This window comes from Phragmites australis, chromosome 5 (assembly GCF_958298935.1).
Source record: "Phragmites australis chromosome 5, lpPhrAust1.1, whole genome shotgun sequence".
NCBI classification, from domain to species: Eukaryota; Viridiplantae; Streptophyta; class Magnoliopsida; order Poales; family Poaceae; genus Phragmites; species Phragmites australis.
Genome location: NC_084925.1, coordinates 41948016 through 42231476, shown reverse-complemented (window position 1 = coordinate 42231476; position 283461 = coordinate 41948016). Strand labels below are relative to the sequence as shown.

Below are 283461 nucleotides of genomic sequence, written 5' to 3'. Positions count from 1 at the left end.
GTATATTTTTAAATGGCACCAAGAAAGTTAAGCATACTAACGTCTGCCAGCATTTCGTTATTATATCTGATATGGTGGGATGAACGTTATCTGGAATCTCGAGGCAACGATTTTGAAATCCAACTGCTCCGACAACTTGCATAGCGTTCATTCCTTCCCAAGGCTGTAATAGGGTACAAAGTTCCCATAATACGACTCCATAGCTAAAAACGTCGCATCTGCCAACACATGCAACCATTTCAGCAAGCACAAAATCATTGAAGATAAGGTTATGTCTGAACTGAATCTATAACCAGTAGAACTTACTTTTCGTCTGATGGTTCATTACGAAGTACTTCCGGTGCCATCCACTCTGCCTGCACATCAGCACAATTGTTCAGTAGTAACTAAGGTAGCAATTGAACCAACTTGTGTCTAAGATACATAAGTCAGCCACATTACATAGTCTATAAGAAATATCCTGATACAAGGGTGGCAAAGTTCTAAACACACTTAGCACTGTTCGCCCAGGAGTTACACTAGTCTAAACAGGTGGCTATTTTGGAGTTTAAACTGAAATCTCACAGATAGAAGCTCAAGGCAGTAGAGGATTGCTCTTAGTGCTTAAAAGTTTGCAGAGGCCGATGAATTGGGTTTGCCGGACCAGCCTTTTAGGCTTACCTAATGACTGTAGTTCTTACGCGCTAGCAGTGCAATAAACCAGCTTAGGATAAACATACCCTTAACATAGAATTACCCATAAAAAAAAAGGAAACCAGAAAATAAATCAGGTTAGTGTTCTCAAAAAATAAATCAGATTAAATCACAAAGTGGTATTTTACATGTTGCATAGCATTCTTTGGATACAGTGTATTCTATAGATAGTAATTTTGCTTCACCTGATTACTGAAAGCGTTGTTCTGATATTTGACAATAGCTCCTTCACAAGAAATTGAAACTAACAAATCCACAACAGAAGTTTAAAATATTGCAGTTAAGTATAGTGCAAGATGTGCTTTGGACCTCCATAACAATCCAAACTCTGTAACTACCATCACCAATGTTCCATACTAAGGTAGTTCAAATTATTCCTTCAATGTTTCATTCCTTTTTCATATGCAAGGAGCAAGATGGAGTAAGTTCTATTAATACCGGATGCAATTGATATTAATATTAACTACATATCATAATTGTGTATTGCATGACAGATAAACTCTGCAATGGCACGTGAGGAATTATTCCAAATATATAAGAGCTGAGCCAACAGGCAAACAACGACCTTGCCACTTCAGTTTCCAAAGATAGATGCACACATTTGTGAACTAATATTTTTCATAACAAATGGAACAAACAATTTTCACAGCAAGAGAACACAGAACATTACAAACAAACCTAATCATAACAAAGTAAGTGCTTTTACACTCTCCCAAAAAGGAAAATGAACAAGTTTAAAGCAATTTTGTGGTAACTGGCAGCTTAATTTACACCTGTTATTAACCGAAAATGCCTTAGGATTTATGCAAAATCATTTTTGGGAGAGTGCAGAAGCGTAAAAAAAATAATACTAAAATTGCTGAAATTATGCAAGCTTACTGTTCCAGCTGTTGATCTCGATGACAGGAAGGTATTGTTCTTTATTCTTGACAAACCAAAATCGCAGACCTAATAGCAAAAAAATATGTAGCTTCCAATGATATAAAATACACAAAATGTCATTGCTATAAAAGAACATGTGTGTTACCTTCACAACCCAATTCTTGTCCACCAGTAGATTTGGGGATTTGAGATCTCGATGGACTATAACTGGTGTGCAATTATGCAGATAATTCATACCGCGAGCCTAGAGACAATTGGAAAGAAGTTTAGTAAATAATATCTCAGGTGTACTTCTTTACATTTATCAGCAACCAGCAGCAGATAATTCAAATTATGCATTGGTCATACCACATCAAGTGCCATTCTTATGCACTTCCTTTCATCCAACTGGTTGTTGGGTCTATGAATCAACCGGAATAAACTGCCTCTGCAATACCAATACGTATAGCACAAGTAACATTTAGTAGATAAAAGATAATACAGATTTTTAACGAGAGCACGTGAAACTGCAGCCAGATGTTGTACATGAAGGGTCAAAAGAGCTATTAGAATGAGCACGTGTAGATTATGCACACTGTGTGCGGTAACAAATCACTCATCAAAAACCTAATGCACAGTTCTTAAAGGGAATTTCCAGCAAGCATTCCAGAATATGGCTCTCTTTAGTAATTGTCACCTGACTCAGCTTGACTTGTAAAAGTAGCCTGGTCATTACAGCTCTTACAGGATTGGGAAGATGAGACCAAAAAAACAGCATGACAAAAGAACAAGACAATCATTATCGATAGAAACAATCTTCCTATCTGTTAGAATATACGGTAAGGATCCAGAAGGATCCGATAGATATGGTAGGGTTAGATTAGGGTATCACGACTAACCGTGATTTGATACGACTGTTATGGTAGGGTTAGATTAGGGTATCACGACTAACCATGATTTGATAGGATTACGATCCAATGTTTCCATCTTATCTCTAGGAGGCTTCTTGCCCTCTAAGTCTTGTAACTCTATATAATCCGTCCTCGAGGCTCAAGCAATACATCGATCACATTAAGCTAATTCCCTACTCTTTCATGGTATCAGTTTAGGTTTGGGTCCTAGCTCCAAAACTGTCGCTTCCGTCAGGCCGCCTCTGGGGAGATTGATCTCCGTTGGGGGCTGCGCAACCCATAGCTAGAGTTCATGTCGCCGATTTTGTCGATCAGCCAACCTAGGAAGTCTTTTACCGATCCGTTGATCGATCGGTGTTCTCTTTGGTTTTTCTGATCATAGATCGATTTGCGTCACCCACCGCCGCCTGTCATCCTCATGCGCCTCTACTCCGACATCGGCATCGACTCCACCGGCAGGCTCCTCATCTCCAACTGTGCGGCAAGGCTGGGCGCGCGGCGCCCTAGGAACGCCTTCACGCGCTGTTACTCAGCTGCCCCGTCCGCACGCCTCCATGTCGATTCGTCATTGCCACACCGATCGGGACATCCTTGGCGCCAGTTCTCCCTGACAACGCCACCACCAACTTCAATTTGTGTGGCATCGTCCACCGCCGTCTCGCTCCGCACGTACCTCGATCTGATCAGCCGACTTAGCGCAAGGTTGCGACATGCACGGCCTCGAGACGGTTGTCCTAAGTACGCGTGCATCGCCTCCGAGCAACATGATGTCGTTGCGCACTCCTCGGGGTGTAGTGCCGCCGCCTATGGTCATTGCCTCCAGACTGCTGCCACGCCCTCCCTGGCGTGTCCCCGTCCTCAGTGGCTCCCGCCGCTGCTACGCCTCGCGCGTGGCCACTACGTCGCCCCCTCAGGTCGTAGGGTCCGTGCACATGGCCCTCATCGTTGTTCCCACGCGCAACAACCCTCTGGCTGGGCTATCCCACCTTTCTTGGCGCAGCTTTCACCACCAATCGTACATGCACCTGGTTTTCATCACGCCGATCAGGTCCTTCTCTGCCTACTTCGAGCACCGTCTTCACGCCTCTCTCGAATACTGGCGTCGCCACTCTAGGCCACTGGTTCCGCCTCACGTTCAGTCTTCGGCCACCACAACCTCATCGTCCGAGTCGTCTCTTCATCGACTACACTCTATCTACTCCAACAAACGCAGGCTACACTTGCACTCTCCTCGCCGTTGTGCGCAACACAACCGTCTCGGAGGCCTTCTCTGCTAGTCCCTCTGACACTGGCGTATGGTTTGTGATGGTCCCTTTCTTAGCATGTCCGGTACTATCAACACTGGTGCGTGCCTTCGTCCCCGACGCGTTCTTAGGCCTGGCAAACCTGGTGCAACGCCTTGTCCTCGACAGTCTCGACACATCGACTTCAGCATCGACCTCTTCCTCAATGATTGCCTCGATCACGTCACCGTCTTCTTCAATAGGGCCTCCTCGCACCCTCGACTCCATGGCGCCTCCTTGCGCCCGTGGCTTCAAGTGCGGCTTCCTCGTCAACAACAATCCCGACTATGGCTACCTCGACCACAGCTACCATACGCGTGGCATCCTCGACCACGGCTGCATGCCCTCGTTCTTGGCTACCTCAACATCAACACAAAGGGCTATCATCTGCATGAGCACCTCGCCAACTTCCACTCCAGTCACAGCACCTGCGTCGCATTCCCGCCGTGACTGTGGGGGGATGTCACTTCATCTTCCTCTCTAGTCTCACCGTCTGCGACGCTCCCGCTGCAACTGCAGGAGATGTTAGAATATATGGTAAGGATCTAACTATTATGGTGGGGTTAGATTAGAGTATCACAACTAACCGTGATTTGATAGGATTTGTTAGGATTGCGATCCCATGTTTCCATCTTATCTCTAGGAGGCTTCTTGCCCTCCAAGTCTTGTAACTCTATATAATCCAACCTCGAGACTCAAGTAATACATCGACCACATTAAGCCAATTCCCTGCTCTTTCACTATCTGTGGCCTAATGAGTTCATGCAGCCTTACAGCTTAGTGATTCAAACATTCAGTAAACATAGAGCAAAATGGAAGATGTTTGAGAAAAGCTCTTATGCTAGCACATCGCATTCTGAATCATATGGTAATTTCAGCAGTGATTCTGTATGCTACGTGCTATGAAGTAAACAATATAAATCAAGAACACCCACCTTGGCAGAAATTCGGTGACTATGGAAAGATTAGGCACGCGAGTGATAGCACCCATGAAGAGAACAACATTAGGATGGCGTAACCTCTTCATTATTCGCACCTAGACATGAAGCAATGCATTACCAGGTGGCATGAGAACAGCTTAGAAAGAAACTTGAACGATCCTTAATCCATAATTTACAAGTATTAAAGGGGAATGCACAGACTGTGCACAGATGTGTGTGCGCTCAAAAAAGACAAACATAGGGTATGTTTGGGTTTTTTGTCCACCCTTGCCCACTAGCCTTGCTTGGCAAGGTTAGGCAAGGCAAGCCTTGCTAGAAGAGGAGAGCCAATTTGGCTCTCCCTCAAAAGCAAGGAAATCCTTGCCCGCCTTGCCCAAATTCAAACCAAACAAAGGAACCAAACATGCTTGCATGTCCTCTAAACACAAAGAGAACAAAGGAACCAAACATACCCATAAACACAAAGAGAACAAATAACAAAGCCAACATTATGTACTTCAGTCTATTTATGTCACTGGAATGACATACAGATAGGAGTATACCTCAGATCTAAACTCTTCCAGTGCATCACTTGAAATGTCTTGTTGCAAAAACTTTTTGACTGCAACTTCCTATAAGGAAAGCAATATGTTATCCTGTAAAAGGTAGCAGTAAACAAAAAAAAAGGCAAAAGACAGTGACAATGACAAAAGGGCATCTCTAGAAGGTTAACAATAGATGGAGTGCAACAAAGGATGGATCTTCAAATTAACCAAAACAACCGATGCTAGGATGGATTGAAACTTTCTTTTCAAATCATACTAAAGCCTGTCACTAAAGAAATCAGTAGTCACTTAAATTTCAAGGGGAAATGAGAAATAACTGATTGAAAAAGTTTGTTCCAGAAATAAAATTTCCTTCTTGACATAACACCTAATCCTTTCACAGTATGGATGGAGAGGGTGTACCCAGTGCTGAAAGCTGCCACACATTGTGGGGTGGTTTGGGGAAGGGAATTTCTAGGCAGCCTTTCCCTTGCTTTTTGCAAGGAGGCTGATTCGAACCTAGGACCTCCAGGAATGACTGATGCTCTATCACTGCGCCAGGCCTAGCCTTCAATAGTATGAAAGGAGAAAATCCACCACATGGAAGTTAAGGTTTCTCATTGCCTTTATTTAACTGACTTTTGCCACTGCTAAAATATCGACAAGGTTGGCAAGTAGAGAGCCATTCTGTTTCTGTGTTGGTATGGTATATGTTATAGTGTTATCTAAGTTAAACATTTCTTCACATTCTTAGCTCTCAATATACCAAAAGAGCTTCACTCTGCTTCTGTATATTTCAAATGCTCATTTAGCAATGCTGATTCAGATGATAAACATGGAATTTGTTTATAGAATAGACTGAAAGACTTACCGTTCCATGCCAGTCTCCTCTATAAACTTCTCCAAATGATCCTGAAACATACAAGGTTGGATGGAATTTTAAAAAAAAAACATGCCGATGTGATTTTAGAAACTCTATCACACTAAGATTAGAGAAAACCATTTGTGATAGTCACTGAAATAGTAGCACGACTAAGAAAACTGCCATTTCCATAAATAATAATTCAACTGTACCAAGGCCAATCCGTTCACCAATAGCAATTTCTTCCCATTGGATTTCAAACTTTGCAACTTCTTCATCCAGGGCAATATCTGATCTTGCACTCTCTGTCCCGCTTGATTTGTCTGAGGTTCTTTCAGCTTCCTGAGGAACTTCTTGATCCAGAGTGTGATCTTGGCCATGATCAAATTCAAGGTGCTGTTTATCCCAAAAGTCGTCTCTGCCTTTATCGATTGATTCATTTCCTTGAGAGGAACTTGGTAAACTGAGCAGTGGATTACCAGGCTCCAAGTGTTCATATTGCTTGCTGACAGCAGCAGTTGTGGCAACAACTGCGGCTGCGGTGACGGTGGCTGCAGCCGCAACAGGCACATCAAAGTTCATGTCGCTGTTAGATTTAGCAGCAGCGACAACCATAGAGGATGCCACCACTGCAGCAGTTGCAACAGCCGCAGCAGTAACAGGCAACTGCTTTGTAAGTGATGATGGAGCTTCCTGAGGAGGTGCAGAAGGTTCATACTGAGAAACAAAGGGACTTGCAATATCTCTGATATCATGGGGACGGTAAATGCCCAAACCCTCAACAGGCTTAAGTGACTCCAGAGATGCCCGGTGAGGAACAATTTTTGTTTGGAGTTCATGTCCCGGATGATGAGGCAATGTTGGACCATGACCACGATCTGCGTATTCCCTTGACTCAATCTCATTCATCCTCCTTTTCATTTCATCCTTGCTTTGGAACAGGGTTGTGTCATACACAATGAGGTCCTTTGGCTCTTCCATTGAATCTTCTGAAAACAAGTCAGGTGGTGCCACAACTCCATTTTCTAGTAAAACCTCATGGATCTTCTGAGCTAATTGTGGATTTTCCTTGGCGGCATTAATCATGTACTCTGAAATGTCCTTCACTTTCATCCTCCGGACAGCTGGAGTACTTCCCACCTCTGATGTAGAAGGTGAAGTTGAAGAAGAATCATTTGTTGCAACTGATATAACTTTGTTCCTTGCAGCTATAATGTCATCTGTACTTATCGATTCATTAACGATAGGCCTATTTTCACTAGTGCATGTGCTAACTGATAGTTTTTCGAATGAGCTTGATAGCGTATTTTGTTCATTGCTTGTCTGACTAGTTGTAGCTCCATCAGTATATGAAGGACCAACATTGCTTGATGTGGATGTTCTGTCAAGTAACTCGTACTCAGAAGAACCACAGGCTGAACTTGATACTCCGCTAAGAGAAGATCCCAAATGATCGGTAGCATCATCTTTGTTAAAGTGATGATTATTTTCCTCGAATTCTATAGACAAAACAGCACCATCTGAAGGAATAAGTGTACCAGGATCAGACACAAGATCAACAATGAACTCCCTGCAAAATGTGACATAATATAGATGGTTATAAATTTAAATGTGTATTTAATGCACATTTCATGTCTCAGTGCCAACACTTGGATGAAACGAGAAGCCTGATGTCTACACATAACATAATTATGCTATGTTAGTCCATCCTACAAAATCCCATTTATGCTGGATATGTAAAGGGTGCAATACCTTCCGTCATTAAATTTCACAATATTCAAAGCTCCATCGTCCGATCCAGTGTACTGCCTTCCTTTCAGCAGTCGGCAAGGTATATCAAGGCCATCAGCCAAAACCTACATGCAAGCACGAAGAGAATTGATAGCTAGAATATTAATGGATCATCAAGTCAACAGATGTTGCTCACAATTTATAGGTGTACATCCACACCCTCAACCAATTGAGCTAGGCACAGTTCCTGATGTTGATCACAATGGTTTGCCATGCCATGTGTTCATGGTGTTTGTAGAACAGCAAGAGTATAATTATCCTTTTTGGTATTAGAACATGAGAAAAACAATGTATCTAGAGAGGTATGTGTTCAATTTGAAGTTGAGGGCAATATATAACACATTATAGAAGATGGTCCTCAATGATCATTTTTAGCAAATTCTGTATGTTGATAAAGTTCGGAATTGGAGCAAGAATTACAGGATCACAGATTAGCCACATCAGCCTAAACATATTTTATAAAGTTACTGACCTTAAATAGAAGTGCACGATGACGAGCTAGACCAATTTTTAGTTGGCCAAGGGGCACAACTACACTTCCAATACTAGTTCTAAAGGAACTAATCATACTCTTGTATTTCACCGACATGCTCTCAGGATCAAAAACTAGCCCACCCATGTGGCTAGCAATCAGACTAGCAAGTCCCTGTACCAAAGCATTCCCAACAGATTCTGAAGTTTTTGATCGAAGTTCAAGAGCCTTCTGCTCAAGTTTCCTGAGCTCAGGATCTTCATCTCTTTTGACCATTACAGCTTCCCAGTTGACTTTATGTGAAAATGTCTGGGCTCGCAGTTCAACAAGAGAGGGCACAGTTACCAATGCTGGCCCATTCCCAATGAAAAAGAGATCATAAAAGCCATCCGATATTTTGTCATCATAACTAAGGGCGTTGAAATTCTGTAATCACGAACAAATCTATCATTTGAGAATAACAGAAAATGGTGAGAGCCAACAATAAGTAGGAAACATTTGAGTCAGTTCACAGAAACACCAGTGATTCCTAAACTATTAGAGAACAATAAAATCTAGATCAAGAGTGATCACTGATCATATGTATCAAAGATGCCATTCATGTCAAGGGAAAGTCCCTTTTACCAAGCTAACACAATAATGGCGCACTGCTGAACAACAATTAGAAGTTAATGCAAAACATCCACTGAAAAGAACTATGCAATGGACATGATCGCTTTGTTTGGGTGTAAGATGAAAATTATGAGGGAAAGCGTAAGATGAAAATAGATAGCATATCAGACCGATGGTAGCTTTCAATTATTATGCGGCCAGTTTGGAGAACACCATGAAATGCAGATCATATTCCATGCAGCAGAAATTTCGTCAAAGCTCGCATTACCGAGACAAACGCATCCAGTTCGTACTAAACCAAACTATACACTACAATGCAGTCCAGTTGGCATTACAAGTTTACAACCAAGCAATTGTGATAGAAAAAAATATGTAATGCTAAGTAGCCGCAAGTCATACAATCGACACCATGATCACAATTCACAATTTCAAATGGAATACCGTTAATGGAAGATGAAACTGAACCAGGAAGGGAACTGAATTGGCAGACTGACCCAGTACCGGACCGCGAGGACCTCCGCAGGGGAGCTCAGAGGCGGGCAGAAGCCCAGGCTGATTTGCTTCGCAACCTCAATCTCCATCTCCTCCGGATTGTCCGCAGGGGAGCTCTGTGGCGGGCAGAAGCCCAGGCTGATTTGCTTCGCAACCTCAATCTCCATCTCCTCCGGATTATCCCGCGCGCTCATCTCAAGCACCAGCTGAAGCTGGAACTCCTCCAGCTCGTCCTCCTCTTTCTCCCTCTCCCGCTTCCTCTCTTCCGCCTCCGACGACTCCCTTATCACCCTCTCCTCCACCTCGTCCTCCTGCAACCGCCTGCGCTCCCTCTCCATCTCCTCCTCCCGCGACCGTCTCCTCTCCTTCTCTTCCTCCTGCGATCGCCGCCTCTCGACCGCCCCGGACTGCCTAGAGCTCCTCTCCTCCGCCCCCGCCCCAACTGACGACGACGCCGTCGGCCCCTCCGCTTCCACCGGAATCGGGGGCGGAGGCCGGCTAGGGACGTTGTCGAGCCAACTCGAAACGGCCGAGGGCTGCCTCTGCTCGTGGTGCGGGTAATGAGGAACACCACCGCTACCGTTACCGCCCTTGCCGGGGGGCGGAGGGGGAGGCGATGAGGCGCCGTCGCCGGAGCCCTCGCCGATGTGGAGTTTCCTGAGGAAGTTCTTCATCCCGCCGCCGCCGCCGCCGAAACCGAGGTCGCCGTCGCAGCTATCGCCTCGCCTGCTACCGGAGTTGGTGGTGGGTGGGTGGATCCGACATGGCCACTGGCGGTGTGGCGGAGGGGCTGCAATTAGCTTTTGGCATCGATTGACTCGTCCCCTAGTGGCCACAGCGGCATTAGTTTAGTTGTTATCGCTAATCGCAAGCGACTAGCAGCGTACTGACTCGAAGCTATTCGTCTGACGTAGCTTACGGGGTGATGTAGTCGCTGAGATGCATGGTCGCCGAGAGGTAGTTTATTTGGTTGGGTTTCTATTAGTTTTTAATGGTTAGAAATTAGAAGTCTAATGAAACAGTTAGTTGTTGAGCTGATTTTGGAGGAACTTTTCTAATTTTTGTGATTGAGAAGTTAAATATTTATCAAAAGTTAATAAAAAATTATAAGTTAGAAATCAACTTTTCAACTTAAAAACTAAAAAATATCAGTCTAACTAAACATATCCTTAGTCCGGTGTGACAGGGACCCCTCGGCGATGACTCGACTCGGCGAGGATTAAGCGAAGACAATTCGAGGGTTTTATCAGACAGAGAATGAAGTGAGGGTTTGTGGTTAATTACCAAATCGGGCTCTGTTAGATACCCATTCCGTCTGCTCCAGTTCGTGCAATTAATTGGAAAGGTATGCGCGTGTCTCGTGGACCACGGGATAGAATTGACCCAGGGTCTCGTTGGTCCGGATATTCGTGCCTTCGGATTCGTGAGAGTGACCAGTGGGGACATCTAAGCCCCTGGCCCGCTTGTCATCGGAGTTATGTTTCGCTTCGGCCGTGAGGCAATTCATTTTGCTCCGCCGAACAGAAAGTGATTTGCACCGCCTTGGCTCGCGTGGACGCGGATCACGGCCACCCAGACAACTGGCCAAGGGATGTGCCAGCGTCAGCCAACGTCCTCTGACATGTGGGTCCGGACCGCTGGCCAAGGGATGGCGGCGGGCGCCGTACAAGCAACGTCGGATGAGCACCCCATTGTGGGCCCCGCGCACCATTGAGACCTGCACACCACCGCGTGGGACCTGCCTGGCAACTCTATCCTGCTCCCACTGCCACTGACACGCCGATCTGGCGGGCCACTTGCCATGTATTCAAATTAGCAGTGGGCAGCGAGCATTTATCGTGGATCCATCGGACCGCCTCCGAGTAGGACGGGAGATAAGTCAGTTGGCGGGACCCACACGCTGGCCAGTTCAAGTTCGACTTGAGGCTGGGCCACCGAGTGATGGATCCGATCCAATCTTCTACCTGGGCTTTGAACCTGTAGGGGCCTTGTTTGATTTCGCTGGTCTAAAGTGGGCTTCGTAATATTCTGTGGCTGGGCTTTAGTTACATGAGTTGCGCGTGTCGGTAATGGCTGGATTCATCCCTGTAAAGTGTCAGTTTAGTTGGGCTCAAAAAGGTAATGGGCCGAAATGTGTCACCTTTGTTTGCTGAAGAAACGAAAAGAAAACTGCCGCTGCTGTCTGTATTCTGTAGCCTGCCTGTAGGAAGCAGTACCTGCACAGCACAGGACCACTTGTTCATGTCTCCAGCAGCAGTTGCATAGGGCTTACTCATCTACTGGTGTGATTTTGCATTCCTGATAGCTTCGGCATTTTATCTTGCATTTCTGATCAGCTTTGCATTCCTCTTTTGTAACGAGCGCTGCATTTGGCTGGCTGAGATGAGGTGATAAACCAAATTGTTACTCGAAGGCAGACAGGTACGTAGGGTGAGTGTCATCGCTCTACTCTTCAACCCACCCTGTAAACTACGTGGTGAGCTCTGGGCCGTTGTCATCCAGCTGCTATTAGTAGCTGGTTTCTGCAATTATGCTCTCTTGTTTCGGTTGTGAATGCCACCACAGTTTTGTCCAAAACATTCCCTCCCAAAGTCCAAAACCATCGTTTATGCTGCTACCTGTCATGCCATTCTAGTTCATCTGGATTCTGGCATGTGTTTGAGGCTTTCACCTACAAATTCTGCAACAGCTAACATGATGGAGCAAGGCGTTAAGGCGCTGCCGTTCTTTTCCCTTCAGAATTAGTACTAAGGTCCTGACAATCTGGCGTCGGTTGCACCTGTTTGAAAATTATAAATGTACATGTGATGCAGGGGCAGTTGCAGTTCTTCGACATCATCCCGCAACTTGAGGAAGACGTACCTTCCGAAGAGCACCAGAAAACCCCAAATGGCCCTCGTCTACCCTCACCGAGGAATGTTGGCAGGAATTCTGCAACCCTGTCTCCAACGTAATACGTATGCAATGCGCACGCAATCGTGCACAAACCGAAACAGAGGTTGCACAGTGCCCATTTATGATCTCTGAAAGGACTGAAGACTGGCGTGTCTTTTTTTAACGAGGGAAACTTTATTTCGAGGCCGGAAATATTGCTCCGGTCTGCACCCCGCCAAAATACGCTGATGCACCCGTCGTATTGTCTGACTCAACAGTTCCCCACTATTCTGAACGTCCCTCTACCAAGTCATACAAAGAAGAGGATAAACTGTAACCTACAAGGCAGCTTAAACCATGAAGAGTCAGGGAAGCAATAGTGGCGGCAGACTGGCTGGAAAGCGAGCAACGATGATACGCAAGGACGATCGAAAAGATTGAGTTCTGATGCGAAGTAGATTGCCGGCTGGTCCTGAAAAGATGCTTCGTTTTATGAACACGTGCAAGCGACCATCTTAGTCCCGATGATCGATCGTAACTACTCATCTGCTTTGCTTTTGGTTTCGCTCAACGCTTTTTTCCCCGTCAGGACCAGTGTGGGGGACAAACCGTGAGGTCCGCAACAGCGCGACGTCGAGGACAGGACACTGTGCATGGCTTGACTTCGGAAACGCGCCATCGCGTTGCATCAACAACTGGACCAGGCCGAAATCGCACGTCCCGGGTTCAGAGAGCTCGAGTCCGTGCACCGCAGCACCACTCATCAACCACGGCTTTGTAAATATGCAGGCACTGGTCCCGGACCAGCGACGACCTTTTTAACGAGGTTTGACCGGTCTAATCCGTCGATAAACCCAAACTACGCACGACGAACTGAACGAGATGGATGCAGGCACTCGAATCAGGAGCACGTGCGAGTGCCGTTGGGAAGCACAGACACGGCATTGATTGAGTAATTAAACAGGTCGATTTAGGATGATGCATGGCACAGTAAATACTCTCGTCTCGCGAGCAAAGCTTGTTCAAGGGGACTGGCCTGGCCAAGAGAGAAGAGAAGGGATGCATCGGGTTGGTGGTATGCAATCGGGACGCCTCGTCGGCGCGGAACCGCGGACGAGTGGACGGGCGGATGGCCTCGCCTCGCCTCGCCACGCCTCGATTTCGATTGTTTTTGTCCCCAAATCGTGCGCCGGCATGGACCAGAGCGCGGTTTTCCCGAGTACGCCCACCACCACCGTACCCGAGTGCCCAACGCGCCAATGGGCTCGTCGCAGCGGTGCGCTCGGGCCGATTCCTCGCCTGGGCCTCTCGGCGCCGAGTGGTCCAGCGCTCCTCTTCGCCGTTTCCGCGGCACGGCGTGTGGGCGAGAAGCTGCTGCACGTTCCACGGATCCCTACGACACCACGCTACGCGTCTACGGGAACGGCGCATCATTGGGATCACCCGTCGTGCACAGGTATTACAGATCCAATGATACGTGAAACCTAAATCCGCCTATCCGAGAGTGTTAGAATTGGTGCCAGAAGGAATGGGGCAGTTGACTCGACCATGGACGCTTTCTCGGTTCTGGCGTTTCCCTCGTGCTACTGCCTACTGCTATGCTATCCATGGGCTAGATGGCTACGCCCCAACTTCACTCGGATCTTCTGAAGAACGGCGACGTGGACACCAGAGGACGGAAATGCAGACCACAGTTTGCTGTTTCAGTCACTGGATCTATCGCCTAAGTAGAGGATCCTTGCTCAGGTTCCCAGGAAGTTTTTTTTTTTTGCAGACTTTTTTTTTCTAAGCGAGTTTAAATAACAACAAATTCAATCCGGGAAACAGGCTGGGATGCGAGCTAATCTTGGAGGAATTTCACCTGCCAACGGAGCCAAATCCCCCGTTTCATGGATCAGCGGCGATGCGCCACAAGCCTAGTGCTAGCAGCCTACAGCAATGCATCCTATGAAGCGCTTAGTCTCATCGTTGGACTGTGTCCCAAAGAGATATTGCCTTATTGCGGAAGCAGATGGGCTAGTAGCCCAGCGTTACAGCTCAGTGGAGCCTTGCCTGCTGCCATGAGTTCGAATCCTGACATTTGCTTGTGGTGGCGTTGTTCTTTCGTGGCGCGTTGCCTCTGGTGGGTATCACTCACCCCCGAGACGCCTCCGGCCATCTGAAGCTGCGGGTATAGCTCGTTAAAAAAGGCAGATGCGGAAAAGATCAGGAGAACATTTGGAATCAAATAAGTAGTTAATTTTCCTATCTTCTCCTTAAAAAAGGGCCTACACTAGAAGCCTTTTCTCTCCAAAACTTTGCCTCTTTTTCTCCTTTGTTAATTCGTTTATAACATGGTGGCTCTCATATGGGAGCACCATGCAAATGCTACTGCTGGGACACTTTACAGCGTTTCACTGGTGAGCATAGTACAACGCCGTGCTTTAATTATCTGGGTAAGTAGAGGTTACAGCCGGTGATGGTACTTGAAACTGATAACATGCACGCTTAAACATCTTTTGCAGTGGCACGTAAGCACGAGTGGATATGGCCTACGGAATTTGTCCAAAGTTATTCTCACACAGCAAGAGACAGGGTAAAAGGTTGTGCAATTGAGATTTTTATAGACAGTATCTACACAAAAATCTGACACGCGAGCAGCTTTTGTGGGCGTGTTAGGACCACACTTTGCCGTTGTTCGTCGTCCTTTTGCCCTCTGTTACCGTTAACCAGCGAGAGGAGCCATGCGAAGGATTAGGGGTAAGAAGCAGCATAATTGATAAGCTACTGGTAACTGGACCAGTGACGAGCCACGTAGGAAGTGAACTATGCATGTGTTGTGTTGGACAGAGCCAACTTTCGTGTTTCATTCGTTCAAGTGGTCAAAGGCGGACAAAAATCAACAAGTTTTCTATCAACTCTAGCATACCTCTCAGTCTAATCCTCGCCATCTTTAACTCAGAATCAATGGCTAGAAACTAGAAAAGAACGCTATTTATGCTTCAATAATGCAAAACAAGCATCGATCGCAGAAAAGAAGAAATGGTCACTTTCTTTTGGTGCTTCTTGTGCTCAGGGGCGGATTTAACGGGGTTGGATCCCCTACCCCTTCCTAGGCAAAGAGCTACCGAGCCTGTAACAATTTTTTAGTATCGATGAGTAACATGAAGAAGAACAGAGGAAAAGGAAGAGGAAGAAGCATAGCAAGAGAGTTGGAGTAGCACACCTGGATCTTCTGCATCAGCTACTGTTTTTTTTTTTTTTTTTTTTTTGAGCCTATCAGCTACTGGTTGTGCTAGTTCATGAGGCGGTCATGGCGGGGTGGTGCTCCACGCGCGGGAAGGAACAAGGGAATAACGAGCCTGCCAAGCCAGAAGCTTTCCTTCTCATAACCGTTTTTTAATCGCAACTCCCCATCCTCATGTTCCCTGCCACTTTTCACGATCTACTAGTGCTATTAAAATATGGCCCTGCCCGCTGTTGAACGCGCGGATTCCGACGCAGAAATGGAGTAAGTTTGTGGCAATTTGTCGCTTTGGACTTCTGTTTTTCTTCCCAGCAGTGGTTTGGTCGCCGTGCAGAAAGGAATTTGCACTTGCAAGCTTGGAACGGCAGGTCGGCTTGTGTGGGGTCTCAGACATTCCGATGATAAAATTATGCTAGGATCACTTATGGCTAAAATTAATATTATGTAGAACCAAGAACGGTGATTAGATGTTTTATAATTTTTTTCGAAATAAATAATCTCCTCATTATTCATCTAACGTTCCTAAAAACACACAAACGGAAGCATAAACTTTAGAGAGATAAAACAAGAAAGAAAGTTATAAGGCAACATAACTCAACGGACAGAATATGAAACATAGACTGTATTTAATACCATTCTATGTTCATCCAACGTTCCTCAAATACGTATAAATGAAAGCATAAATTTTAAAGAAACAAAACGAAAAAAAGTTACAAGCTAACATGACTTCACTGATGAAATATGAATCATAGGCTCTACTCAAGACCATTACATGTGTCTTTGAGCACAAAATTTGAAACTCGAAAGAAGAAAAAAGCAAAAAGACGGTCACCGAAAGAAACAACTCTCCAAGTTGATGATCTACAGACAAGGGAATTCAAAATCCTCTCAAATATATGAGTATATGAATATTTATACCTCTAGCAACAAGACAAACAACTTCCTAAGGTTGAAAAATCACAGCTCAAAAGCAAAAATAAAAAATCAATAAACGAATCATAACCGAAAAAGAAAAACTTACAAATTTACAAAGGTATCGATAGAGAAACTAGAAAGAGAAAATTCAAGCATATATAAAAACATAAACTTTATTATTCAAATATGGCAGCCCTATTTTTGACAAATTATAAGTATTTTTCTCTTAAAAACTCTCACATATTATATAAACCAAATACTCATCTTTCTCTCCTTAAAACCCTAGCACTAGGTTTTGAAATAGGTGGCATAATGGGCTCAAGTGATTGGTTCAAAATCTCTCATAGTCCTACCCCTCTATTTATAGGCTTAGCAAATTTTACCTCTAAGTTTTCTAGCTTGTTACCAAAATACTTCTCTTTTATAGTACACTTCTACTTATCATCGAGGGTATTTTATTCTATTTTTCTCCGTACATCGAACGGCTGTGGTACCTTCACAACTTAGCTTTACCTTGACGCAAATTTCACGATAGTGCCACATACTCCTCTAGTCCTCTCACGTTTTTTAGGTCTAACCGTGAAATACTCTGCACGTTTCTCAAAACGTAACTCGTCACTTGCTTACACATTAAGCAAGCGCTCTGATGTCAACACATGTAGTTTGTCTTGCAATCCTGACGTCGACAAGTTTCCCCTGCTCCCAATCTCTCGAGCCGTCTTGTCACTTGCATCGGTATTACTTTCGCTTAACTTTGTCAATACGCCGTGTTTATCATCTGTTTCATACTTTGCTTTTACCTCCACGTGTATAGCTAGGATCACCCTTGACTCCACTTCTCATGGCCTGCATCAAGCACTCGCTTAGCCCTGATCACCCACCGACAAACGTCAAGTTGTATCCGTCACCTGCACACCATGAAACAAGCAAACTTATTTCTCCAACTCTAACTCCACTTAGTCCATAGTCAAAAATACTCAAACCAAGCTCAAGCAATCCAAAAATTGACAAATTAAATTGATAATCTTGACAAACACTCATCACATATAAATCAAGGTACATTTCAACTTAGTATCAACCTCCCCCTTGATGAGTGTATTGACAATTGCTCAAAACACAAAAAATTTAGTTGGAAGAAGATAGGCTCATCCAAGTAATAAAAACTCAAGAAAAAAAATATGTCACTTTGCATAAGAAATATTGCATAAGCACTAAGAGAGGCGAAGACAATCTAAAAATCTCAAAAGAGTAATAACAACTCAAAAACACAAAATCAAATGCTCCCCTTGATGAATACACATTTTTCATTTATGTAATATTTTTGTTTGATTTGGTGCAATTTTTTCATTTTCCCTCTTTTTCATTCATTTTCCCCCCCTTTAGCAATGCAAATTAAAGATATAACATTATGCATTGCATGAACATGCAATCTAATGAAATTTCATAAGTATATCACAAAACATTTGTAAAAGCTAGAAATGTCAAAGTGCTATGGAAAGTAGAAGATAGAACTTATAAATACACAAAGACTCCAAAAGGAAATAGTGAAATAAGAACAGAAAACTGTATAAGCTAAACCCGAAAAATTAGTTTGCACATTTAATTTTATATAGTCGAATTATATTCAAAACGACCACCATATAAACATCTACTCGTGTTAAGGTAATATAAGTATTAAGTACTAGCCAACTTTAATATCAAATTATCAAACAAGCATTAATGACATACCGTATTAGATCAAGTGATTTAAAATAAAATTGAGCAATTATGCATATATTTTTTTATTTTTATTCTCAAATTGCCTCTTATAAGCAAAGTATTGCATGACTAGGTACGATAAATATAGTGAGACTTTAAAACAATCGTATTAGATTATATTTTAGCATCAGATATATTTCATCTTAGTTTATCGCATTGAATTAGATATTTTTTTAAACATTGAAACTTCTGCTACCCTTGCAACAGCCTGCATGATCATTGCACTTCGCTGCGACACTACAACTAGAAGCATTCTTCGTAGGTGTTTCACCAACTTGAGCTTTCCATTGACTTCAATTTCGCTTTCTACTGTATCGGTGCTCGGTAGTGCAAGGAGGATGAAAGATATGGTCGGATCGCGATACTGACCTGTGATCTGCTGTTTCGGGAATATTCACAGCTACGCACGCAGCCTGCCCCTAGCAGATTCCTTCTCGATCTAATTCAATGACATTTGAGGTAAATTCTCCTTGTCCTTTTCCAGATTCCGTTACGGATAACACATGAGATTTGGCAGAAGGCGACGGACGATGGGCTGACACGTCACTTCCTTCCCCATTCCGTCCGAGCAGCCGCCACCCAACATGTCCGGTTCTTTCACTTCAGAGAGCACAGTAACTGGAGTATTCCCCAAACGAAAACCATTCCTTTGCAACGGGATAACAAACGTTCCGGAACCTCAGATCTAAAGCAGAAAAGAAATGTGCATTCCAGTTTCACAGTCCTTGAACGCTGGACAAAGTAACACTCTAGTTTCACACTCCATGAAAAGAAAGCAGCCGGTTCCATGTTAGTGACTAACGAAGTATACGCTTCGTTTAATTTGTATAATTCAGCTTAAAATAGCTATGGATCTCATTTAATATACCCTGCATCTACCGGAGTAGATACTACCACGCCTCTGTACACATACAGTATAATTAAAGTAGATACATTAAGTATTGAAGCCGCACCATTGGTTCGTGCAATACAGTATCAACCGACCAAACCCTGAATCTTTTGTCCGGCGCTTGACATCGCGGTACGTGCAGCGTACATTTGATCGGGAGCTAGCCGAGAGGGTACTATAAACAATGGCTCGGGACGCAGCTCGTCCCCCTCCCATTCAGATATTTTAATTTTGTTTTACATTTTTTTCCTCAGCGAAAAGATCAAAACTCGTAAAATTTTATTAAGATTTTGGTTATTTTTCATCTTCGGCTCTAACAAGTCCTACATGTAAGTAAAAAAAATCTGAAATTAAATATTTTATTTTCCTCTGAAATTTCCAAAAACATAAAGTTTTACTAAATTTTTGACGAAATTTTAATCCGCTCCCATTAGCACTCGGCTGTTTAACCGTGCTCCACCCAACACCAAACTCGCCCTCACTCACAGCGCTCCGTTGTTTAGATGATAAAAGCAAGGAAACAAGGCATGGTCCAAATAAAGCTTGGGCTGCGCTGCCACCTCGCCTAAATAAAACACTATCCCACGCACACCCACCGCTGCGCCGTGCTCCTCCTCGTCCTCAGTCTCACTAGCTGAGTGATTTAAACTGCTCAATAGCTCAGCCTCGGCTAAGCTCAGCTGTAAAGAGTTGTAGTGGTGGTCGCGGGAGAGAGTAGAGAGCAGCATTCGGCTCTTTGAAGGCGAGAGCGAGGGAGGGAACTTTGAAGGAGGAGGAGGAGGAGAGGAGGAGAAGATGATTACGGGGGCGGACTTCTACCACGTGATGACGGCCATGGTGCCGCTGTACGTGGCGATGATCCTCGCGTACGGGTCGGTGAGGTGGTGGCGCATCTTCTCGCCGGACCAGTGCTCGGGGATCAACCGCTTCGTCGCGCTCTTCGCCGTGCCGCTGCTGTCCTTCCACTTCATCTCCACCAACAACCCCTACACGATGAACCTGCGCTTCATCGCTGCGGACACGCTGCAGAAGCTCATGGTACTCGCCATGCTCACCGCATGGAGCCACCTCAGCCGCCGGGGCAGCCTCGAGTGGACCATCACGCTCTTCTCCCTCTCCACGCTGCCCAACACGCTCGTCATGGGGATCCCCCTGCTCAAGGGCATGTACGGCGACTTCTCCGGTAGCCTCATGGTGCAGATCGTCGTGCTCCAGTGCATCATCTGGTACACGCTCATGCTCTTCATGTTCGAGTACCGCGGCGCGCGGATGCTCATCACCGAGCAGTTCCCCGACACCGCCGGGGCCATCGCCTCCATCGTCGTCGACCCGGACGTCGTCTCGCTCGACGGCCGGAGGGACGCCATCGAGACGGAGGCCGAGGTCAAGGAGGACGGAAAGATACACGTCACCGTGCGCCGCTCCAACGCCTCGCGCTCCGACATCTACTCGCGCCGCTCCATGGGCTTCACCAGCACCACGCCGCGACCCAGCAACCTCACCAACGCCGAGATCTATTCGCTGCAGTCGTCGCGGAATCCCACGCCGCGGGGCTCGAGCTTCAACCACAACGACTTCTACTCCATGGTCGGCCGCAGCTCCAACTTCGGCGCGGCCGACGCGTTCGGCGTCCGCACCGGCGCCACGCCGCGCCCGTCCAACTACGAGGACGACGCGTCCAAGCCCAAGTACCAGCTTCCTGTTGTGAATGCGGCGCCCGGTGCGGGCCACTACCCTGCGCCGAACCCGGCGGTGGCTGCGGCCCCCAAGGGCGCCAAGAAGGCGGCCACGAACGGGCAGGCCAAGGGCGAGGACCTCCACATGTTCGTCTGGAGCTCCAGCGCGTCGCCGGTGTCGGACGTCTTCGGCGGCGGCGCGCCGGACTACAACGACGCCGCGGCCGTCAAGTCCCCCCGCAAAAGTAGCTATCTTTCACTTCTCAATCTCACCACGTACTTCAGTACTTGCCTTGGGGAGTGTTTCTTGGGCTAATTTGTACTTGTTCGCATTTCTTTATCGCAGTGGATGGAGCCAAGGATGACTACGTGGAGCGAGACGAGTTCAGCTTCGGGAACAGGGGCGCGTTGGACAGGGATGCTGAGGCAGGGGACGAGAAGGCAGCCGCGGCGGCGGCGGGCGAACCCGGCAACGCGGTGGCCGCGCCAACGGCGATGCCGCCGACGAGTGTGATGACCCGGCTCATCCTAATCATGGTGTGGCGCAAGCTCATCCGCAACCCAAACACTTACTCCAGCCTCATCGGCCTCATTTGGTCGCTCGTCTGCTTCAGGTCCGTACTAGAAACTACCAAAACAGCATGCAGTACCCGGTGATCTGATGAAGCTGCCGTTTGATCGTTTCTCTGTCGAATTTGTTGGTGCCCTGCAGGTGGAACTTCGAGATGCCGGCCATCGTCCTGAAATCCATCTCCATCCTGTCGGACGCAGGGCTCGGAATGGCCATGTTCAGTCTCGGTCGGTACCGCAGCCGCTGCCGCTTCACTTCTTTCCATGCTCCCTATCTCGGTTCTATCCAACAGTAGAATTACGAGTCCTTGTTTAACCTGTGTCCACGCCGTCGATGCAGGGCTGTTCATGGCGCTGCAGCCGCGGATCATCGCGTGCGGGAACAAGGTGGCCACGTTCGCCATGGCCGTGCGCTTCCTGACCGGGCCGGCTGTGATGGCGGCCGCGTCCTTCGCCGTGGGCCTCCGCGGCACGCTTCTGCACGTCGCCATCGTCCAGGTACTTTGGGGAGAGAGATACACAGCGAAAAGTCTTGCCGCGCACGGCCAGCATGCATCGCTGTGTTCTTTCCTCTCTCTCTCTCTCTCTCTCTCTCTCTGCGGCCTTTTACGTTCGGCCAGCACAAAAAAGCTCGCTTTTTCTCACCATCGTCTCTTTGGTTTTGCTTTGTTAAATGACGGATGAGCAGGCAGCTCTGCCCCAGGGCATTGTCCCCTTCGTCTTCGCAAAGGAGTACAACGTGCACCCTGACATTCTCAGCACTGCGTAAGTCCCAGCACGGACAAAAACACCACAATCTGTTCAAAGATTGTCGCCGCTGACACAGGCACCTTGTTAACACTTTTTTGCTCGCTGCTTGCAGAGTCATTTTTGGCATGCTCATCGCCTTGCCGATCACGCTCGTCTACTACATCTTGCTCGGGCTGTGAGTGGCATTGGCATGCTGTAAAAACCACTGCTACCACTGAAGTTAGTGGCAATGGATGAGGAGATAGAACCATCTACGAGGCTGATTGGCGCTTGCAAAATGAGTGGCTTGTTCTTTTTTCTTCTTTTCTAGAAGTAAGTATGGGAATTGGGAGGAGGAAAAAGGACAATGGTGAGGCAAAAGGCACCAAAAGCAGGTACAAGTACAAAGCTTGAAGGGAACAGGAGATCCAGTTCAGGTAACGGAATGGTTCCGTTTTCAAGGGGTTATTTTGGGAATTTTGTGCGTTTGGATCTCCCATGCATAGGCTAGCGCTGACCGCTGTAAATTGGACGCCAATACGCCATTCTGATAAGAGATCGACCTTGTTTTGTTCATACCATGAGTTCGATGAGTTGAGATAGTATTGCAGGGGCCTTTTTGGCAGAGCGGGATGTTCTATCTTTATAAATTGGTGGAGTTCCTATAAAATCAAGATTCGTCATAGAGTTAGGAGCTATAGCACTTCAAAGGGCATCAGTTCTTTTAGTAGCTCTAATCGTTCAAATGGATTCATCCCCCAAGCTAGATCGTGCATGTCTAGTTCCTTCATTCCATTTTGCTTGCACAAGGGCACGACATTGTTAGGGCTCGTTTGGCAGAGCTCCAGATTCAGCTTCTGAGCTCCCTGAGTGAATCACTTCTCCTGATTCACTGAAATGAACTAGAAGCTGAGGAGCTGAAAAAAGTAGCTTCTCCTGAGGAGCTGACCACGCTGATTCTCCTGATTCATAGAGTTTATCCTAGAGAATCATTAAGAATCACTTTCAGCCACAGAATCACTTCCTTAGAGAATCAATTTTTTTAAAGAATTTAAATCAGGAGAAACTCTGCTAAACAGGCCCTTACATTTCCGCGGTTCAGAAATCAAAATAGCTGCTTGCAAGTCAAAGCCACAAATGGATAAGTGGTGGTTGTTGATTTGCAAAGACTTGTCGGGTACAGTCGTCTGCGGCCAATTAGTATCTGAACGACTTGAGTTGCATACGCGGAGATGGCACCAAGAAATTGGTGAATCCTTGGGTAATCATGCGATTATTTTTTCCTTTTTGGGTGAGCAAAAACAGTTGTATTATTGATCGGTGCAGTCGAACTTGCGAATGATTTAGGCTCTGTTTTTTTAGATGGTAAAAGTTGAACTATAGTCATAATCTACGAGCTGAAATAAACAAATAAAATATAAAATTGGATCGTGATCATAATCTACAAGTTGAAACAAACAATTAAATTGTAAAAGTTGTATTGTAATAATCAGCAATCCGTATTACATCAGCTTTTACAATCCACAATCTAACTTTCTATAATTTACCTTTTACAATTTAGTTTCTTAACATTCATAGACTAAAACAAATAGGCTTTTAGAGTAGATTATTGAAGCAAGCTTACGTCTTCACCTAAAAAATTGTGGTCCTACTCGCACCCATTATTATCAGGTCAAGTATGGTACGTGTAAATTTTGTTGGAATTGTAAAAATTCTTTTCTTCTTTAAAAAAATCAAATTTTTGGGCGGGGGGTGATGATGCAACGCTTCCCATCATCCAGCGCTAAACCTATATTAGAAACTTTTAAAGGGGGGAGCTACCGAAGGGAATTTTTCACAGGTATATGTGAATATATAGTTTATTAGGACTATTTATTTGCTATAAGATTCATGTCGTAGAAATAGATGGAATAAATTCTAAGATATGTGAGAAGAATTAAGAGATATATGAGTATTACGAGGGAGAGATAGACGATTAAAATAAACCGTTTGTGCATAAGCCTATACAATTTTGCATTTTCGAGTAGATCTGACAACGAGACGGGTCAGGGCTGAATGTAGCAAGAACTCACTTGACTCAAAACCCGAATCGGGAAACCCAATCTGCCCCTGAAACCTTTAACAGGTGGGAAATCGCCTTGGCCTCGAGCCCGGCGGGGATCCAAAACCCGACGGGGACCCCGTGAGTAAGATCTGATGGCTAACACTAATGGCCTGGGGCGGGTGGTGACATTGCAGGCGGGCACAGGAGGCGGCTCGATGGCACTGCGGTCAAGCTTGGGCGGCGGCTAGAGCGGAGGCGGCTGCGAGCAGAGAGCGGTGGCGCGACAACACTGTAGGTGTAGCGGGTAGCGGCATTGCTGGCGGGCGGTAGTAGCAGGCAGCGGCTTTGCGGGCAGGCGCGAGAGGTGCTTGGCGGTGCTGTGAGCTAGCTTCTGCGGCGAGCGGCCGCACGACGGGAGAGGAGGCGGGTGCGAGCGGCGACAGGTGGGCGGGAGCGGAGGACAGCAGTGGGAGTGGAGAGCGTAGGGTGGCGATGGGTGGGCAGGAGCAGCGAGCAACTGCTCGACGTCGCCGCGGGAACGGGTGAACGACTAAGTTAGGTGGGCGCCTCAGCTGGCTGGGCCATCATTATTGGGCACCCGCCTACACCCATGGGCAAAAAGTTGCACCCACGCCGATCCGAACAATATTTGGGTCCCGACCCGCAACCCTGCGAGGCTAATTTTGAGCCCCCCCTCCCCACCGGATCTAAAACCCACAGAAACCTAACCCTCCCTAACCCATTACCGATCTTATTTCCAAGGAACTAGTGTCGCATGGCTCCTCATGCCCGCACGAACTCAAACCCTCTCCCACGACCAGCCACCGTAGCCACCCTCTAATGCCTAGCCGCACCTTCCTCCTACCGCCGTGCCCTTACCACCTCTCCCTGATTTTTGTGATTAGGCATCCATGAACCTAAACCGTTACGATAAACCTCAGATCGAACCCTGGTTTATTGTTGTTGCCTCGTTGGTTAGGATCACACTGCACGAAGGCGCTTGTGGCTATGAATAATCAAGCAAGTCCAAAGTATAAAATTCGACTATTTCTTATAAAAAAGTTATTTGGAATATATTTAACAAATTCCCAAAAAGACTTTTTCCTGCTAATTCGCCGACGAATTTCTCCTCATAAACCGTCCCTATTGATTTAGTTAGTTCATTCCGATAGAAAATCATAAAAAGGTTACGTGGGGTCACGTTCGGTGCAGGGCATTATGCGCTAATGTGGGATTTGTTGTGGAATTGTGGTGGAGCATATATATCCAGCGACAAACAGGACCCGCTAGGTTGCTGTCCTAGCGATTCAGCCACCAAAAGATACTTCACCCCAGGGGCGACGCAAAGTACAGCTACGGTGGTGCAAATGTAACAAATTAAAATAATACTTTAGTAGTGATTAGTTTATAATGATCATTATATTACTTTATAATTGTAAATATTACTAGATGTACTTATGATATGATACATCATCGTCAATTTGATTCTAACTTCGCCTCTACTTCACCCTGTTCCAAATACAATTCTTGTTAGGTTCTGATATATAAATTAAGAATGACGTATTGACTACCTAAGTGTGGATTTTCTCAACCTAGGTTAATCTACAATTCTACACACAAGTTCTGAAAGGGAAAAAAAGTGTAGATGCCCAGCATGGATGTTTAAAATATGTGAACGTCGAAAATCCAATTGACAGACTGGGCCTATCCTTCCTGAGAAAGTGACGGTTAGCTGAAGTTAGCCACACTAAACTAGCTCACTGAAGGAGGTCACAACTCACAAGCAGGGTCCGATTTGAAAACCGAAGAACCATTTTTACTATAGGCAGCACTAACACATGAAGAATTCCAGTTCTTCAGTCGTGATCTCTAAGGTTAATGTGGACGCGGGCACCTCCAACTCGTCAGATGTTGATGAACTCACTAATTAGTTTTACTCTGTTCGTCTGTGCCTCTCGATCTTTTGACTCTACGATACATGATTAAATTTGGTTGTTCCTTTATTAGAGTTTCCTCTTTATCCTGGTTACTTTTTGGTCTGTAAATATTGAAGTTTTCTCGCTCTATCTCTTCAGTCAGTGCTGTAATCGACACTGCTAAGTACGTTGTTTCGTTACCTGGTAATGAAAATAGGGTTTTCCCGTTATAAAAAAACACATGAAGAATGGTAGAATATGAATATTTAATTTGACTAACGAATTGCCCATAAATCCGGCAGAAGTGAAAGACGACACTAAACCTTCAGAATTCCATGTGTCGGATTCGTGCTGATCCTGGCAAAAAAAAAGAAGGGGAAAAAGGAGTAACTTTTCGCGAGTCCTAGGAGCTGCGTGCGACCCATGAGATGCCAAGAAGCCCTTGATGTACTGTTTTGTAAAGATGCATTGGTTCTGCTTTGACCATGTACGAAAAGTTGCAAGCGACCGCAGGCCAGCTCGCGGCATGCATGCAACCGTGCTTGCTCAAAAAAAAAAAAAAAAACCCTCCCATCTTCCATATCTATTGAGCCTAGCTAGCTTGATCGACTTAACATCGCTCTATCAAAGCTATTGGATCGATCCGACGAAACTTTTGCTTTACAGAGACACTGCACAGCCAACAAGGACTGAAGGTCACTCAGAGCGTCGAGTATAATGGATAGCCAGCCCGGCCGAGAGATTCCAGAGACGAGGGTGAAAGAGTCGATGGGACAAAGGGAACGCGACCAGCATGCAAATGCCATGGATCGGAGTCGGAAGAGGGCTTGCACGGCAGTCGGCAGGGGAAACAGAGTGAGGGACGCAGCTGTCAGAGACGTCATAATGGTGTGCCTGGAAGGAGGAACAAGGGGAGATGTGTATCCCGTGAGGGCATTCATCATGGCCGCAACATCGATGGCAAAAGAGAAAAGAGACCAGCGAGAAAGAGGATATAAACAATGCATCGGCACGTACTAGCCGCTAGTGAACACTGCGCTTCGGCACCGCTAGTGTTGCGCCTCGATGGGTCTCTGGCGTGCTTGTGTGGGATTCACGACCAAAAGATGCAAATTTTCGAAACGGAGTGGCATTTCCGCTTCCTAGACGTACGCTACCATTACGCGTGCATGCCCCTTCTCAACTCGGCGTGCCATGCCGGGGAGCACGAAGGAGCAGCTCGTCGTACGGGCGCGAGCGCGCACATGCCTGCCTTCGGCTCGACTCCGCCCACCGGTGCTCCACTCTCCCGGCTCCCTTTCCGCCCTCCGCACGCTGGGCCGGATCCTGCGCTGGCACAGTCCTCGGCAGAGCCGGGGGTGGGGGGTGGGGGGGGGGGGAGCGAGCGCCTACCTGGCCGGTGCCACGCCATGTCACGCACCGGCCGTGCGCGGAAACGTCAAACAAGACGAGACGGACCCCGTACGACGCTGTTTCTCGCGGTCCCTGAGCCATCGATCTGTCTATCCGAAGACGGTGGCCTAGCTGGTCCAGTCCGATCCGATCCGATCCGATCCGGCAACTCATCCGCTGACAGGACGTGCCTGGACTTTCCGTGTGCGTTGAAAGATCGGTGGTCTCTGGCGCCTGGACACGGACGCCGAAGTATACAGTGACAAATCACGGTGACGGCACACGCCGTGCCATGCCCGTTTGCCCGTGTCAGTTTCCACGGGACCGGCAGGCGTAACTGTGGACAAGCAGTGAGCAAACTGGCACCTCATCGTATGGCGGCTTCTGAAATTTCTGATCGCTAGGGCCTGGGGAACGATCGTGGAGTCATCGTGGACATGAGAGGGGTCAGAGATGGCGATTTTTTTCATGCGAAGACGACATAGTACTAGCAGTTGTAAAGTGTAGGGGTGGGGTAAAAACGAAAACCGAAATAAAATCAAAATCGCAAAAAAAAACGATTTTTGAGGTTTATTCGGTTTTTGGTTTAAGATCCACTTTAAAATTTTCTCTATCCATTTTAGTTTATTATTTGGTTTTTAACTTTCAAAAACCAAAGTAGCCAAATAAAACGAATTGTTGTACACCCTATTTGCCAAATGTGATATCATCTTCAAAATTAGACTATTTAAATAGAGCGTTGGGTTTATTGTGAATGTGTCTTTTTCAATGATCTATAAACGACGGTCAAAATATTTAAAGGTAAAAATTGGAATACTTATGGACTGCAAAAGAGTATCGTAAAAGACACACATATTTATATAGATCTGGACCTCCAAAAGATAACAATTATACGTCATATCTTGCCTTAATTAACTCAGGAACAGATGCTACAAATAATAAATGTGGGTGTGTATCTTGTCATAAAGAACTAGGCGAATTGCTTGGTGTCCTTGATTATAAACCCCGGTAAGATGATGAGGTTTTCTGTTATGGATCTTTGATGGGTATATAGTTTCTACCTGATTAGACTTGGTCTAGTGTTTTGAGAATTCGCAGATCTTGAAGGCATGAGTTGCTCTGCTGTTTATAGGCTTCACTTGACGCTTTGTGTTTGTAGAAAAAAGCATATCTTGGATGTACCCCGCCATTCTTTTATAGTTGAGGTAAGATGGTTGTAAGCTACTCGGATTCTTTCGAGCGTATCTTTTATGTATCGTAGATTATCTAGATATCTATGAGAAAACTGCCAAATATGAAGATAACTTACTTGTCAAATACAATTGCCTACCCGATGTTTAACTACATGCCTTATATACTCCATGATGCTTACAAACCTTACCAGAACGAGTAAAGAGTATGTGCAGTATGGGTATCCTGATTAATCTTGTTGTATGCAGGCATGACTATATCAACATTGCAATATGCACATTTGCCCTTTGTATAGTTTGAATTTTTTGAAAACGGCCGGATTGAGTTGATAAGAATTTCGGTGCAAAACCGAAAACTTGAAAAGTTGAACTGAAATATATCGGTTATTTAGATTCAATTGTTCGTTTTTTCAAGTTATTTTGGCTTTCTATATTTTAAAAACCGCATTTTTTAAAAACCGGAAAAACCACGCCGTAATAACCGTTTTAATTAATGATTGCGCAAGCTTAATAAAGTGGTAAAACTCAGTTTAAGATCCCCGAATCCCGAGTCCCAGAGGAAGGTAGAATCACGGTGCACTGTATATGACATTTGGTGAAAAAAATCAGCTGTTGGGTTTCTGTATCCACCAGTGACAGTTGGTGAAAAATCAGCTGTTGGAAGGTAGAATCGTCTAGACATGCATGACGTTTATTCGCCCTAGTTATGCCAACTCGTTCGCATGATCAGTGTTTGCACGGCACGATCACCAGCCTATTTATTATGTCGCTAACCCATGTCGCATTACAGATCTTTTTCATATGGGATCAGGTGTCACGATCCAGAGAGGCTGTTCCGGCCCATCTCGCGGTCGCGGCTGGCAGGACCAGCCGGGTCCCGTTCCTGGACACGATAAGGTGCCGCTCGGCGACAGCAGCAGCGTCGCTAGGCCGCTAGCAGCTACGGAGTGGACGCGCGGAGACCTCGCCGTCGCTGCCATTCCCTCTCCCTCCCCCATGCCTCCGCTGTCGTGGCGCCCACGCTCACTGCTACACAGCGAGTGTCGCACGGCGCGGCACCACAAGGCAAGAGCTGACGCCCGTGCAATGCGAATACCTCTCAGGCTCTCACTGCTGCAGTGCAGTGCCATGTCGTTGTGAACTCCACTGCTTTTTTTTTTTAAGAGAGAGAGAGGATGCGGACTCCTCCACTGTGTTGTGCCGATTGAACATGCCAGGGGCCGAGCCAAAGGCGGTGAGGGCGCCCGTTGTTGGGACAAGGACGGGCGGGCAGCATCGATTGGGATACATGGCCTTGGTGCTGGGCCCCGGGGTAGCGCGAGGGGGACACGTAGGCCTGGGACCGGAGCTTCCCGGCCGTCGGCCTACCGGACAGTGGTGGATAGCGGCCAGCAGCTGGGGGCCAGATTTGCCCTACTCTGCGCGCTGGCTTCACCGAAGCCACCAATTCGCCATGCACTCGCCTCACCGGCGCTGGCAATGGCAGTATTTTTTTTTTTGAAACAATCGTTTTTGGTGCTGTAACCATTATTTTTCAGCGACTAGTATGTAAGAACCTTATGCAATTTAATTTTGGGGAAAGTGAGTGCTGTAACCACTCACCTTTGGACACGGATTCTCTGCCTTAATTATACGATTAATGCAGAGAATCACTGTGTAAACAGTGTAATGAGTCAATAACTACAGTAGCCTGTATTAATTAAATACTGTAGCAACAGTGATACGATATACTGCAGCATCGTAATATACTGTTCACATGTTACTGTAGCGCATGATCTGAGCTCTCCGTATTTGATCGGACGTTACACGTTCACTTTAATGCAGAGGACTGTAGCCTCTCTGTATTGGCTTCTCCAATAAGGGGATCTCAGTCCCTCACCTTTTACTATATTTTGGGAGGCAACTTAATCAACCTGATGCAGTTGAGTGATAGATATGGTGTTAGCGTTTCCACCTGGTCTTTGTCCATCACTCGTACGGGCGTGCCTGACCGTTACTCCCCGTGGCCTCACATGACTCGAAGAAACACCGAAAGAAACACTGAAAGAGCGCAGGCGCAACATTAACCACACACACATCATACAGTTTCTGTTTTACGCCACAAGAACGCGCTAACACTGTGACTGAGCGTCAGTTTCACCTCCATCTCCATCTCCGGGCACACCAGCATCCGTCGCTTACCATGCCAGCTCTTTGTCGGCGCTACCTGCGCCCCTGCATTAAAGGTCCCATGGCCCTGGGTGTGAATGTGTGATGGCTCAGCTCAGCCGTGCAAGCTGGCTGATGTCCCGCGTGAAGGGTGAATAGAAGGCTTATCAAATTCTTGAATTGTTTATTTTTATTTTTTACTTAACATGTTTTAAATCAAAACACGAACGTTAGAAAACGATAATAAGAATAAATCACAATAAAAATCTCTGTAAAGAATATAGACCAATGGATAGATTTAAATCCGATGTTCTATATAAAATCATTCTAAATATTATAGGACAAACAAACTTGCAACTGTAAAAAAAAACAATTATATCCAAAGAATTAGACACCTAGTGAAGAAATTTTTCAATATGATGGATCTAGAGGTAAGGGATGGTACAATAATAATTTATAAATTATTCCTATCTCTCTAGCAAAACAAGAAAAATAACTTCAACACGATACAAAAATTCAGCTCTGTGTCACGTCCCAAAACCGTAATTACGTAATTAAGTCTAATCATATATCAATGTAAAGAATATAGGGGTTCCCCACGGGATGATCCGTAACAGTCAGCTTTGGGTAGTACCCACTTTCATTTTTTGACCCATGACCCTCGCGCGACCAGTCGACGCCAACGTGACCACGACCAAGGCCTCTGCAGGGTTCCCCGCGACCAGTCCTTACTGGTCACAGGATATGTACTCTCTAGGTTAGTCAAACCTCATTTAATGCCGTTACTCACACCGTTTTCCTTCCTCAGACAATCCACTCTGGCTGAGGCGACATGATCGGTGTGGAGTTACCTTATCCCATTCCGTATACATTAATTATTGCGGGATGGACGCATAGATGTCACAGGGGACATAGCAGGCGCGCGTGAGAAGCCTTCGACAGGGCAGGGCAGGCTGAGCCCTTCGGGCGCGACAAACGGGGGTGCGACCGATGGACGGAATGGCCGCCGCAGGGACCCTCAAAGAACGGTATTTTTTCATTTCTCTCCATTATCACCTACGGATCACAAAGCCGATTAAGATCAACTCGTGATCAAACTCAACTTTAATACCAATTATAGGATCAAGTAAGGCGACTAGAGCAGAGGTGAATAGGAGCATTACCAAATTCTTGGATGGTTTATCATAATCTTTTATCCAACACACCTGAAATAAAAACGTGAAAGCTAGAAATCGATAGAAACAAAAATAAATCACACCAAAAATCTTTGTAAACAACATAGATTCAATGGATGGATATGAACCCTATGTTACATAGAAAATCATTCCAAGTGTTATAGCTCAAACAAACTTGTAATTAGAAGAAGAAACACTTAAATTCAAAAAAAGCTCTCCGACAAAAACGAATTCACAACAAAACCGAATAACTTACAATCATGTGAGGGAGCTAAGAGAGGGAAACTAGCAGGAGATGAATACAAGTATAAGAGGAAACACAATATTCATCATTTGCAGAGGGACACCTTATTTTTAGCAGATTATAAAATATTTTTGGATACACAACTCTCACATAAACTATAAGTTAAGATCTCCTCTCTCTTCTAAAACCCTAGCACATTACTATCAAATAGTTGGCTCAAGGAGGCTCTCATAACCTTTTTCCCGTATTTATAGGCCTTGTGAGTATCTTTAGATGCCAAGTTTTCTAGATTTCTTGCTCCCTGAGTAACGTAACTTTCTTGCTTTCTAAGTAATCTTTCTGATGATGATACATGCACTTCATCTTATGATATCAATCGTCGGCAAGTCTCTTCCGCTCCTAATTTCTCGGGTCGTCTTATCACTTGCACCGACATCTATCGGTGATCTGGGAACCAGGTGTTCCCGAGTCCCAAGGCCAGGACAGCATAATGCCACGTGGCGCCATCCCTCGGGAACCATCCCCCGAGGGTTGAGAAGAGGCAATTCCGGGAGGGGTGCTCGGGGCCATGAACAGTTGGCCCCTGAGTGCTCGGAGTTCCCCGAGGACCCGAGAAGAGCCAGTTCCAGGAGAGGGTGCTCGGGGAACTGAGAAGCTCCTCTCGGTGGACCCCACAAGGGCTCTACGGTGAGGTGTCAATCAGTGGAAGGCCCGATGCTGCATTTAAGAGGGAGCGTGGCCTGTCACTTTCACCCACTCCCCCCCCCCCACGCGTGTCGTACTGAGTACTTCAGTTCCTGCCACCGTCTGGCAGGAAGGCATGGGGACATTTAATGCGACGGGTCCCATCGCACGTCACCCTGTAGGGCCCATAAAGAAAATGGCTTGAAGATATTGTTGCTGAGTTCGAGGCGTATCGTCTGCCCCCCTGTCGTGTCAGATTTGCTCTGACCGAACGGGCATGCGGGGATGTTCTGCGGCTGCCCGGTGGGCCCCCCTTGCACTTGCTAAAGTTGGGTGTAATGGGCGACGGGACCGGCCGAAGGGCGCATTTTCAACCCTTGTAACATCAAACTGTAGAGCCATGATGGTTGCTTTCTATTTATGGCTTATGAGAATTCATGCCCTCGTTCTGGGCACGCTGAGCCTCCCCCCGTAGGATAAAAGGGGGGAACATTTTGTAGAAGGAGGGGCGAAATTGGAGACAAGCTTTGACAGGGCGAGTAGAAGCGAGAAGCAAGACCAAAGCTCTAGACTTAAACAAAAAACCTTGTAACACAGAGATACAGAGAAAATCATTCCAAGAGCATTAATAGCACATCATACACACAAGAGTAGGGTATTACGCTCTGTGTGACCTGAACCTGTCTAAAATCTCTCGAGCATTTACTCTTACTAGCTGACGGTCATCCGTCCCCCCGAGATCTCATATATTCGCATTAAATCTGGTACGAGGTAGATCCAGAATCAGCCCCCCAGCCGAATCTCAAAGGGGGTCCTTCAGGATCCCCGCTTGCGGTGTTCATCCACCGACAACATCCCTTTCCCTTGGCTTTGTTAACATGCCGTCTTCATCTATGTTCTTACGCTTTGCTTGCTCTCTACATGTACAATTAGGATTACTCTTGACTTTGTCCAGCTCTCCTTGATCATCCAGCACCAAACACCCCACTTAGCCTTGATTATTCTGTCGTCGATCGCCAAGTTACATTCATCTCATACATATCATAAAACGAGTACACAAGTTTATCCAAATTCATATATCTCTGTCTCCGGTTAGTCATAATCAAAATTTTCTATCGAAAGCTCATAAAAAAATCGTGAACACTGGATGTTCCAACGTTATCAGTAGTACAAGCACCAAAATATCCGGCATGTACAAATCCATTTCTCTCATCGAATCGAAGGAACACTTCTGGAAAATACTATGGTAAAACATTCGGCGTCCCTAACTTCAATCAGCGGACCATCTGGCATATAATTCCATCTTTCATTGAATCAAAAGAAACATTCTAGAAAATGCTCAAGTAAAGCCTCCAGCATATACAACCGTAAGCACCGAATCATCCAGCGTATAAAACACTTGAACCCTGACTCCTGAAATGCTCTTTCTCCATCACCGAATTATCCAGCGTGTACAAACGTATCTGCGTCAATCATCCAATGTGTACATATTTCTTAGGAATTGTCTAATTCAATCTAATTTTTATCCTGACTTTAATGGTTTCTTCATATGTTCCATCCACGAGATTTACTTAAAATATATACTTAACAAATATGTTAATCCTATTAACTATATTATTAATAATTCATTATATATAAATTAAGATATATATTCAGTTAGTTTCTCATCCCACGGCTGCAATCCTGCAGCCAATGAACACTTCAGGTAGCTAGCGGGAGAGAAATCCTTAAGCAAGTTGGCTAACGTTTCGTTCTGTCAGGTTAAGCTATCAAGTGAGAGGAACTCTCACGTCCATGCAATGGCTGCTAGTAGATGATGCTAGTGAGCCGTCTCCATCGATCCCAGCCCCGACAGCATATTGTACGCCGCACGGAGCGTCCATGCAGTAGAAGCCGCCAGCGCTTCAAAGCTTCCGGAAGTGGGCGCGCTCCGACGTCTGTCCGTGCGCATCGCGTCGCCGTCGTCCGGCGCGGCATGCGTCCATGCAGCTTAAATGCGCCGAAAGCCACGCGAGGTGCTGCGTCGCGCGCGCGGTCAGTGCCACCTCGCAGTACAGGGACACCAAGCGAGCATCTACACTGCACAAGGGGACCTCGCCTCCTCCTCAACCTGAGCAGGGGACCATGCATGCCACGACCACGGCCACAGCCTGAGCCACGCACCGCGCGTACGGCGCAGAGTAATGACTGTATCCATCATTTTACCCTGTCTTTTGATCTAAGTGGCGGCTGTTGCAGTAACTAATCAACAGAGTTCGTTTCTCTGATCTGCATCCATGGGTACATGGTCTCTGGGCTGAGGACCTGCGGACGTAAATGAGGGCTCCATGTTGATGACATGATCGCAGAGATGGGCACTGACATCAATCATGCTGGGGCAGCCAAACAGCTTCCAGGAAGCAGTCAGTTTCCGAGACAGCTTGTGTTCAGCACCCCCAACTCCTACCGGTCCGATCGAGCTACCGGTGGCGAGCCAGCGGCCTGAACAGCGCGCAGTCAGAATCCCGGCCAGTTTCTGTAATAAACCATCCAAGTTTTAAGCTGTTCTGGTTGCAGAGAAGTATCTATGCAAGGTTAGCGAACGCTCACGTCATGGAGCAGCATCGGAGCGAGCAAAATTGCAAGTTTCAGAATGAAATTCAAATCCTGCGCTTGTGCAGTTACTAGAAGACAAAGCAACGCGGCAGCAGTTGGAACCTGTGGTCAGAGACAGGAAGAGAGCATACTGCAACGGTGGGTTTCAATGTTCTCCACGATGGAGGCACATCCACTAATCTGTATTATTATTGTGTGACACCACAAGTCCTCAAAAGGATGGATGTATGCTGATAATAATAGATACTCTCATACGTACGAATCAAGCAAGGACATAGTGTACGCTAATGCGGCATATCGCAATAACCAAAAAGATTATTGAAGGGACGTAAACTATGCTTCCTGTCTCTCAAGAGTGCGGGACAGCAGGTGGACACTACTAACCTTGGCCGCCACTTGAGCTATCCTAATCCTAGTACTATAGATTTTGTTTGTGTAATCAGCACATGTCTGAGGTAAAAGAACAAGTTCACCTGGTATTTTAAGATTCAATCAACCCCCAAGTGCTCTTTTTGTCGGGAGCCTTTGAGGTGAAAGGCAGCAAAACTGCTTACATGGAGTGCATTAACGGACCCTCAGGTTCAGGTAGATGTAAATGTCAGCTAGTATAATAAGCAAAGTGAAACCATTTCACACGGATTTGACTATTTGCACCGCGAAAGCTTGCACTTTCAGACGCAAAGTGCTACAATTAAAAGGTTCCTGATGGCGGATGCATCATCTGCCGGAGGAGATCGAGAGAGTGATGCGAGTGGAATTTTCACATCGATCATTACCTCTTTAGTGCCAACTGCAACTTTCTGAGAAATTATTTGTTGTAAGTGCGGAAGTGACGCGGATAAAAATATGGCGCAAAAGAAACCGCGACAAATAAGCGGTCCCTCCACTTTAGTCCCGGACGCATTTGGAGGTAGCGCATTGAGGGTTTAATTGCATCTTACAGTCGCGGGACCGATGTCAGTAACGTTCATCCGAATGGAACCCTAAGCCAAAAGTTCAGTGTTTCTGCAAATGTCATGCTATACTTTTTTAGAGGAATCATGTCATGCTATACTCACAACGTCGCAAGCTAACTATTCCGACTGAATGGATTGATAATCTTTTTCGTATGTGTGAATAGATCATAGTGCCCTGTCGTCGGTAATTACCACGTAATCTGAATGGATTTTAGTCATTCAGTGTGACCTTTGCAGCTATGCTAAGCTAACTTCCTTTCCCTTTTTTGACAAAAGAAATAGACATCCATTACGTACTTAATCCATATGAACGAAGAGCCGTTATTTCTGAGAAGGCAAAAAAATCAAGCAGACATACCCACAAGGCTCTGCACTGGAACCTTCAGAAAGCTTGGTACCATTCCCATAACTCAGGACCTCTCTACGTTGCATCCAGATCCTTTCAAAGCCATGTCTTACCTAACAAAGCAGATAGAGCCCATCACATGGTAAATCATTCGATGTAGGCAGTTAATGGATTCCATCAAAATGAAAAGATAAATATCACGACAGCATCTGTCCACATTAAAAAAAAAAATGAAAATTGATCACACGAGCAGAAGATTGATGATGGAACATGTCTCTGCTTCAAATGTTCTCTTCCATGGTAGATTCCAGTCACAGCGGCTTAGATGGAGTCTCGTTGTGTCAACCCGTGGGATCCTGTGAAACACTGGCACAGAAGAAAGCACTGCAACTGTGGGCTCAGGAAAATAGTTAACGTATCAACGTACTGGTTCCTACATGGACAGTCAATCTATCGTGAAGCATTCATTATCATTAGCTGCATGCAGCAATAATGTGCACTATTCAGCACGTATTGGTTGTAAACTCCGTTAGCTGGTGTTTCTAGCGGAATCGGATCCTCTGACTTTATCAGTGGGTGAAATCAAGTGACTTCAATTCAAACGTCTGTAGACCGTTGGATCATGGATGTATGGATCAGATGTACTGCTACAGTGTAACGGGACAGTAAATTAACGGAACTGTTGATACAGTATTTTGTTACAGTAAATTAACGTAAGAGAACTGTTTATCTACACAAATTACTGTTCACTCGTGACTTCATCCCTGAAGTCCGGGGATCCGGATCCGTTTCTAGCTGGTTGTTTTTTTCTTTATTTTCTGTCTTTGCGTCTGTTTAAGACTATTTTTTTGGTTTCAATAAAAACCGAGAAAACCATTGTCTAAAAAAATGTGCACTATTCAGCGTTACTAGTATATTTTACACTGCAGTTAGTCCTGTAAATCGAAGCAACAAAGACAAGTCTAACATTGCTCCGATATGACAAGCAAAAGCAGTAAATTACCTAACAATCATTTGCTCACTGTTTGTACAATGAGTAATAGCATGATGAGTGACCTTGTCCATTGGTTCTTATCCCCGGACCGTCTTACTTAAGTGTAGGCCGGACACCTGAAACTTTTTATCAAGAAGGGCAAGAGCATGCCATGTTTCCTTTCATTATAAACAGCAAATCGAATTCAGAGTGAAACCTTTTTCTTTTGTTGAAGGATAGTTCAGACTTCAGAGTGAAACTTTTAACATTGCAATTTGCAAATTTATCTTTATCTTTCAGAATTCTGAATAGATGATCGCTGCAACTATATCTCACTAGTGGCCATCATACCTAAACTATCCAAACTGCGAACTGCTCTGCCTCTTGTTGGACCTGTAGCACAGCAACTGCTTTATTCGCAAAGCGCAATCGTCTGTGCTCTCTCTGTAGCTGAAGCTGTACCAGAAAAAATGGCCAACAGAGAGTCATCAGCCTATACTTTTTCCCTCCAAAAGGAAATTTCTACAGTGCAAGATCACGTCATTATTTGTGTGAATAGTATGCTACAGCATATGTAATCGGTGAACACTAAAAACTAGCAGGATCCTTCATGCAACCATATGTGCTCTCCCTCTGTAGCTGTGTGCAAATCTTGAAAACTAAACAGGACGAATCATGCAACGCGCTCGGAGTGCACATCAGGCACAACGCAACAAGAAAATTAATGCAACAATTCGTCAAGCTATCAGAAGCAAAGTGCAACATGACCATAGCAAGACTTCAGCCCTAATCGTATGTTGTTTGAGTGCAACAGTCCACAAATGAAGCGCGTAGCCTCTGCAGCCAGGAACACCCTAGGAGGTCAGGCCGGAATTTCCCTGGCAGAGCTCGAGCGAAAGAGAGAACTTACGGCGATCGCCCGCGCGGAGCTTACCTCAGCGGCCGGCGGCGGCTAGGGGTCAGCGGTTTGGTTTCGTCGTGCCTTTGCCCCGGTGGCCCGTGGTCGTGGTGGTATCTCCTACCTCGTGGAGGCAGCTCGCGGGTTCTTCGTTTCGGTCCCCTGATTAGACGTGGGCCGGTCAATTCAGCCTTCGAGGTTTTTCCTTATCGGCCTTTTTCTGTTCGTGCGATGTCGTTTTACTCCGTTTTATATATATATGCCCGAAGCAAATTCTATAAGATCTTAGTCTATAAAAGATCTATTTTTATGTGATGATACGTATCTAATTACTTTCTCTCATCTTCAATTCAACTATTGAATCACAAGATGGATGACATGGTTAAAATCTCACGAAAGTTTTTCTGGATAGAATCCTATAGAATTTGCTTCCCCCTGCACGGCTGCACGTAAGGGAGGAATAATCATCATGACTGATGAGCTAATGAGTTGTACCCTATGCTTCACCCATACGCAATATGGGTACGACTAGGGACTAAAATTTGACATAAATTATGATGAAATTTCACAAATTTTGGAGGAAAATAAAATCTCTAATTTTATAATTTTCTGTCACTGATATGTGAGACCCACGTAGCAGAGAATGAAAAATGATCAAATTTTCACAAATATAAGTATTTTTGCCAATAAACAAAAAATGTAAAATGAAATTGAAATCCCTAGATACGGCGATTGAGCATTTTCCAAAAATAAGGATACAATGATACCCTGATTTTTTTAGAAATATGTAAATAGGCTTATTGAGACTGTGGACAGCTTGGCAAAATCTATGCAATTTGCGTTCCTTTGCATTGCCTCCTAACCTGAGTTCCTCATCTAAACTCTACTAGAGGAAGGAACTCAGCCCTAAATCGCATCAAAATTCTGCCCCAAATCACATCGCATCTAAGCTCAGTAATAAATACCTCCTGGGCTCATGGCAAGCAGAGGTGGCCTCTGCCGGCCGCTAGAGAGGGAGGCGGCAAGACGGTGACGGCTCCGACGCTGGATGTGAAGGGGAGGGCGGTGTGCGGCCGGCGTCTTGGAAAAAAGGCCAGACGAAGCGAAGGAAAGAAAAAGGTCCACAAGATTCGGCCCACGCAGGGGGTGCGCGAACTTGGGTTTGCGTCCGACCTAAGCGGCATGTAGTCTTCCGGGCCGAAATGCAGACTGATTTTCCTCCAGCAATCATATGTTTTCTCACTCTAGCAGAAGCTGCTTCATAAAACTGGCAAAACGCGAACGGTATTGTCTGTTTGATTGTATGATCTCCTATGCTATGGTACAAGACGACGTGTTCGAATTGTTAGTGGAAGCGTCATCTCGATTCAGAGACAACCCCGTCCTGCACACCTTCGAAACCAAACATGACGAATCATACATGCAGCGCACTAGAAGTGCAGATCAGACAGAACGCAACAAGAAAATACTATGGTTCGGCTCGCTGATTAGACGTTTCTCCACTATTGGTAAATCGACAGCTAAATACTTATTTAATAAGTAATTAGCCTTAATGGTTACAGAACCTGTATTGAAGATAGCGACATGGATTTTTATATAGGTTTAGTCCTCCATCACAATAACAGTCTTATGTCCTTTTTTATTTTGGTTAATCCCAAAAACACATTATAACTAGGGATATGTAGATCTAGTTCTAAGGCTCTACATGGATTTTTTTTTCATGTCCCAGGTGTTTGAAAGCTTAGTCAGGTGATTTTAATCCATGTTGTGGATCTTTGTTGAGTGTCACTATAGGGTTTTGTGACTTTGTAGCTCATGAAGGCGCAAGTTGGCTTGCGTCTTGTTGGTTGTAGAAAGATATGTTTTGGACTCTTCTTCTCCTTTTATAGTTGAGGGCAGTTGAACTCTATTCGGATTCATCCGAGAGTAATGTTTTCGAATAGCAGTTTTCCCGGTTATATAGGAAAATCTCGTCAAATACGGGATTAGTTTTCTTATTGCATACGATTATATACCGAATATTTTATCATGTTAATTACTTCATGGTGATTACAAAGTAACTAAAAAGGACACATACATACGCTGTGAATACTCTTTATAAATATATTGTATTTATAGTAATATATAATCAACAATTATATATCTTTGTTAACGTGTCCTGGTCAATTTGGCCTTCTAGGTTTTCCTTGCTGTGCATTTTACGGGTCTCCATGGGCCGCCTCGCGACATCATTCGACGCTTCAGTTGATTCCTGTTTCGTTTAGGCCAATAGATGGACCTCGTTGTGCGGTGGGGTGCAGACGTGTAAACTGCGTAATACCAATGAGACCAACCTCTCTCGAGTCAAATTATTCTTATTTTTCTCAATTACTAGAATGACAGACGCACACCACACTAATATGCGTACGAGTGTGTATCCTATCAAACGTCTATAAATGAACCGCTTAAGCACTACCTGATAAGTGGTATCTTACCTTCACCACCTCACGCACCCACCACCGCACTAAGAGTTGGTTCTCAAATTATTCTTCTTTAATCTTACCTTCACCACCTCACTGTAGCACACCTGTAGCAGCATTGCTCACAGAGACTGTCAGTGGGCCCGAAGGGAGAAAAACAATGCATGTTACTGTAGCAGTACTGTAGCAGTACTGTTTACAGAGGCTGACGGCGGGTCCGGAGAGAGAAAAAGTGGAGTAGAAGGTAAAAAAAATAGAGTAGCTGCTGGAGATGAAAAAATAAGGGATGCTGTAATAGTGATAGGGAATGCTGTAATAGTATTTTAGAGGATGAAAATTTGAAGTATCTGCTGGAGATGGCCTAAGTAAATTGCCGCGACTCGTCTGGCAAGGTCTATGAAGTAGTACTTCTTTTCTGCTGCGGACACAATTTCCTTTCCCTGTTGCTCAACATAAAACTACTAGTTTGTTGGGGAAAACTCTTCTAAAATCTTAGCTTCTTTTAAGCGAAAAAAAAGGTTCTAGCTTTCACTTGCTGAGCACTTCAATCACGCAGACCTGAACCACCGAATAACACCCTGGTGCAGGTAATCAAAGACCCGAAAGGCACACAGCTAATTTTCCTGAACAATCGTTATTTCTTTGCATTTGGAAACAATAAATATGCCAGCGAGCACCGTATCTCATATCATACAGCCAGCCATTCCATAATGCAGTGCGCAAACGTCGGCGCCAGGCGTCGTGTAGCTGCGAACACACCAGTTGGCAGTGGCACGCCCCATCTGCAGAGCCTACAGAGGTAAAATGGCATGTCGAGCCGCCCTTACTCGTTCATATTTATTTTATTTTCTTTTATCTTTAACAACTTTTATTCTATAGAATCGCGAAGTAAAATAAAAGAATCTTATCCTAAAGATAATGATTTGTAAATTCCTTCGCGACAAGAATTATAAAAAAAACCATTAAAACGTTAAATGGAAAAAAATCTTTCACGGTAGTAATCTGGAACGAAGTCGTTAGCAATGATCTTAGCAACCGTACCTGACGCGCGCAACCGCTCTCCCGGGCCCTGGCAACTGCCAGCTCCGTCGTCGACCTGTGCCCGCGCTGTCCTTCCAATCCACTCCGCTCCGCTGGTCCCCGGCACCGCTCGGCTGCACGTCGTCGAACCTGAGATGATCTCTGCAAAACTGACAGAGGGCTGCCGCCACATGTCATCATGCAAATGCATCAATAGGAGTATTACACAGAAACAACTCGCGTCTTGGCATAAAATCAGAGAGAATAAAATGATGTGACCCTGATGAAGACTGTTCTTACAATTTCTTTACAGAAATTTAGGGCTCTAGCCTCGGTCTAATTGTCCATGATCGATGCCATGTTTTACACGAGGTCGAGAAACTCACTTGACTGCCCGATCCGTTAAGAATCTATGGAGGAAAGGAAAAAATTCATTTTACTATTTGAAGTATCATGTTTGTCCGAATAATCTCTAAAATATTTTTTTTGGTAATTTTAACTCTCTCAAATTTTAAAACCAAGTCATTTTACCTTAAACTACTTTGGATGAGTGGTTTTGCCACCGTGAGCTTCATATCATCTTGTTTTGCTGATGTAGCCACCATATCATCACCTTCTTCTTTCGATCTCCTGCATGTCTATGTCATCCCTCTCTCTATCTTGCCACTTGCCAAGGTTGACACCCTTGGCCTTCTTGCTAACGGCAGTTGCCACCAGATCGGCTCACCTCTAGTCCTCTATGCGCACCCACACAGCCGGTCCAGCTGTGCACAGCTCTTATGGTGTTGTTGTGTTCTCATGCGCACACACACTAGCATACATTGACCTGTATTCCGTATCCCCATCCTGCGCCAGAGAACTCGAGAAGAGCATATCCATACAATGTGCAACGTCAAGTCTCCGATGGGTTGCACAAAGGCACGGCGGTGGTGACCGACGATTTTGTCAATTTTTAAGCATTTTGTTGAGCACCTTCCGCACGTGGATGAGGTACTAGAGGACATGAGCACAATGAGCAAAGAGTTTCACAACAGCAAGTGCACAAGGATATCATCAGGGAGGCCATAGCAGAGGAGACCAAAGAGATGAGCATGTGTGGCCATAGGAAATTCTCTCTCCTTGACTGTTAATTTATTTTGGTTTGTTTAGGTGCTGCCAGGAGTGGTCAGGGAGCTTGCTAGCAGTGAGGGAGAGGTTGTCATGGTTTTCTTGGTTTTCTTAGCCCTCCCAGATTGCCTCGTTGAGTTCTGCCACGAAAGAGCTCCTGCAGCGGGCAACGGCCTCTCGAGGCTGGTGGCTTCCGATGTTGTGTCTGTGTGCTGCTCACAGCGGTGTGGCTCTAGGACTAAGTGCACCATGAGAGATAGATAGATCAGGTAAAATCATAAGAGAGAGAGGATGAAGATAGTTAGTAAGTTGCACAAGAAAGAAGAAGATGACATAAGATAATAAAGGTGATATGGGAGGACCGAGCAACATGTTTCAGTGGCAAAAATAGGCTGATCGGAAGTTCAATCCCTAGGATTGACTTCTAAGCCTCACTGAAGCAAGGGCCTATTCTTTCTGGGTACGCACACATGCGTGCACTTAGCGAGTTTTTGTATATAGCATGTGCGTATAGAACGTGCGTGCTTGTGCGTGTGTTGGGAGTGAATATGAGTGGATTATGTGTCTTGAGTTGTACCACTCTAAAATTAGAGGTGACATAAAGATTACATCAGTAAAAAATAGATGACATATCAACCACGGTAGAAAAACCACCGCAAATTGACCCAGTTATAAAACTTGAGGGATTAAGTAGACAAAAATATACATTAGGGGTATCCGAACAAACTGATACTTCGGTAGTAAAATGGACATTTTTCTCGAGGAAAAAAAAGCGAGCGCAGGGGTTTACGGAACGTTGCGAGGCCTCGGGGCCCGCGGCTCGCGGCCCACGTCAGCGAGGCGCGCCAACCGTTGAAAGTTGAACCACCTCCCGATAAAACCCCCCTTCGCCCGCACACGGCACGGCCCAAAAGTCCCCAAGCCGACGCAAAAAATCCAACCCAAAACACTGCCGTCGCAGGGGTCGATGGACACCGACCTCGGTGGCGCGTCGGCCGCCGGCATGGACGACGCGGAGGCGGCCTTCTTCGCGCGCCGGGGCCGCCGGTGCTGCTGCTTCCCATGGCCCACCTCCTCCTCTCATCAGAGGGTCGGAGCGGTGGCGTCGGGGTCGGAGGAGGAGAGCTGGTGGCAGCGCGCGGTGGACGCGGTCCTCAAGGTGCGCGAGTGGTCCGAGCTGGTGGCCGGGCCGCGGTGGAAGACCTTCATCCGGCGGTTCAGGCGCAACGGACCGCCGCGGCCGCACCAGCACTTCGGCCGCAAGCTCAACTACGACGCGCTCAGCTACGCGCTCAACTTCGACGAGGGCCACGGCGCCAGCCCCGAGGGCGACTACACGGGCTACCGCGACTTCTCCGCCCGCTTCGTCGCCCCGCCGCAATCCGCCAAGTCATCCATGGACCTGGGAGGTCGAGACGCGCCCCCGCTCTTCAACCCACCGCCCCACGACGGCGCAGGCCGGGCGTGACCGCTCGGTCTCCGTACACCGTCCCATCGGTCATCGCCTCGTCGGATCGGAGAGGAAGGCTGGTTGGTCGAAGGACGGCGGAAAGATGGTGCCCTTTTCGCGATTGATTCCATTCCGCGGGCGTGATGGTAAATGGTGAGAGAGATCGCTGCTTTCTTCCCCTTCCTCGGTTCCGTTGATTGGATCACCACTTTGTAAAAAAGAGACTTTTGTATTCGCTGTCATCTTACTACTGCTGTAATGAATTCGTTCATCCTGTCCCAGTTTTGTCCCAGCTGAAACGAACAAAATTCAACGAAGTGGTTAGCGTTGTTTGCTTCCGAGTTGAGAGTTGGGCAAACTTGCATCATTGGCGAGAAGTAAAAGAATTATAACTCTAATTCTAGTTGCAAAAGCTTGCCGTGCTCCAGCTGGGACTGATTGCGACGCACGAATGGGAAAACCTTGCATGGAGGCGTTCTAGAGCGGCTCCAAACGGTTTGCTGCGGCCGTGCACATTGGATTTCTAGTCCTACAAGTAAACAAGAGACCAACAAAGACCCGCGGTTTCGTAGCGCGTGCTCCCAGCATTATTTCCGCGTACCCCACCTGCCGATAACTTTTATAAGAACAAGTCTTCCACATCTGGTGGTCATAGGTCACAATCCTGCTATTGTACCCGAATCTTCTACATTAATGAGATATTAACGCAGAGAGTTACTGTTTTAATGGTAAAATGAGTCTACAGCTACATTCCTCTGCATTAATCAATCATCATACTGTTTCAACAGTGCCAATACATTGTTCGCTCGTTTAGACACTATAGCAGTCGTTCTAGAGCATTAGATTTTGATGGTGCGGCAATGGAGTGGTCAGAATTGTTCATCCTGTAACTGCAGAGGATCTTAATCCCTGCTATTGGGATGAACTGTCGATCGTTGTCAATATCGAAACATCAAATTGCCTGACGTAACTTCGATCATATTTGACAGGACTACAACTCTTAGTTTCATCTTATATATGTAATTTATAGGCTAAAATAAAATGTTTAGACATCTATTTTTAGTTTAAAATAAAAACAAAATAACTTACTCAAACACTACTTCTGTACCTTCAACTTTAGCTCATAAATTCATAAACATGAATACACATCTCTAACAATTTTTAAAGCTGTGACAACTGACAAACAGGCCTTTGACTCCACGATGTGACTGGATGGTTAAGCACGGCCTTCATTACTGTGTACAATCACGGGGATCATATCGTAACCTTGCGATTCAGAGCGTCACGGACTAAAGCAAGGAATCCCGGACAGTCTCGATTGATGATAACCATCCGGCCAACAGGCTTTTCTGAAGCCTTATCAGACAGCTTGGTGGGTATAGGTTGCAACTAATATCACCGCTCCTCATGGCTCAATCGATGGTTATCGACTGCCAGCTGGTAAAGCCTAGACATCCAGTCCAATCATCTAATGAATGAACCCTTTGTATTTCTGAGAAAAAAGAAGACGATATGGAAGTCATTAAGACAAGAAGAAAAATATTGTATGCGCTGATCAAGGTGTGAGTGTGTATAATAGAGGCACTCCTTATCTCCTTCATGACCCACATTTTTTGCCTTCTTGCCATTCCCAATCCTTGAGGCCTTATCTGGTATCAGTTCAGTGTTGTACCATGAGAATATACATTTGAAGAAACTCCATTTTACCAACTACTTCCTCTAGTTACAAATATAGATCGTTTTAGTCTCCTCAATTATTCTCTAAATATAAGTCATTCTCGAACTTCTATGCATTTTTTTCTCTTTTGTTCCTGTTTTAACTTTGTTTTAATAAATATTACTATTATCATAAATGAATGAGTTATTTTTTTTAATACGGAATAAATAAAGGGTAACAAGTTATTTAATCTACTTTCTTAATCCTTGTGCACAAGTTTAAAACGACCTACATTTGCAATCGGATGAAGTATTTAATCAAAGCAGACAATCCAATCTACTCAAAATTTCAACAACAAAATGTAGAGAAACGGTTTGTTGGCCCAGATCTGGCTTTCCAAGGAACCAATCTCACAGTATCAGATACGAGACCAAGTTGCAGCAACCGAAACAATTATGACAACAATAATGGTGACGGATTAGCATCCAGCTATTGATTGCAGTAGCTGTATAGTGCTATCTGGTAGGGCGCTAATCATTTGGAAACCAACGATTTACTAGCTCAGATCGCACAAGCAATATGCTGGAATCTTGTCGGTAATGCTGTGTTGAGAAATACATGAATTTTAATATTTTCCTGCCTCATTCTTGGTTGAACTAGTGGCCCAAGCCCGTGCGGTGGCGTTGATACGGGGCATCAGTACTGCTAGGATATAAGAGCTGAAAGAAGAAAAATTGTGTGTGAAGAGTCGAAGAACGGCAGCAACACAACTGCCCTCCAGATCTCTCAAGGTTGTGGGCTGGATGGCACCGTCGTTGCCTCTATATTAGGGCCAGCCCTTTCTCCCCGGAAGGAGAGAGAAAACTCTTTTTCCCTTACTTCCTTATTATTTTCTTCTTCGATTTGGTTGTCATATCTGATTTGGAGTTGAGTAGATCTCAAGCTCTGTTCTTGGTGCTTCAGTGCTTGAAGAGGTTGAGTGGGTGAGTCCCTGTGTTGGTGTTAATCGGAGCTGTGATCGCTGAGGCTCGCCCGCACGCGCCGACGCGGTGTGATAAGGTTTTGTATCTCTATCTTCCTCGTTGGCGGCAATGGCGACGAATAGGATTTCTAGAACAACAGCCTACTTATCGTGCCTAGCCTCTATTGATAGTGCATTTCAACGGATTGCGCTGTGAGTATTGCTCATCTTTTTTTGTTCTGGACAGTTCAGGTAGATTCACATTCTTACTCGATGATGAATGGTTGTGTTGAGATTGTGTATATTTTTTATACAATAGTTAGACATGTGCATTTTAGACATGTGCATTCTCTAGTTGATTGATTAGGTTTGGTAGCCCCTGGAATTTTTATTGAGAACTTCTCTGATCTGTTCTTGGACACTGCGAAACATATGTTGGTTTAATGCTCCAGTGCGCTGGCTGTTGTGATTTCTGGACTTAGTGCTGCTGTTAGTACCGAGTGTGCTTGCCATTTTGATTCTAGATTCAGTAGCTGAATGAGCTATTAAGTTTTGTCACTGTTTCTGCTATATTTCTTTTCTTCTGATCAGAATGTGTATGGTCGGTTTTGGGACTACAGCACTGTTTAGGATGATGGTATAAACCTAGAGAAAGTTTGTTAGGTTCTGAAACTATGTGTTATCTTAGAATTCTGCCCAATCTATGATATTTTCAACAGAACAGTTAAGGAGTAGGATCTCAAATGTTTGGCCAACTGTTAGATTCTTCCTGAGAGAAATTTTATACATGTTTTCTACCTGCTATCCAATACTTTATGTACACATGATATTGGGTACTGCTTTTGATACTTTGCTATTTTTTTATTTATTCAAAGTTATGTGTAATGAATACTTAGTGTTATGTTCTTGTTTCTTTTACATGTGGAATGATATTCATGTTCTTATTATCGTATTATATACAACAATAATATATTGATCAGTTAGTTGGCGTTTGGTTGATTGAACAAAATTAAATGTGATGAGATTGTCCTAGATGAAACGGTCCTAGATGATGTGAGATAATTATGTTGTTTAGTTAGATGTATGAGATAGTATGAGAATATGTTTGGTTTGCCATATAAAATGGGATGACTCGTTACAAGATTCTGTTTGATTACCTGAATGGATTGTTCCTGGATGGGCTATATATGATAATAAAAATACATATAAATAGAATATTATAAAAGAACTCACTCTTTCATCGTATAACTTAGGGCTAAATTTTTTTTAAAAATTAGTTCAGAATATTAGTGATTTTTTAAGACTTTTGAGCATTTATTTAAGACACTAACAATTGTTATAAGTTATAAAAATAATCTTTTTTTTGAGAATTTTAGTTTAAATTCTACATAAGACTTTTAAATTAAAATGGATTGCACATAGATTATAAAACACGTACTAAAAATTTTAGAATTTTTAGAGCAACAAAAGATTACTGTTTTGATTTTTAAAGCATCAGATGAACACGTAAAAAAAAAGTACTGTCGGAAAACACGTCCTGTACGGAATTGTTCTGCCGATTTGCTCGTATCGTTCCCGTGCAGCATCTACGAGATATATTTTGGGAATTTGTACAAGCTCATCCCGGATGAGCTGGTCCCATTCAAGGAACCAAACAAGCATGCCTTCTGATGTTGTACAAGCTCATCCAGGACGGGTAGGGCATACAAGAACCAAACACACGGGTGTAGGTATGTGATGGCTGGCACCTTCTTGGTCGTTTTATGATTAATAAAGAAAAAAAATTCACTTTACTCTCTCAAACTATACTAGTGGTTCGAATAACACCAAAATTTTTAAAGTGTCTATTTTACTCTCCCGAAGTTTCAATACCGAATCACTTAACCCTGTAGAGTGGTTTCACTAAACAGTTTTAATGACGTGAACGCCATATCACCTAGTTTTTTTGCCACATGGCAGCCACCTCATCATCTTCCTCCTCACTCTCCTCTACTCCTTACCCACACCCTCCTCTGCTCTTGTGCCGCCGACGTCGCCGCCAGTGCGTCCTTCCGTGCGACCTCCCTTGCTGACCCACTCGGCACCGTGGCCCGACAGCCCGAGGCTGTGCCACTGCTGACCCGTGCTGTCCCGCCTTGAGCCGCCAACCCGAACACCCTCGTGGCGCCCTGACCACGACCGTGTCGCGCCGCGACCTCCTCTGCTTCGTCGACCACATCTCGACCACTTCTGCGGCGCCCCCGACCACGCCACCCTCTCCCTCCGCGAGGCCCCAGGTGAGCACCTACGCCACCCACACCTCTCCTCTCCCTCCTCCCTTTCCCCTTCCCCTCCGACTTGGGCCACCACCCTGCGTGCCGCCTCCCGCCGAGGGCAGCTCACCTCAGGCTCCGTTCGAGCCCCCTCGGTCAAGGCATTGCCTCCCCTCACCGAGGTGGTGCTCGTGCCACCTCGGCCGGGGAAGCGCCGGAGCAGGGTGGCCACTTACGGCCCGAGGCTCTGCCCTACCGTGCAAGCCGCGAGCTCACGAGCGCATGGGTGTGGCCTTGCCGCCGAGTGTCATTCCCCTTCCCGAGCTCCGGGGAGCCCACCCCGGGCATCCCCTCCCCCTGCGCGCCTCCTGCCACCGCCCGGCTGAACCGTCGCCTCCCCCCCCCTCTCTGCTTCGGTGGAGAAAGGAAAAAAGAAAGAGAAGGAAAGAAGAGAAGAGAAAAGAGAAAAAGGAAAGAAAAGAAAAGGGGGCTGACGTGGCAAAAAAAACTAGACGACATGGCGTCCACGTCATCAAAACTGCTAAGTGAAACCACTTCAGGGGTTAAGTGATCCGGTATTGAAACTTCGGAGAAGTAAAACGGACGGTTTGAAAGTTCATAGGGTTATCCGGACCACTGGCATAGTTTGAAGGAGTAAAGTGGACTTTTTCCATTAATAAATAACCCAAAGACGAGCCATATCATAATATAGCATTGTACTATCAGCCATCAGTATTATCCTGGTAACAGAATACTAATATTGTAGGTTCACAAATCTTCAGTCCAGTCAAAAACCTAGTCACCACCATCTGGTGCAATAAGCAAAAGGTGGAGCAATTTTGAGTTGGACGCCGGACACTTGCAGGCATGAATGCATGATGGATTGACCAGCTGGACAGACTAAGACATAAAGATTGTTAAAATGGAACAAAAGCGAGAGCAATATCAGAACAACATTTATACTGAGTTTGACAGGAAAGGTAATAAAAACAATTGCTACTTGGGAAATGGAAAAGAAGAAGAAGAAGAGGAAACCATAAAAGTTCATCCAACAGCTGCAACACTCGGAAGGTTTTCAAAATTCAGAGAGTGATGATCAGAACCAATTGCAATCTTCGACATGTTACCACTTACCACCGTCATATCTTGAATAGTCCCCATATGTTCAATTGGAATGGAAAAAGATTGTTTGAAATACTATATATGTAACTTCCATATGAAGGGTCTCAGACTATCCAGGAATGAAGCAAAGCATCATGGGTTGCTTTCTACTACATCAACAAAGAAACTGTTGCTCTACTATGTGAGTATTAGGAGATAATTGAAAGAGTGGATTATAAGATCCAAAAGGTTCTTCTGGAAGTTAAGACACAGATGCTTAAAGGTGATAAACCAAAAGAGAGGCGACAGCTTGGATTCAAAGTCATTGGTAAAAGAATGCAACCTGTATCATTCATACTACATTAATACTTATAACTTGTTTGGGGCAAAAAAAAAAAAAAAAAATGCCAGCAAGTCGCAAAAAATATATAATAGCTACTATCAGCCAATGATTTAGAAGCTAAAAGTTTAATCTGGCCAATGCACCTCAATAATTTAAAAGCTGATATTGTAGAACCTACATATTCCCTCCAACAAATATAGATGTAATGCTAAACTCCCCTTCATGTTCTAGCTCTTCTTTTTAAGGAAGACTAAACTCCCCTTCATGTTCTAGCTCTTTTTTTTTTTAAAGGTAGACTCTCCTTGTTCACAAATATATGTTGATCTATGTTTTCAAGAAGATGCCTCACAAAATTCCAATTTATGTGCCATCTTTCTAACAACTTCAACCCATAATAATATACTTTGCAAAAAATTAATAAGGTTACCATGATCGAATTGATCCACACCTTCGTACGAAAACCAAATAAGTCATATGTTTATTTGTTTATGAGAGCAAGGGAGTAAATAATAGTGAGCTTGTCAATACATCCCTGTTTACTGTCATATCCTCCTAAAGTTGTTGTTATGAACCATGAAACAAGTCAAAGACAAACTTGTACTGTATTAGAAAACCTTGCTGATCATAAAAAGGTCCTAGTACTTGCAGTGATACACACGATGACATCCATGCCAGAAGAAATGACACGTACTGATCAGAGCCTCAGAGGTTTGTCTTTAAGGATGCACTCTTGCAATTTAGAACCCATATAACATAGAATCAGAATGTCAAAAGGTGTAATAAAGGGAACCTGCTCTATGAGTGAATCAATGGTTTCATCTAAAAACTAGAGGTTTCTTAAGGAAGTAATCACTGCAGTGATATGGACATATACCACACTGTAGGTTAACGCAGTCTCCTGATTGATAATTACATGAAAGGAAATTGCAGAATCAAGAACACAAATAGACTATAAATCGATGTTTGGGTGATGATGTATTAGACTTCTGAATGAATTTTTTGGAATACCAATAACATGAGAATATAAACTACACCATCTTGAACAATCACAAACAATTACAAGCAATACAGTAAGCATGTCAAAATTTATCCCTCGATGAGAATGATCATTTTGATGAGAGCTGGGACACACTAAATCAGATCAAATAACTATAGCTAAGCAATTCAACAGCCAACAGTAGGGAAAAAAAGAACCAAAAAATTATAGACAGAGTCACATATCTGACTTATCTCCGGTGGCATTTCTTTTCATCCATGGTAGGCTCCCAGTATCTGAGCAATTGTCGGAACCAGCTGGCAGCTTGCCCTTCACACTAGACCACTGCCAGATCTTCGACACGGAGAAGCTCTCGCCTTTGTTCCTTGCACAAATCCTCTTGCCCTCCATAACTTCAACATTGGCAGAGCTTAAACCAGTAGCTCTTTCTCTAAATCTGCTGCTCACACCATTTCTGCCACGACCTGGCTGGAGAGCGACTCGAAGTTCAGAAGCCCCAAGAACATACTGGTAAGTGCCCATGGAGAAGCATCTCCTTGCATCCAAGCTGCTACTGCTACTCTCCCCTGCCTCCCTACTCATTATACCAGCTGCATTGCCATTACCAACAACACCGATGGCACCCTGATTTCCAACATTCTTGAACTTCCCAAGCCTTACTGGAAATACCCTCTTCTCGGTCACTGGCTGCTCCTCATCAATGGACTTTTGCCTGGAAACTTGAAATCCATCCTCACACTCCTCCGACAGCGGCTCCTCCTCCAACCTCTCATCAAAATCAAACATGAGGCTCTCTATCGTCATCCCGGGAACAAAGAGCGTACCACGGCAAAGCGGGCATGTCGAATTGGACAGTAGCCATGTATCTATGCACTGCAGATGGAAGGCGTGCCCGCACATCGGCAACAACCTGAGCCTGTCCTCCCCATCAAACTCACACAAGCACACCGCGCAGTCAAACGGCTCCTTGTTGCCACCAATAATTTCACGGTACGCGAACACAGGCAGCGCATCAATGAACTCCTGGTCGAGCCCAGAGTCGTGCAAATGGAACAGCTGCTGCAGCTGCCGGTCCATCGCAGCGTCCCCTTCGCCTGGCCGGTGCAGCGACGCAGCAGACTCCCCCCTGCCGGCTCCGCGGTGGTGGTGCTTCTTCATGAGTAGCCTCACAAGGAGGTGGAGCAGCCCGCAGATGAAGAAGACTACCGCAAGAATCACTATGATGAACAACACCGCAGGGCTAATTCTCCCATTGCCGCCACCACCACCGCTGCCACTAGCTGTCTGCACCTGCGGTGGGGATTGGGTGTTGTCAGGCAGTGAGTCCCTGATGACGCCGTGCAGGCTGGGCGAAGAAGACGGGTAAGGGGATACGGGTGCGAAAGATTGGGAAGAAACTACAATTGCAACCATCTCCTGCAATCTCGGATTGAGAGGAGACACCCACAACTCATCTGATCATAGGGGAGGACGGCTCAGTGGTAATTGTCCCCAGCCCAAGATGCAATCTTTGGCTCTCCTATCAGCACAAACCCAACCAAGAATCCAGAAAATCAAATCTTTAGCTGAAAAGATCGGAGCTCCCACCTAAAAAGGCCAAATTTGGTGCAACCGAGAAGGCTCCAAGTACTAGAGACCAACAGGCGTGGGCACTTCCGGATGGAGCCCAGATCAGCAGTGGGATAGCAGTGGAGAAAGGGAAACCAAGTACCCCGAGAATTCTGATGGCATCGCTCTGCCTCTGTTGAGCTGAGCTGATACACGGCGGAGACGCCACTCAGATCGTGTGTGGCGACGGCGTTGGGGGCAGGGCGGAGGAGGCAGCGGTGGCGAGCGAGCGTGGCTTTTCGTTTCGTTTTTGGGTGTCGTGTGGGGTGGACGGGTGCGCGTCGCTTTCGGCCGCGAACTTTCACAAGTCTCGGTGTCCATGGGAAACACGGACCCCGTAGCCGCTGTAGGTGGGGGCGGTGGCACGGTGCGCCAGACGTGCGGCTCCCGTCTGACTTCGTGGATCTCGACCCTCGATGCCACTCGACGCGAAACGGCGAAAGGTCGCAGCAACCACATCGCGTCCCAGCTCGCCTCGGCGTTTACAACGGTGCCGGATTTTACTCTGCTTTGTAAAATTTCTTTGCGTATAGTTAGGTTTGGCTAGGCCTGAAGCCTAGAACTTTCCACCTAAAAAAACCTTGAATTTTAGATCTCGTCCATCGGAGCAACAAATTATACTTGAAGAAACAGCTCGTGCAGTGGATAACGTGCGGCCATCCAACCTGTCAACGATTTTGACTTCCTTTCGATCCATCTGCAGTTTGAAACTGGAAAAGCCAGACACAAAATAACAGCAAGCACACAGCAATAATTAGTTATGTCGTGGGATCGAGTGCCAGTTGTCACTCTCATTTGGGACCTCCCTCGCTCTGCTCGGCAGCACGAAAGGGGCCAGCCGCCTGAGCTCGTGGCCTGTGAGTGAGTTTTGGCCGATTTGTCGAAGTGTGCAAAGCGCCAGCGGCCTCGCTGTGCTGCACATGTAATTGCCGGCTGAGCGTCTGGAAGGCTGGAACCGGTGCAAATAGGTCGCAGCACTAGACTTCCTCACACGAAGTCAGATCTAATCACGGTAGTCCGGGCCGACAAACCTGACTTGATCCGGCCCCAAAAAAAAAAACCCAACCTGGCTAGGCCGGACTTGTCCCTTGGGCGCCCTCAGGCTCTTGTTCACAGCACAATGCTATTTTTGAGCGAGGCTTGAGTTTTAAGTGTGTTTGGTTGGAGTATAAGGTTAGATAAAATATAATTATTCATGTCTTATTGGATGAGATGATTTAATTTCTTATTTGATTGGATGGATAGAACCTACACAGAGATAGCCTAAAATTTTGTGAGAATTGCTCGTCATTGTTTAGTTTTTCATTAAAATATAATCATACGAGATCTTGTCTTGTTGATTTAATTGCAATGAATATAATGATATAATTGGATCGCAAATCAGATAAACAATTTAAAAGATAATATCATTTAAGATATGTTAAAAGAATGTATTTACTCTAACTAACAAGATTATGCCACATCAGCAGGATAAAAGCTTATACATAACATGGATCGCTCCCCATCATATTTTTTTTGGATTAGGCTTACCTAGTATCTGAGAAGAATATTCTCTCTAAATGACATCATATCTAGCTTGCTCTCTAGCTAAACACCTTATAAAACTAGATGATCATCTCCTATTTAAGATATTCCTCTAACCAAGCACATCCTAATTTTTTCTTGTCAGGATAGCTTGTCCTGACCCAACACTTGTGTAGCAACCTCAGTAGAATGAGTTGGGTGTTGGAGAACAAATATGCTACATTAGCATAAAACAAATTTTCTACCACGTTCAACTAATAAATCATAAGTATGGGATCATAGATCATTAACACTAGAGGCTCAGAAGAACAACCGGAGTAAACCGGTCCAACATCGTATGCTTCAATGTAGAGGAAGTATCTGAACTCAGAAGGGTGATCATTCCTTCTTCGCGACCTCGTCCTCATGTAGATGTAGATGATCTTCCTAGAAGTAGCCTCATCTCCTTACCAAGGCGATCAACGTTGCAATTGCCGCAATGCCTCTACAGTATTCACATGTCTTGGGATGGAACGTTATGCGTTGGTGTGCTAGCACCGCGTGTGCGCAACTAGGGTTTTGGGGGGTTAGGTGTTGGGGTAGCTAGGGTTTAGAGTGGCTAAACCGTATACTCCCTCACTCCATGCGCTCCCTTTATATAGAGTCTACTAATGGACTTCCGCATTGGTGACCCATAAGGACTATAATCCCTCATGTATCATAATCCAATTGACCCACGAACTGATCCAATATGTATTATTCTAACCTATTAAGTATGTGACCCGTTAGGTTCATATGTAAGTAGTCGTGCCTCAGAAACCCCTTTTTGAACCCAAATCAATAGCGGCTCCTAGCAAGAGATATTGACTCTCGAATATATATATATATATTTGTTTTACAATACTAATCTAAGCTCAAGGCGAGACACATAGCATCCTTATAATAGTTTGACCATTTACTTAATCTTTCATTGGATTATTAAACTTGCAATTATCTTTTTAATTATATTAATATGGTCGTACACTTTCTGATTCAACCACATCATGAGGTCAAAGAGATATCTCTTCTGTTATTTAGGAGAGACGAATTATATCTTGATTGCTCAAACCACACGACATATTTTATAATAAATCTGAAAATTATCTTTATGACTACCCTTATTACAGAGTAACGTTTGACAGCTCCTAAGTGTGTCGTTACATATTATGAGAATCAATGATGATGTTAGGTCTAAGAATCTTGTAGGTACACCATTTGATACTACAACTGATGATACATCATATAACAATTCCCGCAGTAACTCTAGGTGGGTCGATCCAATATCATATTCTCTAAATATGTTCCATATTATTAATTTGATAATCAATACATGTGTTGGTTTATGAATCATTATTATCTTACAGAGATTATTTAGAATAACATCGCAATACAAACAGAGAACTTCACGAAAGAATCACATACTTGCTAATCAATATTAACGATAGTTATACTAGAATATAATAACACATTATTAAAAAGTATATAAGCACGTGATACAATTATATTTAAAGTATATCAAAAGCACTGGGCTAGCTCATTCAGATGCAACGCTAACCTATGGCAGCTGCTTAATCTCACCAACCGCTAGGGCAAAAGTCTATATTTTGTCCCTCAACTCTTCCTCCAGTTTAATTTTTACCCCTAATTCTTGTTCGAATCAATTTACATCCCTCGTCTCCTAATACCATCCAAATATCATTCCCTACACAGTTTTTGATCTTACGTGGCATTAACATGGAAACCAAGTAGTGGCCTTGCATTGACGTGGACCGGTTTCCTTGCTCTCACTCCTAGTTCCATCTTACTCTCCTAGCACCACCCATGCAATCTGCATCGCCTCGCCACGCCTCGCGATGAGGACCACCTAGCGCAGACCTTGTTCGGCAGATCGATCGAGGCACAGCCAGCGGCGAGCATTGCGACGTGGCAGTGCTTGGCTCACACAGATGATCACGCCGGTGACAAGGTAATGAGGAGCTAGCGTGGGCAAAAGCTTAAGAATGATCTCCAAAAGTTCACCACACCTTCAGTTCGCCGGAATGCGTACTGCTGAGGCGGCTCGACATGCGATCAGATCGAGACTCACCAAAGTTGGGGAAGACGACATGCAAAAGCTCGATTCGGGCGGAGAGTGGAGGATTCGGTGTGGGAGACAGAGGGGAAAGCTTTGCACAACCTTCCTCTGCGCGATTTGAGGATCGGTTGGGCGGATTTGGTCTCGGCATTGTGGAGTTTGGTTTTGTGGCAAAGCTGTACATAGAACTACTATGTTCTCAAGCATGTGGCCAAGAGAAATCAGTAGGGGGGGGGGGGGGGAAGCGAGCAATAAGGGGGAGGGAAACTGAGAGAGGGGTCATGGCTAGGCTCTGGTGCTCGTTTGACGAAGGTGACGGGCTAGAGTGTGAGCGCGAGGGAGAATTGCTATTTTCGCTCTCTGTGATGTGCTGCTGTGCTCACAAAGAAAATGAGAGATGAGAGGAGAGAAAACCGCTAATGGTATTGCCCCGTCACACCTCGGTATCCAAATCAGCGCCACGTCGGAGAGAAAACTGGGAAAGGACCATATTTGGATGGTATTAGTAGATGAGGTATGTAAATCAATCCGAAGAAGAGTTAGGGTGAAAACTAAACCGTGGAAAAAGTTAAGGGACAAAATATGAACTTTTTCCGCTGCTCGACGACCCCAGGCTGTCGTTCCCCGCATGCCTCCCTCCAGGCAGAGGTCATGGAGCTCGCAGCCTGCCGCACGCGTGCCTCCCTCCTGATGTCGTTTTTCTCTTTTTCTCCAAGCCGAGCAAACCCAGATCCACCACTCGGGACTACCTGGCCACGCACCATGCTCGTCCAGACCACCCGATGCAAGCTCCTTCTCAATCTCAGCCTTCAACTGCAAGGTCAACAGCTCAGTGCTAAGAAATCACCAATCCATTAGACCATCACCCATCATGCCATATATTGTGCTCTATATTGTGCTTTATAAGTTGACTTGTAAATTGAATTATGTGTATTCTAAAAGCAAGGTATGAGTTTGATTTTTGTTGTATTTCGTTGGCTTTGCATTTTTCCCTCGAGCAGGCGTGGACTCTGAATCTATGTTTAGCGACGAGCCTTGGGCAGGCTTGGGCTAAAAGATTTTTGGTCAGGTTTTTGAAAGCCTAGCCCGGGGTTTGAATACAGGAAAATAAATGTGTATAAGCCTAGAAGCCTAGCCCGAGGTTTTCTTTTTTCCTAGAAGCCTAAAGTTATTTATTTTATTTGATTTTCTATATATGCCATTAAATTTAACCAAACTTCTGAAACACATTAGTTTAATATGAAAAAAAAAACCTTTCAATTTGCAACTCTCGACGATGGCCAATTGGTTGAAGTAGAGCAAAAAACCTTCTACCCATCCTGGAAAATAGGGGGAAAATGACTCCATGGACAATCAAATTTGAACATGATGGACCACAACTCTCCAGGTATTGCTCAAATGCTCTCAAGTATCTCTTGACGAGCATAGCCAATATAGTGCTCACTCACGGCGAACGAGCTGCAAGAATGGTTGTGCTCCAAAGGTTGCGACCCTTCGATATTAAGTAAAATTGTACATTTAAAAATAAAAAATATTAAAAAGAACTCATATTCACCTAAAAAATGGCAAGACTTTATGGGAAAAATTATGGATATGGCGAGGATGCAGTCATGCTGACTTTTGTACATTTGAACCATATGTGAATAGCACAATGATATTGTTTTGCGGATTTGAAACAATCGCGCTTGGTATTTCGAATTGATGTATTGTATTACTGCATATGTATCGCGAGTGTGCCAATATACTATTGTATACGAAGAACATGAGACAATTGTAATCAAAACACGTAACTTTATTCATTCAATCTCGAATTCATAAAGTACAGTTTCATATGAATACAATGTCACACACACGAGTACAACGCACACGCTATCTGACTACTTCTGGCGACTGTGTCCTCCTGGTTCTTGTGACCTCGTGAAGCCTCCGGTTAATTACACCCATCTCTCGGGCTACCTCCAATTATGCTGCGCTGTTGGTCGTCGTACTCAGGTCGTCTCCGAGTCTGCAAGGCTGTAGTCACATACATCACAGACCAAGCCAAGTAAGCGTCAAAAATCAAAATAGTAAAAGAAACGGGACAAACAGTCTGTCATGAGCCTTATGGACTGTTTATACATCCCGGATCATCATCGGCCACACATGCCTCAGAGTTGTAGTCCCCTCATCATCGGCCGTAGCCTTAGGTACTACGGAGAGATAGATGGAGAGAGAATATAGCTACATGTCCGTTTACCGGCTACAACCTATTGGGAGCCCGACAAACAACGATGTCTCTAGACTCCCATCTACAACCTCTAATCTCGACCTATCCCACAACAATACAGCCACACAGGCAAATACTACAAAGGTGAAGGGTGATAACAAGCCACATAGCCCCACAGGTAATAGTTACAACAACTACCAATCTCACCATCCATCACAGAAACAACACCTAAGGTAGTCAGCATGATGGCATACGTTCGGCCCGACGACGCTCAAGCCCCCAGCCGCGCCAGTACTGCCCGAGCACGATGGTGCCTAAGTTCCCAGCCGAACCGGTGCTGCATCAACACGACAACAAATAAAGAACATAGGGGGAGGGCAGCAAACACATATGCCCAGCCACAACCCACACCCCAAAATCACAGCAATAACACACACAGTTAGCCACAACGGACGTGAGTTGGCTACCGGTGTATTCTCTGGATGATGGTGCTCAGATCAAGCGCTCAAACACGACAACAGATCATTCACCCAACGGTGCTCAAATGCGGCGGCGTTCGGACACCCTGCCGGTAAATCAGCGGCTCTCTGATTCCCTGCCAGCAACCTATGAACACTACAACAAACAGAAAGGAGGGGCAACAACATATATATGCCCACTAAAACTCATGATAGCCCACATGCCTTCACAGCCATGGCGCAAAGCGCCGGCCGACTCTCATCATAGCACCAAGCTACCTTCATGGACATGGCATAATAGCCGAATTTCATCATAGCACCAAGAACATCAGCCGGCCAACTCATAACACCATCTCACCAAAATAACAGCGCCGCCGGCCAAGATCAAAGCAACAGAATAACAGCTGCCGCCCAACATCAAAACCACAGACCACAGCACCTCCACGGACACGGCATAATAGCTGGATTTCATCACAGCACCGAGAACATCAGTCGGCCAACTCATAACACCATCTCACCAAAACAACAGCGCCGCCGGCCAAGATCAAAGCAACAGAACAATACCCGCCGGCCAACATCAAAACCACAGATCACAACACCTCCATAGACACGGCATAAAGGCCGGTCAGCACCACCTGCTCACGCGCGGACGAGGCCCGAAGGCCGGTCGGCCATCCGCTTGCATGGGCGTGGCATCGAAGCGCCGGTCGGCCACCTACTCATCGCATGGCGCGACGCGAACACCGACCGGTGGCCCTGTAGTGAATAGAAGGAGGGGAAGGCGCAGCTATGGCAGAGACCCACCGGCACACGAGGCGAGGACGGACATGGCACTCCGGCAAGCAAAAACACGACGACCAAGCAAAGATCAAGGCGATGAGCTTTCTCCCTCTCTCTGTCTCTCTCTCTCTCTTCTCCTCTCTCCCTCTCAGATCCGGCCTCTCCCCTCTCCCCACAGGGCACCCGTCCGAGTTATATAGCGTCGGCGAAGGGTTCCCACCGTGGGGAAATCGGATCGACCGTTTGGATTTGGGGAGGGAGAAGATAAGATCTAGGGGGATAAGGATGAGCGTGCATCTGTGGTCCACCGGCCAGAGGAGAGGGGGAGGGGAGCGCGCACAGTGTGAGAAAGAGTGGCGCAGCTCGGGCGCTGGGGTGGCGCAACCGATGCGCACGCTTGAGCGCGAGGACCCGAGAACAGAGAAGAGGAAGTGAGAGCAGGAGAGAAAAGCAGGCAGCTCGGGCGCGGGCGCAGCTGAGCCGGTGAGCACGAGGAGCAAGGCGGCGCCGGGAGAAAGAGCGGGCGGCGGCGCACTCAGGAAGGAGGGGGGAGTGGATGAGGACGAGGAGAGGATAAGGTCGTCGGGAGACGGGCTGTAGGGGGCAGCGGGATAAGGGTGGGGGGTGACCGGTCCGGGCCGGCTCGGTGCGAGAAGGAGGCCGGCCGCCTGGGTTGGGCCACGCGGCCAGGGGAGAAAAAGGAGGAAAGAAAGACTGGGCTGGCCCAATAGACCGGCCGAGTCGCCCCTTCTTTTTTTTTCTTTTTTTTTATGTATACACACATGGGGGTCGCGCATATAGATACGACAAAATATCATCATACAGATATCATGCATACACCAATAGCAAAGTATGAAATCAACTTGAATGCTTGTCCATAAACAACAAACACTAAACATTTCGAAACGGTCGAACTTGTCAAATGTTAAAGGGCACGAGTTACACGACAACTCATCTTCGTGTCTTCGCTGCAGGCGTGCTATATAAGGCTTAGGTGTCAATTCATCATAACAAGAACCGACATTCAAATATGGGCACCGAGGATATCAAGCTTGAGTATCCAGGCCTAGCTCAAGCTTGAATCATAATCCTTTCAAGGTTTATACTGAATTTGAGCTTGGCTCTACCAAAACTCAAATTGGTCTGAGTTCAGTAACTTAGTGACAGGTAAAGAGCTCAAACAACCTCAAGGTTCACTAGGCTAAAGTACGGTGCATCTATACTACTACCATATGCAAATAGCCAATTAAACTTAGACCCTGTTTATTTTTTATGTGGATTGTCACACTCTAAATTATGTGGAGAAACCCATTCCAATCAGATTTTGGATTGTGATATTATTACGACGTGGATTATGAATGATAATAATCAACTTTTAAACTGTGACAGTTAATTTTATTTTTATTTTTAAGACTAGATTCCATAAGATTAAAAAACAAACAGAACCTTACCTTAGTGTCAAGTTGACAGCCTTTAAATAATATTATTTTATTGAAAAAAGATGCCCTTCCCACATGCAAACGCCCAATTTTTTTAAATAATATTATTTTATTGAAAAATATTAAAAATAATAGCTGAATTCAAAAAATTACAAAAATAGATACTGTTGACCTGCAGAATATCAACAAGAGATCTGTCGATATTCCGTGTGCCGACATGCTATGTGGCACTAAGCCCGGGGGCCTGTCGACAGGGTAGACACCGACAAGGGTGTCATGGTAGCGATAGCCGACAAGGCTATCGGTAAACGGAATGCCAACAGACCTGTCAGTACTCCATTTGACGAAAACCCGACAACTATATTTTTTAATTAATTTTCTAAATAATTAGAAGAATATAATGTATTTATTGAAAGATTTTTATTAATAATTAGGAGAATATCATGTATTTAATGAGGCACCGCCAAAACTCAATGTGGATCCTATAAAAGAAGTTAAAAGAGTTGTCTAAATGGTATCATAGAGTGGTTTATTTTTTGCTAATGTTATTTTGATATAATTTTATCGATATTTCTTTATTTAGTTCATGTAAAATTGTGTGGGTACTTTTTTTTTAGTAAAGTAGCTTTGGAAGGATACAAAATCTAAATTTTCTTACAATAGTAGTTGTGAAGCACAATTATCATATTACCCGATATGGAGTTTATATACGCTAGTAAATATTATATGGATATGGGGTTTATCGTCACTGCGCGAAGGGACCATAACTATAAAGAAAATGATGGCAACAAATATTGGCATGTACGGTACACATAAAGATTAACTTAATAGCATGCCGCTGGTAACCTAACATGCTTTAGAGAATAAAAATAGGCTGTGTTACAATAGATACTCTCTACTAAGTGCACCTAGGATATTTGCCCCTTTCTAGGGCATCGGGCCCCCCACCTTAGCACGATAGGTCCTCTCCTACTTCCTTTCCCTCTCTATTTCGCGTGCTTAAGCCGCGGCACGCTCCTTCGTGGCGTTCCTAATGCGCTCCTCCTTATATCGCTTCATCCATAGTTCCTCCTAATGTCGCTCGTACTCGTGACGTTCGTAAGCTTCCCTCCTCCACTGCATCTTCATGTCCACTCACCGCTTCCGGTGCTCATTTTGCTCCATATCCAGCCATTCCATGAAGTCGTAGATAGGTGGAGGAGAATGGACAAAAGAAACAGGAGGTGAGATTAGTAAGAGAGTGCATGAAATCGTATGGAAAGACCCACATGAGTGATCTATGTCATTATACCGGTGGGTACTTGTATGATCCATATCGAGATTTATCATACTGTTAGTTGACACATACGAAGAAACGTAGACCATAGGTGTAGGAGATATCTTGGGACTTGCGAAACCTACAAGGATCGCACAGAAGCATATCGACGGTTTGACACCCTGTGGGATAAAAATCATTCAATGTTTCTTAGGTGAGTTTGGTGAAGCTGAAGAAAACATTGTAGTTAAGAGAGCTGAGGAATGAATGGTCTATCTATGGATGAGAGTGGGATTATTTATAGTGGCTGGAGGCCGGTGCATGGAGTGACTGCACGGGCTTGGATGAGACTGCAGCATAGGATTCCCAGTGAAATCTGGAAAAGTTATGGCATTGATGCTTGGCAGAGATTTTCTGTGAAAGCTGTTGCTTGGTGTGGTCATTTTATTGTGCGACAGTTTAGGAATGAGTTATTGTTGTCTCTGCATAGAATGCAGGAAATCCTATGAAAACATTGGGCTTAGAAAAAACGTATAGGTAGAATGATAAATCTTGACCATTTCATTGATGAAAGTAAAGTACAAGTAGTCACTTTGTGTTTAAAGCCTGATAAATCCAAGCCATTTCTAAAGCATGAGTCAAGACAGAGGTGTTGTCATTTCATGATTAAAGCTGAGTTATATGGTCACTTCGTGTCTAAAGCTTGATTCACGATACATGTGTGGTCATTTAATGCATAAAGCTCTATGTTGTGGTTATTTCATGCATAAAGCTCTATCGTGTCATGTAACGTAGTATTTTGTTTGCACGATGCTACACTTTAGGATGAAACGAGAACACATATAATAAAACCATAGCTGATAACATAGTAACGACATAAACATCATTAATGGCATGCCAAACACATACTAGAAATAACATAAACATGTACAAGTACTGTCTAAAGACGTGGTCAAGGGGCGTCGCCATCGCCACGGGCGCGCTTCTTGGGCATGCCTGGCCCCCTCAATTGGCCTGCTGCTCTGTGATATACGTGGTCAGTAGAGTACGTCAAGGGGTCGCACGGAGGGTGCAGAGGCCGTGCAGCGTAAGCAGGGGTGGCAGGGTCATCCTGTTATGACCGCGTCGGTGGAGGTTCCCCCGCTGTATGCGACGGGCCCTCCACATCGATCAGCTCCGTTGACCAGTCGTCCATCAAGGAATGCGACGAGCGGATGCTACATCGAAGGAGGGTGGAATTGTTGCATGGTACAACTATATCAAATGTCGTGCATCACAGTCTAGTTGACTCGAAAGATACAATCCCGAGTGATACCATTGGTAGTGATGAACCTGAAACAGAAGCACCCGAGCGGAAACCAGGAGCCAGCACGTACCGTAACCATGGTGGCATAGACGACGAGGCTGGTTCTGTGTGGAAGCGTGGTGGCGTAGCCCGAGCACGTGACAGTGACCTCGTTTGTGTAGTAGGCTTGAGGACGTACGATACCCTCAGGCATGAAGCACGAACCTGTCAAGGCAACATCGTGCCAGCCGACGCAGACCGGCCATCGGCTCACCCGGGTCAACTCGCGGTGGGTCCGACTCCCAACGGTTCAAGAAGTCTAGTAGCTCTGTGCCGACGTCCCTGCATGTGTTCGCCTGCAATGTCCGAGAGAACACATTTAATAATAAGAATGAAAGTTAGTATAATGAAACATCATCACGTACCATTGCGTAGTACGCCACCGTCGGCTCTGTAGCGAACGTGTCGGTGACCTCTAGCTCGTGTTGTGGTGGCTCCGGAGGCACTGGGAAGCACCTAACTCATGTCACCTCGTGAAACTAGCACAAGTACGCGTCCTTCATCCTAGGGTCATAAGGACTGCTGGGGACGTGGACGTGTGCAGCCGTGTCCGCCCAGTTGTCCATCCACGCATGCAACTTACCCCTCCAAGTTGCATCGTATGCGATGCCCTGACCCTTCCGCGTCATCCTGCAAGACGAAGTTATGATTACATAACTTCATACGTGAATAGTGTAGAACATGTAACTACAAATACTTATAAGTGAGTGTTGTTTGTCGGTCATCGTGACAACAAAAGGTGTTGGTGATACCCGAACTGCATGAACACTCTATTCGGGTAATAGAACTCGATCGTGACGTCGAACACCAGTCGTCATCGTGTAAGCCAGAAAGCTTGGTCTCGTGGCACAGGTCGAAGAGGCCAAGAGGTGCGCGTCGTGACCGCGTCGTGGTCGTATGGTGTCTAGCGCACTCTGTCTGTTTACAGCTGATCTAATGTGACAACAAACTAAGGGTACGAAGAGTGTGTCATTGCCGTCACCCACCTCGGCTGCATGAAAAAGAAAACTGTCAGGCACATAAGCGTCATGAAACAACATTACTGAAACAGATGTGTTGACTTGTATTACTTACTTCGCGCTTGCACCAGAGGGAACCCATCATAGGGCCGTCCACTGCGTCGTGCAAGCCGAACTCATCGGGGAAGTAGAAAGACTCGTCATACACGTTGTATGAGCTCAAGTGTGGGCGCCCTATGTCGAAGCAATCGTACGACCACAATGTTAAGAGAAAAGGACAACCTGTGATCAACTCGGAGTCACTCCTCCTGCTTCAGGCCTTGCACAATGCCTGGTACGTGTGCGCTAGGATCGGGGAGCCCCAACTAAACTGAGGGACCTGCTCCACGGGGGCGTCTGCAATCTGCTGCGTGAAAAAGACGAACCGCTTGTTGACGATGTCCGCGTGCGTGCTGGCGAAGAGGACCCACCCGAACAACCAGATCAGGTACGCCTCCAGGTGTCATCGTACTCTTCAGTCCTCTGATTCTGGTGTCAGATGGTCCACCCAGAACAGCTGGACCTAGGCCTTTGATGGACCGTGTCGAAGGCCACCTGATCAGGCTACTAACCCTCACGAATGGCTCCGTGGAACCTAGCGAGGAGCTCATTCCTCCATTCGGCGTGCACATCTGACCCGAACACAGCAGTCCCTGCCATAGGCAATCCAAGTAGCATGGAGACGTCCTGCAACGTGACAATCATCTCTCTTATGGGCAGGTGAAAAGTGTGCGTATTCGTCCTCCAGCAGTCGACTAGTGCTATCAGCAATGCCTTGTCAAGGGGAAACCAGGGGGCCCGGTCCCTAGTCGGGTTGAGTAGACGAGCCAAAGTAAAGAGACCTGATGCCCTCAACCTACGAATAATAAAGAATGCGAGTAAAATATCGAATGATTTACAACAACAAACATATAATGCACAGAGTTATTACCTCGGGATCCAATGTTGGCCGAGCCTCTAGAAGGTGTCCAGAGTACGTAAACACAAGCGCAGGTACAGGTCGATGCCGTCCAATTGTGCCCGATGCGTCGCATCTATCACAAGGTCGATGAGCTCCGTACCTACAAGCAAAAAATATTATACTGCATAACATAAGGAATACGACAAGCACGTAGTAATGCAATGCAAAATATGCAAAATATGCAAAATAAAAATTAAACACGAGAGAAATAAAACACAAATATAATACATAACATCACATACTCAGGTTGTCCAGTAACTCCAAATAGTACATAATACAACATGTCCCAAATATTACAACACATACTTACGTTGTCCGAATATTATATAATACAACAATGTGCCAACATTACAGTACTTCAACACATAGACAGATGAATATTACAAACATAGAGCACCATAAAATTAGTAATACAACATGGAAATAGTCAGGGCGTGCTTCAAATAATAGTCTCGATCGAAGGCTTTTTCTTCTTCTTCGGCTGGCGTATCAGACACACCTAACCTTCTTGCATGTATTTCTACCCCGATAGCTGTGAGTATATACCCCTTGTATTTGCCTATGAGAAATGTTCTGTCCACGCACATTACCGACCGGTAATGTTGGAATGCCTCGACCATACAGCCGAATGACTAGAACACTCGCTGAAGGACTCGATCTCCATCCTGATTGACAAAATCATGAATAACAATACAGGTGTCACGGTTCCTGCCCTGAATAACCTCTAGCAGTGAAGGCAAGTTATGGTATGAGTCCTTATAAGTGCTAAACTTCTTCTCTAACACCTTCTGTTTCGCTCTTCATGCCATGTCATATGAAATCTCGTACCGAAATCTGGTGTTGATAGCATGCATAACTCCAAAAGAAAACATACTATTCTTCTTCACTATCTCTGGGTACATCACATTTGCAACAAAATCAGCGCTCATGTTCCTATGCACGCGCAGAGGTCGGCTCAAGTTGCAAGTATGTGGCTCAACAATAGATGCTAACCATACTGTACCACACCTCGACAACAATCCATAAACTCTCCAAGTGCAACATTCAGCTAAACATTTGATGTCGTATATCCGATGATTATATATTACCACCTTAAACTCCCTCGCTTCCAAGAAACACTATCTCTTCACTGAAACACCTGGCCTTTGGTCACCACGATAGAATCATACTCCCATGCTGACTCGTGCACTAATGCCTTATCCTGCTCTCTATGATCAGCACGCATCGTGACCTAATTTTCTTATCATCGTTACGTTCTTCTCTTGAAGACTGTATTTCAATCGGTGCACTAGTCTGTAGGGGTACCTTCAGAACCATACTCTGATGCACCTCCTCATGGATAACATTTTCACTAATAACTTCTACATGCTATGTCAAGCTCTTGTGGACCCAATATCACTCGCTTCTATAAGGATACAGTGGGAAAAACCTATTTCAACTTCAGTGACAAAAATTATTGTCATTGCTTTGAACATGTAACCTCCAAGAGCTACTACTGCCAGTTGGTTTCTCGATGTCTAGGAATCAGAACATTCACCGTCAATCGCTGATGTACCGGACTGAGTTGCAGCAGATTATGCAGCCAACCCAACACTTAGGATCGCCGAATCTCTCCAGACTATGCGATTCTGTGTCCACAAACTAGAAGTTACTCAGATCCACCCCACAATCACAATGCATGACATATCTAGGACCTTAAAAAACCCTAAACCCAACTGCGGTCGCCATTTTCGATTCAACAGCCATACTATACTCCATTAGGTTAAATAATTATAATCAACATACAACAGTCACGATCACAAATTTATTCAACCTCATCACTTGTATTCTACATAACCGTCAAATATCATCACTAACATACTCTTTTTGTTGACACTATATCATTCCAAATGTATTGCCCCCAAAAACAATTACTCCATTCATAATAATTCGACTTCAAACCACTAAAGATTGAAACATTATAAACTACATATTCTCTATGCTACACTTATCTAAATTTTTCTATTATAAATTCTAAATGAATCATATTTTTCTCATTCCATTCCAAATATAATACTACGAAAATCCACAACAATTCAAATATACATTTCCTATATCGATAAAAAATATGTACGTCTAATAATATCAAATTTTCAAATCATATTAAGTAACATATTTTAACTATACTATATTTCCTATATATAGCTAATTTCCGAAACATACCTACTCTACTCTAAATTCCATATCCTTATTCTCCTAAATTATCTACTCTACTCGACATTTCTCTAACTATTTTTCTAAGTATTTCTAACATTAAATTATCTAAATATTTAAACTTTTCTAAATACTCCACATTGCCGAACTTCCTCAAACTATTCTAACCTAAATTTTCAAACTATACTAAATTTTCTACCTAACTATACTAATTTTTCTAACTATTGTAAAGTTTCAAACTAGATCTACTCTATTATAAATTTCCTATCCTAACTTTTCTAACTTTTCTACTCTATCCTAGATTTTCCTACTCTATTCTAACTATTGTATACTAATTTTCCATACTCTATTTTAACTACACTTATTTTTTTTTCTAATTTTCTAAGTATTCTTATTTTTTTTAACTACATCAACTTTCTAAATACCCATAAATTTGTAACTAATTATAACTATTTCAAAAAAGAAAAATCTCTTGCCGGCCACCGCTGCTCTCGCCGGGCGCCTCTACTCTCGCCGGCCACCTCCACCCGCCGGTCGCCTCTGCCCGACAGCACGCCGCCCGCGCCGCACGCCGTCGGCTCGTCGGCATCGCCCGTGATGTTTACGGTCGAGCGTGGGAGGGGAATCGACGACTGTAGATTATATAAAGGTCTGTCGACACGGGAATACCAACATGCCTAACGTGGCACTTGTCGGTATTCCGTGTGACGATATGTTATAACGTTTTACCTGTCAGCACGTGGAATGTCAATAGGCTATTACACTGTACAAACTTCCTACGTGGCACACCTCTTTAGCTGTGTCCATAACTTATCGACATTCTGCGTGCCGACAGATCTTCGGCTCCAGAGCCACGTACCGATAGGTATCTATTGTTGCAATTTTTTTAAAATTTAATTATTATTTTTGCAATTTTTCAATAAAATAATATTATTTAAAAAATTCACAAAAACAGCCGTTCTCATGGGCAGAGTCGTCATTGCCAATAGTTTGAATTCGAAATCGCATCCGAAGTTGTCGTCTTGCAGCTATGCATCTGGACCACTACCTCCTCTTACGCCCGTAGATCACGTCCAAAGGACCACCGCTAACCCAGACAGCCAAGCGACGGTTGGTCCGTAAATCGATGGCCATAGATGCACCGCGTTGCATAGACCAGGTCCATCAAGTCAATCACAGTCTCGGTGCGGCTCCCGCATTTGTTCACATGGACACAAAACGTTCCTACGCCAAGTCCATACACCGCTTGGATGCGCGTACAGACACGGCCTTAGCACCATCCAGTAACGGGTCCATAGACACGGTGTGTTATTGGTAAATGACGCGCAGCGGAGGTCACGCGACATGCCCTAATTTTTCGAAATCCTCCGAGCGGGCGCTTCTCGCTCTCACCCGTTCGGCATTCCGCCCATCTCTCTCTCTCCCTCCTCCTCCTCTCCTCCCTTCTCTCTCTTCGAGAGGGCGATCGATCCCCAACCCTAACTAAGCTCGCCGCATCACAAATCCCCAACCCAAGCGCAGCTCGTCGTTGTAGGTCGTAGAGCGTCGCCAATCCTCCCAGATCCGCCGGTTTGAGGTGGTTATTGTTTCTCGTTCTTTGGGGTGCGATTTTAGGGTATTTTTTTTTCTGGCGCTGGTCTGATCGGTTTGGGGATTCGTGGCTAGGGTTCCGATGGAGAGCTCGGAGGCGGCGGCGAACCAGCAGAAGGACAGCGTGAAGGTGGCCGTCAACATCAGGCCGCTCATCACGTTCGAGCTCCAAGACGGCTGCACGGACTGCGTCACCGTCACGCCCGGCGAGCCTCAGGTATCGATTGTTTTGATGGAGAGTGTGTCTGGTTGGGTGCCATCTGGTGGGGAAAACGTGATGCTTCTGAGATTTCGAATTGATGCGTGCACCGGAGCAGACTGGATGAAAATCTGGGCGGCCTGATTCAGCAAAGGCCAACTGGTGCCGAAGATGACTAGTGGAAGATTTATGCTCAGGACCATCGTATTCGCTGATTTGAGACTGTTCTTTTATACCAGAGTGCTGAAGCATATATAAGTTCAGAAATTGCCACTTTGTCAGGGTATTTATTTTTGAAAATGGCTTGTAGGTTCCGAAAGATGTTGACGATTTTCTCTGCTGTTTTAGGTTCAAATTGGCCCCCATGTCTTCACCTTTGATCACGTCTATGGAAGCACAGGGACTCCGTCATCATTAATATTTGAGCAATGTGTGCATCATTTAATCGACTCATTATTCAGCGGATACAACGCTACTGTCCTAGCGTATGGCCAGGTGCAATTCTTTTGCATGATGAAATTAATAGTGTTTTTAATAGGCTGACTATCTTTTAGATGAACATTCTGTAACATAATCGTTTTACCTTGACAACTTTAGACGGGTTCTGGCAAGACATATACGATGGGTACCAATTATAGCGGTGAAGCTAACTGTTTAGGGATAATTCCTCAAGTTATGGATACAATATTCAGAAAAGTTGATGCCTCAAAGGATGGCACAGAGTTTTTAATCAGGGTGTCTTTCATCGAGGTAAGAAAGCTAGTAGCACTTGTCTCTTTCTTATTTTTACCAGCAGCTGTTAGCTTGTTATCATTCTGCGGTGTGGTGCTATGGATTTCAGATATTCAAGGAGGAGGTCTTTGATTTGCTCGATGGAAATCATGCTGCTCTCAGAATTGATTCGGGGTCTGTTGCCAAAGTATCGGCACCTGCCAGAGTTCCAATTCAAATTCGAGAGACTGCGACGGGTGGCATAACCCTTGCTGGTGTCACGGAGGCTGAGGTAAAATCAAAAGAAGAAATGGCATCATATTTGTCACGTGGGTCGTCGTCGCGTGCAACAGCAAGTACAAACATGAATAAGCAGTCGAGGTATGCTATGCATTTATAAATTCTCTTTGTGCGATGACAGGAAATACTGACTACATTTCTGCTTTGTTTGTACTCTATCTTTCCTTTGCTGTGATTTATACTAGTTTTTACATGATCAAGAAGTGCCATGTGAGTTATGATAATTCTTTATGTTAATGGTGCTGTTTATCTGTAGTCGCTCTCATGCCATCTTCACAATATGTGTTGAGCAAAAGAGGACATCTGGTCCAGCATCTGACAAGTCAGACATCAGTGACTATGACATATTATCATCAAAATTTCATCTAGTCGACCTTGCTGGTTCTGAAAGGGCTAAACGGACTGGCGCAGATGGACTAAGGCTTAAAGAAGGTAATGAAGGCTCTCCCAATGTTTGTACATGTTGGTTTAGTTCAGAAGATAATTGTGCAACTGATATCAAGTTTGTTATCTATTTCGTGTCTACAGGTATACATATAAATAAAGGTCTTCTAGCTCTTGGCAATGTTATAAGTGCATTAGGTGATGAAAAGAAGCGGAAAGAAGGAGCATTTGTCCCATACCGGGATAGCAAATTAACCCGCCTTCTACAGGTAGGATTTTTATATTTATGGTAATGTATTGTTTCAGTACTGATTTCCATTCTAGTTTGTACCAACTTTACTTGAGATAAGCATGCACCTCATCATTTGAATTTCATTATGATACATGTTTGCTGACAGATAATGTACCTAGGGACTTTAGTAGTAGGCATTATTACTTACAAATGGCTTACCTTTTTTACATTTACATCGGGGCTTGCTAAGGGTATAAATCATTTTTGCAGGATTCTCTAGGAGGAAACAGTAAAACTGTCATGATTGGTAGGTCTATTTTTTCCAGACATATCCTGGTATTGGAGGCACTTAATCAATTTGCTTTGCTATTTCTTTTCCTGCAGCTTGCATTAGTCCTGCTGATATAAATGCAGAAGAAACCATAAATACACTCAAATATGCCAATCGTGCACGCAACATTCAAAATAAAGCGGTGGTAAACCGTGACCCAGTTACAGCAGAGATGCAAAAACTGAGGAGCCAGGTTGAGCAGCTGCAGACTGAACTTCTGTTTTCCCGCAGTGGGAGTGCAGCACTAGAAGAACTTCAGGTAGGCTGTCTTATCTTAATTGGCTGGTCCAGTCATTTGATTTCATTACCTAATGTTTGCTGCGTGTTTCAGTTGCTGCAAAAAAAAGTCTCTTTACTTGAGCTAAAGAATTCTGAGCTCAACCATGAGCTCAAAGAAAGGGAGTTGTCTTGCGAACAGTTGGCAGAACGCGCCTGTGCTGCCCAGGTATCTATCATTTCTTTCTGCTCGAAAGTGATGTCTTGCTTTCTTGCTCTGGGTCCATAATATACTTCTTCGCAACATGTACATGTATGTTTGGTCTTGTTCCTCTCGTGTGACATTTCTGTTCAACAATTATATGCAATCAGTTTATAGTGCGTGCCATGTCTTTGTCATGTCCCTAGAAAAGTATGTAGTGAGCCAGTTAGACATGAAAACCGTCGTTAACATAGCACAGCAGAATAATAAATTCATTAAACGTTGACACAGCTGGAAAGGGATCAGTTGATGTTGATGCTTGAATGTGCGCGGAATGGAAAATCATGGGATGATATTAAGAATGCTGGTAACGACCAAGTGAGTGAAATTACATCTATATGCCTTGAAAAGATTTATATGCGCGTTGTTTGTTATATCATCCTACTCCAATTTTTTTTGTTCCAACCAGGTTGTGGACCTTATGAAGAGCTACATATCAAAAATCCAGCGGTTGGAAGGTGAACTGATGCGGCAAAAGTTCTCCGATGCATGCCGAAATGGTTTACATGATCGCCTTGCGGTTGAAAGAGACATTTTTCTAAATGGCTTGGGTTCTGGCTGTGAAGTAGGAACACCTGATGCTTCAAGTAAGCCTCTGAAACAGATTTATACCTTTTCTTCAAAGCACTACTGTAATAAACACCTTTTTTCAATAGTTGACCCTTCTCAGTTCAGTAAGTGCTTGTAGCACATTTGGAGCTAGGATTATCTAGCTCTGCTTATCATTATTAGCTTGTTTTTCTACTTGATGATTTATCTAGCTATCTAGATTTGTGTTACTACATAAATTACATAACTGAAAACCGAAGTTTAGTTAATTATTTGTTCAATCTTTGATTGGAAAGATGTTAGAACTCAACAATCAACATTACCTCTTCTGTATAATGTTGTTATTCCCCAAACCTTATTGTTCCTAAAACTGTTGAATATATATCAGCCAGGATCACTGGTATCCTTCCCGAATCTTATACTGTTCAATAACTATACTATCTTCAGGTGAAGTTGATGAAGAAGAAAAAGAGAGAGAACATTCATCCATGCAAGACAAACTTGATAAGGAGCTGCAGGAACTAGATAAACGACTTCAGCAAAAGGAGGTACTGATTTAGTTATTTTACCTGAATCCTCGAGCCTAGTATTGCGTGCTTTGATTCACCTTGAAGAGTATAATTATACCTTCTTTTCATGTTTCAAAAGGCAGAGATGAAACAATTTGCCAAGAGCGACACCTCTGTTCTCAAGCAACATTACGAGAAGAAGTTACATGAGCTTGAGCAAGAAAAGAAAGCTCTTCAGGTTTTACTTGCTTAATTTGCTGATTTTATCCTTTCCCTTTTTCTGACACACTAGTAACACTCTTCATGTTTACAGAAAGAAATAGAGAATCTTAGCCATGCGTTGACCAATATATCTTCTTCTACGGATGAGAGTGCACAAAAGCTGAAAGAAAACTATCTTCAGAAGCTGAATACACTTGAATCTCAGGTTCGTACATACATCAAAACGTTTGTTAACTTCCTCATGTACTAACTACACACAATTTGCAGGTCTCTGAACTCAAGAAAAAGCAGGAAGCTCAACAACAGCTGCTACGGCAGAAACAGAAAAGTGATGAGGCAGCTAAGCGTTTACAAGAAGATATTCAACGCATGAAGTCTCAGAAGGTGTTTTTTCCTCCAAACTTGCCCAAATGTAATTCAATATTTTTTTTACATATATCCTTTTCATTCCATGTAGGTTCAACTTCAACAAAAGATGAAGCAAGAATCTGAGCAATTTAGATCGTGGAAGGCTGCCCGTGAAAAGGAAGTACTTCAGGTAAATGTTCTTACTGGTTGTTGGTCAGTTTCGTATAAACTTCTTTTCTCAAAGAACTGGTAGTGAGAGTGCTGTATTTCTATTAATTAGCTCAAGAAGGAAGGGAGACGAAATGAATATGAGATGCACAAACTCTTGGCCCTAAATCAGAGGCAGAAAATGGTTAGTTTCTCCTCTCTTTTTTTCCTCTTTCGGCTTTCAAATAGCATGATTGTCACTTGCACAATTCTGTTTGAATTTGTAGGTTTTACAGCGGAAAACTGAAGAAGCCGCCGCTGCTGCGAAAAGATTGAAGGAGTTGCTGGAAGCAAAGAAGTCCACCCGTGACACATATGGTAAGAAGCTACGGCCAGTGGCTTTATATTCTTTGCCATTAGATTTCAATGAGCTCATAAGTCATAAATGGATTTTTTACTACCTTTTGACCGAATTTCCTAATTTTTCAGGAGGCACCAGTGGTTCGGGGATGCAGGTGCCCGTGAAAATCCTGGACGATTTTGTTAGCAAATGCAATTACTAGTTCCTGTATGCCTGCTATACTATGTCTGACATTCTTTTGATACGTCACTAGGCCTTAATGCGAGCTATTGATGATGAACTTGAAGTTACTATAAGAGCATATGAATTACGTTCACATTATGAGCGACAAATGCAAGAGTAAGTCTTAGTTTTCCGTTGTTGCTATATTATAGATCTTGGGCCTCTAATGCTATTGTCGTCTTGTGGTGCATTTTATGTATTTGTGCATTATTTTGAGCATTTAGATGAAGGAATAGACATAGATGTGCAGCCATTCCATGTAAATATGCAGTGAAAATGATCTCTTGTTGTGCGAATGGACCACTAGAGAATTGGCTACGAGTATAGGTGTATGAAATAGGTTCATTTCCTTCTGCCTAGTTGTTAAATTACAATTCTAAGGGTTTTTCCAGTACATAATTCCGTGAATGGAAATAATGGGCTTCCATTATCTAAGTTGTTGCTCTTACCTAATTTATTCAATTCCCTAACCAAAATATGTGTTATTGCTTGCCTCTGAAATCCCTTATGACTTGATATACCTATGTCGGTGATTTACCCCTTTTTCTTGCTACATCTGAGCTGTGTAATTTATCATCTGTAATTGAAATATGGTGGCCCAGTTGGTTGTGTATTATAGGCGTCTTCTGTATTTGTTTTGCACCACTGCACCAGTTTTACATGGAAATTTTTCTTAAAACAGGAGAGCGGCAATATCCAAGGAAATAGCGAAGCTAAAGGCGGAAGCGAAGCACAAGATGAGGTTGGATGATTTACTGTTCTTTTTTCTTTTGCTAAACAGATCTGTTGCATTGTCTCTGAATTTCTGCTTACTATTTGTTATTTCTATAGTGACTGTCCTCAATTTATGTCTCCAAGCGCTAGAAGTTCTAGGATATCGGCACTAGAGAACATGTTATCCTCGTCGTCTAGTGCTATGGTGTCTATGGCCTCTCAACTGTCAGAAGCAGAGGAGAGGGAGCGTGTATTCAATGGTAAGGGTAGATGGTACCATGTCAGGTCCTTACCGGAGGCAAAGAACATAATGAACTACCTTTTTCAGTTAGTATCGTCTGCAAGGTACGCTGTATTTTTCATTCCTTAAATACATTTTGTGGTGGAGCTTATGTGATGCATATTTCTGGTTTCCCAAAATGTTATTATTTTCTGTATTTTACTTCTAGGTGTCAACTACAAGATAAAGAGGCGATGTGTAATGAAAAAGAACTCACCATAAGTGAACTGAAGGAAAAGGTGGTTGTGCTTAATAGCGCAAAGAGGCAGTTAGAAACGCAAGTGAAAGATCTAAGTAACCAAAATATACAGGTAAATATTCTCAGTTTTGCATTGTGCTAATTTGACGACGTCTAGGATAAATTTACGATGCATTTCAACATAATAGATATGAATTTGGTTGTCATCTCTCATATGCTTACACTTTGTTGTAATCGGCAGCTTTTTACTGCACTGAACAATGCAAAGAAATCTGTTACCACTTCAAGGAGTGGTACTGACGTTTCAGAAGAGGGTCAAACTAATGCCATGCGTAAGGTATATATGCGCCTTTAAGTTCATCTAGAACACATCTGGTGATATTATTAGTCATTGCGCACACTATGTTGTTTTAGTTAAATGTGCCTGATTGTCGTCCCTACTACACGTAGGGGGCTCGAGCTTCGCAGTTTTTCGATTATAGTAAGAACAGTTTCAATTGGTCGGACGATATGGACATATCAGACTCTGAAAACTCGGAAGAGTTAGAAGATACGAGTGAGGGATCTGATGGAGAATGGGTAGAGTCGACCAGAAAAACCAGAAGACGCCGGAGAACAGTGTCCGGCCGTTCAAATCCTAACCTTGGTCGTCAAAATACACAGGAAAATGCAGAACCAGAGAAGCCCACCGATGAAAAGTCCATTTTGCCAAAAGATAATCTTTCTTCACATGGCTGCTCGTGTTCAAAATATTCATTATGCAAGACCAATAAATGCGAGTGCAGAGGCTCAGGTGGACAATGCGGTGCAGCATGTGGTTGTAAGGATTCCAAATGTTCCAATAGGGAGTCTTCTTCAGATAATGCGGAAATCGTGAATCAGGGAGTCATGCTTCTCGAGAATGCTTTCTCTGAGAAGGAAGCGCACGACGCAAAGTCAAGAAAACCGTTGGCTGACATTGGTAATAGTGTGGTAAGTACTGTGATCCCCACTGTGGCTTAAAATCACTGCATCTAGCTGCAGGATGGTTGCTAATTCTTCATAGCAACACCCGGTGTTGCGCCATTGCCTCACTCTGTGATTTTTCTCCTCTCAGGTGAAACAAGCCGCCGAGACAAAGAAGCCGAGGAAAAACTGGCGCAAATCGACAATTCAGCTCGTCCCAGACCCTCTCCCGCCCTCCGCGCCGGAGACCACCGAGGCTGCCCCGCGGGACAGAGCTGACATCCCCCTCAGGCTGCCGAGAGCCATGTCCTCGGCGCCCGCGGAGAGCAACCCTCCTCTCACGGACCGCAACGCAGCCAAGCCCAACGAGTCCTTGAGCAGCAGCAACAAAGAGAGCACCGGAGCCGCTGCCACGAGGCCGCCGTCTCAGGTGAGAAAGAACGCCGCCACCGAGAAGGAGAACCAGTTGCGATGATTCGGTAGCTGCCATGCAGTCTGCAATTGTGACAATGGGGGGAGGCTGCCTCGGCGTCCTTCGTAGAGGCAGGCTAAGACTTTGGAAATTGGGAGGGGTCCTCTCGGGTTCCTGTGGGATGAGGTGATGACGCATTCTATCACAATGTTGTGCCTTGTATGTGCCTTGGCTAAGGCCGACTGCTTTGACTGGAATGCAATGTTTTTGTACTTCGACTGGAATGCAACGCTTTTGTACAATGTTCGATGAGTTGAACATTGTGGGTTAAGTTATATCAATCTGATAAATTATGTCCAGATGCATGAGTTCCTTTTGCAATTCAGACTATCTTTAAAATTAATGTAGACTTACATGCAATAGATTGTAAGATCAGTAAATAATGTAGACTTTTATCTCTGTCCTGGTCAGTCTTCCAGTCTATAATTTATGTGCAATGTTATACTTCGCTGTAGACAACAGTTTGGTCAGAAGTATTTCGAATAGAGATTGCAAAGAGACAATAGATCCAGAGAATGAGAAATCGTATCTTTGATTGATGAGTTTACACACATAGATACATGTTCAAGGGACAAGAATATGTCGGTTCGGGTGGCAGTATATCCGAATGGTGTTCCTTTGTTATAACTGCTAATTATAGTTTAATCACAGATTAATCATATGTGTAACAGACAGGACGTTTGTTCACAATACTCCCCCTCGATCAATTATCTTGTATGTAAACTTTTGATTGAAAACTTATTAGAGAGAGCCTCCTCAACCTCAAAGCTGGAATCGATGAAGGCCAGCGCGATGAAGGAAGACCCGGTCGGCATGTTGAGGTTGATGCCACGGGAAGAAGAGGTAGGACCGTAGTCCGCTATTGCACCAGGAAGGCTCATGTTGCGACGGACTCGAATGATCCAATTGCAGCGAGCGATCGTCACATTGGAAGATTCTGAAGCCGGTTCTACCATATCAGAGGACGCTCCAGTGGCTTGCACTGGAACGGAGCGAGCGGCCTCAGCCCTTAGAGGATACTACAACCAAACGTGCACCTCCAGATCCTCCTCCTCTGAGGAAGGCACTACCACCGTTGGTGGAGCGTTGAAGAGAGGAGCAGCACTACGACGTGCTGCCATCGTTGGCGGTGACCCAACAGCAAGAGTGGCTGCAGGAGCCACTGGAGGGGTGGGTGGATCCTTTGAATGTACGCAGTGGTGACGACGACGGTGATGATCACGTGCACGAGCGTGGCGACGAGCAAGTGAACGGCCAGGGCTTCGGGGGTGACCGAGCGGCAATATGTGACAGAGAATGGCAACCTCCAAGTTCATCAAGCAACGAAGAACTTCTCCAGTGGTTAAGATGAAGGATCCATCTATTTCTTTGCCTTGATCTGATAGACGCCTTTGTGCCTTCTCTGTTAGTGAGGCCGATTGGCTCTTTTCTTCTATGATGTCGTCGCTCAGTGGTGAACTCTGATGCTGATAACGTATCTCGATCTACTGTCTCTTTGCAATCACCATTCGAAATAAGAAGGTTACAGCAGCAATGGGACGCCGAGGCATACTTTTTGCTTGCCCAAGCTGCCATCAGGGCATCCATTTTTGTTTCTTCAGTCCAAAGTGTTGCCTTCAGCAAAATTAGCCTGTTTGGTTTCCAGTTCTGATGCCGCCCCCAAAAGCCCAGTGATATTTACAGCATTTCCTCTTTTACCTTTGCTGTGCCAAGATAATCTTGCCTTGATTCCTGTGGTAAGATTGAAGCCATACAGTTACAGATACAATCACGCTAAACTGCAGGGTAGGCGAGAGAAGATACTAAAGATTGATAATGGCAGCAACCAGGGTTTCAATTGCATTATGGATTCCGTTAACACTTGCCAGCACATCCACTGCATGGCAATACATGTTTGGTTTCAGAAGGTAAACTCCCGCGCCTAGTGATGCGTAAACTGCTTTAGCGACCAATGGTGCAATGAATACAAACGTCCAACCATTAAGTTTTACAAAGATGGTGGGTGATGAATTCTGTCCCTACAGCCCAATCACATCTAAAACAACTCGCCCTGTTCTGTTCACTTTCTATGCTGGACAGCCGCGTTCTCCTTCAGGTACTCCACAAACTCGTCTATCAGATAGGGCCAGGCGCCTTCTTCATCGTAGTTGGTTAGCTGAGGACCAATTGTCTGCAGCAACAGAATAGAATAGCCAGTCAAACAAGGGAAACAAAAGCTTCGTCAGAAATGCATAGTAAAGAACATTCTTTGGCATCATCCAACAGAATCAACAAATGATGATAGGGGGCAGAAGTTAAGAAGGCAGCAACAACAATCAAGCATTAATATGCCACTAGATCAGCTTTTAAGGTTGGGTAACCAACACAAATGTAACCTCTTGAAGCATACTAGAGTCTCTATGTATGCTGGATATGCACTTTGCATGTGACCTGATTCCCGGTAAGTATTTAGGTGTGTGGTTACCTTCACAAACTCCAATAACTGCGCCCATGTATCCCTGGAGATTGCTTTATTATGCCTTACCTAAAAACAAATGGTTGAACAACAACAAAACACACTGCTTATAAAATTAATACAGCAGGAAAAAAACACTGGCAGGAATAGATGGTACACAAGTGTTACCTGTAGAAACTGGCACCAGTGGTCAATAAGAGGCCAGTTCCTTTCAGCAAATAGCAACCGCCACATGCCAATAGCAGTCTCCAATGCGAGAGATTTCTGACCCTATAAAATTATGTACAATATGTCAAAAATATATTTTTAGAAAAAAACTATTGAAAAAAGCTCTGATAAAATTATGTGAATTTACGCAAAGCAAATGTTATACCTTTTCCCTTGCCCAGGCGAATGCAAAGTTGTATATTTCACAAAACTTCTCTGGATGAGGAAAAAGCGAATAGTTAAGTGACAGGCAGTTGAAACCATTTCGCATTACTTGTCTACTATAGTTTACCCTTAGCTGAGCAAACTGCTTGTGTAAGCATATCAAATTCAAATTTTCAACACATTGAGTACTGGGAACACATATGCTACACTAGCAGCAGCAAATTTGAACTGAAAAAGAAAGCTTACGATCATCTTTAAGCTCAGCACGTAATGAAGGAAACTTTTCACGAAGCTTCTCTATTGAATCAACTCTGCAAATAGCACATAGATCTTTCAATACTATTCAATCTATACACTTCAGAATCTCAAGTTGTAGTGCAAATGAAGATAGAAATTGCATAGAGCAGTCTCACCCAATTGACTGCAGTCCACCAATGAACTCCTGGCGAGTGAATTCACACATTGTGGAAGCTTTCATATGCCACGATATGACAAGCTGTTAACAGCGAAGAGGTAAGGAAAATGCATATATGAACAAAATAACACAAAAACAGTTGTATCCCCATATCAAACTTTGTATTGAACTTGAAGCAAATCCATTTGGTTAGCGTTTGGAGAGAAAAGGTAGATATAGATAAGATCGGAATGTACCATGACAATATCCTGAGGATCCACCTGAAAAAGGGAAACAAATGATGATCAGAATCGAAAGACGAGACACAGATATGAAGACAAGATAAGCAACCAAAATAAATAATGTGAGGGCCTTCTGATAGAGAAAAATAGCATCAATAGTATCTATGTGGGACCAAAAAAAAAGAAGAAGCAACAGATTAGTAACTTAACAATCTTGCCACAGTCTACATAGTAAATACAGTCATACCTACACAGCAAAAACCATAGTATACAGGTAGTTTGTTGCAGACATTTTAAATCCATAATTTACTACACATGATATAAAATAGAAGGCGAACGTGGATAGCAACTAGCAAACTACAAAATGATAGTTCAACAACTCCATCAAAAAAGCACTATGAAGAAATTATAGAATAAATGAAAGAAACACTATTCACTGTTCACAAAATTCTGACCCGATACCTGATAACTACCTATTCATTACATATTACTGCAGACAGAAACATTAGCAAAGCAACATGCAACCAAGATAAGAAGATAAAATCCACCACCAGTTACCTGCAAATCACTGCAAAGCTGTGATATGCCCTCCACCATTATCATATCAGCATTCGGTTCTGAGAAATCATTAAATGAAATGATGGTACGGGTAAAAAAAATAGATGCATAGTCTTAAGTTGACAGGTGCAATTGACAGCAAGGACGGAGCTAGGATATTAAAATGAAGGGGGCCAAGTGCTAATACATTTATGTTGAAGGGGACCAAATAAAGCTTCGATACTAATTTTGTCTAATTAGCAAATCTATTTACAAGGTAATACATGAAGCATGAGGGGTGCCATCGCCCCTACCAGCCACCCCCTAGCTCCGTCCCTGACTGACAGTAAAGTATTCCACCTTTATATCTGTTGTACAGCTCTTCCAGATGTCGAGTATTAGCAACAGCAATTTGTGGTTGGCTATAAAAGACATCAAAAGCTCCTTCCAAGTGCCAATCACTAGCTTTAAGAGCCTGAAGCGCGACCTTCTCACTGCACGAAAATGCAATGCTTAACAAAACTAACAGAAATGAAGTTGAATAGTTGATACAAAACAAAGACATAAGAAAAATTAAGTCCATATGCTACATTCATAATAAATTAAATATCATGATGGCGGCACCATGTCAAGATCGTGCCGCTCTCGAGATGGCGGCACCATCTCAAGAGCGACACTTAATGAAACCAATATCGTGAGCAGTCCAACACAAGAAGTCCAAATAGTCCTAGTGAATTTGTAATGCATTTGCAGCACTGACCTTCCCCTGGACGGTCTAAACTGCTGATACTCATGCCACTGGACTGTTGGATGTACTGAACTACTAATGTTAACCGAAGAACTATCTCAAAGCAAATTGACTCAAAGAAACAGATTGATCATGGCATCTACAACATAAGAATATAAACATATATACAAAAATAAAAAAATAGTGTTTACAAATGCAGAGTAGTCCTTCGAGGTTCAGATGGTCCCATGACCTGCTATAATGTACAGCACTACCAACTTTCCAGGATAATGACACTGGATCACCCTTGCCCCCGAAAATCGTAGTATTAGATAGTTTAAAGTAAAAGATGGAACAATATTCCATCTGAAATAAAAGAGGGTAAACATAATGGCACCACATTGTTGGAGAATTGCATCACATCGCCAAATTACAAGTCAAGATCAGGCACTACCACGTGCTTCCACAACAAAACAAATACAAAAATTCAATGTTACGACACTGCGCTTGCTAGCATAAGCTTATTGCAAAATATGACACAGTCTAATGCAGCATTACAAACAAGTTCTCTCAATAACTCAGCATATCACCGCCACTCACTACGCAAACCACCATTTAGCACTAAATTCCGATCCCTTGAACGCTACGAACAATTCCCAAAACATTAAAAAAAATGTACCTCGCGCCAGTTATGGCCATGAACTGCTGTACCTTGTCGCGGCTTCCTCTCCCCAGCTTATGCTGCAAACACAAGAAATACACGCCCGTTAAAACCACACGTGTGCAACCTCTGTACAAGTGTAATAGATGCACAAATCAAACGAGAAAAAAAAACATAAAGGGTGCCATCTCAAGACCGAACCAATCAGAGGCCGCAAAAATAATGGAAGAAATCCAGAAAAAATATGGTAAATCGCCCCTTGCGAAGAGGATGAAGGGAGGGACTGACCATCTTGGATCGGTCGGGTATGAAGGCCGGACGGCGAGGGGGAGCGCGGTCTAGGGTTTCGAGAAGCTTCAGCGCTCCTGTGCCCTCGCCTCTGCCTTTGGCCTTCGCCTTTTGGTTTTTCTGCGTGCTCGCAATTTCCACTCGCTCACACGCAAATTGACGACCTTGGATCTGCAATGACCGAAATGCCATCCGGTTAGGACGTTTTCCCGAAACGACCTTTCCAGCTCGTGTAATTGCTTTCCCAATACGTGTGTGGTGTGGAAGCCGGCTCCTCATATCAAACGTCATCCATAATGTCATCGCTATTACATGGATCTAAATTAAACATACGTGATACAAGTTTTATATGTGTTTTTTTAAAAATACTGTGCAAATGGTCGAGAGAAGTTCTTTAAACTATGTTTAGAAAAAAGTTCTTGAGAAAAAATGGATGATATATTTACTAGTAAGGTAAACCTTCTTAAGATGTGAGTTTATAAGCTATTCAATGTCTCCGGATGAGAGTTCAAGCACCATCTATCATGTATAGAAGTTAAAGCGACATCCAGTCGAAAATGGTTTATTACATACATGCATGTGTAATTACAAGAATAACATAATTGATTGTTTTTAGGTAAGAATTAACCATAAGATAACATATAATTGGATAAAATTGAAATCCAACTACTCGATGCAAATGGAAATTGTTGGGTCAAATCTACAATTATGATAGGTAGGAAAACCTTCCAAAGTTAGGTGTGGAAGCTTCATGTGATCTTTTAGGGCAATGGAAGCATGGAATATAAACAATGTGTATCGATCGAGCTATATATTCTCTCAATACCATTTATTTTATCTCATGGCACCATTTGAACATAGTTTTAAATGGCATGGTGTTGACTTGGGGATGTCATGAACGTTGTTTGCAACACTCAGTCTGGAGCTAAGAGGAATCGATGAGCTGCGAGAGGCAAGACATTGGGGACTTGGCCATTTGATGGTGGAGCTAAGGACAACATCAATAGGGAGGAGATTGGGAGGGAGAAGGGGAGGCAGGGTGGGAGATAGAAAGGAAAAGAACAAGAGGAGGGCTAACAAATGGGTTATGAGTTGTGACATCTATTTTCTATCAATTTGCTAATTGGATTGTTATCTCACCCAGAATATAAGGCCACATGTTAAAACCACCACTACAGTTGCGCCTCGTCGGTAAGAACACGCTTTAAGTTAATGCCAAAGTGAAGGCACAATTGAGAATTTATATGAACTTATCACTGCTCAAATCAAGGTTTGATTCTAACATTTCACAATAAAGGCAATAAAGTCTAATGTCTCGCATGCCTTGGGTGCTTCAACAGTTAGATACACTCTAAGGTATATACAATGGGGTGACATTTTCTGTTTGTAAGAGATTTGCATAGGATATCAGGTGATGAGGGTATGACCATATGAGTATCCAAAGGAGAGATAAACTATCTATTACTCTTTTTAATTATAAATAATTATCGTTTTATCAAGATCCGACCAAATTTTTAAAATTTTGATAGGTAATAGCTTCCAAAATATTTAATTTAGAAATAAAAAACACACGTAGATTTGTCTTCAAAATACTTCCATAATATTATATTTTTATTAGATATTATAACTATATTTTAATAAAATAATAGTTAAAATAAAAAATAAAAAATAATAAGAATTTATGATCGAAGGAAGTATTTGATAGAGGGTCATAAAAATAGCTTGTTGCGGTCAGTATTGGCGGTTAAACAGGCAACCGATTAATTTGATGATACCAATACCAACAACCATATAAAAATAACTCATTGTGTAGGTCGTATAGATGACAGGAAGGTGGCTTTATTGACTAGATCACGGACGCTTGGCTACTGATTTTATATATATATATATTTATATTGACATGAAGGTGGCTTTATGCGCTACTACGGCTGAAGTATGTGAAACTGTGAGGAAAATAAAGTAGAAGAGGTTTCGTCACGCTAAACTAATAGGCTCTGATACCGTCATGAAGTTTAAATATTTTAAATGCACTCAATAGAGTATTCATTATTAACTAAATTATTTTAATTTTTTAGATATGTTAGGTTTAGCAGCAGTACGTATTTAGTTTAGCCTTTAGACATACCGTATATACTAACGTAATTAGATTCCTTCGCGCAGCGATGAAAAACCACATGTCATATATAATATTTATCAGTATATGTAATATTTGTGTCGGATTATATCATAATTGTGTTTTACAACTACTATTGTTCAACAAATTCGATTTTATATCTTCCCAACGTTACTTCACTAAAATAATTCTTACACAATTTTACAATAACTAAAGAAAAAATATCGACAAAATTATATCAAACCAAAATTAAGAATAAATTAAGAAAAAATAAACTATTATGTAAAGTCGTTTGGACAACTATTTATACAACAAATATTTTTCATCAAACCATATCTATCATGTCAGAAATTAAATTAATCTATAAATATATCACCCGATAAATAAGTGATATAATATTGTCATCCGTTTAATTGGCAATATAAAGTTCTCGTCTGTTGATGGAACGATAAGATCTCGCATGTTCGTTAGGGGACGTTTCTCTCTCGGGATTAGATCCCGAGCAAATTAAAGTCCAAGCGCATGCATATTCAGTGATACTCTGAGAGTGTGTTTGGTTGTGTGGCTAAAGAACCGAGCGCATGAAAGCGTCGATGTTCAGTTGCTTGGCGGAGTGTTCGGGTCAGGCCGCTAGCGTGCACAAATCCTATGTCAGCTAGGCTCGTAGGAAATAGATTTCGATCGTATTTCTCATTAGCCTAGCTCGATCGGTGAAGCCTGTGTATAGGTGTATTTTTTATTTAACTCTTAATTTTATCTAGAGATACAAGTGTAGTATAAAATTTTAAATATTTTTACGAGTAAATTGGAGCTCACTAGCAACCCATTTTAGTTAATTTTATCTAAAAAATATCTAAGCCAGTATTAAATTAAAATTCTAAAAAAACTTACTTTTATAACTTCTAGTATTTTTTATGTCTCAATAAATTCTCAAAAATTAGAAAAAAAAATTATTAATATTTTTATCATATGATGTACTAATTTATAAAAATATTTTAAATACTAAATTATTTTATAATACAACCTATACTCATACATATAATCAAATAAAATATCTTTTCAATCGGATTAAACACATAAAACTAATTGAACAGACTACCGTCCTCTTAGGGAAAAAAAGGACTCGTAGTCGGGGGCATGGCCCATGTCGTCGGCCGCCGAACTGTCAGTGCAGAGTGGCAGGTCACGCCGCCGGATCGGCGGTGGAATTTAGAGCAACAATAATATGAGAAAAATTAGTCTATATAATATCATAAAGTCACTCATAATTATTATAAAAATAATCCACATAGCAGTCTATAGTAGAGACTACTCGTATATATATATATATATATATATATATGCCCATAAAAATAAAATTTATTATTCTCTCTCATTGTGTATTTTCTTATCTGATTTTTAATACCAAATAGGTCACATCTTATTTACTACTCTGAACATAAACATTTTACTATTTACCATAACTACAGCCACTTGCAGTGGGTCTTATCTATATAGATCACTTGGTCCATATATATTGATGTTGCTCTTAAAGCATCTTCAAAAGATTCTCTAAAACTTACCCCTATATCCTTATATAGGAATCCATATCTAAAAAATTCTCTCTCTAAATTTTCTCATTCTCCAATAGACTCTAATTCTTGCCCCTATACTCTAACAGGCTGACATTTGACATTGCACCTGAATTACAACTAGCCTAAAACAGTCCATCTATAGGTTGGCCCATGTGTTATCGGTCATCTTCTTTGTCCTCTCCATGTCATTTTGCTGGACATTGCCGATCTTTAGTACGATCACGTCTCCAACGACGGAGTCGAATATGGAGACCTCCTGCCTCCGAGCGCCACGAACGACCAAGAAGACGACAATGAGTATTGTTCATTCACCCATCTAGATTCACTTAATAACCCCTAACCATATCATCTGAATTCAAAGCACAGTCACAACCAAACAAATAAAAGAAAAAACCTTAACCATATCATCTGAATTCAAAGCACAGTCACAACCAAACAAATCAAAGAAAAAGAAAGAACAGAGAAGAGAATCTAATCACCCTCAATACAATACACTGAACTGCAACATCGAATCTAGATTGTTCTCGCTGCAATAGTAAAATGAACAAGATACACTATCACCACTACTGAGACTAACAGGACATCACATATCACATCCAGATTACATATCGCAAAAGAAGAGAAGAGAAGAGATGAACCGGTTGGGGGACTAAAACTCGAGAGCCAGCGGGTGTGGCGATGCGGGATCGAAGGCTAGGCTAGCCAGCGTAGATGTGGACGCCGATGGCGATGAGGAAGATGGCAATGAGCGCGAAGTAGAGGACGTCGTGGACGATGAGGGGAGCTTGACCCGATGGCCCTCTCTCATGGCGCTGGAGCCTATGATGCCTAGTCTGTAACGATACTGTATTTTCCTAACGAGCGATTTCGACACGCTAATATGTGTCCGTCTAGTTTCGGAGCCTCGCTGACAAACGAGGCTGGATCTACGGTTGATGGGCGTCAGAGAGGTCAGGTGGGGTGTTGGGATAGCCGGCACAAGGTGGCCGAGCGGGGGTGGGACGACCAAGGGGGCATCACTGTCACACCCTTGATTCAAGAGAGAAAATTGTTTTCTCTCTTCCTCTCCTTCTCTCTCCTCCCCCTAACCCAACGTCACTCTGCCATGCGTCGCGCCGCGCCGCGCCGTGCCATCTCGTCGCCGTGCAGGCAGACCTCGCATCCCACGTTGCCTCACGCCCTGCGCCCCGTGCAGCCGCAACAATGCTCATGTTTCCCCCATCCGCACCACACCACCCTCTCCCTCACCTCCGCCGCCTCCCTCTCTGCCTCTCCGAGCGTCGCCGCCACCGCTGGTGAGCTCCACCGTCCTCTCTCTCTCTCTCTCTCTCTCTCTCTCTCTCTCTCTCTCTCTCTCTCTCTCTCTCTCTCTCTCTCTCTCTCTCTCTCTCTATGTTGCCTAGAGCTCAACTCGATGGCGGTGTGGAGGAGCACGAGTGACAACGACGCGTCAGATCCACGACGGGGCCAGGGTGGCACACGGGCTCCAGTAGAGCAGCAATGAGCTTACCAAGGTGGCAGAGTAGTGGCGAGCAACGGACGAGGGGTGGGCCCGGGGCGATCGGATGTTTTTAGGAGCCTGAGGTCGCTCATACAATTAGATAGCGAGAAGGGTAATTTTTGGGATCGGTAAATATTATAAGTTGTATTAGGGAGTTGTTGGAGCTGAAATTTAGGTTGAAATTATCTAAATTTGACTATGGCATTGTTTATTTCAACTCAGGATTATAATAAGAAGTTTATAAATGTTAGGTTATAATAAGTTGAATTGTGATAAGTTGGAGGAAATAAGCTGTGAGCTATTTGACAACTTAGATTATTGAAATCTAGATTGTTGTTTTAAGATGAGAAAAGTCTGTAATGCCCTCAATAGTGGATTAGGGATTCGGGTGGAGTGGGGTGAGTGGTATTGACGAATAATTTCTCCTAAATTCGATAGATAGTATAGTAAAAGATCGAAATAAGCTAAAATAAACTTATTTTCATAGCTTATAGTATTGTTATAATATGAACTTTAGCTTATAGTAATCTGAGCTTCAGCTTATAATAATCTGGACAAATAAAACTATATTTATTTCAGCTCAGGATTATACTTAAGTAGCTTATAAATGGTGGATTATAATAAGCTGATTTGTTTTAAGCTAGAGGAAAATAAGTTGTGAGCTGTTTGGTCACTTGAATTAGTAGAATCTGGATTGTTATTTTTAGATGATAAAAGTCTACAATGCCCTCAATAGGGGACTGGGGATTCGGGTGGGGGGGGGGGGGGAGTGGCATTGACGGGTAAGTTCCCTTGTTCAATAGATAGTATATTAAAAGTTTGAAATAAGTTACTTTTCAAATCTTATGAGATTTTTATAATCCGAGCTTCAACTTATAATAGTCTAGACAAATAAGCTAGCCAATTATTTTAACTTAAGAAAAATAAGCGAGTTTATTATGATCCTGAACTGAAATAAATAGAACCTAAACTAGTTGTTTGTTTCAGCTAAGAATAAATAAGCTGGTTTGTTATGATCCTGAGCTGAAATTAATAGGTCATATAGAAAGTAAAATTAAACATGATTTAAGCTAGTTGTTTGTTTCAGCTTAAAATAAATAAGCTAGTTTGTTATAATCATGAGCTGAAACCAATAAAGCCTCTATAGAGTGAAATTAGGGAATTTTTGAGAGATTTTTAGAACTTGTTTGGTAGAGCTCTCATTGATTCAAATTCTCTGCGAAGAGTAATTCTATGGGAAAGTGATTATATGGTTGAAAATAATTCTCTAGAATAAACTATATAGAGGAAGTGATTATGTGCAGAAAGTAAATCAGGGGATACTGTTTTTTTTAGCTCCGAACTTCTAGTTTATTTCAAAGAATCACTCATATGAATTACATCAGAAAACTAAAAACTAAAAATTAATATTTGACAAAGCTCTACTCCTTGTAACTGAAAAAGTTACTTAAAAAATCTATCAAATAGATTATTAGTTCGTCGAAATTTCGTGGCTTTTGGATTGCCTGTCTTTTCGCTCGTCGTTCGTGACGGCTTACCCACTTGACCTTATCGCCTCGTGTCATGGTTGCGTTTTGGCAGCTTTGTTGACCCCTCGTCGATTATTTACTGTGCTTGTTGATGCAGCGTGTTTGCGCATCCAGCCGCCGCCGGATGGAAAACCATCACTCTCGAATGGTGGAATCCAAGTATCCAACGGGTATTAACAATAGAGCTAACTTGGATGGTCAAGCATCTGCAAACAGTTTTTTTTTTTTCAATATTACCAGCGAGTTTAACCTAGCGATAGAAGCGAGGATTTTTTTTTCTTCCATCTACTTGTTCTATCTCTAGGACAATGTGTTTTAATATTTGCACACGTATACATTTGTTTCGGCAAAAAAGTACTTATCTGCAAGAGGTCTTAGGATTACCGAGTAGCCATGAGTTAGAGTACTTTGTCCCGAATTTACTTCTTGGTACTAACAACCTCTCCACACTATAGACTGTTGTAAAGCTGATCCTGCAGGGACAGGCTGTGCCACGACAAAGTCCGAGCTGGCTAGGCATAGCGCGTCGGGTAGGCCCACGCACCCCTAGTGCATGTCCGTCTTTACAGGATTCGTATTATTTGACGTTAAGGAGTAAAGTCATCAAAATATACAGTAGTCATCAGAACGTACGTGCTATGTTATTATTTACTAGTCACCAGAACGTATACGTACACGAAGCTACTGTCCATTGTACCGTTTATGATATTACTATAGCAACAATTTGGTAGGTTTGTTCGGAATCTAGCGGTTCAATCTATATACTAGGTGGATTCTCTTAGCGTTCCTACATGAACAGAAATAACTAATTTGCAATCAAAATCTCATTAATGATAGTAGATAAAAAAAGGGGATAAATACAAAAATCCTTCCAAAGTCACTTGGATTTTAACTTTCCCCCTTAAAGTTGTTTTGTCAAAAAAACCTCTAAAGATTTGATTTCGTTGCAAAAACACCCCTAAAAATTCAAAAAAAAATTAAAAAAATCACAAAAAATTCTAAAAAAAACTAGAGACAATTATATGACCTTTTGTGAAATTTGTTTTCAAAAATAATATCCTTTGCATCATATTTCATGGAGAGTAAGTTTGAAAAAAAGAAAAACGTGCAACTCATTTATTAATTCGAGTTAAATGCATAGTTAATTATTTACTAATCCAAAAATCATGAAACAAAATTTTTTAGTCTTATTACATGATCCTCTATCTTGTAAAAATACATGAAATCTTGAAATAGTTATTGTAACGTGCAGGATTGAGTAAATGTGTTGCAGATAGATTAATTCATAACTAATCCATAACACCCCCAAAATTAGTGAAACCACTTTTATTAGTTTACTTAAATAATTATTTGTGTAGAAAAAATAATGGTAGACATGAAAAAGTTAAAATAACATGAGTTAATAAATGAGCTGCACATTTTTCTTTTTTTTTCCAAACTTTCTCTCCATAAAATATGATGCAAAGGATATTATTTTTGAAAAAAAAAATTCACAGAAGGTCTTAGAATTGTCTCTAGTTGTTTTAGAATTTTTAATGATTTTTTATTTTTTTGAATTTTTAGGGGGTTTTTTGCAACAAAGTTAAACTTTTTTTTGGGGGGGGGGGGGTTCAACAAAATAACTTTGGGGGGGGGGGGGGGGAAGTCAAAATCCAAGTGACTTGGGGGGGGGGGGGTGGGGTTTGCAGTTTTCCCATAAAAAAGATTGCATTATTAATGGTCAACAACTTGGTTCTGAAAGATCTTTGACAGAAAATATAAATTCAGTAAGTGGTGAAAAGAATAACTCATACAATTACTAAATAGCAACCGAATGATGGCCTGCATACTACTATGATCTCATTCGTTGTTATTTCGAAAATTTCTAGAACTGAATGACTTGTTGGACACTAAATTGATCACCAACACATTACGCTCAAAATCATGTTAACTACGAACTAAGCCTGGATGGCAAGCCAATGTCATGCAACATGCAGAGGCAGTAGACATGCTTCTGTCCAACTCAGCTTCTGCTGCTCGTCGATGATTTCTGAAGTTGGAAACAATACTACAGCAAGTAAAAATATATTGCAATCCCATGCTTATATGCATTGAGGGAAATACAAAGTAAAATAGAATCTATAATAGAATTTCTTTAAAAACTAAGCATACATAATTGCAACTTACACAACTAACTCACCATGCTTCGGTCCATGTGCACCCGCGAATAGTCAAGGATCTGAATTTGATAAAGTACTAGTTAAATACCTATGTGTTACAATGGGAAAAAAATATTTACACACGATAATATTACTAACGGGATAGAGCAAACCGTTATGGGAGATCTAATCGCAGCCGTTGATAGATGATCGGACGTTGGAGATTGTGTTTACTTGAGTCCTGGCGAGATCAGCGATGACGGCGTGGTCTTCACGGTGGCGCGAGCTCGGATGGTCGCCGCAGTAGAGCTGCCATGGGCGGTTTTTTATGGTGAACGGCAGAACATGGAGAGAGGACGACGGCAAACCTGTTTGAGGGACACGTCGGTGCCAGGGAGGGGTGGAGCGGCCTGACGATGGCGAAGGGCGGCGACAGAGGCTTGGTGGCAGCGCTGGAGCTCTCGGGGCACACTCTTGCGCTGGGAATCGAGGGGAACTTCTGCAGGGCGGCTTGGGATGCCAGGAGGGGTCTCGGGGGTGGTATTTATACACGGGGGAGCGGATTGAGTTCGGGTAGAGATCAGAGTTCGATGAGGAATTTGCGATTGGTTTCCTTCTTCCCGTGCTGCAATTAGGTCAATATGTTGCTCCTCCTTCCTTCTTGATGGTTGTGGTTTCCACACGTGCAGATGTGGGGAGCTAGCGTACCTTTCTTGGGCGTGGATTGAATCGGGGCGACCGGATTTCGTCAGTGAGGGAAAAGGAAGGGGGAGGTGAAAGATGGAATGTGAAGCTGACGTGCAGGGTATGCTCGATAGAGAGAGGGGGAGCATTGCATGGGCTGGCACGACCAATCTGGCCCAGAGGCGCAACACGGGGGAGGGGAGCGCAGGCGATGCACAGCGTGGAGGACGGTATGATGTGGAGGAGGATACATGAGGGTGCGAAAACCACTATGTATTTTTTTTTAAGTAATAGAGATGCAAAATAAGGAGAAAACAAAATTAAGGATATGTAGAATCTAGATACTCTGGTAAATATGGCGAAATTTAGCAATAACTCAGAAGAATGATGGCACAATACAAATATATACCTTGAACGATGTGTGTAGATGCAAATCAATAAGTGATGGGAACTTCATAAAACAGCCTGATCACACCTTGGAGCAGTCAAATCTGCATTTTGTCAACAAAACAAACACCAAATTCATTAAAGTAATTTGATTACGAGAACAATTGGCACAAACCGACAAATTATTTGGATGAGCTAAAAGGATTATGACAGTGATTGTGATATATTTAACAACAAAGCAGCAAGATTAATAGCAAGGGTAACCGACAATGATATTTAACAACAAAGCACAAGATTACATATGGTTCCTTAGGTAATCTTTTTTAATCAGAAAATGTTATATTTTCCAGATGATTGAAATAAACTATTATAAGTTCAATATTCAGTGCGATGCAAACTGGTGACCCAAGGTCATGTAGCTATAACGTGTATCAGTCCTATTATGATATATAGGTAATTCAGGAAATAAAAGATATATAGAAAATTCTGCCATAGCTTACTATTTTAGTCAGTAGCCGACACAGCTACGCTTACACATGGATGAAATATTCAGGAGAAAGAGATTGGTTTCAAATGTGTTTTGGACTGCAGAACTATTCTATCATCTAGTGCAATAGAACCTGAGAAAAATGAGTAAATTTAAAAAATTTACAACTATTTTGATACAAATTATAACTTCTAGTGCTCATTTTAAAAATCTATAGCTATTTTGATATTTGTTGCAAAAAACAACAAATTTCTCACTGTGGGCCTATCTGTCATCCTTGTATAATAGATGGATTCACGGTGAGAAAGTTATAGTTTTTTTAACATGTCATAGATGATGACAGGTGCTCTCACGGTAAGAAAGTTATAATTTTTTATAACATGTGTCAAAATAGTTATAGATTTTTAAAATAGATACTAGAATTTATAGTTTTCTATAACATATGTTAAAATAGTTATAGATTTTTAAAAATTTACTCAAGAAAAATTGATCACTCAATCATCCACACTGAAGAGAGAGACCAGATCAAGAAATAAAGAACAAAGCTCTACCATACATCTTGTATTCATTGTGTTCTTACTTGTTAGGGTTTTGAAATGTGTTGATCCGAAGTCGGAGAGCAGAGGTCCTATACGTTAGCAACACTGTTTTACAACACAACCTTTTTGTCAAATCTTTTTAACATATATTTCTTCCATTCCCCTCCTACCCAAACGTATGCTAGAGAAGATTTCCCCCAGAGCAATTTTAGTTGGTGTTCCACATTAATAGCATAGATAGTATCACTATAATATTTTGTCACGATATTTTTTTTATTAAAAATTAGTTTCTTTAGTTTTTAATGGATAGTGTAATTTAGTTAAAATGTATAAAATTATAGAAAAAATAAATTTATGTTAGTGAAAAAGAAAATTATTTATACTCCAAACTTATAGCTGAATCATATAAACATATCGGTAAGATTCGTATACATTTTGATCAACTGTTAAAATCGTACGTCAGGTGTAGGCAGCTCAAATTAGAATAAGTTTATCTTGCCTGCATGATGTGCTTTGTCTGCTGGCTTCTTGATGTGACATTCTTGAGCTACACGGTGCTTCTTAATCTATTATCTTAGTAATAATTTTATTTTTTATTTTTTTATTATGTTCGTAGCTATTGATTTATTGTATTTTTATAAGGACTCTTTATTTAGTTATTTAATTTTTATAATAATTTGATAATTTATAAGACTGATATGGATCTTTCTTTTTTATAATCTAACCCTAATTTTCACTATTATTAATTTTCTTTTATTTGAACTCTTTATTTAGATATTTTGCTTCTCAAACCGTATGTAAATCGAATTATTATTATTTATATTTTTTAATTTCGAATTTAGGTATTTATTAATGTATTTGATATGGACTTGTTGGTTTTCAAATTTAGTTATTTATTAATTGTATTTGATATGTGCTCTTTAGTTTAATCTAGACTATTAGATGTTTATAATAGCGAGTAGTCTAGATTATTTTTTCTTCTGATTAATATGGTAATTTTGTGACTTTAAAAATGAAGGTGGTAGCTTATTTTTCTTCTCAAATCTTTTCTACTTAAAAATACGTAGTGATTCATGTTCCGCTCGTATGTATTTCATTTTTGGTATTTCCGGCGTCTGTATTCCGTTTCACTCCCCTGCATGGGCCCACATTCTACGCCCACGTTACCGTGAGCTCTTGCGTGGGCCTGCCTGCCGCGTGCTCCTACACAGGCCTACTTCTCGCGTGGCCACGTAACGAAACATATGTACGTAACTAGTAATAATATAATAGATATACCACCAACCGTTTCGTCCTTGCTTTGCTCGAAATGGTTCGCCGCCTGTTATCAGTCTTTGGAAATTGGAACTCTAAATTCCTTCAACCACACTAGGTAATGTTAAGTCCAGAGATCAGCACTAACATGGGCCACAATTGGGCCCAATCTTAACCGGGCTGGTTACCACATCTTGTTACTACCATTGTTTAACAAAGGCTCCGCACTCCCGCACACGGTGGTTGTGTCAGTGTCACAACGAGAAACCCGTCCAAAAGCATGATGAAATCAACCGGTCTAACACCGACATTCCATTATGCCTGTGTGCCGATCGGGTCAAAGATTAGGCATATCCCACAGGGCGCGGAGCGCCCCCAAGCGCTACTTGCCGCGCTCGGGTTCTCGTTGCGTGTCGACGGTTCGGCGGACATCGGCGGGCTCGATCGGCCGGGAACATGGCCCCCTCGTCTCTTGCGGCTTGGGTTCCCGATCGATCGTTACGGCGGCCCGGTTGGTTCGGGCGGCCGCGCGCGAGAGCGCTGTTGGCGTTGTAGCCGAGGGCGAGCAGGGCATGTCTCGTCTCAACCCCTGTTTGTTGGGTTGCATATCTGAGAAGAGATGCGAGTTTCAGGTCTCGATCGATGATGTGTTTGTTGGAGACACCTGGTCTTCTTTCCGAGTCATTGACGTATTTGACTGCGTCAGGTTTCGTTTCGGCCGGTGAGATTGCTCGAAGCGTTTATCGCTGCGTATCGGTTGCGAGATGTCACTGTTTGTAGCCGCTAAAAATCTTTTAGCCTTTAATTGGCTCATTCTCATTAGTACAGAGTTCGGCTCCGATTCTCTCGACCCGACTCGGTGACGACGGATCGGACATGAAGCTCGATGGTGTTAGTGACAGGATCTGCCCATGTTCCTATTTTGTCATATCTGTGCTACACTTAATCTAATATAAGTCACTCCCTTCTTAAAAAAAGACGTGAACAGGAGGTGCTGTTGCGCACATGCGTGGACCTGAGCCATCCCCGGCGCCTCGCAATTCCCTTTGGATCGGGACGTACGTCACGTTTCCTCGGCGATCGATCCGTAGACAGCGCCGCGGCATCCGTCCACGAGTGAGGCGGACACGCACTTGCGCGGCCGACGGGATGATTGTGTCGATCTCGTCGTGCGATGCGAGCCGTACACCCGAGGCAATCAAGCGGGGTCCGGTTCAGCAGCTCTTCAACGTTATCGGGCTCTCGGCAGGGGGTCTGTTCGGAGTTCCAGCGTTCCTGCGTGTAGGTCTGCAACAGACACGTACTGTGGGCATGAACGACAGGCAGGAATCGAAGGTGTCAGTGGAGAACATGCATGGTGCAAGTTTGGTGCAATCTTTCAATGAGGTAGGAACAACAATTAATTCAGTAGATGAAGTAGTATGCAACAGTTTGAGCTGCTGCCCCCTGCTGGTCTTCTGGTTCGTTAGCTTTGGAGGCAAAGTGAATTGATCCGGACATGATCAGCAACAAGAGCCGATTCGCGGCATGTACGCGCACTTGGAAGTTGCGAATGATATCCTTCTGCCATAATGTCATGTTCTTTTATTAGGTGATGCTACTGCCTCACACGGAACATACACATTCACCAGCTTGACCACGCTGAACGTACGTACAGCTCTGTTGATCTTATAACGGTTCGATCGATCGGGCACGTACTTACGTTGCCGTACGGTTTGTAGAGTAATCATATTGCTGATCGACGCATGCATGCACAAACTTGAGACGGAGACAGACTAAAAGTCCTCACTGGGCTCAGCCACGTTGAAGTAGTAAGACACCGGGGAAGTAGTGGCGGCAGCAGCAGCAACGCTAGTGCTCTCGCCACCATGGCCAACAATGCCGCTCCCTGCGGCCGCGTCGTCCATGCCGTGGCACTCGGCGTGGTGGGCGGCGTCCACCTCCTCCTTGGCCACCATCGCCATGCCACCGGCGCCAGCCGCCGCAAGGTCGACCGAGGGAAGCTTCGATAGGAGCGTTTCCAGGCTGCTCATCGACGGCACGATGTGCATCTGAGCTGCCGCGGCTGCGGCCTGGCCGTAGGGGTCGAAGAGCTCCATCGACGGCACGAGTCCCGGTGGCCAGCTGCAGGCCGCGTCCGCGGGACCACCGACGCACCCGCCAGCCGGAAACGCTGCCGACGACGGGTGCGGGAGCAGCACCCCCGGGATGCTCTCGAGGTAGCCGAACTTCCGGCGCAGCATCACCACGTAGCTCAAGTCCTCCACCACCTGCGTACGTGCAGCAATTCATCAAACACTAGTACTACTACACGATCGTACGCACGGACATATTAGCATGTACGTCTTGTCGTGCATGCATGCACCGCAAGCGAGAGTGACATCAGGGACGTCACCAGCAAGTCGACCACACAGTCACACAGAACTAGTGGAATGGGTGTAGAACAGAATCAGTGTACCTTCTTCATGGAGCCTAGCTGTACGACGCCTTCTCTGACGGCGACCAGAGCAATAGTCTGCAAGAGACGATAAACGATCAATGTGCATGTCAGCTTTGGCATGCGTAGCTTCTCACTTTAACAGCGCTCTCGATCGAAATCTTAGCTACGTGGTATACCATACCTTGATACCGGACTGGAACTGAGCCTCCCATGCCCTCGGATGCTGCGAACAAAAAAAGTGTTTAATATTATGGCACAAATCTAATGATTAATTGTATATCCATTGGGGAAAGATATCTCCCCAATATGACATTATTGAGTGAGGGATGTCTTCAGACATGAACTTATCCTTTCATTATATATATTAAACATGAGTGCAACGAAAGAAATAAGAGTTCATTCTCTACTCTGTTATATGCTGTGTCTATTCTATACTACAACACTTAATTCGTGTCTCCAGTCGAAATTGCGAACCCATTAGTGTATGTAATAAAGCATTGGGATGATTGATTAAAATTTGTGTTGGTTGGTTGAGGTGAATGCTTACGGAATCGGCAGGGTTGCTCCAGGAGGAGATGAGGTTGATCTCGTGCTCCTGGGCCTCCTGGAACACCCACTTGTGGCTGTGGTCGGCTGCCACTTTCCCTATCAACCTGCAACGCAAAACGCAAACACAAATGCATGACGAACGCGACCGCGACTGCGCTATAAGCTTGCTGATAATCATGTGCGTTGTGATTATTTGTGACTGATTTGGCAGTTGCAGTAAGTATTATGTTCTACCCTTCACCGTAGTTGTAGATGTCATGGGACATCTTGAAGAAGAGCTCAGGCTGCAGGCCCTTCACCTCCTGCCCTGCAGCACATTCCGTGTAGGCGGCGGCAGCTGCGTCCTCGTGGTCACAAGCAGAGGCTGCAAAGTTGCAGAATCCATCCTCCCATGCCAGGATCCTAGACGAAAATATTGCACCCCAGGAATCACGTACAAACAACACACGAATCCATAAGAAATTCAGTAAGGAATCACCGTACCAGTTCCTCCTATTCCCTCTGGTTCGGTCATACAGGCCACCCTGGAGATCCCATCTGAAAAATAAATAGATAAACAAATCAGTAACCCAAATCAGGCCACCAAGGGCTGCGAAAAGGACCAAGAAATGGAGCAATATATTCCTGTTATTTCTCCTCAAATACGTTTCCCTGATCTTTTGCTTTCGAACGAACAAAATCAAGTGCAATTCGTCTGTTAAACGACTCACTTGGGGGGTGGGTAGTTTCTGGGGAGGATCCGCCAGAAGACCGCATAGACCCACTGCGAGCCGTCGTGGGTGCAGAGGCTGCGCAGCGTGTGCTGAAGCAGGTGCGTCACGGCCAGTGGGTTAAGCTGCTCCTCCATTGCAGCAGCGGCAGCTTGAAGAAGCTTATGGCCGGGAACTAGCTACTAAGCCTCAGCCCCGCTGTGTTGTACACTACTTGCACTGGCTGCTTGGCTTCCTTCACTCACCAGTGATCATTAGTCACTGGATTCTGAAGCTGCACTTGACTTGAAGTTGAAGCTAGCTGAAAGGCTTAGCTTCTAGAATCTAGAGATTGATGGAAGCTAGAAGAGAGGTGCAGGAGTAGGTGTTTCCATTTCTTGCTTACTACTTGCTAGCCTCCACTTTTGATCGCTCTGCTATCTGGTTGTGACTTATGAGGCCAGGCCGCCAGTCCACCACCGGGGGAGCAGCCTCTCTCTCTCTCTCTCTCTCTCTCTCTCTCTCTCTCTCTCTCTCTCTCTCTCTCTCTCTCTCTGAGTCTCCGTGCTACAATGACCACAACTTTAGACGTGGACCGTATCTTTCATAACTTTCTTTTTTTCATAAAAATTCTCATCTTTAGTGGGGGGTTCATCCATTAGCTTATATCCTCTGTCTCCTTGGTGCCCGCATCAAGCGGAAATGGATTCTTCGTAAAAAAAGAGAACCTTTACAGTACACTATGATACTAGATGATGGAGAGTATCATTGTTGTGATCTAATCGTTCATTTTAATAGGTATTATTGTAATTATCTTGATACCTTTAGGGGTAATTACGTCATTGACTGACCGAACTTCGGACTTTCGCCACCCATCATCGACCGACCGACGGAGGATGGAAACCCTAATAAATAAAATGAACATAATAAGTGAAAGCTTATCCGAAGAATAAACTAACATTTTGGTCTTCCCTAATTAAACATCTAATTTACAAGTTTATCATAGTTTTTTTTTTCAATCCTACCCTTATGATACTCATGATACTCTTTAATGATACACATGATACTGATGGGCGATAGAGTATCATTGGGTCAATCTAAGCCATCGGATGAAGAAAATAGACGGTATACACTGATTTAGGTGTATTGTAAAAGTCCTCTAAAAGAAATCAATGGTGGCTGCTCGCCTGTTCTGATGACACCTTTCTTGCTTCAAAAAGTTTAGCTCGCATCACTGGCTAAGCATCTGCCCAGTAAGCAAAAATAGATTCAGAGTCCTTCACCATTCCCATGATTTCACACGACCTTTTGTTCGTACACATCTTCACATGTTACTTGTAGATCAATTCAGTAACCGGACATTGCGCTCCTTGTTTTGTTTGGGCACGGAGACTTCATCTCTCCTCTATCTGAAGAGTGAGACTGCGAAACTTCTCAGGAATTTTTTGCACTCATTCCATTATTCATGTTCTGGGTCCCAATATACGTCCTCACTCACATTCAGGTTCGTGTCTACTCAACTCAAATATTGTTATTATTAAAATCAAATAAAAACAATATCATGGAAACCAGAAGATAAGAACCACAGACGCATCTGGGTCCTATTTACTTCGTTGGCCGAATCTTATTAGAAACTGAGCTTTAATTTACTGTAAAAAAATCTCAGCAAAATAAAGCCCGTCCTTTCGACCCACACACGCACCATGCATGCATCCAATCCATCGGTCAATCACACCATAGGCCTACGGGTCCTAAGCTTGCATCATTGCATCCATGACACTTTGTTGCAGACTTGAGCTCATTGCGATCTGGAATTGATGGCAAATGGGGCGCAGCGCATCCTGCAAGGAGCTAATGATCAGAAAGGCTGTGCCCTCTCGTTGGCTTGCTCAGGAACCCCAAAAAGCATGGCCAAGCATTGGTCGTGATCGACAAGAATGGGCACTAGTCCACCTTAATAATTTCCCCTGCATGCCCTACTTCTTGGTGATAAGCATGTCAGTTGGCAGTTGGTGTGGTGATGGTAAATTACTGGTTCTAATTCTAACTTGGTAGCTCAGGTTAGAATGGTAAAACTAAATTTGAAAGGATGGTCTTAAACAATAATATTCTTCAAACAGGAAATTAATTAGTTTTTGTAAGGAGAAAAATATTAATATTGCAGGACCAAAAAAGTCTTCATAAAGCTCCATAGTGCATATGGTTTGGTAGGGCGCTTCCTGTTGATAGATGGCCTTTTTCTTAATTTCTACATTTTTTTTCGAAGATCTAAGATCAAGGACTCTGTCGTTTTCAGAACGTTTCCAATTTTTATGATAGATAAGATGGACAAACAGGCCATGGCTTCGTCGGAGTAAAAGTGTCCATGCAATCCTTCCATATGTGTTTCAGTAGCCATATGCTTGTCAACACCTTTGAGAGGGACTAATGCTGAAAGTGTCATGCACGCTTGGTGTCTTGCAATGTAGCTAGCTCAAGGATAGCTTGTGCTGTCATATATGGAGCCAAATAGAATATCACATGCATTTTTCTTTTCCTTGTTTCTTGCTACTCCTTGACTGCCATCCATCGATATGAATACGGGAATGCAGATGCTGTGAGAGTGAAATGTGGTGGTGCAGGTATGGGTTTAACAGAAGTTGAAATATATTTTGATTTATTTGTGATGAGTGATTGATATTGGTATTTATTTTGTTTGATAATCTTTGATTTTGTATGAGGTTTGATACGGTTTGAATTAATTTGGAAATTTATTTGAGCATATTGATTATAGATTAACTGGAATTAGAGTTGGAGATATATATTTGCTTGTCTCATAGTATGTAGGTGATGTATGGAATTTGGCGGTCGATGGCGGGATGATCCGGGCCCAGCAGAGTGTTTGTTGTCGGACGATCAAGGAGGTCGGGCGTAGTAAAGGATGATCCTAGTCGAACACGTGGAGATTGTGTGTTGATAAAGTCAAACGAAGGTGATGTCGATGCAAGTGAAAAGGTGGCTTGAGGGATCCAGAGCGGGAGAGACTTACCGGCGGTCAGGATCGCAAGACGGAGTACACACATCGACATCGGAACCCTTGCTTAAGGTATAAGCAAATAGGGAGTCATGCTTTAAGAAGCATGTTAGGGTTTCATAGTTTGACCTCAAAATCGTGAGAGAATTAGATGAGTACGTGGTACCATCGTGAAGCTTGCGTCGAGACAATACTAAGTCGTGAATGCGCTGTGGCCGTCCGATGAATCGAGAAGAAAATAGACCAAAATACTCTCGGTGGTAGGTATGAGTGTACTATAAGAGAGTGATATTTTAGAAAAAAGCTAAAAAAACTTAGGGGTCAAGTTTTTCAGACTTATAAATAGAGAGATATGACTATGTGAGGCGATGAACCATCCATTTTGAGCCTCTTGTGCCATTCATATGAGAGCCTTGTGTTAGAGTTTTAGAGGAGAGAAAGATAAATACTTAGCTTATGTATTAGGTGAGAGCTTTGTGAGGATAATTTTTTATAATCTATCTAAAATAGGACTAATCTCTGTTGCAATGAAGTTTATTTTTTTTCATGTTATTGTGCTCACCTCCTTCTAATTTACATCTATTGGTTCCCTTGTAAATTGAACGTTTTTCGGTTTTTGATTTAATTTTTGTTTTGATTTTTGGGCTGAAGTTTCAGCATATTGTAAGGTCATTCTTCTTTTTGCTAAAGACATAAAATTCGCATATATACGCTTATGTGATGAGATCTTAAATTATCTTCCCTATAGATAATCAACTTGGAGAGTTTTGTCGCTCAGTGTTCATCTTTTTTTTTTTGCAAGTTGTGATTTTTCGAGTGCTAAGATATATGAATTGATCTTAAATGTAACCTATAGTATATATATCATCCGTGGAGTCATCTTGCCACGATTTTCTCTCGTTAAAACTTCTTTCTATTTTTAGTTCCGCTTGAATTTTGATGTGTGTTAGGTGATTCAAATAGGAGAAGGCTATCAATTTGACAATAAATTTATTGAGTCACCTATTCACATCCCTCTAGCCACTAATCTCGTTCCTACAATAGAACATATGGTTCATATATCATCCGTGGAGTCGTGTTACCTCGATTTTTCACGGTTAAAATTTCTTTCTATTTTTGTTTTTACTTAAGTTTTAAACTACGTTGGGTGATCTAAATAGGATAAAATTATCGATTTCGTAAAAAAATTATTAAAATATCTATTCACCTCTCTCTCTTATCATCAATCTCATTTCTACACCGGGTACTTGCTAAAATCACAAGATGCTTCCAACCATTGTATCCTGGATACTGTACATGCACTTCTGGGTCTGCTCAGTGTTGCCATTCCTTCCCTATGAAAAAACAAACGCAACAGTACTGACGATGCGACCAGAAGGCTCATGAAAATATTTCTATGCAAGTAATAATTGAACATCTGCAAGACAGGGAAATATGGGTGTGGAATTCTGCAACAAAAGCACCCTCTGTACGTACATGATCCCTTCGAAGAAATGCATCCTGATTTGTGTGTCTGAAGGCTACTGACCGAGAGTCCGTCAGAGTGCTGCAGAGGGTGAAGTTGAACTAAAACTCTAGACAACTGAGCATCACCAAGGCAGGGAAATATAGATGTGGATTCGCTGCCGTCGATCTTTTTCGGTATTGCAATTTTGCAACAAGGGCGTCCTCTCTGATTGCTTCTGAAAAAATTTATATCCAGAGTTCGATAGAGTGCGGCAGAGAGTGAAGTTGTATGATTCAGTAGTCAGTACCTTACTGGTTAGATTACAATTCGTACGTTAACCTTCTGTACGAAAACCGATCAGTTTTGGTTGAGAAGACATTGAAAAGAAAACATTGTTTCTGGAAAAAAATGCTTTTGTATGTTGAACAAGAAAAAAAGGCTTGTTTTTGACATCATACTTCTTCAATGATCACCAGAATTAGCATGGTCACCGTACATCTGGATTGCAAATTGGACTGGAAGCAATCATCCAAATGTGCTGTGCTGTGCTGTGCTGTGGTCGGATCAGAACGAAAGACTGATAAAATTAGCCCCAGATTCATGACTGTCTCGCCGCAGTGTACGGCCAGAACCTGCGCTATTGATGTCGAACAAGAATCATAACTGTTCGGAAACGTATGTCCATACGTTTAATGGGAGCCATCCATTGTGAACTGATCCAACGGTTGATATTTCTATTACCCATCGGAGGGAGTAGATGCTAACTTCTTAATAGTTTCTTCCATCTCTACATTTCTGTCTTGCACCAGAAGTAGAGAACGACGACCGAAACAAAATAAATAGGCGAAAACAGATAACATTACTGATACTGTAGTATTTACGTGTTAAGTGGTCCGAAAGTGAGAGAAGAAGTCGTAAAAAACAGTAAATCTAGATTACGTGCATGGTACATTAGCGAAACGATGTTTGAAAAGAAATTGGTATCTGAAAAGCTTGTAAATACGCAGGAAAGAGACTTTAAGTGGGAAACCTTGGCATCCTCGGTCAAAATGACAAATCACAAGACAGATGGTCCCAGCTGCAGTTGCAAACCTAGCATCATAACATGCAGCCAGTAGCCCAATAAACAAATCAACGTCGCCATGCATGCGGTGGAGCGGAAAGAAAATTCCAAAATGATCACGTGACCAGTGGCACCCACGCTCTCTCTCGTATTCTAGCCTGCGATTGCGAATAAAGATGTCCAAATAAATCATGTGAATTGTGTTTGCTCGAGTCATATCACTACAGGCACGATCTAAGTTTAGTCGGGCTAGGGTGTCACCGTACGAGGCATCGGGCCATACCTCGTACGAGGCACCGACTACGTGGTTCGTCGTGCCGGCCTGTTTAGGTAGGTCAGCACGGCATGGCTTGTCCCGGCTGCCTAGCCGCCACGTTGTCCCGCTCTCGCCCTGCTCTGGTCGCCTTGCCATCGCCCGGGTTGACTCGACGCAGCACTGTGTTACACGGACCATGTCTGAGACGCCCCTCTAGCACGCGGCCTGGACAGCTCGACTTGGTTAGTTAGCCAGGCCAATTGAGTCGTGTCTAAACGGGTTTGGCCGTGCCATGTGACCGGTTTGGTCAGGTTTGTTTGTGAATATAGAGATAGTTGAAAGTACAGTGATATTGTCTAGCGAGGATGAATATATATTTTTTTTAAAATCATCATTTTTTACTTGTTAGACTAAACTTACAGCGAAAATAAAACTAACGAATTCTTAATAAGAGAAAAACGTAAATATACTAGGCTCAACTAGTACATAAACACTAAATAAATATAAATATTATAATCCTAGGTGTAAAAAATATTATTCAAATTTACCAAGAAACTCTAAAAAGATATGATGAAATTGCTATTTAGCAGAACTTTCGATTTTTCTGTTCATCAAAACTTCCGATCAGTGCAAAACAACAGATTTAAATATTATGAAATTAACTCAATGCGTATACAAATAAGCATACAATCATGAATATCAAAGTAATGCACAAGAGTATATAAATATAGAGACAAATAATTTCTTACCGAAGTTTGGACATCCACCGATATCCTACGTCTCCACTGAGAAAGCTCGATCACACTTGAACTGGATCCTTTTCAATCCTTTTCCTCACGAGATAATACACATGCAAATCTTGCCTGCACTATGGCCAACTCTTCATCTACTCCGATGGTTAGTTTCGTAACCACTTCCGAGCCTCCTTGTGAGGAACGGTGACGTCCTAAGAGGGGGTGAATTAGGACACTTAGAAACCTAAAAATAAATTGGCTCTAAAAGTTTCACAAGATAAACCTATCTAAATATACTCTAGGTTTACCTAGTGTGTCTACTCTACTGTTCAAGAGGATTGCAACCTACCATAGTAAAGTAAATTATAAGTATGTAAATACGGAAACGTAAATAGGGTAGAGAGATAAACTCGACATGAGGAATTTTTATCCTATGGTATCGATGTCATGAATGTCACCTCTAGTCTATGTTGGAGCTCTACTAAGGATATGCTCCCGATCGGCACCCGGTCATGACTCTTGAGCCACCAAGGCTAGGTCTCAAGCCAGATGAGCTACCAAGCTATCAAGACAAGGTCTTACCACTAGCCTCTCTTCTGGTTACTTACTGTCATGATCACTTCGGAGCTTGAGCCACCAAGGCAAGGGTCTCCGCGTCCCCGTAAACGTGTCTTGCCGCTGCTCTATACCAAGTTAGAGGGTTAACAAGCTTGAACCACCAAGGTCCAAGATGCCAGCGAGTCACCAAGATTCTAAGGCACCGACGTACCACTCGGTACAAGTTAGGATCACTCCTTGATCCCTTCTTCAAGTTGTAGTACATAGCTACAACTCACTCTAGGCCTATAAGGACTAAACACTCTATAATCTTGTGCATAATTGCCTTAGATAATCACTTTAAGCACTTTAGTAGCTTGAATATCTTCTCAAGTATGTATGAGCTTCCTCTAGACTCTAGCAACATGCCACACTTTCAAATGACTAAGTGAAGGGGTATTTATAGTCTCAAACCCACCAACTAGCTATTTTCCCAACGGTTCAGAAAGGCTATTAACACAGATGATTCGGTGAGAACAGTAGTACTAACACTGGATCATCCGGTGAGTACAAAATCAGAAACTAACCGTTAGAACTCCACTCATAGCCTCTGTGGACACTCCAATGTACCTTCAGATTCATCACCAGACCTTTCAGTAAGTTATCTTGAGTCATCCGAGCCTTTGCAGCCTCTCTATGTAAAATGCTTTGGTGCATTCATCCGGTGTTCATTCTATCGATACCGGATCATCCAGTGGGTTAAATATTCTTTTCTTTTCTCTGAAAACGCTCTGGTGCAACTATCCATGTGATCACTGGACTATCCGGTGAGTTGATTTTCGTTCTTCAACACTTGTAGTCCCCTCTACAAGAAATGCTCTAGTGTTACCCTGTGCAGATCACTGGACTATCCAGTGAGGTCATCAGTCTTTTCCCTCTTTGTCAGAAATACTCTGGTGAGTTCAACACACAGAGCAACGAACCATCCGGTGAGCCTATCAGCCTCTGTGCACAATGCTCCGATGAGTGCAAACACCTCAACACCAAACCTTCCAGTGATGTCAATTCTCCTGGGACTTCTCTAATTTAATCGAATTTTATCCCGGCTGTGGTGGCTTCTTCAGTATTACATCCATGAGACCTACTAACATATATTCTCGATAAATATGATAGTCCCAATGACTGTATTTACATTAATCATGAAAATCATAATAATAGCTTAATAGGGCTATTTTTGCTACACTCCTCATAATCTTCACTTGAGGAGATCGTCGGTAATCCACCACTGAACCGTATAGGAGACGGTGGTCTCCAAGAGTAACAAACTCCCGAACTCGCGTATAATCAATGCCAAGTGCTCAAACACATGCAACTAATTTGACACGTGTGAGCAATCTAAGCTCCACATACCTCACACACCTCACTGTATCCTTACTAAGCCACAAAGGCTTGATTCTCACCAAATCTTGATAGAGAGATAAAGGGGAGCACTCAAAGATGGAACCCCAAGTTCAAACACCTCACACAAGAAGCACAAAGCTAGCCAAAACATCAGACCCACACAAGGAGGCCAAGGGATATTTATACCCCACTCTAAAAAACTAGCAGTTAAAAAGATTCTCCACCAGGGTCGTCGCGCCAGCCACCCTCCCTGGACCCCATGCAGGTTAGCATCCGATTCCTAGGGCGATCAATTATCGCCCCAAGAAAGAGTATAAGAGGTTACTCGACTCGTTTAAGGGCAAGTAAGGGTCCATATACTTCTGATTTCTTTGAGGTGGTGGATCTTTACGATTTGCAAGAGTTAGGAGGAATCTTCTTGTCAACCTGGCTCCAACCACTCCAGTCGAGAGGGAAGGAACAAGCATGTAATAGGGTAGTTAGCCCCGTCGAATGTAATTAACCATCCTATGACCTATCCTTCCCATGAACGAAAATTTTCTAGCCCTTTCTGATAGCCTCGCCAATGGCTGGAAGATAGTATGGGAGCCCTGTGGGTTTGGGATCATCTGGTTCAAATCACTTTTCAGTATGTCCAGAGAGTTTTCCCTATGCTGTCATGGTGAGTAGGCTATGATTGTTCCTCTCTGCTCATTAGTTAGGCTTTCGAAGCGTGAGATAACCCTTAACACAATAAGTCCCTCAGCAACGACTAGTGTCGGACCCGAGTGGAGACTTGTGGCCTTATGGTTGCTATCTTGAGTCATTAGTACCTTTGACATTGCGCGAGCAGTGATCCCACACTGTTCAAGAGCCCTCGACCATCTGGTTGTTTTAACTTCCTAGCCGCCAGATCCCATAGTGGTCGTTGAGCGTTGTCATGTGTTGTGGTCAGAGATCCACTCTGGCGGGGGTCCATTGTTGGTTATGAAATTCTGTAAAATAGAGAGTCTGGTCTTTTGAACTTTAAAAACTTACAAGTTATATTCCACGCTTGTCCAGAAGATTATGCAAAATAGAGAAACAAGTCCAGAAACAACAAAGAAAGGGGTTTCGGTCGTAGCCCTACTGGCAGTCGTTCATAGTGACCAGAGTACTGTGGGTACTTCTCTTTCGATCTGTTCATTGCTCTGTGGGTGTGCCACCGGCGCATAGCAAACTTTGGTCTCGATCTCATCGTAGTAGTCCTGTAAAGCACTATTGGTGAACTGAGTCATGTTGTCTATAATTATGCAATTTGTATTGCCAAACTGTACTACCATCCCTCGTATGAACATAATCGCTACTACGGTAGTGATCTTCCTGTTGGGTTCGGGCTCTATCCACTTGGTGAATTTGTCGACTACTATGAATAGGAGTTCAAAACTGCTTGGGGCTTTAGGGAGCGGTCCCACGATATTGAGTCTCCAGACAGCGAAAGTCCAAGAGAGTGGTATAGTTTGTATTGCTTAGGCTGGTAGGTTAGTTTATTGGTCATGGTATTTACATGACTCACACCGTTTCACTAAGCATCCTGGAGGACCGTGGGCCAATAAAATCCTTACCGGAACGTTTTTCCGACCAGAGTGCGGTATGAAACGTGGCTACCACATATGTCTTTGTGGATATCAAAGAGCATTGTGCTCCCCCCTTCCTGAGTGATGCATTTCAGTAAAAGGCTATTGCTCCCAAAGCGGTAAAGGCGTCCCTCTACCAGGGAGTATCTACGGGCTTGACACGAGACCTTTTCTGCTTACGCATTATCATTAGGGATTGCTCGATTCTAAAGGTAGTTCGAGATCTGATCTATCTAGATCCTACTCAAATCGAGTAGGGAGATCACAAGATGGCCATCCGAGGTGTAACACCAATTTCAAACACTCCACACAAGCAACACAAAGCTAGCCAAAACGTAAGCCCCACACAAGGAGGCCAAGGGGTACTTATACCCTACTCTGGAAAACTAGCCGTTGGAAAGATTTTACGTTAGTCAGAACTTTCGATCCCCAAATCAGAACTTCCGATCCCTAGAAACTCAATGGTTGAAAACTAACCATTACAACCTTTTCCAACACACATCAGATGTTCCGATCTCCACATCTGAACTTACGATCGGTTCAAAATAATAGATTTGAACTTCACAGACCAACCTAGATCTAACAAAAACTACACATCGGAACTTCCAATTAAAATCAAAATTCTAACCGAGAACCCCAACTCAGCATAAGACCGGAGATTCCGATCACAATAGGAACTTCCCATCACCACATTGGAACTTCCGATACCTATTACTCAGCAACCCGAGAGTAACAAGTTCTCAGAGACCGGACTGTCTAACCTTAATCGGAACATCCAATCATAACATTGGAACTTTCGATACACAGACTTTTGCCAACAAAGGCACTCTAGAAACTTTCAGAAACACACATCCGATACTTCCACGAGTTTAATCACGAGAGATTAAACTAGATGCCACATGGCATACCACATGCCACAAAGGCCAAACAACAACAAATGGTTAAATCTAAAACACCTTTTAGATATCTCGGACTTATAAAGCAAACTTTCAACACAAACGCATCCCGCACTAAGCTCATTTGAGCACTCAACACAACAATTGAACAACGCTTTCGGCAGCCCATGTTGATAGTACGGCTATTGATTTAATAACACAGTCTTCCACCAAACTCCTTGAGACCGGCAAAACTAGAAAACCATTCTAGTTATACATTTACCTTGAGCAATCTTCGCGGACTTGACGAACACATCATCCAAACTCCAACGCATCGCATAGCTCTTCAAGGCTTGTCGTCAACTCTTCTTCTCTTGATGATGATGATCTTCCTCGCTTCCATTTTGATCTTCACTTGATCTTCCAAAAGCTTGATGAAGTTTACTTGATTGCTTCCCATACACCAAGCATGGAAAACTTCTCTTTTCACATCTTCATCCGGTTCACCACTTAGGCACGAACCGCAAGCATCAAGTACATAAGTTATCAACTAAGCTTATCTTTATCTTGCTCTTTCAATTTGGCATATTAAATATCTCAATTCAACTAATGCCTTCTTATGAAACATAACCTCAACTCACTCCTAAGTACCAAGCACATGAGTTAGTCCATAAAACTCAATTGATAAATTTATACCTTAAGTCACTTGATCTTCACAAGTAACTTAGTTTTCACTCTTATTGTCAATCTTTTTGAGATCATACTCAACCTTCGAGGTCTCTTCTACTCTAACTTCTTCTTCATCATATGAGCATCACCTAGAGCTCATTTATATCGATGCATCTCTCTTGATTTTGATAGCATTCATCAATGAATCCATACTCAATCCACCATGCATCACCTATGGAACAACCTACTAACAATTCTCAACATAATTCTTAGTCTATAAGTATTATTATTAATTACCAAAACCACACTCAGGGCTAGATGAACCTTCATTTGTTTAGTAGAGCTCTAGCTCTAAGAATTTTTAGAACAACGTGTTCTTAGTTTCAGGAATTCATAGAGTTGGAGCTATGAGTACATCAAAAGTATTTGTATGGGTCATTTTATTTATATTTTAGTTTAAAAATATAGACATAAACCATTTTATCTTTGCCTATAAACTCAAGATCTGATATGGAGCTGAGAGCTAGAAGTCTGCCAAACAGAGACATAATAATATACACACGCATGCAGCGACTTACTGTGAAGTAACTCCTCTTCATGCAGCATTGCAACGTCATTTGTGCACGCGCTGTCGATTATTTTGCGCCATGATACACAGGATCTTGAAGTACATGCAACGCAGCAGAGTCCTGTGCTTTCTCTAGCCTGTTTAACAGGTCGGCGCAATCAGTGGCTGCACTAATCGAACAGTGCATGCCCGCCCACCCAGTCTGTCGGAGGATGAACTCCTGTCGCAGGAATCCCGAGAGACCCCTTTTTAAAGATTCGGCCGGGGGGATGATCCTGAACGAGCTCGTCGGGGAAATAAATGGAAACGGAAATAAATGCAACGGCTGGTGGTGGGGGATAATCGACCTAGTGCAAAAAAGAGATAGATGCACCGGGGTTTAGACAGGTTCGGGCCGCACGGGGGCGTAACACCCTACTCCTGTGTGAGTGCAATATCTTTCTTTGAAGGGAATTCTTCAAGGATGTGTCTGGTTACAAGGGTGTATTGTCTACAGAGAGCTTGAGGCTCCCGTGCTCTAGCTCTGCTCGAGCTTGCTTGTGATGTTCTTCGTCTCTTGATCTGGGCTTGGTCTCTTCTAGCCTTGTGTCTTGGCTTTTGATGATCTAGTTCAGGCTTCTTCTGCTTTTCTTGTCGTCTGTCGTTCAGGCTTTTGTTTTGTTCAGCTTGGGACTGGACTGCTTTCATGTGTTGTCGGTGTATCAGGAACCAGGGGTCCCTAAGTCCCGAGACCGAGCCGGCCATCCGCCACGCGTCACCATCCCGCGAGGTCCGCCCTGCGAGATAAAAAGAAGCTAAGTCCCGGGAGAGAGTGCTCGGGGCTGCACGTGGCAGCCCCCGAGGACTCGGTTCCCCGAAGGTCTCACCAGAGTGCTCGGGAGAGAGTGCTCAGGGCTGCACGTGGCAGCCCCCGAGGACTCGGTCCCCCGAAGGTCTCACCAGAGTGCTCGGGGCTGCACGTGGCAGCCCCCGAGGACTCGGTTCCCCGAAGGTCTCACCAGAGTGCTCGGGAGAGAGTGCTCGGGACTGCACGTGGCAGCCCCTGAGGATTCGGTTCCCCGAAGGTTCACGCAAGATCGTTCGACGACCCAAAGGGTCCCCTCGCCGGGGTGTCAGCCGGTCAAGGACGCGAATGCCGCATTTAATAGGCACGCGCGTCCTGACATCCTGACATCCTGATATTCTCAGCTGCCCACGCTCCAGTGTCAGACCCTGCCATGCTCTGGCCGGGGGGCGTGGGTCCATTTAATGCACGAGTCCCGTCCCGTTTCACCCGGGTGCCTCGGGATAACGTTGCCAGAATCGAAGCACTCCGCCTGCCACCCTGCCCCGGCAGAAGAACAAGACAGGGTGGGCGCACCAGGCACCTCGGGGGCTGCCACGTGCAGCCCCGAGCACTCTCTCCCGAGCACTTGGGCAGATCCTGACGCCGGCGACGACCGTTCCCGGGCGGATCGTTCTCTTCACGTCTAGACCTTTTGTAGTTGTTTTTCTTTCTTTTATTGTTGTCTTGATGGATGTAAATATGGGAGTGACCCCTCAGAAACGCTTGTATGTGCCTTATGATTATAATGGCAGCTTTTCTTTGGGCTCGCAACTCCAGCTTTCTTGAGTGCTTGATGTTCCTTCTGATGTTTTGCCTTGAAGCCCCAGGGAGTACTCAGTCGGACCGTTCCCGACCTTCCCATCCCCGAGAACGAAGTTGTCCCGATTGCTGTTGTTGGCGCATTCAGCCCTTGAGCTCTCGCGAGTCCGCATCGTCTAAGTTGAAAGACAAAGACACGAACTTCCTTGCTCGGGAGATAGATCGATCCAGCAAGGAACACGCCGTGACCGATGAACACTTTTTCACCTCGCGACCACTCAGTTAGTAGACGGGAGACGCGTGCGGGCGGAAATGTGACCAAGAGTCCCTGTGGTCCGGTGGTGCCCGGGCTTAAGACGGACCGGACCGAGCACTGACAGCCCGCCCCTGAGGCCTGAGCTCCGGACTACTCGAGCAGCTCGAGCGATAGGATTACCCAGGGCACCCAAGGACTCGGTAGTGCTCGGGGTCCTTAAAAGCGGACCGAACACCACGACCACCACGAAGGGCTTCGGTCAGGCATTACCGTACGCGCGGTACTCCTTTCTACGAACCGCTCTGTCGTTCCAGGAAAAAGTAGACACACGGCAGGGTTTTGTGCCCGAGAAGATCATCTCACCGAGCAGATTAAAATGCAAGAGCCCTCGAGGATGACTCGGGAACATAAATTTATTGAACGCAGACTTGTCTGAATGTAACCACTCACCGGACAGCTGTCGGCCTTCCGGCCAACCGATCCAGGAGGGGCGTGTGCTTCCGAGCTCGGGGTGCCCGGGGACTTGGTTCCTTCAGCGGAGTGCCCGAGCGCCCAGAGGCACGCGAGGACCCTGGGGTCGGGTGATCTCGACCACTCATGCCTAAGTGGTAGGACCACCCGAAGACCCCTGGGGCCGACCAGAGACCGGGGCATTGAAGCCCTCGCGGTCGAACTGCTCTTAATTGTCGGCCTGTGACTTAAAAGGGAATAGAGAAATTCTTTGCCTGGTGCGCTCTATTAGTGCGGTACTTGTTATAGACTGCTCTCGTTTTCGACCCGAGACCTCTTGAATACCCAAACCGGCGGACGAGAGCGGACAGAGGCATAACCCAGAGGTCCTATGGTTTGGTGGTGCCCGGGTATGACAGACCAAACCGAGCACCAACAGCCCGCTCCGGGGGCCTGAGCTCCGGACTACTCGAGCAGCTCGAGCGATAGGATTACCCAGAGCGCCCCGGAACTCGGTAGTGCCCGGGAGCCTACCACGACACCGAACACCACAGCCTACCATGCCAGACATAAGTCAGCGGCAACTGCCCGCATGCATACCGATTGAGATTCTTTTATCAGCGGAGAAAATGAGAGAGCGAACTTTTTCTCGCACAACCGAGCACCTCACCAGACAGATTAAACATACGGAATCCAGAAAAAATGAATTTGACATAGCGATTGCCTATTGAGATATTGAATTTACAATTTTTACAAGGTTGGGCGACGGTGACTTACCCAATGGGTGGAGCCCTCGGTCAGCTTGGGCGGGGGGAAGCCCCCGGCCTGGTTGACCTGAGCCGCGAGCACGGCCATCTACGGGTAGAACCTGCGGAGGTGCTCGATGTTTCACGGGTTCGGGAGTGGCTGCCCATCCTCTGTCGCCAACCTGAAAGAACCTTCTCGCGGGACCCCGATCACGGTGAAAGGACCTTCCCACACAGGGGACAGCTTATTCATTCCTTCGCGCGACTGGACGCGTCGGAGAACTAGGTCCCCCACCTCGAGAGATTGGGCCCGGACATGGCGCATATGATATCACCGCAGACTCTGCTGGTACCGAGCCGCTCGGACGGCGGCACGCCGCCGACGCTCTTCCAGGTAGTCAACGTCGTCGTGCCTTTGCTGCTCCTGCTCACCCTCAGAATATGCATGCACCCGAGGGGAGCCCAGAGTGAGCTCGGAGGGGAGGACCGCCTCGGCGCCGTAGACGAGGAAGAACGGAGTCTCCCCGGTGGCGCGGCTTGGCGTAGTCCGATTAGCCCATAGCACGGCGGGCAGCTCGTCCACCCATCCCTTCCTGTGCTTGGCGAGCACGTTATAGGTCCGGGTTTTGAGGCCCTTCAGTATCTCCGCGTTGGCGCGCTCGACTTGCCCGTTACTCCGAGGATGAGCGATGGAGGCGAAGCAGAGCTTGATGCCGAGGTCTTCGCAATAGTCCCCGAATAGGGCACTCGTGAACTGGGTGCCGTTGTCGGTGATGATCCGGTTCGGGACGCCAAAGCGACTGGTGATGCCGCGGATAAACTGGAGCATCGTGTTTTTGGTCACCTTGATGACTGGGACCGCCTCCGACCACTTGGTGAATTTGTCGACGGCGACATATAGGTATGCATAGCCCCCGACTGCTCGGGGGAATGGACCCAGAATGTCCAACCCCCAGACCGCGAAAGGGCATGACAGGGGGATGGTATGAAGAGCCTGAGCTGGCTGGTGAATCTGCTTTGCGTGGAACTGGCACGCCCTGCAGCGCCGAACCAGCTCGGAAGCATCCTGGAGAGCTGTAGGCCAGTAGAAACCTTGCCGGAAGGCCTTCCCGACCAGCGTGCGGAACGATGAATGGCCACCGCACTCGCCCTCGTGGACCTCAGCGAGAAGATCACCGCCTTCTGCCCGGGAGATGCATTTCAGGAGGACACCTCCTGCGCTACGCCGGTAGAGATCCCCATCTACTATGGCATAGCGTCTGGACTGTCGAGCAACTCTTTCGGCAGACGCCTCATCCCCGGGAAGGAACTTTTCCTTCAAGTACCCTCGGATGTCAGACATCCACGAGGCATCTTGAGAACATTCGGCGAGCGCAGCGCACTCGCCGGACGGCGGCGCCCTGACGGGGCTTCCCACTGAGGGCACCGCCGGGGTCCCCTGAATTGAGTTCGAGGTTTCCCCTTCGTCCTGTTCGGCAGGCAGGACGGAAGGCCGTGCGAGTCTTTCTTCAAAGACTCTGGCAGAGACGCGCGTACGGGAGGAGGCCAGGCGGGAGAGCTCGTCGGCCAGAGTGTTGTCGCGGCGAGGGATGTGCCGCAACTCCAGGCCATCGAAGCGCCTCTCCAGCTTCCTGACCGCAGCCACGTACGCCGCCATTTGAGGATCTGTGCACTGGTACTCCTTGGATACCTGGTTGACCACCAGTTGGGAGTCCCCTTTGACCAGGAGGCGACGAATCCCGAGCCCCACCGCAGCCCGGAGGCCGGCGATGAGACCTTCATATTCCGCCATTTTGTTGGATGCGCGGAACTGCAACTGCACGACGTACCGGAGCTCTTCACCCGTTGGGGAGGTGAGAACCACTCCGGCCCCTGCGCCTTACAGCGAGAGGGAGCCGTCGAAGTGCATGACCCAGTACCCGGGCACGTCGTGCCCGGGATAGGCAGAGATCTCTTCTGGGACGATGTTGGGGACGGGTGTCCACTCTGCCACAAAGTCAGAGAGCGCCTGGCTTTTGATCGCCTGGCGACTGACGAAGTGCAGGTCGAATTCCGCCAGCTCCACTGCCCACTTGACAACGCGCCCAGTGCCTTCCCGGTTTCGGAGAATGGGTCCCAGTGGATACGTGGTAACCACCGAGACCTTGTGCGCTTGGAAGTAGTGGCGCAGCTTCCGGAAAGCGACGAGCATGGCATAGAGCAGCTTCTGAGCCTGGGATATCTTGTCTTGGCTTCCTGGAGGACTTCACTGACGAAGTACACCGGTTGCTATACCCGGCGGGCCCGGACGGTGACTCTACCCAGGGGGCTGCTGCAGCCCCCAGGCTCGGCGGCACGGTCGGGGCTGGCCGGGCACTCGGGCTCTACTCCCTGATTGGGAGGAGCAGTGTGCTCGGGCTCGACCCCTTGCTCAGGGGGAGCCACGAGGACGGGTGAGTGCTCGGGGGCCTCTGGGAGCTGGGACCCAGCACCTAGCCCTAGACACTCGTCGCGCTCTACCACCAGCACCATGCTCACGACCTGAGGAGTGGCCGAAACCTAGAGCAGCAGGGGCTCACCTTCGGAGGGAGCCACCAGCACGGGTGGCGAGGTGAGGTACTTCTTTAGATCGCGGAAGGCCTGCTCGGCCTCCGGCGTCCAGTCGAAACGATCGGTCTTCTTCAGAAGCTTGAAGAGGGGGAGCCCTCGCTCCCCGAGCTTGGAGATGAAGCGCCCGAGGGCTGCCATGCAGCCGGCGAGAAGCTGGACCTCCTTGAGTCGAGCCGGGGGTCGCATCTGCTCGATGGCCCGGATCTTCTCTGGATTGACCTCGATTGCTCGGCCAGAAACCAAGAAACCAAGGAGCTTGCCCGCCGGCACCCCGAAGACACACTTCTCCGGGTTGAGCTTGAGGCGGGTAGTGCAGAGATTGTTGAAAGTCTCGGCAAGGTCCTCGAGCAGGGTGGCGCGGTCTCGGGTTTTGACCACGAGATCGTCGATGTAAGCTTCGACGTTGCGGCCAACCTGCGAATCAAGGGTAATACGAATAGCGCGCTGGAAGGAGGATCCAGCGTTGCGCAGGCCAAAAGGCATTGACATATAGCAATAAGTCCCCACCGGAGTGGTAAAAGCAGTTTTTTCCTCGTCCCCTACGGCCATGCGAATCTGGTGATACCCAGAGTTTGCATCTAAAAAGCATAAAAGATCGCATCCCGCAGTTGCATCTACAATTTGATCAATGCGAGGTAAGGGGAAGGGATCTTTAGGGCAAGCCTTATTCAGGTCGGTGTAGTCCACGCACCTGCAGCTTCTCAAAAGCCTCCTTGGAGAGGAGGTTGAGGCCTGCACCACCGTCGATCAGCACTCGGCCGACCTTAACATTGCAGACAGTGGGGGACACCACCAGGGGTAGTCGCCCCACGGCTGCAGTACTTGCGGGGTGATCGGCCATGCTGAATGTGATCGGAGCGTCCGACCACCTCAGGGGCCTAGCGGCCTCCTCGCTCGGGGTTGCCGAGCACACCTCGCGTCGCATGACCTTGATGCCACGGCACGAGGAAGGTGTGTACGCGCCTCCGTCGATGAAGGCGACGGCATGCTCTGGCTCCTGGAAACCGAGCTCGGCGTTGTTAGGGGCGACCCCAGCATCGCCTCCTCCGTGGGACTCGTCGCGCTCCCTCTGGCGCTGCTCGACAAGTCCTTTGACCGTACGACACTCCGTGAGGTCGTGCCATCTGGTCTGGTGTATGGGGCACCATTTGCCTGGCTCGGGCCCCGCGGGAGCGGGGACCCTCGCTGGAGCAGGAGCCCGGCCAGGGGCCGGGGCTCTTGCAGGAGCCGGTGCCCTAGCTGGTGCCGGGGCCCTCGTGGGCACGGGGGCCCGAGAAGGGGCCCTAGCAGGGGCCCTTGCGGGCCGTCTGTCGATGCCCGACCGGCGCTCTTGCCGGCGGTCGGGCTCTTGCGCCGCCCTATGGGCGGGGCCCTGGGTCGGCTCGACGGGAGCGGCCTCGCGCTTCCTTCTCTTCTTCTTTTCCCGCTTGTCGGAGCGGGAAGAACTTGGCTGGTCGGTGGCAGGGCGGGGAGCATGCCACGCCCTGGCCTCCGTAGCCTTGGCGCACTTATCGGCCAGTGCGAAGAGCTCCGCAGTGGTCTCGATCTCGTGCGTACCTAGCTTTTTGAGCATCCGCTCGTCGCGGACGCCCTGCCGGAAAGCAACAATAACAGCATGGGGGGCCACTCGCGGGCTGGTGTTGCGGACCTGGCTGAAACGCTGTATAAAGCGCCGCAGCGTCTCCCCTTCCTGCTGTTTGACGGCGTGGAGGTCGCACTCCAAGCCGGGGCGTGTGAATGTGCCCTGAAAGTTGGCCACAAACTGGTGGCAAAGGGCATCCCAGAAGCTAATAGACCCTGGGGGTAAGTTCATAAGCCAAGAGCGGGCAGAGCCCCTCAAGGCAACATGAAAATAATTTGCCATCACCTTTTCGCTGCCTCCGGCCGCTTGAACGGCCGTTGTGTACATCTGGAGGAACTCGACGGGGTCGATGGACCCGTCGTACTTCTCCGGCAGCTCGGGGCGGAACTTGGAAGGCCACCTGACCCGACGGAGGTCAGCGGTGAAGGCACGGCAACCGGTGCCGTACCCCGCAGCGCGAGCGGGGGTCCTCGGTGGCGAGTGGCGGCGAGCCGGGGATTCCCGGTGATCGTGGGCCGGGAAAGAGGAAGCCTGGTCCTCTGCCCCGACCTCCTGCCGGGTTTCCCGCTGGCGCTCGATAGTAACCCGGGCGTCCTCGTGGCCCCTCCGCTCGTTAAGACGCAAGCGGAGGTCCCGGGCTTCGGACACGGCCAGGGGGACGGCACACCGCCTGGAGGCCCCTCGGCCCGTGCGGATGTTGCCCATTGAGGAGCCAGTTCTGGCGGCGCCACGCTGAGTGGTGGTGCGAGGACTCCCGGCCTGCACCTGGCGGCGAGCAGTGCCAACCAAAGCGACGACATCTTGGATCCACCGGCCTTCCGGAGTGTTCGGCGTGGCCTGAACTGGCGGGTGCCTGAGGAGAGCATGCGCTGCAAGCAGCGCGCTCCCCGGGCTGGCCTCGCTGAACGCGAGCCTGCGCGGAAGTGGCACCCGCCGCCGTCCCGAGGCGGACCTAGCAGCTGGGGTCTCGACCTCCTGCTGGGGGTCAGAAAATGCATTAGCGACGGTGGCAGCGGCCCTGCTGGGCCCAGCGCCTTGATACCCTTGGGAGGGAAAAACCGCGCACGTGGATAGCGGCTGCTGCTGGAACGTAGCAGCGACTGGGCTCTCGCGGGCGTCAGGCAGCACTCCGTCACTGGAAGTGGAGCCGGAACGCTGGAGACGGTGCCCACCAGCCATCTTTTCCTGTGGAAAAAAGCAAACGAACAAATCCAGGGATATTCCCCCCTACCTGGCGCGCCAGCTGTCGGAGGATGAACTCCTGTCGCAGGGATCCCGAGAGACCCCTTTTTAAAGATTCGGCCAGGGGGATGATCCTGAACGAGCTCGTCGGGGAAATAAATGGAAACGGAAATAAATGCAACGGCTGGTGGTGGGGGATGATCGACCTAGTGCAAAAAAGAGATAGATGCACCGGGGTTTAGACAGGTTCGGGCCGCACGGGGGCGTAACACCATACTCCTGTGTGAGTGCAATATCTTTCCTTGAAGGGAATTCTTCAAGGATGTGTCTGGTTACAAGGGTGTATTGTCTACAGAGAGCTTGAGGCTCCCGTGCTCTAGCTCTGCTCGAGCTTGCTTGTGATGTTCTTCGTCTCTTGATCTGGGCTTGGTCTCTTCTAGCCTTGTGTCTTGGCTTTTGATGATCTAGTTCGGGCTTCTTCTGCTTTTCTTGTCGTCTGTCGTTCAGGCTTTTGTTTTGTTCAGCTTGGGACTGGACTGCTTTCATGTGTTCTCCATCCTTTCCTTTTATACACACGCCGACCTCGACTTATCCTGAATGGGAAAGAGGGGGCGCGAGTGCCAAGGCGCCACGGAGAAAGGCGTCATCATTCCGTCTTGGCGAAGTGACAAGGGCGGTGGAAAAATGCGGCGCGCATCCGACCACCCGCCACTGTGGACGTCTTCCGGCGCCATTGAGAGGGCCCACCGGGCGGCCACAGAGGCACCCGGCGCGCCCACCCTGTCTTGTTCTTCTGTCAGGGCAGGGTGGCAGGCGGAACGCTTTGATTCTGGCAACGTTATCCCGAGGTACCCGGATGATACGGGATGGGACCCGTGCAATTAATGGACCCACGCCCCCCTGCCAAAGCACGACAGAGACTGACACTAGGGCGTGGGCATCTGAGAATGTCAGGATGTCAGGATGTCAGGCCGCGCGTGCCTATTAAATGCGACATTGGACCTTTGACTGGCTGACACCTCGCCGACGGGACCCTTCGGGTCGTCGGGCGATCTTGCGTGAACCTTCGGGGAACCAAGTGCTCGGGGGCTGCCACGTGCAGCCCCGAGCACTCTCTCCCGAGCACTTGGGCAGATCCTTCGGGGAACCAAGTCCTCGGGGGCTGCCACGTGCAGCCCCGAGCACTCTCTCCCGAGCACTTGAGCAGATCCTTCGGGGAACCGAGTCCTCAGGGGCTGCCACGTGCAGCCCCGAGCACTCTCTCCCGAGCACTTGGGCAGATCCTTCGGGGAACCGAGTCCTCGGGGGCTGCCACGTGCAGCCCCGAGCACTCTCTCCCGAGCACTTGAGCAGATCCTTCGGGGAACCGAGTCCTCGGGGGCTGCCACGTGCAGCCCCGAGCACTCTCTCCCGAGCACTTGGTTGTTCGGCCCATCGGGGGACTATGGTACTTGGGGGCGAGTGGGAACCCTTCCGAGCACTTTCTTCCCGGTACTTGGACTCTGCGGGTCATCGGGGAACTGAGGTGCTCGGGAACCAGAGGCTGTGGCCCCGAGCACCTTCTCCCGGAACTTAGATTCTCCTCATCCTGCAGGGGGGGACCTCACGGGATGGTGACATGTGGCGAACGGCCGGCCCGGTCTCGGGATTCAGGGACCCCTGATTCCCGATACACCGACACAGTCGCTCAGTTTGGACTGATCACAGTCACGCAATCATCAGTTCTGCGTCTCAACGGCGACGGCTTTGCGGCCTTCGCAATCGAATCGCATTTAATCAACATGCAATAGAGCAGATGCCCGGAGCCCGGAGGGGTAGAAGATGATGATGAGGCATGCATAGATCTGACGGATGGGATTGTCTGCCATCCTTCTCTAGGTTAATTGTATGTAGTGCACGACGCAATCCACAATCTTGTCTATCTATCTATTAGTTTAGTAAAACAAAGTTAAAAGAGGCAACCATTTGCTCTCAATAGATAGAATTACCACATTAATCGGAAAAAAGAAAAAGATCTACTACTACTGTTTGTTATGATCGTCTAACGGTCTAGGTTAAACCAAACAGTCCATATCAAATATAATTAATAAATAGCTAAATTCAGAATTAAAAATTATAAAAAAATAAGCGAAATACCAAAATAAAGAGTCCATGTAAAATACAACGAATTGATATCTAAAATTCAGAATAAAAATGATAAATTAGTAGTTCAATTTCCATACAGTTTGGAAAGCAAAATATGTAAATAAAGAATCTATGTAAGATACAATTCATAATAATTGAAATTGTGAGTAAAAATAGAAAAAAGAAGTTTCCATATCAAATACAATCTTGGAAAAATTCAAAATAATAAATAAATAAAATTAGTAACATGATTTCTATAAGAATTCAGAAGCACTGTGCAACTCAAGGTCATTGCGTCAAGCAGATAACAGAACAAAGGCACAACATGCATGTTGCAGATGATAGAAGTCATGGTGATGTGGAAATCACTAGGCAAACTCTAAAATTGATACAATGTTTTCCCAATCTTTCACGACACAAACCAGCAAGAACAATAGATAATTGGTAGAATTCACATTTGCAATCTAAATGGCAATAATTATGCAAAAATATATGCAAACAATGAATATAGACTTTCTCCAAACCTTGTACCAGCAGAGGACCATGAACTGAAGAGTTGAGTCTGGTTTATTCACCACGAATTGAAGCATGGCAAGGAAATCAATTCGCACGACTGAGCATGAAAACTTGATATCAGTTTTCAGTTTCTTTTAAGAACTCGACAACTTCTCAAAACTCTAGCCATCATGGTGATTTGTAAATCACGAAAATAATTATAGTTTGACCCTTACATGGGCGTGGCCTCTTTGTTTTATAGTGCAAATAGGCACGTTACAACTCTGACTCCGACTCCGACTCTAACTCTGACTAGGACTCCCTAACTTAACTGGTTCAGACTCAAATTTGCGACATGCATTGTGACTCACCCACGATGAATCTGAGCATGGGACTAGACCCTTTGGAAAGTACTCATTATAAGCTTTCCAATGAGTACTTACACCCTAAGCGGACTCCGTATATGAGTAGAATGAAATTTTTATTCAGGATATGTCTACCTGTAACTGACTCGACTTCAAACATTCCTATTCAGACTCAAACAAAAAAGGAAACTCATATTTTGAATTGTGAAAACATCTATGATGCATCTCTTTACAAAATATTTATATAACCTACCTAACTTCATATTAGAATTAGAATAGAGACAATCCAAAGATCCCTCCTTTATATTTTTCACCTAGTTATTCCTTCAAGTTGGATGTTTTGACCTAGACACAATTTCTCCTTTGCAACCACTGCAACACCCTTAAATATTTGGCAAGTCTTGTCTGCAATGCAAGTGGAAAGAACTAAAGATTTTTGGGCTGTATCACATGACCTCCAACAACAACAAAGGAACATCAACAAATCTATGGATTGGCAAGACATAAGGTAGGATCAAATCGGTATGAGAAGATAGTGGCGTCGTTATATTAGTCGCGGCAATAGGCGTGCAAGGAGTTGTATTTGACTAAATTTGTTGGGGGATTAAAAAACTCATACAATAGATCCGTTGTCGTATAGCACAAGATCATGGTGTCAAGTAGGCGACGAGGCAAGCCACAACCCGCAGGCTGCAGATGGTCGAGCAGTGACCTACGGTGGTGACAAGGGACACTGATGACACTTTAGCGAGGCTTGAGCCTGAAAGTGCATCTAGACCCCTTATGTGAGTTTTGTATAATTGATGACAAATAATTAATGGACTAATAAAATTAAATGAGTTTATTAATGTGTATTAGTCTCATGAAGAATTTATATGATGCTAGGAACCCTCAAAAAGGGAAAAGAGAAGTGTCATATGTGAAAGGATCTAATGGTCATAGAGGGGGAGTGAATAGGGTAGTAATCAAAAACTAAACCAACTATTGATTTTTAGAATAAAGAGTAACCTTAGTTTAGAAAATATAAAAGCAACTAGACGACCTAGCAAACTAGAATGATAAGCACAAATATGCAAGCATATAGAACAGAAGTAAAGTGCGGAATTGAAACTTGCATGAAGGAAATGCTAGAAGCAAAATGTGAAATATAACAAGAGTAGGGAAAGAGGACACCGAGTTTTTTCCGAGGTATCGAAGAGTTGGCACTCTTCACTAATCCTCGTTGGAGCATCCACACAAGGATATCGCTCCCCTTGAGTCACCAAGACTCAAGTGCTCACTAGTGATTACCACTTCTCCATCTCCGGATTGGCGGGTATCAAACCAAGTACACGAGTTTTCCGGGGCTCCCACAAGACCTCCAATCTCAACGATCTGCTAGGTCTTGCGAACCACCAAGAGTAAAAAACTAACTGGTTCACTTGATCCCAATTAAGCCTAAAATAACAGCTAGATGCACACTCACTACTCTTAAAGCACTAATTGAGTCCTTAATCTTCAATTAAGAACTTGCAAATCACCTCAAGTGCTCTCCTTTGCTTCTAGATGATACACAATATGTATGAATGCTTCTGGGTTGCAAGAGAGACGAATGAAATCAAGTAAGGGGGTATATATAGGATAGAGGTCCAAATCTAGCTGTTGCCCAACCACTCACTTTTTCTGTGAACATCGGATGGTCCGTTGCACGCGCCTTTGTTAACACCAGACAATCCAGTGAGTTAACTTTTTCATACGCTGATTTGACAGTTGTCAGTAACTGTTGCAAAATGCTCTCGTGTTCTTCCACATAGCATAACCGGATAGTCCGGTGAGTTATAATCCATTTCCTCAAAAAATACTAAGCTTCTGTTAAATAGTCCGGTGATGACTCCTTTAAGTCACCGGATAATCCGGTCAGTTCAACTCTGATTTTCTCCAGAAAAATGGTCCTTCTATTAAATAGTCATGTGTATGAGTCATTCAGATCACCAGACAATCCGGTGCATGTAACTACAAATTTATCTAAAAAATGACTTTTCTATTAAATGCTCTGGTGCAAAATTCCTCCCATCACCGGACAATCCGGTGAGTTCATTTGAAATCTTCACTGAGAAGAAAAATAGTCCGGTGAGTATAATCCTTCTCACACCGGACAATCCGGTGAGAACAACATTCCTGTAACTCATCCAATTCAATCGACTTTGAGTTCTAACTTCTCACCCATGAATTTTTTTAAACTACCTAGTGCTAGATTTTTGCAAGTGTGCATTCAACTATGTCTAGACTCAACTAGGTCAAGTTACAACACTTAGCTCCCCTTTATAGTACGGTCAAAAGACAAAAATGAGACCTATGTCTACTCTAAGTGTCCTTCATCACCTTGTGACACTTAGAACTAGAAGATCCTTAATCTTGACGCAAATGTCCTTTGATCAACCAATAGAATTCCATGAGGGAACAAGAAAAACCATTCAATCATTGTGAACTAAAGTATTTTTATTTTCTTCAAATACGCATTAGTCACATGATTTTCTTCAAATACGCATTAGTCACAAAGATACGGTTGTCATTAATCATTGAAACACTTACCACTTATCTAGGGGCCTAGATGCTATAATATGAATACTCTATATATTTAAATTTGTTTTATTTTTGAATTTGAGTTTCAAAATGCTATACTATCAAGAGGGATGCGTGTAGATCTACTTGAAGATGTCTCAGTGCTCAAAGTACCCTTTTAGACTAAAAATGAGAGACACGAAACACCCTACAAACACCGAGAAAATCTTTGTTGCTCTGTGAACCCGAAAGTTTCGGGTGCAACTCAGAAGTTCTGAGTTGCCGGAACCTTCGGGTGGAGCTCCGAGTAAGGATGCTCGGTTTAATGTTTTAAATCCAACCCGAAAGTTCCGGATTGACCCAGAAGTTTCATGTGCCGAAACATCCGGATTGAGTCCGGGCAAGGGTGCTCGGTTAGGGCCTCCAAGTTTAACTAGAAAGTTCTGGGTTGACCCTGAAGTTCCGGGTGCCGGAACTTCCGGATTGAGTCCGGACATGAGTGCTCGATTAGGGACTCTGAGTTTAACTCGGAAGTTCTGGGTTGAACCGGAAGTTTCAGGTGCTGGAACCTCTGGATTGTTTCTGAGTAGGGGTCCTCGGTTGCTAAGTCTACAGCTAACTCGGAAGTTTTGGGTAAGTGCAGAAAGTACTATAACGGCTAGTTTTTTGGAGGGTGGGTATAAATATCCCCTCACCCTCATCTTTCATTTTGTTGTTGAACTACCTTGAGACAAAGCATTCAAAGCTCATTTAGAATCTCTTCCAACTCCTCTTGGCTTTAATTCTTGCAAGGATTTGAGAGTTGGGTTGAGATTTTGAGAAAGAGTGCTAATGAGCATCATTCCTATCTTTGAGCACTCGAGTTCATTATCAAGCCATTCGACATCGCGTTTATTGCTCTTGGAGGTTCATCCACCTAGATGACTAGGCGTCTCTTGACGAGTGCCCAAGCTTGTGGTGTGTCTCGGGACATTTGTGAACATTCATCCTCGCCTCCGTAAGGGAAGATGACATTTGAGTAAGCCCAAACTTGATCTAGGTGGTTGCTTGATGAGGATTAGGGTTGAAAGAGACAGGTTTCTTTGGAGCTCCTCAACGGAGACGTAGGAACATCAAGTGGAGGTATCCGAACTTTGGAAAATAAATCTTTATCTCCTTGCTTACTTGGGTTCATTTTTATTCTAGTTGACTTTTGGGCGATTTGCCCGATGTACTTGATTGTGAGCTTGTGATTGCAGGAGAACCGTGAAAAGGTCTTTAGACATCATTTGAAACATGTGGTAACCATTATAATCAATTAGACTTGCTTAGGGACACATTAATTTCGAATTTGTGTTCTATACCCAATACTCTGGGTTGAGCTCGAAACTTCCGGAACCTGGAAGTTCTGGATTGAACTCAGAAGCTTTGAATTTTGTTAATCCGCTGCGAAGTTTTATTTTGTAGGAACGCCTATTCACCTCCTCTAGGCGATATCTCGATCTTTCAGAGCCGCCTACCTCACGGTTGCGGCTACATGGTGGCGAGGAGTTATGTTTGCCTTAATTTGTTAGGAAAGTTAAAAATATGACAATAAATTTGTTGTTGTGCAACACATAGTAGTTGTATCAGGTAAACAACGGGGTAAGGCACAAGTAATTGTTTCTCATTGCACAAATAATTATTTGAGTTGAAAATTTTTAGGGAGCTACATGATAGTATCCTTTGTACCACAAAATGTTTTTAGATTTTTTCATGACTATTTAGATATTATTTTGAATTTTGAGAGCATTGAAACATAACACTACTATTTTAAAACATTTTAACGGGTGATAAAAGTCTAAATATACATTTTTCAAAACAGATACATATATTTGTATTTTTTATTAAAAATATATAAAAAAAATCAAGGATTGACTACAGATGTCACACTTTGGATCAATCTTTCCCCAGATAGGATCCACGGGTTTGGAGAATAGTGAGTCAACACCTCTTATCATGTGAATCCATTCCATCCATACTTTCTAGTAGATAAGAACGCGATGCCTGAGGTGAGTTCTAGAGGTTCAAACATCAGAGGATGGTTATGCTAAGATCAAAATGGCACATCATTACGGAACACAAAAACGGTACTTTCTCTCATCACATGATCGAAATGGACTTAGCGTCCGGCTAAAAGGTTGGACTAAGCTGCAATTAGCATCCGATGCTGGTATGGTGTGACACCTCATAGCAGTCCATCAGTAATAATATATCTAAACCGAAGGGATCCAATAAAGGAAAACCAGAAATTATCAGCAACAGTTTGGCACACTTAACTAAAGATCCACTAGCTAACTCGGAGTACTACTAAAACTTAAAGTGTCAAATCATATACTCTTCAATCCGGTTGCAAGCTGTGATTGTGATAATTTCATTTGAAGGAATTTTACCGTGATATTATACAACTTTACAAGCTTTTTACATTATCCAGGAATCAAAGAATCTGTGCATGGATAGATGCTTCCGAGCATAAATGGACGCCCATTCACATCTAGTGTATCGACTACAATTTCAAGCTTTCCAAGTTGCAGAAAACATCATCCTTGATGCGTTGGAGGAGCATGTCCAAATTGTTTAGTGCTTCTGAAGTACTTAAAAGACGTTCCTTGTAGAAGGCATAAGCAAACCCTATACCCTTCCACGGTATGCAGGAGACTCGGGACTTCTTAGAATAATGCCATCTGCAATGTGTTACACACATATACCTGGTGCGCATCCGCATGCAGCTCAATTTTTGTGTGCTCAAAAGTTAAATCTCGTGACAGTCGGTTCACATGTGCTAAAAAAAAGCCTAAAAATCATAGGGAAATGCCATGAGGCAATCATCATATCATTCAAGTTAAACTATATGATAAGTTTCGTACTAAAATGTTTCTGTGTACTTCCTCTTTGGAACAAATGAATCGTGGAGTAAAAATAGAGGAAGCGAATCTAAGGCAAAAATCCTATAAGTACCCTTTGGATTGTAGGATTGATGCAAAATAATTTTATCCTCTATATTTTGGAGGAATTCTAGCATAAGCTATAACCTCATGTTTCCAATTTCTTTGAGAGTTTCAGCGTGTCTTCTCTCTTGCTAATGAACATCTACACCCAAATTTCCTGTGTTTGTCCCGCGAAGCATCCAAACATGTATTGTGAGCAATTTCTAAGGTTTTTTATTCCATATGATTTGAATAGTAAAGACACTCTAATCCTATGTTTTTTTTTTTTTTGCTTTTCAAATCCCGCGTTCAAAAAGGCCTAGAGCTTGTGACACGCATGGTTTACATGTGCCTTTAAAAAAGCTTTAGAAGTCACAGAAAAATGCCATGAGGCAATCATCAAATCACACAAGGTTCTATGGTTAGTCTGACTGCTGAATTCCTCACTAAACAGTAGAGATGCCCACGTCAATCATCCAATCAGGATGGAGGCGTAGGGGGCTTCACCTCTAGCAAGGAGGATGCTGATTGAACTGTGGAGCTTTGAAAGTATTGAACATAGCATAGAATGATTTGCTAATGCATTCTGAAGATGACTTTTCGGCACGAGTCAATCTCAGTCTCTCTCAGGAAGCAAATCAATTCAGCTATGACAAGTCAGGGTTCTGATGCGCAAACTTCAAAGCGCCACAGTTCAGCTGTGCTCCGTTCAAATCGAGAGACGTATGCGTATGCTTTGCACGAATGGAATGCTGCTAAGGTTCACTTGTGACTTGTCCGTTATCATCTCTCAATCCTAGCTCAAGGCACATATCTATGACTTTAAAAAAGCTCTTTGGGCTGATTCAAGAGATGGTCTGCTATTTTTTATCCTTTTTTATAATTATAACAGGCTGTTACCTGAAGATATTGACACCTTGATTCAACCTTTCTTTGCTAAGTAGATTGAGGATGCTTTTAGGGATTTGAAAGAAGATTTAGCACCTAGACCCAATAGTTTCACTGCCACATTCTTCAAGATCTTCTGGGACTATGTCAAGGAGGACATTTCTAACATGTTTAATGACCTGCATGTAGGGAGGTTTCATCTCAAACGGCTAAACTATGGGGGTGATAACATTGATTCCTAAAACTAGAGAGGCCAGCACAATTAAACAATACAAACCTATATACCTTCTCAATATGGACTTCAAGGGTTTCACTAAGATCCTCACCAGCAGGCTCACACCTATAGCCAGGAAGGTTATTGGTCCAAGCTAAACTGCCTTCATTAAGGGTAGGAACATCCTGGAGGGTGTGGTGACCCTTTATGAAGTCATTCATAAATTAAGAAGAATAAGGAAACAAGGTTTGCTGGTGAAGATAGACTTTAAAAAGGCATATGACAAGGTAAAGTGGAGTTACCTTGAAGGTGTCATGAAAGGGAAGAGATTTTCCCCAAGGTGGATTGAGTGGATTATGTAATCTGTCAATGGAGACAGGGTTTGCATTAATATTAATAGTCAAATGAGACTTTTTTTTAACCTACTAAGGGCTAAGGCAGGATGATCCTCTCTCCCCTTGCTTTTTAACATTGCAGCAGATACTCTAAATGTTTTGATGGACAAAGCATCTTCTAAAGGTCTGCTTGAGGGAGTGGTGAACTAACTGATTACAGGAGGGATCACCCATATCTAGTATGAGTATGTTGATGATATAATACTAATGATTGATGGGTTTGATAGATCAATTCTCAATTTTAAGATCATACTCTATTGTTTTGAATGGTTATCTGGGCTCAAAATAAACTTCAACAAGATTGAGGTATTTGCTTTTAGGATGGAACAGGAGGAATATTATAAGGTGGCCAATATGCTCAACTGTAAACTTGGGAAGTTATCTCTGAAATATTTGGATATCTCTATCTCAGATCATCACCTAGGCATCACTGCATCTTCCAATGTTCTAGCAAAAATGAGCAAAAATATTAGACCCATAGAAGGATAGTAACCTAACATATAGGGGCAAATTGACTTTGACAAATTCATGTCTAACCAATCTTTCCATGTATACTATGGGATTCTACCTTCTCTCTAAAGGGATACATAAGAAAATGGACACCATCAGATCTAAGTTCTTTTGGAAGGGGGCTGAGGATATAAACAAATATCATTTGGCTAAATGGGAAGCCATTTGTAGGCCTAAAGATTATGGTGGTTTTGGTATTTTAAACATAATGATCATGAATGAATGCCTACTTGTCAAATGAATTGACAAGATTTACTAAGGAAGGAGGAGATCTGGCTCAAACTTCTCAAAGCTAAATACATGCTAGATGGTAACTTCTTCACTTTCAAACATAGAGGAACTTCCCAGTTCTGGCAGGGTTTGCACAAGGTCAAGCATCTTTTTCAACGAGGAGCTATATATAAAGTAAATAAAGGTAATAAAGTCTTTTTTTCTGGAAGGATGTGTGGTTGGGAGAAACTCCACTTAAGATCCAGTTACCTGCCCTTTTCAGGATGTGTGATAATTCAGAATCTTTAATGTCTGACTGTTATGTAGATAATGAGTGGGAAATCCATTTTAATAGAAGTTTGACAGATAATGATCTGCTCCAATGGGAGGAGCTGATGCACAAGCTGCAAAATGTGCAGCTGAATGAGTTTGAAGACGAGGTAGATCGGGTTCTAGACAAATCAAGGAGTTTCACTACTAAGTCTTTATATAGATTTCTAACTTTTGAGTGTGTTTTCAGTAAGGGGGCTAAGAAGATCGGTGCACCTAAATTACCACTCAGAATTAAGATTTTTCTATGGCAGATGCTTCATAATAAACTCCAATCACTTTCACCCTTAAGAAAAGGGGCTGGAAGGGGAATCAGTACTGTTGCCTGTGTGGTAAAATTGAGAATATCAACCATATCTTTTTAGGTGCGTGCTCACACAGTTTTCATGGAGTGCTTTGAGAGAAGCCTTTTCTTGGAATGGCTTCCCTACCTCGTTAGTTGACTTATGGGCGAGCTGGCTTCCAAAGTTGTTTAACGTCTCTTAAAATTTAGGGATTTTCCTCTTTGCAGGTATAGCTTGGGCTCTACGGAGGATGTGGAACACAATGACGATCTAGAAGAAGTTCCCAAAAGGCCTGATGCAATTCTAATTCTCGCTCTATTGTTCGTGCAGAAATGGAGCATCCTCCCACGTGCTGATGGTAAATTGATGGTGGACGGTGCCTACGTTCACCTCTGAGAATGGCTGCGGGGCTTCACGCATAATCCTAGCCCCGTCTGTAATATTGGCGAGCTGTGATCTATTGTTATTGGTATTTGATGTAATTGGACAGTAATTTATGGTCTCGATTCAGAAATATTAGTGTGCCTGTATAGGTTGCTAGTATCCTTAGCTCTTTTTGTTTCTTGTTGTGCTGACTGTATTCCATACTTATGTAGATGTGAATTTATTTATTGACTTTCAATACAAATCGAGAAAATCTCAGGTAAAAAAAACCGATCAAGTCAATTACCCTTCTGTATGGATTCTCTACAGACACACCAAACATGCATGAGGTCACTAGTATTTCCACCTCTTCTATCTCAAGGGGAGTTTCAGTTATCGGAAAAGGACTCATGAAATGGAAGCATCGATCATGCCATGCTGACAAAGTTAGGCCTGCGTCATAGTCGGTATGATGAATGATGTTAGAGATGAGCTTCAGAGTTCTCACACTATTTTAAACGAACATAGTATCAGTCTATCCACCTATCAGATCACACTTGGTCCAATTATAACGGAGTATCCTAAATATAAGTTTATCCTAAATCATTTTTTTATCATCAATAATTAAAAAATTATAAAAATTAACAACATAAGATTAATATTAATAGATTTATAATAAAAAATACTTTCATAATATATAACTCTTTCTATTTAAGATAATATATATATTTAGCATATTATTAGTTAAAGTATCACATTTAAGACTATGACGCTGTCCTAACGAACTTAGCAAATACGAAAGATGGTACAAACAAGACTGAAATTTCGAATCCAAGAAATCCATTTACGTAAACCCAGCCCGAAAACGTATACAATCAATTCCCGCCACCCGACCGGCGCGGCGCGGCGCGGCCGTATTCATCTCAGGCTCGAACGGTCCATAGCACTCCGACCGAGCTGACCCTCTCCCCCTCTTCCTCGGCTCGGCCATTCCTCCGCGCCGCGAAACCCTAGCCCGCCTCCATGGACGACACCTCCGCCTCCAAGCGCAAGCGCAAGCGCGGCCGCAAGGCCCCCAAGGCGTCCACGGCCTCCCCCGACCGCTCCTCCCTCTCTCCGGTCCCTGCGCCCGACCCCGTCCCCGCCGCCGCGGGCCGCCGCGGCCGCAAGCCGCGACGCCGCGAGGCCCCAGCCGACGCAGAAGCGTCGCGCCCGCCGTCCCCGCCCCGCTGCGGGGAGTTAAAGCCGGTGGCTAATGGAGGCGACGCGGTGGCGGAGGCGGGCTGGGAGGAGGTGGTGCGGGTGGTGCCGTGCATGGACGCGGTGGTGAAGGTGTTCTGCGTGCACACGGAGCCCAACTTCTCGCTGCCGTGGCAGAGGAAGCGGCAGTATAGCTCCAGCAGCAGCGGATTTATCATCGGCGGCCGCCGTGTCCTCACCAATGCCCACTCCGTCGAACACTACACCCAGGTTAAGCTTAAGAAGCGCGGCTCCGACACCAAGTACCTTGCCACCGTCCTGGCCATCGGCACTGAATGCGACATTGGTGCGCGCGCTCTCCCCTTTCCTGCCACTTTCTGCATTGTTTATTTCTTTCTCTCTTTAAGTTTTAGTTGTGCTGTCGAGCTTGTCTAATGTAATCGTGAAATGGGATGCATAATAACTACGATTGCTTGGAAGGTTTGAAAGTTCGGAACCCTAGGGTTCTTAGGGGAAAAAAAAGGGAACTTTAGATGGTATCTATTGACATCATAGATCATTATTTATGAAACTATGGTGCGAAACTTATCATATAGTTTAACTCGAAATTGTTTCTGTTTTGTATGCATTCTAACTTGATATTGCTGTATCCATCTCAGCGCTCTTAACTGTCAGTGATGATGAATTTTGGGAAGGAGTCTCACCTGTTGAGTTTGGAACATTACCGGCGCTTCAGGATGCAGTCACTGTTGTTGGTTATCCAATCGGAGGAGATACCATATCTGTGACAAGCGGAGTAGTCTCTAGGATAGAAATACTTTCATATGTTCATGGTTCTACAGAACTTCTAGGCTTGCAGGTACCTTTTTCTTCCCAAAATTATCTTCCCTTCAAATAAAGCTTATTAGAAAGATCTTACCCATGATTTTAACCTTATGAGATATCATAACTTATCTACTTACGAACTTGTCTAATATGGGCCTTGTCTTATCTTATTGATAGATAGATGCAGCTATTAATTCAGGAAATTCAGGTGGCCCAGCTTTTAATGATAGGGGCAAATGTGTTGGTATAGCTTTTCAATCTCTCAAACATGAAGATGCGGAGAATATAGGTTACGTGATACCCACCCCAGTTATTAAGCACTTTATTCAAGACTACGAGAAATCTGGAGAATACACAGGTAACTTGCCCTTTTGGCCTTTTCTGTAATTGCATGAAAGATGCTATTTAGTTTTATTAGCATGATCGCTCATTTGGGTTTACTGGTTATCTCAAGCACAATGGACATTGTTTTGTTCTTACTTCGAACCACTTAGCTGTTTTATTAGGTTTGGTTGGGTGATTTTGACATCTGTGCTCTCTAGTTATGTACTGGTGTATGGATCTGGTCATTCCTTATGACCTTGCAAGCATTATTATTGATTATCATTGGGTCTCACGTAAGGATTGTTTACACTTCCGATGAGTTATGCCCTGCAATCTGATGATTAATATTGGTTGACTGGTTGCTTTAAGTTATGTTGGTTACTGTGAACTTTATCAAGTAACTCCAAAATGGAGTCATTAGGAGACAACCAACCAGTTATTTCAATATCTTGCACTATTAAGTTCTGCGATCTGTGGATCTATAGTCTGTGCGAGCAGCCCACCAATTGCTTTCCCGATTGATTTATTTATTGTTGGTGGTGATCTTTTGATGCAATTGACAATATTTATTATATTAGGAGAATTATTTAGTCATTGATAACTCCATGTAATACTTAGTACTATGATGTTCACATCTATCTCTTGGATCTTCGGCATTTGCCATGACAGTTTTTCATCATCTTTTTTTGTATTATTTTAGGTTTCCCTGTACTCGGGATTGAATGGCAAAAAATGGAAAATCCTGATCTCCGCAAAGCAATGGGGATGAAACCAGATCAAAAGGGTGTTCGTATTAGGAGGGTGGAGCCCACTGCTCCCGAATCTGGATGCCTACAACCATCTGATATTATTCTTAGCTTTGATGGTGTTGACATTGCTAATGATGGAACAGGTTAGTCATAGCTTCATAATTTGTGAAGATTGTTTCAACTTCTTGTGCAGTTGAACTGTTAGCATTCAGTGCACTACATTTTTGCTGTACATAAGAGTAGCCAATCTATCATGCATGGCATACCTTTATTGCCTTATATGGTGCTACTAATACTAGCTACTACCTACTAGCTCTAGATATTCACTTGTCTCTTACTCGTATTGACTGTAGCTTGTGTATGGAAGTATCGTTTAAAGCTATGGTAAGTGAAATAGAAATGTCTAGTAACTCATTCTAATTTGTTTGGCTTGTCATTCCGCAGAAAGATTGCTTCTTACCATCCTTTTCTTTTGGTCGACAGTTCCTTTCAGGCATGGCGAGCGCATTGGCTTCAGTTATCTTGTTTCTCAGAAATATACTGGCGAGAAAGCTCTTGTTAAAGTCCTGCGTGATTCAAAAGTTCATGAATTTAAAATAAGGCTAGCAACCCACAAGCGACTAGTTGCAGCTCATGTGAAGGGCAGGCCACCATCATATTACATAGTTGCTGGCTTTGTTTTTGCAGCTGTCTCTGTTCCATACCTTCGATCCGAGGTTGTTACATAACTTCTTTCCTCATTTTGCTTGCAATGCATTAAATAATCAGTGAACACAAGTACATCAATGGTAGTCTCTCAGTATTAATATGAGTTGTTTCTATCCTGTATAGTCTGATATTCTGATACTCTAGGGAGCCAGTACTGATGTCTTCTACCCAATAGGTTCTTAGTGAAATTTATTCAATAACTTAAAACACTATTGAGCATATTGTGGTATTACACTTTGAAAATGATCAGTGCCACAGTGCATGTATTCTTCACTTCATATATGCAGCCAGTGACAAGCTCCTTGATTTTGAAATTTTATTTATAGCCTTGAGCTGTAGATTCTCTATGTGTTTTTCACTGTCGATATATATTCAACACAACAACGAGGGAGGCATTCAGCATTAATATATTTTCTGGATCTTATTAAGAAAGCAAAGTTAACTCACCCCATGGATTTCCGTATTGAAGTAGCAGCTGCTGTTGGTAGGCCAGTAGGGTGTAAGCTGTGATAATTACCAGTTTCTAATTACATGCGTGTGCATAGTTATTAGGGTGTCCCTAAAGCATCGCAATGGCGACACTATATCGCTGTGGCGGAAAATCACGGGACGCCTGCCCGTCTGCCCTCCCTGTGCCCGTCTCGGCTCAGCCTCCCTGCAGATTTGGCAGATCCGGCGATCGAGAGTAGCAGATCCGGCGGCGGTAGATCCGGAGAGGGAAAAGGGCTAGAGCCGCAGCTTGGTGGCGGGTGGCGTAGGTAGGGAGGGCGGGTGGCTTCAGTAGCAGGAGAGTCATCGGCGAGCGCGGCAAGGTGGCTGGAGCAACGCATGAGCTACGTGCCCGAGCTCGAGCTCGTCGCCTCTGTCATTTCCAGTTTCCCACTAGAGTGCTTCTCTTTTCCTCTTTCTTATCTTTTCTAAATGGGAATGGGCTAAAAGGCTGGCTGATGGGGGCTTTTTGGTCTGGGCTTTTGGAATGAGTTGAGCTTGCTCCATTTTTCATACGCTGGTTCGTGGTATGAGAGTCTAAGCCTTTGGATCCAAGCATGGATCCTAATATCCTAGACTATACATTTTGAGCTACATTTATATTGCCAATATAATTTCCTAATATCCTAGACTATGATGTGTGTGTTTGTCTGCCAAGGTCGTAGGGGTCACATGTTGCCGGTTTAATGACAAAAATAGTGAGGAGAAGCAAGTCCCTTAAGATCCTATTTTGTGAAACAGTTAGTGTTAGGGCCATAACTGAGGACCAGTGTTTTGTAAGCTTCCTTAATTGCCGCTTTTAGCTAAAGTCGACCTTACCAGCCTAGTCCCCCACACCCAGACCGACACAAATATTCTTTCAACAATACCCAAGAAGTTTTTCAAATCACACAGGACTTTGTTTAAATCCTAATGTTAATTATCCTTCTGCTGCAACTACTTCTTACATCTCTTTGAACTTATTAGGATTATTAAATGATGATTTTGTCTTTCATCCCTGAAGCTAATTGATGTTTCTTATGTATCAGTATGGAAAAGACTATGAATATGATGCGCCTGTCAAGTTGTTGGTGAAGCATTTACATGCAATGGCGGAATCACCTGATGAACAGCTTCTGGTGGTATCACAGGTTTCAAACTCTTCCCATTTTAACTGTTCATGAACAATTCTTTAATATGTTTCAGCTAGTCATTTTTTCTCCATAACTAACTGGTATCGTCGTTCAGCTTCTAACTTGATGATATGTCTTGTACTGTACCCTTGCAGGTGCTTGTGGCAGATATCAATATCGGTTATGAAGATATTGTCAATACTCAGGTAATAAAAGGTTCTCGTTTGAGGTCACTAGCATGACTTCTATTAGCAATTCCTGCAGATATATTGTTGTTGAAGGCTTGAAGCTAAGGACCTCTTAGATAATGCCTTTTTCTGCTCCAGTGTGGTGACTGAAAATCTTTATTTTCATACTGTCGGTAGGTTCTTGCTTTCAACGGTCAGCCTGTAAAAAATTTGAAGAACTTAGTGACCATGGTGGAAAATTGCAAGGATGAATTTTTGAAGTTTGATCTGGAGTATGACCAGGTATCCTTTGGTTCCTTCTTTTAGTTCTTTATTTGGCTTTTCCTGCTAGAAGCATCTCTCATGCCATCCCACGTTACCTTGTACCTGAAATTTGAGGGACAGTTTTCCCTCAAATAATACATTTATTATTCCTCTAGATCATCATGATTACTCGGCGCTAGCAAATAATCTCTCTTGCCAAATTGGCCTTAAACGTGGTGTTATCGTGTGTGTGTATTAATACATGATTGAAATAAACAGTCAGCTATCACGATACATGATCAAAAATTGTTCCAGAGTAACTGTCAGGATCCTTTTTAAATGTAGTTGATTATTTGGCTGAAGTAACTGATGTATCATGTATGATTTGACAGATTGTGGTCCTCGAGACAAAAACTGCAAAGGCTGCTACTCAGGACATTCTGACGACGCACTGTATACCTTCTGCAATGTCGGATGACCTGAAGATCTAATTGGGAACATGATGCAGCCTTGGGCCATCAGGTGGCCCAGCAGCTTGGGCCACATTTTTGGTTGGATTGTAGCGTAGGATAATGCCAAGTCCGTGAGAAACCCCATTCTATGAATGAAAAGGCTGGGGTTCTGGGTGTCAAAGAGCAGGCTGGCAGCTTAGCTGCGCGGAAGAGGGCTACTAGGGAGCGTCACGTTCTAGTAGCGTCACGTCACATCACCATAAGCTGGAGTTGTTACCAGCAGAGAGTCATCATGAAAACGATAGTAGTTAGTAAGAAACCTTGTTTTGTTCCATGATTTCATTACGTTACATTAAATTAGTAATGAGAATAGAAATCATACTTGGTCCCTGACTCCAGCGAAGTTCGGAATAAACTTAATCTTCGCCAACTTCGCACTCAGCTAATGTCAAACCATGCTATTAGTTATCAGTGATACTTTAGCATTTCACATTCTCGCTTTGGCTATGCACTCTAGTTTGTGCTCGGTGCAATCGCCCTCAGTTTGTGGAGTACAAAAGGTCGTTTGTGCTTTGAGTGCAATCGCGCTCAGTTTGTGGAGTACAAAGGGTGCTGATGTCCGGCGATATCGTACTGCAAATATTTAAGCCTCTGTACCAATCTTCTGTTTGCTTCGGTACGTCGGCTTTGTCTTTTGTCATGCCGTAGTTGTCCTCTCGATTGGTATGGTCGTATGGAAGAGGAGGAGCTGGTTTCCAGCTCAAGCGACGAGGAAGTTTGGATTTTTTGGGCCCATGGCACTTTCCAATTGCTGTATTTGCGACGGCTGTATCCGTTAGTGCTGAAAGGCAAATATTACGCTCACTTTCCTTTGCTTCCCTTTTGCGTTATGCTTGCTGGTTGGTAGCTCGTCCGATTCCCATGTCTTTATTTTGATAGGCAATTATCAAAATGTACAAGAGGCTTGGGAGGCCGGGAAGCCCTTGACGAGTGTCTAGCTCGTCCTTAGCAAGGCTCGTTGTCGTCCGTCCTGCTGCTGTGCGTCACAACTTACTTTTGAAGTTTTGCTATCAGATTGCTTCACAGGTTTGGTCTGGTGTTGTCGGTGGTTCAGTACAGGCGTTATATTGCTGCCATGGCATGCAGCAGTTGGTGACTTGACCGGGAGTCAGGACAATTGTACGCTGGAAACTCCAACTCGGTTACGAGTAAATTGAAAACTCTAAGGGATTTTGATCAATCTCGGTATCTCATTAGTACTGCATTGCACAGTACCCTGTTTTTCAAAAAAATAGTACTATAGCCTGGATTCCAGAGCGATAAAAGCGATCTACCACCACCGGTAGAAACTAGAAAGGTGGCCACTTTTCAAAACGTATTGATTGAATTGACTACTCCTACCTCTGAAGAAAAATTTCAAACAGGGATTAAATTTCTGGTCACCTTTCGCCTTCATAACGCTCACATGCCAAGGCGTCGTACCGCCATCTCTTCCTTTTTTTACTCAAAGCTTAAAGAATAACATGGTGTAGGCCTACCATCTCAAACAAACGGCGATGAAACAAGCAGTGAATCGACGTTATCCTTCTACCCTCTCCATGGCAACTACTACTACTACTTTTTTTTTTGTTGCGAAAAGGGGATATATTAAAGCATCAGCACAGTACATCCCTAAATACATAAAGGATCCTGGAGAAAAGTAAAATAACAGAAAAGCCCCTGTGGATCTTGTTCATCTTCTTTGCTGTCTCCCATTCCCTGCACAGATCGACGAAAGCAGGGTACTCACCATCATCCACTCCTACCGGAGACGAGGAAGAAGCACAAACATTGTACAGCTACAAAATCCAGCGCTCCATATCTAACCATCGGTAACTTTCTCGTCTAATCCGGTAGAGGGAACTCACTTCTAGCCCGTCCACCACTAGCAGCTACTACTACTATCACTACGTCCCAAAGCTCAAACCAACACATTACACATCCTGCCCCCTTAGCAGCAAGGACCGAAGAACATGCATCACGTCATTAGACATGTCGCTCCAACGAGAAATCCTACCGCCATCGTCCACGCAAGAATCGAGATAGAGCAGCGAGTGAGGCACCACACCAACGAGACAAAGAGGAAGGGAACAAACGTCACATGAGCCCGTCCCACCCCGAACGTTCGCGCCGTACCGCCCCGCGAGTTAACCCCGCGACGGCAGAAGCGGCGCCCAGGCGTAACATTCCCCTCGGCGCACGGGAGGGGAGGCGCGCGCCCGAGCAAATGCGGCTCATCAAGCGACGGCCTCCGATCGTACGCGCGCGGCCGCTGCCGTTAGCGGCTCGGGCGAGTCGGGGGGGCGACGCGCGTCGGCGTTCTTTGCGGGTTTGCACCGTGCGCGCCCGTCGGTTTGGCAGAGCTCCGGCATCAGCTCGAGTGGAGTTAGCGGGGTTTGTAGTTTTCAGTTTAGTAATTATGTGAGAATGATTTTTAAAAATAAATTAGATGTAAAAAACTGAAAAAATCAATTTCTTCTAATTTATTTTAAAAAAAATCACTTACTTTATAGAATTTAATTTAGATAATCACATTCAACTACAGAATAATTAAAATACATTTCTAAGTAGAATTAGTATAAAAAAACCCTATCAAATATATTCTAATTTCAAGACACGCTGCACAGTGCCCCGCCCCCTCGGCTCGCCCTTAATTTCAACACACGCCGCACAGCGCCCCGCCCCCTCGGCTTGCGGGCGGTCGGGCATGTGACGCTGTCACGTACTCCTCTGCCTCCGCCACCGCTGAAAGGAAATTGTATAAGGGCGGGTCCTCCATGGAGACCCTCGCCGCTGCTCGACACGTGTCTCCCATGCGCAGCCCACGCACGCACTCGCCGTCCAATCGCGGCGTGAAGGACACGGATGAGGATCTCACACGGGTTACCTGAGAGCGGACCTTATACAATTTCCATCCGCCACCGCCTCCCCTCCCCTCCGGTTGCGCGGCGCGCCGATTTATTGCAACCCACGGGGCTCGGCGCGGCGCGAGACGAGTACACACAGACGCATGCGCTCGCGCACTCCTCTCGCCGTGCATGCACGCGGACGCAGTAAATGTCAAGCGCCAGCCAGGCAGGACACAGGAGCACGAGTGCTGGAGCAGTTTCTTCGTAACGTCGTCGACACGACCGGCATTCGAAGGCTTCGGGAGCAAGGTGGAGTTGGGCGTCGCATGAGGGTGAGTTCAGAGGCTTTGCTGGCTTACTTGCTGCAAATGAAGGGGGAGGGGTGGGTGTGTTTAACTGTTTACGCGCTCATGCTTGGCTTGTAAGTCTTCACCAAACCCGATCACTCCAGTCACCACTGGTTTACTGCTCTGCTGTCATGAGAAGAGACTACTTGAGTGGAAGGGAATTCTATGAGATCCGTCTCACAGAAAGATTTTCTTGTACATATTAAGTGTACTTCTCTTATTCTCAGTTGCACGTGTCAGCTATTAGACCAGAAAATAACGGTATGGATCAGGATCTTGTTGAGATTTTTTGGTGAAGAATCTCGTAGAATTTTCTTCCCACTTAAACTAGCTTACTAAATGTAATGATTAGATCTGAGATGTTTGAATAATGTTAACCGCTAAGATTATGTGAAGTGGAACCAAGTAATAAGTGCGGCAAATCTTGCATGAGGAGGAAAAGCATGCAAGAAACAATCTTTATTCTTTTCCAACAAACTAGTCTCTATTCACTTCTACTACCTTGTTCTGAATCTTGCGATGCTTGTGATATGCATGAACTGAAAGTTTGCAAGGTAGAATGGTCGGGAAAAAAAAGGAGAGTGCCGTGGTATACTCAATACTACTTAAAAAAGAGTAACAACCTACACGTCGGATTGATTAGCCATCATGGAGTTCTGCCGATCAGCAAAGGACACCACCTGGCAAGGAGTTCAAATAAAGCCAAACCTCTTCGTTTATCTTAATCAAGGTGACCAAAGAAAGAACAAGAAAGCGTGCATCGTGACAGGGTACACCATTAAGGAAATTGAACGCCCACGTTCCCATCATTCGAGGCACTGTTTGATGCTTTGTCTCCGTGCAACAGCAACAGGAAGTAATTTTTAGCGTTCCAAAGCTGAAAAGATACTTTACACATATGTAACATTATACTATGGAAACCCCCTTGGATTGGCTCAAAAATTGCCGAGAGTTCAATGTATGTATCAGCAAAAGATAAATATGGGATACTGCAGACAGACTACCAGATCGCTCTGGTATTTGGGTTTTCAATTCCTGATGACGTGGCTGCGCTTGTCCACACCTGGTTATTGCACTGTCAACCGCGATCATCTCGTGCCAAGCCAGTAGTAACTTGATGAAGCTTCTGTCACGATTTGATTTGGTAAAGTTCATGGTGAATGCTATAGCTTTTGTCATGATTTGACTTTGTAAATTAGTGTGGCTACTTTTGTCATGACATGCATGACTTTGAAAAATGGTGGTTTATGAAGGGGGAAAAAATGCATGCTCCATTCTTTTGTGAAGAGAGATGAGTTGGAAATGGAGGGAAAGGAACAAAACGTCATGATTCATCAACGGCTTTTCTGTAGTACTAGGGCGACCTTTGTAATTATGAGGGTTTCATTTACAAATGATTTGGTGAACAGAAGGACATGAACATGGTGTATTGGTGTGTACAGCAGGGTGGCAGAACAGCAGAAGCCACAAGACGTTGGGCAAAGATAGCTAAGGTGACCCAGGACTGTCAAGTCGTAGTGTGAATTTGCATAGAGTTGATGGGCCGAAGAATAAATGTGTGGTCAATATTTGATGTGAATCCAGCGATTCAATCGAAGCATGCAAAACACGCTAGCACAACATAAAATTGGCACTAAGTAAAATCGCAACATTTAATTTCGAGCCCGCATTTGAATAATCAGTTGATCAAAATTTATAGCATGATGCCAAAGCAAAGAAAAACTATAATGGTCGGTTTTAGTGGACGAGCTTCTTCTTTATGTCCTTTTCCACTTTAATTTTTCTTTATGTGTTGTACAAGGGTGTGAATCTCTTTAGTTGAATCGCAAAACATAGCATTGTGAACGAAATCTACTTTCCGCGCACACGTATTTCTTTAAGAAAAGGAAAACAAAAGGTACAAGCATCACCAAACGGAGTAGAAATCCTCTACTTTTGCCTAAGAGCTTTTAGTGGATTAGTTGAACTTTTTCATGTGGAGATTAATTGAAAGTTGAAAGAGGTGACGGCAGCTGCAAAATTCTATATTAGCTCCTGTCGCCCCCAATATCCATAACGAGGTACCTGCACCCTCCATTTGGTGAAATGAGTACATATTTGTACAAATTATTCAGCACGTCGGTACTAGTTGGGCTGTTAAGACTTAAGATTGTTAAAATTTGCGCGTCTCCTTGTAAAGCCGCTGTATAAAATTCTGTAGTGCCTTAAAAAAAGTTGTTCCACTGCGCCAGTAGTACATCAGTGTCACTTTTAGCATTAGTAAGTCACAATTTTATAGCATTTGAAGACCCTTTTGGAACACAGGAACCAGGTTTATCCGTTGAAATCCTTGCGATCCATTTCATTGTTTCGAAATTCTCATACTATAAACAGATTCCTCGCAAAAATATCAAACTTTTCCCCCTTGTTCCAAATGTGAATAGAAGCCACTTCACAAGGGCTTGATGCGTAATTTACTCCAATTCTTCTGCTAGGAACCCATAGTTGGATAGTATAGCCCCATAGTTGCAATTTACTCCAATTCTTCTCCTACGGACCCATCCTAGAGAGGGAAGGAGCTGCTTGCTGCACCAATAGGAGGAGACCACGCCAAAACAAGACACCAACAAGACGGCGAGATAAAATGGAGAGAGAGAGAGAGAGAGAGAGAGAGAGAGAGAGGAGGGCGCTTCTCTAGGCAGTGAGGTGAGGACAGAGAAGCATGTGACCCTCTTCACTCTGCCAAGAAGTCACGCACCAAACGCCACCAAGAAGGCAAGGACTCGCTCCGTCCCTCCCCTGCCGTCTCCTCGCATCTTTCTCTCCCATTTCTCCCCTTCTCTAGGTTGGAGAATCGGAGAGAGTCGCGCGCGGCCATGGCGTCCAGCGCCTCCCGGTTCATCAAGTGCGTCACGGTCGGCGACGGCGCGGTGGGCAAGACCTGCATGCTCATCTGCTACACCAGCAACAAATTCCCCACTGTGAGCACTTCTTTCGCTCTCTCCCAGGTTCCGTGCCGAAGGTTTGCTGTGTTTTTTTTTCTTGTGAAGTTGGGAGCTTCATTCCAAGCCATGATTTTTCAGCATTTTTGCTGATTTTGTTTTCTTGGGGACTGTTTGATGTGCAAAAGCTCGATTTTCGCAGTTTGCTTTTAGGGTGTTTTCCTGACTCCTGTAGTGGATTAGTTTATTTGCCTCTGCGAGCAAATTCCGATTATTTGTCGCTGATTCATCAAATTTGTGATGCGCAGGACTACATACCTACGGTGTTCGACAATTTCAGCGCAAACGTAGTCGTCGATGGCACCACAGTGAATTTGGGCCTTTGGGATACTGCAGGTAATTTAAGTTCTTTGTTTGATTGATGTACTTGTGAGTTCTACGGGTTTTTTTTTTTCTACTCAGTTGCTAAGTGCATCTTAAAAGTTTGCTTTTTGAGGATTCTTTGGGTAACTTAAAGTTCACATGATCACATTCTTTGCAGGGCAGGAAGATTACAACCGACTGAGGCCTCTAAGCTACCGTGGTGCTGATGTCTTCGTGCTTGCATTCTCACTTGTGAGCCGAGCTAGCTATGAGAATATCATGAAGAAGGTACTAAAATGCACTATCTTGGTTTTTACTTTCTTAACACATGTTATTACAGTTCAAATTTGTTTGGAATTTCCTAGAGATTTCAATGTTTGTTTTTTGCACTTTCCTCTTCAGTGGATACCGGAGCTTCAGCATTATGCACCTGGGGTGCCAATTGTGTTGGTAGGCACAAAATTGGGTGAGTTGTGTTGACAACAAGAGCATATTGATTTCACTTACTGCGTATAGCTGGGTGGGCTTGTTTTATTGTAGTCTGATTAGGTATTCTATCCCGTTAAGTTGTTAGCATCTCTTCCTTTCCGCAGTCTGCACTGTTGGAATTAATTTTGGTTTTGGCTCCACTGATAGTAGTCCTTGTAATTTTGAAATGAAAAGAGATATTATCATTTCACAGTCGGTGACCAGAAGGTCAACAAGGAACTAACTGCAAATTTATCTTCCTAGTGCAACTTTGTAAATGTGGAAAGCTTTAAGCTATTTTTGGAAGTGCACGAAATGTTGTGTTTATATGTAATAATTAGAAACTTTGGTACCATTGAATATGAACCTTTAACATAGCGGAGTAGAATACCCTAATACTTTAGTCTGTGAATTAGCTGCTTTTCACAATTTTTATTCCCGCCAATGATCATCCGTTTACTGCTGGGATGAGGAACCCTAATACATCTATCAAGGACACCTGGTTTAATATCATCTTACCTTAATCTTACAGAAACATTCATTTGTTAGAGAGTGGATTTAAATATTTGCAAATCATGATGTTACTTACAGATCTTCGTGAAGACAAGCACTACATGTTGGACCATCCTGGTTTGATACCTGTTACCACAGCACAAGTACATACTAATGTCTGTTAAATATCTATGAATGAATTCTGGCTTCTGAAAAATCTGTTGACCTTGCTATTTCCACCTTGCAGGGGGAGGAACTTCACAGACAAATTGGTGCTATGTATTACATTGAGTGCAGCTCAAAGACACAGCAGGTAAAGTTGCTGTAAGGGAATTGTGTGCCCTTGCTCTAGAGTTTTGCTTTTCTTGTAGTGTTAAATTTTGCAACTTGTTATTGCATCCTGAACGATTATCTTACTTTAGAATATTTCACTGACATGCAGAATGTCAAAGCTGTGTTTGATGCTGCCATCAAGGTTGTAATCCAGCCTCCAACTAAACTCAGAGAAAAGAAGAAAAAGAAATCACAACGAGGATGTTCAATGCTGTAAGTAAATATGATTTCATTACTATTCCTTTTTTATGGAAACAGTAGGCCCTACTGAAATAAACTTCATTGCTATTCTTATTTTTAACATACCAGGTTATAAAGTTTTTTCTTATTGCTCCTAGAATTCTTGACATGGTTGCAAGATCCTTTACCTTAGCAACTGGACGGAATCATGAAACTAGGCTTGAACAGTCATTTGTTTACTTAGCAGACCTATATTACATGTTTTAGATACATTCCTTAGTGCAACAGCCTACCTGAGCCTATGCTGCTTTTCATCTCTATTATTTTTGTGAAAAAGACTCATGTAATTCCATTATCAGTAATGGAATCCGGGGATGTTAAATAAGTTTATGTGATTATATTAAGGATCAGTGGACATCAGCTTTCCCCATTAAATATGGATACACAAGTACTCTTGATCTAATGTGACTGCAGCAGCATACTAGGACTAGTACTGAATTTAATTTGAGTACACCATTTAGTGTTTTAGAGATAGGCACCACTATAGTCTTGCTATGTTTGATGTCGCTTTAAGGAATCTGGTGGTTACCTAAGTTTATTTGCTCTAAAATGTACATGTGAAAGAATATGCTACATTCGTAGTTGCTGTGGTTTGCTACATTTTAACACTAATTTCTTGTGCTACAACTGCAGGAACATCTTCTGTGGAAGAAAAATGCTGTGCTTCAAATCCTGAATGATTGAAGAGGTCTTGCATGAACCAATGTCGTGCGTGTGACCACAAGTTTGAGAAGCTTGAAGTCTGAATGTGCTTGTTGCACATGTGTATATTTGCATCTTTTGGTTATTAATCACTATGGGTAGATGATTGAAACTAGTCTGCTTATGCGTTGCGCACTACTAGTGTGGTTAGCTCTCGGAGTTGGGCAGTTGGACAGAGGCCAATGAGACAAGGAGATTTTTTTTCTTTCATAGCAATGGCACAGCTTTTGTGACTCTGATCTCATCGTATTGTCTGTTAGTTTATCCCAATGGTAGAATCAATCCATAGCAAACTGTGTTGAATGAGCTTTTACTTGTCTTGAGCATATAATGTTCCATTCTTAGTGAAAGATTGCACTGAGATTTTAAAGCTGATTGTTCTTCACGTGTTTTATTGTACTAACTTTGTTCTCTTTTACTCTAAATTGATACGGTCTCTAACAAATATGTTTAATTATTATTTTTTATAACTAACTTTTAGTAAAAGTTGATAAAAATTAGATAATATTAAAATATTTTTATGATAAATTCACTACTATTATTTTCATGTGTTAGTCTTAATAGTTTTGTGTATATTAGTGGTCAAAAATTTAAAATTTAACTGTACATATTTTAGAATGACATCTATTTGAAAATAAAGGTAGAGTCTAGGTAGAAATCAGGCCTCAGCCACCTTTTTTTTACATTAGCTGCATTTTTTTAATATAATAAGAAGTTCCCATGTTAATTTGTTTCATAAAAAAAAGGAAAGCATTAAGTATTCGGGTTAATTCGGGTGAGGCTTGATGATCCTCATTCACTGAGTACGAGGGCAAAGCACATGGCTTTCCCGCAGTTGCAAGAACTTGTGGTGAGTATGTTTTATTAGGCTGTATATACTGATCAGTTTATCAAAAGCTAACATTTCTCTTTCCCGTGAGGTTTTCTTAGATCCCAGATGTAAAAATAGATATCGGCTATAATTTTTTATTTAATTATGTTTACCAGATACCAACTCAAAAATCTCTAGCTCTAATAACCTGATGGCGAGCCGAATGTGACCAATGAATCCGATCATGCCGGTGAAGATCTTTTGTTTTTTTCGTTGGGTACCGGCTGCCATTAATTTACATAATAAGGTGATGGCATCCTGTTATCGATGTAGAGGGATAAGAGAGCGAGGATAGGAATTCCAGAGCCGCAGTGACGAACTGCGCTCGAGGTCTTCATTCTTCGTCATTAGGCTCTATTTGTAACACCTCCAGATTTAAGATTTATGGAGTTAGTCAATTCTAGCTCTTAAAAAATCTTGATCTAAAGATGTAGGTGGATTAAGCGTATTTAGTTGAGCTATCTAATTTTTATTTTAAATTAAAAATATAAATTTAAACTACTTTATTTTACCATATAAATTTCAGTTCTAATATGTATCTCGGAGCTAAAGCTATGCTAAATATGCCTTTAATCGTGTTCATTTTCTTACAAGCAACAAGACATGGGACTTATGGTTCTCAAGTTAGATCTTCTGGATTTTAATTACCGGTTTCCATCCAAGGCTAACATATTTTCGTTTAGATTGATTCGTTTTTTATAACTGGTAATACCGTGTTTGTTTTTGTTTTTGTTTTTAGCTTTTCTATTTTTGTTTTCGCCTGGTTGAGAAGTATGAAAGTGAAAATAGTTTGGGATTTTTCTGACCGTTTCCATCCGCTTTTATCACCCTCGAGGCAGTGCCGTGACCGAGACATACAAAGACAGCCACCACGAAGCAATGCTTCTGTCATCAGTTTATGCTACAACTGAGGACATGAGCCATCAGTGCGCCGATGAGGCGATGATTGAGAGTCTCCGTGATATGGCCCAGCCCAGGGATCTCCATAGCGCGTAGGGCGAGGCATTCGCAAGGCATGTGATGGGAAACCTTCATGCTGAACGCGTCGATCGACCCGGGGGTAAGGGTGCCCGTGCGCGCAGTCGTTCCGCTCCGCACCGGGGCAGTGCAGGCACCCACCAGCCCAACGGATCTTTCTGCAATTCTGCTTGCTCGTCTCGTTGCTTCCGTACATTGAACCGCATGTTCGGCATTTCGGTACTGGCCCAAGGCACCGAACACGTGCAGCCCAGTAGGACCTGGGCTAAGCATCCAAGGGCAATTGCTGCTTCAGGTTTCCTCTCACAGGCCACAGCAGACCTCAGGTGCGTGTTCATCGCTGTTTGAGGATTTGCAGGCTTGCAGCATTCAGTGCCAGCCTTGCTAAGCCGCTAATGCTCTGTCCGTCGAGTTTTTGTGACGGTGTGACACTTGGTCCACCAAATCGGCCGAGACGAACTATTGTCCGCGAACCTCTAGCTGCTTGATCCGGCCGGCCATTTCACACGCTTAACTGGATGTAAAGCCGCTTGAATCGCATGTCAAGCCATCAAGGGATTGGCGCAAGTTGTGACGCAGACTTGCGCGGGCCGACAAACCAACGGGCCCTTTGTCCAAAAAATTCCAATCGAGCTGCCGTGTGCCGCCTCAGCTGCCGCGTGAGCGCGACCCACGCTACCATCGTGACGAGCCGAATCAGCGCCACGTCGCTAACCTGCCGATCGGTCGCGCAGCGTTTCGCATGCACCCGTCCGGCCCGCCCCTTTGTCCTGTCACCGGACGCGCACGTCTTCGCCGGTTTCTTTCCTCACATCCAACGCAGGGATCCGCAGCGAAATCCCCGCCGAAATCGCGGCCACGGCGGCGGGACGCCTTCCTCCGTCAGGACGGTGTCGCTGTACGTGCACCACAGCTTCTTCTCACCGTTCTTGCGCGGGTTTCGGCTCGTGGGCTGGCCAAGAACCTGATCACCCCGACCATCCTCTAGCCCGCTCCGGGCCTCCGGCGCTTCATGCCGCCGAATCACCCTGGAAGCGGAAACGCCCCTTGGATTTACGCAGCGGTTCGCTTCAGAAATGTCAAAAAACGCACGCAAGTAAAGCTATACTAATACAGTAATACTGGATTTGTAGCAACGGACGAAGGCCTATAATACACGGGCCTAAATGCAAAAATCTTGGATCGGCCTAGCCGAATTGCTTGGCCCAGTATCAGCTGTGATAAGAAAAATAATCCCTGACACCTAATCTCTCTCACACACACACACACACAAAATAATCCCTGACACCTAATCTCACACACACACACACACACACACACATATATATATATATATATGAGATTTGAATTTAATTTATAGTGTAACATGTGGTACAAATTATCATAAAATTTATGATGAAACAATAAAAAATTATCATATATCACGATATAAATTAAATTCAGATTCTAAATACATAAAATCAGATCTTGTAGCATTAAGTAACCGAAAACCACCACTCAGGGCACAGCGCAATTACCACTTTGGCCCCCGGGTGCTCAGTTCGCTGCATGCGATGCCCGCAGCACATCTCCATCTACGGCCGCAGACTGCAATCTGCACAGTACTACAACCAGCAGCAGATACCTTCCCCCTTGTAAGAAAAGAAGGGGACCGCCATGTGCCGAAGGGCCCCCTGATCCTAGGAAGGCGACCTCTTCTTTTCAGAGTTTTCCCTCGCCTCCTTTTCATTCTGTTCTTTATGCAACTTAACGCGGAAGGGGGGCAACATTATTCCCCCACTACGGCAGATCTCCCAGCATGTGGCCGGCCATCACACTGGATCTTGCTCGATTGGTTGCATGTGTGGGTGCTGTCCAGTTGTCTTCTGAGCTCCATGATCTTCTGCGAAATGTGGGTTCTGCCTCGGCGTTTGGTGGCGGCTGTGGCTATCCTTGTCTCCACCTACCTTCTGATGTGAAAGTTCCACATGAGTTCGGAGTGGTTAGTTCCACTGACTTGTGATTTTGAAATTGTCACTGGATTTTCTGATTGATGGATGAATAATACTCCACTGCTCAGTAGCTTTCACTACTCAGTTAGTTCGTCAGGGAATCAAAAGGTTGTAGAAAGAAAACAGTAGCATACCACAAGCAAGAAATGAGAACATGCTACAAGGATATGCAATATTCAACCGACGTGAGGAGGAGAATCTGTAGAAAACATAGTCTGCAAAAAAGAACAACTATTTCAAATTCTGCATTTGTAAGTTTTCATTTCGAATTGTATAGGTTATGGCCACGTTAGCATAGCTTATCATCTCACAGCACTACGTATCAGCAATGCAAGTGAGATTTCCCTCACAAACCATACCTTACCAACAAAACAAATCCATCCTTTTAAGAGATGTAGGAGTGCAAATTAATTAATTTAAAGATAACTACCGATTATCTTTAGTTCAATCAATTACACTAATTTTTTAAAATTTTACTTAATTTGAGAAAAGTAGTGTTTTGAATTAAAAAGTATCAATAAATACGTTTAGATTCACTGATTTACACCTCCAAGTACATGGTTGAGTGTTCAACTCCTCCCACCACAATACTTCACATTAAGCCTACAGGAACAAGAAGACATAGAGCGCAGTTTCATCCGTGCATATTGAAGTACTACATAAACTACTTGCTTATCAGCTACAAGCCTTCCATTCGTAGTTTGATAGTAGAGAGTAGAGAAACACTTTGAATACTCTCGTTCTATTTAGATTGACAGAACTTAAATAGTTTGGCTGTTAAAAAAAAATTTAACAGTTTAGTTTCTACTCATCTCTCCTACTTAAAAAAAAATCGTAAGGCGTGTTCCATTCGCATGCCAGATTCCTCTGCCCATCTGCTCGCCCGCACTATCGTATGTTCCCTCGATCTGATGCGTGTGCACTTCATCCGCATGCCCGTGCCCTCCTGCCCTCGCCCAACGCCACTGCCGCCGCAACCGTGCCCTCCTGCCCTCGCTGTCACGCTGCCTCGTACCCCTCCTTCGCCCCCTCTCTCCTTCTGTCCCACGGCGCGCATCGGGGGCAGCCAGATCTAACGTCCCTCGAGCTTGGGGAGGCCAGATCCGCCGGCTAGATGAGTGGAAGAGGAGTGACGGCTGCACGAGCGGAGGCGGAGGAGTGACGGCTGGACGAGCGGCACATGCACGAGGCAGTGGGCTTCTTCCTCCTCCAACAAGCGCCTCCACTGCGTTCGCGAGAGCTCACGCTGGCCTCCCTCCCGGGACCAGGCAGTTGGAGTCCGAAGGCCTACCTCCCACATTCGATATGCTGTCGGTGGATGACTCTCATTCCTGCGTACCCCACCCCTCACAGCCGCTGTCGCTACCCATGGTGGAGTTACGACACTCGACGGTGGCGCACACGTCCAACTCCCCCACGAAGCGCGACTCCGACGCCTCCACCATGTCGTCCCCTTTCCTTGCCTCTCCCTCCGCTCGCAGTAGCCGTGGCAACGACGACGACGACGACTGCAATGACGCACGCTACTCATTTTGATACTCGTGCAGTCGTGCCTGTGTTGGATGGTCTAAGGAATTCTTGCTTTGGGTGTAGACGAAGGAACCCCTCGCTATGGGAGAATCCACGTGCTGCCACTACCTCCTTGAAACCTTACGTAGAGCGCCATAGCGATGAGCCATCAGGCAAGTCCACCATTCACGGCGCTTGAAGACAGCAATGCACCATATATTGTATCATTTTTTCATATGTCACCCAATTAATGTCAAGTCAGTAACCTACTAAAGATTGATTGTTTTTATAAAAAGACTGTTGTTTAATACATATTAGGGTCTTTCCTAAGTAGGTCATGTTGATTTCTTGAGCTGTGTTTATTAGCTTTTTAAGATGGCATAGAGTTTCAACTACTCCTCTCAAAAGAAAAGAAAAAAAGAAAGAAGTTTCAGTTACATCAAAGACCCATGAGTTAATTTCCCATATTTGGTGTTTTGGCTTCTGCAGATATGTGATGCTGTTGCTATTGCTAAGATAATGAGCACAACACTTATTTTACCAGTTCTGAAGCAGGACCAAATATGGAAAGACTAGTTGTAAGTGTCGTTTCCTGTTTTGATTTCTTCTACGTTTATTTTCTTGTTGTTATTTACTGGATGGTTCTATAAAATTTGGCTCACTAAAACTCTAATTTTCTATAGACTCACTGAAACTCTAATTTTCTATAAATTTTTGGTCTCTTCATGGCTCTCCCTACGTGTATAAGGCTCCCCCTCTTATTTTCTCTCTTTTTGTACTGTTCTTGTGTTTTTTAGCCCTTACATGCATTATGTTTTGCTTTATGCCACATTGCCTTCATTGTGAGAACATTTATACACTCTGCAAAAAAAATTGAAGATATCTTTGATGTTGATCATTTTATAAACTATTTGCAGGATGATGTGTGCATTGTGCAAGATATCCCTAACTGGTTCATAGAGAAAGATGAGCTTTTTACCAGCATAAAGTAGGTGCTACATTCTAACTTACTCATTGTCATAACTACCTCAAACTTTTATAAATTGATGTTACAATATGCAAACACTATTGACAATGAACTTTATATTACTAATTTACTATTGGACTACTTTCTGTCATCAGGAGTACTTATTTATGATTTTGGTTATATCATCTCGATAGGTGTGGGAAAATTTAAGCCTATGTTGATGTTCTTATAGTGTCAGTCTCAATTGCCCGTGCATTCTTAGCTAATTGTTTTGGAAGTTCTTTTATTTGATTTTAAAGATTTGAGATAGCCTTTCCTTAGATGGTAATGTATTTCTTTCTCAAAATAAGATAAGTATGAAATGTGACATGCTCACATTAATTGTTCGATTGGATGGATAGTGTTTAAAATTATCATACAAACTGTGTTTTCATGTCTAACTAGATGGAGTGAATTGTACATGATCAGTTAAACGGATCTTCAAACAATGTGCTGTTACATGGATTGACCAAAATATAGATAAACACAAATATTTGTTAGTTTCCTTCTTGCGAAGTGAAAATGGAGACTCATATATTGTTGGTATTGTTTTCGTTTTTGTTTCTCGTTAGTGTTTCCTTCTTGCAAAGTGAAAATAAAGAACATCACAAAGTACACATCTACCCAATTTTATATTAATAATGTACTTCCAAGGATCAAAGAGAAAAGAATAATGTCTATTAAGCCATTTGTCGACAGGTTGGGGTAAGTGACTTTTGGCAACTATTTTGGGCAATTTTCTGTTCATTTAATTTTGTAATTCAGAATATCCTATCAGCTTCTATGATGTTATAAAGGGAGTTGTATAATCTATTATATCTTCTCCATAGAAATTAAACAAGCTAAACCTAATGTAAAGCTTCAATTTCAGGTATGATAATGTTCCAATGGAGTTTAATTGGCTCAGATGCAGAGTTAACTATCACGTGTTAATGAAGATATTGAAGAAATGTCTGATAAGCTTGCAACTAGGATGAGGAACCGAACTGGCAGCGTAAATTCATACATGAAAGCTAATCTTTTATTCGACTTAGCTGAAGTTGACACTTGACAGTCATAAGTTCATTTAATAATCAAATATTGTCACTTCCTTTTTAAGTACTCTTCATTAAAGATTTGAGAAATGAATGTTGGGCCTTTCCTTTTGTGATTTTACTGGCACACACGAGGAGAAGGCGATGATGGCCACTTATAGGCAGAAAGAATGGCCAAGGCGCTACAAGGTCTTGCCAATCTTGAAAAAACTATTGCGTTTGAGTTAAAAAGAAGATATGAAGCATGCACATTATACCATTATAACAATTTTTTTTTGTTTGCAACTTCGCATGCAGAATGGATCCACACTATACCATTCTAACAAATATATTTTCTTTTATGTTTGCAACTTCACAAGCAGAATGGATCTCATCTATGGCCATTGGCACTGCAGAAGATAAAGGAAGGGTGCTGCCCTCTTGAGCCGGGGTGAGATAGTTGTGATCCTTCAAATACTGGGATACACAAGTGGAACACATATATATGTTACGTCAAAGCAAGTGTATGGTGGCAAAAATTGGATGGCTCCCCTCAGGAACATGTTCCCCAACTTGGTAAGGACAAATCCAGAGCTCAACCCTCCTCTTCTCAGTTCCTTGGCAGCAAGACAGATTCAGATGTGAAAAAAAAAAACACCTCTTCTACATAACTTGGCAAGGCATATCATTACGAGTTTTTTTCTCTAGAAGATCATATCATTACGAGATGTATGTCTCTCGCATGACATTTTTGTTTGGTGCTGATCATTTCATACTGTGTTGCAGAGATAAAGGCAGCCACGTATGATAGAACATACCCGTATGTTTCATCTAAAGAAACCTTGAAGAATCCTTAGAATGCAAGTTAGCAAGATAACTCTAGAAGGCATTTAGTTCTAAATCTCCAAGTTGGGTTGTGGATCAATAAATATTTTCTTGCAAGCTGTGAAAATCTCTATGCATATTATACAAGTGTGAAAATTCGAGTGACCTAAAAGACACATATATGAATTCAGTGTTGTTCTTTGTGATGAATTGATCGGTTTCCAGTTCTTTACTGTGTCATTATTTTTTTATTAATTATTGTCAGTTCAATCCTCCTATGTGAGTTTCCTTTACGAAGAAATGGAAAAGAAATGACATAGACAATGAACACGAAAGTGTTCACAACGCATAACCAAAAGGGTGTCCGTGACTGCATTATAAACCAAGAAATTTGTTGGGATAGATATAACGAAAATGCTCGTTTGTGCTTTATAAAACATGAATGTTGTGCGGTGAAAGATAGACTTCTTACAACTCGTCATGTGGCGCTCGGTAATTATAATACCTTGTGCAAAATTTTAGCTCCGGTTGTAACGCACAAGTTTTAACTATATTGGTATGTAAATATTCGTTACCATCTAATTTAAGTATGTTGTTTTCCATAATATTATCGTATCTCGTGCAAACTTTGTGTTTTTTTTAATACACGGGGCAATAAGCTAGTGAAAAAAATAGTTTCGGTGTTCGTTAGCAGGTCCAATAATTGCAGGCAACTCTCAGACCTTGTTACATCAACAAAGTCATATTAATGTGAGAAAGCAAGCAGCCGTGGAACGAGTGATCGAATCCAATTATCCAAGTCTCACAAGACAGGCGGCAGCTGAGGAAACTAGGAAAGGGACGGAGGTGAAAGCGAGGGGATTCATCGCGCGTGACGGGACAAGGACACGGGTCCGCGCCGAAGGCCAAACCACCGGAGCGCGACCGATGATGGGGAATAAATACCGGCCGGCCGGCCGGGGCGCGGAAAAGGAGGAGGGGAAGCGAGCGAGCACAGAGCACAGCAGGAGGGGACGACGACCCTCGTGTCACGGGCCACCCCGGCACTGACCGCGACCCCGACCATCCCCGCCTGTCGCCTTCCGCGGCTGCTTTGCCTTGTGTCTTTTCGCTGCAACGCCCGGTCCTGCCCCGCGTGCGCGGTCGCGGTTGTTGTTACTGTACGTGATTGAAAGGGGCGACCTGTACCGTCCGCTCGCGCCCTCCTGTCGGCATCACGCCCCCGCTGCGCTGGTGTCATCTCGTGAATGCGCCGGGGCCCGCGCGGGGTGGGTCTGGTCTGGACGCGTCCGTGTGACGTGGGGACACATGCTCGGATGCGACTCCACTCTCTTTCTGTGTGGCTAGCCGTTCCTGTCCGTGGCTCTCCTTTTCTTACTAGCAGTACGCCTTTTCGTTCCGGTTCGGCTCGTTGTTCTCCTGGCCCGGTCCCTTGAAGACAGCAGAAACATGTGCAGTCACTGCAGACTATAAATCCTGTACTTAAATATGACTGTTTGACACGCCACCACTAGCGACAACTTGGGAGCTCCGTGCACGTATATTACTGCGGCGCCAGTAGCCGAAAACCAGGAATCAGATATGCCAATTTAAAAAATGTGACGGGCATAAGAGGGCGTCGGCATCAGGGGCATCTCATGGAGTCCTGGAGGAAAACGAACTGACAACGGCGGCCTACACATTCGTGTAGCATTGAAGAACAGAATCCAGTAACGCAACTGATTGTGAAATCATCTGTACCGTAGGATCAGCCTAACAAAACAAAAATGCAACACTGAAAGCGCATAAAAATACATGGACCGTGGGATTAATGGCAAGAATCCATCCAGCAATTTTTTTAACGTTTTAATCTACTTGATTTCTTGTATATCTGCACGGCAAAGGTACATACATCAGAACCCCGCATAACAAAAGCATTCATGACACTGCAGCTAAATGCTACTAGTTGTAGCATTGTCAACTGATGCAACACTTTCGCACAAAACACGTCACATCTAAAATTTATGTAAGCTGCAGGGTGTGCTCAACAAGGTGGAAGAAACTTAAACAAAACATGTGAACCTACTTACAGCGGCTTCAGATGTCGAAGAGGCTCTGGACCATTACTATTCCATCACCAAAGTCATACCCTGCTAAGTAAACTAGAAGCATGCCTAACACCTCAGTAAATTAGAAGCATGCGTGACAGCTGACAAAGTCTAGCAAAGCAACTGCCGATGCCAAGGAAAACTGTTCAAGTAAAGCATGGAATATGATGAACATTTACAGCAATTACAACAAAGTTGTTTCCGATCACAATTCACATCACAGGGCTGGCCGCATTTCTGAGTTGTATATTCCAGCAAGGGCGCAATACACAGCCCAGGTTCCAGATGCAGTTGGACTCTGCAAAGAAAAGAACCATTCTGTAATTACACTACAAAAGGAACCACGAGTAATCGAATAGGTCTTTAGAAACGGGACGAAAATACACACAAGCTCACTGGCTGCAAAACGATCTCCTTTTAAGAGTTCTCACTGCCATGACAATTGCTTGTATTGTGATCTTTCTGCATCCCAACTGCCTTCTGGCTCCTTCCTCTTTATTCTTACACCTGGCATTTGGTAAATTCTTGCCTGATCCTCCACAAGGGCATGTGGTGGCATTATCAAAGTTTGCCTAACTGGTAAAGGCATCCGCTCATCCTTTCCTTCTACTTCGACAATTCCAGGGCCTGAATTGAGATCAAGCCCTTGTCTTCCCCATTTCCGATTACTGTCATGTCCACCACCACTGCTGCCTTCAGGAAGGTTGATTGCATATGGCCTTACATGCTGGCCAGGTAATATGCCTGCCGGTCCAACAAGTGACGGACTAATGGTAGGGAAATATGAAACTCCTGCAGGTGCAGAATTCACAAAAGATGTCGATCCGATCGAAAACCCCGGTGCTTGCAGGTGAACATTGGGGGTGAAGGGGAACCCAGCATATTGATATGCAGGAGGGTGAAACACCATGGTTGGTGATGTTGAAATAACTGGCGTTCTGGAGGAATCGCTTCCAAATTGGCCAGTGTCTGCTGCAGATGCAATAATCCTCTGGGTTCCAGGTGCTGCCTCCATTGGGTAAGACTGTTCTCTAGCAGGCAAAAAAGATTTTATAGCCACAGGAGCTCCATGGGCTCCAGAAGCAAACCATGGTGACATGTTACTCATTTCAGCATTATTCATTCTAATGCCAGCAACTTGGGGTAGGAACGGTATACTGCTTGAATTTTTAGATGCTAGGTTCCTTGGTGCAGGTTCGGTGCCAGCTTCGTCCAGGCTTGGTCCATTATTGAGATCAAAATCCCTCGAGCTATTTCTATCAGTATTAGAGAAAAGTCCAGGTAACGGTCTTGCTGGAAACATAGACAAAACTTGGCCATTCTCTGCAACTTCATCAGCTCTATTCAAGTCAAGCTCAATGCCGGCACTCCGTACAGGGCCATCGCGACTTCTAGTGTTTCCAGATTCAGAACCAGTTGTCTGAGCAGAACTCTGTGGGACATCTTCCTCAAAAGCTTGGTCATCTGGAACATTTAAATCAATGTCAAGCACTGGACGAGACTGCTTCCTTGCAGCACCAGATACCGGGATGACAGATGCTGCAATGGGCATCTCCAAAATCTTCCTCGGTTCTGCAGGACGGAATGCACTTGTAGCTGCTGAGCCTTTCCACCCAGTCTCAGACTTCACTCTTAGAAGGTTCTCAGGCGGAACAAAACGGCCTTTAGCTGGAGCAGCTACTGTTATTGGAGCTGGCAGCCCACTTGAAATAGGTGATATGAATGGAGAAATACCAGGCAAGTGAATTGAAGAACATATCATAGGAGAGCTAGCTGGCTCAGACTGATACCCCTCATCTCCAGGTATCCCTTCATTTAAGTCAAAATCAAGCTTGGCTGCGGTACTTGACTTGCCTTTAGCAGCAAAAGAAGAACCCTCATCTGATGAGACAATGTCCTCTTTTCCACCCTCACCATCGCTGGATTTCTCTGAACTGTGTCTTGTATTATGTGCAGTTTCCTGAGATATGATGCTGCGAGGATTTACATGACTACTCGATTCACTAGAACTGTCTTTTGATGCTTTAATCTTCTTTATCCCATTCGCTGCACCAAGTGGTGGCTCTGCTGATACAACTGGCTTGGTAACATCAATTGAAGTGGCAGAACACTGTTCCTTCTTTTCCTCTTCTTTCAGCACTATGTTACCAAGCCCCAAGCGATCACCCTTTTTCAAATCAGCAACCTCTACTGCAACTGAAGACTTCACATCCAATTTGCCAGCAGTACTTTCACCACATCTATCAATGGCTTCTGTGTGATCAGGTACACCCACAAGCTGATTATGATTGGTTGACTTCAAACCTTGGTATTGTTTACCAGCAGACAATGAAGATTCATCGGCAGGGGGCGATTCTGACTTTTTGTTTGACAAAACCATACTGCATTGACCACCTAATGTAGTACCAACAATATCAGGACTGCTTGAACCATCTTCGATTTTTTCATGGGCAGTACATGCATTATTATGTACACCTGCAGATGAATTCACATCGGACTTAATATCAACCTTAATATCAGTTGGCTTGTTCGCGTGTGAGTTTTGATGTCCATCACCTTGTGAATCAACTGAAGACGGAAGAGAAGAACATCTGTTTGTGCGCTCCTCTACATGGTTCACAGTTTTAGCTGAAGATTCAAATGCTTTAGAATCTGTTCCAGATATAGGAGCTGACCCAGTAGCAGTCTGGTGCCGATCCTCCTTTCCCACCAAACAAGCATCATTTTTCTCTTGCTTCTCCGCAATGACTTTATCAACCTCACCTGATGTCCCCAGCTGCTGAGGTAGGTCCACGTCACTTTCTACTTTTAACTTCCCAATGTTGTCACCTTCACAGCCCTCTTCATTTGCAGATGAATTTCTTGGTGAGGCAGATGGGGAAACCAATTCAGATTTAGATATCTCTCCAGCAACACTAGCAAGAAGATTCATCGCCGTGTCATCTCCAGCTTGAAATGAAGGACCAGCCTCGGAATACTTTATTTCAATCAAAGCACTCATTGGGTTGAACGGGTTTTTTGCCCTGGTATCACTTGCGCAGACACCTTTTTCATTCACATATGCTGAGGATGCAACTCTGGATGCACATGCAGCTTTACCAGCTTCTTCAGCTATCCTGCTGCGGTCATCCTCCAATGCAGCACATGGTGATTTATCACCTTCCTCAGAACCTGCCGTTCCTTTAACATCATTGCTATGCCAAGACTCAGCATTAGCATCCAAAGCTAAATGAGGCCGAGAATGTTCAGTCTTCATTTTCACCCTACGATCATTATGTTCATGTTTATCTGCGAGAACAGGAGATGAAGCTCTACTCCCAGTAACAGATGGGTCTTCAAATGAGCCCCTGCTTGCACTTCTAGCAGGGCTACGACCTGGATTTGGAAACCGAACAATCAATCTATGACTATTGGCATGATCTGATGGTGTGCCACCTCCTTTCTCGCATGCCATTCCAGACTGTGATGATTTCTCCGGCAAAGATGAATGTTCAAGTGACCCAGATTTTCCGGCAGCAGCATCCTTATGGATTCCAGAACCAAGGCGCCCATTGTTCACCCTGCGATGGCCACGTGAAGAGCCTCCAGAAGTTTTACTAGCATTGCCAGAAGCAGCAGTTGAACTTCTCGCGTCCTCCTTCCATGAAGAACCAATTGTTTTTGCATGATCACTAGAGCATGACTGGCTATTGTTCAGTGATTGGCTAGAACTACTGCTTCTCTCCTCTTTCACAGTAGGCAACTCAGAACCACCAGTCCCACCGGTTGATCTGCAGGGTTGGTCCTTTGAGTTGGTTGCAACATTTGCTGGTTGTATATGTGGTAATTTTGAAGAACCAGATATTGCAGGACTCAACTTCACAACAGCCTCAGGAGACACCTGAGACACTGGGTTTTTCATAGGCTCGCTTGAGCCACTTCTTCTATTTCCAGTACTAGAAATATCTGGAAATCCTGCTTTCCCTGGCCAGGGTATAGCTTGGCCCGATACTGCAGCTTTCACATCATTTGACTTCATTTCAGCATCAACACGCTTCTTCCAGTTATCAACAAGACACTTAGCCTTCTTCTGAATCTCCAGATTTTTATGGCTGCGCAAATGATTGACAGATTTCCCAATGCTACAACTTTGCAAGGCGATGAGATTAATAGGTAATTTAGCTAGTGCGCGGAGTAGAGAAAAGAGAAATTCTTCAATAGGCTTATCAGTTTCTTTAGGACTACTCCCTTCACCAGACTTCCCTTTGTGAGCCTCTTGAAGCCAATCATCCAACACTGGAAGGCCCCTTAGTTGCACAAATCTGCCAAGGCAATCAGGATTTTCTGTGGCTGCAATAATATCAGCAAGCATTACCCGGCCAGCAAAATCTATCTTCCGTTCAGTTCGATCAAGTTGCATGAGATGAACTAGCTTCTCGACAGCTTCAGCATGCAGAAGCCCACCTTTTTCTGCAATCTTTGCAATTTCGGACTTCATGTTCTCCACCTTGAAGCTTCCGGGCTCGCTTTCATCAACCTTAAGGGGGCGATCACGATCGCGTTTAGCTGGATCATTTCCTTGTTCACCTCTGTCCCTCTTCTTTCCTTTAGATGGACCACAGTTTTGGGTGCCATCTGAACTCTTTTGCTGGGCAGCTGATGCACCATTGAGTCGCTTTGGTGAGGGTCCACCTGACTGCACTGCAGCATGCATTTCTAGCCTTGTTCTGTGTAGAAGCCAATCTACTTCTTCCTGTCGTTCCTGGCGATAAGTTGCACAAATTAAGAGGCGAATAAAATAGACAAGAAAAATAAAATAAGGTAAGTAGAGAACTTACATTAATGTAATCCTTATCAGTGAGCCACCACAAACACCTGTTGTCAATATCGTACACGCGGCGACATACAAATGAAGAAATTCCAGATGGCAGCTCAACACCTTTGCATAAAAAGGCAACTTTGCAAGGATGAAGCAGTGAGACGGAAGATGCCTCGTCCTGGTGAAAAGAATAGAAGATCTCGTTTGGTGCAGTGTTGAGTTGTATGCCCTTGTTGAGCTTAATGTCAGCAGGCCTATAAAGCCAACTTACACGCAACTTGGGATAACCTTCTTCCTTTTTCTCAATCCAACGTATCAATCCAACAAAAGGAGGGGCATCATTAGCCTGAAAAAGAGCACAATCGCCAACTCGAATCTCACGCCCGTCCTGATAAATCAACAAGCAATTCGTTACTTTTAAAGAACAAATAGACTAAATGTCATTGCATGAATGTTCTAAGAAGCACAACAAAGCATGACATAAAACAAAACTACAAAACATAGTAGCCTCCTTATGATAGCCAAACCACAAGAGCACGGAAAAAAGTTTGTTATTTTTCATGTTTGTGCAGCAAGTTATATCGAGCAAAACTCGTCACAATGCAATAGTGCTGTTTGTCAAATATGACTAATTAATTCAGTTTTATACAATGATCCTGAACTCAACAAACAGGTAAGTGAGCCAGATATGCAATATAACATTGAAAATTCCAACTTCAGCATAACTGGCCTTGGCTATTTTGCCATAACTTGATCAATTGGAACAAAAATGTGATCCTTAATTAAGTATGGTTTCAGTTTATCCCTTAATTTTTTAGTTCGGAGTAGAAGCTCAAGAATATCTGCCTCTTATATTCATTACGTTAGCAAAAATAAACAAGCACTCAAAGATGTAAAAACAATGGGTGCACTTTCTTCTTGAGACAAATTACAACACAGGCAAGGCATGAGTTATCCCACATGCTGTGTATGTTGTCGAACAATACCACTGCCCACTGCATCAGTGGTGAATGCTATACCCCCAATGCAATCTGCATCTTCAAAAAGCTCATTTGATGCTACTTGCCCACAGCTCACTTCCTTGAACAGTATGGTATCAGTCATCTAACCAATAGGCAATAATGTGCTGCACATAACCTTTAGCACATAAACATACAAGCACAAGGAAGGCTATGTTTATGCACACACCATGCATATGGAGCGCCAAAATTTGCCAAACTGCCCGTAGGATTCGATTTAATCATACAACGAAACTCCATTCTGCTATTTCGACGTCAACACGTTAGCACCAATTGATAGAACCAACAGGACTAATGTTTATTCGGCCCAAAACTTCCTGACATGCCTCAAACTAGCACCTCCAATCTCGCAACCAGGCCAACCAATCTAGCTACTTTAATTAGTTGGCACAACCCAACAGGAAACAGAACAATAATCTGATGACATGAGCATGCTCGATTTTGTCTAAAATTCGTCAGACTTAGCAAATTCCAAAATGATTCCACCGAAGGAGGCACCTTTACGAAGGAATCCGGCGACACCGGGCGAGGAGAATCGACACGCTCCTGCTTCTGCGCTGATGCTGGGGGAGTCGTCGGTGCAGGTGGATAAGAGGTTGTTGATGGTGGAGGAACAGAGGAGCTGGGAGGAGTAGCTGGTCCCTGTGCCGGTGGTGGAGCTGCCTCTACGCGAGTTGATGGCCACATGTGCCGAACGAGACGCCGCCTCTTGCCGCACCCCTCACCACAGCCTTCACACCGCCCATGCATAGCCTTGCATCTTCCCTGCCACCGATCCCTCCTCGCCGATTTCCGGCGCCGCGCTGCACCATCACCAGATCGCCGCCACCGACGACGCTGAATCCACCGACGGTAATCCTAGCTCCGGCAACCTGGATCCGAGGGGCCTTCCTCCATGCACCTCCGGATCGCCCGAATTCGCCGATTCGGACGAAACGCCTCTCCCGAAACCGCAGATCGGAGCTCGAATTCGGCCGAATCGAATCCAACGGCGGGGGGATTTGATTGGAAATTTGGGGATTCAGGGGTCGGGTCAGAAACTGGGGCTCGTCGTGGGGTTTGGTCTCGATCTGAGGTGGGCTGAACGAGAAGAGAAGAAAAAATTGGCGATTTGGGAAGAGAGAGAAGGGGATGCGAGGAGAGAGATGGTTATATGGAGCACGGCAGAGACGACGAGAGAGGGAAGGGGATGCGGGAGTCCTCGGGAGAGGAAAGCGGGGGCATTCCCGTCATTTCGCGCGCCGCTCCCCCTGCCCGCAGGAGAAGCCTTCGTGCGGGGCCTGCGGGCTGCCGCCGCCGCTAGCTGCGGTCGGCTCCCGCCTGGTGGGGTCACTGCGAGTGGGCCAGTGTTAACTTGTAGTGGGCAAATGGGTGGTGCCTCTAGTGATTTCTTCGCTACGCTGATGTGGGCGCCCGTGGAAGGATTGACAAGTGGTCCGAAAGGTACGCGCGTTCGGGACGTCGCTACGCGCTCCCGCTGATGTACCACTGACGTCCTGACCCACGGTGCGGTGGTCCCGCGTTAAGGAGGAGTGGTGGATGGCAGTCTGGGTGAGCGGTCGTGGTGCGCAGTTGTAAGGCACGGGCGCCGCGACGCGCCGTGGACGGCGGGGTGAGGGCCGAGGCAACGGCCACCGAGACGCCATGATACAGTTCCACTGCCGGGTGGGACCGGCTCTCAATGGTAGGCCCACCTGTTTAGCTGGTGCAGAGTACGCCGCATCTGATGTGGAGCTTGTTATTTCGCTGGGCTGGAATGGGCCTCACGGCCCGAGGGGAGGGCCGTGGTTTTGCGCGTTTATGATCAACTCGAGCGTTTCCTGGGGCCGACTGGGCTTGGGCTAAAGAGACCGCCAAAGCCTAGTCTAGAGACATCGGGCCGACAACTCTGGAGCAGTATCGGGTCGAGCTGAGCCCGCGAGCCGAAAGTGATTGACCATACAACCAGACTGTGCTGTGCATACGCCTCGGCTCCTCTCCTTTTTCAAACAAGCATTGACCGCCGGTACGTGTCATGTTGATAATAAAATTTGTTATTTATAGTGGTTATTATAGTAATGACTGGTTTAATAAACAATTAAATGAATAGTACTGTGACTAAATAAACAGTACACAAGTACACAACCATATAAACAGTAACATAATCGAATTACCAATATCACGACCGAATAAACAGTACTCGCGACGCCTGAACCAGCATAAATCCCATGTTTCATTTTTACTCCCGGACATGAAACCCGTAAAATGGCCAAACTTCCCCACTCATGCTCATGATTTTGTGACGTGTTCCGCTCCAAGTCCTAGTCACATGAACACTCCTACATATGTTTGTTTAAACAATATGCTATATATGTATATTAGTGTTTAAAGTTTTGTGTATATTAGTGTTTAAAATTTTGTGTACATTAGTGTTTAAAGTTTCTAAATTTTAATTAGTACTCTATTATCCTCACTCGGAGTAGTAACTACGAAAAGAAGGGGGAGCTACTGTGAAAATTCATTCAGCAGACTATTATTTTTGCCGGGACACTGATAGTTCTTCTTTGCTCTGTCAAAATTTTACTGGCAGGAAAATCTTTGAACTCCCGATTACAAAATGTAGGTACAGGCCATCTGTTTTAGCGTTCTATCTGATTGGTAATGTGACTGTTTGCATGCATATCGGGGTTATGTTTTTTTTTTTGTGCAGAGAGAACTGTCAGTGTCACTCCATTGGCTTTGAACTCCGCACGGTGGCTAAGATCTTGTGTCCAAATAAGATATAGTTCATTCTTAAGCTGGATGTTGTTGTGATCAAGGTTGATTAGTGACGTTATATGCTGGATTTGCTTTACTATGTGAGATCTCACTAATTTTCCTTCGATACTGCTGCAAAAATCATCGAAATTATGCTATCAAGGGATGTTGGGTATATAATAATATATATAATACATCACATACATTTCGCCTCATACAGTCTCTGAACTTGCGCCTATAATTAATTGTTGATGCATGTGACAGCCGGCCTGCTAACATTTCTCTTGCTCTCTCCAAACAGACGCATCCTGTATAAAAGACGTTCGTAACTCGAATCACCGCCTTTTTTTAGGAAGTCGCAAAAGCTTTATTCAACCAAAGCAGGGCTAGATTCGTGGGTAATCACGTCCAACAGGAAGTCAGTAACGCAATTCACCCAGGTACGTGAAGATTTGCCAACGGAAGCTCACGTTGGACGGAGGAACATCTAAAACTCCTGCTAAGCTGCTAGCAAGAGCGGAGCGAAATCCATCACCATTTGCGAACCAGTTCACCAAAAGAGCAATGCCCATCTCTAATTCAACTCTGAGTACCTTGTCGCAGCACTACACACCTTCTTTTCATAAACAATTCTATGAAAAGCTCCGCTCTTACTACTAGTAAACCATAGACATAAAAAATCCATCACCTTCTCCCAGTCCGTGACTTCTTCAAGTCATAAACCAGACACAAAAAAACCAGAGTCTTACTGTTAGTACGTACTATAAACAATAAATATACAGAGGCTAGCACGAGACTGTTTGAGACGTGCATTATTTCATTCCAGGAAGTTCCATGCACTAGCAGTGTCGCTGTGTCACATTTGACCAGTGCTGCGCTCCCACTTGCTTCCCTTGCATCACTCGAGGACATCTCTCCCACCCACGTGGCAATCGCTTCATCGATCGTTTGACGTTAGCAATCCCCAGAGAGGCCCACGCATTTCCTCGTGGCCAAGGGCTCGAGATCTCCATGGCCACGAGCACCTTTTCTAGGTTAATGCTTATTGTGCAAGTACTAGCACAACTAGCCACTTGCAGCCTGCAGGTGCGAAGCTAGAAAGGCCCTGTAATAGATTACCGAGTTGTAGGATCCCCTGATCATTACGAGCAAGTATCCTGGACCAACGCTGCGGCAGTGATCGCTCCACGTAGATAAGGGCTGCTGCACCAGTGTCAGTATGTGATCCCTGTAGACGCGTGACTAATCTTTGTCACCGAAACAAGCAAGACCGGCAGAAAAGGCTCAATGCGGTAGTGAGTGAAGAGCAAAACGAAGGAACACGGTGATTGGGAATAGTACGGCGGAGCAACTTTGCGTACAGGTGAAAAGCGTCCTAGCCTGCTCTTTTCAGCCCCTCGGAACGAGACACGGAAAAGCGAAAACAATCCCTCCTCTATTGGTCAATAAGTCGCTCCCAATACTTTATTTCTTAATTGGTATTTTAATGTAGAGAGAGTAAAAAATTAAGGTTAACAAATAAATTTCTGAAATATGTATGAGTGTTGCTTATTTCTTAAGAACTTTCAAAATAATTTATTACCTCATAATCATTTAAAATTATTCAAAGAATCGGTTTCTTATATAAGAAACAAGCCCAATCTCTTTTTAAATAACTTATCTCATTAAATTTTTGCTTAAGTAGATATCTAATTAGTATAAAAAACCAACCATATTAAAGCATTAGGACAGATCTAATTCCTCCTCTTTTTAACACATGAGCAGTAACCACCACAATAATTCATAGCCCTCTACTTCCGAGTCGTTGGGTTAATGGCTAGTGCGCAGATTTGAGCCTATAAATACCCTCTTCACTTAGTCATTTGAGAATGCTAGAGTCCTGAGAAGTTCGTGTATACCTGAGAATACATTCAAGCCATCAAAATCCTTTAAGTGATCATTCAAGACGATTAAGTATACTATTAAAGAGTGAGCAGTGCTTATAGGTCTAGAGAGTGTACTGCTAGGTGATTGCTGACTAGAGAGTGGATTAAGAAGTGATCCAACAATGTACCTCTTGGTACGCCAGCACCTTAGAGTCTTAGTGACTCGCCGGCAAGCTTGTTGACTCTCTGACTTGGTGTGGAGTGGCTGTAAGGTGATTATGCAGGGACATGAAGACCCTTGCCTTTGAGGCTCAAGCTCCGAAGTGATCACGGCGGTGATGAACCAAAAGAGAGGCTAGTGGTGAGACCATACCTTGGTGGCTTGGTGGCTCATCCGGATATATACATTGTCTTTGTGACTTTGTGGTTAAAAGGCCGTGACCGGGTGCCGACCGGGAGCATATCTTTTGTGGAGCTATAACGTCGACTAGGTGTGACATTTATACCATCGATACTACGAAAAAAAAACCGTATGCCAAGTTTGCTCTCTCCACCTTATTTACATTTCCGCATTTACTTACTTGCAGTTTACCTTCTTAGATAGATTGCAAATATTTTGATCTGTAGAGTAGACACACCAGATAAACATAGAGCACATTTAGATAGAAATTGATATAGGTTTATCTTGTATTATTTTTAGAGCCGAAATAATTCTAAGTGTCCTAATTCACCCCCCTTAGGACGTCATCGATCTCTTCAACCTGCCAACTAGCCATTGCCCCAACAGCTCACATAAACTGTTAACATTGGATGATCCAGTGACAATAGTAGTACTAACACCGGATCATCTGGTGAGTACAATATCATAAACTAGGCATTAGAACTCCACTCAATGCCTCTGAACATCGAACATTCTGGTGTACCTTCAAATCCATCACCGGATCTTTCAGTGAGTTATCTTGAGCCATCCGAGCCTTTACAGCCTCTCTGTGTAAAATGCTCTGGTGCATTCATCCGGTGTTCATTTCATTCACACTGGACTATCCAATGAGTTAAATATTCTCTTATTTTCCTTGAAAATGCTTTAGTGCAACTATCTCTGTGATCACCGGACTATCCGGTGAGTTGATCTTTATTCTTTAGCACTTAGAATCGCATCTGCAAGAAATATTCTAATTCTTTATACCCTTCATCACCGTACTATCCATTGCCTTCAAATCCTTCTGCCACGAGGTAACTTTGCTGCATGAATGCTCTGATAAGTTCAACATACAGAACACCCGACTATCTGATGAAATCATCAGTCTCAACTTTGGCTCTGGACAAAATACTCCGGTGAGTTCAATCCCTGAATACCGGACCATCCAGTGTAGTCATTTTGTTCAGAACTCGTCCAATTCAATCAATCTCGAGTTCGGTTGTGGTGGCATCTTCATGCACTGCATCCATGAGACCTATTAAAATATATACTTGACAAACATGTTAATTCTATTGACTATGTTGTCGTTAATCACCAAAATAGTAATCCTGACCTAATAGAACCATTTTTTCTACAACTCAGCGAGCCCCACGCTATCACGTGTCAACCGGCAGGCAAACACACTCAAGACTACGACATCACCTTACGACAAGCACAGGGTTCCTACGACCAGTTTCCTAATCGCAGAGCAACCAGCCTCTGCTGCTCATAGAGCAGATACTCACCTAACTAGTTGAATCATATTTAATACTACCCACTCTAATATTTTCCTTCTCCAAACACCCTCTTTCGACGAGCAATGTCGTGGGCATGCGTGTTATGCATTGATCCGTAGCGAGTGTATAACGTTCGGTGGATGAGACAGGACACGTCGGACAACCAGAGCATGACATGCACAACTATCATTTGCTATGATAGGTTAGAGGTAGTATGCTTCGTTAAATACATGTCTGTCATAGAGTTTAACATGATCCGTCTATATGTATATATTTTCCCCTTATATATAAAGAGGAAGACTTGATTTGTATCAAATACATATGATATAGGGTTATTATCTATAGAAGAACTAAATTTGAATAAAATCATCTTGTTGTTAAATCCATTAGATCAGATCCTCGTACATGTTTATCAACATGCTCATAGTCGTATACATCTTGAATTTATTATATAGAATCATTTACCAACATAACCATAACAAATACTATTTTCGTTCTCTTTTACTTGTTGTTTATGATATCGACACGATTTTCAATACACACGTTTTATTATTACTTTTAACAACTATATATTGATAAAAGTTGATAAATATTAGATTATGTTAAAGTATTTTTCATGACAATTTATTACTATCATTTTCATATACTAAATCTTAATAGTTTTGGGTACATTAATGTTTAAAGTTTTTAAAATTTGATTGCACGTATTTAAAATAATACATATTTTAGAATAGAGATAGTATTTAACCTCTCACTTAGGACATGTTAAGCGAACAGCTCCCAACAGCGAAAGCGGGGCAGACCAAACCGCGCAAAAACCAACTAAGGTCAAATCTACCGTCCGAAACCCCCGTTTCGTTGCGAACTCGTGCCAAGATCCGGAGAGAGGAAGGAAAAAAACTGGCATCGGCGGCAGCGCGGTGTGGTGGCGGGCACAGGACAGGGAGGGGAGGCTGGCAGCACAGCAGGCAGCCCCGCCCCGTGCACCCCCACCGCGCCGCGCTAAGGGAGAGAGGGGCAGGGAGGAGAGATTCGCACGGCTCGCTCATGCACACACGCAAAACAACACCGGCTGGTTTTGGAGCCGTGCGGGCGGGGCGTGAACTGTCCCGCGGCGGCAGAGGAGGGAGGAGGAGGAGACGACGCGCACAAAACTACCAATCCCTGCCTGCCCTGCCTCTGCAGCGCCCGAGAGCTGCTTTTTTGACCGCGTCTGCTTTCCCTCTACCCCTGCTCCCCTCTCCCTCTGATCCAGTGCCACTACAATACTCTACTGCGAGCGCTAGCACTTGCACCACCACTTGCGCCACGCCGCCGCCGCCGCTCCTCCCGCTCGTACCGCCATTTGCGAGGGGAAGGGGGTGGGGTGGGGTGCGCGCGTGCTGTGATCTGGGACGCCCGAGATGGCCGGAGGTGGCGGAGCGGCGCCGAAGCAGGACGAGCTGACGCCGCACCCCGTGAAGGACCAGCTCCCGGGAGTCTCCTACTGCATCACCAGCCCACCGCCGTGGCGTGAGTCTCTCTCCTCCTCTCGCTTCCTCCTCGGCTCCGGGCCTCCGGCCTCCCGCTGCCGCTCGGCTCACGAGAGAAGTTTTTCCCATTCCGCCGCTGCCTCCGTCCACGTCGTTGTTAGCGGAAACTCCGTGGCGCGGTGCAAACTTTCGATGGGGGTTTGTTTGGTCCCGGCCGGTGGGAGGTTGGTTGCGATAGCGATGCCTTACTAGTCACCCAGTAGTACGAACATCGCAGTTCCTCGCGTCGTTTTCGAGAGTCCGTGGGCGTCGGTGCGTCGTGGTGTTTACTCCTCGACGCCTCGTAGCTTCGCTTGAGTCGAGTGGGTTTTGCGAGATCTGCCTGAGCTTTCCTTGTCTCAAGCTCAGATACTTCTAAAAAGTAGCTCGCCTTTCTGTGTCCCTTCTCCAGTTGTTTAATCGGATGCCCGTGATTCTGCAAAGCTTTGACTCGTGTTGGTGCTAGTGTCGTATATTCACTAAATGGATTTTCAAAGGAACTGTTGCGATGAGGTTATATTGTTCTCTTGATGTTCAAATTGCACACGGCTCTCGAATCTGTGATCCCGTTTCGCCATCGCCTTGATTCATGAACATGGTATATTCGTTCGATTGAGACTTCTCAGTTACGTGGATGGAATATGCAGTAAATCTGGTACTGTTTTGGAGTTCTGTTGGGGGTTTTTTGTGTTAATTTACTCTGGAGTTGACTCTTTTCAGTCTTAGACACATGCCCCGTGCCCTTTTGGTTAGTATATATCGTGGCTAATGCATGTTCAGTTCGTGTGTAATATGTAGTGCATCATTGGATTGTTATACGCATGTCAGATGTCTACTGGCTAGCTCCAAACATGACTTCCATATCAATACATCGCTGTCACCTTGAGTTGCATTGATTCCCTGTATTGTTGGGTTGAAACTTTCCACCGTGTTGCATGATTGATGCATTGGTTTATATAGCATGCTAACATACGTATTGTCGCGGTGTGACTTAGTTGTGGATGTAACGCTCCATTCATCTGTATCGCTGTGAAATCCTGCTATTGCCTTTATGGCATGTACTGTGTTATGGCGCCTCAAACAAATAAATTTCAGGTTTTTAATTAAATTGCATATGACTTGCACGGGATTTTGTCCCTCCAGGCTTGAGATTGCTGGCGGAGGAGGTGAAAGACACCAGCATTTTTGAAAAATGATCCATTTGTTGCATATTCAGTTCTTCGTCCATTTTTAATTCATACTCCAGACATGAATCATGCGGACCAGGAAGTAATCCTTGTGAGGAAGTTATGGTGTTAAAGGAGAAAAATGTTGCAAGCTTGGATCATCTGAATGGAAATAAAAGGATGAATAAAATAAGTTTGTTTGTTCGTCAATGGCGTGGCCATATTGCTTTTGTATTTTGGATGTGTTGCTTTAAACTTGAATTCATACATTTCGCTTGGACTAACTATTTAACTTCATTTTTTTTTCAAACATAGTTGACCATGTTACACCTACAATGCTGTCTGCTTTAAAAACACTTCACCCACATGCTTTTGTGATGTGCTATTCAAAACCTCGATATGATATTATTTAGTGAGGAACATTTTGCTCTAACTCAGTTATATGGGATTGTCTACAATGCAGCCGAGGCCATTCTTCTTGGGTTCCAACACTATCTGGTCATGTTGGGTACCACCGTGATCATACCAACTGCGCTAGTTCCACAAATGGGAGGAAACAATGTGAGATTTAAAATTTACTCATTCATATTGCTTTGGTCTTAAGCCATCAATCGAATACTAATGGTTCCTTCTTATGTTAGGAGGACAAAGCAGTGGTTATCCAGACATTGTTGTTTGTGGCAGGGATCAACACCCTCCTGCAGAGTTTCTTTGGTACCAGGTTGCCTGCAGTGATCGGCGGGTCATACACCTTTGTTCTGCCTACCATCTCTATCATCCTTGCTGGACGTTACGCCAATGAGCCTAACCCACACACTGTATGTTGAAAGTACTATAATCAACTTTCTTTCTGATCTTAGTTTTGTATACCTAGACCTGATGTTTTACTTGTTATTCTGTGAAGAAATTTCTCCACATCATGCGTGGAACACAAGGTGCACTGATTGTTGCTTCGGCTCTACAGATTATAGTTGGCTTCAGTGGCCTTTGGCGTAATGTTGCCAGGTAGGAAGGTGAACAAATCAGTAATTGTTATTTATAATTTCAGTTACTGCTCCAGAGGTACTTGAGCAAGAAAGAATCTTGCAAAAATGACGCATTACTCTGTCTCACATGAGGTTGTATACTTATATGTGCTGGTTTCGTTTCAGGTATCTGAGTCCACTGTCAGCTGCTCCTTTGGTGGCGCTAGTTGGCTTTGGACTTTATGAGCTAGGCTTTCCCTCAGTAAGATTTAATAATCGTGTTTTACTCACTAATTGTTCAAGGATATGGCTTATGCTTGATCTATAAATACCCAGGTTGCCAAGTGTGTTGAGATTGGTCTCCCTGAACTCATTCTACTGGTCATCTTTGCAATGGTATGATTGAATTTCTATGCATGTGGTTGCTGCCCCCACTTTGCTACCTAGCAATTTTCTGTGTCCTCCAACTGCCGTTTTCCTTTATGTTCCATTTTTGCAGTACCTGCCACACACTGTATACATGTTGAAGTCCATCTTTGACCGATTTGCTGTCCTATTCACTATCCCCATAGTGTGGCTCTATGCATATTTTCTCACCGTTGGAGGAGCGTACAAGAATGCACCACCAAAGACCCAATTTCATTGCCGCACTGACCGTTCCGGATTAATTGGTGGCGCACCCTGGTATTGTTGTGTAGTTCTGAAGATACAATTGTTCATTTGTTACCACCATTTGCTGTTAAAATGTGTGATTGGTTCCCAACTTCTCCACAACTAAAATGACAGGATAAGAGTGCCATATCCCTTTCAATGGGGCGCACCAACTTTTGACGCGGGTGAAGCTTTTGCAATGATGGCTGCATCATTTGTTGCTCTCGTGGAGGTTTGGCTCCATGCTCTTAGGAAACCAAATAATATTCCAGCACTTCATCGCAATATGTGGGTTTCTATAGTGATGTAATAGTGAACTAGCTAATTGGCTTACTATTGTATTTGTAGTCTACTGGTGCCTTCATTGCTGTTTCTAGGTACGCCAGTGCCACACCTATCCCACCCTCTGTACTTAGCCGTGGTATTGGCTGGCAGGTACGTGTTATTTTTTCATCTACCGCACGGTCATGTTTGACTAGATAATTGCAAATTTGAACTCACTTGCAGCACATGTAATTGTTCTTGCTTTAGGGCATTGGTATTCTGCTGGATGGTCTATTTGGGACTGGAAATGGGTCTTCTGTATCAGTGTAAGCATCAGACGGTGCATTTTTAAGGAATGTGTCTCATTTCCATAAACAGCTATTTTCTTAAAGGAATAAATTCCCTTATCTGCAGTGAAAATGCTGGCTTGCTAGCTTTGACACGTGTTGGTAGCCGAAGGGTAGTGCAGATATCAGCTGGTTTCATGATATTCTTCTCTATTTTGGGTAAGTTTGGTTGTCATGAAACTAGTGTTTGATTCTTTACCAGACCATTTTAGGTAGTAAATTTAGGCAATTTTTAGTTAATCAATCAACATATATAATAAAACTCTCATATGGGTATGGATTTGTTTGTGTCCAATAAGCCTGCTACAATAGTAGTTCTTGGATACCCTTTTTCATGAGATTGTTGTTTACTGATCTGGATAATCCAAGAAAACATCTGAAAACTCTATTGGAATTAAGATCATCGGTGGTGCATACTGTATAAATAGATTGATTGTGTTTCTCGAAATTCCAAGTGAAACTCAGACTTCACATGAGGTCTAGGACCAGGACTGTCTGTTGAAGATATGTTTCAGAAGTTTTCTGAAGAAATTGAATTGGGAGAAACAAAATCTCATAACCTAAGCACCTACTCGAGTACTCATGCGGATAGAAAGTAGATGCTGACCCCAAAGTTCTGAATATGCCCTTAAATAATTTCTTTCAAGGTAATTAATGGGACCATGTTGCGAAGCCATCTCCTTTGTCTTTTGTTTACTGTGATAAACCAATCGGTAGCTTGTGTAGTGTTGACTGCTTAGATGCCCATGATACTGCATCTATAACTACAGAATACTGCCTTGGGTCTGCTAATGGGCCCAAGCGCGCTGCACACCACCCGTGATACCACAACCACTATTTCTCGTTTTTTAAATCATAAAGTGTGACTCTACCTTGATAATGGGAATATGATGGTCAGTTGATGGAATTGTGAATCTGTGATATGTTAAGTACAGTGGACCTAATTTATTCAATCTTACCCAAAAGTAGAATTAAATTACACTATTTGAATATGCATTGTGCAGTTCTGTTTCTTCTTTATTGTTCTGTGCGCCCGCGAGTGTGAGCCTGTGTGGCACTCAGGAATTAACACAATGTTTACAGTACTTCATTGCTACTTAACCTGCAAATCGGTGTTCAATGGAAATTACCTAGCATCCGCATTGCAATTTTGCTTGCTCTAATCACTTCATAACACAAATATTTACATTGTACTAATCATGGGTTATTTTGACTACCCAGGCAAATTTGGAGCTGTTTTCGCATCAATACCTGCACCCATCTTTGCAGCTCTTTATTGCATCTTCTTTGCTTATGCTGGTGGGTGCAAATCTTCAGCTTGCTTACACTTGTTGTTTTACTTTGAATTATAACGCTTTATCAAATATATGTGTATTTCGGATGAACTGTGTTGTAATCTGTCAACAGGTTCTGCTGGGCTTGGCTTCCTTCAGTTCTGTAATCTCAACAGCTTTAGAACTAAGTTCATCCTTGGGTTCTCAGTTTTCATGGGCCTTTCAGTTCCTCAGTACTTCAACGAGTACACATCTGTTGCTGGTTACGGTCCTGTTCACACACATTCAAGATGGGTATGTAACGACGCAGTCTTTCAAAAATCTTATGTGAAGCCGTACTGATAATTTTCCATCTAATCTTACAGTTTAACGACATAGTAAATGTGCTGTTCTCGTCGAAGGCGTTTGTTGCTGGCTTTGTTGCATATCTTCTGGACAACACTCTTCACAGGCATGAAAGTTCTGTCAGAAAAGACCGAGGGCACCACTGGTGGGATAAATTCCGGTCATACAGGACTGACACAAGAAGCGAGGAGTTTTATTCCCTGCCATTCAACCTTAACAAGTTCTTCCCATCGGTGTGAGCTTGCTGTGATCAATGCGAGACACTCTGTTACTCCGAACTGTCTATCCCCTGTTCTCTGGCAGTGACGAACTGTCGATCTAAATTTTCTTGGTATATGGAAATACAATGCCCTTAAAAGATGGATATCCTATGCTACAAACAGAATTTCGCGGGCACCCTGCAATTATCTTCCTTATGTTAGGTTACCGTTGTATATTTTATACTCTATTTGGGATCAAGTAGGAAATTTTGTTTATGCATGTTCATACCTTTTTGTAGTCAACCTCACTCAGACCAGCGCTAGTAAAGTATTGACAGTGCCAATGTAGTGCACCAATGCTGATATTGTAGGAATCGAACCGCTGAACTGAAGCTATTTTCTGTATGTGAACTTCAGAATAACAATGTAATGGTAACTTCGATGGTAAAGTACTTACTGTGTGGCAGCAGGCATCAGTATAACCTCTGCTGCGGAGTTCTATTTCTTCGAGACCAACTTGTGCTGTGGAGTTCCGAATAAAATGTGGATGTTCCTTTTCTTTTTATTCTGAATGGAATGTAGGTACTGATTTCACTTGTGTAGCAAGTACGTGTCTCATGTCTCCAAGTTTGTGACTGGCGGTCCCGACCCTGTGATCCATGGCAAGCGCCATTTTTTTCTTCTAAGTCGAAGTCGAGAGCTTCATTATTACTCCACTCTGAGTAGATCATAGCAGTAGATCACACGTAAATGAAGAGGCGAATTAACCAGGGCAAATGAAACCGACTCAGATCTCATAATATCTCGTGTCGTCGCTGATGTATGGGCCAGACCCACGTGTTAGTGACTACGTCACTTTGAGTTCCTTTGTACACGGTGTTGATGATAGAAATTTGTGTCTTGTGGGAGTTTCGGATCCGGAAATTTTCAGCATATTAGAACATCTGATTAAATATTTTTTATCTAGACTGAAGCATCTATGTTGAGAAAAATCGGCCATTCCGACTATATCGGAATTTCCGATGTTAGTATCAGAACATTCGATTAAATATTTTTGGTCCAACCCGAAATCCTCATGTTTGGAAAAATCGAACATTCTGATAGAATCGGAACATCCGATCCGAGTTGGATCGGGATTTTTGGAAAGAGATCAAGTTAGATTTGAATACATGTTTTGATAGATTCTAACTTAAAACAGAGCAAGACAGACTCACCGTATAAATATAAAGGGCCATGACCGATTGAGGATGTCCAACAACCAATCGATTAAACACAATTTACTTTATCTTTAATTTTTTATCTCGTCTTGCTCCAATTCTCTTTTCCAACCTCCATTGCTTCTCGTTTTTGATCTCGATGACTAAGGACAAGTTGTCGGTTGCCTGTACACTGACAGGTTCCTCCCGAATATGGGTGACGACGAAGGTTCAACGACGTAGTGCCACGATTAGGGTTTCCTAGGCGCTGCCAGTCGGATACATAGATCATAACATCTGATCCGGATAGAAGGTTCTGGTCCAGTTTTGCACACGAGGTGCTCAGTGTTTGGCGTGTGGCACCTTTACGCATCAACACAGTTTTTGGCGATTCTGCTGTGGAAGAAGATTTTGGTTATCTTCTAGCCGAATTCTAAAACCTAGACATGTTTACTTCAGAAATTGACAAAGAGAATTTCATCATGACGTCTGTCGGATGATGAACTACTCAAGCGGGGATCCTGAGGGACCCTCTTTGAGATTCGGTCGGGGGGATAATTCTGAATCTACCTCGTACGTGGATTTAATGCAAGTATGTGAGATGTAGGCGGGACGGATGATTGTCTGCTAGTGAGAGTAAATGCTCGAGGGATTTTAGACAGGTTCGAGCTGCACGGTACAAAATACCCTACTTCTGTGTGTATGCTATTAATGCTCTGTGAATGCCTCTCTCTGGATCTCTGTATTACAAGGTTTTTTTTGTCTAAGTCTAGAGCTTCGGTCTTCAAGTGCTGACCTCTAACTGTGTGCTAGAGCTTCTTCTTCTTCGATTCGTTCTGGCGTGTTAAGACTTCTGCTTGAGCTTCTCTGTTCTTCTCCGAGTGCACCCCCCTTTTATCATGTCGGGGGAGGCTTGGCATGCTCAGAAAGGAGGGCACGAGTTCCCATGAGCCATAAATGGAAAGCAACCATCATGGGGCTGCAGTTTGATGTTACAGGGGTTGAAAATACGCCCTCGGCCGGTCCTGTCCCCCATTATGACATCTTCAGCAGGTGCAGGGGGGCCACCGGGCAGCCGCCGGGCAACCCTGCATGCCCGCTCGATCATAGCAGGTCTGACACAGCAGGCGGTAGGTGATATGCCTCAAGCCCGGTGACGATATCCCCAAGCCACGCAGGGTGACATGCAATGGGACCCGTCGCATTAAATATCCCCACGCTTTCATGCTAGGCGGTGGCAGGGACTGACGTACTCAGTATGACAAGCGTGGGGGGAGTGGTTGGAAGTGACAAGCCACACTCCCTCTTAAATGCAGCATCGAGCCTCTCACCAATTGACACCTCACCGCTGAGCCCTTGTGGGGTCCACCGGCAAGGGGCTTCTCAGGTTCTCGGGGAACTCTGGGTGCTCGGGGACCACTGTTCATGGCCCCAAGCACCCCTCTCGGAATTGTCTCTTCTCGGGTCCTCGGGGAACTACGGGTACTCGGGGACCACTGTTCATGGCCCGAGCACCCCTCCTGGAACTGGGTCTTCTCGGGCCACGGGGAGATGGTCCCCGAGGGAAGGCGCCATGTGGCATTTGCTGTCCTGGCCTTGAAACTCGGGGACCCCTGGTTCCCATGTCACCGACAACGTCCTATGACGAGTTACCGGAAGAAGCGTGCTTGGCGTTTGAGGTTGACTTGGAGCAACACCAGCATCAACACCTCTCACATTACGTGAAGACATGACAAGGCGTGCTTAAGAAGGAAGATTCTCCACCGCTCGTCGTCCAAAACCCTAAGATACTAACCAATATAAGTACTCAACCCCCCCTCTCTCATGAAGATGATGCTAATATAATTGATCAATCTATTAGTGCAACTATGGCTAATAGTGTTCAAAAGATGGTTAAGGATACATTAGTTGATAAGATTAACATTTAGTTTTACAAATACATGAGGAATAAAATTTAAAAAACATGTTACTTAATATTAATACTTTAATTCCTCATGTTGTTGTTAAAACATTACCTAATACTTCTTATGTGTACTTGAATAATCCTCATGATGACCGAAATTATATGGGTAGTGTTGCACCTAATCATATTACTGCTCATCCTATTAAAACTAATGTGACACAAAACCCGTATCAAACACTATATTTTAAGCACAATGCTTCAACTTTGGTTCAAGCTTATAGAGCTGAAGGTTATCCCAATTTGCAAATAACCTATTACCAAACCGTAGCATATAGTACTCCGCCTATACCACCGTAAGGGTTGAGGGTCCCTTATTGGCTGACACTTGAGGAGAATTTCATTGTGTCACCTCCTATTACATCCTATGTGCCGAATGTGCCTACACTGCACCTTGAGCTAGTAGCTAATCATGTTTGGCCCATGACTAATTATGCTGAAATTATGTGAGAACAAGTAGCTACCGTGTTAAGGGAACAATTTGGCGTAGAGGTTAGAAGAAAAGCTCGTGCATACCAAAAGTCATATCCCGAGCTGTCGGAGGATGAACTCCTCAAGCGGGGATCCGGAGGGACCACCTTTGAGATTCGACCAGGGGATGATTCTGAATCTACCTCGTACGTGAATTAATGAGAGTATACGAGAGATGCAGGCGGGACGGATGATCGGATGCTAGTGTAGTAAATACCCGAGGGATTTTTAGACAGGTTCGGATCACACAGAGCGTAATACACTACTCATGTGTGTATGCTATAAATACTCTGAGAATGCCTCTCTGAGAATCTATTGTGTTACAAGGATTTCTGTCTAAGTCTAGGGCCTCGTGTATCCTGTCTTTGTTAGCTTGTCTGCGTCTGTTGAACTTCTTGGACTCGTCTTCTATCACTTCACTTGAACCTTCTCAGACCCGTAAGGCTTGTAAGACTTGTTCTTCTCCGGCGTGCCCACCCCTTCTTATATCCCGTCGGGGCAGCCTGGCGTGCCCAGAAAGGAGGATGCGAGTCCCAAGGTGCCATAAATAGAAAGCAATTATCATGAGCTGCAGCTTGATGTTACGGAGGATTGAAAATGTGCCCCCGTCCGATCCTGTTGTCATCATCCCGCTTTTTAACGGGTGCAGTAGGGAGGGCTCACCGGGCAGCCACCGAGCAACCCCGCGTGCCCACCCGGTCAGAGCAGGCCTGGCACAGCAGGGTGGCAGGCGATATGCCTCGAGCCCAGCGACGATATCCCAAGGCGCGCCAGATGACACGCGATGGGACCCGCTGCATTAAATGTCCTCACACCTCCATGCCAGGCAGTGGCAGGGACTGACAACAGGCGTGAGCGGAGTGGTTGGAAGTGACAGGCCACGCTCCCTCTTAAATACAGTATTGGGCCTCTCACCAATTGACACATCACCGCTGAGCCCTTGTGGGGTCCACCGGCGAGGGGCTTCTCAGGTCCTCGAGGAACTCTGTGTGCTCAGGGACTACTGTTCATAGCCCCAAGCGCCCTCTCCCGGATGTGCCTTTTCTCGGTCCTCAGGGAACTCGGGTACTTGAGGACCACTGTTCATGACCTCGAGAGCCCTCTCCCGGAACTGCCTTCTCGGGTCCTCAGGGAACTCGGATACTCGGGGACTACTGTTCATGACCCCGAGCGCCCTCTCCCGGAACTGTGTCTGCTCGGGTCCTCGGGGAACTTGGGTACTCGGGGACCACTGTTCAAGGCCTTGAGCGCCCTTTCTCGGAACTGTGTCTTCTCGGACCTCGGGGAGATAATCCCCGAGGGAAAGCGCCACGTGGCATTCTGCTATCCTGGCCTCGGGACTCGGAGACCCCTGGTTCCCATATCACCGACACGAGCACTATGACACAAGTCCATGCCCCTGTGGTTTCAAAGTTTCTGATTTTGTAAAATTTACCGGGGAAGATAATAGAACAATTAGAGAGCACGTGGGTCAATTTCTTGCACAATTGGTGAAGCTAGTTCAAATGATATCCTGAAAATTAGATTGTTTCCTTTATCATTGTCTGGAACAACTTTTATATGGTTACATCTCAGGCTCCCAAATCTATATATGTGTGGTCTTAATTAGAAGAATTTTTTCATGAGTATTTTTATAGTGCTGATACTAAATTGAGGCTTTCATATTTAACATCGGTTAAACAAAAATACAATGAACCTGTTGCCAATTTTATTAGGAGGTTTAGAGATACAAAGAACTGATGTTTTAACTTGACGCTTTCTGAAAAAGACTTGACCGAATTAGATTATTTGAATTTATTGTCTCATCTTAAGGAAAAGTTAGAAGAGTATGATTTTCAAGATGTTAGTCAAGTCTTGCAAAAAGTTCTGGCACAAGAGCTAGATTAAAGAGTCTAGAAACTTTCAGAGGTCAAGTGATAAAGTGAGAGTCGATCGTCCTAATGTTCATGTGCTTGAATACGAATCCAAAAACTCGAACGACAACGATGCTGATGTGTGTGTAGCCGAATGAGCTTAGTCTTCTAAGTCTAAACCATTAATTTGCTCTGATCTTAAGCTGATGCCTTCTAAGAATTAGCAAGAGGAAATTAAATTTACTTTTGATGTAGCAAAATGCGATAGGATTTTTGATTACTTGCTACAAGAAAAATAGATTAAATTGTCTCATGTAACTCTGTCATTAGATGAATTAAAGAGGCGAGCTTATTGCAAATGGCATAATTCTTATTCTTATGCAAGTAACGATTGCAATATTTTTCGTTGACAAATTCAATCGGCCATTAATGAAAGATGATGGAAATTTGCGAAGATGCAAGTGGACAAGCAATTGTTCCTGGTTAATGTGGTTGATCTCCAAGACAAGAGCATCTTAATTCGTTCAACTCAAGCCAAATCAACTAAAGGGAAAAATATAATCGTTGGTGAAGAAATGCCTAAACCTTTGGGAGAGAACAAAAACTTGTTAAGAGATGTGTTATTTGAGAAAACTCCCGAAGGCAAATAATCGATCAAGATTGTAGTGAACACTTCAACCTCCGGGGGGGGGCCCTGATAATACTAAGCCAAAGATGATCAAAGCCAAAGAGCCCGAGCGTCGACGAGTGGAAAGTCAATGAAGTGAAGAGACATGACAATGTTGAGAAATTCAAGCCCATATAAGTCGGCCAAGTAGGTTTAAACGACCAAGATCACCTTTAAAACAAAGAGTGCATGATCGTCATCAACCAAGGGAAGATCGTGCTACCGCCGTTTACCCACCACTTGGGCCATGAGCGCCTCTCCTATGTCATTCCCTCTTTGACCGATGTGGGGTTATAACGGTATGTGGATGTCTCCCCCCTATACCATTTTTTCCTTTTCATTCGGGATGTGCAGCACCACGAAGGCCGGTATTCTTACCGTTCACATGAACTTTACCAAAAAGTAATAGATGACAGGAGTAGTTCTAATTGGCAAGACGGTTTGTTGTATCCAAATGGGAATGTGGTTGAGACTTCATTGCTTAATCATTGAAGAGGGTCACCAGACCATCTGGAAAGGATCACATCAGGTGATTTGTACCCCTCTACAGGTATGCTATGTTCCTTGACAGTTGCTGCGACAGTTGCTGCGAGTGAGTACAGAATCCAGGATGAGCTTCGAGCAGTGCAATTGCTTGGGTTTGCAACGTTGTATGTTAAACTTCTTTCATGTTCTTTCCTTTTATACACGGTACAAATTAAGGAAACTTCAAAATGTGTGATTCTTCTGGGTATATGTCTCTAAAATGTCTGGATTATCCACCACCGCCGATCACTCCTCTCGAGGCAAAGGAAGTAGAAATTAGTCATGTGTTGATTTGGCCTCAATTCAGCATGCCCAGAGGTCCAATTGTTTCTTTTGTTGTGCCTTTTTCACAGTTCCAACTTTTCTTTTTTTATTCATAATGTTATGTTGAATTACATTTTTCTAATTGTAACTTATCATTAGAGGCTTGTATTAGTGCACTGTGTTGTCGATCATTGATCGCTTAGCTGCTCATTACTTATGTTGCAAAGTTATTTGATACTATCATGAACAATATATATACATTTATATTTGCTTCTTATCCCTTTTTATATGCATACTCCGGAACTAACACTTCCAACTATACAGGATTAACATATCCTGTCTTCAATGGCAAACCGTATGACAGTATGACACAGTGAAGCCCCTGTTGTATGGCCAACAATACTTTTTTGCTTGCTGAACAACTATAGTTGTGGTACTTGGCCAGTGCGTCGGTTCCAGGAGCTTTGTTATCATTATGTGTTTTAGAGTTCCTAAAAGGCCATTTAAACGGGGAAAAGAAGAAATCAAGCAGTAGATCAACAGGTATTGCTTTAGAAAATGACAAAAGATGATTTGAAGTAGGATTTTTCTTTTCATATAGCTATGGGGAACCAGATTTTATTTTTTCAAGCGGTTTTGAGTTGATTCTTATTATGATTCGATTGTCATGAAAAATTGCAAATCTATGTCTTTGTGTGTACAAAAGCATGGGTATGGTATTCACATTCTTACTGATGTTTGTATTGTATGAATGTAAAAAAAAAGAATGAATACCATCTTGTGCAAAGCTTTAAAACATGCGTGTGTCTGAGAAAAACAGTGAGAACAATAGAACATAAATTATTTTGTGCATAATATGGATTCATGTATCTCCCCAAAATATGAATTCTTATGCTCGTTACATGGTGTGTCCGAAACACAGTGTTCTGTACAGAACATGAAAGTATTTCGTGTAAGTCTAGGCTCCGTTACAAAGCACGGATGTTCTAGTATCAAGCAGAAAATGCAACATCGATGACGAGGCTGGTAGGGATAGTAGTACTCGTATGGTGCCCAATTTAAATTTATGCAGGCAAATGTACGCAATGAAGCTGTCGTTTGCATTCGTCAAATTGCATTGCATTGCCTCAGAAATTAAGGCTTTAATACGTGTATACTTTTCAGCCACATTTTGTATCTGGTTCTGGTTCAGTCAAGGGAACGAGCCTTGTTAAACAAATGGGTCCGGTGCGTGCACTGTAAGCTCGCATTATTGGCCTAATGGTTCAAGTGGGCCTGTTTCGGTTGGGCTATCCCATGGCTGATGGCGCAATCGCATCACATTGCATCGCCACTTGCGCAGTGCTGGAGTCGTAGTAACAGCACGAGAAGTGTGATTGTTCATCGCGTGAAGCATCAGAAATAATCCATCTGTCTCTTTTCCACTGAAAAGCATGTCAAACTCTTGGACTTTTAGGGTTGGTCGCCTTGACGAAATATGATACATACGTACTGAACTCACCTCGCCTCACACACCGGCATCACAAACTCTGCACACATCTATTGCAGCAAAGACTTTCTTCCTACTCATTTCTGTTCATAGACATGGGCACAAGTGTAAGACCACCTCCAGCAAACTCCGTATCGCTGCCTTTTTCCACCGCTACAGTGAATATGCCGATCAGTGCCGTCCCGCAATGGTCTCCAGTGGACTCGCTTTCCAACGCTACAGTGAAGCGGACTGCCAGTGGATGGCAGCAAATTTGCGGAAGGCAAAGGTGAACCGTAACACTGTTGATAGTTGATGAATGTAGGTTTAAATAAAAGATGAGAGTAATAGAAGGTAGGGAATATATTAGCTATTAGAGATGAAAAAAATAAAGTATATTATAATAGTATTAGAGGATACAATAATAATATTATAGTGGATGAATTTTTAAAATATCTATTGAAGATATCCGTGCTCTAGTCAGTTAGTCATTTGACACAATTTTGATATTGCCTTGTTTTCAGGAAGCTGCTGGTTGGAAGGCGAGCAGCAGAATGGTCGTCATAGATATTTTTTTTACTCAATCCATTCAATTATCAGGAAGCAAGCTAGCAGACCGTAGGAAAAAAATTGATGAGCAAATCATCGTAGTACAATACTGATTGAAGCAGCATTGAGCCATGATCTGTGGCATTTATTATGGAGCACCTACATGCTATTTTTATTAGTGTCGTTGGCTTTTTAATTATTTAGAACCGCAAAGATTTCATGTGCATTTTACATTGTACCAGTATTTAAAAAAATATAACAAAATTTATTATGGTGCGTTATTTGATGTGTGTCTTTTATATCAAACCCAGTTTGGTTTTATTTGTTGCCTGGCATGATAGAAGCCTTTTTCTCTCGCTTTGTTATGATCAACTAATTATTCCACGTACGGATGGAGTTGCGGCAAATGTTGTGGTGAGGCCCAGGTCAGTGAGGAAGAAGATAACTTCATTTTGAGCCATACTGCATACATGTATTGTCCTGATGCTCATTTTACCCTCTTTTTTTGAGACGACTAGGCCGTTTGGCATCGTGAAACGGTTACAGCTAGCCAAACGGGATGAGCTGAAACGATTCACACTGCAACATTCGCTGGATCGGCGGCTGGGAATCCAGAAACGCCTGGAGGCTGTTTCGGACGTTTCTGTCCCAGACTGGGCAAGATCCTCAAAAATCTATATTCTCAATATATTTTCTCTATAGGTTTAGACCTTCTAAAAGGCTCTAAAAAGTCTTACAATTTTTATGTAGGTTGTTCTATAGTCCATAAGCAAACTATTTTAAATGGCTGCACTTAAAAATTCTGGACAGAATTCAAATTAAAATTAATTAAACTTGACCGGTTTTGCACTTCCCGTGAATTTTTAAAGCTTTAAAAGGATTCCTAAAAATTAGAAAAAATCACCAATATTCATATTAATTAATGGAAAGTTTTCTAAAATTATATTCAGCTCTAGGTTATATAGTGAAATTTTAAGTTTCTTCACACGGCCTCACTTTTCATGAATTTGATCGGTTCCAAACAAATTTAAATGCATGCAACAATTGCTAAAAAATCATCGAAGATGATGTTCATGATATATATGTATATCAGTTGTTATTATTGCAATGTTGTTATTGAAAAAAAACTTATCAGTAAAGGGTAAATTGGTTGTTTGCACCATAATTTTCTCTTTCAAGAAACTACATATAGTCAGCTAACCAAATAATTTTCAGAGATAATTCTAATTCACAGAGAAATATTTCTTAAAAATTCTGAAACCGAAAAGTTTTAAAGAATCTGGAACTGTACTGAACGGGCCCTATAGGTAGTGGCTTTCGTTTTAATTTGGAGCATCTCCTGGGCAGATATTAGGATTGCACAAAAGAAAGGCGGAAGATTCCCACACACATGAATACTACCAAACTCCCACACACAAAGTTCTCTACGGGCTCTAGCTGAATACAATAATTTGGTTCGCGTTTGGTGATCTATCAAAATACAAATTGCACGACTGCATGCCGGATGCGAGCGAGGTGTGGGCCCATCATCAAATAGGTTGACCTGGACATGTAGATGGATCCAAACTACAGTTTGTTAATATTCAACTATGGAATAGGACTAGGACGCAGGGACTTGAGAAATACTACTGAAGTATCAATCGCTGATCTTCCAAAAGAAATTAATGGATTTTGACAACCTTTTGCTGTCCGCTCATCTATTCTTGTCGGTTACGAGTTATGAACCCATACAGAACAAGCTGAAGTGCACATCAAACAGCGAGTACACAGTACAGCCAGAGAAAGGAGTGCAGATCGTTCGACACAAGCTAGTACGTACCATGGACTCTACTGCTAGGCTACATGCTTCTCGACGTTTCAAGGGGGCCGGTGGAGACCGAGCGTACGTAGCAGGGACAGGCGAGACCCAATGGTCGATTCGATCGATCTCCCTGGTCCGCACGCCGACCCGCGAAAACGACCAATTGATGGCCGGCGTTTTTCCTCGCTGTGGTTGCACCGCAGACTTCCCGACGAGTACAACGTGCATCCCGGTTTCACTGCGCTCCTGGCCCGAACTCGCGTGCGCCGGAGAACGACGACGTGGCAGGTGGAGCGGAGGCGACGACGGCACAGGGGGAAAATAGTGTGGAGAAGAAAGGATAGGCACGACGGTACAGTGTTTGGTTTGTCTAACGAGGTTTAGGTGTGTCTAATCCGGTTGAAAGTAGTATTATATTTATAGAAAAAATATTTAGTGTGTTATATGTATTCAGATAAATTAGACTGTGTTTTTATTTAATTGGTTGAATTTAAGATTGTACGAGTAGATAAAAAAGTTGAAATTATAATTAGTTATTTTGTCTGAAGATGGTTTTATAATACTGATAAATAAGTTTGTTTGTATGAGTGAATGTAGAGTTTGTATTCATCAGACTCAGCTATAGAGTAAAACTCAAATAAGATTGTATATTTACCTCCATAGATCATATTAAAACAATAAATATAAATAACTAAACACGTTTTTTCTAATATTATATATATTCATCACATCCTACGACAGCATATAGAGCCGCATGAGGGGTTGCTCTCCTCTCCGTATCTACTCTTTGTACACCACCGCTTGCTGTGCCTCGCTCTCCCACTCAATCCGCGCGCAGCATGGGTAACTGCCAGGCGGCGGAGGCGGCGACGGTGATGCTCCAGCACCCGGGCGGGCGGGTGGAGCGGCTCTACTGGTCCACCAGCGCCGAGGAGGTCATGCGCGCCAACCCGGGCCACTACGTCGCGCTCGTCACCCTCCGCGTCGCCGAGGAGCGCCACGACGCCGCGGACGGCGCGCGCCGCACCGTGCGCCTCACCCGCGTCAAGCTGCTCAAGCCCAAGGATACCCTGCTCCTTGACCACGTCTACCGCCTCATCACCACCCAGGGTAAAATCCCTTCTCCCAAATCCCAATTCGCGCCCATGCCCTGCTATGCTACAGTTTTGCCTAGCCGCTCTCAGTATGAAACGAACAAACTGTCTGACTAACTTCCGTTGCGTTGCGGCAGAGGTGACGAAGGCGGTCCGGGCGAGAAAAGAGGAGAAGCTGAAGAAGGCGCAGCAGCAGCAACTTGAGTCGAGGCTGAGCAAGGCGAGAGGAGCGGCCGAGGACGACAACGACGACGAGGCCTTGGACGCCACTCTTGATCAGGTGGTTACATGGATTAGACTTGCCCCTTCAATCCAACTGCTTTTCGATGCCCCAATGCACGCTCTCGCCATGATCCATACGCCTTTAATTGCTTCTTGTGGGTAGTTAGTTGTTCCTCTCCTCGTGACTATCATGTCGTATTCTTGCCATTGGAATTTTTACAACTGTTAAAAAATCTACTTAAAATATTGTGGAATTATGAACTTTAACCAGTTTAGCTGCTATAATCTCGCAACTTAGTTAACAAAAAATATTATTCCGCATTCTAGGGAAAATACATACAAGAAGATTATAATTTTATCCCCTTAGAGCAAAAAGACTGTAGATAACTAACTGGTGGTACTATAGCATCCAGAAGGAAGTACAACATTAGATTATGGGTTACATTAAGTGAATTTCAACAAATGTCAGGAGGAAGAATCATTTCCGAGAATCTTCTCCTTTTTCTTTCTGTTTTTTTGGAAAAAAAAACCCCAAAAAATCACTTGAATTTTGACTTCCCCGAAATTGTTTAGTTGAAAAAACCCCTAAAAGCTTGACTTTGTTAAAAAAAAACCCAAAAATTCAAAAAAAAATCACATTTTTTTTTAAAAAAAACTAGAGACAATTCTAAGACCTTATGTGAAATTGTGTTTCAAAAATAATATCTTTTACATCATATTTTATAGAGAGAAAGTTTGAAAAAAAAAGAAAAATGTGCAGCTTATTTATTAACTCATGTTATTTTAACTTTATCATGTCTATTATTTTTCCTACACAAATAATTGTTTAAGTAAACTAATAAAAATGGTTTCACTAATTTTGGGGTGTTATGGATTAGTTATGAATTAATCTATTTGCAACACATTTACTTAATTATGCATGTTATAATAACTATTTCAAGATTTCATATATTTTTAGAAGATAGAGGATCATGTAAGAAGACTAAAAAATTGGTTTCATGATTTTTAGATTAGTAAATAATTAACTATGCATTTAACTCGAATTAATAAATGAGCTGCACATTTTTCTTTTTATTCAAACTTTCTCTCCAGAAAATATGATGCAAAGGATATTATTTTTGAAAAACAAATTTCACAAAAGGTCTTAAAATTGTCTCTAGTTTTTTTTTAGAATTTTGTGATTTGTTTTAAAAAAATGATTTTTGGGGGTGTTTTTCAATAAAATCAAATATTTAGGGATTTTTTTTTCAACAAAATAACTTTTGAGGAAAAAATCAAAATCCAAGTGACTTTTGGGTTTACATTTTTCTTTTTTTTTAACCATGGCAACATGCAAAGGTTCCATCTTCTGATTGCTCTGCTGCTGCCCATCTGACTGCAGTTGGCGCGTCAGGACAGAGACGGCAACCGGAGCTCCAGTGCGCCGTACCGGCAGTGGCGACCGTCGCTGCAAAGCATCGACGAAGCCGCAAGCTGATGTGATGATGTCACCTCATACTACACAAATCGTAGGAGCGTAATCAATGACCGGTGAACCCGTATTTTCGGTGTTCACTCGGTCCTAATTAGTCACAAGGGTTTCTACATTTGCACACTGTGAGTTGGAGTTTGACACCCCGGGACGCGAGCACTACTTGACAAGTGGTAGCCTCGAATCCGTGTAAATTTTCAGGTCTTCTTGAGATGTTTGCTAGTGTTGCTTTGGGGAAAATTCTGGAACACACAATTCACTTCTCTTGTTTGCTACATATACATACTACACACCACATGCCCATGGGCTTGACTACAACAACCCTACAGCTAGTGAGACTGCTTGTTTTTCTCCATACGTTTGCACATCGAATCAGAACAGAGTAGCTTAGATTTTAAACAAGAAATGTCATGTGCTTGGTACTCTCTTACAATTGGGAATCAAGCGCATAGCTTTTGAGGATATTACTGAGTGATTTTCTACTATTTGGTACTTCTGCTGTCCTTATGCCAAATAGGCGGTCATAGAGCCTGTTTGATCCATGTCCCTCGTAAGTCTTACCAAATTTTGGTATTATCAAAACATGGGCAATGTCAAATCATGAGTGAAAAAAATGATGTTTGGTTCACTGTCTTACAAATTCGATGGTAACACCGTAGTATGGGGTGAAAAAATAATGTTTGGTTTGCAGCCTTACCAAAATATATTGTGATTATTTATATGACATATGAGATCCACGTGTCATCTAATTTCTTTATCTAAATATATTCAAGTGAGATATTATTTTCTAGATTTAATTGCAAAAATACGGTAGTGTAAACGAATTATAATTTGGATATACCATTTAAGAGATATTATTGTTTGAAAATCGTTAATCATATAGTTTTGAAAACGTGCCGCTGTAAGGTTGCTACCACCTCATCAACAGAGTGCATGCATGCAGCGCTAGCAAATTTTGGTGGCCGATTCACTTGCCCACAAGCCGCACATGCTCTCACGTTCACTGTGTATTGATGTGCCAAATTTTTTCGAGTGTGTCAAAAGATGACATCTAACTAAACGCCGGCCAAATATTACAGGCGTGCCAAAGTTTAATATAGTTTCCATCGTTCACAAACTTAAGAACCCCGTAGTCTCAGTGCCAATGATGCCGGCAGCAGTTTGTGGAATCATCGGAGCATTTTGGGTTGGAAGCCTATCATGCATGTTCGTGTTGGCGATGCATGCACATTTGTTTAAGCCGTTGCTGATGCTATAGAACAAGACAAACGGTGAGGGTTTTGAAACAGATACCACAGTACCTAAACTGAGTTAGGTACCTGTAAACATACTTGTTTTCACATGCCTGATGCCTGTGAATTTGAAGCCTGCGATATGCCGGTGAGCTGAACAATGCTGGAGCTGACTGTTAGGCTACAGATTAATGACCAGTTGTTATGTAGGCAGCCCACTGTGCTAACCACGGCTCACCGTAATTAAGAGGGAATGGCACTATGCCACTATATAAATCTGCCAACCACTTATTAGTCTACATGCAGCTAGCTCCAAGTTGAGTTCAGTGCTGGTGCTCACCATCGGCCATTCGAGTATTCAACCAGCGTTTGCTTGACAGAGTTTAGTTTTAAGAATTTTTGGAGTTGGTTATCTCTAATTCCAATGTTTTTTTAAGCTACAGCTATAGAAAGATCGAGTATCTTTGTTTTAAAAATAAGTATTTAAATTATTTTATTTTATTTTATAAATTTTAAATTTTGTCGGAGTTAGAGTTATAATAAACAAGTTCCTAATATAAGCTCATTCTGCTATGCAAGTTGCAACTGCGTTAGTGCAGTGATACACACTAGGAAAGCTCGGGCTTTTGTAATAGCCGAAGGCGTCTGGATCCCTGCCTACTCGCACAGTTAAAATAAAGTACCTCCCCATCTCATATGATGCCAGCTTTTGACTCTCCTTGGTAAGGCTGGAGCCACCAAGCATTCGGTTTGGCTCCTTTGATGTCTTTGGTCGAATGGGGCTGCCCGCATTGCCCTGTCTGACCCGAGAGAGAGATGAACGCAGTGAAGACTGAAGACTCCATTTACCGAGGCTTTCCTTCGGCATTTGACGGGAATGAAAAGAATGAGAGCTGTAAAGTGATTGACAAATCTTTGCATGTTGCGTTGATTTCTATCTATCTATCTATCTATCTCGCTTTACTGAATTACTGGTCATGTTAAGGATTCAGACGTGTCAAAGCTGGCTCGGCACGTGCCGTTGTTGACTGCAGGTCAGACGATTTTCACTGCAAAATGAGGAACAAACTGCAGCGATGTACACAAAAGCACGTCTTAAACAAAAAAGCATCCATTTCATGATTTCATCTACAAATTAACAACTTAAAGCATCCCACACTCACCTGCATCAGCTTTATCATCCAACTATGTCTCAGGGTCTATTTGTTTTTTTTATTATATCTCAGGGCTGAATTATACAATTTTAAACAAACAATCATAAATTATTATAATCTTTCTTCTCTTCCACCTCATGCCCTTCTGCTCCGACCATTCTACCCTAACGCGCTTAACATGTCGTCCCGCCGCTTCTAGCTCGTGTTCAAGCGCCTAATGTGACAGTGCCCGGCGTGGAGGCTCTGGTGGGGCCCTCGACGCACTTGATGAAGTAGCTCCTGACCGGGTAGCATCTAGATTGGTAAATTTGAAGCACCAATGACTGCGGGGGCAATGCCTAGCGTAACGTAGTGACAACTCTCAGCGAGGGTGGCGCGGTCGTCAATGGGGCAACACACGCAAAGGCGTGTGGCTGTTGGGGCAGCGGCCGCTGTGAACAAGCCAAGGTGGCGTTGGCAACAGATGCGCACACACGCGAGGTCTACGGCAGTGCAAGATGCGATCGGTCCAGCTCTGCCATAGAGGCGGCGGCTAGTGTGGTGATTGACGATGCGATCGACGCGACGGTCTGTAGAGCAGAGATGCGCCAGGGCGGGGGCACTTACGATAGCAACATCTAGCAGGATAGCGCAGAGCAACGTAGCCCGTGGTGGTGACACACACGGCGATAGCAGCACTTGTCGGAGGCTACAATGATGGCCAAATCTGGCGTATGAAGCCAAGGTGGAGGTGCCCGAGACTTAAGGCCATGGTAGCTAGGGCTGATGCCGATGTGGTCGGATCCAGCACGATCGGACTCCATACCAAGCTTAGGAGAAAGGAGAGGAAATGAAGCTCATGAGAAAGGAGAAGCAAGCGAAAATGTTATGTTTATAATGACAATGATAAGTAAATATGTGTCACAGTTTATAATTTAGAAGCAGTCTTTCTCTGAATTATAAATTATGGTATAATCTATCTCTAAATTGTAAAATCTGGATTGTAGAATCGATCTGTTTATTTTTGGTTTTTTAATTTTAAAATCAGAATCTTAAAATCATAATAAAAATAAACAGAGCTCGACCAAGTCTGACGAGGCTACCGTTCATGTCTGAAGACCAGCATAAGGGCCCAACTGCATCTGCTCGGTGCTAATCGCGTTGTTTCACAGAAAGATCAAATATAGCCAGGACAATGATCACGCTTTAGACATTACGTGCAGACCCGGCAAATCAGCAGGCCCGCCACCGGGGTCTTTTGCCTTTAGCATGGAACCAACCGAGTGCTAGGCAAAGGCGATTAGGCTTCGGCATTTCTTGGGAACGGGCCAATCGGTCAGGTCGCTTGTTTCAGTACCACACCATGCTTTGTTTCAGCATGCTGGAAGCTGAAGCTAGCACCAGTTCAAAACGAACAATAGTACTTGCTGAGGACAAGTCTTACGTAGGTGGTTAGTAAAAGTAGTTTACTTCTGATTAAACTCTAGGGTGGCTTCTCATATGTCTTATTAAGGTGTAATTTTTCCAGTGATAGTTGATGTATTCATCGACAACGAAAAGTCTATGGTGATTTTATCCATCTCTAAACTCCGTATCTTCGATCTTCAGTAGATGTTATGTGAATACATACGTGTGATGATGTGAGTACATACATATATTTACTAATTGTATCAGGGTTTTAAAAAAGTATAATATACTCGCTATTTCCTAGCCAGCACACACTAAAGGCATGTACAGTGTAAGGACGCTTAAGTAGACACTTAAGGAGAGAGAACAATATATAAAAGTCTTAACTTATGTTGTCTAATTTAGATGCTAATCACCATGCCAAAACTGTTTTACACGCTTAGAAAACAATGTCACTGAGCATCGAGCGGTCATATAAAAGATTATATGATTATATATGTTCACATTCACTTTCTTCTTTTCTGTTCAGTCGTTATATTAGCAGATATATAGTATAGATAGGATCTTATGAGAATATTTTTAAATAAATTCCTATAAAATTTACTCCTCTCCCTAAGCAGCGACGCAGCCGTAAGCACCAGTTGCAAGCTCCACCGTGGCATGCAAACTCAATAACTGCCGAGAAGCTCTGGCCACTTGTACATGGCCTAACGTCGCCCGCAAGCTACAAACCCGAAAACTCAGCCTCCCCAGCCCAATATGAACCAGACTGTTCCCAGCCTATGTTAATCTGGCCCATTGCATAGAGGCCGAGGGCCGAGGCCCACAACATCAGGTTCCTTTACACGCTTCCCGACCTAGTATATTGCTGCCTCCGCTCACGCCGCTTCGCGTCTCTCGCCGCTGTCTCCACTCCCCCGTTCCATCCGTCTCCCTCCGCTTCCGCCACCACCACCCCACCCCCCTCCCCGCGGCGGTCGCCAAACCCTAGACTTCTAGACCCATCCCACGATCCCTGGCGGGCTAGGGCGCCGCCCCACCCATCCCGCGGCGATGCCGCTGTTCATGTCCGATGAGGAGTTCCGGCTCCTCGGCGGCGACACGGCCGCCGTCGCCGAGCGGGCCGACGCTGCCATCCGCGAGCTCCGGCGCCAGGTGGACACCGTACGCGCCGAGGCCGACGCCGCCGCGATCGCGGCCGAGCAGACCTGCGCCCTCCTCGAGCAGCGGTACGCCTCCCTCTCCGCCGAGTTCGATCGCTCCCAGGCCGAGGTCGCCGAGCTCGCCGCCTCATCCGAGCGCCGTGCCGCCGAGCTTGCCTCTTCCCAGGTGGAAATACATCAGCTCCGCATCCAGGCGGTACGAACTCTAGGTTTTCAGTTGAATTATCGCTTTGTTTTATTTAGCTCGTAGCTCGGCGCACTGATCACTCGGTGGTGTAGATTTCTAAGGACGGCGAGGTGGAGAGGCTGAAAGTTGAAATCTCGGAGCTGCACAAGTCGAAATGCCAGTCGCTTGAGTTGATTGAGCAGAGGGATGCAGAGATTAAAGAGAAGGATGAGATAATCCAGAGCTACTACGATAAGATAGTGAGCTCCTCTGTTCACTTAACTACTTTTAATAATCTACAGTAACCAGTCCATTTGGCGGCCATATCATAGCGAATGTATCACATGAACAACTTTGTGCCCTGTGCAACTGAATATGGCATTCCTTAAAAAATCTATGCTATTCATGTAGAGAAAATGTGAATATTGCAGGATGGTTCAACACTTGTATAGTACCATATGTTAGGATGTGTGGATGCTGGTAGAGTTTGTCTTATCAACATTGAGCTTTTGAATGTTTTCAATGGCTTTTTGGATGTTGCAACAGAAGTCTGTGTGATTTAAAAAAGAGCTGCACAATTGGATTTCTTCGTTTCTGTTGTTACTAGGTAGATTTCAGAGTGGTATATATGTACCGATACAAAGAAGGCACTGCACTGTGGATAAAGTTGCTGGCTTCAGTCATCATTTTCCTCGAGGATAGACTTTTGCTTGTTATAATTAGTCCATTAACAGTGGACTGTAGGCTAGCTGTGTACTTATGTGACATTCTGGTCATCTTTGGAATACTGATGTGTAATTATAATGAAAATATGCTTCCAGTTTTATTCTTTTCTAGTAAAATGATTAGCGTCTGGTTTATACTGTTGTGATTTCCAGGAAATATATAGTCAAGTCCATTCCAGGAAATAAACAGAAAAAGGATCTCATGCATGCTCATGACATGTAGGCCTGATAATGGACTTAATTAATGAATTAGTTCCTAGCTTTACATTTCATGAACTAATATCCATCCAAAGTGGTCCAGTTGTATAACACTATATATTATACTATGTTGGAGTGCACCTGGACTTGCCACATGCATGAGTTCTGCCATGTTGTTAAACTTTGTTTCTTACCCATTTTCCCTGAATAATTTATCTTGTGATGGGACAATCTCGATTATAATTGCCAGGTTAATGTTTTAATATTGTATGATTGTATCTTTCTTGTAATAAAAGAATTTACATTTTTAGCAATGTGGACATGCCTATGTCTTTATAGTTATTTTGGTAGAGGTTATATGTATTGTGTTGTCAATGGCTCAATGCAGTCCAGAGAGTGGAGTATTTACTACTTAAAGAGTCTGTTTGATTAATTGCCACACTATGCTACACTCAAGTTAAGGCAACACTCACTATCGGTATGTGTTTAAATCTCGGCACAGCTCTGACAAACCACACTTTTGTACAGGTGCAAAGTTTATGCATGGCCAGTCAGAACCATGCACCTTCTAACACCCACTCCAACAAAAGAAAAAGAACCCTCAATAAAGTGTTAAAGAGTGCCCAAGTATACAGCTCAAATGCTGAACTTAGACTAAATTAGCATTCCCTTTCTAAGCTATTTAAGCATATATTCTTAGATTAGCGCCCTCTGAATGTTCCGCCAAGCCCTGCCACTGCTTTTGTAGCCCTACAACCTGCGGTCATACACTCATTTATATGTCCTCTTTTGCCCAAGCTGCAAGGGGCAACTTCTCTGCCACAAGGAGTATGGCTTACCACATCTTGCCAAGTTAGGTGTGGCAGCCAACCAAACAAGCTTTTAGTTTTTTCTTAGTTTTTCACATTTTCCTTTTTGAGATTCTAATGCTCCTTTACCTTGGGGATCGTGTATAAATTCTACCTTTTCTGGCGTAAATTATCTGAAAATCTGGATTTATCGTCTTTTCAGGTAAATCTTGCAGACACTTCTGCTGGTAAAGAGGCTAGGATACAAGAGGTTGAAGCTAAGTTAACCCATTGTCAGGCAACATGCAACCGCATTACCCAGGTATGAACATAAAAGGGATTAAGTAACACAGAGATGCAAAGTTCTTATTTAAGTCATAACTTCCCTTTACCTTTTGGCTTATTAATACTCCCTCCGATCGCAAATATAGGTCGTTTTAGACTTGTGCACTAGGATTAAGAAAGTAAATCAAATGACCTTGTTGCCCTTTATTTATTCTGTATTGGAAAAGATAACTCATTCATTTGTGAGAGTGGTAGCATTTATTAAACAAGGGTAAGAAGGGAACAAAAGAGAAAAAATGCATAGAAGTTCGAGAATGACTTATATTTAGAGAATAGTTGAGAGGCTAAAACGACCTACATTTGCAATCAGAGGGAGTACTTCCTAATATTAAGCCTTACACATATGTCATGCAACTGTTGGTTCTTATATGGTTTGATTTTCTTTATCAGGAGAAGGAGCTGCTTGAAAAGCATAATCTGTGGCTTGATGAAGAACTGAAAGCAAAAGTTAAGAACTTAGCTGAACTAAGGAAAACAAATATGGATGAGGAGGCTAGGATGTCAGCTAAAATAGCAGAGGTGAGTTTTTGTGATTTGATTCAAGATGTGATAGATGGGATTTAGAAGACATTACCCTGACTTTTGTGTTTCAGCTTGAAAGAGAGATTTCTGAATCATCTAGTTCCTCGAGGCGAAGCAAAGAACGGATCTCTGAACTAGAGCAAAGGGTATCCTACGTGGAAAAGGTAAATTTTCAAACAGATGATTGCGATATTACTTTCGGCATCTAATTTAACTGTTTCATGTTTTGTTGATCGAAGGAGTTGTGCTCAACAAAGGACACTGCAGCTGCTAATGAACAACGTCTTGGTGCTGAGCTTTCAACAGTATGGTTTTATCTCTCTTAACTCCCTTTGTCCTTGCCCTGCCCTGTGTGTGTCAATATCAACTGCCTGTCTAGCGCCTAGGGATTTTTCCATTTGCCTTATATTATGCCCTCAGGTCTATTCGTTTTTATAGCTATCAACTGTCCTCAAATAGCACTTGAGCTTAAGCCCGTAAAACTTGCGTGCTTTTCCTTCTCTTTCTCTGAGAAACAAGATACTCCCTCTGTTTCTTTTATAGGGCGTATTAGGATGTGAAAAAGTCAAGCTTCATAAGTTTTGACTAGCAATTAATCAAATTTTATACATGTCTAGTGTACAAAAGTTGTATCAATAGATTCGTATTTCACAGATCTTTTAATACAATAATGATTTTGTAGCAATTAATAATATATTGTAAGAGAAATTAATGGTCAAAGTATACTTTGAAGACTTATTCAAATCCTAACATGCCCTATAAAAAGAAACGGTGGGAGTAGTTCACCGCCTTTTCTTCTTTTACCCTGGTGTGTTCAGTCTAGCCAAGTATGTTGCTATGCTTGCCGAATAGTTTGGATGAGACTTTTTGGCACATCTTGATTGTTAATATCTGATCCTGTTTAATACTTAAGACTTATTATGAATAGCTGATACAATGCTATGACCCTTCCCTTTTTTGTGGGTACCTTGAGTAGTTTAACCCTTTGTCATTGCATATAATGGTGGCTGTGAAGTTATGTTCTGTACCTAGGATTTACTGTCTATCCCTCTATCTCCGTTCTCTAGTCAGACGGTATATACAATAGCCTTTTGCTCTCAGGTCATGAAACTTTCTGAACTTTACAAAGAAAGTTCGGAGGAATGGTCAAAAAAGGCTGGGGAGCTGGAAGGTGTTATTAAAGCATTGGAGGTAATGCCTTTGCTTATATATCACCTTTATATATTTTTGTCCCAGTTCATACAGAAATACTTATGCTCAATTTCTCCTACAAACCAGACACATCTGACCCAAGTTGAAAATGAATACAAGGAAAGGCTTGAGAAGGAGACCTTATCCAGGAGAGACCTTGAAAAGGTATTTTTATATTTTTTATTTATCCTGCAAAATTTTAGTCAGTTGTAAGCTTAGTAGAACTTGTGGAATCCTAACAAGTATTTTGGATGTTATCTTTTTCTGTTATGCCATCTTTTTAATGCAGGAAGCTGCCAACTTGAAGCAGAAGCTTGAAAAGTGTGAATTTGATCTGGAGAATACAAGGAAGTCCAGTGAATTGAGCCTTATTCCATTGGCCAGCATTGCAGCTGGATCTGCTGATTTACTAGACACAGCAATGCAAGAACTGTACGCTTTCTAAAACTATTTGTCTTTTTTAGTCTTATGGGAACCTAGAACAGTGCCACTATTTTTAAAGCATCAAGAGTTTGGTTTATTATCCATTGATGCTTGCATTTCTAATTGGAACATCGTAGTTTTTCCTATAAATTTATTGTGCTCTGTTCAATATTTTGATCTTTTTCATATTGTTAGATCATTATATTGGATGGCGTGACCTTCTGTCTGTGTTATATCCTTCTAAATATGATTATCTATGGGGACATGTCTCATGTCATATTCCAAATCAACTTAAAATTTTCGGGTTGGTCGGAAATGTGTTACACCATCATACAAATTTGCAATGCTAGGAGAAATGAAATTGTGAAATATTTGTCAAATCATTAGCTGATGCCCATTCTTTCCTAATGATTAAGAACTGTATCACCCTAGCATGTTAATCCACTTTTACTGAGTGTGACCTACTGGCATGTGCCATGCCCTCGGCTCTGCTGCTGCTGGGGGAATGTGGCGGTGAATGTACCACCACCTAAACCTCTTTGGAGTAGTTGTAGTTCCTATTTTTCTAGGCTGGATTATGATGATATGTTCCATTTCCACCTGACCTATCGAAATACCCTTTTATATTATATTATCTGTCAAAATTAGAGAAATTTGACTTTTATGCTTTCTATAGTGTCACACTTCTGGATGTAGCAGTAAATACAACGAAAGGAAAAGGAAAAAATGACTCAGTGTTGAGTGAATCAAAATGATTGTTCCTACCTCTATTTTTCTCTTTTGTTAAACCTCACTCACTCCTATTTTACAGGCCTATTTCTGATGCAGTGAATCAGAATGACCTAATGATTGTTCCAAAAGTACCTAGTGGTGTTTCTGGAACTGCATTAGCTGCTTCTCTTCTTCGTGATGGTTGGAGTGTATGTCCTATATCTTTTGTACTCTTAATTGCTTAGCATTGTTTTCACCTCTCAAGTTGTTGATAACATTCATTGCATCATCAGCTTGCTAAGATCTATGAGAAATACCAAGAAGCTACTGATGCTTTACGTCATGAGAGGCATGGAAGGAGACACGCTGAAGCAGTTCTGGAAAGGGTAAATTATTATGCTTGCTACTATCTTTGAATCTAATCATATCCATCTTTGTTTTACCCTAATGATTGGGAATTGAGGAGAAGCATATTAGTTCTTCTAAAAGAAAACGGAAACAGATTAGCCTTTTCCTTCACAGATCCAGTGTGCACAAGTAGGTTGAGAGTACCAATGTAGATTTCCCTTCTAGGTTTCTACTGCCTTTTTTTATTACTAGAAGATATTAAGCATCCTTGTTTTCAGTCATGCAAATGCATACACCTTGCATAAAGGAAAACTTTAGTTATTTGGTTATAGTATTTTTTTGGACATTGTTATCCAGCATCCTTATCTTCAGTGGTAAAAGTAAGTTAGGTGGTAGTACAATGTGGTAAATAACTGTTCTGTATATTGTCCTGTCAAAACAACTGATATATATTGATTTGCGTGCTATGCATACCATGAAACTGTGCCAATGGTTCACGGATTTGCCCTTGTGATTTATAATTATATAGAAGGAAACTTTAGTGAATGTAATAACCTGTTATGTACTAATGCTGCACCATTTGTGTGAATTCTATTTTTGTGCCGACTATACAATGATTTGAGCTGACAGTTTTGACCGACATGACATTTGTTTTGCATATTGGATGCTGCTTTAATGTACCGCCATCTGAAATAGATGTCATCCTAGAATGCTTGCATCAGTAGATTCATCATCAAAATGAGTTCTATACCATTCTTATTTTATTATTTTTATTAGTATGTACTTTGAAAAGTAATGGTCAATGTGTTCATGCCCTAAGCAACAAGTAAATTGGTCTGGAGGTAGTATTGATTTTTCTAAACAGAATCGAGTTCCATTGCGGTGCATGCTCTTAGTGGTATGCTTTATGCCTTAAAAAGTTTGTTTTTGATTTCTCATCAAAATTTTACATTTTATTTTATTTAACACTGCAAGTTGCACATGACCATTTTGTACTTTATTGCCTACTTAAACTGTTAAAGTGGACCCATTAACAACCATTAGTAGATTCATAAGAGATTTTCATTGTAAGAAATTAGGAAAACAAGGGGCTGGTTTTGGTATGATTATCTTTTGTCTAGAAAAGGTTTCTCAGTATTTGTGCTCTTCCATAATTTTCACTTCTCCCCTTCCAACTTTTGGGATTAGTAGTGGTGGTGGTGATTTTGCAAAGTGTATAAACCATAAACATATCTACCACTTTCACTCTTAAAAGCTAACCATGCCTTGCAACAGAAAAAGTCATTATTTTTTAAATATAATTATTTTCTGATTAGTTTTGAACTTCTCCACGTATGTATTTTTTAGTAATTTTAACCAGTGGTAACATCCAGTATGTGCTAAATTAGAAAGCAGCAAATATCTGCTATCTGATATTTCAGTGGCAGTAACCAAAAGTTGCTTTGTTCGTTCTATGCTGTTTATTTTTTATGTTTGTTACCGGATCGTTGTTGAATATTTGAATATCCTTTGTACAAAAGGTCTTGCATGAAATCGAAGAGAAGGCTGAACTTATCCTAGATGAACGAGGTAAGTTTTCACTTAATGTTCTTGGCCTCTTGATGCACCACACAAGTGAAATACCAGTGCTTGACGATATGAAAGCACTGCAATAGTACTTATTTTATGATTACTAAGCTTTATGGCTAATCCATTTCTCTGTGTTTTTTTCTTCTGATTTCAGCTGAGCATGAGAGGATGATTGAAGCTTATGCTCTAATGGATCAGAAATTGCAGCAATCATTGCTAGAGCACGATAATTTTGAGAACACTATTAGGAATCTAAAGGTATGCAGGTATCATATGTTGATAAGTTTTGTATAATGAGGTTTTAACATCAATGTATATTCCAGTCAGAGCTAAAAAGGCGGGAACGTGATCATAGTATTGCACAGAAGGAAATAGATGACCTGCAGAAACAAGTGAGTATTTCAACCTACATTTCCGTTTCATTCCTTTTGTTTTCATTATTGATGTTTCAAACTAAAAATTACGTAGGAGCATGTGAACTTTCAAACGGATTGTTTGATGCGATGTAGATGTGTCATGTGAGATTTGGAGCAACTTTAGGTCGTTTGAGCCCTCATAGATAATATCTATTTATGAAGTGTTTACCCACAAAATGTCCTTCAATGCCGTCGTGAAGTTGCTCCAAATATGACTGACTCAAATCTAATCAAAAGGCGTGTGCACGGAGTTATATGAGCATCATTTCTGTATCAGAATGGAGCATCATTTCTGTATCAAAATGGCCTAAGGATTGTGGTATTGCATATCCTGATTCTAATTGTATGCTTTATTATCTAATTATTTGTAGGTCGCTGTTCTTTTAAAAGAATGTCAAGATGTACAGCTTCGTTGTGGTTCTAGCCTTCCAAATGTAGGTCAAGGTGTTGTTTCTGCGAGAATAGGCAATGGTCTTTCCAATGTAGAAGACAATCTTAAGGACAATGTAAGTCTCGTACTCTCATGCTATCCCTTCTAGGCCTTTCTATTCTACAGTAATTTTGCATCGCATTGCTATTTTGTGTTACTATGTGATAATCTTTGGCAGATGGCGTTTAAAGATATCAATGAGCTAGTTCAGCAAAATGTTCAACTTCGAAATCAAGTTCACATGCTCTCGTCTGATCTTGACAAAAAGGACATGGAACTTCAGGTAAATATGAGATGTAACTGTTCGTTATGAGTGCAAAATTTTCACTCTTCTATTCGTTAATAGCAAGTTGTATCTTGATTTCAGTTGCATGATGAGATGCATAACTTTATTCCTATCCTTTTTAGGAGAGCTTCCAAATTGAGTTGAAGAAAATTACAGACAATGCTGCTTCCAGAGTTGAAAAAGTGATGAAGAAATCTGAAGAACAAGCAATAATGATTGAATCTCTTCATCGATCCGTATGTCTTGCATATTCTTCTTGCCAAGACACAACAAATCCTTTTGCATTAAAATTTTAAGTCTATTCATACCATCATGCAACATGAATCTTAAGATAGCTTATTGTTATCTTTTTCATAGGTGGCGATGTATCGGAAGCTGTGTGAGGAACAGCAGAAGACTCGTTCGAATCTTGAATCAGTACCCAATAATATGCAAGGTTTGCTCTGTTATGCTTATAATTTTGTTTTTTTAATTTGTACTACAATTATTTGAATGCCTGCCATTCTTGTGTGGGGTTGACAACGTGTTGTGGTAGTGTGAGTGGTGTCAACTGTTAAGGCTCTTCGACTGCATATTGCTGCTCTAGCATGTTGGCTATACCTCATTGTATTCTTTTTATTCTCTAGGTAGCGGCAGAACGGACCTGATGGTTCTATTTGAAGGATCACAGGTAATTTTCTGAATGATACTTTCCATAGAGCTTATATGATACTATGGTTTTGATATATGCCATCTTGTGTTTTCTATTTCCTCTTTGTAGGAAGTCTCGAAGAAAGCTTATGAGCAAGTCTGTGAGCGAGCCAGAATCATCGATGAAGAGCTGACTAAGTTGAGGTTGTATTTTCTCTTCTTCTTCTTCTTTTTTTTCTTGTTTTCTGCATGAGTGATAATCTTATAGCTAATGATCCTGAGATTTTTTTTTAAATTTTTCTGTTTCTTTCATTGTACAAAGAGGATTGGCAGTTAGGAAGGAAATAGTAAAGGTTCTAGGGGGTGGGTGGTTACAGTATAGGATACGCAATTTCCCCCTAAATTTTCTTTCTTTTTCTATCAGAAATTTGGTCTACAGCTTGTGTGGCATTTTTTTGAAAACATTAGATGATTTGCTTATTTACTATTTATAAATATTATGGTGAAAGAGCTTTACACATAAGCTGCTTCTTTACCCTTGATAATGTCCAACTCTGCAGTAGTCGGGTCCTGATAGCATTTCAATTGAACTTTCAATGTACCTCATCCGCACCAAGTGAGATGTCCTGTTTAAGTTTGCATGTGCTTCTGTTTTCATTTGTTTTTTTGTTTGATTGTAGATGGCCTACTCATTGAAGTTTGACTATATATGATACTCTTTCTGGATTAACTTGGAATACCTGATTAATACTTACTGTCGTTAATTCAGGACTGAGCTCGTGTCTCTGCGGTCTGAGCGTGATAAGGCAGTCCTTGAAGCTGATTTTGCTCGGGACCGGCTTAATAGATTTGCAGCAGAGCTTGAGCATCAGGTTCTTTTTGTGTGTTGTAATCTTGTTTGCTCTTGATCTCTTCCAATTGTATTCCTCACACAATTGATTCTTAGTTCTTAGTTTCTTAGGTGATGATAACTCTTCTTTAATATGCTTCATCCTGATTTTTTTCATACTCCTGTAAATACAGAGGAAGGAAGCTAATTCCATTTCACTCAGAAACGCGGAGTTGATGCATTTGATAGTTGATTACGAAAGAAGGCTCCGTGAAGATTCAGATTCTAAGCAAGCTGTAGAGGAGAACTCAAGGAAGCTGTCAATGGAGGTCTATTGAAATTTAGTACTTCCATAAAATAATTATAACCATCCAGAATCCTGACACGATTTCCCAATATTCTAGGTGTCCATTTTGAAGCATGAAAAGGAGATTCTAGTAAATTCAGAGAAAAGAGCTTTGGATGAAGTCCATGGTTTGACGGAGAGAGTGCATCGTCTGCAGGTTTTTATTCAGTTCCACATCTTGCAATGCTATGGATTATGTTACACTTGTCAGTTCTTACCACTTATCTGCTGACATAGTTGTGTTACTGAAAGAACATGTAAATTCTTTTCCATAGAATCATCCTTTATTATCTTTCTTAGTTAACTACATGCTTGTAGTATGGAAAAGGAGAGCTTACTGTATGTCTATTCTGGTCCTCGAATAGTCCCATATGTGGACAAATTTACAAAGCTTTTCCCAATATTTGATGGTTGCACAACTTTATGGTCTAAGCTTGCATGCACAAGCAAGTTATTTTTAACTATCTAACTTATTCTTTAATGTCAAGAAATAAAATATGATATGGCATGGAGGAAATTGGAGAGGGCATCTGAGGAGATGCTGGGTTTGAGGCTTGGATGGATTGGGTAGAGGAATGGTAAGGGCGATGGATCACCGTCCCGGCAGTGGCAGGGCTTGTCTGCCGTCGTGGCAGGAGGCTCTGATCTGACTGAAACTATAAGGAGTTTACTTCTTTGATGATGCAAATTTAGCATACGGGTCAGCCTTTTTAGATGGAGTCATCTAAAGATGGTAACAAACCAACAAACAAATCATTACTCTTAGAAAACAAACCAACTTACTTAGGAAACAAACCAATCTGCTTATCTCCTCTTGATTGCTGGCTGATATTCATGCCCCTGGGTCGGTTGGCGCGGCAAGTGTGTCTGGATCTGATGTGGCTGTGGCCATTCCGCACTTCTTGCAACGGAGGTCTTGCCAATGAAAGCATCCAAAATAATAACTCGGATGCTTTTGGGACTTATCTTTGATATAAGGCATTCAGAAACTTTTACTGACCTGGAGACAGATAAGAAAAATCCAATAGTTGGTGATACATTTGTCTCTGCTTATGTCCCAACCACAATAAGAGAAATAGCTGTAAAATATGTTATTATAATCTTGTCTGGTTAGAGTGAACAACTTTTGATCTTTGTTTTCCATGTTATTATGCAACACGTCGATTTAAATAATTGTGAGGCACTCTTGCTGTAAGTACAGGCACAACATTTTTCGTTGCATTGTTAGATTTTAATTTTGTATCATTTTATATGATTCTATTCATCTGTATATATGCATATCACCCTGAGATATTGCATTGCAGGCTACAATTGACACAATACATACCACCGAGGAGGTTAAAGAGGTATGCAGTGTTTAGATGAGTCATGGAAATGCTTGAAAAATATGTGCCTCTTTGTTAATTTGTGAATAATGTAGAATGCAAGGTCTATGGAAAGGAGAAATCGCGAGGAGCACATTAAGCGTCTTGAAGTAAGTCTCCTCTTTGGAAGCAATTATGCTTTACTATTTTTGCATGATGTCCAGAGGCTTGCATTTTTCTTTCTCATGGTTTGCCAATTGTGTTTTGGCTTTATGTTGTGAGGACTAAATAATATTGACACTGTTCTTGTGTTCAAGCTTTATTTAACTGCTCAAAACTAAGCATGAGTTATCTGGCTTGCCTTTTTCCTTTTTAAATTCGTTCACTTGTACGTTTTCCTTGTTATTCATAATCTGAATGGTTTTGTAGAGAGATTGGGCTGAACTTAAAAAGGAGCTTCAAGAGCAGCGAGACCATGTTCGCGTTCTGACGCTTGATAAGAAAAATGCATTTGACAGCTGCATGAATCAGGTAGATGATATGAGAAAGGAGCTACAGAACTCATGGAAAGCTGCTTCTGATGCTGAATCAAAGGCTGCCATTTTGGAGGTTTGTTGAAGTTTTTTTATTATAGCTAGACTGCGGGGGCATTATATTTGAGATTGTGACAATGTTAATATCATTTGTTCCCTGCAGGCCAAGTGTTCTGATTTAGAGGCAAAGCTGAAATCTAGAAAGGTAGATACAAATTAGTTTTAAACCATGATTTTTTCAAGCTTTGAATATCAGAAATTGGTTATATTTATATTTTGGCATTGGTAGTCCTCATCGGTTTCTACCTTCTGAAGTATTCACTAGTAAACTATTATGGCCTATGTGATGATAGTTCTGTAGTAGTGACCAAAGTGCATGCCTGTAGAGGATGTTAAGTGTGTATCCTGTAAGAGGACCACATGGATTCAGTTGAAAGGCCAAATCCATAATAATAATGAAATATTGACCTGATGGGCTCTTTATTTATATGCCGCTCCAGTACTTGTAGGGTACGCGGAATGTTTTGTTTTTTTAAGGAGGGTATGTGGAATGGTCAAGATAACATTGAAAGAACCAAGTTTAATTTTCAGAGTGTTGTTACTGATATATTATTTTCCTGAATATTTCCAAACAGAAAATATCCTAGTAGATTTTTAATCAGAAGTACTTTCATATGATTATATTTTTGTACGGCGTAAATCTGGATGATTAATGGAAGGAACACCAGACATATCCCATACTTCTCGCTTTAACCGATCGGCTGATTTTTACTAACATATTATTACAAAAAATATGGTCAAAATCCCATACAAGGGGCCGTAAAAATTAAAAAATGACATCTATTTGGTAACGGAAGGAGTACATGATATAAAGCATATACCCATTATGTGATGCCAGTTGTTCATGGCCAAATTTCAAAAAATGGCCAGTTTGAACCTCGCATCGTTTCTGAGATCTTATATGTTGTGTTAGATAGATCATAATCATATAATCTACTAATTTTGCTGTTATTCTATTAGGTCATGTTTAGGGATGGTGGTCATGACATCTCAGCTGCAACTGAGGTGAGTTAATTTTGTCAAATTTTGTTGTTGTGTATGCCAATAACTATGTATCCATGAGTTAATTTTGCTGTTTTATTCCAATAACTATGTATCTGCGTTCATATTTACTGTGGGATAATCGCAAGACTACGGTACTGACTATGATTTAAAAAGGATTCTGTATTTCCTTGTCTTTTCATACTTTCTTTTGGATCATCACTGATCACTGAATCTTTTCACCGGATGTTATGCCCACACCCTCCTGTGTTAAATGCTCCTTGTGTAACCACCTGCTGATAAATGATAATGTCTTGGTCATTCGTAGGAGAATGATGAGGTATTCCGGTTGAAAGAGGAGTTAGAAAAATACAAAGAGGACTCACAAGCAAATAAGAATTACATGGTTCAGGTGCCCCCCACTCCCCCCTCGCGGACTCCCTCTCTCATCTGAAAGTTGCCATTAGCCTGTTTCATAATTTCACCTGATGGGAGTGCATCTCTGTTAATTTCAAGGAAATTTTACCTATCTAGTACCTAAATGTATAAATGTTTATATGTATACGCACTGAAAAAATAAAGAAAAAAAATCGAAACCACTTTGTACCACTATCTAGCTTCGGAATCACCATGTAGCGACATTCCCCATTTCCTCCCTGATCTTTCCTGTTAGCAACATATCCAGGGGGCTACGGTGCTTGATTGCTCTGCTTAGAATTTAGAATAGGAGAGGCTGATACATAAAAGTTAAAATAGAGGCCTCCGCTGCAATTTTGCCTTCCAGTAAAGTTGCCTATTTACAATGCCATTTATATCCTGACACTTCTGAATCGCACAACATAAATTATTGTACAGTACAAAGAAATTGCACACTCAAATGAAGTTGCGTTGAAGCAATTAGAATCTGCCCATCAGAACTACAAGACCGAGGTACCAAAATTATCTATATTTTCCAATGTATTTTGCTTATCTTTACTGTAGATGCACATTGACTTTTATCTTTTCATTTTTAGTCCGAGGCTTGCAAGAAAGCATTGGAAGATGAGATTGCTAAGTTGAGGGATAAGTTGTCTGAAATGGAGAAGAGCTATGTGATGAAGTGTGAAGGAGCTGCTAACGGGATGGAATCTAAAGAGAAGCAAATCACTTCTCTCATGAATGAAATTTCAGTTCTAAGAACTGAAGTTTCTCAGAGAGTGTAAGCATTTGGTTACTTGAAATCGAGGCATGGAGTACTTTTCTAGTGTTTCTAGAGTTGTTTGACATATTGTTTGTTGGTGCTTTGTTCCTCGTAACAGATCACATATAGAAAATTTAGAGATTGAATTGGCTTCCTCAAAGAGTGCACTTGATGAGCAGTATAAGCGTTGGCGAACCACTCAAGACAATTACGAACGACAGGTATTTTCTTTGCATATGCCCATGTGAACCATTTTTCTTCCGAACAACATTTCTTGTGTGTGCCTTTTGGTTTTGAGGGCAGGTGTTGAGGAGAAGCCTGCTATTGTGCTCGATCTCCGGGTTAATCTTGGCTAAAAAATTGGAGAACTTTTTTACTACTGATCTGACATTCTTGCTGCTTACGATGTATATAGTCATGTGCTGCATAGATTTTAGTGATTTCGCTGAATAATTCATTTTAAGCTGTTAAATTTATATCCAGTTGCATCTCAAATTGTAATGGCTGATGCATGTTAAATTGTTGGCTTTACTATTAAAAAGATGCGCAAAAGGCTAATGCATGCCAAACTAGTCTTGTACTAGCTATCATAAACCACTTTAAATCGCATGATTGATTCATGAATCTCTACCTGTTTATGTTTATAATGAATGTCCCAAGTGTGTATGAATGCAATGACTTATACTAATTTGTATTCCTGTTTACATCTGTCTTCTGTAGGTTATCCTGCAATCTGAGACAATACAGGAGCTGACAAATACTTCTAAGCAGCTATCTTCATTGCAGCATGAGATCACTATGCTTCGTCAGACAGCAGATGCACAAAAGGCTGAAAATGTAAATTGCACTGCCACTCTGACCTTTGCTATTTTTTTGGCTAAAATGTTTGACAAAGCAAATATGCCTTTTGTTGCAAGCATTTAGTTTTTGTTCTCAGATGTGGCGTGCCACACCTCCATAGCTCCTGGCCTGCCCTTTTTCTTTTCTTGAACGCGCAGGAGAGTTGCGTGTCATTACATTAAAGAAGAAGAAAAGAGAAACAAAATACAAAGAGCACAGTACAAAAACACCACTCAACCCACACCCACACGAGGAAAGAACATATGTGCCATGATAAATACGGAAGAAACCAACCAACTAAATGAACCGAGGACCCCCTGCAAACTACCTAGCTAGCAAATACCGAAGGTCTCAAGCCCCGGCAGCGATCCAAAGCGAGCTCTCATCAGCCACCATGAGCACCACCAAGCTCACACTTGGAGTTGCACCGTTGAAGACACAGTTGTTGTGATGTTTCCTCAACTCCCAAGCTACCAGAATTATGAGTGAATCAAGACCTTTTCTGAATTGCTTGTCGACCCGTTGCACCGTTGAAGACATAGTCGTTGTGATGTTTCCTCAACTCCCGAGCTACCAGAATTATGAGTGAATCAAGGCCTTTTCTGAATTGCTTGTCGACCCTCTGGCTTGCACGGTACCACCAAGTGGAGAAAAAAGCCGTGTCCAGCTGTGAAGCAGTAGCTTGCAGCCCAAACTTTAGGAGGATTGTGAACCATACCTCTCTTGCAAAAACGCAGGAGATTAGAATGTGCTGAATGGCTTCATCAATCGCAAAAAGGACACAAAGCCGGGTGTGGCAGACCTCGCTTTGCAAGCCTATCTGCTGTCCTGCACCTATTGAGAGTTGCGAGCCATAAGAAAAACTTGCACCGTAGAGCGCCCAAGTCTTCCAAATGCGTTTCCAAGGGGCGAACTTAATGGACCCGACGAAGAGAGCATTATAAGCTGATTTACTTGTGTAGATGCTTGACTTTGACAATTTCCAATAATGATGATCTTGTACCCCTTGCTGTAACATGTCACCTTCCAATAAATCCCAAAGGTGAATGTATTCAATAATTACTGTGGTGGTAAGGGCTCCTTTGATATCCGCCACCCACCGGCGACCCTCCAAAGCTTGACTCACTGTCCTTTGATTAAGATCTCGTCGGGGAACAAGTAAAATGAGATTAGGAGCCACTTCCAAAATTGTACTGCCCTGCAGCCACCTTCCAGTCCAAAATTTTGTGTCCCTTCCATCGCCAACTACAGTCACCGTGGCCATGTTGAATAGAGCCTTCGCATCCTGGCCTGCCCTTCATAAACACCTTTCTTATCCAAAAGTGAACCCCAATTTTGGCACAAAAATAAGTGGCGATGAGGAACCAAACTTCCTCATAAAGTTTCTCAGGATATACATACTTAAAACCCAACTACTGGTACATGATTAATTGACTATACTGGTAATAAGAGGCTGGTTGCTGATGAATCTTATAACACCATTTTCTACTTTTAGGGAATATAGTGGAAATACATATTACTGGTTTATAGAAACATTTCATTCTTGTGCAAGAAGTTGGATAACCAAATTCTCTTAAGTTGTAATGTGACCAAATGTTGGCCCTTTCTTTGAAATTTCTTGTCCTGCCCAACCAGTTGCATTCCCTATCTTGTCTTGCCCTACTTAGTCAACTTCTTGTTTTTGTAGTATGGCAGGCTTGAATGCCTTGAATGCCATCTTTGTTTTGATTGGTGAACTTTATTGAACCTTGATATTCTCTTTTCTCCTTGTTATACTAAGCTGTAGTTATCTTAGATAAGGAATCTTGAGCATCGTATGTTTTTGTTCACACCTTTTGATCGTCTTGTGAGAAATGGGCAAAGCAATCGAGAAAGAAAATTTAGTTTGGGCTTTTCTTTCAATATTGACATTACTTGTTACGTAACTAATCCACTCTGCAATCATTTCAGGATGCTCTAAGAACATTTGGAGAGCAAGAAAAGGTAGTATTATTGAAAGAAAAGGACGAGGCCTTGCGGAAGTATAATGAGATAAATGATCAGGTTGTTTTACCTTATGTCTGTAATATAATTTTCTTTATTTCCATCTAGCAATTCTTTTGTGTTGAATATGGCATGAATTTAGCCAAAGAGCACTGGTTTTCACATCTTTATCATATGGTTCACACTAGAAAATATTTAATACACTATTATTATTTGCATTGTTGTATTATATTACATTTTGATGCTGTGTTATACTTCAATAAGTAATTTTCTGCCTGTTCTTTTGGTTGCGCTATTGCTAATGAGTTATTTTTGGAGATTATATAGTTAATTAACTTATTGCATAGAGCTAACAGACAGTGTTAGTTACTTAGGTGGATGTCATACTGGAGATTATATAGTTTAGCATAACGGAGGTTCAAATAATGGATGTTAATAGTGTACTTTTGAGGGGCATATGTTTTATATATTGGTATCTGGAACTTCAACACAAATATGTATTTTATTTAGTGATTATCATTTCAATTGACTGATGACTTGTGTTTGTCAGCCTGGTGCACTGTTGTATTTTTACTGGGTCTGTCATGCAAGAAAAAATGGATTGTTTTTAACTCTTTTAGGAATGAAATATTTTTTTTTTGACATTTCAACTCCGAAGGGAAATTGGCTGGTGGCCAGGGTATCCAGAATCCCCTTTAGCAAAAGTACAGATAATGCAAAATGTTGCAATGCTTCAAAAAATCCATAAAAAATCATGTATGTAGTGTAGTACACATAAAGTTAAGTAAACCTGCAAAAAATCAATTTCAAATTCATCCTAGTTTTCGAGATTGAAAAAACACAAGTGGTACTGTTAGCACATGATGAACAATGCCGGATTGGCTCCTTGTCTATTTTGTTGCTTGACATCTAGGATGAATTTGAAATTGATTTTTTGTATGATTACTTAACTTTATGTGTACTACATACATGATATTTTTGACGAATTTTTGAAACATTGCAACATGCTGAATTCACTAATGGGGACGGCCAACCCCTGGATACAAAATTCACACTCTATTTTAAATTCTTTTTCAACAACTAGGTCTAAAACTTTTCTGGTCATGGAAATGGATACTAGTTATTTAATATTTAAGTAGAACTGCATGCTTGTTAGACATCCTCTTTTCCTTTTCTGATCATTTGCCTATTTCAAGTCCAAGTATGAAGCGGAATGGTTATTGTTGGGTTCAGTAGACATGTTTGGAATAATTAATTGACCCTATCAGCACAGAGCGGTGTCTTATCTTGCAAAAAAGCTAGAATGCTTTCAACTCAATAAATGTCTTACTTGAAATTGTCTGATGTTTCAATGGTGAAAGAGATAGACTTATTACTTGACACTGTTTGACACTGAAAAGTATATGCTAATTAGATATTGTTGCATTCTTGGACCGGTGTCTATTTCCACATCTAACCTTATGTTTTAGACATAGATATTTATGTTCATTCCCTACTTCAACTAGGGATATCTTGGAGTATGTGTTTTCCATCTTTACCAACATATTCAAGGGTATCTGGTCTTTAAAAAACAATTCAAGGGTATCCAACTTATATTAAATTTCATTCCACTGTTTTGGAGTATGCAGCGAATTAAATGGCCTGTTGTCACCGGTGAAATATCTTAATGCTATTCTTTGCATAAAAATGATGTTGAGTTTATCTAGCATATATTTGTTTTTTCATTTTTACTTTTTGTGATGAGTGCAGAATAGAATTCTACTCAATCAACTAGAAGCTTTGCACATTCGGTTAGCTGAGAAAGAACGGAGTATTGCTGGGGTTTCATCACAACGTACCGACTCACATGCTGAAGACGATCTACATAGTGTCATCAGCTACCTGCGCAGATCGAAAGAAATAGTAAGTATATGATTTGATGTTTTTCTTTGTAGTATTCATTTGCATCATGTGGTTATTCAGCCAGTTGACTATTTCAGGCAGAAACGGAGATATCATTGTTTAAACAGGAGAAGTCACGGCTTCAGATAGAAGTATGTTATGCTTTCACCTGTCGGACATTTTTCCTTGTTCGAAATGCTTTTGAAATAATTGCGTATGATGGACATAAAATTGGTTTTGTCCGACCTGTTTGATTTTTTTGCTGCCAACTCCTCTCGTAGCAATTGTTTCAGCAGACTTGACTTATCTGCCTAATAGCCACTTTGGTTCAAATACATAGTTTGTGACTGCCCCATGTATCTCTACTATATAAAACACGAGTTGGTTCCCGCGTCACCTCTCTCCCTACTTTCCTCCCATCTAATAAAAACCCCTAAAATTTGAAAAATTTACCCACTTTTGCCATCCAGCTACGGATATGGGGCCCGTTTTACTAATGACAATAAATAAAGCAAATTAGGAGGGAAATTAGCTTATAATCTCCTTTTTCGTTGCATCCGAGCTGGGGCTCGGTTGGCTATGACGGGGAGAGCAAGTAGCTCAAGCCCCTGAGCCACCCATGTTCGATTCCCAGGGGGCGGCGTGGGATGCACCATTTACGCCTCCAATGAAGGCACCGGGGTAGGTCCGGAGCTCAAAAAAAAAAAAAACTCCTTTTTCGGATCCCATATGAAATCAAATTACGGCATCACTCCTGACGTATTTGTTTGGCAGTGCTCCCATAGCGCATCCACATCGCCATACCTTGAGTTTGTGCTTGATGTTACCGTGTTCAATATTTGTGTTTTCGTTGCAATGCACGGGCACTTAGCTAGTTTATGTTACGCTATACTTCTTTGCTACTGAAACTGGTGAACCTTGCTCTTAAATCAACTCTGGTGAGAAGTGCATTCACTGTTTTTTTGGCATGTTCTGCAAGCTAGATTTAACATATTTGTCTTTCATGAATTGAACTAGCTTTTCTAGACTTGATTCGGTATATATGGTTGGGTCCTTTTGCGTTAGAAGTGGTTGTACTGGATGCAACATGTCAATCGGCTTTGTAGTCTGCTCTAGAAAATTGAGGCATCTCACTTGGTTGTATTATTTCTAATTTGCTATGTTTCTGCCATGTTATTGTAGCTGGAAAGTGCATTGAAGTCTGCCAAGGAGGCACAGGAATTGCTGCGCAGTCAGGCTGATAGTGCCAGAACATTAATGTTTAAGGATGAAGAGTTCAAGTCACTGCAGCTCCAGGTGCGATTCTATTGTCTGTTCGATTTCCATAAATCTGTCGCTGTTTATGTTGCTTTAACCTGATTTTATGGTGGTTTTTAGGTCTTATTCTTTTGTGTAGCTTATCTGTAGTTTTTTTAATGGCTGACCTCAGGTGAGAGAAATTAATTTGCTTCGTGAAAGCAACATACAGCTTAGAGAGGAGAATAGGCACAATTTCGAAGAATGCCAGGTAAGATATTAATGCGGTCAGGAGTTCTATCGAGCAGTTTCTTTTATGGTCCATGTCTGGAACTCTGGATGTGCTTCATTTTGTTTTTGTGGGTGCAGAAATTCCGTGATGAAGCCCAAAAGGTTAAAATGGAATCTGAGGTGTTCGGTAACCTTTTACTCGAGAAGCAGGTAGATGCTGAAATACGCCAAAAGGAACTAGAAATGCAGAAGACAGAAATAGCAAATCTCAACCAAAGGATTTCTGAGGTATGATATCATGAAACATCTTTGGCTTTATTGAGATATAATTAAGTATTTCATCAAACTGCCTGAAAGAAGTGTCTGAAGGGTGTTGGTTGTATGTGTGCTGGTCAAACTTTTTGAGCTTTAACCATCTATATATTTTCTGGTATGGCGATTTTCCTTAAGAAAATGGCAGTATAATTTTCTGGTCAAATTTACTGTTATGACAGTATAATTTTTTAGCTCTTTAAAAATGTAATATAATATACAATCTTTGATATTAAATTATGTCAAAAATATAATGATCAAAGCTGCACTAGAGACCATGCCAAATCATGAATCTGCACCTTTCTGCTGATAGCTTCAAACTGCCAATTAGGTGGGGCACTGGGCACTCTGGTCAAGGGGTGGTTGGGAGCAAGTGTGTGTGTCTTGACTCTTCGTTCCGGGCATTTTGGGTGTAAAAACATGTATATTCAGTTTTCATTCTGGGCAGTGTTGATAATCTCCCAGTGGTGTAGCTGTGTGGGTTAACAGTGGTGCGAACCTGACATCCTTGGTTGATTTGCACCCCCACAAGGTTTTACCCTAGTTTCAGAAAAAAGGAGGCCCTTGAGAATTTGAAGCTGGGGCCTTGTGGGTGCGCACAAAATGGTTGGCCATGGTGTATTGGAGGGTGTTTAGAAATTTCAGCATGTCTGCTTTCATATTACGTGCTAATGTATTTTTGACATGGTTGGCCTTATACTGTATTCCTTTATTTATTCTATTGGTTTGTAATGTTGGTTAAATACCAATATATGCCATTTCAATTGTTATATCAGATTATTATGTTTGATTATTCTTCTATGCAGTTCTGCCCTCAACTTTTAATTTTCTCTGCAGTTGGTTGAAAATAACAAAGGCATTGATTTGGCTACCTACGAGGTCATGAAGGATGAGCTTCAAAATATCAAAGTTAGTGATTTGTTTCCTTTTTCTCTGAAATCTTTTTAATGTGTAGTAGCATTATTTTTTTATATATTTCTTGGTACATGCTTTTCATTCAATTGGATTCAATCTATCGCGTAAACAGTATAATGTCTGTCATTTTTGTATAGTTTTGACCAAACATTAGATGATCCATTTTAGTGCCATGTTTTTTCCCTTTATTTTGTGTCACCAAATTTTTTTACTACTTTTATTCCTTTGTTATGACGTACTGTATATGGGGGTTTGAGTATCACTATTGTGTTGTTTTCTTCTTTTGGATGGTAACTTGTTTTGGGTGAAACCGAAGGTTATTTTTTTACCAAGATTATCTGCAAAACTAGTAATTATGACAAGCGTGTTTGTGATCATAACTATTCAGAAGTCATTAAGTATCTGATTTCATTATTTGTGGAATAGTATTTGATTTACTGTGTGTTTTTTAGTGAGTTTTTACGTGTCATGATTATCACGTGAATAGTTGTTGTCTTCAACAGTCAACCTTGAGAGAGAATTTAATTGAGCTTGAAAGTGCAAAAACTCTTCTTTCCGAGAAAGAAGTTATCATAAGAAATTTGGAGGAGAAGCTTGCTGGATGTCAGTCTGAATTGGATTCCAGAGAAAAGAAGCTGAATGATGTAGAGGTGAGAATTACTGAAACTTTTAACACCAACCTATGACTTATTCCCAGTAGTACTAATAGTTATTTTCTTTTTGCAGGCTTCCCTGAAATCTGAAATTGACAAGCTAAGGAAGGTTAATTTCTCCTTTAAGGTTAGAATTTTTCTTACCTTTTCGGTTGCGATCAAAATGTCTATTTTCTATTTGTTATAAATTCATGTGGTTATCTTTCCCCAATTAAATGCTCCAGAGAAAACTTGACATCTTGATGAAGGAGAAGGAAGAGGTCATCAAAGAAAATCAAAGCCTTTTGAAGCAGATGGAGGATCTTAAATCAAGTACTTCCACTCTTTCTCATGCACATGCATCTTATTCTTTCTCACTTGAGCAGGCCTTTTTTTTTTGAACGGAACATTTCATTCCATTAGACATAGTGCTCAGCTAAATCGTTGGCCACAAGACCCAGAACAGAAGCTGGAAAGGAGTGCACACACACACGGCTATCCTGAGCAGCTATGACACCATACTTTGCGCACTCGTGCGCAACTTTGTTACATTCGCGATGACAAAAAGAAAAGTCGAAAGAAATGAACGACGACATAGGCTCTTCGCCTCTTTGATAATGACCCCATCGCTGCCCTGTCAAGTGAATCTCCCCTTAATGCACTGACAAGGTTTGTGCAATCTGATTCGAATACGACATGGTCAACACCTAGGATAATTGCCTCGCGAATGGCTGCCACACACACCTCTGCTTCTGCATGGAGTGCATCCAACCTTCTGCATGGAACACATCCAACAAATTTGTGAGCTTTCCCGCACCACAGGCCAAGCAATCTCCATGCACATCGCGAGCTATAAAGCCCTATGCACCAGCACCTGTGAGCAGACCTTTTGAAAAGGCTTTATGCTGTTGTTGCAAATCTGATATGCTTTAGCAGGTCAGAAGACAACGTCGGAAACTACACTTGAGCAGGCTATAAAAGAAAAGGATTTCAGGATACAGGTTAGCAGGTTATGCTTAAATGACGCATAAAAGTTTCTTCGAGCTTCTGACATAAATCAATATTAACAGACATTGGAAAGAACCCTGGAGAAGGAGCGAGATGATAACAAGAGAGAAAAAGCAACCCGCAAAAGGGCTGAGAAAGTCTTTTCGACCGCTGTTCAAAATGCAGTGCAGGTACATTTCTTCTTCTGTAGTCTTTCAGTATGGGTTCTCATTAGTGTCGGAACAAATTGGTATATATGTTCGATTTAACAACATGATTAATCTGTATTTATTTGTATGGCCTTTTTGGACGAGAGGATTTGTTCAAAATCCTTGAGATTTGGTCCTAGAAATTTTGCAAGTAATCTCTTCTAATTCAATGCCCCCTTACAATTAGTCTGTTCTTCTTATGTACTCCCTCCATTCATAAATATATGTCCTAGGAAGTGTGTAGTCAAGCTTTGACCATTGATTTAAGAACTATTTGGATTGGGCATATGAGCATGGCATCATTGGATTTGTCTTGAAAAATATATCCATCGCAGAGTTTAAATTTTTTTATTATCATTTTTCTATAAAAAAAGTAGCAGTCAAAGTTGCACATTGGACACTGTTCGGATATGACAGCTGATTGGTGGAAGATAATTGCGCTAATTGCCCGCGTCACCTACTGGGCTTGTCCCTGTGGCAGGAGGCTCTGACCATGCCAGTCCTTTATTAACTTATCTATTCTTTGCTTAGTGATAACTGGTACATAGCTATCTCTTTCATTGAGATGGCTTGACATGACTTCCAAATATAACTTATGGAAACTGATATACAGTACCTTCGCTACAGTACTATTGGCCAAAGGCCCATACCATTGTCCATCTAAAAAACATCATGTATTTACGAATTAAAGTAGTAGTAAATTGTTTGTGGGTTCGGGTTTGTCCCCTCTGATCGATGTTCTGGCTGCAAATGTTTGTTACAGGAGAAGAAACAAGTAGAAGAGTCTATAGAGAAGCATAAGCAGGCTGTGAAAGATGTGATTGAGGTATACTTTTAACTGCAGTTTTCGATCTTCCATTTCTTCCGTTGCTTTTGGTGACACGATTTCATGCATATGTTTCATCTTTTTTCTGTTTTAGTTAGAATCCTGATGTTTTCTTTAAAAGAATATCAAACATTTATCCTTTAAACACCTCCTATATCATAATTGAAAGTTGCTGTGCATTCTTTGCAGCATTATCCTGGATTATCATCTCAAGTGCCACCTGTGTCTGCACTGGAAGAGCAATTTCTTTCATACTTCCGCACGGCTAAAGATGTGGTGGAGTTTTCCAGTCCCTTGCGTGATGGTGCAACAACTCAGACCCTAGTTGTTGAAACTGCCGCTGTGGATGCACCTGCTGCAGCTACAGGTGCTTCAGTATTCATTTTGTTGTCATTGCCAGCATCATATTTACTAGTTGACAAAATTAGCTTAATGAAAAGTTTGTTAGTTACAATAAAGTTGCTGTTATCTTCAATGTGATGACATTTTATTTATAACGCATGCTCTCGAACCAAGATTTTCCTTTACCCCTCTTCTGATCAATGTGGATCAATGTGGGAGCTCATAAGTCATATTACCGCAGGACGACTGGTAGATACTCCACCAAGGCCTGCTAAAGTTAAAATGATGGAAGAGAGAGCAGTTGCTACTTTACCCAAACCAAGTACTGAAGTACGTAGACCAGGTGGAAGAAGACCCCTTGTTCGGCCTATTCTTGAACGAACTGAAGAACCACAGGCTGATACCGATGCATCAGCTGTCGAGGGTTCTATAGTTAGTCAAGACAAAGGTGGCCCATCAATAGAACGTGAAATTTCTGGTGGTGTACCGATGTTACAGCCTTCAAGTCGTAAGCGTCTTACCTCGTCTTCTCAGATGATAGACAATGTCTCATCTGGTGAGGCTAATGATGCCAATCCTCCATTAAAGAAGCCCAAGGAGGAAGACTCTTCACAAGGGACTAGTGAGCTCAAAAATGGTCAACCACCTGTCGGAGATGTTGCGGCACAGGTTGCTGTGCTTCCGTCAACTGATGACCAAGACGGACAACAGCCCACAGAAGAGATGGACACTGATCAGGCTTCTGTGCCAATTGAAGAGGCTGAGACAACAAGGGAAGATGATGTGGGTGATAAAGATGACACGGGGGCACATGTGGATGCATCAATGGACATCAAAGGCCAGGATACTGATGTTAGTATTGACATCAATGCAACTCCCGTAGAAGATGTGCTGACCAGGTCAGAGGCATTAGCGGAATCATTTGAAGAGGACCAGAAAATCGAAGATTTGAAGGAAGATGCTCAGCTTACTACTGCAACAGATGTTGACGATGAGATGGAGGAAGGAGAGTTGCCGGAGGAACCTGAACAACCTCTAGAAAGTACTGCACTGGGAGAAACTCATAGGGAGCCTTCGGATATTGGTGAGCAAGCTGGTAATGTTTTCAGGGCAGCATCTCCAGGAGGGCCAACAGAAAAGAGTGATTTTGAATTGTCAGAGACTGGGGAAGGTGATACTACTGCTGAACGTCCTGTAGTAGAACCAGACCAAAGCCTGATTGCGCAATCAGGAGGAGCAGATGCCTCATCAAGCAGAACAGCAGATCTATCCCCTGCACGTGAACCTTCCCCTAATCCAGTTCAGGTTGGTGCATCTTCTGAACAGCGGAACACCAGCACTGTAACGGAGGGGCGTGAACCTTCCCCTAACCCATCCCAGGCTGGTGCATCTTCTGAGCAGCGGAATACCAGTACTGCATCAGATGGTTCTGAAACTCGTTCCAGAACAATCATCTTAAGTGAGAGAGCCAGGCAAAACAGGCAAGCAAGGATTCAGCGCGCTCAACAGCCTGCCAGGGGTCGTGGCCAACAATCTCTTTCCCATAGGGGGGTATGATTTTATCGTTATACTTGTTCCGTTGCTGTATGCTTATATCTAGCATTACGCTGATTGAGAGGCTGCCTTTCTTTTGCAGAAAGATGCTGCTGGCCGAGGATCACGGGGACGTGGTGGGCGTGGTCAGACCTAGGGAATGACCGTCTTACTTGAGAGCAGGGATAGTTTTGTCCACGGACATGCTGAAATTGTCGTGTAATATCGTTGTCCATTTGTTTTTGTGCACCAATAATCATGACCATATATGCTGGCACCTGGCAGATTGTTCTGCGAATTCCGTGTGGCTGAGTGCCCCATATTAAATATGCCTTAACGTTGCATGTAGATCGCCCAATGACCCTGATTGTTTCATTAATAATCTTATGCTTTCTCATCAAAGTTGACGTGTCATGCCTTGGTATCAAAATTTGCATTATTCAAATTTTTTTACAATGTTAAGGCACCGCTCTGCGGGTTGTCACGTTGATGACTCCAGTAATGGTTACTGAAAAATATATGCTGGAACTTTTGATCCCAACTATCCGTATTGGATCGAATGGTTTAGGTCATACATGTTCTTCTAATTCCTCTAAAAATTACGGTATCTAATTAATGGCGTGGTTAATCATCGTCAATCCGATCCGTCGATGATCACCTCTTGCCCTCCCCTGCTATCCAGGTATGCTCCGGCTCCCATCCCATCCCTACCAATCACTGCTGCCCAGCGCGGGTACCTAACCCCTTTGAACCGATGCCCCCCTCGACGGCCGCTCCACGCGCTGCGTCCTCATCGCACCGAGCCGCTATTATCTCTATCGGGAGAGCGGTGATCATCCTCCTCGATCGCCACCGCCCGCTAACGTCGCCTCGCCCTCTTCAAGAAGGCCACCTCCGCGGGAGTTAGTCTGTCATCCTCCACAGAAGGCCTATGACGCCTCGCAACCAAGGTTCATGTTACCGACCGGAGCTCGATTACCGAGCTCCGGCGGTAACCGAAAATGAGCGATAATCGCGGTTACCGGTCAAAAATTTAAAAAAATTCGGAGAAAATTCATTTGGCAATTTTTGAATTTTGGAAAAAAAATCGCGATTTTAACTGTTCGGTAGCCGCTCGGTTTTGGTCAGTTACCGAACAGTTTGGGTCGGTTACCGAGCGGTTTTCTCGCATTTTTGAATTGGTCGGTTACCGAGCGGTTTGGGTCGGTAACCGCTTGTTTTTCTCGATTTATTGAGTGGTTTTATCGAATTTCAGCGTAGTTCAACAAAAAACCTAAAAAAAGGCTCAACCTTGTAAAATCAATAACTAATTCATCTGAGCTTCAAATCAAGTGAAACAAATTTTGTTGGCTTCCTTGTAACATGATCTACATGATAAAAGTATTTATACTCATAAAAAAGTTCAAAATTTTCTGTGAGAAATTTTATTTGTTAAACCAAGTTAAATGCATAGTTTACTCTTTGCTAATCCAAAAATCATGAAACTAATTTTTTTAGTCTTCTTACATGATCCTATGTCTTTTAAAAATACATAAACTCATGAATTAGTTATTGTAACATGCATGATTGTGTAAATGTGTTACGACTAGATTAATTCATAACTGACCCATCACACCTCAAAAATTAGTGAAACCATATTTATACTATGATTTATGTAGAAAAAATAATATTAGATATGAAAAAATTAATTACAGTGCTGTTTCTTAACATATTCACTTTATGCTTGTGAACTTTGTAAAAATCATAGAGAATTTAATAAAACTTAGATAAAGTGAAATTAATTTTAAAGATTCTCTTAAAATATGTTTTATACAAGAAAAATATGTGTTTGCATGTTACACTTTTACTTAACGTGAGTTAATAATTGAGCCGCACGCTTCAATTTTTTTCAAACTTTCTCCCTATAGAATATGATGCAAACGACATTATTTTTGAATTTTTTTTTCACAGAAGGTCTTAGAATTGTGTCTAGTTTTTTAAAGATTTTTTTGAATTTTTTTTTAATTTTTTGAATTTTTTGAATTCAAATTTCGGTTACCGTTCGGTTTCTGAAACCGGACCGGACCGAGAAGGTCGGTAACTGCGATTTTTGGGCGGTTACCGACAGTTTTTTAACCCTGCTCGCAACGCCACCACCAGTTTTTACTAGCGACAATCTAAGCAAGATTGGCTAAGCATGGAGAGGAGTAACTACGAAGAACTTGATTATCCTACATCAAACAAGCCATGATGGTATGCGGCATCTTTTGGCATCGATGAATGACAATTTACTGAGATAGAGCTGTTAGATTGGATGTTAGGCATATACCCTTCTCTGTTTTTTATGTATCTCAATATAAGCATACCTTTCTTAGGTACAGTATATACTCATTCATGTCCATTTAAAACGGATGTTTTCAGAAAAATACAGCAGAACATGTACCTCAATCTTGTGAGCCTGAGTTGTCCATAATGGATCTTTTCTTTGAATGTTATGTATAGTGCGTCTCGTCACCATAATGGATCTTTTCTTTGAATGTCATCTTTGCTTATTTGAAAATTTACTTTCAGGCTGCTTTATTCAACTGTGTATGATTGTCTTGGTGCCTGTTATTTGGTATGAATGCCATGATGCATTGATGCTGTTGCCGGTGTTGGATTACAAGGCAATGTGTTGTAGCTTCGTATGGCCCAACAGCATAAAAACGCTGGCATGTGGGTTGGCATTGGCTCTTGGAATTTTGCTTTTTGTTTAGATATATGCAGTTCCTTCTTGAACCAATATAGGTGTTTCGATTGAAATGCAGTGATGCTAGTCAGTTTCATCTGTATGGAGTTGTTTGATTGCCCTAAATTGTATGTAAATCATTGTTTCTTTGTTCCTTTTTGTTTCATGAAAATACAATACCATGGGCAGTTGATCATGCAAGAAAACTTGTTGCCCTGTAATGATTCAAAACACGATATACATATTGTATGCGAGAAATAATTTTATTGATTATTTTCATAGCCTCGTGGATTCCACGTGTGCGTTTACTAGTATTGTAAGTTGATGGGTGCCAGTTTCTTACAGTAAGCTTGGTAATTTCAATTGTAAAGTATAAACTACAGTATAAATTTGGCCTGTCTTTGGCTGTTCCAATTAAAAAAAAATCTGTCCTCCCAAATGTCATTTAATCTTCTGATAGTGACAGCCAGTGGTACCAATATCCAACCGGTTTTTATATCCCAGTGGCTATAGCCGTAGCAACCCTGGTTCTGATTTCCCATCGAATCAATCCATGATCTACAAAACTGTTTTTGCATGTCATGCAACTCGAGTATTTTACTACGCACGGCATGAATCTATACCCTCCAATCAACGTGACGATATGAAAAATTCAAGCTGTTCAGTGGTGTTAAAAAGAAATCAGATCACTGCATCAAGACAGTTACATCAGCATGAATGTTTTGGTCAACAAAACTAAGGCGAATTTGAACAAATGAGGCATCGCAAATTTGCTATCATGGTATCCCACTATTCTAATGTACAGATATAGCCCCAGGCTGTTCAGTAACGTTCTCTTTCAAAGCTTCTCACCTTATTTTCATCCTCCTGTGAAGTAATGGAGAAACAGTATATCCTCCGCAACTCTAAGATGCTAATAAAGCACCAGCCACAAGCTGTAGTAGCCAGCCATACTGCAGGTTCTCTTCCTGCATGTTACTGACTCTATGCCGCGGTCATCATCGCAGACCACAAAAAGTGAATAACGGCAAATGAAAAAGAACGGAGGCAGTATATTATCTTTTCTCATTACACATGAATGATCAAGAGGATACATGATTTTGTATTCACATTTCACAAATGCTTGGATAAAGCCAGTCTGCACACTTTCAGGTAGCACACCAAATCTTTGCCATACATTGTAAAATTCACGGTGTGACAGATTTGCAGAGGCAACATCTCCTAGAAGCATCTGTTCATGATAACAGCAGTACGCAAATACAAAATGAATAAACATTCCACACTAAGGTAATAACTCATCCAATGTATGGAGTTCAATAAACCAGAAGACCAGGCCAAAAGGCCTGAAGGCTAGTTAGTTGCCAGTGCGTCACTTCTCCGGTCCTCATATCAGCCTCATGATACCTGTCAGGTGGATGGTCATTACTGTTCAATACATACTCCAGAGACAGAAACTCGGGTGAAGGGACATGCCATGAAGAAAGGGTTTACCATGGGCCATGGCGGAAATACTTCTGCACCGGAAATACTTCTGCACCGCAAGATAAGCTGAATGAAACATATCCCAGTACTCATCGCTTCCGAAAAGTTTATATGCTTTGATCAGATACTCATAAAATGAATCAACTCCTGCAATCATGTTACTAGAAATCACTAGTATGTCTCAAACAAGTTCATTGTCTAATTAGACAAAATTCCATGATGACCAGAGTTAATTATTTTGAGCAATAAAGATGCTAAAGATGTGATGTTGCAGGCAAATAAAACAACAGATGCTCACACATGGCTACAAACATGTCACACAAGCACACATTCAATAAATTCCGTGGGTGAGTATGGATAGTATTACTAGCATCAATGCCAGATGAATATTCAATCCATTTGCCAGTTAAAACATCAAGTGTTGTGCCTACTAGATTCAGCGAACTTCTCATGCTCCATAACTTGCGAAGAGCACGAAGAGCTGCAGCTTCATATCTAGAATCACCCATCAAACGTGACAATGCACCCATTTCGAGGATAAGGGAACCTGTAAAATATAGATAACTTAACAAAACCCATACCATCCAACTGAATCATGCATTTACCCAGGAACATGTCAACAGAATATTCTGCCACCCACCACACCCTGATGTGCTTGTTTCAGTTGTTTCATTCTCCATCACTCCGTACTGGAAAAGGTAGTCATATCATCAAAAGAAATCTTTTAACAGAACATGAGCTCGATAGCTATGCCAAGTCATGAGTGGCAGCATTCTAACACACGAGTTATAAGTTCTATTAGTTGTGTCAAACATGGTTCTCCATAAAGGGAAACAAAGCAACTATTCAAACTCCATCCTCCACATGGCATGCTTACAATTTGCCACTTATGTCCTCTACTCTTAAGGTCTGTTTGCGGCAGTTGTGTTGTGCTGCATTGTGTTGTGGAATCTGGTTAGTTAGAGGAATATTTGCCACTCCTAGTATGATTTTTGCTGTAACAGATCCTAAAATGATGCTTCCAACTAACAATTGCACCCAGAAATAGAAATAATTAAGTGCTTTTGAAAAGCCACTGCAATGCCAAACGGAGCCTTAGCTGTTAGCATGCAATCTCCCGGTTGTCCTAAGTAAACATTGTTAAATTTTAACACTGTGCATAATGAGCATGTCCGTCTTAAGTAAAAAACAAGTCTGTCCCCGAAATTATTGAAGTGGAAACTCCACGTATGTTTTAATGAAGTATCTTAGCACTGAGACTAAGGTTATAGCTTGGTTTCAGATGAATGTAGTAACTCTTTACAGAAGTTCCTTTTTCAGTTTGATCTTCTGAATGCACCAATGGACTTGCACACACAATCCAATGAGGTTATTTCATGTGGCCATACACTAAGAAATAGAAAACAATAACCTATCAAGTTATCATTGTCAAAGTTTTAGACTTTTTGTCTTATTTTGTCTCAAGCAAGATATGATTGCCAAGGTAGCATACAGCAATCCAGAATTTTGAAGTCCAAGAAAAGGGAAAGATTTGTAAACAAACCTTAAGATTGATCCATGCATACGGCAATCCAGTAGGTGTCTCAGATGCTGGTAGAAAACGATTGCCTAAATTTTCAGCAAGATGCAGTAATTGATCCTGATATAGTCCATCATTAAGCTGACTGCTATAGTCTTTTGCAAGAATATGAGCAGAAATAAGCCCTCCAAGAAGTCTTATGTTGCACTGCATAAGAAAAAGAAAACAAGCAAGAAAAGGCAGTGCTGTTTTTAGTCTTGAAATTTTGTTCTGTGGTAACTGTGACAAAAATAGCATTACCTCAAAAAGATTAATCTGAGCATCGACATCAAATGTTAGATTCTCTGAAAGCCAGAGAACTCTCTCAAACTCTGTGAGGTTACTAAGACAACAAAACTGCATGAGCCAAACAGAGAGGCATTACCTATCAATCTTGCAAATAAAAGTGTCTTTTGAAGCGGCAGTACAGCAATTCGCATTCGGAACAATAGACAGTACAAATCTCGTAGTCACAAGAAACATTACAGCTTCATAATGTGTACCTTGATAATGAATCGACCAGTGTCAATGCTGATCCATTATAATCTTGTGGCAAGTGTTCAAACTACAAGAAAGGAACAAAGAAGTGATATTAAGTTGCGGTATCTTTAAGCTTTATGATATCAACTGAAACCTGTAAGTTGTCAGTACTTTAATACATTTAGGTTGCCAAGCTCAATAAGGGAGTCGGTGAAACTTTTAGTAAGTAAGTGGCTTCAATTCATCATGCTGAAAAAGTATCAAGAAACAACATCAGCTTGTACTATTCCATGAGCAATTGAACTAAACTTAAAGATCGTAAGATGGCTGATGAACATACAGGGAATGCATAAGCCATGTAGTTGTCATAAGCATGGTAAAACCTGAAAAGAATGGAAGTACATCAGTACCAGAACATATTTCAACAAAAAACAAAACTAAGACTACAAGTAATCGTCCAAGTGTTCTAAATAGTGGTTAGTGCCTTGGTGGTCAGCAAGTGGTCACCCTTCCTTCACGAACTCTTTAGTGGGCATATGTGATGCCCTAGACCTAGTGGCGTTGATTTAGAACACTAAATTCTCGTTAGAAGGTCAGGGGACCATACTCTGCCTTGCTAATATAAACCTAAAATAGATGCCAAGCTTTCAAAATCTACAGAGTTTGTGGTGATTCATTGACAAGATAGTTCAGCAAATGCCTTTCATTTCATCAGAAGATATTCATCAAAAGAAAACAGCGGTAAACATCTGTTGTAGCCACAGACCAAGGTCCGAAAGGTCTGTGAGATTTTACTAAGCACTTGGGCACAAACATTTTGCTTCCATGTCTATTATTGCAACCCTCAATTCTCCATACAGAATCACTCCAACAGCAGAGTTGGTACCTTCGCTGGAGACATGCGAGCTGGAAATGTAGGCATTGTCTCAACAAATTGAACAAGGTTTGCATCTTTTCTACTCTACGATTTTAGCTTAGAACTCGTGAATTTATGCGAAACAGAGCTTAAAGGAGCTATTGTTCTTGTTTACAGTATAACGCTGACATTGCGATAGACCACCCACAACAAGATCGAATCTTTTAGCAGTTCAAACTGAACCCTAGAGGTGAAAGATTGTAAAAGGCAAAGAAAGAAGGGATAAGGCTCATGGCAGTTAAGTACTCACATATCCAGGACCTTGTTCTTCATGTACAGCCTCCTCGCGCGCCCATACCCATCGCCACCGATGGTGCCCGCGGCAGCGGCCCTGGTCCCGGTGAGAGCCGCGAGGAGAAGCGCGACGACAACGAGACACGCCGGCGCTTGGCAGCGCGGCCGGGGGGATCGCATAGGGGCTTCGCGCGGTGGGACGGAACGGGACGACGATGGGGGATTGGCCGGCTGGGGGCGGGTCTGAGTTCAGACGGGCCTGGTAGAGCGTGAATAGTTCACTGTATCGGGGGTTTTGGTAGAAGGCCCCAGATGTTGTACCTACAATGATAAAAAAAATTGTATCTACAATGCTATCTACGGGAGATAATTGTTCAATTGTCACTCGAAAGAAGTGATAATTGCTACTGAGGATGATATGCAGACCGCGCTGAGTCTATACATGTAGGATAGAGTGATAAATGAATAATTATCATTTTCTTAGAGTGGAAAAAAACGAATACCCCTATCTATATTTGTAAAAATTGTGAGAGCATAACGACTTTAGATATTTTAACACCTATGTGATTAGTAGGCCGAGTGCACTCGTGTGTGACCAACTCAACAGACTATTTGTCTTTACCCTTCTTCACTATCTCATACCTCTTCTCTCCCTTTTTCCTTATGTTGGTGAGTCTCTTCAATACCAACTATATCTTATGCGCTATCATCTGTCGAAGTATTGAATAAGGAACATCTTGATTCACGGGTCTCACGTGGAATATGGCGTCTGGTGGGAATATTTTTTGAACCCTAGCACACCGTATGACCAGTCCTTAGCTCGCACGACCAGCGCGAGGCTTACGTCACTAGCCTCCTTGCGATTTAATATGATCTCGCAACCAGTAAGGGCTGGTCGCGGGGTGTCCATACCTAACATGTCTAGTCGCATTTATTGATATCTACTCAAATGTTTTTCTTTATGAGGCTCCTCCTTTAGTAAACAAAGTCGTGGCCGACGCAGATGGGCAGTGCCCCGTCCCGTAGCATTAATTGCTATAGAGTGAGATGTTGTGGACCGACTTAGCACCACACGACAGATGAGATAGGATCCGTAGAATGATCAGACAAGTGGATGAGTTTGCAGGTAGACTCACAAAAGCCTAGAACGGAACAGCTTGGCAGATAAGCTTGCGGCGTACGGCGAGAGGATAGACAGAGTTACCAATATAAGGTAAGAGTGGAGACGTCCAAGAGAATGAGACGGACCCTGCAGTACCACCGGTGCAAAGTGCGGCGCGCATGCTCCGCGTGATGATGGTTTGAGAAAATTACATCTAGCAAGGTATGGGTCAGCGGAAAATGACTCATTGGATGAACACCGCGAGCAGGGATCCCCTTCAAGATTCGGTCGAGGGTTGATCCTGAAACTACCTCGTGCGTGGGGTTAATGCGTGTGGGACTTAGGCAGGATGGATCATCGTCAGCTAGTAGAAAATGAATGCACCAAGGATTTTGACAGGTTCAGGCAGCACGGAGGCGTAATACCCTACTCCTGTGTGTCTAGTATGTTATCAATGCTCTTCGGATGTCTGTCTTTTTCTAGATCTCTTTCGATCTGGATCCTCTATTACAAGGTGCTCCCTTGTCACGTCCTAAAATCCGTAATTGTGTGTTTTAATCCTAAAAACATGCAATTTCAGCTTCATGTTCCAGTTTGGGTCACTGGAGCACCTCACTTTGAATCAATGAGGTGGGAGAAGGAAAAACTAAGAGAAATAAAAGAGCTAGAAGCAAGTCTGGACTTTCCTCTAGGTAAATGGGGCCCACTTGGGTGAAAAATATCTCTCTATAGGTGGGCAACAACACTCTCTCTCCCCCTAAAAAGCTTGCCCATACGTACTACTCACCCACTCCACCAGATAAGGCTTTTTGAGGAAGCAAGTTGGAGTTCGCTGTCTCTCACTCTCTCTCTTAGGCTCCCTTTTTCCCCTTTTGGATCCCTACCTCTGGGAGCAAGATCAAGGTACGTATGTGGTACTCACGTGACCACCAGCTCAAGGACTACTCGTCCATCCAATTCATTTTCAGTTTCCCCGAAAGAATTCGAGCTGGTTCTGAACTTGTTTGGTGTTCTTTGGGAGAAGCAAGAAAGCAGCAGTTTTTCCTCTCTTCTCCAAGCCATTTTCCGTCGTTTCCTCCTTCAACTGGCGGTCACCAACCTCAGCAAAGGACCTTGGGTGAGTCTGCTAGGCTCCCATGGCAAGTATGCTCATTTTTGGTTGGATAGATCTTGAATCTGGAACTAGGGTTGCAAAGTTCTTAAAGTTCTGCAGTCTGGGAACAAATGTGGATTTGAGTTAGGAATCATGTTGCTAGGCGGTTGAGCAAAGTCTAGACCCTGTACACCCTTCTAGGCATTTTTACTTTTAATTTAGAGAGACTCCCAGGTTAGTTTAGCCCAGTTTTTCCTTTTGTAATGGCTGCTGGTCTGGAGCTGCGCGAGGCTGATTTTACTGTAGCGCGAGCACCCGGATACTGTTCACCCGAGCACCCCCGGGTACTGTTCACCCGAGCACCCCTGGTACTGTTCACCGAGCACCCCTGGTATTGTTCACCCGAGCACGAGCACTCCCGAGCACCCCGGGTACTGTTCACCCGAGCACCCCTGTACTGTTCACCCCGAGCACCCGAGCACGGTCGATCCGGAGGACCCCGGGTACTGTTCACCCGCCCCCGCGTGCTGTTCACCCGAGCACCCCGGGTACCGTTCACCCGAGCACCCCCGGTACTGTTCACCTCAAGCGCCCCCGGGTACTGTTTATCCCAGGTACCCGCGAGTACTGTTCATCCCGGGCACCCCGAGCACGGTTTATCAGGCTTTCCTGATAGCTGATAGCTTGTAAAATTCGTAGTTAATTCGTAGGGACTCCAAACTTTTTGAGACCACTTGGAAAATTCTGGTTTGGACAGTACGATCTTGGAATAATGTTGTCATGTATTGTGGAGCATATTTTTCTTACATGGTCGCATTTCATACATGCTCATTACATTGCACGCGTTGCTTTCTGTAGTGAACGCCGATCCGTCGATCCCGGAGGCCGTGGGCGATCGTGAGGCGTCCCACCTTTCTGATCCAGGGCAGCAAGGCAAGCATCGTTCATATTGCACCGTGTCTACTTGAAAATTTAATATGTTATCTACGCTTATGTATACATTGCATGTGTCGGGTACCGAGTTGGGTAGAACCTATGCCGATGCATTATCCCATTTCGGTCACGTGTCATGTGTTGTTCCTAGGAGCCTAGTGGTGTCGTCGCGGTCTAATTTTAGTTTGCTATGCTTAGTGGTACTTAGGCTTTCCGGTAGAAGTCGACGACGGCGTCCACCGTTGTCGCGAGCCTAGGACTTATTACCTGTTCACATTTGTGGTTGTGTTGATGATGAGTCGGTTTGGTGAGTGGTGAGTTGAGACGAGGTGTGGGCGGTGTTAGGGGTGTCATCTGCTCACGAGGAGTCCTCAGGCAGTTCGGGGAGGGAACCCGGACACCGTAGACCGCTTGCACCGGTTAAGCACCGATCGTCGGTGTAGTCGGCTTTAGCACATACCTTACTCACCACATGCTGATATAATGGTAGGCGAGCCGATTACCTTCGCAGACGTGGTCATGTGGGCCTCGTCATAGACGGTGTGAGTCCGGTTTGAGTCCGGGCTTTTAGCAGTATTAGTTTGCTCGGGGAGTAGTTCTAATACCGCCGTGCCGAGCTATGGTTGATCCACATGGTTGGGCCTGGTTGGAAAAGGTTGTCACGGGTACCCCCTGTGCGCATCTTAGCGGGTGGCACAAGCCGTATGGTCCCTGTGTCGTGTGGGTCCAGGAGTATCCCCCTGCAGGGTGTATAATCAGTTCGAACTGCCGCGCTCTCGGTCATGAGCATCGCTATCGCTTATCTCCACCGAGCGACCATGTTTTGGTCGTAGAGTTTCGATGTGGGTTGTGGCATGGTTGGATTGGGGTGGTTTGGTCGGTATGTGGTTGGTGGTTTGGTGGGAATGGTTTGCTTTTATACACTTGTTATTCATATATCTGTTCTGATCAGTTGGTTGGCTGGGTTTGAGTCGGTGGTTGGTTAAGTCAGTTGCTTACACCTAGAGTCTAGGTTGCTTACACCTAGAGTCTAGGTTGCTTACTGCTTAATGAACTTAAACATGTCTTAATCCTTGCTACAGCTTTAAATGCATGATCCTTGGAGTCGAGAATATATATACTCATACTGTGTAAGACTTGCTAGTACCTTCGTACTAAGGGTGCTGCCCTTAAGTTACTTTTAGGTTCGCAGGTCGGCGAAGAAGAGGCAGTGTTTGGCTACTTTGTGCCTGCCGATCAGGGTGGCGGGCAGGAGTAGCACCTTCTACTCCGAACTCCGGCGCTTTTGGTATGGAGCCTAAGGGCATACGGCTCCATACTCTTTTGTTGTATAGGTTTTTCTTCCGCTGCATAGTAGTTGTTGTTGTTCCTCTTTTATTGTAAATTGTGGAAGCAGTTGCTTGTTTAACAATGGTAATCCAGTTTAATTATTTGCTCTCTATTAAACTGTGTTGTGATATTTGAGTTGGAAGGCATGTGTTCCGATCCTGGGCACAAAACACGTGCCGGGACTACCGGAATGGTATTCTGGTTAATCGTCGAGGTTGTGATTATGAATAATGATCCTCCTGATGATTAATTAGAATACTATTTGGACGGTTCCTCACATCCCTCCCCCTCTTTTATCTACCGAGGGGGGGGGAGACCCTTCAGGGAGAGGGCACAAGTTCCCGTAAATAATAAATGGAAAGTAGTCATCATTAGTCTACAGTTGATGTTACAAAGGGTTGAAAAAATATCCCTCGAACGGTTCTACTGGTCTTCGCATTTCAGCTTTAGCAGGCGCAGGGGCCCCCACCGGTCAGCCTCTGAGTACTCTCTCATGCCCGTTTGGGCAGAGTAGGTCTGACGCAGTCTGATGTGACAGGGCGATAAGCCTCGTGCCCATCAAAGATATCTTCAAACCGTCTTTCTTCATGGACCCCGCGAGGGGACATGCGATGGGACCCGCCGCATTAATTGTGCCCACGCCTTCCTGCCAGGCGGCGGTAGGGACTGGCGTATTCAGTACGGCAGGCGTGGGGGAAAGTAGCTGGATGTGACCGTCCACGCTTCCCATTAAATGCGGCATCGGGCCTCCCACCGACCAACACCTCATCGTGGAGTCCCTGCGGGGTCCACCGGCATGGGACTTGACGGGTGCTCGGGGCTTTCTGGGTGCTCGGGGACCAACTGTTCCTGGCCCCGAGCTCCCAGACCTTGCTTCCCTCGGGTCATAGGGGCTCTCTGGGTACTCGGGGGCCAACTTTTTTTGCCCCGAGCACCCACTCCCGGACCTGGCTTCCTTCGGGTCCTCGGGACTCTCTTGGTACTCAGGGACCAACTTTTCTTGTCTCCAAGCACCCACTCCCGGACCTTGCTTTCCTCGGGCCCTCGGGGAGGTGATCCCCGAGGGAAGGCACCATGTGGCACTGCGCTGTCCTGTCCTTAGGACTCAGGCACCCCCAGATCTCATATCACCGACAAATATCATATATGATATGTAATGTAATGATAGCGTGTGTTGACTCCCAAGTGAAAGGTTATATGTTCGATTACTGGTGGGTGTGAGTTTTTGTGAATTTTTTTTTCAATTTTTCACGAGCCGACAAGCCAAAAAAAGATCATCAGATCTACCGTGCCGCGGATCAGCATGACACGACATACTTGGCAAACGGATCTAGTCGGATCGTGCCTAAATGTGCATGTGCCCTATCGGGCCGAGCCACCCATTTGACCACCTTTATTGCAAACTATGGCTCCCTGGTCAGAGTCTTTGTGGGGAACATGTCCAACTGGAATTGAATCTTTGGCTCATCATGAGTGCTCGTATATTTTAGGATTAAATCCTAATAGGAATAGTATATGCACATATAGATACGTTCAGTGGTCAAAACGTATGCCCGTGTTACGTGAGATTATATCTTCAATCTTATTTAGATATGTGTTAGGATGTATCTACATACGTGTGTGTGATATGAGTGAGTGTTTGGGTTTGACCTGTGTAAAAAATCATGATAAAACAATGCAACAATGTGACGATTTGCGTGAGGATACATGATTAATTAGCTGGCAAGATGAATCAAAGGAAGAAACAAAAGCATTCGTACAAATAACACTTGGGAGCCAAGTTTTTCTTCACAGCACAGATTCGGATTGATCGAACAGGAAACATGACACATTTCCTCACGAATCATGACACAGTCGTGACCGCCGCCGGAGGCGCAGAGTTCTCGAGCAACACGTTGGTAGAGACACGTCATCGTCGTATCACACGTACAGCTCGGACGTCCATCGATCGATCGGCAGACAGGCAAGCACGCACGCACCGTCGTAGACATCACTTGGGCATGGGGCCGTGGTTGTAGGTGTCGCAGCGCCGCCTGATCTCGCCATCGGCGCCAGTCTTGACGCCGAGCAAGCTGAGCTTCTCCATGGCGCGGCCGAAGTCGTCGAAGAATGTGGTGGCGTTGGCGGCGTAGAGCTGCACGAAGGGCTTGGTGCGCGGGTCCGTCCACAGCTCCTGGTCCGTGCCGAGCAGGCCGAGGCCGCGCTGCAGGTTTAGGAAGTACATGTTGTCGAACTTGCCGGGCGTCATGATGTCGTTGAACGCCGCGATGGTGCTGTCGTTGAGGTAGTCCTTGCACGCGACCTGCAGCCCCTTGGCGTATGTCGGGTTCATGCTGGGGTCGAACGGCTCCAGTTTCCCGCCCTTGTCGCGGAAGTTGAACAGCCGGTCCGCGAACTCCTTGCAGTGGGAGAAGCCCAGCGTGTGGGCGCCGGATAGCGCCACCAGCTCCTGCACAGTGAATCCTTTGGCGCCGAACATCTGGATGAGGCGGTCCACGGTGAAGTTGGTGTGCGGGAGCTCGACGTCGGGGGCGGTGGGCGACGAGGAGAGGGAGTCCTTGCGGCCGAGCGGGACGGAGTACCGGGGCCCGCCGGTCATGGTGACCAGCACGCGTGACGCCAGCGCGAGGATGTCGGCGCAGGAGACCACGCCAGGGCACTCCAGCTCCAGGGCCAGCTTGGCGCGCGTCACGGCGTCGAAGGCGTCCCCCGGCAGTGAGTGGTTGATCTCCGCGTCGTGCTCCGACTTTGCGAACTGGTTGGACGCGATCAGCACCGACGCGTCGCACCCGCTCACGAAGCAGTCGTGGAAGAAGACGCGGAGCACGGCCGCTGCCGTCGTCGGGTTCGTCGTCTGCTTCGACTGGACCACCTCCGCGATTATCCGCTCCCCGCGCGGGCACGACTGGCTGTAGTACTCCGGCGTCAGCTTCCCTCCCGCGGGAGGTACCGGCTCCGGCGCGGCTCGCGCCGCGCCGGCCGAGAGGGCGGCCGCGAGGAGGAGGAGGAGGGACAGACGCATGGATGATATGTCGTGTTGGTACGTCGCTGTGCGTATGGTTCTTGGTGGGTTCCCTCCTGGCGTGAGGCGCGCGTGTACGGGTCCAAGAAATGCGAGGAGGAGTTGGAGCGGCTGTTCTTGGAGGCAATGGAGGAGAGCGAATGGAGTGGAGGGAGTGGCGGGGAGAGGAGAGCGGGAGAAGAGGGCGGCTGTCAACGCGTCTCTCCTTCTGGTCTCTACTGCATTTAGCTAACTGCCAACCTTCAAATCAGGGCTGGCTCTATAGTTTTGAGGGCCTTAGGGTGAATTCGGAACTACGCCCTTAAAGCTAAATTATTCTTTTCGCTGGTATAGTTTATAAATCATTTATTCTCTAAGTGATATAAATAAATATTGCTAACATGATAAACCAAGTAGTATCTAAGTAAAAGTTAACTTCAAACATGCTCTTACTTCTCGATGAATCATATAGAAACTACAATAGAAAAACTTAAAGAACAGCAAAACGAAACTACTATATTATCTCAAATAAAAATCAAACTCCAACTACTCCAATGGCAATGCTTTAAAAAAGAGGAGATGACAAATATCCAATGTCTCTAAAAAAAAAACAACTCCCAGTACATTTTATTGATGCAAAATCTTTAAGGATAATATCGAGATCAATGTTGTTCAAGACCTTTTTCTCAGTGCAGCACATAGTCAAGCCATTCAATCTTACCTGTGATATAGTTAACCTTAAATAGTTTTTTAGTAATTTTAATTTTAAGAAATTTCTTTCAGTTGAGGCTACAGTCACAAGTACAGTTAAAAGGATTCAATAGGTAATATAGATATTTGGATATAGCAATCTACAACGGTAACGAATTGAAGAATCTCAGGTGCTGATATTAAACCATCTGACAAAGTTACTTGCATCACTTTTAATTCAGAGAAAAAATTATTTAACTCAACATCATATGAGTTATCATGAGAAAAAACTTATACAAAAGTAGTGCAGCATTTCCGTAGGTCAGTATCATTCAAGGATTTCAGATTTTTTTGAGTTGAATAAGAAACCAAACGCATTTTCAAATGCCTTCACTACTCAAATCGAATAGTCAATAAAATAATTACAACATCAATCATGACTAGAAAATAATTAACATTGAAGAATGCCATAGCTAACTGTGTTTCTTCATTTTGATCATTTTCTTCATCAAAATGCTTCTTACTTTTACCTTGACGTTTTGTAGAAAATTTTGGCTCTATATCCAATTAAGGTGCAATAGCTTTTATTTCTGTATTTTTAAAAAATGAGATGACCCCTTCGATTTATTTGAGATTAGCATCATGCACACAATCTTAGACTGTAATTTCTTGCTAACCATATTTATAGAAAATAAAATATCATACCAAATAATCATACTAACTAAAATTTAAAATTCTCAAGTGCAGTTACCAAAGATTAAGCATCACTCACTGCTTTTGGGTCATCAGTAGAAAATCTTTCCAGTTCCAATAAAACTGACCTTATTTGGGGAGTTTCATACCTGATAGCTTGGACAATTTTTATTCAACTCTCTCAGCGAATATTAGACAAAGAGTTGACGGTTAGTTTTGGAATATTGTCAAGCAAAATTTTCCACCTTTTAGTAGAACATGAAAACGGTGCATATATCCGTTGTCTAACACTGAAGAATGAAATAGCTTTGTTGCAATATTTCGTCATATCACAAAGATTAAGATTTAGACTATGACATGCATATGCATATATAATGATCTTGGATCAATTTCAAGCAAACACGTCTGAACACCTTGGTATTTTTCCTTCATTTTAGAATCATTGTCATAACCTTGACCTCTCATATCAGCGACATTCAAATCAAGGGAGTCCAATACATTCATCAATTTGTTAAAAAAACCCTAATCCTGATGTATCATTCACCTTTAAGAACTCTAGAAAGAACTACTTCACTCTCGAAATATTACTTAACATATTGATACAACGCACAATTAGAGTCATTTGTTCTTCATAGCTCACATCTGGGTGCAATCTAAGATAATAGAGAAATATTTGGCATCCTTGATGATCCTTAAGATAAAACTTTTCAAAGCATGAGCAAGAAGAAAAATTAACTTATTCTAAATATTGTGGCCAAGATAATGATGATGAATTTCACTATTTTGAATGCGCCTAATGTGTTCTTGCATCACATAATCAAATTCAGAAATCATTTCAATTGTGCTCAGAAAATTACTATTGTTATCTTGATAAAATTTCTCATTTGATCCTTGAAAGGTCAAATTATGTTTAGCAAGAAACTTCACAGCAGAAACTATTCTTACCAAAACATGTCTCCAACGCTCTTTTTTCTTTGCAATTTCCCGTTGCAAATCATCATCAATTGTCTGATTTTTGCTTAACCTCAACCTAAGTTCATTCCAAGTATTCATATTTGTTATATGCTCAACATTGTTCTCATGTTGTTTGAGTCTCCCACTGAGATGCTTGTAGTCCCTCAATCCATCATATGCTAACAAAGTTTTGGTCTAATTTGATTTGAACAATCAGCAGCAAAAACAGTAAACTTTATCCACATGCTTAGAGTAAACCAACCATTTTCTGTCAACAACCTCACTATTACTTAATTTTCTGGAGTAGTAAGCATATGAAAAATATCTACCATTGCTATCTGAAGGGAACTGCAGATTCAATTCTCTCACACACCATTTTTCAATTAAGATATCTCTTCCCCTATTGTTGAGATTATTCCATGTTCTAGGATCATATATAGCTAAAAGAGAATCTTTTTTTCATCAATATTTGGATTTTTAGTATCAGATGAAGGCTATAAATTTTGTTTCCCTGTAGCGTTCTCATTAACATCAACTTCTGCATTTAAATTATGATTAGATTCCTGCCCTTGATTTTTTATACTACAATCATCTACCTCCTTGGAATTATCACCGGGAGCAAAATTACTTGAAACTGAAAATAACTTATGTATAGCACCTTTTTGCGATTCAATAAATTGATCTTCTCGTTTTCTCCTTTTGCTTTTCTAAGCACATGACAAATGCTTCTTAGGCAACATTCTAACACCTAAAATTAGAAAGAAAAATAAGCAACAAGAACCCTAACCAATGAGCAATAGATCATCCATGCGTTGAGGAATAATTTAATTTATGGACTAAATAGATAGCAATTAATAGTATTTTCTAGGCTTATAATATAGTTATACTAACCGTACAAATTAAGCCAGCAAATTGCACAACCAAACCAAGTCCCGAATGGCTGATTAGCTGAACTGTGAATCCCTCCTAACCACCTGCGCATGGGTGCGTGCACACGATCTCACTATCGATACCGAAGCAAGCAGAAGCAGGTCAGCAACACGAAAACGAAATTGGCAAATAGCAACTCACCGGGCGACGGCCGACGGCAACACGGCGCGAGGCGAAGGCGATCGGCGACCTAGTGTCAAGACTCGAGCAGAGCGTCGAGTCGATGAGTCCGAGCGGCAACAGCATGTAGGGCAGTAGGGCACGGCCGCACAGGAAACTGAGTGTCGAGAAGAGCACAGGCAGGCCACGTATCGGCATATGCAGACATGCGGTGACGTTTTGCGTTCTAGACCTGGCTCTTGAGGCAGAGTACCTACTGCATAGTACATTTGGGCTACCGGTTTAGGCCCTAGGCGGTCACACCCCGCGCCCTGGCCCGGAGCCGGGCCTGTTTCAAATGTTGTGGATTTGAGCCTTTTGTGGCAAAATACAGTATTACCTAGAAAAGCATAGAGTATTAAAACAATAACGATCAAGCTAATTACACAGCTACTTGTACTGAAAATTTTGTTAAGTAACGCGCTGTATTGATGCTTGAGTTATCGGATGCAGGCTGTCAATCGTTTAAAACCAGCAAGTTTCGCCCAGCGTCATAGGTTGATAGATTGCCTCATCTGAAAGACTGAATGAAATGCGTGGCGTTAAAACATGGATTGCAGGATCAGAAGTTCAGAACAGATAGGTTTACAATCACACTGGATAGTAATGTCAACACAGACATCATCAAACAAATCGAACGAATGTGAATCGGATCCTGGCCGCAGTGTGCAACATTACTCACTACCAATACCCCTTGTGTACATTCATCGGTAACCGTCATAACTTAGGATCGAAATAAAACAGTATCAGACTACCAGTGAGGGTCCCAAAAACTACGTGATACATTTCTTTACATCATTTCTGAAACTGACGAGCTTCCTGACTTTTCAGGAAACAAAATGGTACAATCACGGGAAGAAAAGATGAAAAACAAGGCCACATCTTTCGGAGGTCAAATGGAAATCCCTTCCTGTTTCCTGAGAGCGGTAAGCTCGCGTGAACACCTACTGAATGTGATAGATTCAGAACAAAATAATACATTACAATTCTCAGCAAGGCCTTCTCTTGTCTACTTTCAAATGAATGTTGAACCACTTCTTCCTTTGAAGCCGATCTTTAGGTTTCTTTTCCTTTTTACTTTTAGGACCTTCATCGTCGCTTCTGGATCCCTCCTTGGGCTGGCTCTTTGATTTCTTTTCCTTCTTTACAGTTTGGTCATCATCACTTTTGGACCCAGTAGAGGGTGATTTCCCTTTGCTGCTACTGGAACTCCGCTGCAGAGTTGGGTTGTTGGTATAGGATGCATGAATTGCATTTCTTTCGTTTAGAAGCTCATCAATCTACGAAAGAAAAACATAAAAGTTTAGACCACAGTGAGAAGCACAAATGACAGTTTCATGAATGCACGTACTGTTTCCATTTCTTGAGCGTATCTGCTGGTCATCTCAGTGAACTTCGCTAAAACCTGCCAATTTTAGCTCTTACAATGCTGTGTTTGAACATTAACACTGTACGTGCAAATAGAGAACCTGCAAAAACGAACTATTTATAACGGGAAGGCATACCTCCCTGTACTCGGACTCAAATTTAGACAGCTCAGATTGTTTTGCAAGTATCTTCGCCTCCACACTTCGTAGCTTCTCCTTTTCGGCGGAAAAGGGTTCAGCACATACAACCTCTATAGTATAGCTCACACTTTTGAAGAAATTATCACCTAAAAAGTAATTGATTTTCAATAGATTGTATAGTCATGGATAACTAAATATGGTGCAACAGAAAATGATGTACCATAGACAGCGAAACAATGGGTTCCTGCTTTCAGTTCGTTTACTTCACATGGTTGAAAGCCATCCAGTCTTTTAAAGAATGCACTGTCAGGATCCGTTGCAGTAGCAGCCTAGTAGTAATTGGAGCTTGTAAAAGAGAACCCACAAAGAAACACAACAGGAGGCAAAAAGGCACTAACTTGTATACTCACCGAATTATTTTGTTCAAATCGATACACAGGAAAGCCTAGAAAGAACATCCCCGCAGAAGTAACTTTCCCAGTCTTTGCACTATCCTCCTGCACAAAGCTGATACATGTTAGATGAAATCATGCTCAAACAATCACACGGTAAAATCACAAAATTTCCTTTAGAATAGAAGAAGATTGTCAAACAGCAGATTTTTAATTCAGACATGGAAGGAACTTCAGCAAATAACAAGTTAGTATATGAAGCTCTTTCATAAAAATGCATCTGTTTTATGCTCTTGTAAGGCCCCACGACATACTAATTGTTTGGTTTTTGTCTTCACTTTATCCAGAAGGACTCAGCTGAGTTACTGGGGTTGGATCCTTAGACATGATATCTGAGTCAACATTGCAACTACCAATAAAGGATTAATCAATTGCAATAGATTGTTATATTTACTGCACTCACACACACTTCCACAAGAGCACACATGAAGGGCCTGACACTCTCATTAAGTTGGCAGCATGCATACACACCTGTATAGTTGTAAGAATGGCTCTCTCAAACCCAGTGGGAGCAATACCCTCATACAGTATCAAACTTTGCAGGACCAGATATTTCTGTTTTCTTTCTTAGTGACCACATTGCGCAACAGCTCACAGCGTGCTCACAGTCAGATAGCTTCAGATAATCAATTGGTTGTTTAATTTGCAGCGAAGTGGTGTGGTTGCAGCTATTTCAGTGCTTCTGGATGGATCGTAAAACAACATTTGATATGAAGTTGGTTAAGGTTAACAGTTAAGGTACACGCAATTTATCCCCCTGGAGACTATGCAGGACAATGTGTAAGGTAGAGACCCTTGGTAATATGTCTGGACCAATAATAGATGATACTAAGGAACATATTTGGCATTTACATGATATCACAAAAGTAATTCCTACAGGCCATCCAATACAACATTGATCCCATGAGATTGAGAAAGCTAATTATGTCAGGACGAGAAATTTCTCAACCAACGATATTACTGCATTGTCATTAATCACTTCAGGGGAACTCACTTCACCCATGTAATCTATTCTTTAGAAAGAACAGTTTCCAAACATATCTACAGGGATAAACAAACTAACAAAGCAACATTGGTATTCGCTACTACACAGTTATGACAGTCAAATGCACTATAGCTATTCAGCTGTGCCCTCAAGGTTACAGCAAATCAAGATCTAAACTTGATAAGAAATAGTCGTTTCCTCCATGTTTGGCATGGCATGCTTGACATGTGATAAACTAATAATCAATAGAACTTTTTTTCCTTTGGACTTACAAAATGATGAGGTGGCTACACAACTCACATACCTGTAAGGCAAGGCTTAATCCACCATTTTCCTCAGGATCAAAATACAGCAACTGAAAATAGGGGGGAAACATGCCTTAGGAGAAGTTATGTGTTAGGAAACTTGCTACAGTGCAATTACACAATATATCAAGTACTTGATTTATTTAAATATTGGAACAATTCCTTCTATGCAATTGGAAACTTCCCATATCCCTGATATGCCACTGAAACCTGGCCTATTCCTTAAGTGCCACCATTGTTAAACTTTATGCCCCTAAATGCCACTACCGTCACTTCCGTTGGTTTTGACCGTGAGTCAAATATTGAAATCCCCATCTTGCCCTCTTTGTTCTTCTTTGATGGCTCTCCTTCGACTACCGCCTCGAGCCCAGTCATGGAACGAGCTTGGACCCGCCGTCAATTCTTCCTCCTCCGGTGAGCCATCGGCCAATTCCTCTCTCCCACATCCTCCTCACTCCATGGTGCACCTCCTAGACCATTTCTTGGCGTGAATCTGCAACCCACCAAGTTGCACTACCGTTTCTCCCCGCCGCTGTCCTCCATCCCCGCTGTGAAGTAGCTCGACGTCGCCGGCCAACTCCAGTGCCTTTCTTCCTGAGCCGAGACCGCTAAGAGCTCCACCATGACGTGCTGGTGCTCGGTGGCCCTTCTCAGCTTCCTTCTCTACCTCACCGCTCGCTCGGTCGGACGCCGCCACCGAGCAGCAGCAGCTCCCCACCGTCCTTCCTCGCCATTGCCGCCCTTAAGCTACGAGGAGCCACGCCAGAAGCTTGCCCACCACCTCCCCGGACCGAAGCCCGACCGGAGCTCCAATGCTCACACCTCCTTCACCTTCCTCGCCGGTCGCCACCGCGTGTTCGTCGACCTCCATGACTAACTTATGGCTCCGCCATTGCCCGAGCCGCTCTAGCCACGAGCCGCCTTTGCCCGAGTCGACCCCACGGTCCAGTGAAGCTCGCTGCCCCCTTCCCTTCTCCTCTCTCCCTCTGCAGCGCGCTGCCGCTGTCGACCTAAGCGCCATCGTCTGCCATGGTCGCCACCGTACATGCTATCCCAATGCCTTAAATGGAACCGTTACAATGCATTGAAGCTCGTGGTACCCCTCCCCAGCCAAGGCTCGTCGCTGTTCGCCACCAGCGACCGGTCAAAGCCCAGTCAAACCGCCATTCCCTAGTCGAGATCGAAGCAATAGCAACATCTAGATTGAGCACGGATGCAAGAGGAGGTTCTCGTCGTCGAGAGAGGCCAGCGGGACGTGCGGTTGAGGAATTGCATCCACCCGGCATCCACCGTTGCCTCCAGCGCCCTACGACCGCTGCTGCTGCGGCTCCACCGACGTGTCCACCCGGCCGCTCCCTCTGATCCTACTGGAATTCAGCAAGCACAGGCACAGGCAAACCATGAACCAAGCACATGCGTCAGGAAGCGACGAGCTGCGAGAGGGGCGGAATCGGACAAGGAGATCAGGCGAGCGGGGGATTCACCGGGGAGGGAGGAGGGTGAAGACGGGGTCACCGAGGTCGCTCCTCGTGGGTGAGCCGGTGATGGAGGAGGCCGCCGGTGAGAGAGGCTCCCGTCTAGGTCGTTTCTCCAGTGCGCAAGGAGATATGCCCACCCACTGCTTGCTCCTTGTCGTCCTCACCACTCCACTGAAGAAGAGATGTAGAATAGATGAAGAAGTTGCTGACATGTGGGCCATAAGGGCAATATGGTCTTTTCACATGTCCATCACGGCTCGATTGCTGGAAAATGGTCAAAAGTGGCATTTTCGGACGTAAAGTTTAAGAACAATGGCATTGGAGGGACAAGTCAGTTTCCAATGGCATTTCTGGGACTAGGGGCCTGTTTGGTAGAGCTCCCCCGATCTAAATTCTCTGGAGGGAGTGATTATCTAAGAAAAGTGGTTATGTGGCTGAAAATAATTCTCTTGAGTAAACTCTATAGAGGAAGTGATTCTGTGTGAGAAGTGAACCAAGGAAAGCTAATTTTTTTCAGCTCCCAGCATCTAGTTCATTTCAAGGAATCACTTCCACGAATTCCACTCGAGGAGCTAAAAACTGAAAACTGTTGTTTGGCAAAGCTCCCTCTAATTCCATTCGAGGAGTTGTTCTAGAAGCTCTGTCAAACAGACCCTAGACAACTTTTCAATGGCATATAAAAATTCTCCCTTAAATATTCTATGCTGCGAATAAATCAACTACTAAAGAGAATCTGCTCACCGTCTATTGATCATCATAAGTTAATAACAATGGAAGTTTAATCATGCTTTCCCTAAAAAACAAAGTAGATTCTTTCATATAGGATGAATAATCACCACTTTATTTCTTAATAGCACATAATACCCCCCCCCCCAAAAAAAAAAAAAAGTAATGAATACTTCATTCTGTAAATAACAATAAAATAGTTTATATGTGGAACATTACATTTACAACTGAGAGAAGACAATGCTTATCAGTTACATGGTCAATTCTGTAAATAATAATAAATTAGTTTATATGTGGAACATTATATTTACAACTGAGCGAAGACAATTCTTATCAGTTACATGGTCAATTCTGTAAATAACAATAAAAAAGGTTTATTTGTGGAACATTACGTTTACAACTGAGAAAGGCAATAACTGATGTAAATCATGTAATGGAACGGTTACATGGTCAAAAGATCATAGAAGATGGATGTTAATGGTAAGTTGGCAACTAACCTTAAATTTACTTTTAGCAGTTGAATGAACTCTACACACTAAGCCCATTTTGGCTTCTTTGTCTGTTATGTCCACAGAATAAAAGTGAGCTGACTGCTTTTCCACCTGCCAACATGTGTAGAAATATGAAATATTAGCTGGTAAAAAAAAATGCATGGAGAAGAACACTGGGAGGTAGTTGCCAACCTTCCTACATACAGATTTTCCCAGATGAAGCTGAGAAATCTCTACTGACCCGTTCAGTGCCTCTTCTAAAACTGTTGCTGAGACAGTGGTCTTGATCGGTACACCTAGCTTGCTGCACAAACAGCTTATCATCACATAACGTGGCAAAAAATAATGAATAAAGCAGCTATATCATCAACGAGCTACCTAAACAGAGCAACAAACACTGTATTTACAGTATTGAGACTTGATAGGTCCAGCTCCAGTTCCTGACTATCTGCTTCAATGGCCTGAACAGTAACCAAAGCATTGCAGTCACACGAGAAAACAATCAGCTCAAACTACTCAAATCAAATCATGCCATCAATCACCTCGAATCCCAATGAATCGTACTGGCGCCTCTTATCTGGATCTGACAAGATGTTATAAGAGAATGTAGCTTCTTGGAACTTCTCTGAGGCAACAGGGTCGTCTGCATTCTTATCTGGATGGTACCTGCAGGACAGTTTTTACCAGAAAATATTCAAACAGCTGCATTTCCCCTCCATCAAATTATCACTAAACAAGCTAGCCAAACTACCAATTATCTGAATAAGTCAGCACAAAAGCCTTGTTTGTTGTTTGAATATAATGAACGATCCAAACAACTCCCCAAAAATGTTTTCTATTTGGTTGCAGAAAAAGAGGGAAATTTATTCAAAATAAGCAACATTGAAAAGCATACTTGTCTATGAACAAAATTAGCATACAATGCGAACTATTCCACAGAAATTGCACACAGCCATTCCCTTCTGAGCAGAGAACAGCACGCTAATTGTCCAAATCCCACAGCATTACTCACTTGAGGGCCATACGGCGGAAGGCACTCTTGATCTCCTGCTCGGTGGCATTTCGCCCCACCCCGAGCACCTCGTACGGGTCCCTCCTCTGCGCCGCTGCGCCGGCAGCCGCCGCCGAGTCCGCCTTCTCCGCCTTGAACGACCCAAACTTGGGCCCCGCCATGGTCGCCTCTGTCGCCTTCGCAGCAACCAACGAAGTAGGTCGCCCTCAGCCCCCGAAAACCTAGACGCCGTTCAGATCTTACAGCGGCAGCGAGGAGCTCGGGTAGTCGGGTCACGCCCACCCGCCGCAGCTAACAGCAGGGGTGGGGCTGAGCTCCGGTCAACGGCGGGGCAGCGGAAGCTAGGGTTTCTCCGTTGGGGAGAGGCCGGCCGGCCGCCGCGGATTCGTGGCTTCTACTAATTCGGGGTGGCGAGGAGGGGAGAGAAGAGACGCGAGGCGAGGCGAGGCGAGGCCGACGAAATGGGTGGGGGACACGAGGAGGGGAGACGCGAGCGAGGGAGAGAGAGACGGACGATTTTGTTTAGGTGCCGACATGTGGGCCCCGGCGGGCAGTGGGCTGCCTGGCTCCGTCGGACGGGGAGGTGGTGGTGCTCCGCTCGAGCATGGTGCCGGTTACCGTGTCGCGCTGTCTTTGCCGCCCTCGAGGTTTAACCTTTAAACTATCAAACAAGCGGATGGTCGGTCACTGCCAGGTGGGGTCAAGGGCTTTGGATTTGGTAATCTGGCCCACAGATCAGTCCAAGACTCTCCAAGTGTAAGGACTAGCTTCCACTGATGCACTTGATTTACTAAGAAGGTACCGGTACTAGTAGTTCATTGTACCATTACCTGTTTCGAAAAAAAGTTCATTGTATCATTGAAGCAAGCCGTTTTAATCGCTGAATAAATTTATGACATATTTGGCAGAATTTAACTTAAGAATTTTTAAAATTAAATATTATTAACTCTAAAAATTTATAAGCTGAAGCTATGGATACATCGAGAGTACTTAGATGAGTCATTTTGTTTTTATTTTAATCTAAAAATAGATATTTAAATCACTTTATCTTAATATATAAACTCAAAATCTGATATAAAACTAGGAGCTAGAGTCCTGTTAAACAAACTAAGTACATGTTTATTTAGACTTCTGCTTTTAGGTTTTTCTGAAAAACTGTGTTTTGATTTTTTTTTTTAAAGCTATTTTTGAAAATTAGATGTTGGCTTCTGCAAAAAAATTTGGTTTTTCAATATATAGTTTTTCAAAAAAAACATCTTTCAGCGGGCTTTTTAACGTTAGTTTATTTCCTTAGAAACAGTCTTCAGTTTTTTTTTTTCAGAAATCACTTCTTCATAACTCAATTTATTCTGACTTCTGATTTCTAAAAACAACAGAAACAAAACTAGAAAAAAAAAAGAAGCAAAGAGAGCCTAAAACTTTAGCAAACTTTAGCAAGTACTTTGCAGTGCAGTTCGGAATTAGTCTAGCGGGAAATGTTTAATCTCTTTTCTTCATAAACCTATCTTTAGTTGTACTTCCCTCGTCAGTGCTACCGAAAGGGGGTAAAGGGAAGAGAGAGAACCAATTGTTGGTGAACATCTGCTCATACTCTACTGTCTAAAGAAGCTCGATTTGAACTGCAAACTCAAGTTCTTTCGTGAAAACCAAGTTAATATTACAAGCAAAAATTGTTTTACAAAGGGTGGTTAACGCCTAGAGAGGGGCAACAAGTGGCTTTCAACTTTTCCCAGAAGATGTTCCCACTAATACAGTACACATATACGTACGTAGTTCTTAGATAAGTTGTAGAACGACAGGTTGTTCCGATGCAACACGGAGAGATCAACAGGCATAGTGTATGGTGCATAATAGATTCAAGGGTCCACTGCTTGCCTGTAGAATCGTCGGCTTGCAATCAAAATGGGCTGAAAACAACAGATCACAACAGATTGGAACGATTGACATCGACGTGGTCCACAGCTGCAGACTGCATCTCCCTCCCGATCTCAGTGACTTGCACCATTTCCTTGCTGTTTGGGTTCATTGGACCACCGATGGAATCTTTCTCTGGCAACAATATGTCCATGACATCCTAGAACATGCCAACATGCTCTCTTGCAACCCTTTGCCACCCTGCTTAGGACTCAGTCCAAGCTCCCATCCAGTATCGCCCCCCTATCTCCGACCCAACCCTCTATGAGAGTCTCGCTGGGGCACTTCAGTACTCATCTTCACGTGCACTGACATCACTCATGTTGTGCAGTAGACGTGCTTGCGCATACATGATCCTCGTGAGCCCTATCTCAACCTTGTCAAGCGTATTCTTCACTATGTTAAAAGGAACCACTAACTATGAACTTCAGCTAACCCGATGAAACACTTCAATGAGCTTGCATAGCACGGTGGTGTTTGGCAATGGCAGCAAGAGACGAACTTAACACCGCAGGATCTCTGGGCTTCAGTACCAGCCATTTTTTCTTGTGAAGGCCACGGGATATGCATGCACTGCAAAATTCAGAAGTAGGCATTTCGGTGAGCAAAAACATCCTGAATGAAAATACATGTTCTACTATCTATGTTGAAGAACACATCGCGAAAACCACGAAACAGAATGACTCTGCATTCACAGCCCACGAATATCATTGACTCTGCGGTCTTTGGGGAGGAGGATTCGCAGGCGAAAGCCTTCCCAGTTGCGTGTCGGTGTCAATGATGTTGACATTCTGAGCGTCATCTCCTTCCTAAAGGTGTTATTGGGGCGTCTCCTCCTTTTTGCGGCTCCTCCGGATGAAAACCCTGATTGGCTCTTCGGTCGAGCGACGGTAGTGTCATCGTCATTCCCTTCTTAAAGGTGTCGTCTCGGATGTCTACCGTGTTCTTCAGTGTTTGCATGTTTCTTTTGTAGGTTAACCCCTACGCCCTCATTTCATGGTGACTTTCATTCTTTTTTACGCTTCACGACAGCGATTTGATTCGATGCGTGCTCCTCCGAAGTGACGCGCTGCCGACTTGCATGACAGAGAGGTGCAGCGTGGAAGCAGAGCTCATCGACCGAGTTTGTGAGGGGGCAGAGAGGTGTGGCGTGGGAGCAAAGCTCCATCGACCTGAGTTTGTGAGGGTGTCTGTTGTCCAGTTGTTTAGCTAATGTGTTGAGTTGAGTTGGTCTAGTCTGATGTCTGATTGTGTCTTCTGGTGTGAGCATTGCTTATTAAGTTGAGGTCATATTGTCATCGTAGGTTTTTAGTGCTGGTTTTCTTCTCTAAAATTGTGCATCTATTAGGTTTTTAACATAGTTTCTCTTATAAAATAGATCAACTCTTCTTCTTTTAATATATGCTCAGCTCGAGCTCTAGCTTGCCGGGTTAGAAAAAAAAATCATTGAGCATCCAGGGCTGACCGACAGTTGATGTGAAAAAATGGTATGCCAGCTTGTAAGGGCACTCGTGAAATGATGATAATATCAATTGATATTCTTCCGTGGGCCGCACTGTCACCGTTAAGCATCTTTGGATGAGTAAAACTCCATCTGTCTCTTGATTGGAACTGAAATGAGCTCACATGCATGCAGAGAGCCGTAGATTGTACTGTAGCTATATAGCTGGACCTTTCTGTTGTAGCATGGCTCGGTATCAAGACTGCAACGATCTGCATTTTTTATAAGCAGGAGCCTGTTCTGTAACGTGAGCCCACAGAATCACACCCGACAAATTCAGCAAAAGCACAAGGGAATGTAATGCCATTACATAACAACAAAACAGCGCTAATAAAAGGTCGTTAAGATGGATACAAGCTAACAGCTTTAGATCTTCACATTTCAGGCTGCTTGAGTACTGCCTTCTGGAAATTACTACCCTTCTTGTTGGTAGACACATGAATGCCATCAATTCAATTTAGATAAGCATCTTGCACTTCGTTTAAATATATGTGCTACTACAGTTGAGAAGGTTTTTTTTTATAATCACCTCCTCTAAACATCTTATTGTACATACTTTAAGTACAGATGCACAAGAAACTCTTACCAGGTCAATTGATATGGCAAATACTCCTATGCAAACTTCCTTATTATTTCGTATGCATCAGAGCTAACATTTGCGTTTGCCAATAAGGATTCGTCTGAGTGTATTTGACACATCAATTGGTACCGCATGAGTGTATTTTTCTGCATAGCAACTGCAGAGAATTAGTACCACGGGATTTTTCATCTTATCATACTTCAGTGGCCCCATGACTTTCCACATTTCCATTGCATCATTCTTAGACCATCTCCAGTAGCTACCTCAAATTTTCATCCTCAAAAATACTATTACAGCATCCTCTATCACTATTACAGCGTCTCTTATTTTTTCATCTCCAGCAGCTACCCTATTTCCTATCTTCTACTCCTTTTTTTCTCTCTCTGGACCCATCTGTCAGCCTCTATGAACAGTGCTGATACAGTACTGCTACAGTAACCGACGCGGTTTCCTTCATCCGGACCCGCTGGCAGTCCCTGGCAGCAGCGTTGCTACAGTACGCTACAGGTTGGTGCAGTGATACGCGCTGCTACAGTAGTCTGCAACAATACAGACCCCGGCTCTCTCTCCGCAACACTGTAGCGTCACTGTTTGGCACTGTAGCACTGGATGCGATATATGCTGGAGTGCATTTTTCAGTGCTACAGTACTCCGCAGAGTACTGTAGCACTGGATACTACCTTTGCTGGAGTTGATCTTAGATTACTTAAAACAAATTCACTGTTCACACTATTTCACCAAGAACAATTGACACGTCGCAATCCTGATATCATGATTTGACACAAATCACCTCCACATAAGGAACCTGAATAGTTTGTAGCCTGTTATGTAAACCTCCAATCAACCTAACTGGATCCTAGTCCATTCTCAATGCTTCGTTTCTTATATGATGTTTAAGAGAAGTTATGATGTCTAAGAGAAGAAAAAGAGTAAGAAATTGATGTTAAAAAATAAGTTTCCAATAAATACATATATCTTGTTAGTTTTTTAAGGTCTCTTAAAGCAACTTATTGTCTCACAATCATATAAGATTGCTCAAAGAGTTAGTTTCTTTCGTAAGAAATAAGTTTATTCTTTTTCATCTTTAAATTACTTGACATGTATTTTTTTGCTTAGATGAACATCTAATTAATGTCTAAGAAATTAGCATCAGGAGTGACATGTATTTACCGTTCGATCAGAGCACCCGGTATCAAGCGCAACCCTCTATTTACTGTTCGATCGAGACAGCGGCACAGATGGAAACAGAAAGGAAATCGCGTTGAGATCGGCCAGCCCGATTGGGCCCAAGAAGGGGTTGCGAGAATGGATGGGCTAGGCTAGACTAAAAATTGGGAATACAAAGTCTGGAGAATGCGAAAAGAACTAGCAATGCCATGCCACCCCACAAGAAACATAAGCTTTTACGAACGTGCTGCTAGCACAGCGGTAACGCTCCAGTTGTAAGCTGAACCGAGCCCCCACTCGCACGCCCCTGTAGAGGGGAGGAGTGATTTATTCTGGATAGCCTAAGACGTCTATGGATTATATTGAGAACACGACGTGCCTATTGCTAACGGAGTCGAATGCTTCGTAATCCTCTTCAGTAAACGTATGTATATAGGTTTGAGTATGTGTGGGGTGTGTATGTGTAGAATGTGTGGCGTGTGTTCAGATATTACACTTGTATCTATTGTTGAGCTAAAAAAATACGAGCTTTTTTATTTTTATATTTATTAAATAAAAAACTGTAAAAAAAAAGATGTATGTTTTAAAAAATTGTATAAATAGACTTCTTTCGCCCGTTGGAATGGAGAAAGGGTGACAAGTTAAAAAATAAAAATACTACATTTAAATGCTCTCAAAATTCAAAACACTAACAAAATATTTTTAGAAGGGTGACAGGTCCTTGTCGCCCTTCCAACGGACCTCAAGAGTAGGGATGAAACCGGTTAAAAAATGAGTGGAAAAGGCATAAACCACTTTCAGTTTCACATTTTTTGCTAAGAAACGAAGTTGATAATGATAATTTCATAAACGAATACGATGTCGATAATACGAGAAAACCAGGAATGGTTTTATCGAGATGGAATCATGCTGGTATTGATCGAGAATCGATAATTGAAACCTGAAAGAACACTTACATATATAGAACACAATGCAACCTCAAACTATCAAACACGCACACTAGTTAATTTCCTCTGCTCAGTCTATATCTATCATTATCAAACATAGTAATAGTGTGTGATGGCATTTTGTCATGAATTTGCATAATACATATACATATACATATATATACATACATACATACATATATAGCATGGCGGCAGCTATGACCCCCGTGGTGAGAACCATGAATCCAGGCAGCTACTGCCCAGATCAGGCGCCACCCCGCCAGCTTCTGCACCACTACCGCCTACCTGAACATAGCCAATTGAAGGAGAGGAGGATGTGAGTGTAGCGCAGAGATCTAGACCTACCTTACACGGCTCTTAGCCACCATCAGGGCAGCCCATGCACTAACCGCCATCAACAGCAGCACGATAACCACCAGGATGGAGGGGGAGCAGTAGGAAGAAGAGGGAGGGAGGGAGGGGAGGAGGGAATTGCAGGTGGAGGTTGTTTGACTCTATCGTTGCTGTCGTCTACGATTGTGGATGACTTGGGTTAGGCAATGAGAATGGTTGGCAGAAGTAGGGATTTCAATTTCGTTTTACAATTTTTTTCATTCATTGGCAAAAAGACCGAAATTCGGGAAATTTTGCTAAAATTTTGGTCATTTTTCGTCCTCTGCTCTGTGGGTCCCATATATCAGTGGAAGAAAACTCCGAAATAAAATATTTCGTTCACCACCGAAATTACCGAAATTCGTGAAATTTCGTTAAAATAAAATTTTAATCCCTAACCAGAAGTCACATCGTCCTTTGTGTTGCCCTTAGAGGGACACAGAGGGGAAATGAGAGGTATGATACCACGAGGATATTACAAGCCGTGGACACGTGGAACGGCATTCTTGCCACCTGATGGCTGGCTAGCGGCTAATTCCCGGTGTAGTCGTGAGTTCAGTATTGGCGGCGCCTGGCATGTTTTGGTCCAAGTGTGCCAGAAGCTTCTATGCTCCGTCAGGTCGTCCGTCTACCATTTTGTCCATAAATAGATTAATTAGAGCTCCATGACTTGCATAGCAATTCACAAACACATTAGTTATAAGCACTTACGAAATCCATCAATTTGTTATTCACGTACTAAAAGTCCATGGTCATGGTCTCCACGTAAGCTCCTACGTATTTTTTTTAGATTCAGGAGCCTCTGTTTAACAAATCAATTTAGACTTCATCGCGAAAGATTATCCAATTAGGCGACCTGTTCCCGCGTAGAACATCTCACTTCTGGAAACCATTCGGATTCAGGCATACCCAGGCAGCGGCCGACATGAAGACCAACCCTCGCGTTGGGCCCACCAGTCGGTGGACGGAAGCTTCCAAGCCCGTCCCTGGTCAAAACTGGCATGCAGCTGCGCCGCGCGACCTGTTGATCAACCAACCACGGCGTGCTGCTATAAAAGCTGCCATCCTCTTTGCTTCTTGGGCTCCTTGACTTGCCTCAAGAAAGCAGCACACGGTCTCCTCGAAATTCTTGAGGCGTCCGCCGTCCCTCGGGTGTCAGTCGGATCCATCGTCGTTCCGTATCCGTTCTGATCAATCCATCCATCGGAATCATGGACCGGAGCAACTCGTTCGGCGCGTCGTGGGCGGACCAGTGGGACTACGGCGGCGACCCGAGCCCCCGCGCGCGGGGGCGGCAGGACGGCGGTGGCGGCAAGAAGCAGGGCGGCGTGGAGAAGACCAAGGCGGCCGCGGCGACCGGGCTGAAGAAGGTGAAGGAGGGCACGGTGAGCGGGTTCCAGTGGATCAAGGACAAGTGCCAGAAGAAGAACGGCGGCGGCGGCAGGAAGCAGGAGGGCACCGGGATCGTTGGGTATTAGACTCTGTTTACGGACGGGGCGCGCGGTGGTTGTTTGATTAGGAAACTGACGCTGTTTGCTGCGTCCTACTGTTATTGGTGTCTGTACAGTTTTGCTGTTGGATTTAGTTGTCACCTTCCTGTATATGATCGTTTGGATCCTTCCTATTGATTGGTTCTTTGATTCGTAGCCTACTCACGGATGATCTGATGAATTTTTTGTGTTCATTAATTCGTGCAAATTAAGCTCTCTGGCTTCTTTCCTCCTCAATCGCTGCTACGGCGTCTTTATCTGACGGCAATCAGAAGGCTGCCTCACCCAGCCCGGGCAGATGAATGGTTCTCCGATGGAACGGTGACAACGGCAACGAAGATGACTGTGATGGTGGAGGCATTGGCGCCGGTGCGCATAGCTGCAACATCTAAGAACATCGCAGCTCTCTCCATTTCAAATCAGAAGAATGAATTCGGTAACCATCTTTCTACTAAGATGGCAAGGATAATGTAGCCTGATAGCAAACAAGACTCTGATAGGGGAAAAAGGGGAGTTTCTTTGGTGACTTTTTATTCGGTCAACAAATCTCGGCCGTTAGATTTTGATCCTAAGTTTCTCTTTTTTCTTCTTCCTCTAGACGTCTACATCTGTTCTTCTTCTCCAGTGTCATAGAGCACCTCGCTGCCTCATCCCGTCCGCATCCCGTTGTCAAATCCACCGTCACCGTCCCTTCTTCGCTAACCAATCTATTTTCAAGCTCCCCGACTATCGGCACTGCCCACCTGCAGCCCGAGGCCCTAGCATTGCCTCGTCGCACCTCCACACCACCGCCTACCACTAGTTCAGCCGTCGCCTGAGCGATTCCTTTTAGCTTGGAGATCTTCAAAGCCGAACCCTAGCCCTTTCTCTCATCCTAATCACACTTGCGTGCTCCATTTTGCTATTGACTGAAAACTTAGACGTTTTCATGCGACAGCAAAGTAAGAGGCGCAAAACAAATATATATGGCACCAGTACCCGTAGCACCAGAGAGGGATAGTGTAGATTCTTGTGTGGTGTACTCACCCATGAGATAGCAGTCACAACGTGGCGTGAATCCAGGCCCGGACTCTGTAGGATGAACTATAAATGGCAGCAATGTCAATAGCACATAATGCTCACGTAAAGCCCAAAAGAGCAACTGATGTAAAATAGCAAAGGTACATTTTTTGCTGATGACAAAGCTTGTGGAGATTCCTAGTTTGGCAGTTAGAACCTAATTAACATTTTTTCATCCAAGTCATATACTATTAAGTTTATAATACGCTAGTACTCGATCATTTTACAAGTTCACAACAAACAAAACATAATCAAGTCTGCGTGATATCAACAGGCTAGTGTAAGGATAGAATGGTTTAAGAGGAGGTGAATTGTGCTTTAATTAGAATTAATTCAATCGAACTTTAGAACAAGTAAACAATATTATCTTAAATAAATAGTAAAATAACTACAACGAACAAAATTGATATAATGCCAAGCAAGAAAACATGCAAGCTACGATAAGAAGAGAATTGCGGAACATAAATTTGCAAGAAAGTGAATGCTCAAAATAAATACGAGAAAATAAAAAGATAGATAAGAAGACACTGAACTTTCAAAGTATCGAGATGTTGGCACTCCGTCCTAATCCTCGTTGGAGCATCCACTAAGGATATCGCTCCCCCTTAAATCATCAAGACTCAAGTGTTCCTTAATGATAGCCACTTCTTCATCTTTAGATTGACAAGCTTCAAATCAAGCACAAAACCTTCTTTTGGAGCTTCTACAAGAACTACAAGAGCTTACCAAAACACCTCTAATCATCAGGATCGACTAGGTGTTACTAACCACTAAGAGTAATAAGCTAGATGACTCAAATCAAACCTAGATTATAGCTAGATATACACTTGCTACTTTCCTTGCACTAACGATGTCCTTAATATTCAATTAAGAACTTTGCAAATCACTCTAGTGCACTTCCTTACCTCTTGATCACACACTAAATGTTTCAGCTCTTCTGAATTGCAAGATTACTCAGTGAGACGAAATAAGGGGTATATATAGGCTAAAGGTCCAAAACTAATTGTTGCCTAACCACCCACATTTTTCGTGAACACCAGATAATCTGGCGTGCACAATCTCCAAACATCGAATCATCCAGTATGAATCGTTCACCCAAAATTAGCCATTATTGCACTGAATCCTTTGGTGAAGCCTCAAATACATACGTCCGACCATCCGGTGTGTATGAGTCTAATTTCCATTTAGCTAAAAGAAATTCCTCTGGACTTTACTCATATGACACTTCCGATATATACTCCGGACTATCCGACATGTATAATTCCATTTTTCACTTAACAGAAAAACCTTCAGCCTGTGTATATGTTGAACCATCTTGCATGTACAAACTTGAATTCCATCTTCTGAAAAATACTCTGGCGCAACCAATTCATTGCGTCGGATCATCTGTCGTGTACAAGAGCATCGAGATAAAAGCTTCAATATGTATAAACACCTCAGCGCCAGACCATCCGACATACGGAGTTTTTCTAGAACTTGTCTAATTCAAACTTCTTTAAATTATATCTTCACTTCAAATCATTCATAGGCTTCTCTGAGCTACTTAATGCAAAAATTTTATGAGTGTGCATCCAACTAAATCTAAACTTAATTAGATCAAACTATTACTCTTAGTCCTTATTTATAGTATGATCAAAGAATAAAGAAAGAGAGCATATAATATTCTAAGTGTCATTCATCTCATTATGATATTTAGAATTAAAAGATCCTTAATCTTGACGTTTAGATCCTTTGATCGTTCATTTCAATCAATTAAGGGACCAAGATCGTACAACATCATTATAAACTAATCTTTTAATTACCTTTCAAACAAACTTCTTAGCCACAATAATATAGTTATCATTAATCATCAAATACTTACTATACACCTAAGAGCCTAAATGTTACGCTAACATCCTCTAGGAGCTTGCTGATTTGGAGTTCACCAGTCCCATTTCCCTGCATGGGCATTGAAGATTTCCTTTTCTCTGAACTGCCTAAGTTGATGACAAATTTTAACTTCATACATGAAGACAGAGTAGCAACTGCATTTTATCTGCACTGATTACATTAGGCCCATGGGTATTGGGAGAATTTTTGAATGCAGATGTTGCCATCCCTCCTCCAAAAACATTCTTTACGAAAATGACAATGGTGACAGGATCACCGAAGTACTGACAAAGTATAGACCAAACTAATTGTGCGCCATCACCATTGATGCTCACACTGCACTAACCGGACAAAAAAAATCATTACATGTATCTATTGTTGTATCATTTTACACATGAACACTAGAATGAAATTTTGCTCACCCAAGTTGCGTCAGCATTCACAATTATAACACATTCAGAAGGTCAAACTTACTAATTCAGTGAGAAATGACATGCAGCAGAACCAAAGAGCGTGAAAGTACAAAAGCAAATCTTTTTGTTCTACGGGAGATAACATGTGTAGCTCTGAAGGTTACATTATTGAAGGGGAAGGTGGAAAACATATCAGACATGTCTAGATGCAAAGACTAGCACTTCCATAAACTACAGGGCCTATGAGTTTAACAATCCATGACTGCATACAACAGCCATGACAACACTTTGCACTCATTTTTTATGGCGCCTCCCCTTCTCGACCCTCCTTTTGAACGTCTCATTGTCTTCAGCTGACTCCCCGACCACCGCTTCCTTCGGCTCGTGCAAGGTTTCCTTTGCGCTCTCGCTAACATCGTCGGTCTTCTCCTTGGCCACCCTCAGGAACTCTTCTGCTGTTGATCTTGCCTTCTCTCCGATTTCACTCGGTGTGTCATCATGTTTCTCGGTTGAATAGTACTGGCAAGATCACAGGAAAACTTGAGATCATAAACACACAATCAAGTACAGAAACTCAATTTCCGCAATCATTTTTATTGCATCTGCATAATTGAGCGGCATCCTGAACATTTCTACATCATGTCCTATGCGCTAGCTTACAGATGATGCTTTCTCACGAGTCACGAGTCTATTTTCTTGATTTAAATATTTCTTGTGCAGAATTTCATCCTGAACTTTCAGCAGCATTAGCATGTGCAAGAAAAAGATAAAAAAAAAATGTCATTTTGACAAACTCACAACTACTCGGGTACTTGGTCCTTGTGATTTCCGAAGAGATCTAGAATGACTAATGGTGACAGTATAGTGATGCTGTAGAAGGCATGAGATTCGGAAAGGTAGGAAGTGTAACAGGATAAGTGCTGCGGTGATTGGTGAACTCACCCTGGGGATAGCACTGCTGCAAAGCGTAGGCAGGGCAGAGGATCTGCCCACCAAGCTCCCGGAGGGGTAACCAAAATGCCCATGAGCAAGCAGCCTCTTCATCTCCCCCACGAAGGAAGCTCGAGTCGAAGCAATCCGATAGGGACGGGCGTGTTGATATGATCGGGAGCCGCTGTTTGGGCCGAGCAGGTCGATCCCCCTCCCGCTGCGTGGCGCCGGAGCGTCTCGGCACGTCGCCCAGCGTGCATGCGAGGCTGCACCATGCGTCCGCGCTGTTATGATTCGGGTGCCTGCCTCTCGGGATGTGTAAAGCTACGGTTTGTTTTGCAGGGCACCGCCATTAGTTTACTGCGAGAACGATGAGAAGAACTCTGTCTCCTGGGGGAGCAAGTGGGCGGAGACGTGGAGTACGAAGCCCAACAAAGTAGCGAGGACACGTGCTACCGGCGCCGCGAGGTGGAACCGGTGGCAGCGTCACGGTCTCACGGAGCTCCCCACCCCCTTTCTCCTTCGTCGCGGTAGTCTAAACTGAGTATGTACCATGTACATTTATTATCATCTCTATTAGACACTAAAGATAGTTAATTTTATCTTTTCTTTAACTACTTGTGTTATATCTCTTAGCATCTAAGGTGCTAAAGTAATTTAAAATATTTAGTTTTGTTACTAAAATAAAATTTAGTACTGTACCCATAATTACATCCCTTAACACCGATAGTAACTCATTTCTCTCTCACTTAGCTTCTCCTTAGCACCAATAAATATACTGCTCTAACATGCATGCTAGGATCTTAACCATAACCGAACCAAAACACTTTACTGTGGCAAACAACCTACTCCAGCCCGCCCCAGTTCTCTACTGTCCAAAACCAACCCAAACCAAACATCATGTATAATTTAACCCAAACCAACCCAAACCATTTCCCCAGCCCCTACTAAAACCACTGTTTCAAACCATTTTAGACCCATTTCTCCTGTTCGGTTTCCTACTAATTCTCATTTCCCGTACTACAAGTGCGCTCCGTGCACCTCATCTCACTGCTCACCGTGCTGTGCTTCCTCCTCCTCTTCCTCTGCTCCCCGACCCCTTTCCTTCTGGTATGTTCATGTCTGTATGTTTTACACGAGCTTCATGCGTATTTACGTTTGATCTCTGCTTACCGTCTTTGGATTTTCTTCTTCAGAAATGTCGAGCTTTGGGAAGAAGGCTGGGAAGTCCGGTTGCTCTCATTATCTTGTGAAGAACTGAACAAGTGACGCACCAGAAAACAGTTGTGATATTTTTTTTCCTTTTTTTATTTTGTTTCATTCCGATTGTTTATCTTGATCTTAAATATATATGGAGCATAAACGCGACGCCGTGTGGAGCTTATCGCTGCCATAAAGAGCATGCAAAACACACTGGCAGTACCTGAAGTTCAGAACTCTGGTCAAGTAGTTGCACCCATCATCTAATCACCCAGATCTTTGCAAGCTTCGGTATCTGATGCTGCAGGGTGGCACGGAGGCCCAACTCCACTACCTTGTATTTTCAGGGGGCACTTATCTTCGCTCCTAAATATGCAGAACAACGACCACACGCTGTTCCAGAATCCTATCTTCTACCTAAAGAGAGCTGAGCATGAAAATGAACGTCTGTAGTGAATTCATGCACACCTTCCAGGCTCAGAACGAGAACTAGATAACGAGTGTGACTAGAAGTGGTCACGTAGCTATAAAAGTTAACGATGAAGTTGACTCTTATTTTTTAACCTTTAAGGGTTTTAGGCAAGGTGACTCATTGGCACCTTTGTTGTTTGACCTGGCAACAGATGGTCTTGCACTATTGAGTAAGAGAGCTCAAGAAGCAGGTTTGATCAAAGGAGTAGTGTCACACTTAGTAGATGGGGTCTAGCTATTTTACAATACGCTGATAATATAATTTTTTTAATAGAGGATGATCTAAAAGTGCTAAGAACTTGAAGTTTGTGTTATGTTTGTTTGAGCAGTTATCTGGCTTAAAAAATAATTTTCACAAAAACGAGTTGTTTTGTTTGGGAGGAGCAGTAGAGAGAGAGAGAGGAGCTTTATAGCAGCATTTTTACTTATCCTACGAGTAACCTTCCACTAAAGTACCTAGGCATTTCTATTGATAGAAAGAAACTGAGTAACAGTCATTGGAAACCACTGGAGAGAAATTTGAAAAAAAGTTAGGTGGATGGCAGGGTAGATTGCTGAAAATTGGTGGGAGAGTTATCTTGATGAATACTAGTTTGAGTAGCATTCCTCTATACATGCTTTTTTTTTTCTAAGAGTACCTAGAGTAGTACTTACAAGAATGAATTATTCTAGAGCTCATTTTTATGGCAAGAAGAATCAGGTGTGAAAAAAATACCATCTAGTAAATTGGGAAACAGTTTGTTTACCCAAAGGTCAGGGTTGTTTGGGAGTTTTAGACCTGGATACCATGAACACGTGTTTACTTGGGAAATGGATTTGGAAATTAGAGAATTAGGAAGTCCTTTGGCAAAACCTGTTAAGAAAGAAGTATTACATACTCAAACTATGTCTCAAGTTGAGCAAAAAATAGAATTTCTCATTTTTGGAGAGGTATCTTAGAGGTTAAAGAGAGTAGAAAATAGAAGTTTTGTAAGAGAAGTGGAAAACGGAGAGCAAACTAGGTTCTAAGAGGATGTTTGGCTTAATGGGTTAATATTAGCATATCACTTTCCTAGATTGTATAATCTAACTTTTTCCAAAAATATTATAATTGCACTTGTTTTTACAGAGGGTTGGGATAGCATGCGTTTTTGACGTCTACTTTGGGGTGATACTTTAAGTTTATGGCAAGAATTGCAAGACAAATATAGTGAAGTGCAGTTATCAGAAGATAGGGATTCGTTTGTATGGAATTTAACTTGCGCAATTTACAGTGAAGTCACTCTATCTAGTCTTGAAAACGAATCAAATACAATTTTCATATAAGTTTATATGGAAAACAAAACTACCTCTAAAAATTAAAAAAATCTTTGGTTGATACTGCAAAACAGTATTTTGACTAAAATAATTTGGTTAAAAGAGGATGAAAAGGGAGTCAACAATGTTCGTTTTATGGGAGTGAAGAATCCGTAGATAATTTATTCTTTGAGTGTCCAATGTCTAAGTTCATATGATTTGTGATGCAATGCGCATTTGATTTTGCTAGTACGCCTATTTCTTTGCACCAATGTTTTGATAGATTGTTGCAGAATTTCACAAAAAAGCATAAAATGCTTGTGATTGTTGGATGTGCAGCCATATTCTGGTCTGTATGAAAAACTCGCAACACAACATGCTTTGACCGTAAATTACTATTAGATCCAACTATTATAATCTTTTCGGTCTGCAATTGGACTGATCTTTGTTTAACTTTGCAAAAATCAGAGAAGCAAGAGGTGATACATGAAGGTGCTACAAGACTCAGAAGCATGGTGACGGAGATAACCAAAATACAAGCAGGATGGTATAGGGGACGAAGGGCGATTTACAGCAAGCTGAAACTAAAGTAAACAAGAAAAGAAAAGACGATGTCATGAAGTACTATTTTGGAGGTGATGTTGGTTATGGTGTGAACAAATTCATCGTGAGTAGTGACGACTCTTTTGCAATTAAGTCTTTTAGTTGGCGTTAGCTAGGTTGCAATTTGCTCCTTGTAACTACTGTTTTGGCGTGATGTCTTTTCATCTTTTATTTCATCTTTTTGGTTATGAATTTATTGTTACAAGACACCCGGTGATGTTTGGTTTTCATTAATTGAAATCGGGATTCATCCCTGCATCTAAAACTTTTTACCCCTTCCCGGTTTCTGTGATTCTAGCTACAGAATGCTCTATTAAAGGACTAAAAAATACTCAACCATACGATTTGTTCTCCAACATTTCACCACAAAGTTTGCACCGCAACACACATCACGTAATTGCTTGCATATCATCAAATTAGTATAAGAAACCACATACATAATGTATCAAGGACCCTACAGATAGATGAAGAACACTGAAGATTGTTCCAAATCCTTCAATTCTTTAGAGGTGACTCACTTCATTTCACTTTGTCCAAACTACTTCACCAAATGAAATTCACCTTCTGTCATCCTGCACAGGAGAGGTATCCTAGCATGCATGAAACATAGAAGCTGAATAGGATTGAAACGACAGTCGATGTAGATCACTTAACAATTAACATGCTTCAAAAGCCTAGTTTTAGAGACCTCAAGATGAAAATAAAGAATGCGAAAGAGAGTATGCAACTAGGACCAAATTATAATTGTAGATTTAGAGAAAGAGCAAGTAATTAGTATCATACAGGTGAGTATGAGCCAACAGATTGAAGTAACAAACTAGAGAACTTGAAGAACACAAGACAAAACAGAGGTACCTAGGAACACAACACAAGACAACTTCAAGAACCCAAAAGACCAAAACTGCAAGGAATCTATCATCCTCATTGCATAAAAATGTTAGTGTATAGTACACTATGCTACTGACCAATACATGAAGTAACTCAATGTTAAACATCATCATCCCAGATTTCACATTTTTAAAGAGAAGAACTGCAGGGAACCTATCATCCTCATTGCATAAACGAAACTAGGGAAGCTAGGGATACCTCTCGGCAGTGGCAAACACAAACTATGAAGGCATATAGAACGAAAAATAAGAACTATGCAGGCATATAAAACAAAAAGTAAGAAGTAGTACATATCAAGAAATAACAGGAGGAAAAAATGCACTAACTGATCTGATTATCAAACAAATGCATGCCATCAGAGGCAGTTGTGGATTTGGATTAATTTCGGTTTTAAGGGATTCATACGTTGTAAAGAAAAGTACTCAGACGTGGGTACAACAATTGTTTAAGGGCAATGGTCTCCCTCCACTCTCTAGTTGCACGCAAATCTACCTAATCATGTGCATGTGCTATCTACCAGTAAATTGTCGATGCCATGTGCTATCTTCAGAAACAATAAAGTCAACTTAGTTAGGGAAACTACATTTTTTAAGAGTCCAATGGATTGATTGTGTCTAAATCTTTTCATGCAGACACTGACAATAGTACCTTTGAGTTTATGAAGTTCAGTATTCTTGTCCCGTGGAAAAGTGAAAGCACACCCAAACCACCGCAAACCGGTTTCTGTCAGAACCCAAACCACCCCAAACCGGTTTCTGTCAGAACCCAAACCGAACCAGTCCATTCACGAGGTCAGCTCATTTGCACCCAAACAAAGTCAGAACAAAACAAAACCTAAACCATTATAACTGTTTTAGCCCAAACCATTACCAAAACTTAGCCGTACATTGTGATCGAGCGGTGTTTTTTTTTTAGAGGATCATCAAGCGGTTATATAGGCTCTTAAGATCCAACCAATGGACCACGTCAGTGCGCGGTGAGTGAAAGGCCATGGACCTAAAGCGCACCGCTAGCTCTGGTCCGCTCGGTACTAGCATTGTTTGCCTATCTTCCATATATATTTATCTATCTGTTGATTTTTATTCACTTTATAATTTTTACTTATATTTTCGGTACGAATCTTAATATAAATAAATGATTTTGATAAGTCATATATGTGCAAGGGCTTGTAGAAATTTCCCAGCATGCCGCTCCTCTCATCGTTGTCGCTGCTCGGCTAAACATGTCCAAAGCTTGTCCCGGCGTCGTCCCTCGTCTGCCGCGGCGTTCCGCTCGCTGATATGCCTCGCCCGGCAGGTACCTTGAGCTATTGTTGTACTCACACACACGTACGGCTTCAGTGACGGGTCTACACGTATGATTCATGGCTTCCTTAAGAGCAAGTTGGGATTGCCAGGAACAGGATGAGATTTCTCCCATTCCCTATTCCATCACTGGCAGTGGCTGACATCATACGTACAGGTACGTTACGCGAGTCTGACACCCATTCGCATGGAGGTTGGAGAGGGACTTGACTGATCAAGGGAAGACGCGCACGCATGCACAAGTCCGGCCGTCGACAGTGCTCGCCAGGTGCAACTTCGCCGGCCCGGCCGGCCACAACTTTTGTGCAGAGCACTACGTCGCCACTGGAACCAACATACCCGGTGGCTAATCATGATCTTTCGATGGTTGAATCCTACAGAAGAAATCAAGCAATCATACAGCGGACGCCCACCCCGGCACTTACCACAAAGCTGTAGGCTTTTTGGGCCTCCTGCGTTGGTTGTTGCAGAAAGGAATGCCAGTGATGCCAGCGTATGGGTCATATAGTAAGCTCGTTGCCTCGGCTCTTCCAGTGCTACTCCAATAGCAATGTTATGGCTCTATGCTAGCATACCTTCGATTCCGTTCCACCAGTTATCCGGTTACAGGATGTGCATGGGCGCCTTTATCGTTGCACTTATTTCTGTGCGTGCCATCCTTGCATAGGGGGCACACATACTGATCTTTTCTGCACTGCTCCAATTTTATCAGATTTGGTTCCAAATTGGTACTTTCTCATGCATGTCGGAGTACACAGCCAATAATGACGGTTACATGACCATGGAACAATGACCAATTCATATCATACATGTTCGTGCCTGCCCGTGACTGATAAGTATGTTCCGATCAAGAGTACACATACTTTCTCATGCATGTTCTGATAAGTAATGACGAGGAAATGAACAAGTAAACAATTCAGATGTGCCATGGGGTATCTGGTAGGTAGCTATTTTCGGACCAGTCAATAGCAGTGAGGAAGATGAACAAGCGATCGATCCATAAAGAAAGAGTCAGATTATTATCGCATCTGGTAGGTAGCCATGTGGAAATGCGGGTGCATCTGGTTGCCACTGAATTGCCGGTTCATCTTGGATCAGGGACAAACAGTGGTGGCCTTGTTTAATGCATGTGTTGCCATCGCCACTAAGGTAGTGGGAGTGGTTGACAAGAAACAACGAAATCAAGCATCTTTCAAATCCATTCTTCCATAAAAATAAAATAGAACTCAGTGAGATCATCTCGGCATGGTAAAAAATTCAGAGGAGAAGCGAGATGATGCAAAAGAGATCAGATGATGCATGGTTCTGGCTAGCTTTTGTTTAACGGATCGATCGCTTGATGGTCAAGGCATATGCAGGGCTGCCAGGCCCATAACCTATGCATCATGCGTGCGTAGTTTTACTTCATATATATAAAAAGCTAGGAGCCTGGCCTTTGCTTCAGCCGCAGGCAGTTTGCCGCACACCCTTCCCAAGCACATATTCCCTGCAACTCACCAACGTTACCTTGTACTGCATGCATTTCATCTTCTTAAATCACCTCAAATATAGATATATAGCGAGCTTGCTAACTGAAAGACATAGCGGCAAATCCCATCTGAATATACATATATAGATATATAGATGCATACAATTAGTAGCTAGATGCTCATATAGCTGCAGAGGCGCCATGATGAGGGTGAGCATTGCCAGTTTTAAGTCTCTGATCATGGTACTAGTGGTGCTTCTTACCTGCGTCGGCCTGCTTGCCTCGGTGGCGGCGAGCGCGGCTACTGGACAGGAGGTGCACCTGGTGCCGGCGGTGTACGTCTTCGGCGACTCGACGGTGGACGTGGGGAACAACCAATACCTGCCGGGGAACTCGGCGCTGCAGCTCCCCTACGGCATCGACTTCCCGCACTCCAGGTCCACCGGAAGGTTCAGCAATGGATACAACGTCGCCGACTTCATCGGTCAGTGCATGTGTCATCTCTCAAATTCAACTGACTGCCCTTGTTTCTGTTGTGTTAGCAATGTCTGAAAAGTGAAACTAACACATATGCACCGGTGCAAATTGATATACAGCAAAACTGTTGGGTTTCAAGCGGAGCCCGCCGGCTTACCTGTCGCTGACGCCAAGAACGAGCCGCCAGATCACGAGAGGCCTCCGCGGCGCCAACTACGCGTCCGGGGGATCCGGAATCCTCGACACCACCGTAAGTAGAATCGAATTTTGTTGTGCCAATCCAAAGTAATGTTTGATCATTGATCATTACTCATCTCCGTACGTGTTCTTGTGTATTCATATGTGAATATGCCGATGGACCAGGGGAACACGATCACGTTGACCAAGCAAATTGAATACTTCGCGGCCACCAAGTCAAAGATGGTGGCCAACAGCGGCGGGAAGGGCTCGTTGGCCGTCGACGAGCTGCTGTCCAAGTCGCTCTTTCTCATCAGCGACGGCGGCAACGACATGTTCGCGTTCCTGTCGCAGAACCGGACGGCGAGCGAGGTGCCGTCCTTCTACGCGGACCTACTGTCCAACTACACACGGCACGTGCAGGAGCTCTACGAGCTCGGAGCGAGGCGGTTCGGGATCGTCGACGTGCCGCCCCTGGGGTGCGTGCCGTTGTTGCGGGCCTCCTCCCCCGACGGCGCCTCCAGGTGCGTCGACGGCGCCAACGCCCTCGCCAGGGGCTTCAACGACGCTCTTAGGGCGCTGTTGGCGGACCTCACCGGCTCCGGGGCGCTGCCGGGGGCGCGGTACTCCGTCGGCAGCTCGTACGACGTGGTGTCCTACTTCACGGCGAACTCGGGCGCCGCGGGGTTCAGGGAGGTGGCCAGCGCGTGCTGCGGCGGGGGCCGGCTCAACGCGCAGACGGGTTGCACGCCCAACGCCACCTACTGCGCCGACCGCGGCGAGTACCTGTTCTGGGATGGGGTGCACGGCACGCAGGCCGCGTCCAGGAAGGGCGCCGTGGCCATCTACTCCGCCCCGCTGCAGATGGGCTTCGCAACGCCCATCAATTTCAAGCAGCTGGTTTCGTCTTGACGTTTTGCATGTATTGTGAATCTTGAGCTTTGCACTGGTGAGCATAAACTAGATCGGTAGAAATTGCTAAGGAGCTTGTATGAACTATTAAAGAGCTTTTTTGACTCTTTACACATAAATCAGTAGAGATACAAGTTGAATCATGCAGATTTCAGCGAGGCAAATTTGTCGCCATATACACTCATGAACAAACAGCCAGGTTGCAATATTTGAGCGCGGTGCTGCCTCAACGACTGCGTTCTGCTTTCTTGCGTGTTGAATCTAACCGGCCCATTAAACATGCGGCCCAGAAAATTTCGACCCAGCCCAGAAAACCTTGTACGGCTACGCAATTATACGTCAACGTCACATGAAGACGTAGTTTAGAATGACGCTTTGTTCTTTCGTGGGCGGGGGGCCAAAGGCCAACTGCAAAACGAACCCCCGCCGCGAACTCTCCGGCAGCTTCCTCCCCTCGACGAGCCAGCCACGTCCCACGGTCTCGGAGTCCAGCACCACGTGACCCCGAGCCGCTCTTCCTCGGCGGCGAACCCGGCATGGCCATGCTTCTCCACCGCCGACTCCCGCTGGCCCGCCTCCTCCGGCCGCCGCAGATCGAATCCGCGGCTTTCGCCTCCTCTTCCTCTCCTTCCCCTCCTCTTCAAACGCCTCTCGCCGCCGCTTCGCCGTCCGTTATGCTAGGATCACGCCTAGGGTTTCTCAATGCCACGCCGCTTGCGTCGGCGCAGGGGCCTTCGGTCTCATCCTCCGCCTCCGCCGCCGCCTATCTCGCTATCGGTGCGGCCGCTGCGCTCGCGTCACTGCCGGTAGCCTACGCCGACGGCAATGGGCAGGTTGTGATTTTTCGCTTTTCTTCTGTTCGAACCTTTTCTTTTTCGTATTTACTACAGCACAGTTAGGGCTGTTATGCTCCCACCGGAGTTAGGGCTGCGGGGGTCAGGGCAGGAGGGGTATCTGGCGGGAATTAATGGCCGGCAGGCTTAGAAATGGGTTCGGGGGAGGCAGGCTGGCCAGACGGTGGAGGCGGGCAAGACGGTGCGAGACGCCGGCTGCGGGCGGCGGGAAGACAACTGGTGGGCCAGGTCGGGGCAGGGGTGTCTCAGCCGACGGGTTAGCACGGTGGGGGTGGCGGAGGCTGACCCGGTGGCAGGGACATCGCCGGGGACGGGAGCAGGCGGGGGCGAGCACACGCGCGAGAGAAAACGTGCGAGAGAGAGCATGCACACGTCGGGAGGAAGAAGAAGCACGCGTGCCATCGGATCGAGATCGTGTGGCTGACGGCGTCGACTGAAACGAATCGATTTTTCATTCGATTGAAAAATAGCAGGCCTCTTTATTTTTTGTATGTTACTTTGGTTGTGAGGTTCGCATGGTTTGAGCTTGGCTTGCGTTTACAGGGCGCGGTCGACACAGCTGTGAGTGCTGATCCCGCGGAGGGGGAGGATTTGGCCCGCAAGGAGAGGATGAGGATAACGGAGCTCATCCAAAGCCGAGGGATGCAGCGTGGTTCGTACCCACAGTTTGATGTTGCAGTAAAAGGCCAAAAGGTTATCCTTCCCCAAATCTTTGACATGCGGTTGTTAATACTGAAAAATACTCCCAATTGTGTGCCTGTTTTTGTGAATTTGAGTAGCTACCAGAATTAGGGGTTTGGTGGAATCTAATGGTAGAAAGGCAGGTGGATTTGGCATGATTGTGGGGTTAATGTGGAAACAAGTGTACTCATTTGAGTTAAGTGTGAGTATTGTGTAGTAGGAAGCTTTTGGAATTATGCATGGTTGCTACTAGAGCACAACAGTAGGATGTTTTCTAGATATGGCATGCAATCTTTTTTTAAAACCATGTATGGCATGCAATCTGACTATCAGAACCATGGCCAGTTAGAAGTATAGCTTATCTTTTTCGCGATCAGTAACAACCATGTGTAATCGTCACTTGATGATAAGAGCTGTTTTTTTCTTTCTAATTTGGTTCGTTTTTCTAGCAGGTGGTTGTTAAATTCAACATGCCTTCTACATGTAATATATCACACCTCATTGTTGATCTTGTAACACATATCGGACTTGAGGCAGAACAGCATGGTGGTGGCTCGGAGGTGCTAGTGCGTGCTTGGGACAGGTTAGCAAAGAAAGCTGATTGTGTTTCTACTTCATCAGAAATATATTATGCAATTACCTGCTGCTATTCGTGGCAATCACAAATCACAAACAGAGCAGTTTTGGCTTTAATCTGCATGCACTCTCCTGTGGACATCTATGCTCTATGTATATTGGTTTCCTGCTTCTGATAAAATACATATCTAGGCCATGATTTCCTTCTGGTTATACTGGCATATTGTTATTTGACCGACTGAAGAGGGATGATAGATAAAATGATGCAATTCTTCTATGTTGATGAATTCCCCCATCCATCCAAATCCTAATCCCTACACCTTTCTGTGAAAATTCCACTATCAGTATCTCTGATAGAATCTTTTTCCTGCAAATGGCCTGGCGATTTTTGTCCATTTTGTAGATATATGGTTTGCCAAGTCCGATATATATCAACATATCATGCTTAATCAAGTGCTTCTTTTCCAGTGCAGCTGCACGTCAGATCACATTGAACCCTCCCAAGAAGACTAGCACTGGAGATCACAATGAAGATGGTCTCTGTGTTTTGATATTTGAGCCACTTATTGTATCGGACTATTCTGTCAGTTATTTTCGACCCTTCATTGAAGACTTTTGAAAGGATTTTATCCTGCTGTTTCGTCATTATATCGTAACTAATGTCATTTCTGATCGCTTTTTCAGGAAATTGAATTCATCAAGCGTGGTAGTTTTAGTTTGAAAGAACTTGAAGCTTTGATCAGTGCTTTAAAAATAGCTGGCGAAAAAGATGTTAAGGGGTCATCAGGGAAGGGCAATAAAAACACACCAAGAAAAGGAAATGGCCAGAGATCTAAGCATGTTCCCTCTATGGAGAAAACTGTATCAGATTTAGAGGCTATGGGAATTAGAGTCTATGGATTTGATGAAACATCTAGTGTTCCAATGGATGGCACTGTAATCTGGGAGAACCTTGCGGGATATGAACCTCAGAAAAGGTAAGTGCCACCAGTTCGCTGTTCCTTCTTTCTTTACCAGCTACTTATGGTATCATGAATGTTAGAATAACCGACACTTTCAGTGGCCTTAATTTTCAATAATCAAAAGCAGTGTGGTTTGCAGAAAAAAAATAGAACATATTTTTGAGAACAGAAAATGTAAAAAGTATTATCCAGTTAAATATGCATGCATCTGCCTCTAAGCAGAAGGAAAACATTTTCTTGACACATTTAGGTTACTGCCTTCTGGAGATGAAACCCAAAAAAGTAATTTTGTTGTTATTGTATTTTGGGCTGCCTGTTTGGACTTACTTTAGCCTTATTACTTATTAAGCAAGTGACTTGGTGTACTCCATTGCAAAACCATCGTCCTTAAGCTTGGCATCTTTCTTCTTCCATTTATAGGGAAATAGAGGATACTATACTCTTGGCCTTACAGAGTCCCGAAGTGTATGATGACATTGCTCGCGGTACCCGCTGCAAATTTGAGACAAATCGGCCTCGAGCTGTTCTGTTTGAAGGCCCACCTGGTGAGTTGCTTGAATAGCACTGACTCACTATACCAAAAAATAGGTGCTTGAGTATTTCTCCACCCCCACCCTCCTTGTTTCTTGATGGCAGAAGCTACAGTAGAAGATAATTTGATTACACTTTTTTCGCATTTAAACAATTAAAACTACATATTTTGTTGAAACCTCATTGAATATTTATAGGAAATCACAATAGCTCCTTGCTTGCGAAACCTGATTCTGGAAAACCCACATGTTCATTTTTACGTACCACTAGCATGATTGCTTCTGTTCTTGAGCTGTTGTGTTCACGCATTTACATGTTACCACCTGCTTCATCATTTTAGGGACCGGCAAGACATCTTCGGCTCGAGTTATTGCCAAACAAGCAGTAAGTAATATATTTTTGGGATTGTCCCAAAATAATGTTCGATAAGTACTTCTGAAATATGGGTGCTATTTTATTCAATTAACATTTGATCTTTTCTACAAATTTATAGTTGATGCCAATTGTATTTTTAGTAGCATTAAGTTGGCTAGTTGCTCTTGTCTTATGTTAGGGAGTTCCACTACTATATGTGCCACTTGAAGTTGTTATGTCGAAATATTATGGTGAAAGTGAGCGCCTGTTGGGGTCTGTTTTTTCACTTGCAAACGATCTTCCTGATGGCGGTATTATATTCCTAGATGAGGTATATATCTTCATCTTTGTAGCATACAAGTATTTACTCAAGCCAGTGCCAAATGTATTGAACATGCTTCATAACATGCTGAGATTGATGTGATTGTTTGTTGTTTTCATTGTTGTTTTTTGTTTCCCAGAAAAGCGTTACTTGTTATTTTTTTCATGCACTTATGGCTTTTACATGATCTTTGCCTTCTTTCCGTATGAATTGATGTTTAATCAGTTGACTTTCAAAAGAATAGATTGCTGAATTAATGTAAATAAAATGCCCCCTTATGTCTTAACTTATTCAGATATATCATATATGATAATGACAAGCTTGTGGGTTAGAACTTAGAAGAACTGTATGGCCTGTTTTGCCTGCTATGCGTTATTTTTTTGGTGTACTTAACAGTAATGTGAGTTTCTGGTTATTCTCAATTGTCAACTTGCCTCTTTTTTCCTTTGGATGCCCATGTTATAGGTAGATTCTTTTGCTATGGCTCGAGACAGTGAAATGCATGAAGCTACACGAAGGATCTTGTCAGTAATTCTGCGACAGGTGGGGTCCTTGTTTGTTTTCCTTGGGGAACATAAACTGATTGCTTATTACTACCTCTTGTGTTATGCTTTTTTTGTGTAATTATTGATCAAGAAGAAATTCAAGAAACCCCATAAAGTCACAGCCTGTTGGTTACCTGGCCCCCATATGTCACTTTTGTCTATTGACACCTATCTGCAAAGAATTTTTAGAGGCATTTTCCTCTTTTTTTGGCCAAATTCTCATCCAGCTGTGACACATCAGCAGCCATTCAAGATGTTGTTGCAACCAGCCTCAATTCTCTACGGCTTGGGTGACACCCAAACATTGGATCTCAAAACTTTGACTTGAGTGATTGGATTTTTCCGCGCTTCGCATGCCATGCATAATTTTTCCCAAGGCTTGGTTGCCATTTTGGGCTAAGTCCGTAACGTTATTGTGATTTCTAAGTCCGGTCTCCCGGCTTAGTCCATAACTCTATCACAACGCAGAAGCCCAGCCATGCCCTCTATTTTGCAACGACTCTTGCCCCACGAGCGCTCCATCTGAGCACTCGGGGGAAGGGGGGCTACTATTGGATATATCTCTCCATGTTACGTGGACTCAAGACTTGCCCCCGAAGGAGTCTCAAAGACTCACCAAATCCAAAGGGAGATTGCTCTCCCCCTTCCAAAGGGGCTCACTCAGCCCCTTCCAAAAGGGAGCTTGCTTCCTCCCTTACAAAAGGGGCTTGCTCCACCCTTTCCAGAGAGAGCTTGCTCCCCCCTTCCAAACAACGGGGGCTCAGCGCTTCCAAAGGAAGCTTGCTCCTCTCCCCCCTTCTACTTCCAAAGGGGGCTTGCTCAACCCCTTCCATTAGTGAGCTTGCTCCCCCTTCCAAAGGAGGCTTGCTCCACCCTTTCCAAAGGGAGCTTGCTCCCCTCCCCCTCTTCCAAGGGGGGCTCGCTCAGCCCCTTCTTCCAAAGGGGCTCGCTCAACCCTTTCAAGCGGGCTTGCTCCACCCCTTCCAAAGGGGTTCGGGGTCTTAAAGACTTACCTCCCTTAGGGGGTTCTTGATGACATGGCCTCAGAGGAGGAAGACTTGCCCCTAAAGGGGGCGTTGAAGGCTTACCCTCGAAGGGGGTCATGGACGTCCAACAGGGGTTGTGAAGAGATCCTCCTTCGAAGGGGTCTGGAAGACTTATTAGTTGGCCCACCAGGACGTGAAGACCTACACGTGGGCCCACCAAGACGTGAAACTGTTGGGATGTGAAGACCTACAAATGGCCCCATCGGGACGTGGACCCACTAGGATGTGAAGATCTACTAGTGGGTCCGCCAAGATATGGGCCCATACCTAGGAATACTTGACGAAGTGAAGCATGCATATGAAGAGAAGATTGTAGATTTTGTAATATACATTTATACCTCCGGTCAACTCCTTTGACCTGACGGCAAGATAGTCCTTTGTACATGGCCATGGCTATGGTCTATAAATACTCCATGTAACCCTCTCGCAGGGAGAACTCTTTCACTCATAATACAATACACTTTCACAAGGGCGACCCCCGGAAGGCTCTCCCATCGTGGAGACTCGAGGGGCTCGCTGATTGGACGTAGGGTACCTCATAGCCCCAAACCATTATAATCTTGTGTCTTACTTCGACTTTCGGACGTATGGCCCGTCAAATGGCCAACTGGCCCCGCTCACGTTCGTGTGACTTCGTGACGTGTCTCGCTCTCAGTCCCGACTACGTGAACGCTCCCTCAACACATGTTTATTTACAACAACATAACCTATATCACTATTTCTTGCTAATGCATGGTGTGTTAAATCTTGATACCCTGCAGTTTCCTGATATACACCTGCATATGGTCTCTTAGTTATGCCATATGCTTATTGCTGTTAGTTACATATAGCACATCTTTCTATGACACTAAATAAATTTCTTCTGTGAAGATTGATGGATTCGAGCAGGATAGACGGGTGGTAGTTATTGCTGCAACAAATAGAAAGGAGGACCTTGACCTTGCTCTCATCAGGTGTAGTTTTCTATTGGCATGCCCTTTCTTTTCCTGCAAACAATCCCAATTTTGGCATGGCCTAGTTCGTTCTACTTTTCTTGCAAAAAACTCATCTCTCTCTCTCTTCCAAGAGGCATACGTAACAGGGTCTAAGCTACTAACGAACCAATGCTTCAACATTGAACTAAGCTGCATAACCTTGTAGCGTTTCTGAAATCTAGATGTTCTGATCAGTTGATTGTATCCTTCTTACATACTATATAAAGGGAAGTAAATAGTATTTCTAACTTCTTACATTTTCTGTTCCACATTTGCAGCCGTTTTGATTCAATCATTTGTTTTGGCTTACCGGATCAGCAAACTCGTGTGGAAATAGCTGCCCAATATGCCAAGCACTTGACTAAATCTGAATTGGTTCAATTTTCGTTGGCCACTGAAGAGTAAGCACTAGGATTTCTCTAGCATAGATTCTACATGTTTATGTTACTTGTTCAAGCCTATACTAGCTAATTGGTGTGAGTGCGTATGGGTGTTCTCGGGTTCTACCCTTCTTTAATATAATGATACGCAATTCTCCTGCGTATTCGAGAAAAAAAAAGGACTAGCTAATTGGATGGACAGTTATGAATTGTGATGGTTGATTACAGTTCTACAGATACTTCTCTGCCCATATTCTTGTCAATTCGCTGGTAAGGGTGGAAATATAGCATGCCCCCTATCTGATAGGACCTGCGATTAGAATCTGTCCAGAAAACTGTCAGTATCAGTTTACAGCTGTTTCCGGTTTGTGCTCGGTCTGGATGAATTTTTAGCCTAATCTCTTGAACTCAACCAGTACATCTGGTTATGAGGTTTCCCCTGACTTGTTTAACCAAGCTGGTGAAGTTATGTGTTACTATGAAAGATCAGATTAAAAAATACAGTCAAAGAAATGGGATTTTTTTTATAATTTGTATGCCAAATTGAGATGATTAGATGATTAGATGCTTTGCTGTAGATCAGTGCAAGCCATGTTAGTCAATCAGTTCTTATAGTTATGTCTTCCTGCTCTATTATTTCCCATGACTCCTTAAAAAAATGTTATGTACCAGAGAATAGATCTCGCCCATATGCGATTAATGGCGCGGGCAGCAAGGATTGATGTTCTGACCATCCCTGTAATATCAAGTAACATTACCGACCACATGGTTAATGGGAAATGCAATTTTTTTTCTGAGTTTAGACAGCTACTCGAACTGTCCAAAAATCATTTGAGGCAACTGCCCCGTGTGCAGTTGTTGATTTGTGACTAGTTCTGAACATTGAATGCAGGATGTCAGGAAGAGATATCAGGGATGTTTGCCAGCAAGCAGAAAGGCATTGGGCGTCAAAGGTATGTAAACTGGCTTGCAGTTTTTTTTTTCCTGCTTTCTTTGATTAGCGTTTCACCTTGTCAATGTTTTATTTTATATAGTTAATAAGGGGGCAAGTTCCAAACGATGAGAAGGGGGAGCCGAGTCTTCCTCCAATTAAGGAGTACATTTCCTGTGCTGAACAGCGACGGAAGTCCTGGCCAGATAGAACAAGACGGATACCCAGGTCCGCAACGCTTAAGTTAGCATGAGGAATCTACTTATCCTTACAGTCCCATATCATGTGTAGCACCAAATGTAGTTCAAATGGAAATGTATGTAGCCTTTGTTCATCAATTTTTCTTGTTACGTATGCTAATACTTAGGAATGTAACTTTATCCTAATTTTGAGATCAGCGCACCTGAAACTTTGGAGAGGAAAATTTTAGTGACGGATAAATATATTATGTATTATTTTCGTAAACTGAATGTACAGATATAATGAGCACGCATGTGAATGTCGTGCTAAGTGCCAAAGTCATCTTTAACATGAACATTTGGTTGAAATTATTGGTGCCCGGACAACTGTTTGACGCTAGCAATGGTGACAAAGTATACGTTTCTGGTAAAAAATTTTAATCTTTGCCCATCGATATCTTTTTGTACAGATAAATGATAGCTATGGACTTGTCTTGAAAAGTGCTTTTCTAATGTTACAATGCTATTAGTTTTGTAGATATATTACTATATAAATCAGTAATTTATTTAAGTTGTGTTTCTGGGACTGTCTTGTGTGGAGGACTATTGTGATTGGAGGGGAGCAATGTATGTATTGGTGCATGTTGCTTCCTGGTGCAATTGATTTGTCATGATTCTCCAGTTCAGAAATAGGCATTAAACATTATGCGTGTCAAGGCTCCTAGAGACTTCTGAATTCGGACTAGCGTTATGAGTGATACCCTATGCACCACATGAGCCCTGCAACTCTGAATTAGACGTCTTAGACATGGATATGTACTCCAATTCACATTTGCGACTGTTATTTTTACTGCAGTTATACTAACAAATACTAGCGAAACTCTAATGTTATAGAAGTAGTTTTTATATAACTCTCATGTCACATTTAAATCCTTTAATATGTAGTGGTGGTGTTAAAGTTTCAAAATATTGACTGCATACATTCTAAGATGACACCTATTTTAGATCGGGTGTACTAGTATTTGTATATTCTGTATTTGATTATGGAAAAAGGTTGTGACCACAGCTCTAAAAATATTGAGATATTTGGCGGAGGGATGTTTCTTTTGTGTATAATAAGACAATAAATATATTCCATGGATCTGATGATCCGGTGCCATGAGAGAAGACACGGCAATGGAGCACCCCACACTAACCACCGGAAAGCTATTGCCTACCAGTCACTGACTTAGCACCACATTAGGTGACCGACATGCAGTCAGAATGATCCTGTACGTATTCCTGTTACACCCACATGTTATATTTCTCCCCATCTTGCAATTAGCACTGCTTCCCTCGGTAGCAATGCATCTGGAATCACAGTTTGTGCACGAGGGTTAGAGCCTACTTGCAGAAATGCCATCAGACGAAGACGACGGCGACAGTTCTGTCCGCATGCACGTACTAGCCTCCGCCGCAGGTCCCCAGCCCGACACATGATCGGCGGCACAAGCCTGACAAAAACCCAATGATCCGTACGTCCGCCGGCCCTCAACGGCAACTGGCACCGCAAAAGACCCAGCCGGCGAGAGGGTTGGAGCACGTACACGCAGGGCCAGCTCTACAGTTTTAAGGGTCCTAGTGTGACCGCGGCACTATAGATCCTTAAAGCTAAACATTTTTTTCACTTGTATAGTTTATAAAATATTCATTCTTTAAGTAATACAAATGAACATTGTTAATATGATAAAGTGAGAAGTAACTAGTAAAAGTTAACTTCCAACATAATCTTAAATCTCGATGAATAATATCAATACTACAATAGAAAAACTAAAAGAACAACAAAAATAAAATTAGTATGATTCTATTGACGATGTTTCACAAAAGAGGAGACGATAAATACCTAATGTCTCTCATAAAAACAATTCCTTCTGGCATTTCTTGATGCAAAATTATTAAGGACAATATCGAGATCAATGTTGTCCAAGACATTCTTCTCAATGCAGCACGTAGCTAAACCATTCAATCTTTCTTGTGACATAGTTGACCTCAAATAGTTTTTCAGTAATTTTAATTTTGAGAAACTTCTTTCAGCTGAAGCTACAGTCACAGGTACAGTTAAGATGATTCGATAGGCAACAGAGACATTTGGATAGCAATCTGCAGCTGTAACGAACTAAAGAATCTCAGGTGCTGATATCAAAACATTTGGCAAAATTACTTGCAGCACTTTTAATTTAGAGAAAAAAATCATTTAACTCAACATCAGATGAGTTATCATGAGAAAAAGCTTCTACAAAAGTAGTGCAACATTTCCGTAGATCGGTATCATCCAAGGACTTTAGATTTTTTGAGTTGAATAAGAAACCAAACACATTTTCAAATGCCTTCAACTGCTCAAATCGAATAGTCAATGAAGCAATTGCAACATCAATCATGACTAGAAAGTAATTAACTCTGAAGGATTTTATAGTTGACTGTGTTTCTTCATTTAGGTCATTTTCTTCATCAAAATGCTTCTTTCTTTTACCTTGACGTTTTGTAGGTAAGTTTGGCTCTACATCCAATTCAAATGCAATGGCTTCTGCAATATCAATACTAGAAGTAAAGCCTTCATTTCTGTACCTCTTAAAAAATGAGATGACCCCATCGATTTGTTTGAGAATAGCATCCATACACACAATCTTAGACTACAACTTCTTGCTCACAATATTTATACAAAAATAAAATGTCATGCCAAATAACCATACCAACTAAAAATTCAAAATTCTCAAGTGCAGTTATCAAAGATTGAGCATCACTCACTGCTTTTGGGTCATTAGTAGAAGATGTCTCCAGTTCCAACAAAGCTGACCTTATTTGGGGAGTTTGGTACCTGATAGCTTGTACACTGTTTATTCGACTCTCCCAACGAGTATTAGACAAATATTTGACAGTTAGTTCTGGAACATTGTCAAGCAAAATCTTCCACCTTTTAGTAGAACATGAAAACAATGCATATATCCGTTGTATAACACCAAAGAATGAAATAGCTTTGTTGCAAGATTTTGCCATATCACAAAGAGTGAGATTTAGACTATGACATGCACATGGCATATATAATGCTCTTGGATTAATTTCAAGCAAACGCTTCTGAACACCTTGGTGTTTTCCCTTCATATTAGAACCATTGTCATAACCTTGACCTCTCACATCAGAGACATTCAAATCAAGAGAGTCCAATGCATTCATCAATTCGTTAAAAAGCCCCAATCCTGATGTGTCATCCACCTTTAAGAACTCTAGAAAGAACTCCTTCACTCTCAGAATGTTACTTGACATATTGACACACCGCACAATTAGAGTCATTTGTTCTTCATGGCTCACATCTGGGGTACAATCCAAGATAATAGAGAAATACTTGGCATCCTTGATGATCCTTAAAATAAATTGTTTCACGGCATGAGCAAGAAGAGAAATTAACTCATTCTGAATATTGTGGCCAATGCATTCATCAATTCGTTAAAAGGCCAAATTATGTTTAGCAAGAAACTTCACAGCAGAAACTATTCTTACCAAAACCTGTCTCCAACGCTCTTTTTCCTTTGCAATTTCCCATTGCAAATCATCATCAATTGTCTAATTTTTGCTTAACCTCAACCTAAGTTCATTCCACGTATTCATGTTTGTTATATGCTCAATGTTGTTCTCATGTTGTTTGAGTCTCCCACTGAGATGCTTCCAGTCCCTCAATCCATCATATGCCAACAAAGTTTTGGTCTGATTTGATTTGAACAATCGGCAGCAAAAACAGTAAACTTTGTCCACATGCTTAGAGTAAACCAACCACTTTCTATCAACAACCTCGCCATTACTTAACTTTCTGGAGTAGTAAGCATATGAAAAATGTCTACCACTGCTATCCGAAGGAAACTGCAAATTCAATTCTCTCACAGGCCCTTTTTCAATTAAGATATCTCTTCCCCTATTGTCAAGATTATCCCATGTTCTAGGATCATAGATAGCTAACAGAGAATCTTTTTATTCATCAGCATTTGAATTTTCAGTATCAGATGAAGGCGGTAAATTTTGTTCCCCTGTAGAATCCTCATTGACATCAACTTTTGCATTTAAATTATGATTAGGTTCCTGCCCTTGATCTTCTGTACTACAATCATCTACATCTTCAGGATTATCACCGGGAACAACATTACTTGAAACTGAAAAAAAACTTATGTATAGCACCCTTTTGCGATTCAATAAACTGATCTTCTTGTTTTCTTTTTTTCCTTTTCTCAGCACCCGACAAATGCTTCTTAGGCAACATTCTAACACCTGAAATTAGAAAGGAAAATAAGCAACAAGAACCCTAACGGCCAAACCAATGGGCAATGGATCATCTATGAGTTGAGGAACAATTTAATTTGTGGACTAAATAGATAGCAATCAATATTATTTTCTGAGCTTATTATACAGTTATACTAATCGAGTAACCATACAAATTAAGTTAGTGAATTGCAATTTGCACAACTAAACCAGCCGTCCAGTCAAACGAAATAGGCAAATAGGAAAAAGCGATCTCACCAGGCATCCAGGCGAGTGGGCGAGTGGGCGTCTGTCGTCTGGTCGCTGGCGTTTGGCCGTCTGCGAATCTGAAATCTCACCAGGGCGTTGGCATCTACGGCCTGCCGTCTGCAATCTGCAAAAGGCGATCTCACCAGTCACCAGCCAGGCAGCCACAGGGCGTTCGTGACTTGGTGTCTGCCGTCTAGTTTGGCCGCTACCCGCTAGCGTCTGGCGCCTGGCCGCTGGGCGCTGGCGTCTGGCCGTCTGCGGGAGCCAGAGCCCAGCGTAGGCAGGCCACGTCCCGACCAGGACCGTCAAGCAAGAGCCAGGAGCAGGCCGACCACATCCTGACGTCCGCCGTCCGTAGTCCGCGTAGGCGCGTCGCGCGTACTGCTGTGAGGCCTGTGACGTACTGCCGTGACTTCGTGAGGCCCGTGTTGCGTAGGCGCGTACTGTCGTGAGGCTCTCTTCCGGCTTGGGCCCTAGGCGGTCGCACCCCCTACCCTGGCCCAGAGCCAGCCCTGCGTACACGATACACCCCATCCGCGATGGGGCGCACACTGCTGACAACACCAGGTGCTGAAGCTGATGATTCTGAAGAAGCGCGTCAGCTGGGTCGAGGCAAGCGGGCCAAACAGGCTAGCATCGAGATCGATGGGCCGGAGTGGGAATGCAATATGTGTGGGCCTAGTCCGTGAGTTGTGGCGTGTATATGAGGCGCAAGTTGTAATAGTTGGAGGCATGTTGTAACAGATACACTACTATCTTCCTGTCCTCGACTTCTCCCCTTCTGAAAAAACTCGGACATGGCGAGATGAACACACCGTTCCATCCTACCTTCAACTGTCTCCCTAATCTCTTCTTCCTTCCTGTTACATGTGCTGCTAACATCCTGGTATCAGAGACACTGACCCCATGCACTCTAGAGTCCCACGACCACTTCACTTGATTTCAGCGGATCCAAGCATGAAGCTCCTACTCGATGAGATGAAGAGTATGAAGCAAGTCATCGAGAAGCAACTGGTGGAGTCCGATCTGAAGCACGAAGAACATTTCAAGCAATTGGACGAACACTTGGGGTCCATCAGTCTCTAGAAGCCTCAGATGGACACCACCATCGATGATCTAAAGATGGAGATCGCGGTGATCCGCAAGCACCTCGATCGGGTGTTGCTCAAGCAAGATACCCCTTCACTGGGTCAGCTTGCAGCACCGGAGATGGCCGTGGCTACCTCACCTGCCGAGCAAACAGTCATTGTCCCTATTGGGCACCGCGGCGACATTTTGCCTCATGTTGCATGATCGATTTGGTAGAGATGAGCAAGACATCCTCATTAGATAACAATTTCATATCAAGCAATCAGGCACATCAACTGAGTATATTGAACAATTCTATGTATTATTAGACCAATTAGTTGCATATGAGTTAATCCCAGATCCCAGATATTACACTATTAGGTTTATAGATGGTCTCCGCGATGATATTAAATCCATGGTGTTAGTGCAACGTTCCCAAGACTTCGATATTGCGTGTGTTCTTGCATCTCTACAGGAAAAGGTGGTGTAGCAAACATGATCCTTTTAGAGCATGTATGTGATTTTGGTGATTAATGATAACATAGTCAATGTGACTAACATGTTTATCAAATATATACTTTATTAGGTATATACTAACATGTTTATCAAGTATGTATCAAAATATATATTACTGTTTTGCTAAATTTGTATCCACCGGATAATCCGGTGTTCACAAAAATACTCCAATGTTCACAAAGAAAAAAACTCCTATGTTCACAAAAAGTTTGCAATGGTTTCTAATACACGTCAGATGTTCCGGTGTTCACAAAATGAACACACTGCACTATTTTCCAGAGAGGCTCTAAAATAGCTCGGTTGACACCGTATGCACGCAAGATAATTCGGTGTTCACAAAAATGCTCCGGTGTTCATAAAGAAAAATACTCTGATATTCACAAAAATGAAAGTGGAGTTCTAACGACTAGTTTCTACTGTTGTATACATCAGATGATCCGGTGTTTGTACTGTTGTTAACACCAAATCATTCGGTGTTCATAGTCTTTTATGGTCATTGGAGCAACGACGTGCGTGGGTTTGAGGCTATAAATACCCTCACTCGGCCATTTGAGTGTGCTGGAGTACAGAGAAGTTCATAGACACTTGATAAGACATACGGGCCACCAAAATGCTAAAATGATCATCTAAGGCAATTAAGCACAAGATTAGTGAGTATTAGTGCTAATAGGTCTATAGAGAGTTGTTGCTAGGTGTTACTGGCTAGATAGAGGATCAAGAAGTGATCCTACATTGTACTAAGTTATACACCGATACCTTATAGTCTTGGTGACTCGTCGACACCTTGTGTCTTGGTGGCTCAAGCTTGTTGACCCTCTGACTTAGTGTTGAGTGGTGGCAAGACTCTTGTATGGGTATGCTGAGACCCTTGACTTATTGGCTAAAGCACCGAAGTGAAGACGACGATAAATGATCAGAAGAGAGGTTTATGGTGAGACCTTACCTTGGTGGCTTGATGACTCAACCTACTTGAGGCCTAGGTGGCTCAAGGGCTATGACCAGGTGCCGTTTGATAGCTATAACCTAGATGGGTGCTCCAACAAGAACTAAGAATGGCATTTGTACCATCGATACCACATGATAAAAATCTCTTATATCAAGTTTTCTCTCTACATTTTTTACGTTTCTGCATTTACATACTTGCAGTCTACCCTTAGTTATTTTCCTTTCTAGAGTAGTTTGCTAGGGTTGACTATAGGTTGTAAACCTTTTGAATGGTAGAGTAGACACACTTGATGAATCTAAATCACATTAAGATAGAAAATTGATATAGATTTATCTTATGAAGTATTTAGAGCTGATTAGTTTTAAGTATCCTAATTCACCCCCTCTTAGGACGTCACCGATCTCTACATGTGGCCGATACAGTACGCAAACGGGACTATCACAAGCTAGATTATGTTGTATCCAAAGGATTTCATAAATGTCCTCATCCATTACTTGATGAGAAAGCAAGAGCAAAAGTCAAGCTCAAGCGAATATGATGGTGATGAAGATGAAAAGAGGGATGAAGAAGATGAGCAAAGCATATAAAGTGATGAAGAAATGAATCCTAAGATCACCAAGCTCATCTCAAAATTAGAGAAGCACCTCAAGAGAATCAACACCAAGATTAATCATCCAATCTACATAAAATACTTGATCAATACAATTGATCATATCAAGAAGGAGAAGAAGACCAATAACAAGAGGAAGATAAGAGAAAGAGGCAAAGTATTTTCAAGCATAGAAAGATAGATGAGTGAAGATTAAGATTCGAACTCAAGTGATAAGAGCTTCATCATCCACTCCTTAAAAAAAACTCTTTCTCAAGTTTATTATCATGCAAGTTATCATTATACAAGTGTCTTATAGTCAAAGGTAAGGAAAGCGATGTAAGTGAGAATGAATCTGATGAGAATTCATCCTCTCAAGAACAACTTCTTAAATTGATCAATGAACAATAAAAAATCTTTAAAAAAATAAGATAAAGAATTTAAAAAATTGAATACTCTTAATGATATTCATACTAACTTTATTTTTCTTACAAGGATAGCATATTGAGATACAAGACTAGAATTTGGATCGGTAATAATATTCCATTACAACAGCAGCTGCTAACATCCATGCACAGTTCAGCTATAGGAGGGCACTCTGGCTTCCCTGTTACGTACAGAAAACCGAAGCAACTTTTTGCTTCAAAAGGTATGAAGAATGCTACTATCTCTTTGTACAATCCTGCCTTGTATGCCAGCAAGCCAAAGCTGATCGCATACTGGCACCTCTTCTAGTCCCTACTAGTTCTTGAAATACCAATTTTATGGATTTTGTTGAAGTCCTATCAAGATCTGGGTCTGCAAATTGCTTTTTAGTAGTAGTGGATAAATTTTTGAAGTATGGTCATTTCTTGCCACTTTTGCATCCATTTACGGTTGCCACA

At 43.4% G+C, this 283461-nt stretch overlaps 19 protein-coding genes and 2 pseudogenes across 29 annotated transcripts in view; 12 read left to right on the top strand and 9 right to left on the bottom strand.

Annotated features, from left to right (window-relative positions):
* The window catches only part of LOC133919778 (probable serine/threonine-protein kinase SIS8), a 10978-nt gene extending 652 nt beyond the window's left edge, over positions 1–10326 (bottom strand). The window contains exons 1-12 of one of the 4 annotated variants that reach the window (XM_062364280.1): positions 9445–10320; positions 8339–8764; positions 7828–7931; positions 6288–7645; positions 6085–6125; positions 5232–5300; positions 4684–4784; positions 1924–2002; positions 1721–1819; positions 1573–1641; positions 307–356; positions 42–218 (exon numbers count right to left, since the gene is read on the bottom strand). In XM_062364280.1, coding sequence (XP_062220264.1) covers positions 42–218; positions 307–356; positions 1573–1641; positions 1721–1819; positions 1924–2002; positions 4684–4784; positions 5232–5300; positions 6085–6125; positions 6288–7645; positions 7828–7931; positions 8339–8764; positions 9445–10116 — 3245 coding nt within the window. In that variant the 5' untranslated portion in view covers positions 10117–10320. Of the gene's footprint in view, positions 1–41; positions 219–306; positions 357–1572; positions 1642–1720; positions 1820–1923; positions 2003–2040; positions 4500–4683; positions 4785–5231; positions 5301–6084; positions 6126–6287; positions 7646–7827; positions 7932–8338; positions 8765–9444 lie in introns of those variants that run through there. The other 3 variants (XM_062364281.1, XR_009909965.1, XM_062364282.1) reach the window with 3 other exon arrangements.
* Positions 10327–19598: 9272 nt separating this feature from the next.
* LOC133919777 (auxin efflux carrier component 1a) lies at positions 19599–22655 on the top strand. Its single transcript, XM_062364278.1, has 6 exons — positions 19599–21025; positions 21127–21394; positions 21493–21578; positions 21691–21848; positions 22039–22115; positions 22213–22655. The coding sequence occupies exons 1-6, from the start codon at positions 19900–19902 to the stop codon at positions 22277–22279; spliced, it is 1782 nt and encodes a 593-aa protein (XP_062220262.1). The 5' UTR covers positions 19599–19899; the 3' UTR covers positions 22280–22655.
* A 21473-nt stretch (positions 22656–44128) lies between these two features.
* LOC133919776 (uncharacterized) lies at positions 44129–44957 on the top strand. The gene has a single exon (XM_062364277.1). The coding sequence runs from the start codon at positions 44194–44196 to the stop codon at positions 44692–44694; it is 501 nt and encodes a 166-aa protein (XP_062220261.1). The 5' UTR covers positions 44129–44193; the 3' UTR covers positions 44695–44957.
* Positions 44958–52053: 7096 nt separating this feature from the next.
* On the bottom strand, positions 52054–53942 carry LOC133919775 (RING-H2 finger protein ATL46-like). Its single transcript, XM_062364276.1, has one exon. The coding sequence runs from the start codon at positions 53398–53400 to the stop codon at positions 52204–52206; it is 1197 nt and encodes a 398-aa protein (XP_062220260.1). The 5' UTR covers positions 53401–53942; the 3' UTR covers positions 52054–52203.
* Positions 53943–70176: 16234 nt separating this feature from the next.
* On the top strand, positions 70177–78320 carry LOC133919773 (kinesin-like protein KIN-4C). The gene is made up of 27 exons (XM_062364275.1): positions 70177–70422; positions 70512–70653; positions 70984–71130; positions 71233–71385; positions 71477–71727; positions 71903–72078; positions 72175–72299; positions 72533–72569; positions 72647–72852; positions 72925–73038; positions 73303–73389; positions 73481–73658; positions 74068–74168; positions 74269–74367; positions 74443–74556; positions 74619–74735; positions 74809–74889; positions 74980–75051; positions 75134–75224; positions 75336–75361; positions 75461–75546; positions 76112–76171; positions 76261–76488; positions 76593–76734; positions 76864–76959; positions 77073–77594; positions 77719–78320. Exons 2-27 carry the CDS (start codon positions 70519–70521, stop codon positions 78040–78042), a joined length of 3768 nt encoding a protein of 1255 aa, XP_062220259.1. The 5' UTR covers positions 70177–70422; positions 70512–70518; the 3' UTR covers positions 78043–78320.
* Positions 78321–79855: 1535 nt separating this feature from the next.
* Positions 79856–83897, bottom strand: LOC133919772 (uncharacterized). The gene is made up of 11 exons (XM_062364274.1): positions 83716–83897; positions 83446–83507; positions 82400–82533; positions 82061–82119; positions 81518–81541; positions 81280–81362; positions 81113–81177; positions 80868–80917; positions 80663–80764; positions 80504–80563; positions 79856–80209 (listed from the first exon to the last, which is right to left on the bottom strand). The coding sequence occupies exons 1-11, from the start codon at positions 83716–83718 to the stop codon at positions 80099–80101; spliced, it is 753 nt and encodes a 250-aa protein (XP_062220258.1). The 5' UTR covers positions 83719–83897; the 3' UTR covers positions 79856–80098.
* A 13588-nt stretch (positions 83898–97485) lies between these two features.
* On the bottom strand, positions 97486–100315 carry LOC133919771 (protein RICE SALT SENSITIVE 3-like). Of its 2 annotated transcripts, XM_062364273.1 has the most exons (7): positions 99621–100315; positions 99394–99447; positions 99145–99312; positions 98909–99014; positions 98543–98584; positions 98380–98436; positions 97486–98191 (listed from the first exon to the last, which is right to left on the bottom strand). In XM_062364273.1, the coding sequence occupies exons 1-7, from the start codon at positions 99755–99757 to the stop codon at positions 97697–97699; spliced, it is 1059 nt and encodes a 352-aa protein (XP_062220257.1). In that variant the 5' UTR covers positions 99758–100315; the 3' UTR covers positions 97486–97696. The 2 variants fall into 2 exon arrangements, with proteins under 2 accessions (XP_062220257.1, XP_062220256.1); XM_062364272.1 differs by having other exon boundaries at positions 99145–99447.
* A 32418-nt stretch (positions 100316–132733) lies between these two features.
* LOC133919770 (protease Do-like 9) lies at positions 132734–138494 on the top strand. The gene is made up of 9 exons (XM_062364271.1): positions 132734–133357; positions 133671–133870; positions 134014–134194; positions 134861–135052; positions 135393–135625; positions 137135–137236; positions 137374–137424; positions 137584–137688; positions 138042–138494. The coding sequence occupies exons 1-9, from the start codon at positions 132835–132837 to the stop codon at positions 138138–138140; spliced, it is 1686 nt and encodes a 561-aa protein (XP_062220255.1). The 5' UTR covers positions 132734–132834; the 3' UTR covers positions 138141–138494.
* Positions 138495–143959: 5465 nt separating this feature from the next.
* On the top strand, positions 143960–147228 carry LOC133919769 (rac-like GTP-binding protein 3). 2 transcript variants are annotated; one of them, XM_062364270.1, is made up of 8 exons: positions 143968–144296; positions 144566–144653; positions 144799–144908; positions 145023–145086; positions 145680–145744; positions 145828–145893; positions 146023–146126; positions 146787–147228. In XM_062364270.1, the coding sequence occupies exons 1-8, from the start codon at positions 144192–144194 to the stop codon at positions 146827–146829; spliced, it is 645 nt and encodes a 214-aa protein (XP_062220254.1). In that variant the 5' UTR covers positions 143968–144191; the 3' UTR covers positions 146830–147228. The 2 variants fall into 2 exon arrangements, with proteins under 2 accessions (XP_062220253.1, XP_062220254.1); XM_062364269.1 differs by having other exon boundaries at positions 143960–144296; positions 144799–145086.
* Positions 147229–152365: 5137 nt separating this feature from the next.
* Positions 152366–155015, top strand: LOC133918092 (protein PECTIC ARABINOGALACTAN SYNTHESIS-RELATED-like; annotated as a pseudogene).
* A 2005-nt stretch (positions 155016–157020) lies between these two features.
* Positions 157021–164181, bottom strand: LOC133919768 (uncharacterized). 3 transcript variants are annotated; one of them, XM_062364266.1, is made up of 5 exons: positions 163451–164181; positions 161953–162321; positions 159692–161876; positions 157524–159610; positions 157021–157433 (listed from the first exon to the last, which is right to left on the bottom strand). In XM_062364266.1, exons 1-4 carry the CDS (start codon positions 163700–163702, stop codon positions 157563–157565), a joined length of 4854 nt encoding a protein of 1617 aa, XP_062220250.1. In that variant the 5' UTR covers positions 163703–164181; the 3' UTR covers positions 157021–157433; positions 157524–157562. The 3 variants fall into 3 exon arrangements, with proteins under 3 accessions (XP_062220250.1, XP_062220252.1, XP_062220249.1); XM_062364268.1 differs by having other exon boundaries at positions 157524–161876; positions 161953–162111; positions 162205–162321; XM_062364265.1 differs by having other exon boundaries at positions 157524–161876.
* A 5957-nt stretch (positions 164182–170138) lies between these two features.
* On the top strand, positions 170139–176481 carry LOC133919767 (nucleobase-ascorbate transporter 6-like). The gene is made up of 14 exons (XM_062364264.1): positions 170139–170760; positions 172389–172486; positions 172567–172743; positions 172830–172930; positions 173077–173152; positions 173227–173286; positions 173390–173574; positions 173677–173773; positions 173890–173976; positions 174073–174131; positions 174220–174311; positions 175374–175451; positions 175560–175720; positions 175792–176481. The coding sequence occupies exons 1-14, from the start codon at positions 170652–170654 to the stop codon at positions 176008–176010; spliced, it is 1599 nt and encodes a 532-aa protein (XP_062220248.1). The 5' UTR covers positions 170139–170651; the 3' UTR covers positions 176011–176481.
* Positions 176482–187466: 10985 nt separating this feature from the next.
* LOC133917710 (uncharacterized) lies at positions 187467–189865 on the top strand. Its single transcript, XM_062361574.1, has 3 exons — positions 187467–187835; positions 187957–188099; positions 189423–189865. Exons 1-3 carry the CDS (start codon positions 187565–187567, stop codon positions 189516–189518), a joined length of 510 nt encoding a protein of 169 aa, XP_062217558.1. The 5' UTR covers positions 187467–187564; the 3' UTR covers positions 189519–189865.
* A 4323-nt stretch (positions 189866–194188) lies between these two features.
* Positions 194189–220757, top strand: LOC133919766 (nuclear-pore anchor-like). The gene is made up of 49 exons (XM_062364263.1): positions 194189–194643; positions 194727–194873; positions 196548–196646; positions 197060–197188; positions 197263–197355; positions 197431–197496; positions 198293–198382; positions 198470–198547; positions 198672–198814; positions 199617–199725; positions 199810–199902; positions 201385–201433; positions 201588–201691; positions 201757–201825; positions 202221–202355; positions 202458–202562; positions 202688–202801; positions 202923–203001; positions 203192–203235; positions 203326–203399; positions 203965–204067; positions 204219–204353; positions 204429–204527; positions 205675–205716; positions 205791–205844; positions 206104–206283; positions 206371–206412; positions 207228–207272; positions 207577–207660; positions 208104–208178; positions 208262–208446; positions 208547–208649; positions 209149–209265; positions 211219–211311; positions 213001–213153; positions 213231–213284; positions 214315–214428; positions 214562–214639; positions 214738–214887; positions 215749–215820; positions 216330–216476; positions 216553–216606; positions 216704–216791; positions 217395–217459; positions 217529–217636; positions 218418–218480; positions 218670–218847; positions 219064–220373; positions 220459–220757. Exons 1-49 carry the CDS (start codon positions 194338–194340, stop codon positions 220510–220512), a joined length of 6171 nt encoding a protein of 2056 aa, XP_062220247.1. The 5' UTR covers positions 194189–194337; the 3' UTR covers positions 220513–220757.
* A 3218-nt stretch (positions 220758–223975) lies between these two features.
* LOC133918091 (alpha-mannosidase I MNS5-like) lies at positions 223976–227912 on the bottom strand (annotated as a pseudogene).
* Positions 227913–234179: 6267 nt separating this feature from the next.
* LOC133918090 (peroxidase 31-like) lies at positions 234180–238775 on the bottom strand. Its single transcript, XM_062361846.1, has 2 exons — positions 238599–238775; positions 234180–235322 (listed from the first exon to the last, which is right to left on the bottom strand). The coding sequence occupies exons 1-2, from the start codon at positions 238773–238775 to the stop codon at positions 234180–234182; spliced, it is 1320 nt and encodes a 439-aa protein (XP_062217830.1).
* A 425-nt stretch (positions 238776–239200) lies between these two features.
* LOC133919764 (chaperone protein dnaJ 16-like) lies at positions 239201–246180 on the bottom strand. 2 transcript variants are annotated; one of them, XM_062364261.1, is made up of 11 exons: positions 245574–246178; positions 245104–245227; positions 244940–245022; positions 244754–244865; positions 244568–244672; positions 241866–241916; positions 240535–240621; positions 240345–240453; positions 240122–240270; positions 239968–240021; positions 239201–239896 (listed from the first exon to the last, which is right to left on the bottom strand). In XM_062364261.1, exons 1-11 carry the CDS (start codon positions 245732–245734, stop codon positions 239606–239608), a joined length of 1326 nt encoding a protein of 441 aa, XP_062220245.1. In that variant the 5' UTR covers positions 245735–246178; the 3' UTR covers positions 239201–239605. The 2 variants fall into 2 exon arrangements, with proteins under 2 accessions (XP_062220245.1, XP_062220246.1); XM_062364262.1 differs by lacking the exon at positions 241866–241916 and having other exon boundaries at positions 245574–246180.
* A 6941-nt stretch (positions 246181–253121) lies between these two features.
* On the top strand, positions 253122–253705 carry LOC133917709 (uncharacterized). The gene has a single exon (XM_062361573.1). The coding sequence runs from the start codon at positions 253266–253268 to the stop codon at positions 253530–253532; it is 267 nt and encodes an 88-aa protein (XP_062217557.1). The 5' UTR covers positions 253122–253265; the 3' UTR covers positions 253533–253705.
* A 3318-nt stretch (positions 253706–257023) lies between these two features.
* LOC133917708 (uncharacterized) lies at positions 257024–258318 on the bottom strand. The gene is made up of 2 exons (XM_062361572.1): positions 257828–258318; positions 257024–257404 (listed from the first exon to the last, which is right to left on the bottom strand). The coding sequence occupies exons 1-2, from the start codon at positions 257927–257929 to the stop codon at positions 257180–257182; spliced, it is 327 nt and encodes a 108-aa protein (XP_062217556.1). The 5' UTR covers positions 257930–258318; the 3' UTR covers positions 257024–257179.
* Positions 258319–264813: 6495 nt separating this feature from the next.
* On the top strand, positions 264814–266742 carry LOC133919763 (GDSL esterase/lipase At5g03810-like). Its single transcript, XM_062364260.1, has 3 exons — positions 264814–265508; positions 265621–265751; positions 265865–266742. Exons 1-3 carry the CDS (start codon positions 265226–265228, stop codon positions 266588–266590), a joined length of 1140 nt encoding a protein of 379 aa, XP_062220244.1. The 5' UTR covers positions 264814–265225; the 3' UTR covers positions 266591–266742.
* Positions 266743–266966: 224 nt separating this feature from the next.
* LOC133919762 (uncharacterized) lies at positions 266967–275305 on the top strand. Of its 3 annotated transcripts, none has more exons than XM_062364258.1 (13): positions 266967–267423; positions 267988–268137; positions 268578–268708; positions 269170–269284; positions 269386–269678; positions 270084–270208; positions 270535–270578; positions 270748–270879; positions 271336–271413; positions 273332–273414; positions 273714–273836; positions 274708–274768; positions 274850–275305. In XM_062364258.1, the coding sequence occupies exons 1-13, from the start codon at positions 267127–267129 to the stop codon at positions 274997–274999; spliced, it is 1782 nt and encodes a 593-aa protein (XP_062220242.1). In that variant the 5' UTR covers positions 266967–267126; the 3' UTR covers positions 275000–275305. The 3 variants fall into 3 exon arrangements, with proteins under 3 accessions (XP_062220242.1, XP_062220241.1, XP_062220243.1); XM_062364257.1 differs by having other exon boundaries at positions 268575–268708; XM_062364259.1 differs by lacking the exon at positions 271336–271413 and having other exon boundaries at positions 268575–268708.
* The last annotated feature ends 8156 nt before the right edge of the window (positions 275306–283461 follow it).

What these genes read in the sequence shown, in the direction of transcription:
- LOC133919769 (XM_062364269.1), top strand. Translation starts at nt 144,192, where the DNA reads ATGGCGTCCAGCGCCTCCCGGTTCATCAAGTGCGTCACGGTCGGCGAC. An exon ending in TACCTGTTACCACAGCACAA is followed by an intron (nt 145,745 to 145,827) that starts GTACATACTAAT and finishes TCCACCTTGCAG; the next exon opens with GGGGAGGAACTTCACAGACA. An exon ending in GCAGCTCAAAGACACAGCAG is followed by an intron (nt 145,894 to 146,022) that starts GTAAAGTTGCTG and finishes ACTGACATGCAG; the next exon opens with AATGTCAAAGCTGTGTTTGA.
- LOC133919763 (XM_062364260.1), top strand. Translation starts at nt 265,226, where the DNA reads ATGATGAGGGTGAGCATTGCCAGTTTTAAGTCTCTGATCATGGTACTA. An exon ending in CAACGTCGCCGACTTCATCG is followed by an intron (nt 265,509 to 265,620) that starts GTCAGTGCATGT and finishes ATTGATATACAG; the next exon opens with CAAAACTGTTGGGTTTCAAG. An exon ending in CCGGAATCCTCGACACCACC is followed by an intron (nt 265,752 to 265,864) that starts GTAAGTAGAATC and finishes CCGATGGACCAG; the next exon opens with GGGAACACGATCACGTTGAC.
- LOC133919776 (XM_062364277.1), top strand. Translation starts at nt 44,194, where the DNA reads ATGGACACCGACCTCGGTGGCGCGTCGGCCGCCGGCATGGACGACGCG.
- LOC133917709 (XM_062361573.1), top strand. Translation starts at nt 253,266, where the DNA reads ATGGACCGGAGCAACTCGTTCGGCGCGTCGTGGGCGGACCAGTGGGAC.
- LOC133917710 (XM_062361574.1), top strand. Translation starts at nt 187,565, where the DNA reads ATGGGTAACTGCCAGGCGGCGGAGGCGGCGACGGTGATGCTCCAGCAC. An exon ending in CCGCCTCATCACCACCCAGG is followed by an intron (nt 187,836 to 187,956) that starts GTAAAATCCCTT and finishes GCGTTGCGGCAG; the next exon opens with AGGTGACGAAGGCGGTCCGG. An exon ending in TGGACGCCACTCTTGATCAG is followed by an intron (nt 188,100 to 189,422) that starts GTGGTTACATGG and finishes ATCTGACTGCAG; the next exon opens with TTGGCGCGTCAGGACAGAGA.
- LOC133919767 (XM_062364264.1), top strand. Translation starts at nt 170,652, where the DNA reads ATGGCCGGAGGTGGCGGAGCGGCGCCGAAGCAGGACGAGCTGACGCCG. An exon ending in CTTTGGCGTAATGTTGCCAG is followed by an intron (nt 172,931 to 173,076) that starts GTAGGAAGGTGA and finishes GTTTCGTTTCAG; the next exon opens with GTATCTGAGTCCACTGTCAG. An exon ending in GATATTCTTCTCTATTTTGG is followed by an intron (nt 174,312 to 175,373) that starts GTAAGTTTGGTT and finishes TTGACTACCCAG; the next exon opens with GCAAATTTGGAGCTGTTTTC.
- LOC133919764 (XM_062364261.1), bottom strand. Translation starts at nt 245,734, where the DNA reads ATGGCGGGGCCCAAGTTTGGGTCGTTCAAGGCGGAGAAGGCGGACTCG. An exon ending in ACGATTCATTGGGATTCGAG is followed by an intron (nt 245,023 to 245,103) that starts GTGATTGATGGC and finishes GTTACTGTTCAG; the next exon opens with GCCATTGAAGCAGATAGTCA. An exon ending in GATTTGAACAAAATAATTCG is followed by an intron (nt 240,454 to 240,534) that starts GTGAGTATACAA and finishes AATTACTACTAG; the next exon opens with GCTGCTACTGCAACGGATCC.
- LOC133919770 (XM_062364271.1), top strand. Translation starts at nt 132,835, where the DNA reads ATGGACGACACCTCCGCCTCCAAGCGCAAGCGCAAGCGCGGCCGCAAG. An exon ending in GAAATCTGGAGAATACACAG is followed by an intron (nt 134,195 to 134,860) that starts GTAACTTGCCCT and finishes GTATTATTTTAG; the next exon opens with GTTTCCCTGTACTCGGGATT. An exon ending in TTCCATACCTTCGATCCGAG is followed by an intron (nt 135,626 to 137,134) that starts GTTGTTACATAA and finishes CTTATGTATCAG; the next exon opens with TATGGAAAAGACTATGAATA.
- LOC133918090 (XM_062361846.1), bottom strand. Translation starts at nt 238,775, where the DNA reads ATGCCGATACGTGGCCTGCCTGTGCTCTTCTCGACACTCAGTTTCCTG. An exon ending in TTGCCGTCGGCCGTCGCCCG is followed by an intron (nt 235,323 to 238,598) that starts GTGAGTTGCTAT and finishes CTCCAAGAACAG; the next exon opens with CCGCTCCAACTCCTCCTCGC.
- LOC133919762 (XM_062364257.1), top strand. Translation starts at nt 267,127, where the DNA reads ATGGCCATGCTTCTCCACCGCCGACTCCCGCTGGCCCGCCTCCTCCGG. An exon ending in TCTGTTTGAAGGCCCACCTG is followed by an intron (nt 270,209 to 270,534) that starts GTGAGTTGCTTG and finishes TCATCATTTTAG; the next exon opens with GGACCGGCAAGACATCTTCG. An exon ending in CTTGACCTTGCTCTCATCAG is followed by an intron (nt 273,415 to 273,713) that starts GTGTAGTTTTCT and finishes CCACATTTGCAG; the next exon opens with CCGTTTTGATTCAATCATTT.
- LOC133917708 (XM_062361572.1), bottom strand. Translation starts at nt 257,929, where the DNA reads ATGAAGAGGCTGCTTGCTCATGGGCATTTTGGTTACCCCTCCGGGAGC. An exon ending in GCAGCAGTGCTATCCCCAGG is followed by an intron (nt 257,405 to 257,827) that starts GTGAGTTCACCA and finishes TGATCTTGCCAG; the next exon opens with TACTATTCAACCGAGAAACA.
- LOC133919768 (XM_062364265.1), bottom strand. Translation starts at nt 163,702, where the DNA reads ATGCATGGGCGGTGTGAAGGCTGTGGTGAGGGGTGCGGCAAGAGGCGG. An exon ending in CGCCGGATTCCTTCGTAAAG is followed by an intron (nt 162,322 to 163,450) that starts GTGCCTCCTTCG and finishes TTGATTTATCAG; the next exon opens with GACGGGCGTGAGATTCGAGT. An exon ending in CTGATAAGGATTACATTAAT is followed by an intron (nt 161,877 to 161,952) that starts GTAAGTTCTCTA and finishes ACTTATCGCCAG; the next exon opens with GAACGACAGGAAGAAGTAGA.
- LOC133919766 (XM_062364263.1), top strand. Translation starts at nt 194,338, where the DNA reads ATGCCGCTGTTCATGTCCGATGAGGAGTTCCGGCTCCTCGGCGGCGAC. An exon ending in ATCAGAACTACAAGACCGAG is followed by an intron (nt 208,179 to 208,261) that starts GTACCAAAATTA and finishes TTTCATTTTTAG; the next exon opens with TCCGAGGCTTGCAAGAAAGC. An exon ending in GATGGAGGATCTTAAATCAA is followed by an intron (nt 216,792 to 217,394) that starts GTACTTCCACTC and finishes ATGCTTTAGCAG; the next exon opens with GTCAGAAGACAACGTCGGAA.
- LOC133919775 (XM_062364276.1), bottom strand. Translation starts at nt 53,400, where the DNA reads ATGGTTGCAATTGTAGTTTCTTCCCAATCTTTCGCACCCGTATCCCCT.
- LOC133919773 (XM_062364275.1), top strand. Translation starts at nt 70,519, where the DNA reads ATGGAGAGCTCGGAGGCGGCGGCGAACCAGCAGAAGGACAGCGTGAAG. An exon ending in CAGTAAAACTGTCATGATTG is followed by an intron (nt 72,570 to 72,646) that starts GTAGGTCTATTT and finishes CTTTTCCTGCAG; the next exon opens with CTTGCATTAGTCCTGCTGAT. An exon ending in AACGCGCCTGTGCTGCCCAG is followed by an intron (nt 73,039 to 73,302) that starts GTATCTATCATT and finishes ACGTTGACACAG; the next exon opens with CTGGAAAGGGATCAGTTGAT.
- LOC133919771 (XM_062364272.1), bottom strand. Translation starts at nt 99,757, where the DNA reads ATGGAGGAGCAGCTTAACCCACTGGCCGTGACGCACCTGCTTCAGCAC. An exon ending in ATCTACAACTACGGTGAAGG is followed by an intron (nt 99,015 to 99,144) that starts GTAGAACATAAT and finishes TTTGCGTTGCAG; the next exon opens with GTTGATAGGGAAAGTGGCAG. An exon ending in GGAGCAACCCTGCCGATTCC is followed by an intron (nt 98,585 to 98,908) that starts GTAAGCATTCAC and finishes TTTTGTTCGCAG; the next exon opens with CATCCGAGGGCATGGGAGGC.
- LOC133919772 (XM_062364274.1), bottom strand. An exon ending in ATGGCCATAACTGGCGCGAG is followed by an intron (nt 82,534 to 83,445) that starts GTACATTTTTTT and finishes ATTTTCGTGCAG; the next exon opens with TGAGAAGGTCGCGCTTCAGG. An exon ending in ATCCTCAGGATATTGTCATG is followed by an intron (nt 81,363 to 81,517) that starts GTACATTCCGAT and finishes CGCTGTTAACAG; the next exon opens with CTTGTCATATCGTGGCATAT.
- LOC133919777 (XM_062364278.1), top strand. Translation starts at nt 19,900, where the DNA reads ATGATTACGGGGGCGGACTTCTACCACGTGATGACGGCCATGGTGCCG. An exon ending in AATGGCCATGTTCAGTCTCG is followed by an intron (nt 21,579 to 21,690) that starts GTCGGTACCGCA and finishes CCGTCGATGCAG; the next exon opens with GGCTGTTCATGGCGCTGCAG. An exon ending in CCTGACATTCTCAGCACTGC is followed by an intron (nt 22,116 to 22,212) that starts GTAAGTCCCAGC and finishes CGCTGCTTGCAG; the next exon opens with AGTCATTTTTGGCATGCTCA.